General features: G+C 41.6%; 9 protein-coding genes and 2 long non-coding RNA genes across 18 annotated transcripts in view; 5 read left to right on the top strand and 6 right to left on the bottom strand.

The window, feature by feature from the left end:
* The window catches only part of rrbp1a (ribosome binding protein 1a), a 35643-nt gene extending 5589 nt beyond the window's left edge, over window positions 1–30054 (bottom strand). For both annotated transcript variants that reach the window (XM_034184690.1, XM_034184691.1), the window contains exons 1-18: window positions 29825–30054; window positions 18297–19435; window positions 12129–12283; window positions 11878–12000; window positions 7113–7265; window positions 6747–6865; window positions 5770–5923; window positions 3381–3519; window positions 3011–3189; window positions 2895–2929; window positions 2736–2811; window positions 2603–2640; window positions 2419–2500; window positions 2303–2340; window positions 2147–2225; window positions 1989–2078; window positions 1818–1904; window positions 1644–1733 (exon numbers count right to left, since the gene is read on the bottom strand). In XM_034184690.1, the coding sequence (XP_034040581.1) occupies window positions 1644–1733; window positions 1818–1904; window positions 1989–2078; window positions 2147–2225; window positions 2303–2340; window positions 2419–2500; window positions 2603–2640; window positions 2736–2811; window positions 2895–2929; window positions 3011–3189; window positions 3381–3519; window positions 5770–5923; window positions 6747–6865; window positions 7113–7265; window positions 11878–12000; window positions 12129–12283; window positions 18297–19416 (2757 nt within the window). In that variant the 5' untranslated portion in view covers window positions 19417–19435; window positions 29825–30054. The remainder of the gene's footprint in view (window positions 1–1643; window positions 1734–1817; window positions 1905–1988; window positions 2079–2146; window positions 2226–2302; window positions 2341–2418; window positions 2501–2602; window positions 2641–2735; window positions 2812–2894; window positions 2930–3010; window positions 3190–3380; window positions 3520–5769; window positions 5924–6746; window positions 6866–7112; window positions 7266–11877; window positions 12001–12128; window positions 12284–18296; window positions 19436–29824) is intronic.
* Window positions 30055–39188: 9134 nt separating this feature from the next.
* snx5 (sorting nexin 5) lies at window positions 39189–69385 on the bottom strand. The gene is given in 15 exon segments (XM_034184603.1): window positions 39189–40704; window positions 46961–47046; window positions 54481–54585; window positions 54588–54639; window positions 58765–58851; window positions 58947–58986; window positions 60555–60620; window positions 62720–62835; window positions 62989–63084; window positions 63398–63521; window positions 64022–64143; window positions 64309–64416; window positions 64535–64564; window positions 64566–64640; window positions 69223–69385. Coding segments are annotated over 15 exon segments (1194 nt in total). The 5' UTR covers window positions 69259–69385; the 3' UTR covers window positions 39189–40653.
* A 1186-nt stretch (window positions 69386–70571) lies between these two features.
* mgme1 (mitochondrial genome maintenance exonuclease 1) lies at window positions 70572–76737 on the top strand. Its single transcript, XM_034184368.1, is given in 10 exon segments — window positions 70572–70809; window positions 70811–70939; window positions 70941–71115; window positions 71118–71212; window positions 71214–71265; window positions 71342–71579; window positions 71673–71790; window positions 71792–71806; window positions 73799–73928; window positions 76536–76737. Coding segments are annotated over 10 exon segments (1071 nt in total). The 5' UTR covers window positions 70572–70743; the 3' UTR covers window positions 76589–76737.
* Window positions 76678–81025, bottom strand: si:dkey-76k16.6 (uncharacterized protein LOC566817 homolog). Its single transcript, XM_034184604.1, is given in 7 exon segments — window positions 76678–76864; window positions 76867–77080; window positions 77083–77162; window positions 77165–77202; window positions 77341–77467; window positions 80635–80740; window positions 80822–81025. Coding segments are annotated over 7 exon segments (744 nt in total). The 5' UTR covers window positions 80942–81025; the 3' UTR covers window positions 76678–76805.
* On the top strand, window positions 76865–77509 carry LOC117523166. The gene is made up of 2 exons (XR_004564437.1): window positions 76865–76995; window positions 77028–77509. It is a non-coding gene; the product is annotated as an uncharacterized LOC117523166 (long non-coding RNA).
* Window positions 81026–94321: 13296 nt separating the features above from the next.
* On the top strand, window positions 94322–127541 carry elovl5 (ELOVL fatty acid elongase 5). Its single transcript, XM_034185723.1, has 8 exons — window positions 94322–94563; window positions 104182–104246; window positions 108510–108697; window positions 111780–111857; window positions 112409–112580; window positions 112851–112975; window positions 124203–124337; window positions 124528–127541. Exons 2-8 carry the CDS (start codon window positions 104189–104191, stop codon window positions 124654–124656), a joined length of 885 nt encoding a protein of 294 aa, XP_034041614.1. The 5' UTR covers window positions 94322–94563; window positions 104182–104188; the 3' UTR covers window positions 124657–127541.
* Window positions 127542–131241: 3700 nt separating this feature from the next.
* fbxo9 (F-box protein 9) lies at window positions 131242–148040 on the bottom strand. 4 transcript variants are annotated; one of them, XM_034185719.1, is made up of 13 exons: window positions 147878–148040; window positions 142560–142717; window positions 138076–138198; window positions 137920–137977; window positions 137063–137162; window positions 136499–136629; window positions 136284–136398; window positions 134885–135003; window positions 134187–134277; window positions 134011–134106; window positions 133794–133887; window positions 131751–131905; window positions 131242–131631 (listed from the first exon to the last, which is right to left on the bottom strand). In XM_034185719.1, exons 1-13 carry the CDS (start codon window positions 147975–147977, stop codon window positions 131523–131525), a joined length of 1449 nt encoding a protein of 482 aa, XP_034041610.1. In that variant the 5' UTR covers window positions 147978–148040; the 3' UTR covers window positions 131242–131522. The 4 variants fall into 4 exon arrangements, with proteins under 4 accessions (XP_034041610.1, XP_034041612.1, XP_034041611.1 ...); XM_034185721.1 differs by having other exon boundaries at window positions 142560–142631; window positions 147878–148017; XM_034185720.1 differs by having other exon boundaries at window positions 142560–142646; window positions 147878–148015.
* A 185-nt stretch (window positions 148041–148225) lies between these two features.
* Window positions 148226–152805, bottom strand: LOC117524009. The gene is made up of 3 exons (XR_004564672.1): window positions 152794–152805; window positions 149016–149019; window positions 148226–148317 (listed from the first exon to the last, which is right to left on the bottom strand). It is a non-coding gene; the product is annotated as an uncharacterized LOC117524009 (long non-coding RNA).
* Window positions 152806–153808: 1003 nt separating this feature from the next.
* On the top strand, window positions 153809–172650 carry LOC117524008 (serine/threonine-protein kinase ICK-like). Its single transcript, XM_034185724.1, is given in 20 exon segments — window positions 153809–153972; window positions 156850–157119; window positions 157212–157270; window positions 158457–158521; window positions 158523–158578; window positions 158659–158738; window positions 158854–158986; window positions 159573–159744; window positions 160160–160177; window positions 160179–160328; window positions 160413–160443; window positions 160446–160603; window positions 160605–160631; window positions 160633–160761; window positions 160763–160789; window positions 164047–164252; window positions 167226–167368; window positions 171853–171969; window positions 172072–172179; window positions 172378–172650. Coding segments are annotated over 19 exon segments (1932 nt in total). The 5' UTR covers window positions 153809–153972; window positions 156850–157018; the 3' UTR covers window positions 172530–172650.
* A 12511-nt stretch (window positions 172651–185161) lies between these two features.
* On the top strand, window positions 185162–252376 carry LOC117523434 (glutathione S-transferase alpha I-like). Of its 4 annotated transcripts, none has more exons than XM_034184968.1 (7): window positions 206337–206367; window positions 206461–206566; window positions 207225–207276; window positions 242469–242601; window positions 250186–250321; window positions 250394–250519; window positions 252073–252210. In XM_034184968.1, the coding sequence occupies exons 2-7, from the start codon at window positions 206480–206482 to the stop codon at window positions 252208–252210; spliced, it is 672 nt and encodes a 223-aa protein (XP_034040859.1). In that variant the 5' UTR covers window positions 206337–206367; window positions 206461–206479. The 4 variants fall into 4 exon arrangements, with proteins under 4 accessions (XP_034040858.1, XP_034040861.1, XP_034040859.1 ...); XM_034184969.1 differs by having other exon boundaries at window positions 206344–206367; window positions 206466–206566; XM_034184967.1 differs by lacking the exons at window positions 206337–206367; window positions 206461–206566; window positions 207225–207276; ... (1 more) ...; window positions 250186–250321; window positions 250394–250519 and adding exons at window positions 185162–185322; window positions 185418–185469; window positions 190748–190880; window positions 190959–191094; window positions 191170–191295 and having other exon boundaries at window positions 252073–252376.
* Window positions 252377–260979: 8603 nt separating this feature from the next.
* Window positions 260980–267002, bottom strand: zgc:163080 (uncharacterized protein LOC799515 homolog). Its single transcript, XM_034185466.1, has 5 exons — window positions 266896–267002; window positions 262023–262103; window positions 261753–261854; window positions 261587–261674; window positions 260980–261508 (listed from the first exon to the last, which is right to left on the bottom strand). Exons 2-5 carry the CDS (start codon window positions 262096–262098, stop codon window positions 261466–261468), a joined length of 309 nt encoding a protein of 102 aa, XP_034041357.1. The 5' UTR covers window positions 262099–262103; window positions 266896–267002; the 3' UTR covers window positions 260980–261465.
* Window positions 267003–272384: the final 5382 nt, after the last annotated feature.

Here is a 272384-nt window from a genome sequence, read left to right as displayed (position 1 = left end):
CACACACACATATATACACACACACACACACACAATATATATACACACACACACACAACACACACATATATACACACACACACACACACACACACACACATATATAACACACACACACATATATATAACACACACACACATATAACACACACACACATATATACACACACACACACACACACACACACATATATACACACACACACACACACACACACACACACATATATACACACACACACATATATATATACACACACACACATATATATATACACACACACACACATATATATATACACACACACACATCACAATGCCACAGATGTCGCAAGATTTGAGGGAGCGTGCAATTGGCATGCTGACAGCAGGAATGTCAACCAGAGCTGTTGCTCGTGTATTGAATGTTCATTTCTCTACCATAAGCCATCTCCAAAGGCGTTTCAGAGAATTTGGCAGTACATCCAACCAGCTTCACAACCGCAGACCACGTGTAACCACACCAGCCCAGGACCTCCACATCCAGCATGTTCACCTCCAAGATCGTCTGAGACCAGCCACTCTGACAGCTGCTGAAACAATCGGTTTGCATAACCAAAGAATTTCTGCACAAACTGTCAGAAACCGTCTCAGGGAAGCTCATCTGCATGCTCGTCGTCCTCATCGGGGTCTCGACCTGACTCCAGTTCGTCGTCGTAACCGACTTGAGTGGGCAAATGCTCACATTCGCTAGCGTTTGGCACGTTGGAGAGGTGTTCTCTTCACAGATGATGCGAAGGAGATGTGTTGCACTGCATGAGGCATATGGTGGTCACACCAGATACTGACTGGTATCCCCCCCAGTAAAACAAAACTGCACCTTTCAGAGTGGCCTTTTATTGTGGGCAGTCTAAGGCACACCTGTGCACTAATCATGGTGTCTAATCAGCATCTTGATATGGCACACTTGTGAGGTGGGATGGATTATCTCAGCAAAGGAGAAGTGCTCACTATCACAGATTTTGACTGGTTTGTGAACAATATTTGAGAGAAATGGTGATATTGTGTACGTGGAAAAAGTTTTAGATCTTTGAGTTCATCTCATACAAAATGGGAGCAAATCCAAAAGTGTTGCGTTTATATTTTTGTTGAGTATATATATACACATACACACACATACACACATACATACACACACATACATACACACACACACACAATAGTATCATTTACAGCCGGAAGACTGCAAAGTCTGCACATGTACTGAGCTGCTCTTGTATACTGATCTGAATGAGATCTAATCCACACTGCAAAGGAGAAGGTGGCAGTAATCCACCATTAAGATGGATGCCAACCACCATAAAACAAAAAGATGATTTGAGTAAGAATATGCTGTGACAAGATGCAATTTACTCTCGAGTTCTTTGTGCCTCGTATCATAACATTAATTAGCTGTTAGATTCTGCTCTGATGCAGTGTTTGTGTTATAAATAAAGAAATACTGTGTCAATTAAGCTGTTGCATGAAGTAGGAGCACTACCTTTTGAAAATAAATGTGACAGACATGTGACATGTTTTTTTTTGTCCACTTCATGGTGCATGAAGGATCATCATGACTGATAACTCTTCTTCTCATTTTTGTTTAAGTCTGAACCATTACTCACAGTTTCAGTCAAGACTGTCCTGTACTGTTCACATTCAGCCTGCACGGATCCATGGCTCTCCTCAGCTTCCTTCAGTTTCTCAAGCACCTCCTTGGAAATCATATAGTATTAAAACAAATGAACAAATAAAAACCACAATCAAAACTTATGCTTGAATGTAAACTCTTGGCTTACAGCCAACGTCGTGACTGCGTCGGATGCCTGGTTCTGCTGATTGAGAGCCTCCTGAGCTTTGTGTACAAAAACCTGTAAGCAGTTTGACTGACAAAAACAAGAATAACTTGCTTGAATGTCATGATACAGAATCATTATCCATCGGCTCTTAGTGAAATGTCCCTTTATTACCTGTTCCATTTCTAGAGGTATCTGTGGAAAGAGCGTCTGGAGAGTTTCTTTGGCTTCAGTTTGAAATGCTGTCAGCTGTGCAATAATGTTCTGAAACAGATGACAGACATTAATAAGAGCAAAACTATAGCCACTACATTCATAAAAACATATCTTACAGTGTCAATAGTCATCTTTTCCTTGACTTCTCCCAGCTCCTCTTGTAGTGTGGTGACGAGGGCATCTTTTTCAGCAAGACTAGATAAAGAACAAAATGAAAAACAAACCTAACAATTTGTATGACTGACATTTTTGGATACTGGGCCACAATTTACCTGTTCAGTTGAGTTTTCAGCTCTGCCGAGAGCTCTGCCTGATGAAGGAAGGAAATGAAAATTGAGTAATTTAGGATTTATTTTAGTTCTCCCACACATGCTACATATGGACTCACTGGTGTGTTCTTGAGTTGCACCATCTCTTCCTTGAGGTGACTGATCTCATCCTGAAGTGATTTGATAAGGCTGGTATCCTCACTAAAGACATACCATGTAGATTAAATATAAAATAATCAGAAATCAAAGTGAAAATAATTTAGAAGATCTGAGACTAACAGGTGAAGCTAAAATGCACTGTACCTTTTATGTCTTTGCTCAAGCTCAACAATAGTAGCATTCTACAAGGAAAGCACATTATTTGTAATTAGTAGCGTTGCTGATCTTTGGATGAGCAGATATAACCCCATCTCCCAAGTAATCCAGAAACACATACAGCTGATTCGTGCTTCATCCGCAGCTGCTTCAGTTCGTCATTGAGTGCGTTTAGCTCGTTCTCACTCTGCTGAAGGCTGTGTGACAAAAAGAGCATGTAATAGAAATAAACGTGATCTCATGCAGACAATAAAAGGAGAGAAGAGGACGAAACACTCACCTCAACTTGAGCTGTTCAAGCTCTGCAACATTAACCTGGCACGTTAGAAAAAACAACAGTCCTTAGAGATGACTGCGTGTGATCAGCAGGGTGGGCATCTCAGCAAAGTATCTCACCTGATTATACTCCTCCTTTTTGCTTTGACTGGCCTCAAGCAGTGTGTTGATGGAGGCCACCTGCTGTTCAAGTTGATCTTTCTCTGCACGTGTGTCCCCGAGCTCGGCAGTGAGGGCATCAACCTGAGCAGAGCGCTCCCTGACCTCAGCCTGCATAGTCTCCATGTGCACCTGAAATTCTGTTAGGCCAAAGGTCACAGTCAGACTATAGTGTACAGAGCTTATTCCATATCTGGTACATTCTGTTAGCCTTCAGCATGTACCACATTTGCAAGACCACCACAAGGCTTGAAGACCCAATTCACGTTGTTCACTGCTCTAATCAGGGCAGCTCATTTTTCTAGACTGATTACGGAGACCATTCAGCAACCTGAAAGTGTGCTGCTGTCCTCCTGTGCTTTTTCCAAGAGGGCCTGCAGGTTGGTGCTTCTACTCTGGGATGTTCGGAGTTCCTCACTCACTTCCTCCAGTCTCTTCTGCAAAGCCTGCTCACTCTCTGCATGGTTAGCCTGATAAAAAACAAAATTAACCACTAGATGGAAGCAGAAATTCATAATGTCCAATTTGGTAGCCACAATACAGAAATACTATACAGACCACTATTTCTTTTCATTATTATCAATAAAATTAAGTTTGTCCATGCATTCAGAACAACTACAGGAAATGCATATAATATTACCAGATAACTCACATTCAATGGATTTGATCTGACAGAAATAAAACAGCAGACCAACTACTGATCATTCTGTACAGCAGCGCAGCAACACAAACTTATCAATTCAGAAAGACTATTTGGAGTGTACCGAGTAGTGTAAATCACAATTTGAACATGCACACTGAGTAATAGCCTAGATCATTACATAATATGTTGACAGACCTGTAACTCCTGGAAGTAAGTCGTAGCAAATGATTAAACAAACTAAACACCTGACTGTTAGGAAGTGCTGACTCACTTGCTCCACATTACCGACAATAAGTGCGACCAACAGCAATCCACTAGAGTGGAACTGTGTAGGCCGAAGGTAGTCTCAGAAGCACAGAGTAAGACAAGATACACTTCAGAACAGTCAAGTGTGGTATGGTGTTAGACTGTGCCTGCCTGCTCTTTTACAGTCTGTTACAGAGGGATGGAAAGAAGTGACTCTATGAGAAGTGCACATTCCAAGTGGTGCTGAACAACGTTTTCGTTGCAGCTCAGCAGTGGCCTCCAAGATATAATGAGTGAGTACCCTTTAAAGGGGAACTATGCAACTCTGGTCTTTTTTTTTTTTTAATACAGTATTTTCATTTTTATTTATTTGTTGGTCGCATTCTTCTCTACAGAGCTCCCCCTACAGGTCAGAGTACATAGGTCGCAAAGTGTCGTAAACCTCAATGCCAGCTCTTGCCTCTTCTCCCACTGTCTATATGCCTGTTTTCAATGGAGCCAGCAAACAAAGTCCGTGGAGCCATGTCCACTGAGGTGGGTAATGATACACAGTATCATAATAAAGTTTAAGACAGTGTACATTTCTATTGCATTAGCAAACATAAAACACAACATTACAGGGAAAAACAAGAGGCTATTATGTTTTTTTCCTTAGCTTAGCCTAACTCAATGAAAGCCTGAACGTGGCTAACCCACTCGGTCATGCGCTCTTTTTCTCTACCTCCAACAGTGGTCTGCTTTACTTTTACACAGGCTCTGCCACGGCAATGGCTATGGATGGGTATCGGGAACCAGTTCTTTTCGGGTATAGTTAAGAAATGATTCAATCCACCAACATCAATAGCCTTTTTGCTTAACGATTTCCTTATCGGTCCTTTAGAGCGACTATTGTTTTGCGGGTGTTTGTTGGGAAAATGATCATTTCTCTACGTTGATTATAGACCCTGCAGCAGGTCTGTAATCAACCACTGCGCCAAACGCTGCGCCGCTCTCTGCTGAGTCGAGTCCGCTTGGAATTTATTACTTCAAAGCGAATCGGCATGTAAATCAAATGACACCTCTTTCGAAACGTTGTAATACAAACAATAAACTGCAATTGATAAAAATGGTTTTATTTTTCCTCCCAAAATGAGACGTCCTGCGCTGATGTGCAGCAGCCCAAGACTGTATGGCTGCAGACCTACAAACTCCAGCAGCCAGCTGAGCTCAGCTCAGATCTATGGAGAGACAATCATGCCATTAATGTCTGAAAGAAAATGCTTTTGACAAAAACAACAGATTTTGTTTATTTCTATTTATGCCCAGAGATCAAGGATCCAGTGAAAAATTTCATATTTATTTACTTTAAGACTCGATAAAATGTTGTTGACATAGAAAACCTGTAAAGCCTACTTTTAGTACACAGAAAATTGACAGGAGGTATCGATAACTATGTAAGAAATAAAGCCATCCTTTGCTTGATCTTATAGCTGCTAGCTCGCCAGTGCCTTAATGGGGGAGGGGTGTGTGTCATAAAGCAGTTCATGTTTTTTGCCAGACCTGAGAATTTCTCAAAGGAGACAGGGTTCAAGTCCCTGAAGTTGCAAGACTGATTTTCCACTATGAGGTGCTTGAAGGGAGTCTCAATTTTCCTCAGAAAAAGTAATTTAGGGATTAGAATTACACCAAAATGGTAAAAATGTTACATAGTTCCCCTTTAACATAAATGGACCATAGGATAAGTAGAAAAGGTCCAAGCTTCTAGTCTCTCAAATAAAAAAAATAAAATTATACTGGAGGATGGGGGCATTTAAAAGCAGAAATCAAATTGTGTTGATGTGGCTAAGCCAACCTGTAGCAACGTGAGCTGCTTCTCAGCAGCTGAAGCCTTGGCTTCCAGTCCTTTCCTGATGTGTTCATCAGATAGCAGACTTTCTGTCTTCTCACCAAGTTCTTTGGTTAACTTACTACATTCTTGTCGCAATTTGGCCAGTTCTGCATTTTGTCTGAGGACAAAATGAGACAGAGAGGAGAGAGGGAGAGAAATAGGGTGAGGCAGGACATAACACAAACATAACCTGACCCCAGGACAAATGGCAACTCTAAATACTGCTGGAAACCAAGCATACCTTTAAATTTATGTGACTTTACATTTGATTCAAGTCAAAGTAGCTAGGTTTACATATATGAATGATTCAAATCTGAATGGAATCCAAGTACAAAAGAACTAAATATTTTGTTTTACTACGGCCATATAAACACTGTGGATTCACCGATTATACACACATTTACATATGATGCTCAAAACAATCACATGGGCTACTTTTGCATGAGTACAAAGCAGTTCTAGTTGGCCACAGCTATTTTATTTCAACAATGGGCCCAAGTCATTCTACTTTTGCTACTCAAACCCCAGCAGGAGAGATTTTTTTCTCAAAATAAAGAGTGAACCAGAATCATATGTTATTATGCTTTTTTTTTAAACTTCTGCCTTATTACCCAGAAGATCAGACTGCAACAGCAGTTGGTGGTTCATGCACATTATGGAACAACTTCACTTATTTGTTTCTGGCCACTGACAGTCTTAAGTCAATGATTTTTAAAGTTTATCTCTTAAAATTGATGTAGTTTCTTCCCTTTTCCCTTCATGGGAATATCTCTGAGGCCCTTTTCTGTGCTTAATCCTCACAATACGTCATCGCCCTTGATGAGCATGCACAGAAAGTTCAACTTGTGGAAAACAATTTGCTTGGATGTTTACATGGCTAATATATTCCAATATAAGGAATAGCTTTGTCATAGATTTTTCTAAGACAAAGAAACACTCACTTGCTCTCAGCCTGACTTGTGGCTTGGTTGAGAGCATCACGAAGAATGGAGTTCTCCTGTTGTAGACGAGCCAACTGGGCATTGGGGCCTTTGTCCAACTGGTCCTGTAGGCTGAGGATCTGGAAGAGGGTTTTGTTTGTTTGTTTAAGGATTTGGGAATTAATGAGCAGCAGAATGAGTGGTATCATATTTCCTAATATTTTTTCTTTAAAATGACTGAGTTGTGTATTTCATTAATTCAAAATAACACTGAATATAACATACGGCATTACATTTAGTGCACACATTTTCAGGGACATATACAAAATCTTAAATATACAATTGGGACTTGCAATAATAATCGCTAGAATTCTCATTAAAACTGACCTGTGCATTCAGTCTTTGGGTCTGGGCTACATGGTCCTGATAACTGGCTTGCATTCGAGTTTGGAGAGCAATCATTTCTTGCTCTCTCTTGCTCAATTGAGAGCTTAGTCTTGTCTCCACACTGGCCACCTTGGATTTCTCAGCAGACAGTTCCTAATATAAAAAGGTAAAAAAAAAAAGTTACATTGTGATACATTTTTAACATATTTGACCCCATCAAACATCCATTTCTGAGACTGAGAATACAGTGCACCCAGAAAGTATTCACAGCGCTTCACTTTTTATGTTACAGTCTTATTCCAAAATGGATTCAATTAATTTTTCCCTCAAAATTCTACACACAATACCCCATAATGACAACATGAAAAAAAGTATTTTGTTTTTTTTTTTTAGATTTTTGCAAATTTATTTAAAAAAAATAAGAAGAAAACACATGTGTATAAGTATTCACAGCTTTTGCCAGGAAAGTCAAAATTGAGCTCAAGTGCATCCTGTTTCCACTGATTGTCCTTGAGATGTTTCTATAGCTTAATTGGAGTCCACCTGGGATAAATTAAGTTGATTGGACATGACTTGGAAAGGCACACACCTGTCTACATACAGTCCCACAGCTGACAGTGCACGTCAGAGCACAAACAAAGCATGAAGTCAACGGACTCGTCTGTAGACCACCAAGACAGAATTGTTTCAATGCACAAATATGGGGAAGGGTACAGAAACATTTCTGCTGCTTTGAAGGTCCCAATGAGCACTGTGGCCTCTATCATCCATAAATGGAAGAAATTCGGATCCACCAGGACTCTTCCGAGAGCTGGCCGCCCGTCTAAATTGAGCAATCATGGGAGAATGGCCTTAGTCAGGGACATGAGCAAGAACTCGATGGTCACTCTGTCAGAGCTCCAGCATTCCTCGTTGGAGAGAGAACCTTCCAGAAGGACAACCACCTCTGCAGCAATCCACAAATCAGGCCTGTATGACAGAGTGGCCAGACAGAAGCCACTCCTTAGTAAAAGGAGAACAAGCATGGAGACCAAGCATTCAACAAGGTCAACAGTATTCCAATACAAGCTTCACTACTTACTAAAACATGATCCAAATTGTGGAAAATGTCTGTATTCACCTCAGTGGTTCACTGCTGCTAATTTTTCTCACATACAGTGAGTTGGTTAAGGTTAGGTAAGGTCTGGGAGCGTGTGCTGGCGCTGTGCTCTGCCGCATCCACCATACCATGGAACTGCCTTGGGTCCTGGATGGCAACCACCCAGACAGACAAAAGGCCTATTCACATCGCTCAAAAGTAGCAATCTACCTACTACAGTCAGGTGAAACATAGGTATTTTCTTGGAATTCCACAGTTGCTGGACTTCTCGACACAGGCACCTGTGTGCTTGATCATGGCCAGAGAAATACGCCAAATGGGCAAAATGACATCACTGATGCTCCCTCACCATGCAAGTACCTCATCTGAATCTCCCTAGATAAGTTGGTTAAATGGTGTCAAATTACAAACAGTCACACAGAACAATGACACTGTCTTTCAAAGTAAAAGTCTTTGTGGTGACACTGACCCTACTTTTACATTAAAATGCTTTATGGTGAAATGCACTTAGCAACACGTGTTATCTGAGATGTGAATTTAATGATGGGGCTAATCCGATCCAATATCGGTATTGGGTTCCGATACCGACGTAATTCACGGATCAGAAATATCCGATACAACCTGCAGAGTTTTCCAATACAGGAACCATCTGTGTGTCTGTTGAAACATTTCCACAAGTGCAGGTTGCTGCTCTACTGTCTGGCTGCGGGGGTGGGGTTCTGAACGAAGGCTTGTCTCAGTGAGACGCGGAATCATGAGACACATTTCCATTCAGGAAATCCCTTCCGCAGTTTGCAGCTAGTTACCAAGCGGGCACTGAGGAGTACATGTTCGCCGGTTGGAAATAGTTTGTACCAGAAACATCGCAAAGCAAGACAGCAATGTTTGCAAAGCCATTGTACCAAGAGACAGAAGCTCCGTCACGACCTACAATACAGGGAACACTTGAAAAAGCACCACATTAAAGAGCACGAGGACTTTTTAGGCGGGGTCAAAAAGTCTAGAAGAGGTGGGAGGAAGGGTGCGACTTACCCAGACTGACTCCAAATATGAGTAAATTAAGTACTTTTATTTACTTTTTGGTGGTTGTGGCATTTTGTGGAAATGCACCATTTTCAAAACGGTACATGCACTCGGGCCAGTTGTGCCATCTTGTGTTCAAGAGATGAAACTTCAGGCACTGACCCAATAATGGCCCTGTAAACACGTACAACCCCATTTCTGTTGTGTGACGTTGTGTGAAATGTAAATAAAAATAGAATACAATGATCTGCAAATCCTCTTCAACCTATATTCTATTGAATACACCACAAAAACAAGATATTTAATGTTCAAACTGATAAACTTTATTGTTTTTGTATAAATATTTGCTCATTTTGAAATGGATGCCCGCAACACGTTTCAAAAAAGCTGGGACAGTAGTACGTTTACCGCTGTGTTACATCACCTTTCCTTCTAACAACACTCAACAAGCGTTTGGTAACTGAGGACACTAACTGTGAGTGTCATGATTGGGTATAAAAGGAGCATCCCCAAAAGGCTCAGCCATTCACAAGCAAAGACGAGGCGAGGATCACCACTTTGTGAACAACTCAATGAAAAAATAGTCCAAGAGTTTAAGAACAATGTTTCTCAACGTTCACTTGCAAGGAATTTAGGGATTCCATCATCTACAGTCCATAATATAATCAGAAGATTCAGAGAATCTGGAGAACTTTCTACAAGTAAGTGGCAAGGCTGAAAACCAACACTGAATTCCCGTGACCTTTGATCCCTCAGGAGGCACTGCATTAAAAACTGACATTGTGTAAAGGATCTTACCGCGTGGGTTCAGGAACACTTCAGAAAACAAATGTCAGTTAACACAGTTCGTCGCTACATCTACAAGTGCAAGTTAAAACTCTACCATGCAAAGCAAAAGCCATACATCAACAACATCCAGAAACGCCGCCGCCTTCTCTGGGCCCGAGCTCATTTGAAATGGACAGATGCAAAGTGGACAAGTGTGCTGTGGTCTGATGAGTCCACATTTCAAATTGTTTTTGGAAATCATGGACGTTGTGTCCTCCGGACAAAAGAGGAAAAAGACCATCCAGACTGTTACCAGAGCAAAGTTCAAAAGCCAGCATCTGTGATGATATGGTGGTATTAGTGCCCATGGCATGGGCAACTTACACATCTGTGATGGCACCATCAATGCTGAAAGGTACATCCAGGTTTTGGAGCAACACATGCTGCCATCCAAGCAACATCTTTTTCAGTGGCGTCCCTGCTTATTTCAGCAAGACAATGCCAAGCCACATTCTGCACGTGTTACAACAGCGTGGCTTCATAGTAAAAGAGTGCAGGTACTAGACTGGCCTGCCTGCAGTCCAGACGTGTCGCCCATTGAAAATGTGTGCCACATTATGAAGCGCAAAATACAACAACAGAGACACCGGACTGTTAAACAACTGAAGTCGTACATCAAGCAAGAATGGGAAGAATTCCACCTACAAAGCTTCAACAATTAGTGTCCTCAGTTCCCAAACGCTTCCTGAGTGTTGTTAGAAGGAAAGGTGATGTAACACAGTGGTAAACATACCACTGTCCCAGCTTTTTTGAAACATGTTGCAGCATCCATTTCAGAATGAGCAAATATTTGCACAAAAACAATAAAGTTTATCAGTTTGAACATTAAATATCTTGTCTTTGTGGTGCATTCAATTGAATATAGGTTGAAGATGATTTGCAAATCACTGAATTCTGTTTTTATTTACATTTTACACAACATCCCAACTTCATTGGAATTGTGGCTGTACATGCAGAGGTGCATTGAAGCTTGTTTTTCTTGCATGTACAATTACCAAATATGCAATGAGTTGTACATCGACATGTAACCAAACTGACAAGCCTTTGTGGTACAGAAGGTATTAAGGTCAGTACTGGTACCAGTGAATATCAGTGCATACCAGTGTATATCATTAATCAGATTTATTTTGTTCTTTTATATTTGTGTGCGTTTCAGCATTCTAAAGAGCTAATTTCTTAGAAAGAGAGGGAGAGACAGAGAGAGTGCTGTCTTGTCTCTAAAATCTCAATTTTCTCCACTCCCAAAGAAATCCAATTTATGAACTGAAGTCATGTAAACCAGGTTTGTCTAATTATCGGATTACTGAAGCGCATGTACATGCGAGAGATCAGATTATTACACATTATTATCTGATTACTAACAGCTATCTGATTATTATGGTCATGTAGACGTGCTCCGCTTCGGGGAACTCAACTCAACAAAGGAGCTCACCTTGACAGAACACTGGCATCAATAATAATAGCCCACAAGCCGAGGTCTGGCTGTAAAAAAAATAAAAATCAATTGCACCCTGTGACAGGTTGCACTTGATTTTTTTCACAGGTGAACCCCAAAAATTGAGTACGAGTACATGTATCGTTTTGAGGAAGGAGCGCATTTCCAAAATGCCACAAGAAACACCAAAAAATAAATAAAAGCAATTAATTCTTTCACCAAAACATCAAATCTAGGCTTGCATCTTAGATGTGCCTTCTGACATTTTTGCAGTGTAACATGAAAGTGTATGCCTATAGACAATATTTATGTGGCATGAATTACTGACTTGCAATTTTCTTTCTTTTCTTTTTTTTTTATGTGACAGTTGTATGTCTGACCTTGGTCAGTTCTCTCAGTCGATTCCTTGCCGCAGAAGCATCTTCTTGTTCAGCTGCCAGCTGTTTCTCCCTTTCCTCCAGCTGCTTTTTCAGCAAGGCCACTGGATCCCCTTTCTGAGTTGCCTAAAGTAGAAAACGGCAAGAACAGAGCAAATTTTCCCATCAAGTCTCACAAACAGACACAACCTGTCACCACTGGGCCAAATTTGCCAAGCATATTCACTTCATTAGTTGATCATTATGTCCCATACCATGTGCCAGGTGTCCTGAATGACGCCAACCTTCTCAGACAAGATCTCGATGAGCCTCTGTGCCTCTCCCTCACTGAACATCATGCTCCTGATGGTAGACAAGAGAGCCTTGTAGGGCAGGTATAATGGGACATCACCAGAATCTGCCGTTGACACTATAGGCATTAAAAATAACACATTTCACTAAGACATTTTTCATTAAATGGTCAAGTTGATGTTTCCAGCAGACAATTTTGAAGGCATAACAGAATTTACATCGAATTCTCAATCTGTCCCTGGAAAAGACTGAGGGTGAAGTTTTTTGGAGCTGAGGCCCTGAGCAACTACACATGGCAAAATGAAGGGGGCACCGTGGCACCAGGCAGAGACATGCCTTAGGCATGAGAGAAGCCCAGCCCCTTCCTTCCCCATTGTCAGGGCACTAAGAGCCTTTGTCAGACAACAAAACAGGGCAATGGTGTTTGAACAGGCTGGCATGCTACATTCCCTTCAGAGCAGAGTGTCAGTCAAACTCAAGCACTATTTTCCACAGCTGCACAGCTCAGGTTCATCTGTAGTACTGCCTCACTACATTTTAGATTGTGAGAGAATGTGTAGGAATTGCACATACACCTCATACCACGTCACACATAGCCAGAATGAGGCCAAATGGCGTCAGAATGATGAGTCGGCCCACATCTGAAAAGTGTCCGGTTGCAGTTCAAAAATGTTCTGACAGCCATTTGCAAGAGTCCACACAGTTGGTCAAAATCGGCCGGTGGCCCTGAGTGTGATGCACATGTTCAAAACTCTCCTGGAGCTGTCGAGACGGGACAGTTATCCGATGGCGGTCCCTGTGCAGTCTGAGAACCATCTGACCACAATTTACATATTGTGATGGCAGCAAAACAGGATCCGAAACGATTTGATATGAGGGAACCTCGAGACGGATGGCACGTGTGGTATGACCTGCACGTGTCACGTATAATAATGTCCACCTCCAATGTGGACATTAAAATTCTCTCACTCTGCTGCTGTGTGCTCGAATCAATTACGCAAAAATAAATCCTATGTTATAATCCAACCATTGCGGTGTCCAGAGTTGCGTTGTGCTGCTGAAGTGAGCCAAAACACAAAAAAAAATTAAGTTCCCTGGAAAGGCTGCATCTGACACATGGGACAGCATGGCCCACTGCCAGCAGTGTCCAGCAGCTGGCAACACAGCGCTCCCTCCCAGTCCGGTCCCATGTTTGCGAGCCAGATGTTTGGACATCGGGCAGTCTTCAGTGCCTTTTATGGCCATCTGAATCATCTACCTGTTGTCTACATGCGCTTTGGATGCCATCATGCAGGTGTGGACGAGGTAATCTGGATGCGTTCTGACACTGCTAATCATGCCTCTTTTCCTCCCGACTGCGTCTGATTATGGCAATATCTGCCATGTCGGGCTGGTTCCTGCACATTCTTGCCATATGTGACGGGGGCTTCCCCTCCCAAATATTCAAGTCCCAGTACAATGACTGGTGTTATAGCCATTGTAATTCCTGACAAGACAGCTATTAAATTCCACTTAGGAGAAATCAATTGCTCCAATTTCTGGTATCACTAATGACGTTGCTTGGCAGAGGGCCACAGAGGTGCTAGATCACTGAAACCCCAAATACAAATCACTCATATTAGCAGTCAGTGCAGAATTAAGACAAAAAAAAAAAAAAAAAAAAAAAAAAAAAATCACCCTACATCAGAGGTCTCAAACCAGTTCCAGAAAGGGCCAAGAGGGTGCAGGTTTTCTGTGAAACCACCCACTCCAGCAGGTGATTTCACTGATTAACATCACTTTGAGCAGGTGAAATCAGTTAATCAGTGAAATCACCTGCTGGAGTGGGTGGTTACACAAAAAGCCTGCACCCTCTCGGCCCTTTCTGGAACCGGTTTGAGACCTCTGCCCTACATTCATTGATGTTACAGGGTTGAAATTAAATTAACTTTTCGGAATTTAGTTTTCCATTATGAATACCACAACTGAGTGAACGTAATTCAGCAATGTTTACATTTTGCTGAGTTGCAGACAGAGGCACAATTTAAGCTCAAGTCAGGTGCAGGCGGACAGAATGCCATATCCGTCACTCTACCAAACCTCCTTAGGTACTGGACTACAACCACCCAGGCAGACCACCAGTCCATCTCCACCTCCCAAAGGTAGCCAATAGCCATCTGCCTCAGTCAGGAGATGCATGGGCATCCCATTGGCATTTTACAGATGCTGGGTCCTCAACACTGAGGCACATGTGCACTGGATCATGCCTACAGAAGTGTGCCATGTGGCCAAAATATTGTAGGCATCAATGAAATGCAAGAAGTGATATACCTCATTTGAGGCTTCACATGAAACTTTTGATTTGAACCAAAGTCATTCCAACGGTATCCAAAGATTCTCTGAAGAGACCAAAGATAATCAATATCTTGGATCTACAATGAGCAACCAAGTCTCACAATCATAGTTTAGTAGGTTTCACAATCATAGTTTAGTAGGGCTGCTACCAACGGTTTGTATTATCAGTTACTCTTTTACTTTTCTGTGAATGTAGTAACTGATTATCCTGCAAAATAATCTTATTAAAAATAACGTTAATTTCAGAGCCCACTGTGACATCTACAAGGCAACAGATGGTGCAACTACAGAATAAATACAGTACCTGCTTAATCTTCAACCTAAATTACAAAAATAAGATTATCTGTTTTTTGTCATCAATTTATTGTTCATATATAGTTTCAGCTGTGTCCACCACATGAAAGAGTTATGTTTAATTGTATCGTTTTATGCATTTGTAACCTACACTTAATGATTATAAAATAGGCAAAGAAAAAACAGCTAGTAGCCAATGTGCGAACTACAAGCAAAGTTCTCTAATGACGCAAAGTTCTGAAGGAACTGGCTATTTAGGGTTTAGCTGAGATGCTCTATAGATCTAGTGGTTTACGTGCATGAAGTAGGTGTACGAGGTCTGTTAGAAAAGTATCCGACCTTTTTATTTTTTTTCAAAAACCATATGGATTTGAATCACGTGTGATTGCATCAGCCAAGCTTGAACCATTGTGCGCATGCGTGAGTTTTTTCACGCCTGTCGGTTGCGTCATTCGCCTGTGAGCAGACTTTCTGTGAGCAGTGGTCCACCCCTCTCGTCGGATTTTTATTGCGAATAAATGTCTGAACGATTTGGAGCTTTGCTGCATCAATTTTTTCCAGAAACTGTGAGAGACCTCCAGGTGGACACCATTCGGAAAATTCAAATGGCTTTGAGGGATGATTTTATGGGGATTACACAGATTAAGGAGTGCTCCAGCCGGTTTAAAGATCGCCCACAGCTGCTGAGAGCGCGCCGCGCTCTGAGCGCCGATCGACAGCCTGAAACCCCGCTGAAACAACCAGATCATTTCCAACATGAAGGCTTTGTTGATCCGGGACGTCGTCTGACTACACAAAAATGGCAGGAGACGTGGACATCAGTACTTTTTCGGCACATTCCACTGTTACAGGAGTTTTTTTCATGGAAAGAAAAGCGGACGGATGCGCCACCGTGCCACAGCACAAAACCACCTCCGTGTTGGTCTCACAGGACAGCCTTGAGATGGCTTTCAGACGGCTGTCGGTGGGTTTTCAGTCGTGTGACTAACCGAGAAATTGTGGATGAGCCTGGACATGCCAGAACATGTACTGTGAGGCTTCATCACGGCATTGCTTTGCGCCATGCGGCATCACCGCGACGCGCGGAATTCCTCCGCTCCTCTTTCCATAACAAAAACTCCTGTAACAGTGGAATGTGCCGTTCATTTCCAAACTGAACGCTGTGTTTTATCCGGGACGTCCTCTGACTAGCACAGGAATTGCGGAAGACGTGGACTTCAGCACTTTTTCGGCACATTGAAACAGACGTTTGGAGGAATTCCGTCCGCTTTTCTTTCCATGAAAAAAACTCCTGTAACAGTGGAATGTGCCGAAAAAGTACTGTTGTCCACGTCTCCTGCCATTTTTGTGTAAGTCAGATGACGTCCCGGATCAACAAAGCCTTCACGTTGGAAATGATCTGGTTGTTTCAGCGGGGTTTCAGCCTGTCGATCGGCGCGCTCTCAGCAGCTGTGGGCGGTCTTTAAACCAGCTGGAGCACTCCTTAATCAAATCAAATCAATTTTATTTATATAGCGCCAAATCACAACAAACAGTTGCCCCAAGGCGCTTTATATTGTAAGGCAAAGCCATACAATAATTACAGAAAAACCCCAACGGTTAAAACGACCCCCTGTGAGCAAGCACTTGGCGACAGTGGGAAGGAAAAACTCCCTTTTAACAGGAAGAAACCTCCAGCAGAACCAGGCTCAGGGAGGGGCAGTCTTCTGCTGGGACTGGTTGGGGCTGAGGGGAGAGAATCAGGAAAAAGACATGCTGTGGAAGAGAGCAGAGATCAAACACTAATGATTAAATGCAGAGTGGTGTATACAGAGCAAAAAGAGAAAGAAACACTCAGTGCATCATGGGAACCCCCCAGCAGTCTAAGTCTATAGCAGCATAACTAAGGGATGGTTCAGGGTCACCTGATCCAGCCCTAACTATAAGCTTTAGCAAAAAGGAAAGTTTTAAGCCTAATCTTAAAAGTAGAGTGGGTGTCTGTCTCCCTGATCCGAATTGGGAGCTGGTTCCAGAGGAGAGGAGCCTGAAAGCTGAAGGCTCTGCCTCCCATTCTACTCTTACAAACCCTAGGAACTACAAGTAAGCCCGCAGTCTGAGAGCGAAGCGCTCTATTGGGGTGATATGGTACTATGAGGTCCCTAAGATAAGATGAGACCTGATTATTCAAAACCTTATAAGTAAGAAGAAGAATTTTAAATTCTATTCTAGAATTAACAGGAAGCCAATGAAGAGAGGCCAATATGGGTGAGATATGCTCTCTCCTTCTAGTCCCTGTCAGTACTCTAGCTGCAGCATTTTGAATTAACTGAAGGCTTTTCAGGGAACTTTTAGGACAACCTGATAATAATGAATTACAATAGTCCAGCCTAGAGGAAATAAATGCATGAATTAGTTTTTGAGCATCACTCTGTGACAAGACCTTTCTAATTTTAGAGATATTGTGAAAATGCAAAAAAGCAGTCCTACATATTTGTTTAATATGCGCATTGAATGACATATCCTGATCAAAAATGACTCCAAGATTTCTCACAGTATTACTAGAGGTCAGGGTAATGCCATCCAGAGTAAGGATCTGGTTAGACACCATGTTTCTAAGATTTGTGGGGCCAAGTACAATAACTTCAGTTTCATCTGAGTTTACAAGCAGGAAATTAGAGGTCATCCATGTCTTTATGTCTGTAAGACAATCCTGCAGTTTAGCTAATTGGTGTGTGTCCTCTGGCTTCATGGATAGATAAAGCTGGGTATCATCTGCATAACAATGAAAATTTAAGCAATGCTGTCTAATAATACTGCCTAAGGGAAGCATGTATAAAGTAAATAAAATTGGTCCTAGCACAGAACCTTGTGGAACTCCATAATTAACCTTAGTCTGTGAAGAAGATTCCCCATTTACATGAACAAATTGTTAGATAAATATGATTCAAACCACCGCAGCGCAGTGCCTTTAATACCTATGGCATGCTCTAATCTCTGTAATAAAATTTTATGGTCAACAGTATAAAAAGCAGCACTGAGGTCTAACAGAACAAGCACAGAGATGAGTCCACTGTCTGAGGCCATAAGAAGATCATTTGTAACCTTCACTAATGCTGTTTCTGTACTATGATGAATTCTTAATCTGTGTAATCCCCATAAAATCGTCCCTCAAAGCCATTTGAATTTTCCGAATGGTTACCACCTGGAAGGTCTCTCACAGTTTCTGGAAAAAATTGATGCAGCAAAGCTCCAAATCATTCAGACATTTATTCGCAATAAAAATCCGACGAGAGGGGTGGACCACTGCTCACACAAAGCCTGCTCACAGGCGAATGACACAACCGACAGGCGTGAAAAAACTCACGAAGGTTCAAGCTTGGCTGATGCAATCACACGTGATTCAAATCCATATGGTTTTTGAAAAAAATAAAAAGGTCGGATACTTTTCTAACAGACCTCGTATGTGTAATTTTCTTTTTCAATCACACCTACCAAATGGCATGTACAATACTCAAATATCTTACCAGGCTCAGTTTTTTTCTTTGAGGCCTTCTTCTTGTTCTCTTGTGGTTTTGATGCCACTGCGGCAGTCTGCTGAGATCCCACTGGTGGTACAGCCATCACTGGCACATCTTTTGTGACAGCTTCTAACATGGGAGCAGACTTGGAAGGAGCTGGTATAGACTTTGCTGTGGCAGATTTAGCTGGGGCTTGAGCTGGCTTGTCTGGAACAGCGACAGATTTGGTTGCTACAGTGGTAGATTTCCCTGAGATGGGACCTGGAGTTGACTTCTTTGAAGCAGGACCTGGGGCTGACTTTGCCGGTGCAGGCTTATCTGGGGCTGGTTTTGCAGCAGTCGATTTAGCCAGATGAGGTGCTGTTGCCGTCTTTTCCATAGCCAACTTTGCCGGGGCGGACTTTTCCGGGGCCGTGGCTGGCTTGGCTGTGGCAGGAGGTGGCTTGGCAGGGGCCGGGGCTGGCTTGGCTGTGGCAGGAGGCAGCTTGGCTGGGGCAGCGGTCATGGTAGTGGCTGACTTGGATGGGGCAGCCTTTGTTTGGGTAGTTGTTTTGGCTGTGAGAGTTGTGGGGTTCTGGGTTGTAGTAACTGTAGAAGGCTTGACTCCTGCTGGAAAAGACAATGGAGATGGCTGGGCAGAGGCAGGCTCCACCTTTGCAACCTTTTTCTTCTTTTTCTCTTTTGGTGATGCAGTGAGTGAAGGCTCAGCAAGAGAAAAGCTTGGAGCAGCAGTAGCTTTTAAATCAGACACTGCGGGTGCTGGGGTTGGAGTTGATTTATCCTCAGTAATACGGACAGGCTCCGGGGCAGGAGGAGCAACGTCAACTGGGGTAGAGGAAAGCTCCCTAACTGGATCATCTGTGAAAGCCTCTTCATTTTTTTCTGGCTCTGGAATCTTCCCATTGGGTTTTTCCTCCTCCTTCTTTACTCTGTTTTTCTTGTTCTTCTTCTTTTCAGGGCGAACAGACTGTATTTTACCCAACTCTTTGCGTTGTTTAGCTAAGGCCTCCTCATAAGAGGTTTCCTTCATGGAGAAACTATAGACCATGGCAATCCCAAGAGCAGATATGACCATGAATCCACCAAACACCATTAGCCCAAGCATCTGGGGGTCATAGATATCCATTATTCAATTTCAGATGAACCTACAAAAGCAACACAGTGACAGCTGTATCAACATCAATTTATAAGAAAAGAAACCACTGTGATCATGAAACCTAAACAAATAAATTGAAGAAAAAAAAAAAAAAACTCTTGAGAGGAATGATGATACTGGTCAAATAAGACAGCATAGTGGATCCAATTTTTGAACTATTCAAAAAATTTCATCCCAATTCTTTCAAATCTTTGATAGTACATTTTAACTTATGGGTATTAGTAGTCTTAACTGCATCAATCATGTTCAAACTTCTTTAAATGGCATATTCATAGCAAGGCTTTGAACCGGTTTGTGGAATGAAAACCACAAACTTTTGGTATTTTGCTAGGAAAGAAAACCAGAAACTTTATATTTTTTTATGTTCTGGAACAGAACCGTTTATTTAAAATAATGGTAACCAGTTAATATCATTTTTTTTGTTCTTGAAAAGATTTTTCTTTACAATGACCCAGTGAAGATTTCAGACTTCATTAATGCTCTACACATGAACAGCTGGTGGCGGTAATGCACCGTGTTGGTTTGCAAACTGCCAATAAAGTCGAAAGAAGAGGAAGACGCACCAGTGAGGTTCACTTCCACCTGTCGTTTATTTTGGATGTTGGCAGGACAAAACGCTGCTGTCCCATGTTTCATGCTGAGAAATGCACCCAGAGCAGACAAACCTCAACAGAATTAATTAAAACACTGCATTTAGTCGGCCCATTATTATGCTTTTTTTTTTGTTTGTTTTTTTGGATCAAATAGGACTTATTTTTGGCACTAGCAGAATGCTGAAAATACATTAGATGGCTGAACACTGGCGGGAATATATTTCAACTTTTAAAATAACTAATTTTTCTCATTGTTGACAGGACAAAGTGCTGGAGTTCACTGGTTTAGGCTAAGAAACATACCTGGAGCAGAAAAACATTGAGGGACTTCTTTTAAAAACACTGCGTTTCTTCAGTAATTTCCACAATAAGGAATAAAAGCATTTCCCAGACGTTGTCTTCCAAAACAGAAATGTCTTCTCGTCAGGCTGTGATGATGAATCCGACCAAAACAATGTAACAGGTAAGATTAAGACTTTATATTTACTCAGTGTTTGAATGGTTTTAGCACATGGCTGTTCTTATGTAGCCATATTAATAACATTCATATATAGCGTAGCCTTATTACGGTTATGGTTAGGGGTTATTGTTATGGTAGTGTGAGGACTGCAGCTTTCAATTAATGGGCAGCACTGGATTTGCGCAGGTTTCTCTGCAATGTGAAGAACAACACAGTACTGTGTATTTTAAAATACAAGAAACACACTGCTTAACTTTAAATACACAATAAGTCTATTTCAGGTGTTCAGTGGACCCTCTTTCTCTTAAAAGGCTTTATTTTACTCAAGGCCTGTTTCTGCTGCATGCGCTCTATTGTCTTCTCCATTTTTTGTAGAATTACAGCACCTCATACAGGTCTGGCATATACAGTGTTTTCAGTGCCCCACAACTGACATGGAATGTTATTAACTGATTTGGGAACAATATTTTTTTGTTGTTGTTCTAACCAGTTCCAGAATGTCAATTTTGAGGTGGAAACCACAACTGGAAACATTAAAATACAGCTTCTCTTCGGCTCGAACCAGTTGGGGAAAAATTCTGTTTCAAAGCCCTCATTCGTAGTGACTAGGGCTTGAAAGTTGCTCTTAAGCGCTAAAAATTTGAAGCTGAAGCAGCATTTGTTGCAGTTTTTGATCATGTCTGGCCAAGGGCACAGCTCTCCTTTCTTTCTAAGCCAGCCAGTTGCTAGGTCTGCAGTTCATAAACCAGTCTGTTAGGAGGCAAGCCAGATGAATCCATTTTGTACCATTTTTATATTTTTTTGAATCGTGGGTGATTGTAGCAGAACGGCAACCGGTGGAATAGCCCTGTTAAATTGAGGTTTCGTATTTTTTTTAAGCAAGTGTGCTATTATTACAACAGCCAATAAAGAACACAGAACAGGATTATGCTGCCACATTGCATGGTGGGTATTTTAATTTAATGGTATACTATGGATTTTGTTAGCGTAGCTGATTTTAAAAACCAGACTGTACTTTCTGTTTTCCTTTTAAAATATTTAAAAGTATGTTTTGACTCATCAGTTTTTGGGATAGATTGTAAAACATTCTTATATTAAATAAAAAAAAAAAGCCAGACGTGTATAGGAATAATGAGGCTTGCTTCAAAACAGAGCACATCCTACAGGAGCCGGTTTTAAAATCTTCAACTTTAGAATAAAAATAAACATGTTTCCAACCTGGTACCAAAATAAATAAATAAATAAATGTTTCGGTCTCTATAGATACAACCCCTGGCAAAAAAGTATGGAATCACCGGCCTCGGAGGATGTTCATTCAGTTGTTTAATTTTGTAGAAAAAAAAGCAGATCATAGACATGACACAAAACTAAAGTCATTTCAAATGGCAACTTTCTGGCTTTAAGAAATCAGGAAAAAAAATTGTGGCAGTCAGTAACGGTTACTTTTTAGACCAAGCAGAGGGAAAAAAATATGGACTCACTCAATTCTGAGGAATAAATTATGGAATCACCCTGTAAATTTTCATCCCCAAAACTAACACCTGCATCAAATCAGATCTGCTCGTTAGTCTGCATGTAAAAAGGAGTGATCACACCTTGGAGAGCTATTGTACCAAGTGGACTGACATGAATCATGGCTCCAACACGAGAGATGTCAATTGAAACAAAGGAGAGGATTATCAAACTCTTAAAAGAGGGTAAATCATCACACAATGTTGCAAAAGATGTTGGTTGTTCACAGTCAGCTGTGTCTAAACTCTGGACCAAATACAAACAACATGGGAAGGTTGTTAAAGGCAAACATACTGGTAGACCAAGGAAGACATCAAAGCGTCAAGACAGAAAAATTAAAGCAATATGTCTCAAAAATCGAAAATGCACAACAAAACAAATGAGGAATGAATGGGAGAAAACTGGAGTTAACGTCTGTGACTGAACTGTAAGAAACCGCCTAAAGGAAATGGGATTTACATACAGAAAAGCTAAACGAAAGCCATCATTAACACCTAAACAGAAAAAACAAGGTTACAATGGGCTAAGAAAAAGCAATCGTGGACTGTGGATGACTGGATGAAAGTCATATTCAGTGATGAATCTCGAATCTGCATTGGGCAAGGTGATGATGCTGGAACTTTTGTTTGGTGCTGTTCCAATGAGATTTATAAAGATGACTTCCCAAAGAGAACATGTAAATTTCCACAGTCATTGATGATATGGGGCTGCATGTCAGGTAAAGGCACTGGGGAGATGGCTGTCATTACATCATCAATAAATGCACAAGTTTACATTGATATTTTGGACACTTTTCTTATCCCATCAATTGAAAGGATGTTCAGGGATGATGAAATCATTTTTCAAGATGATAATGCATCTTGCCATAGAGCAAAAACTGTGAAAACATTCCTTGCAAAAAGACACATAGGGTCAATGTCATGGCCTGCAAATAGTCCGGATCTTAATCCAATTGAAAATCTTTGGTGGAAGTTGAAGAAAATGGTCCATGACAAGGCTCCAACCTGCAAAGCTGATCTGGCAACAGCAATCAGAGAAAGTTGGAGCCAGATTGATGAAGAGTACTGTTTGTCACTCATTAAGTCCATGCCTCAGAGACTGCAAGCTGTTATAAAAGCCAGAGGTGGTGCAACAAAATACTATTGATGTGTTGGAGCGTTCTTTTGTTTTTCATGATTCCATAATTTTTTCCTCAGAATTGAGTGATTCCATATTTTTTTTCCCTCTGCTTGGTCTAAAAAAGTAACCGTAACTGACTGCCACAATTTTTTTTTCTTGATTTCTTATAGTGTTTCTTAAAGCCAGAAAGTTGCCATTTGAAATGACTTTAGTTTTTTGTCACCTCTGTGATCTGCTTTTTTTCTACAAAATTAAACAACTGAATGAACATCCTCCAAGGCCGGTGATTCCATAATTTTTGCCAGGGGTTGTAGTTTAGTTTAAGATGTCTTAAGCCTTCAAGCTCTGTAAATTTGGGGGGTGCAGCCGCTTTGAGTGACAGCGGCCAAGCTCTCACTGTACCACTCTGACCTTAGTTCAGAGTCCGCTCGATGCGACTGGTAGCTGTGGTGGAGGTTGCGTCTTGTCATTTGGTCTGTTTTATTATTATTATATATAAACACCTGGAATAATATGGCTTGCTTTTTGTTCTAACTTCTTAAAGACAGTTTAAGAGCCAGTTTTTATAAGAGTCAGGCAGGTTTCGATTAGAGGGTGATTCATGACAGATTTGGTGATTCATGACAGATTTGTCCCAAAACTTTTTTAATGGGTAGATATACGTTACAAAGGAACAGAAATCACATTTCGTATCCTTGATAGGGTCCGCTTTAAGGGTAAAAACAATGTGATTTTTGTTCATTTATAACATATATATATATAAAAAAGGGGACAAATCTGAAGGGGTCGTAAATCACCACCTGCCTGACTCTTACACATACTGGCTCATAAGAACAATAACATGATATAGTGCAGCAGATAACAGAATATTTGCAGAGGAATCCTTCAAATCCGGTTACAAGCACCAAAGTTTGACTGTGTATACCTTTTGGTACATATTTTAGAAAAATAACGTTAGCCATTTGAATTTTCAATAGGGGGCCAAGTAGGGGTTAATTGAAGAACTGCATAGTGGTCAAAAAAAAAAGTTCCAATCATATTGAAAGCTATACCACTTTATGTGTCTGATCACAAAGATTCCAAAAAGTTATAGTTTGGACTATCTGTGACTGAATGTTATGGAGTTATGGGGTAAAAACAGCAAGCATGGCAACAAAGGTCACTTTCAGTTTGTACAGGGGTCAAAAGTTAAAGTTGCTCCAATTATGGTAAAACATAATGCAAATTATTGGTGGACTTAGTAGGGTTTTAAAAAGGAATAGTTTGCAGCATGTGTCATGCTTAGTTATGATGTTACAGGGTAGCATATGTCACATGTCATAGAATCCAATGGACGTCAACATTGTTTGACCTTTACTTTGGAGACCAAACATTCAACACAGTCAGAACTATTCCATTTGTTAATCCTATTAGTTAAATCAATAATTTGCACCACGTTTTACCAAAACTGGAGCAACTTTAACTTTTGACCCCTGTACAAACTGATACTGACCTTTGTCACCATTCTTGCTGTTTTTACCCCATAACTCCAGAACATTCAGTCACAGATAGTCCAAACAATACCTTTTTGGAATCTTTGTGATCAGACACATAACGTGGTATCACTTTCAATATGATTAGAACATTTTTTTAATTTTGACCCCTGTGCAATTCTTCAATTGACCCCTACTTGGCCGCTTACTGAAAATTCAAATGGCTAAAGTTATTTTTCTACAATATGTACCAAAAGGTATACACAGTCAAATATTGGTGCTTGTAACTGGATTTGAACTATTCTTACAGTTACCTGCTGTACTAATACAATGGCAGCGTCATCATGCAGATTTTGACATTTACGGTGTTCCGTGTCCATTTTCCCAGGCAATTTTGCTTGAACTTACCTAAATCTGTCGGTTTGCAGCCGCGTGGCATGCTGAGTCCAGCACAACATGTCATGTAACAATAAGAACAAAATGTTTTCTATAATAAATTTTATCACTGAGCGTACTGCCGTCTACTGCTCATAATGGACGTAACAGAATGCTGAAGACAAAGAATGGCTATGGTAAATGATGGCGTGAATAAAGGGACTGTTGTGACACTAATAAAATAATGGCAGAAAAGTTCACCCGATGCAAGAGGGTTTGTCCTAATTATACGTTGTTTTAATCTGGTGAGCTACAAGATGAGCTTAAATTGTTTTTGAGTTATTGTCGGCATGAGGAGTTTATTCGGACATTCCATTGTTAACGGACATTTTGTAATGAAAGAATGTGCGGGCAGAGTCGCATGTCGGGCCGGACCCGACCGCGGAGGGTCACGACAGGAAAAACACCTCCGTTGGAAACCTTAACGGGCAAGTTGGAACATGCCCAAGCTGTTAAACAATTTCTCAGTTACTCACTTGTTGAAAGCCATCAAAAGCCACCTGAATTTTACAAATGGTTTTCAACACGGAGGTGTTTTTCCTGTCGCGGCGCACACAGATTTGCGCGCACGTCTTCATTACAAATGTCCTTAAACAGTGGAATGTCCGCATAAAGTCCTCATGCCGGCCTCTTCTGAATCTTCTCTGTTCTCTCACGACGTCCTGGGTGAATTAAGCCTTAAATTAGGATGTTTTCAGCTCGAAACAGGCCGACGACGGCGCCTGGAAGCGCTGCGCGACGTCCCGCTCCGTGGGAAGTCCTTACACTGACAGAAATACCCCATAATCTCTCATCAGCCGTTAAACTTTTCACCGAAAACCAGCTTAATTTCTCGAATAGTGTCCACTCGGATATTCCTCACAGGTCCAGAAAAAATTTTGATAAAGCAACTCGCGCCGTCTCGAGCAGCGTGTGAAACAAAGGAATTCAGCCGAGAGGGCGGGACCACATCTCACTCAAGGCCTGCCCACAGGGAAATGACGTCACCGACACGCGTGAAAAAACTCACGCATGCGCACGAGGGTTCAAGCATGACTGGTGTAATCACACGTCATTCAAATCCATATAGTTTTTTTTTAAATAAAAAGGTAGGATACTTTTCTGATAGACCTCGTAGAGACCAAAGTGCTGCACAGAAAATAAAAATCATCATAAAAGACATAATTTGCGTAAAATTGCAAACAAAATACAACTAAATTAAAAGCCATAAAACATGAATAAAAACAACCACCATACAATAAAAACAATAAAATACAATCAAATAAATGAATGAAGTACACGTCTCAGTAGGTGTCAAAGGCCGAGAAGAAGAGATGGGTTTTCAAAAGAGATTTAAAAACGGACAGAGATGAGGCCAGTCTAATTTGCTGAGGCAGGTCGTTCCATAATTTTGGAGCTGCAAGAGCAAATACACGGTCCCCTCTGAGCTTCAGCTTAGTTTTCGGCAGGCTAAGAAACAGCTGCTCATCTGACCTGAGAGTGCAGGTGGGTTCATAAGAGTTTAGGACTTCAGAGAGGTAAAGCGGGGCAAGAGCATTCAGGGATTTAAAAACAAATAAAAGAATTTTAAAATGAATCCTAAAAAGTCTGGGTAGCCAGTGGAGTGAGGCTAAAATGTGCTCAAATTTAAAGTACCGGTTAAAAACGTGAAGCAGCATTTTGTACCATCTGAAGACGAGTGATGGAGAACGCAATAACCCCACATACACTGAATTACAGTAATCCAGTCGAGTAGGAACAAAGGCATGGATTGCTGTCTCAAATTGCTGTCTCGAATGAACTGGCTTTATTTTGGCCAGCTGCCTTAAATGGAAAAAGCTTGATTTGACAATGGCCCTGATACTGACTGTCAAATTTCAGATCTGCATCCACTTTAAGGCCTAGATTTGTTATGGTTAGCGTCATATACTGGGCCAGGAAACCCAGATCTAGCAGGGGGTCTCAGTGATGCCACAAAAACCATCACTTCAGTTTCCTTGTCATTAAAATTTAAAAAATTTAAAGCCATCCAGGCTTTTATGTTATCAAGACACCTGACTAATGAAATTAAAAATTAGATTAGATTAGATAGAACTTTATTAATCCCTTGGGAAGACTCCCTCAGGGAAATTGAGGTTCCAGCAGCATTGTATAGTAACACACAGGGTAAGAAGCACACAGAGTATCAAAAGTGAAAGTTAAAAACAAAAAAAAATGCAGATATAAATATAAATACCAGACACACTGATCGCTACTGGTTACTGGCTAGAGTTTTTTTCAATTTTTTTTCCATTTATATCGTGCCAAATCACAACAGAGTTGCCTCAAAGCGCTTTACACAGGTAAGGTCTAACCTTACTTGAGTGTGCTTCATTCTTTTTAAGAGGCATATACACTCAACAAAAATATAAACGCAACACTTTTGGTTTTGCTCCCATTTTGTATGAGATGAACTCAAAGATCTAAAACTTTTTCCACATACACAATATCACCATTTCCCTCAAATATTTTTCACAAACCAGTCTAAATCTGTGATAGTGAGCACTTCTCCTATGCTGAGATAATCCATCCCACCTCACAGGTGTGCCATATCAAGATGCTGATTAGACACCATGATTAGTGCACAGCTGTGCCTTAGACTGCCCACAATAAAAGGCCACTCTGAAAGGTGCAGTTTTGTTTTATTGGGGGGGGATACCAGTCAGTATCTGGTGTGACCACCATTTGCCTCATGCAGTGCAACACATCTCCTTCGCATAGAGTTGATCAGGTTGTCAAGTGGGGCTGTGGAATGTTGGTCCACTCCTCTTCAATGGCTGTGCGAAGTTGCTGGATATTGGCAGGAACTGGTACACGCTGTCGTATACGCCGGTCCAGAGCATCCCAAACATGCTCAATGGGTGACATGTCCGGTGAGTATGCCGGCCATGCAAGAACTGGGACATTTTCAGCTTCCAAGAATTGTGTACAGATCCTTGCAACATGGGGCCGTGCATTATCCTGCTGCAACATGAGGTGATGTTCTTGGATGTGGCATAACAATGGGCCTCAGGATCTCGTCACGTTGTGCTGTGTGATAAAACTGCACCTTTCAGAGTGGCCTTTTATTGTGGGCAGTCTAAGGCACACCTGTGCACTAATCATGGTGTCTAATCAGCATCTTGATATGGCACACCTGTGAGATGGGATGGATTATCTCAGCAAAGGAGAAGTGCTCACTATCACAGATTTAGACTGGTTTGTGAACTATATTTGAGGGAAATGGTGATATTGTGTATGTGGAAAAAGTTTTAGATTTTTTAGTTCATCTCATACAAAATGGGAGCAAAACCAAAGGTGTTGCGTTTATATTTCTGTTGAGTATACATCTGCATAACAGTGGAAAGGAATACCATGCTTTCTAATTATGGCTTAAGACATCTTAAACTAAACTATCTATAGAGACCAAAATATTTTTTTGTACCAGGCTGTAAACATACCTATTTCTGCACTAAAGTTGGACATTATAACACCAGCTCCTATGGAACTGTGCTCTGTTTTGGAGCCAGCCTCAAGCAACCAGTCAAGGAATTGCAACTTTTTGCACTTCCGGTAAGGCTTTTTGTGAGGCCATCAAACTTGACTCTTTAAGCACACAACTTCAGCACTGCTGCACACAGGCAGCTCCTCCTTAACAATATGGATGCCCACAGTAACATATTCAAGATCTGCTGTCTTTACAAGGAAGACATAAATAAGTTAATAAGATGCTTTGGGGGATTGTATTCACATTCCCCCAGACAACCTAAAAAAATTCTCTGCTTGCATTGTTCTAATATTTTTTAGACTCTTTTTTGTCATTACCCTTTTGATATCAAGTATTTTCCTAAGTATCTGTATAGAGTTGGAAATTCAAGCATCATGACAACCTACAGGATAGTTTAGTCAATGCAATGCAAATGAAAGGCTTGAACCACTGATGAATTTGGGGGGGGGGTATGAAACACTGTCAAATAAAAATGAATAAATAAAATAAATGAAAATTCTAGCAAGCCCAAAAGTTTTGCACAACACTACATGTGCCTATCCTTCAAAATGTCACTTCAAAGAAATGCCTACAGGGGGTGCAGTGGAACACTCCCTCTCTGTGCCGAGCTCAAAAAATAAGTTACTCATGTAATATGTAAGAACTTATGTAAGACCAGTAATATATAATACTTTCTATAACACCAGTAATATATAATACTTTCTATAAGCCCAAGAAATAAAGCATGCAAATTCATTGTACCTATAATTTCCTCCTTTTTGACTGCATGCAGCACGGGATTTACAATATACTGTCGTTTATACATCTTATTTAATACAAATGCAAATATCGATGTAAACTTAATTTAAAAAACTTGACATCTCATAACGTCAAAGTTTATCAATCTAGAATGACAAAAATAAGGCTATGTAATATGAGATGACACCCTACGTCGTCATTCATTAAAATTCACACAACGTTACCCCAGGTTACATTTTTAGGTGATAAAGATTTCAAAACGACATACTTTTGTTTTGCATCGTAAGCTAACGCCACGAATCAATGAAGTTGGCTAGCGTCCTGACCAACACAACATAAAGTGCCGCTTGACGTTACGGACTGCTCTCTATAACATACAATAAAATTGTAGACTGAGTGGAAACTAAACGTGGAAAATTCGTAATTTCAGTCATCTTTGTTTCTGGGTAGCGGTCGTCAACTATGGAGTTAAGCAGCAGATAGCTTTTCCGAGCTAGCTAACGCTGACTATGAATTAAAAAAAAGTCAGGATTCCCACATTTACCTTTTCTGGTGATGAAAGTTAGCTAAAGCCGCTGGTTTCAAAACGATATGGGGGAAAACAAAAAAGGCACAAAGCTTGCAGTTGTTGCTTAAGTTGCTTCTGTGTAAATCTTTGTATTTATCTAACTAATTGGGTTTTTTTTTTTTTTTTTTGGTTGCTCAGAGATCTCCCCCTCACTCCGCTGGAGAATCCGTGTCTGTGTGAAGTCGTGGCACTTTGAGCTGGCTAGACGTGCTGGCCCCGTGCCCCACATAGCTACCGTTATCCAGAAGGCTTCTGATTGGGTGGAATACGCTAAACCCGGAAATGGGCATGTTGGGAATTGTGGTTTTTTATTACTTCAATGGAAACGCACATAAAACAGTAAGTGATTTGTCTGAAATGGAATGCGACTACGTCCATTTACTCGAGAACATTACCGAAGCTTAACTTTTTAAGCGAGTTGTCGATAGTTTATGCTCACTTTACTGCAATTCATGACTCTTTACTCCATACCAGTCCAAACGTTATGCTGCATTAAACCCCATTACATATACAACCCCTGGCAATAATTATGGAATCACCGGCCTCGGAGGATGTTCATTCAGTTGTTTAATTTTGTAGAAAAAAAGCAGATCACAGACATGACACAAAACTAAAGTCATTTCAAATGGCAACTTTCTGGCTTTAAGAAACATTATAAGAAATCAGGAAAAAAATGGTGGCAGTCAGTAACGGTTACTTTTTAGACCAAGCAGAGGGAAAAAAATATGGAATCACTCAATTCTGAGGAATAAATTATGTAATCACCCTGTAAATTTTCATCCCCAAAACTAACACCTGCATCAAATCAGATCTGCTCGTTAGTCTGCATCTAAAAAGGAGTGATCACACCTTGGAGAGCTGCACCAAGTGGACTGACATGAATCATGGCTCCAACACGAGAGATGTCAATTGAAACAAAGGAGAGGATTATCAAACTCTTAAAAGAGGGTAAATCATCACGCAATGTTGCAAAAGATGTTGGTTGTTCACAGTCAGCTGTGTCTAAACTCTGGACCAAATACATACAACATGGGAAGGTTGTTAAAGGCAAACATACTGGTAGACCAAGGAAGACATCAAAGTGTCAAGACAGAAAAGTTAAAGCAATATGTCTCAAAATCGAAAATGCACAACAAAACAAATGAGGAACGAATGGGAGGAAACTGGAGTCAACGTCTGTGACCGAACTGTAAGAAACCGCCTAAAGGAAATGGGATTTACATACAGAAAAGCTAAACGAAAGCCATCATTAACACCTAAACAGAAAAAAACAAGGTTACAATGGGCTAAGGAAAAGCAATCATGGACTGTGGATGACTGGATGAAAGTCATATTCAGTGATGAATCTGCATTGGGCAAGGTGATGATGCTGGAACTTTTGTTTAGTGCCGTTCCAATGAGATTTATAAACATGACTGTCTGAAGAGAACATGTAAATTTCCACAGTCATTGATGATATGGGGCTGCATGTCAGGTAAAGGCACTGGGGAGATGGCTGTCATTACATCATCAATAAATGCACAAGTTTACGTTGATATTTTGGACACTTTTCTTATCCCATCAATTGAAAGGATGTTTGGGGATGATGAAATCATTTTTCAAGATGATAATGCAAAAACTGTGGAAACATTCCTTGCAAAAAGACACATAGGGTCAATGTCATGGCCTGCAAATAGTCCGGATCTTAATCCAATTGAAAATCTTTGGTGGAAGTTGAAGAAAATGGTCCATGACAAGGCTCCAACCTGCAAAGCTGATCTGGCAACAGCAATCAGAGAAAGTTGGAGCCAGATTGATGAAGAGTACTGTTTGTCACTCATTAAGCCCATGCCTCAGAGACTGCAAGCTGTTATAAAAGCCAGAGGTGGTGCAACAAAATACTAGTGATGTGTTGGAGCGTTCTTTTGTTTTTCATGATTCCATAATTTTTCCTCAGAATTGAGTGATTCCATATTTTTTTCCCTCTGCTTGGTCCTAAAAAAGTAACCGTTACTGACTGCCACAATTTTTTTTCCTGATTTCTTATAGTGTTTCTTAAAGCCAGAAAGTTGCCATTTGAAATGACTTTAGTTTTGTGTCATGTCTGTGATCTGCTTTTTTCTACAAAATTAAACAACTGAATGAACATCCTCCGAGGCCGGTGATTCCATAATTTTTGCCAGGGGTTGTATATGACCGTTTGCAAAAGAAACTTGAAACACCATTTTAAAAAGGAGTAGGGTATCTTTAGTTTCAGGGTACCTGCATCATTATGCTGTATCTATTCCCTGTGTTGGAAACAAATGTAGACGCTTATGTAGGCGGATTAATCTATTCAAACCAGTTTGTGTAAGCAATAACTCAAAAACAATAAATGTCATCATGTTGTAGCTCACCCAATTAAAAGACATAATGAGGATGAAGTGATTAGATGGTGGTTAACACTGATGCACCAGACCAATTGACAAAGTAACTTTTTTGCCTGTGTAATCCCATGGGCAAGTCAGCCACCTGCTGGATGGTTACTGGGTGATGGATGGATTATGCAAAATCACAATCAGTTGTGGTTGATTTTATATACAGTTTGTGTGGCATGGGATAATAACTGTGCATGTCATGCTCTCATTGGTGCTAAGAGCAAACAAGTTAAGACAGCAACCAAAGAGAGAAACATGATATAAATGGTAAATGGACTGCATTTATATAGCGCTTTTCCATCTGCATCAGATGCTCAAAGCGCTTTACAATTATGCCTCACATTCACCCCGATGTCAGGGTGCTGCCATACAAGGCGCTCACTACACACCGGGAGCAATAGGGGATTAAAGACCTTGCCCAAGGGCCCTTAGTGATTTTCCAGTCAGGTGGGAATTTGAACCGAGGATCTTCTGGTCTCAAGCCCAACACCTTAACCACTAAACCATCACCTCCCCATGATGCCTACTACACTGATATATACAGGATGAAATATACAACAGAACAGGAAATTAAAATCAGAATTAAATAATGGATAGAAGTGGCTGTATGCTGTCAAAACCTTCATCTGCACTGCAAATTAGTGACGTCAAAAGGAAGAGAGCATGCACTGTGCTAAGGGGGACCCTGTTACACACAGAGCTCTTTGGATTTGTGAGGTCACAGCAAATTGAAGGTTAGCAGGACAGGACCTCAGGCACTCACTGACATTTAAATCCCTCCTGATTTGACCCCCAAAAAAAAGCAGGTTAAGCTCAGTGCCGTGTAAAGTCATGTGAGAGGCCTGTGAGATGAAGTTATTTCCCAAATATTTTGGGCTTCTGTCAATTTGGTGTTGAGTAATTATGCAGTGAAAGGCATGCACGCACGCACGCAAACACACACACACAGAGGAGTAGGAGCGAAAATCAAACATTGACCAGCACACAAACAGCATGTCCAGTGTTGGGCAGACAATTTATTCTTCTATTCATGCTATCTCACTGTCCAGGGTCCAAGTCCAACGATGCCCCAATCTCTTTGTGCATCTGGAACTCCACCAGGAACGGCATCTAGGGGAGTCCAGAAGAGGGCAACCTGACGCAATGGCCCTCACATCCTTTCAGTCTGACACATCTGGAGTATGGAGTCATTTTATACTAAGCTTTCAAAGGTCAGAGTAGATTCCCATCCAGAAGCTCCAGAGGAAGTTATAGACGCTGATCTCCTTTGCCAGCATCTGTGAACTTCAGGGACTATATAGGACTCATATTAGTTATTGTTCCAAACAAGGCTCCTTGGGAAACGGCTTCCAAGTGATAATGTCACCACGAGCCACATCTGAAGTACCAACCTTCTGGAGAAGTGGGGATGGAACAGTTATCTGCCTGGGTGATTGTCAACCAGGACCTGGGGTGGTTCTCTGGTGTGGTGGATGCACCAATGCATGCACCCAGACTTGACTTGACTTGGAAAAAACTGTTAATATTAAGGATGTCAACAGTAATGGAATTATAATCTGAGAATATTTTTCACGGTGAGCTACAATATGGACAGATTTTGCTATTTTGTTGTTATTGTAATGTTACTATACACACACACACACACACACACACACACACACACACACACACACACACACACACACACACACACACACACACACACACACACACACACACACACACACACACACACACACACACACACACACACACACACACACACACACACACCGTGCTGGTCAGTCATTTGAACACTGGTTTATAAGCATCCTTGAGATTAACATTGCTCAAAGTGCTTAATAAAACAAATGGGACAAAAGGAGAGTCTTGTGTTTTGTGCTTAATCATAGCTCTTTTCATCATTTCAGGCAAGTCTGTGTTTTCCATGTCTACATTAGAACAGAAACAGATGCAACAAACACAATTTGTGCAGGTATAATGAGGAAAAACTGTATAGGATGCTCACAATATTTCAAAAAATTCTAAATAACCCCAAAATAAAACATCTAGTATCCTGATTATTGTAAAAATTAAAATGTCAATAAAAATGTTCCATTCATACTAGTAGAGACAAACATCTTGAGTTGCCCCAAAGCATGCTATAGTACAAATATAATTCTACAACCCTTTCCTCACCACTAGTCTTTTAATGGCATAATGCATTTTTTTTTTTTTTTTTACAGTGTCTGCAATTAAGGAACCCTTCCTTAGGTACTGTTATCAATAGAAATGTTTCTGTTGTGTGGCAGATGAAATAATTGTGGTCATATTGCTTTGCATGTATTTATAATAGTAGATGATATTGTGTGTGTACTGTGACTGTAAAAGTACAACTACCCTGGCAGTGGCCTGTGCAGGGCAGGACACACTAACCTAAAATAAAGATGTAGCCAGATCAAATAAAAGGATTAACAAATGAAATAGTTTTGACTGTGTTGAATGTTTGGTCTCCAAAGTAAAGGTCATACAAGGTCAATGTACATTGGATTCTACGACATATGACATGTGTTGCCCTGTAACATGATAACTAAGCATGACAGATGGTGTAAACTATTCCTTTTTAGAACCCTATTAACACAACCAATAATTTGCATCATTTTTTACTGAAATTATACGAGGGGAGCTACGACCACTACCTTTGCACCACATCACAGCCTTATTCCAAAATGGATGAAATACATTTTTTTTCCTCAAAATTCTATACACAAGACCCCATAATGACAAGATGGAAAAAAGTTTTTTTTGTTGTTGTTGTTTTGTTTTTTAGATTTTTGCAAATTTATTAAATAAACAACCTAAGAAATCACAGGTACATAAGTATTCACAGCCTTTGCCATGAAGCTCAAAATTGGGCTCAGGTGCATCCTGTTTCCACTGATCATCCTTGACATGTTTCTACAGCTTAACTGTAGTCCACTTGGGGTAAATTTAGTTGATTGGACATGATTTGGAAAGGCACACGCCTGTCTACCTATAAGGTCCCACAGTTGACAGTGCATGTCAGAGCACAAACCAAGCATGAAGTCACAGCAATTGTCTGTAGACCTCAGACAGGACTGTCTCGAGGCACAAATCTAGGGAAGGGTACAGAACTATTTCTGCTGCTTTGAAGGTCCCATTGAGCACAGTGGACTCCATCATCAGTAAATGGAAGAAGTTTGGATCCATCAGGACTCTTCCTAGTGCTGGCCACCCATCTAAACTGAGCAATCAGGGGGAGAAGGGCCTTAGTCAAGGAGGTGACCAAGAACCCGATGGTCACTCTGTCAGAGCTCCAGCATTCCTCTATAGAGAGAGAACTTTCCAGAAGAACAACCATCTTTGCAGCAATCCACCAATCAGGTCTGTATGGTAGAGTGGCCAGACAGAAGCCACTCCTTCGTAAAAAGCACATGGCAGCCCATCTGTAGTTTGCCAAAAGGCACCTGAAGGACTCTCAGACCATGAGAAACAAAATTTCTCTGGTCTGATGAGACAAAGATTGAACTCTTTGGCGTAAATGCCAGGCATCGTGTTTGGAGGAAACCAGGCACCATCCCTACAGTGAAGGATTGTGGTGGCAGCATCATGCCGTGGGGATGTTTTTCAGCAGCAGGAACTGGGAGACTAGTCAGGATTGAGGGGAAGATGAATGCAGCAATGTAGAGACATCCTGGATGAAAACCTGCTCCAGAGCGCTCTTGACTTCAGACTGGGGCGACGGTTCATCTTTCAGCAGGACGATGACCCTAAGCACACAGCCAAGATATCAAAGGAGTGGATTCAGGACAACTCTGTGAATGTCCTTCAGTGGCCTAGCCAGAGCCCAGACCTGAATCCGATTGAATATTTCTGGAGAGATCTGAAAATGGCTGTGCACTGACGCTTCCCAAATAACCTGATGGAGCTTGAGAGGTGCTGTAAAGAGGAATGAACAAAACTGCCCAAAGACAGGTGAATCAAGCTTGTGGCATCATATTCAAGAAGACTTGAGGCTGTAATTGCTGCCAAAGGTACATCAATAAAATATTGAGCAAAAAATTTACACCATTTTGGAATAAGGCTGTAACATAAAATGTGGAAAAAGTGAAGCAAGTATGTATGTGAATGTGAGAGTAAGAACACCTTGTACATGTGATTCAGACTATAAGGACAGTGGATCAGTAGTCAGGCGTCTGGCACCAGAGACATTCAACGTGCTTGCAGGAGCATCCAACTTATACAAATGCTCAATTTATCCATCCAAAGGGAGACTGTGTACGTGAGAGTAGAATGAATTATCACTTGCATAGCGCTTTATACAGATGGCTATTACTTATTGCCAGGCTCATTGTTTTACTTGGTCCGCTTGAGTTTTTGTTTGAGGAGGCCGTCATACAGTAGTGTTCAGAATAATAGTAGTGCTATGTGACTAAAAAGATTAATCCAGGTTTTGAGTATATTTCTTATTGTTACATGGGAAACAAGGTATCAGTAGATTCAGTAGATTCTCACAAATCCAACAAGACCAAGCATTCATGATATGCACACTCTTAAGGCTATGAAATTGGGCTATTAGTAAAAAAAAGTAGAAAATGGGGTGTTCACAATAATAGTAGTGTGGCATTCAGTCAGTGAGGTCGTCAATTTTGTGGAACAAACAGGTGTGAATCAGGTGTCCCCTATTTAAGGATGAAGCCACATCACCTGTTGAACATGCGTTTCTCTTTGAAAGCCTGAGGAAAATGGTACGTTCAAGACATTGTTCAGAAGAACTGCCTAGTTTGATTAAAAAGTTGATTGGAGAGGGGAAAACTTATACGTAGGTGCAAAAAATTATAGGCTGTTCATCTAAAGTGATCTCCAATGCTTTAAAATGGACAAAAAAAAAAGAGATGCATGGAAGAAAATGGAAAACAACCATCAAAATGGATAGAAGAATAACAAGAATGGCAAAGGCTCACCCATTGATCAGCTCCAGGATGATCAAAGACAGTCTGGAGTTACCTGTAAGTGCTGTGAAAGTTAGAAGACGCCTGTGTGAAGCTAATTTATTTGCAAGAATCCCCCGCAAAGTCCCTCTGTTAAATAAAAGACGTGTGGAAGAGGTTACAATGTGCAACTTACAATTTGAATTTGCCAAAGAACGCATCAACTGGACTAAAGAGAAATGGAGGAATATTTTGTGGACTGATGAGAGTAAAATTGTTCTTTTTGGGTCCAGGGGCCGCAGACAGTTTGTGAGACCACCCCCAAACTCTGAATTCAAGCCACAGTTCACAGTGAAGACAGTGAAGCATGGTTGTGCAAGCATCATGATATGGGCATGTTTCTCCTACTATGGTGTTGGGCCTATATATCGCATACCAGGTATCATGGATCAGTTTGGATATGTCAAAATACTTGAAGAGGTCATGTTGCCTTATGCAGAAGAGGACATGCCCTTGAAATGGGTGTTTCAACAAGACAATGACCCCAAGCACACTAGTAAATGAGCAAAATCTTGGTTCCAAACCAATAAAATTAATGCCTCGCAGATGTGAAGAAATCATGAAAAACTGTGGTTATACAATACTAGTTTAGTGATTCAAAGGATTGCTAAAAAAGCAGTTTGAACATAAGTTTTGAGTTTGTAGCATCAACAGCAGATTCTATTATTGTGAACACCCCCTTTTCTACTTTTTTTTACTAATAGCCCAATTTCATAGCCTTACGAGTGTGCATATCATGAATGCTTGGTCTTGTTGGATTTGTGCGAATCTACTGGTACGTTGTTTCCCATGTAACAATAAGAAATATACTCAAAACCTGGATTAATCTTTTTAGTCACATAGCACTACTATTATTCTGAACACTACTGTATATCCACCTCCAATTTACCCAGTCATTTTTGTGGGCATTCTTGAACTGTGTAAAGCTGTGTGGGAAATGAAGCAGGTGTGCTCATGTGCGCAGTCAGCAAGCTTTAAGTTTGCTTTGCATATTAAGTTTGTGTGTCACCTGTTCCTGACCTGAAGCAAAGTGCTTAAAGCGTCAGGAAACAACACACTGACATGACTGTCATTTGGACACCAAGTAGAATCTTACATTTTTTCATGTATTTACAGTAGGACAAATATTAAATCTACTTCAGTGTTTTTTGTTTTAATGAACCAGGCATTTTGTAATTGTTCTTCAAAGATTTGCCCTTGTGATTTGTAATAACAGAACACTATTTTTCAAAACAATCATGCCATCAACACTGAGAATTTTGAACTGAAGTTTTTACATTTCATGGTGCTCCATCTTAGAATCAAAGCACAGTAGCTAGTCCCTCTCAAAATCTGCAATACTATTTGCAGTCGCTGTTGGCAAACTAACCTGCTTACGTTTGCAATGTGTTCTAATCTTATTGGTTGTAATTTGTTGTTTCAGCCAATCAGTGAGTTGGCCAAAACCTAGAGGCCACTCAGACCATTTCACTGGAGATGTCAATATTGACAGCACACCATGTACACGTATGCTTTCAACACACAAGGTCAAGCCTACTTATCATGGAACCAGTAACCACTGTCCACTTTCTAACACCACAAAAGTTACAGTTTACAAAACTTTTCTCTGTGTATGTGAGGCTAATCTGAATGATGTAACGATCAAAAGACATCTGGAGCTTTGCTTGCATCTTAGTTTTTGCCTTACTGCTTCGTGAAACAGATTATGTACATTCTGGTGGTTGCAATTCCCACGAGCACTCTGGCATTTCCTCGTGGCTTGCCTAATACACCAGAACGTTCCATCCCAGGGTTCATGATGGATTTAACACAGTCGTGCTTCCAGCTGTGCTCAGACTTACAGGTCCACACACACAGCAGGAGATGGACAGAAAAATACCACCACCTAGCGGAAAGAAGGGTAGTTCTAGACGTCCAGTGAGCTATACTCTCACTCAGACAAAAATCTCACAATTGGGAAAGTAGAATTTATTGAATGCATCATCATTACAAATGTATAAAATGCTAATGTTCTGTATGAAAAGCTTTGTGTAAAGGTATCTGCACAGTTGGAATACATTACAAATGCATTCTTTTTTGTTTGATTATAAAACTAATGCAATTTTAATACTCATAGGAGCTGGCCATGACTATAAAGTACTTTCCATCTTCTTAGTGCATTTAATGTAATTATATATTTTTTTAAACTTAGACTCTTTATAAACCAGGTAAAGTTTTGGGTCAGGTATGACAAATGAAAAGTAATTAATAAAAGTTAAATTTAAGAAAAGAAGAAAAACAATTACACACCACAAAAGAACATGTGAATAGGATGGTTAAAAGAATGGTGAACACAGTAGAGTGCCATGTGGAAAGAAAAACCAAAATGTTCTGCCAAAATCGAGACTCACAGCTAGCTATCAATCTTGATTTCTCATATATAGATACTACATATTCAGAGGAACTGTGGTTTGATTCATTTTGAACTTCTCCAATTGTCTGCTGAAATCTTCCTCCAATAATCTATTTGCATTAAACATCATATAATCCAAGCAGCTGTTTGACAGCACCTGAGGATCACTTACATACATTTTCACAAAAAGAAACTGATGAGAAACGGGGAAAAGGGACTGATTCTCAACAAATGTAACAACAGATGTCTTGCAAAGCAAATTAGCATATGACAGTTGTGGAATGAGAGTTACAGACAGAAATGTGGATCTAATCTAAGACACCATTGCAGACACTACAAAGTATGGCTCATTTTGAATTTTCAAAGATGATCAATTTTAAATGGTTAACTCGGGTTTGAGCAGTCTGGATCAATTTCACAAATTCCAGGAACGGATTTTTTTGCCCCACACTGTTGCACTAGTTACTTATTTGCAAACTGTTCCATTACCAAATCAAAGCAGCCCATCCTGGAAGCCAATTAAGCACTCAGTCTGAATGGTTATTGATGTGAAATGACCAAAACAAAACAAAATTAAAAGGTAGTTTGAAAAAATCCCAGACTGTATAGCACTGGTACTATGTACTTAAGTGTACTTCAGGAAACAGAGTCAGAATTTGCAAAGACAAAAATATGATCAAAAAGGCAAAAATCACATATGCATAATATAAAAATAAGAACCCAAGAAATACCAAGAAAAAAAAAATCATAACTATTGGTGGGGTAAAAATGTGGAAGAACTTAATGGTGTTCTGGAGACAACAATAATTGAGTCTTCCATCGACCATAAAAAAGAATGACCACTGATCAGAGGACAGGGACTCTGTAAACATGGAGACATTCTGCATACAAGACATTGTCTTGTGAAGCGTTTAAAGTGGCATCAGACCCATGGGTGACGGCAGAAAAAGGGCTTGGATTCATGTTCACGAGGCCCGTGGCACACCAGGATTTCATTTGCTGATGGTAAGTCACGAACACTTCACCTTAGTTACTTTTGAGCAGCTCAATGCATCCCTGCAATAGAGTCACATTGTTCTGTGGACACAGGAAAAAAAGTAAACAACAGCACCACGGTTTCTGGAAAACAAAATCTACTTAATTTGAAATCAGAGTTGCACAGTGCCTTAGTCAAATATTGGAATATACAACCACATATGTGCGAATAGCTTCAAATATAGAACACAAGACCCCTCTTTCAATTAACCGGCATCTCTCCTTACTTAAAAAAAAGTCCCCTGAATTGCATAATGTGCCTCTAAGACTTGACAACAAAGGTCACCAAATCTACTCCTGGAGATCACATATCCTGCATACCTGCTTTTTTTTTTTTTTGAAAACTGGACAAAAGCATTGCAGATGTGGTGAGGAGACAGCTAGGAAGGTACTGGGTGTGATGTTGAGACAGTGGAAAGAAGACAAGGAGGCTTAGTGGTGGAACAAAGGAGTATAAGGTTGGCAAAAAAGATTTGGGATAATTGGAGAGATGAAGAAAGCAGACAGGAGTACAAGGAGATGTGGCACATGGTGAAAAGAGGCATCTCAAAGGCTATGGAACAGGCCCATAGCAAATTGCATGTGAAGATGTTTCTGTGTAGGCTCTCAGTTGTCCAGGTGGTTTCCATAGTAGAGAAGCTTGAATCTTCGACTGGACTGGGTTAAGTCGAAGATTCAAGCTTCTCTACTATACATGTGAAGATAGACAAAAAGGAAGGAGGAAAAGACTTGTACCGATTAGCCAGACAAAGGGACAAAGCTGGAAAGGATGCACAGTAGATTCATGCAAAAAATTAAGCAAATGGAAATGCACAGACAAGCCAGGGTTGAGAAGGTGGAGGGAATATTTTGAGGAGCTGATGAATGAAGAAAATGAAAGAAAAAGATGGATGATTTAGAGAGTAACTCAGGAAGTGACACAGATTATGGTTTCATGCTGAGAAAGAGCACAGCAGATGCAATGCTTGCTTAGACTGTTCATGCAGAAGAATAGAAAAGGCCAGAAGTAGTTACATTGTGTATTTGTGGATTTAGAGAGAGCTTATGATAGGGAGCCAATAGAAGAGTTGTGGTATTTATGTGGATGTCTGGAGTGACTGAGAAATGTGAAGGTTGTGCAGGATATGTACAAAGACAGTGTGACATCAGTGAGGTATGCAGTAGGAATGACATGCATTCAAGGTGAAGGTAGATATGCTCTGAACAGAAGAGGAATGAAAGTCAGTAGGAGCAAGACTATGAGTACGTGTGTTGTGTGTGAATATGAGGGAGTCCAGTGAAACAGTGAGGTTGCAAGGAGTAGAGGTGGTTAAGGTAGATGAGTTTAAATACTTGGGGTCAACTATCCAAAATAATGGAGAGTGTGGTAAAGAGGTGAAGAAGAGTGCAGGCAGCGTGGAGGGGGTGGAGACTAGTGGCATGAGTGATTTGTGACAGAACGATATCTGCAAGAGTAAAGGAGAAAGTTTACAAGACAGTAGTAGGACAAGCAATATTATATGGCTTAGAGCAGTGATGATTTTCAACCTTTTTTTGAGCCGCGGCACCCTTTTTATATTTACAAAATCCTGCGGCACACCACTGTCACGTGTCACGCACCACTAACTCGACTGTCTCTACACGGTGTGTTAGCACGTTAGCAACACGTGCGGTACAGATATGACGTAACATAGTATACTATAGTCATGGAGCTGTATATAAGAACTAGAGAGCGCAGTCCCATTGCTGCACACTAAACGAAAACGTCCCTTCATGGACAGCGACATGACGTCTCCTAACCGGGCAAAATATTGACGAAGTACCCGGATGTTAATGCATTTTCAATGGGAGATTCGCGACTGAACACACTCAGAAAAATGCTCGCAAAATACGTGTTAAAATGCCATTTTGTCCTGGATATCGAGCCAGTAAAATTAAATTACATTAAATTATGTCAGGAAAGTATTAAACTTACTCTGACACACACACGTTCACAAATATTAGTGTTGAAAGTTACACGGATCTGCACTGTTAAGCTACGCTGCTCGGCTGAGCTACAGCTGCTGTTCAACGCAGCGCGGCTCCTAAAACCATTACATTTATATATATTATATTTTTACACAATTATCCTTTATTGACCGAGTTTCATTCATGAACTCAGCGGTGTGTGTGTGTGTGCACATCTCTCTGTGTGTGGCAGCACAGCGCGGGTCATTAATCTCATTATTTTAAGGTGCAAAAAAAACAAAACAAAAAAACTCCCCAGTCTTGTCGAACAATTTTTAGTCACTAATGACAAGAATTTTAACTAGACATTGGTCTAGCAGTGGAAAATATAAACTAGACATAAGTTAAATTAATGATCCGTGTCATCGGGCGACACAGGTACGGCAGGAGACATACAGCTGTTTATCATCCAAATATCACGGTCAAAGTGACAACAATAACCAAAACCACTTACTTATGGAAGGAAATATTGTCTCCCTTGTTCCTGCGTTTGTGACTTTGCCAACATGCGCAGCTTTCCGGCATATTCCACCTGTTTCTTGACGAGACTAAGTGCACTTCTATGCACACAAATCACTAACTTGCCCGGAATTAAAATGGCGATCACGCCTCCTTGTCGGCACAAGGCTCAGCGCTACTGCGTGCTTTGCTGCCATCTACTGGAATAAAAGAGCATTACACCATCTGCCACACTATTACAGCACATACACCCGATAATGGTGATATTTGATAATTGCCCACGGCACCCCTGACGATCGATCACGGCACCCCGGTTGAGAATCACTGGCTTAGAGACTATGGCACAATTGAAGCCGCAATTTCTTTGGGCGTGAGGAGGATGGAGAGGATTAGGAATTAACATAGAGGGACAGCACAGGTAGGATGGTTTGGACGAAAAGTCAGAGAGGTAAGACTGAGATGGTTTGAACATGTGCAGAGGAGGGACCCAGGGTATATGGGGAGAAGGATGCTGAGGATGGAGCCACCAAGCAGGAGGAGAAGAGGGAAGCCAAAGATGAGACTTATGGATATGGTGAGGGAGGATGTGACACATCAAGGTGCAGAGGACAGGGTGAGATGGAAACTGGTCTGCTGTGGCAGCAGCAGCCAAAAGAAGATGACCTACTCTCCATACAGCTAAATAAGTCACCCAGGTTTCTTCAGCCACTCAAGACCTGGAAAAATTAAAGATTTAACTAACGAGGCGTAGGTACAGCAGGGAACACAAACGGCAGGTGAGCTCGTGGAACAGGGTCGTGACCACTGCATGCTGTAATTAGTACCTCTTTGTATGCAATCATACCAACCTGGCTAATATATACACATTACCTTTAAAGGATGGAATTCATACTTTAAAACTAATGAAGCATTATAAATGTGTAATTTTTAAACAGATGCAATCACAGCGACATATGTATCAAAAATATAGATATACTTCACAAATGAACCTATATGCTTCTTTGCATTCATGTGACCGTAATCATAGTAAGTATATTGTCCATGCATTGGATAAAGTCTCTCCTAAAGAATTGTAGCATAACTGTAATGAAGAGTGGTGTCAGAAATATAGATGTCCTGATCCAATCAATGTGCTCAGAATTGGGCCATATCAAAGCATTTGTGAATTGATATGTACTGGATGAATTAATCCATTCACCAACGTTAGGGTTATGGCTACAAAACTTTTTCAAAACTTTAATTTTCCTGGTGTTGGATTTGATGAACTTTTACCCATAGATCACTTTTTTGAAGTTTATTTCATTGGATCATGAAAAAAACCTCCCGCACCTAGCACCACATCACTTTTAAAAATACGAGTTTACACAATACTATTTAAAAATAACGTAAGAAAAGAATTAACAAGTATCAAGGAATAACAAGAAAATATATACAAATAAAATATATACAAAAACTAGAGACATTCATCACGAAATGCCCCGCGCTCAGTATTATTTTACATGTAAAGTGCAGTAATATGTACTTGTATGGGGTGGGTATTTGGTTGAAGCCTTATGTGTTTGATATAAACTGGGATATACAATGAAAAAAACTGGAGATTGGCATAATATTTATTTAGAGGATGTGACAAACAGTGACCATAAAAAGTCGGTCACGGTCAGGAGCCTTCAAAACAAATGCAACCACAGGTGACCTTGAAACAGAGGTCAAGGTCACCGGCCTTCAAACCCATGCGAAGTACTCCTCCAAGGCATGACAGCTGTGACTATTGGTGACCTTCAAAAGTAGGTCAAGGTCACTGGACTTCAAACCCATGCGAAGTACTCCTCCAAGGCATATATTCACCAAATACGAAGTTTCTGCAAGCAATAGGTGCCGGGCTACTTTGCGGCAAAGGATTTGACAGTTGTGACCATTGGTGACCTTGAAAAGCAGGTCAAGGTCACTGGCCTTCGAACCCATGCGAAGTACTCCTCCAAGGCATGTACCCACCAAATATTACGTTTCTGCGAGTAATAGGTGCGTAGCTACGTTGCAGCGAGGGATTTGACAGTTGTGACCACTGGTGACCTTGAAAAGTAGGTCAAGGTCACTGGCCTTCGAACCCATGCGAAGTACTCCTCCAAGGCAAGTACCCACCAAATATGAAGTTTTTGCGAGCAATAGATGCCGAGCTACGTTGCAGACGGACTACTTTTAAGATTAGGCTTAAAACTTTCCTTTTTGCTAAAGCTTATAGTTAGGGCTGGATCAGGTGATCCTGAACCATCCCTTAGTTATGCTGCTATAGACGTAGACTGCTGGGGGGTTCCCATGATGCACTGTTTCTTTCTCTTTTTGCTCTGTATGCACCACTCTGCATTTAATCATTAGTGATCGATCTCTGCTCCCCTCCACAGCATGTCTTTTTCCTGGTTCTCTCCCTCAGCCCCAACCAGTCCCAGCAGAAGACTGCCCCTCCCTGAGCCTGGTTCTGTTGGAGGTTTCTTCCTGTTAAAAGGGAGTTTTTCCTTCCCACTGTAGCCAAGTGCTTGCTCACAGGGGGTCGTTTTGACCGTTGGGGTTTTACATAATTATTGTATGGCCTTGCCTTACAATATAAAGCGCCTTGGGGCAACTGTTTGTTGTGATTTGGCGCTATATAAAAAAAATTGATTGATTGATTGACAAACTGACGGAAGGACGGACAACCCGAATGCTATATGCCCCGCCTCGCGGTGCAAGTGCCGTACGGGGCATAAAAACACTACAAATGCTATATGTACTCATTTTCATATATTCCTCATGTGTATTGTATGTAAAACCGACATGTTATAATAAAGAGTGTTTGAGCCGCTAGACCCCACCCCAGACCCCACAATGAAGCAAACTGCTGATTGCACTCCATGCAAAGGAGGAATCCTTGGGGATGAATTCCAAGCACTACGTGAATGGGTTTTGTTTCCAAAGAATTAAATATGTTCCTGCACACTACATTTTATAAGCAAGTACACATATAAAGGACAAATTATTTATCTGAAATAATACATCAAAACAGCAAAACCAAACTAGGTTTGACAAGTACATGATAAATATTTTCTGTTCTTTGTAAAATACCTTTACTTGCATAACTGTGGGGATTGTTTGTATTAAGTTCTTTTTGCCTAGCTTGTTATTTACTTGCCCTTAACAGTAGGATAAAACAGAAATAAATCCTTAAATTCTCAGGGCTCAGTACAGTCTCAGTTTATGCTCCTGTGGTTCAGGCAGGTATGGTGTTTTGCTGATTCATCCTGTTAATTTTAGGGTACATGCACAAAGAATGGAATGAATGCAGGATACAGATGATGACAGTGGTATGTATACTGTTAACTATACACGCCCTGTGGCCTGCACTGGATAGAGGCCAAAATGCGCATGTATAAATCCACACATGGATAGATGTGGAAGGATTAAAGCCCAGACTGTTTAGAGTGCATACACAAAATAATTGTAGCAATTACATTTTTAAGTATAACCCCCACGTTAGTCATAGAGTAATAGACTATTAAAAAATACATTGTGTACACTGTATGTCATTCATTCAATCATTAATTTTCTACACCCGACTATTCCAATCAAGGGTCAAGGGGGAACCCGCGCCTATCCTAGCAGACACTGGACGAGAGGCGCGGTACACCCCGGACAAGCCACCAGTCTGCTGCAGGGGTAATGCATGTCTCCAGAGGATATTATAAAAGCATTTCATGTTGCATTCAATTATACAGTATATCTCAAGGCAGCTCTTAGAAAGTGTAAGGTGTTAAGTATGTCAACAAGTGATTAACCATTTCACATAATTTCATGCAGATGTTTGGGATACTGTGGCACTCACCTTCCCGTGTTTTATCTCAAGCTCAGCCATCTCTATAAGGTTCTTCCTGAAGGCCACTACACGTCTGCCCTTAAAACTGGTGAGTTCTATGAAGGAGACATCACAGATCTTAAAAAGAGTTTGTAAGTGTTGACACATAATTAAGCCCCTTTCACACAAGAACATGATTACGTTTATGGAAGAACCAAGCAGGCAACAACAGAGATATTAAATTCATATGCACGATACTTATGACAAATTTCTGTTGAAATTTGTTCACGTATAGCTTCTGAAATCACGTGATCATGTTCATGTCAGTGCCTCTGGTCTGCTCTGTCTATTTTTTGTGACATGCCCCAGATTAATAAACAAATCAAGATATGAATCTTATAACTCTCAGGTGGTGAGAAGTGTTTTTATAACTTATAATGTCCACCTCCACCGCGCCCCTCCCCGAGTGCAAAGGAACTGTTGTGGCATGCAGCCATTCATGTGCAGGGGATTTGAACACAGTGCAAACAAACTGAAAGCACTGTGTCCACTGCAGGTCAATGTGTCGCACAGCGCTGCAGATCTGGACAGACTATTATATCCACAATAGACCTTACAGTACAGATAATATTCCTCCTCATGGGCGACATAAATAACGTGAAATATTGTGCCCACCAGATCTGCGACACCACGGTGGCTGGCAGGCAGGTGCACATGCTGTCATCACGTCAGAGGCTCAGAGCTGACTGGATCTCACCGCTGTAATAAACAAAATTTTGTATTGCTTCATCAAATTTAATTCTGTCGGACATATGATGTGGAACTGTTTCGCGATGACAACATATGAAACATAAATCTCACCTCTAGGAGCATTTTGCAGCGCAGTGTGTCAGGAGCCAGGACCACAGCCTGGTGTAATGCTGGAAACGACGATGCCATAAATAAATCCCATGTGATAATCCAACCAGAAATCACAATGTAGAGTTGTGTTATGGGGGAAAAAAAAAAAAAATTAAAGTTTCCTGGAAAGGCTGCGTCTGACGAATAGTGGGAAAGCTCCCTTCAGACTTTTATGCAAAGGTGTCCTTCGACTCTCAGCAAAGGTTGGAGGACGAGGACAAGCGAAGGAGTGATTGAATGGAAGTGGGTGACCGCACCAATGCCAGCTTGGACAGATATGGCATGAGTCCGGTCCATAAGTTGGTTGTTCTTTGATATCCAGTACAGGTCCTGTGCAAAGGGAGGAACACAGCGCTCCCTCCCACTCCATCCCGTGTTTGCCATTCAGACATTGGGACAGTCTTCAGCACCATTTATGGCCATCTGACAGCAGTCTGTGTCGTCTACATATGCTTTAGATGAGATCTGACAGGTGTGGATGAGGCAGTCTGGCTGCATTCTGACACGGCTGACCATGCCTCTTTTCCTCCCGACTGCATCCGGATTATGACCATTTTTGCTATGTCGGCTTGCTTCCTGCACATTGTGGCTGTGTGTGATGGGGGCTTAATCAACACACAACAGCTGTTCCTAGTCTGTGGGGCTATCGTGTGGCTCCCCAGCACTTTGATTTGAATAACTATGATGTGATAGATTGGGTTACTGCTGAAACACTACCATTAACTACACTGTGGGCAATTTAGGCTTATCAACAGAGGCCACTGACTACAATCAGACTAACTACAATGTGGCTAAATCACAATTAAGTAAGAAGCCAGTTGGAAGAGACGATTCCATCTCTTAATGTGCTGTCATTAAAAGATCTTTTGACCACACAGTCTGGCACAGACAGGGTACACGATACCTTTATATATAAAAAAAAATCCAAGATGGCACAGTCTTGTGCGGTGCACCTCCCGCCAGTAATATAATACTTGCAGTATACTGCTTTCAAAACTTAAAGATAGAAAGGTCATAACTTACATAGCACAAATGTGTTTAATTTTGCTGTGTTTAATAATAAATAATAATAAGTTTAATTTTGTTTGGCCAACTGATTAGGGTAGAGATATGAAGCAGTGCCAACTCATAAGGACAAAAAAAACTGCTGCTGAGAATAATACGCTACAAAACGTCTATTCAGTAAAGTGAGGGGTACTTTTGGGTGGGGGAGAATCAGGTCATGCTTAAATTTGATTTACTCACCTTGGATAGGGTGCAGCCAGAAAGTATTCACGGCGCTTCATGTTATAGACATTTTGTTTTATATAGTGGCTGAGTGGATCCTTGTCATTTGACTGGTGCTTTGTATGTCACATGACATGAATTATTCGTCCCATTTGTGTCGCATTGCATTTAGAGTGCAATCTGGTTCCATTTAGAGTGCAAATTTGGTTCCATACGTTTGGTACCATTGCACTCTGCGCACGCACGCACACACAGGACAACGACAAAAGCAGGACAACGATTTGATTGAGCTTACTGACGGTGCTAGTTCTTGTAACACACACACACACACACAGACACACACACACACACACACACAGACACACACACACACACACACACAGACACACACAAAATCCACTCCGCTGTAAGCCGTCTGGATGCATGAAGAGCTGTTCAGGTGAAAAGCTGATGTGATTTTTGGCTGGCGGGAGGAACTACAAGAAGTCTTTTTTTTTTTTTTTTAATGGAAGTACAAAGTCAGTGCACATCACTACACTAGTAAGTTCCTTCGGCTGCTCCCTTGTTTGCACTCGGGGTCGCCACAGCAAATCCAAGGTGGATCTGCATGTTGATTTGGCACAGGTTTTACGCCGGATGCTCTTCCTGACGCAACTCCACATTACATGGAGAAATGTGGCAGGGGTGGGATTTGAACACAGAACCTTCCGAACTGAAACCAAGCGCATTAATCACTTGGCCACCACCCCTGCATCACTACACTACACTACACGTTGCAATTTGGACTCGTATTTAAAGTTCGTATTGGACTTTAGCAGCAGTGGAACATCAAAATGTAAGTCCATTTTCCGTTGTTTATAAATTAATAACATATCAAATAACAAGGATCTATGACAAATAATTAATGTTTTTACATTCTTTCAATGGAAGGAATATTTAATTCGGTGAAAGCTGGAACATGCCATTCAACAAGGCAAATTGAACTCATAAACATTCATTATTTGTATAATGTTACAGTCTTATTCCAAAATGGGGTAAATTCATTTTCCCCCCTCATATTTCAACTCCCAACAGCCCATAATGACAAGATTTTTTTTTTTTTTTTGCAAATTTATAAAAAAAAAAAAAGTAAGGAATCACATGTACATAAGTATTCACACCCTTTGCTCAATACTTTGTTGATGCACCTTTGGCAGCAATTACAGCCTCAAGTCTTCTTGAATATGATGCCACAAGCTTGGTGCACCTATCTTTAGGCAGTTTTGCACATTCCTCTTTGCGGCACCTCTCAAGCTCCATCAGGTTGGATGGGGAGCATCAGTGCATTTTCAGATCTCTCCAAAGATGGCCAAACAGATTCAGGTCTGGTCTCTGGCTGGACCACTCAAGGACATTCACAGAGTTGTCCTGAAGCCACTCCTTTGATATCTTAGCTGTGTGCTTAGTTAGGGTCATTGTCCTGCTGAAAGATGAATCACTGCCCCTGTCAGAGGTCAGGATCGCTCTGGAGCAGGTTTTCATCCAGGATGTCTCTGTACATTGCTACATTCATCTTTCCCTCAATCCTGACTAGTCTCTCAGTTCCTGCCGCTGAAAAACATCCCCACAGCATGATGCTGCCACAAGTGGTGACAAAGTAACTTTAGAAAGTTACTTCATTAGTTACTTTATACAGTTATATTTTACAGTTACTTCATTAGCAGCTGCGGACAACTTGTCGGCAGCTGCTGAATGTAATTAATAAAGTAACTCATATTCTAATTTGGTTATTTTTAAGATTTAGTACTCATAAAAGTAAGTATTAGTTAATTTGCTGGTGAGTTACTTTGCTGATTGCTCAATCTTAAGAGTAACGAAGTTAGATTACTAGTTACCTTATTAGTTACATTACTTATTAGTTGCAAGTTTTCAGCAGATTCTAATAAAGTAATTGCATAAAGAGGCTAATGAAGTAACTGATAAAGCAACTAAAAAAGTAACTTGTCAAAGTTACTTTCACAACACTGGCCACCACCATGCTTCACTGTAGGGATGGTGCCTGGTTTCCCACTAACATGACTCCTGGCGTGCCTTTTTACAAACTCCAGGTGGGTTGCCATGTGCCTTTAACTAAGGAGTTGCTTTCCATCTGGCCACTGTATCATACAGACCTAATTGGTGGATTGTTACAGAGATGGTCGTCGTGCTGGAAGCTTCTCCTCTCCACAGAGGAATGCTGGAGCTCTGACAGAGTGACCATCGGGTAGGGATGCACCCATCCACAATTTTTCACTTCCGACCTGAATTTGGATATATGCTGATGCCGATACTTTTCCAATCCGATACCAGAGCTCTGTTTGCTTTAATATTATCATTATGTTGATTTTATATGAGGATTTTCTTAAAAAGGAGACCTGAAAGTTGAGCTACAATTTGCCAGAAGGTGTATTTGATGTTTTGGTTTAAGAATTAAGTACTTTTATTTTTTTTTTAATACTTTTATAGCCTTATTTTTACAGACTTAAAGAGAAAAGGCAGCACTCTCTCTCTCTGCCTCTCTCTCTCTTTCTGCGTGTTCCTCTCTTTCTCTCTCTTGCTTTCTCTCTCCCTCCGTCTTTCTTTCTTCCTCTCGAAAACAGTGTTTTTCATGCTGCACAAACTTCAAACTTTTTGGAAACACAAAGCCTTTCAACTGTAAAATAAATGTATCGTCATCAACGCTCACGCGACGGATTATAATGGAGACTTTATCCTTTTCACAGATTTACAGAATCTCTGTTCGGCTTCTCCTCCTCGGCTGCATGCTGAGCTGACGTTTTACAGCCTTGAGCACATTTTCAGTAACAATTCGGTTAATCCGTGCTCGACAAAGACAATTTGAACCAGAGAGCCCAGCAGAAATTTGTCACTAACCACAGCAAGAACACTGCGGAAGAGAGCTCTCTCAAACAGCTCGGCTTCAAAAACCTCTCCCCTCCTCCCGCTCAGCAGTAAACAAGCAGAGAGCAAACAACAGCAGTTGAGAGGATTCACAGTGACTCTTCTCCGGTGTCGGAAAATGTCGCAGTTGGATCGGTATTTTCCAACATGTGAATTAACTCGGTATCGGAACCCGATATCGATCCAGGATCGGATTGGTCCCATCTCTAACTAAGGCCCTTCTTCCTCGATTGCTGAGTTTAGACGGGTGGCCAGCTTTAGGAAGAGTCCTTCTTCCATTTACGGATGATGGAGGCCACTGTACTCATTGAGACCTTTAAAGCAGCAGAAATGTTTCTGTATCCTTGCCTAGATTTGTGCCTTGAGACAATCCTGTCTCAGAGGTCTACAGACATTTCCTTTGACTTCATGCATGGTTTGTGCTCTGACATGCACTGTCAACTGTGGGACCTTATGTGTAGACAGGTGTGTGTCTTTCCAAATCATGTCCAATCAATGAATTTACACCAGGTGGACTCTATTTAGCTGTAGAAACATCTCAAGGATGATCAGTGGAAACAGGATGCACCTGAGCTCAATTTTGAGCTTCATAGCAAAGGCTGTGAATGCTTATGTACATTTGATTTCATAGTTTAATTTTAATCGATTTTAAACAAAATCAAAAAACTTTTTTCAAATAGTCGTTATGTGGTATTATGTACAGAGGTTTGGGGAAGAAAAAAGGAATTTCAACCATTATGGAATAAGGCTGTAAAAAAATGTGGAAAAAGTGCAGCATTGAATAGTTTCTGGATGCACTGTACAGTAGTGTTCAGAATAATAGTAGTGCTATGTGACTAAAAAGATTAATCCAGGTTTTGAGTATATTTCTTACTGGTATATGGGGAAACAGTGTACCAGTAGATTCAGTAGATTCTCACAAATCCAACAAGACCAAGCATTCATGATATGCACACTCTTAAGGCTATGAAATTGGGCTATTAGTAAAAAAAAGAGAAAAGGGGGTGTTCACAATAATAGTAGTGTGGCATTCAGTCAGTGAGTTTGTCAATTTTGTGGAACAAACAGGTGTGAATCGTCCCATATTTAAGGATGAAGCCAGCACCTGTTGAACATGCTTTTCTCTTTGAAAGCCTGAGGAAAATGGGACATTCAAGACATTGTTCAGAAGAACAGCGTAGTTTGATTAAAAAGTTGATTGGAGAGGGGAAAACTTATACGCAGGTGCAAAAAATTATAGGTTGTTCATCTACAATGATGTCCAATGCTTTAAAATGGACAAAAAAACAGAGACACGTGGAAGAAAACGGAAAACAACCATCAAAATGGATAGAAGAATAAACAGAATGGCAAAGGCTCACCCATTGATCAGCTCCAGGATGATCAAAGACAGTCTGGAGTTTACCTGTAAGTGCTGTGACAGTTAGAAGAGGCCTGTGTGAAGCTAATTTATTGCAAGAATCCCCCACAAAGTCCCTCTGTTAAATAAAAGACATGTGCAGAAGAGATTACAATTTGCCAAAGAACACATCAACTGGCCTAAAGAGAAATGGAGGAATATTTTGTGGACTGATGAGAGTAAAATTGTTCTTTTTGGGTCCAATGGCCGCAGACAGTTTGTGAGACGACCCCCAAACTCTGAATTCAAGCCACAGTTCACAGGGAAGACAGTGAAGCATGGTGGTGCAAGCATCATGATATGGGCATGTTTCTCCTACTATGGTGGTTGGGCCTATATATCGCATACCAGATATCATGGATCAGTTTGGATGTGTCAAAATACTTGAAGAGGTTCTGTTGCCTTATGCTGAAGAGGACATGCCTTGTGGAATCTACTGGTACCTTGTTTCCCATGTAAACATAAGAAATATACTCAAACCTGGATTAATCTTTTAGTCACATAGCACTACTATTATTCTGAACACTACTGTATGTAGTTCAAATCAAATGAAAGTCAGATCAATTTTGTTCAAGTTATATGTTCAACAAAAGTATTAATGGCGTACGCAGAAATGTACGGAGAGCAATCTCTATCCCCCCTACCTGACCTATAGCCGGTGGGAATTAAAACCCCAAGATCAATTAATTCAGTGGCATTGCATGCATACTGCAGTGTTTAATCTTTAAACGCAATAGAGAGAAAACAGAGTGGAAGTGAGACAGAAAGAGAGCACATCTCAGAACTGCATGAATAGCTCTGAAAACAGAATTGTTCTAAATACAGGGTTAGTTTCTGTGAAGATACTTGTTACAATGTTAAACACTACGGAAAATACACCTAATCCATGTCAGAAGCACTCTGGATTTGATACTAGGTTGGAAATGGGTAGAAATACAGACACTTTTATATCAGTCCGTCTGGATGCTATTCTCACCATCATGGCTGATGTGAATATTAGCAAGTTATATGGTTTTCAGCAGAAGTGAGGAAGGGGCTTTACAATTGACAAGTACAAAAAAAAAAAAAAAAAAGAGCTACATTATGTATGGCGCGGTTACACAACCTTTTTTTCCAGATTCAGACAGCTTGTCAAATTTCTGCAGGCACTGCTGTTGGTGTTGCTCTGCTTGGGGGATGTCCTTGCTCTTCAGCCGTGCTTTATCTAAAGCTTATTAGAGTTCTCATAATCAGCCAATGCCCGCGCTCGCCTGTAGAGAAGGTCCTAACAGATGTGTTACAGACATTTAGTGCAACAGTGTAAAATAAAAACCAAACAACCCCAAATGAAAAAAAAAAAAAAAAAAAGCTCTAGAAACTGTAGAGACAGTTTTGTATTCTTTGTAACATCCAAATCCATAGCCGATAACCCCTTTCTTGTTTGAAAATGAAATTTTAAACAGAACACAAACTGGACAAAAAGTCAAGAGTTCATTCATTCATTCATCTTCTACTGCTTAGTCCAATTAGGGTCGCGGGGAGCTGGAGTCAAGAGTTATCAAACATAAATTCTTTTTAATTTACACTGTGTCAAATCATAATATAAATCACCTCAAGGTGCTATACACAAGTAATGACCTTACTAACTCCATGAGAAAACACATCGCAAAAGTGGTACGGAATAACTACAGTGAATTTTTATTTGAAAAAACCTCAGGCAGACCAGTTTTAGTGGATGACCATCTGCTAGTATGGACATACTAACAAGACAAAACAAAAACCAAAATTAAAAGAAAACAGGCAGTGACAGAAATGTTGCACCAAAGCAAACATATCGTGCACTGTTCACAATGACAGGATAGTGAAAATGACAAAGAGATTAGAGTCCCAGTGAAACAGACTTAATTCAGTGACCGTCATGATGCCAGATCAGTCAATGAGGCAAGTGACCTCCCTTCGCTTACACCATCCAGCTGAACCTCAACCCCTCTCCAAGATGCCCCTAATCCAGCAATTAGAGTTCAGAAATTCCAAATGTAGATTGCCGAATCGATGCAAGTTTACAAACCATTCATAAACAAGACAACCATGAATTCGTTCCACACCTATAAAAACCTCCGAGCACATTGCCTGTGGAATCCACGGGCTCTAAATTGGGTAGCGTTTATAAAAGAGGTAGCTACATTTTTCAAGGATGGTAATAAGTTGTGCAAAGTTTCTATAATGAGTGGATGATGTGCGAGCCCAGAATGTTTTTAGAACCTGAGACTGCAACAGTTTTTGAAGAGCTCAACCCTTTAATTTCCTGTTAGTTATGTAATTTTTTATGGTAATTTACTGTCTTCATGTATTTATAAATTGTTTTAGGTTCGAGTTACCATATACACACTATTATTATTATTATTAGTTTATCCATCCATCCATCTTCTTCCGCTTTATCCGGAGATCGGGTCACGGGACAGCAGCTCAAGCAAAGCCGCCCAGACCTCCCGATCCACACACACCTCCCTCAGCTCCTCCGGGGGAAGCCCAAGGCGTTCCCAAGCCAGCCGAGAGATGTAATCCTTCCAGCGTGTCCTGGGTCTTCCCCGGGGCCTCCTCCCAATGTGACGTGCCCGGAACACCTCTCCAGCGAGGCGTCCAGGGGCCATCGGAAAAGAGACCCGAGCCACCTCAACTGACTCCTTTCGATGTGGAGGAGCAGTGGCTCGACTCCGAAGCTCCTCCCGAGTGGACCGAGCTCCTCAACCTATCTCTAAGGGAGTGCCCAGCCACCCTGCGGAGGAAACTCATCTCGGCCGCTTGTACCCGCGATATCGTTCTTTCGGTCATGAGCCAAATCTCATGACCATAGGTGAGGATCGAATGTAGATCGATCGATAAATCGAGAGCTTTGCCCCCCTACTCAGCTCTCTCTTCACCACGACTGCATCACTGCAGACGCTGCACCGATCCGTCTATCGATCTCACGCTCCATCCGTCCCTCACTCGTGAACAAGACCCCGAGATACTTAAACTCCTCCACTTGAGGCAAGGACACTCCACCCCGACCTGAAGAGGGCAAAGCACCTTTTTCCGGCGAGAACCATGGCCTCGGATTTGGAGGTGCTGATTTTCATCCCGGACGCTTCACACTCGGCTGCAAACCGCCCCAGTGCACGCTGAAGGTCCTGATTTGACGAAGCCAACAGAACCACACTGTCCACAAAAGCAGAGATGAGATTCTGTGGTTCCCAAACCAGACCCCCTCTACACCCTGGCTGCGCCTAGAAATTCTGTCCATAAAAATAATGAACAGAACCGGTGACAAAGGGCAGCCCGGGCGGAGGCCAGCGTGCACTGGAAACAGGTTTGACTTACTACCGGCAATGCGAACCAAGCTCCTGCTGCGGTCGTACAGGGACCGGATAGCCCTTAGCAAAGGACCCCGGACCCCGTACTCCCGGAGCACTCCCCACAGGGTGCCCCGAGGGACACGGTCGAACGCCTTCTCCAGATCCACAAAAACACAAAAATTATTAGTTTATATTACTTCTATTTTGTCATTTGATTTTAAATGGACCACAAGGAAATAAGTGTTTTCACTGTCTTGTGTCATCCAATGTATTTTTAAACATATTAAAATTATATTATGTACCTGCATTGAATTTACTAAATAAAATTGTGCACAGATGCACTCACGCTTTAATATATAGATATTTACTGTGCCCTGCTGGAATGGCGTGAGTCCAGAATGCAAATATTAATGTTCATTGTTCAGTGTTGTTTAGCCAATATAGTAGCTTCTCTAAAAATATTAATCATATCAACGTTCAGTTTTGCGCCAAAGCTCTCCACACTTTGTGCATAATCAAAATTGCACCCATGCATGCATGCATAGTTTGTATATTTTTTCTGCAATCTTTCTGCAAAAGTGTTTTAATCTGACAGAGACTGTGGTGCAAGACATTAACAGCACTACATTTTTTTGACTAGTACCAACACTTAACTCAATCATGGTAACAGCAGCAACACTTGACTAAACCAACTGAACTACAAAAACACAATAAATCAATAACACTAACATAACCCACATTATATTTAAAACCTCAAAACCCCGAACTCCCATGGTGTATTGCAGCACAATGTCTATTGTTTACTGGTTAGCTAAATTGCACATTTCTCAAAAATATTTGTCCCATCACTTTCCGTTTTCCAGCGTTCATCCTTGACCCAAAATACATAAGCATGCCAAACAGCAAATGTCAGCTCTCCCTGGTTTTTGCGGGATCGAGCCATAAACATGCACACAGAGTCCACTTGACTATTATATGAATATATATATTACTCCATGAAGGATAATGCATTAAAACTGCATTATAGTGAGCCTTAGAACTTTTCAGCCTACCCTCGGAGATAATTATATTCTTTTAATATTGACACGAGTGCACAATTAGATCCGAAAATCATGTTTATCACTCCCCAGAAAACTGAACACTCACATACATCAGTAGACAAGTGTTATCCAATACAGCAATCCATTCATCAACAGCTACTTCCAATCTTTGGTAAGCTTCAAATGTACACTCAGGGTATCAGTCATTCCTCATTACATACTGTAGATCAGGGGTGCCAAGTTCGGTCCTCGAGATCTACCTTCCTGACACCCTGCTCCACACACCTGAATCCAATGAAAGACTCGTTAGCAGGCTTTTAATGAGTCTTTCATTGGATTCAGGTGTGTTGGAGCAGGGAGACACTAAAGGGCGTCAGGAAGGTAGATCTCGAGGACCGAACTTGGGCACCCCTGCTGTAGATGCTGGTGACCTGATCATTCAGGTCATCTACAGCACAACAAAATTTGCTTGTGCATCCTCAAAAACAATGCCCCCCCCCCATACTTCAATAAATATTAAGAACATCAGGAGATTTTTTTTTGGGGGGGGGGGGGTGTCTATGCATTTACACATTTTACAGCCTTTCTAAACATTTTAAACGTGTTTTTAAAAAACTTTCTATTCTTCTATTTTACATTTTGTCATATTTTAACATTTTTTAACATTCAAACATTGTGTTTTTAAACATCTTTGACTTAACTAACACATTTAACAAATAATAATTAAACTTTTATTAATAGTCTCTCATCTAGTTTCACCTCTTGTTTAGTGTGAGCAGTGAGTCTGAGTCTATGACGTGCACAGGTGGCTGATGCACTGTGGACAGGAGTTAACTAAGATCGTCCTCTACTTTCTTCTTTTTGGTTGCCTCAAATTCTGTCTTCTCACTGGTAGAGTTTACACACCAACATTTATCCATTTTGCTCCTGGCATATTAGCTAACAATGTTTTCTTTTTCCTTTTCCCCTTCTTTTGTTGGTTAACAGTGTGTGTTATATTATGTATTGTATGAGGAAAGAAGATATACATCTCACCTTGGCAGCCTGGATGTCTCTCATGTAATATCTTAGCAGTTCTGTGAGTTTCAGCTCCTGGTCTGACGCTACTCTTCCCTCCACTTTCTGTGGGGCCACAAACACATGGCTCCACTAGGCATATATAATTACAAATATTACAAAAACTGTGCCACTTTGCTGAGAGATAAGATCTGTCTTACTCTGAGCTTCTCAAACAGGTCTGACAACTTCTCCAGCAGCCTAAAAAACATAAAATAACAACAATGACTGTGTAGGCTCTCAGTTGTCCAGGTGGTTTCCATAGTAGAGAAGCTTGAATCTTCGACTGGACTGGAACGTCCTCACGTCAAGCAACCCAGTCCAGTCGAAGATTCAAGCTTCTCTACTATAACAACAATGACGATATAAAAAAAGAAATTCACGATCATTCCCCATTTTAACTGCAACAATGAAGTTATCACTTTCATTTGACATCCTGTCCAGAGTGTATCCTGTCTCTCGTCCAGTCACCGCTGGGATAGACTTGTTGCGAATACCGTATACTTTGAAACCGGTCACGGAAGTGCACAAAGTAATCCCGGTGGATCATCAGATGGTCACTAACAGCGTAAATCTTAATTATTATGATTTCAGTGCGACATGTCCTTTAAAGAGTACGAATGGCATATCACATTTAATAAAGTGTAACACATATTTCATATAGCAGGGAAAAAAGTTAAAGACATAAAAGGTGATGTTTAAATTTAGACACCATAGAATAATGATCTGAACAGTGTAGATAATAATATGCAGTGGAAAAGGTGAAGGATTAGTAAAATCCTACTATAATCTGAGAAAGGTTTGTGTGTTTCTTCAACTACTCCAACAGGCTCGGGCAAATAGCCACCAAACTTGCTGTAGTATGCCTGTTGGCTGACCCCAAAATTCCCTTAAAGTTTGTTTTGGCAAAGGTCAAGGTTATTGGGAACAAGACATCAAAAATTATGATTTTCACTCCGATGACCATCAAATCTGTCACACATATGTAGGTGGGTTTCTGGAATTGGGCCAGGCAACATCAAATTTATCAAAGATCAGTCATTATGATCAAGGTCATTTCAGCTAAGGTCATAATTTAAGTTTTTCCCACTCTGATTTGCATCAAACGCAGCACACACACACACACACACACACACACACACACACACACACACACACACACACACACACACACACACACCACACACACACACACACACCACACACACACACACACACACGGAGGTGGCTTCCAGAATTGTCCAGCAAGTTCAAACCTAACAAGGTCATCACTGGTGCCAAGGTAATGTCTGCTTATTGGCCTAGTCCTCCCAGGTCCTGGGCAAGCAATTTGATTTTTAACCCAATCTGGCACACACTTAAGTGAGTCCAGAAAAGCCCTGGCAAGGTCAGGCAGAGGCCAATCAATCGTGTGAAGGTCAAGGTCACTGAGTTCACACTGTTAGATTGCCATAGCTGTTACCATGTTTTTGCCCATGAGAACTACTATGTAGTCTATTTTAAAGTCATATTTAAAATAGATTAATTGACTTAGTAGCATATATGGTATGGTATAGTATATGGTATTTTATGTAAACATTTTAATATATGGTCAGAAATAAGTGTAAAGCAATTTTTTTTATTATATATCTTATTGGTTACTGACAAGACAAAAACAAAAAAAAACCAACAAAAAAAAAACAAAAACAAAACGCAAGGACACACACATTAATAGAGTACATCTACGAATCTTTCCTAGCCACTGTGTAACAATTATGTATTGCACTCACTTTTTATTTGCTGTACTGTCATCAGCAGAGAGGCTGTTCAGAGTGACAGAGATGTGAATGTATCATCTGCAATAGCTGAAATGACAGAAAACTGAAATACTACCAATATACACATGTAGTACAAATCACTTTCAGCTTAGTCAGGCAAATGAAAAATACACATCTGAGGTATCTTCAGACCATAGATTAATTTGTATTTGTATGTACTGGGTAAATGGTCAAATATTGTTAGCATTTTTTTTAACTAATTCTTTTCTACAACCCCTGCTCGAAAAAATTATGGAATCACCGCCTCAGAGGATGTTCATTCAGTTGTTTAATGTTTGTAGAAAAAAAGCAGATCACAGACATGACACAAAACTAAAGTCCATTTCAAATGGCAACTTTCTGGCTTTAAGAAAACACTGTAAGAAATCAAGAAAAAAAGATTGTGGTAGTCAGTACGGTTACTTTTTTAGACCAATCAGAGAAAAAAATATGGACTCACTCAATTCTGAGGAATAAATTATGGAATCACCCTGTAAATTTTCATCCCCAAAACTAACACCTGCATCAATCACATCTGCTTGTTAGTCCTGCATCTAAAAGGAGTGATCACACCTTGGAGAGCTGTTGCACCAAGTGGACTGACATGAATCATGGCTTCCAACACGAGAGATGTCAGTTGAAACAAAGGAGAGGATTATCAAACTCTTAAAAGAGGGTAAATCATCACGCAATGTTGCAAAAGATGTTGGTTGTTCACAGTCAGCTGTGTCTAAACTCTGGACCAAATACAAAACAACATGGGAAGGTTGTTAAAGGCAAACATACTGGTAGCCCAAGGAAGACATCAAAGCGTCAAGACAGAAAACTTAAAGCAATATGTCTCAAAAATCGAAAATGCACAACAAAACAAATGAGGAACGAATGGGAGGAAACTGGAGTCAACGTCTGTGACCGAACTGTAAGAAACCGCCTAAAGGAATGGGATTTACATACAGAAAAGCTAAACGAAAGCCATCATTAACACCTAAACAGAAAAAAACAAGGTTACAATGGGCTAAAGAAAAGCAATCGTGGACTGTGGATGACTGGATGAAAGTCATATTCAGTGATGAATCTTGAATCTGCATTGGGCAAGGTGATGATGCTGGAACTTTTGTTTGGTGCCGTTCCAATGAGATTTATAAAGATGACTGCCTGAAGACAACATGTAAATTTCCACAGTCATTGATGATATGGGGCTGCATGTCAGGTAAAGGCACTGGGGAGATGGCTGTCATTACATCGTCAATAAATGCACAGTTTACATTGATATTTTGGACACTTTTCTGATGTTTAAGGATGATGAAATCATTTTTCAAGAAGATAATGCATCTTGCCATAGAGCAAAAACTGTGAAAACATTCCTTGCAAAAAGACACATAGGGTCATTTCATGACATAGGGTTAATGTCAACGGGCAGATGTGATTTGATGCAGGTGTTAGTTTTGGGGATGAAATTTACAGGGTGATTCCATAATTTATTCCTCAGAATTGAGTGAGTCCATATTTTTTTCCTCTGCTTGGTCTAAAAAAGTAACCGTTACTGACTGCCACAATCTTTTTCTTGATTTCTTGTAGTGTTTCTTAAAGCCAGAAAGTTGCCATTTGAAATGACTTTAGTTTTGTGTCATGTCTGTGATCTGCTTTTTTTCTACAAAATTAAACAACTGAATGAAAATCCTCCGAGGCCGGTGATTACATAATTTTTGCCAGGGGTTGTATACCCGCTTACTCCAAATAAGGGTAAGGGGTATAAATGAATTCAACCTTTTCTCTCTAATTTATTCTCCTTTATTTACATATATGCATTACTCATCCTGCTGTAATTCCATGAATTTAACATGGGTGTTTGTATTTCCCAAAGTGCAATGCCTGTGGTTTATTTCATTGGATTTTTTTCCCCAGGAAGCTATTCCAACATGTAGATGTGGTGCAAATACCAGAATAATCTTCCTTAGCTAGAAAGTGGATGGCAGCTCTAAATGGTTGTGGCTCTGTAGAGATGCCGTGTGTTAACTCTTTACAAAATTCTAAAGACAACATCTTCCATTTTGCATCACAGAATGTAAGGACGCCCACACCTCCATTTCACTCCTGCATTAGAAGCGCTAAACAATTTTAAAAAGATAATGCAAAACCCCTCAATTACTTTGTGCGAGCGAGTCATTTTCTCTGCTTTGGCAGTTGAATCTCTTATCTTGCTGTAGTAGTCAAGTAGGAAAGTCTTTTCCTGCTCAAAAAAGTCATCAACTTCCTGTGAACAAACAAGGAAACATAAACATCAGAAAAGAAAAAGCCAACCTTCTGAAAAACTGTGAAACACACACACACACACACACACACCACACACACACACACACACACACACACACACACACACACACACACAAAAACGCAAAAGTCCCACCTTTATCCCCGAGATCAAGACCTCATCAGCTGATTTCACCATATTTTTGAAGAATCCTCCAAACATTTCCTTGGCATTCTTTCTTCTCACACTGAGCTAAAACAACCCAGTGTGGAGCAAACAAGTGTTAATTTCTTCATAGTTATGATGTTTTTAATCAATCATTCAGTGCTTCAGTTTCATTATGTTTCTTATACACTATGATGCTCCAACACATTTTACAACAAGTTTGTGATTGTAGCAAATTAAAATGCCCAGGTCTTTCCAAAACTGTGCCCACACACAGCATGAAGAATAAATGCTGATCAAAGCTGAATACAAGCCACGTGTCACAGCTCATCCTGTAAAATACTTCCTCTTTCTTCAACTGACAGCCCAGGAAGGGAAGTCAACGTCATGATGAACTCACATCCTGATCATACTCCAAGAAAATCTGGAAGTTTCTGTCCTTGCTTAAAACAGGGTGAGAGGACAGCCGCTGCAGGAAAATTTCATGCACTTGGACAGTCTTCTTAAACACTGCCAGATATTCACTGAAAAGAAAAGGCATTCTTTAGCAGACTGCATCTGAGCTTTCATCTGAGATCAAAATGATACTGCCAAAAGACACAAATCATCCATAAAATATGCAGCATTATGTTTGTGTTGACTGTGATTAAAGGATTATTAACCGAGCGTGAGGTCTGTACAGGAAAATATCAGACCAAGGTGTAAGAACAGGCCGAGCGTTAGTGTTTTTTCACACGGACCTCACCTTCTGCTCGATTAGAAAAACCAAGCCGGACATGAACGTACTCCATAAATATCTAAATAGCATCGAAAAAACACACAGACTGAAAGCTTACCAGCTAACAACTGGACCATCTGTTAGCAAGTTCCTCATGGAGGTGAAGAAAGCGAACGAGCTTAACACCGTCAGCAGCATATTCAGGCAATACTGTAAGTTTGCGTGTTTACACATATAATAGCCATATAATAAAACAAATTATTAACCTCGTTTGCTTGGTTAATAATCCTTTAGTATCACACTCACGCTTCCAGCTCCTGCTTCATCTTGGTGTACTCCTCCTTTGTCATCGTGGCTTCACCTTCCCCCAGTTTATGCATCTTGTCTCTTGGACCCTCAAAGTCAGGCTTTGGTGGCACAGGGGGAATCTGTGAATCAAAAGAAGAAAAGCATTTAATGAAAAAATAAAGAGACGAAGAGTCAGGTTGAAAGTAACACTCTTATTAGTGTTATACCCAAACAGTTTAGTTTATCTATGCATCCTGTTGCTCATTATTTACATCAATATGACTTATATCACAGAGCACCCTCACTATTAGGCCGGCATAGTCCCTGTCTCACCAGAGTATCAGAAGCCAATGAAGTCTGCATGCTGTCCTGGGAACTGAGAAGTCCGGCTTCTGAAAAGCACTAAGTGTGGGCTGGGAAAAGAGTTATTTCAACTGCATGTTACAAGGAAACCTATCAACATATCAGCAGATAAGAGTGATTTTAAAAATCAAGAAGTGTTTGCATTTTTCAACATATGGCTGGTTGAACCTTTGTATGGACAGTAAACTTGACTTTGTCCCCTTTCACAGAGGGCATCAGGAATGTCAATGAGAAGAGAGGTATCGTTGTTTAGGTCCACAGACACGGAGCGCATCTAAAGGCAAAGAACACGGCAAGGGTCATCCAACAAATGTAACTTAATGGTCCATGAATATTGCCAACCTTCACAGGGCAAATGCATATTTGATTTCAATACTTTAAAGAACAATTATCTATAGTGGAATTTATTACCAATATTTACCTTTTTCCCTACATTTACATTTTGTCTGTTACAAAGTCAAATCAAGGAGCTTGCAGTGGTACAACTACAACCCCTGGCAATAATTATGGAATCACCTGCCTCGGAGGATGTTTATTCAGATTGTTTAATTTTGTAGAAAAAAAGCGGATCACAGACATGACACAAAACTAAAGTCATTTCAAATGGCAACTTCCTGGCTTTAAGAAACACTATAAGAAATCAGGAAAAATAATTGTGGCAGTCAGTACTCGGTTACTTTTTAGGACCAAGCAGAGGGAAAAAAATAGGGACTCACATCAATTCTGAGGAATAAATTGATGGAATCACCCTGTAAATTTTCATCCCCAAAACTAACAACCTGCATCAAAATACAGATCTGCTGCGTTAGTCTGCATCTAAAAAGGGAGTGATCACACCGTTGGAGGTAGAGCTGTTGCACCAAGTGGACTGACATGAATCATGGCTCCATCATGAGAGATGTCAATTGAAACAAGGATAGGAGTTATCAACTCTGAAAAGAGGTAAATCATCACGCAATGTTGCAAAAGATGTTGGTTGTTCACAGTCACTGTGTCTAAACTCTGGACCAAATACAAACAACATGGGAAGGTTGTTAAAGGCAAAATATACTGGTAGACCAAGGAAGACATCAAAGCGCAAGACAGAAAGCTTAAAGCATATGTCTCAAAAAATCGAAAATGCACAACAAAAACAAAGGAGGAACGAATGGGAAGAAACTGGAGTCAACGTCTGTTACCGAACTGTAAGAACCGCCCTAAAGAAATGGATTTACATACAGAAAAGATACAAAAGCCATCATTAACACCTAACACAAAAAAACAAGGTTACAATGGACTAAGGAAAGCAATCGTGGACTGTGGATGACTGGATGAAAGTCAGTTTCAGTGATGAATCTCAAATCTGCATTGGGCAAGGTGATGATGCTGGAACTTTTGTTTCATGCCGTTCCAATGAGATTTATAAAGATGATTGCCTGAAGAGAACATGTACATTTCCACAGTCATTGATGATATGGGCTGCATCTCAGGTAAAGGCACTGGGGAGATGGCTGTCATTACATCATCAATAAATGCACAAGTTTACATTGATATTTTGGACACTTTTCTTATCCCATCAACTGAAAGGATGTTTTTGGGATGATGAAATCATTTTCCAAGATGATAATGCATCTTGCCATAGAGCAAAAACTGGTGAAAACATTCCTTGCAAAAAGACACATAGGGTCAATGTCATGGCCTGCAAATAGTCCGGATCATAATCCAATTGAAAAATCTTTGGTGGAAGTTGAAAGAAAATGGTCCATGACAAGGCTCCAACCTGCAAAGCTGATCTGGCAACAGCAATAAGAGAAAGTTGGAGCCAGATTGATGAAGAGTACTGTTTGTCAGTCATTAAGGTCCATGCCTCAGAGACTGCAAGCTGTTATAAAAGCCAGAGGTGGGTGGCAACAAAATACTAGTGATGTGTTGGAGCGTTCTTTTGTTTTTCATGATTCCATAATTTTTTCCTCAGAATTGAGTGATTCCATATTTTTTCCCTCTGCTTGGTTCTAAAAAAGTAGCCGTTACTGACTGCCACAATTTTTTTTCCTGATTTCTTATAGTGTTTCTTAAAGACAGAAAGTGCCATTTGAAATGACTTTAGTTTTGTGTCATGTCTGTGATCTGCTTTTTTCTACAAAATTAAACAACTGAATGAACATCCTCCGAGGCCGTGATTCCATAATTTTTGCCAGGGGTTGTATGCACTGCCATATGTACCACACCAAGAACCACAGAAATTGTTGCGGTGAAGGTGAAAGAATAGCACTAGTGTTAGTCTTATTGTCATCACCAAGGAGCCCATGATTAAGGAACCTAATCTGCCAATTATTCCAGTGTGTAGAGACAGTGACATTGGTGTGCATGTACATACCTGTAGGTGAAAGGGTGAATGAATATGACCTACTGCTTTTAACTTCCACCTCAGAAGGAAAAGCGCTACACACGCTACACAGACAGGTAATAAAGTATTTGGACAAGGACACATCTTTTTTTAATTTTGTACCTTGGTAGCTAATTGTTGCATGGTCTCAGTTTTTAAAACTGTGTACTTCAGACAGAATCACCATAAAGTACCATAATGTTGTATTTGCAGCCAGTCTGCTCTGTGTAAGCCTGATCCTGTCAGAGCACAGAAGCTAAGCAGAGTTGGTCCTGGTTAGTACTTGGATGGGAGTCATCTTCAGAAGAACAGGGGCTGTGTTGCGTTTCTCCCACGGTAAAACTGGAGTTGCATCAGGAAGGGCATCAGGCATAAAACCTGTGTCAAATGCCAATGAGGGTCTGTGCTGGATCTGCTATGGCAAACCCCGAACAAACGGGAGCAGCCAAAAAGGCCAAACAACGACAACAAATGAAGAACCCAACCTTACATGTGTGTCAGAAAATAAAACAGGACTGGGGTCAAAAAACATTTATGTCTCATCTAAACTGCAAGTTTTCTCTTTGAAATAATCCCCCTTGAGTTTAAAGCACTTTCCCATCCTTCTCCGCCATGCCTCCATACACTCCTGGAAGGATTCTCTGTAGCTACGTTGTCACAGCCCTCTTGATGGCTTCCATGTTGAGTAAATGGCCCCCCTTGAGCTTGGAGAAAAGGTGGAGGGGAGAAAAAAAAAAAATCACACGGAGCCAGGTCAGGTGAGTAGGGAGGTTGTTCCAGTGCAGATGTTCTTCTTGGCAAGGCACAGGATCTCTTTGTAGACATGCTGCCTGATCGTCTTGCCCTGTCACAAGAACTATGTGGACGTTGCCCCTCACATCGAAGAACATGATCAACATGAGATTAACTTTGGAGTGCGATGGTCTCCAGACTCTTCCATTGAAGGCTCTGGTGTTTGGTTTCTGGGGCCTGGTTTCATAAAGCAATCTAATCTTTTAGTGTACTAAACTTACTTATTCGACTAAGGTTAGTCGCCCAACATTAGTCGTCTAATCTTCGTTTCACATTGACAGCTAAAGTTGTAGATTAGCTATCTAACGTTAGTCGATGATTTTCACGGGCATAAGCAGCCTCGCCAGTGCCATTGCCAAGAAATGCCTCCAATGCGTGAGAGTTTTGTTTACTTCCAGGTTGATCGTCTCCTGTAAACATGGCCGAGTCCATTGCACGAGAGGAGAAGTGCTCCCGGCCTCGGCGTCCGTAAACATCTTCAATGGATTATTCCAGTCCCAGAGCACCCGCTCCCTCCACAACACTCTCCTTCCTTCCTGCTCCATCAATTGGTGGTACATGATAGCCACCATTTTTGAGGTAAGACACTGAAGCTTTATCGGCTAAAACAAGTTTAGCCTCCTTTGTACCAGGCTAAAAACTTCAGCGACTAAGCGCTTTAGTGCAACGACTAACATCTAAAGAGTTAGTTGACTAGAGTGAGTGTAGTTGACTAAACAAGATTAGACTGCTTTATGAAGCCGGACCCAGGTCATACTCAAAGATTCATGACTCCTCATCGTGATGACTTCCCAGCGAAACTAAAAATCCTAACCGTTCCAACAATGACAGCTATCAGCTGGCTGACAACAGCAAGCTAGAGACAGTACCAAACCAGCTGATTTCGATAGACAAGCACAGCCCGAGCATGTTTTCACCAAGCAGCCAGTCGCACATGTGCGGAACTAAGAATTCTCACCTTCGGATTCACCACTTCGCCGGAAGTGACTGTACCCGCCGCAAGAATGGAACCTAAATGCACGTTAAACAGAACCAAATTGCACAAAAAAAATAATAAATTACGTCAGTCATACAATGGACTGTTTCCAGAGAATGGGACAAATCAATGCCACGTGATGTACATTCCAATCACAATCAAATGACAGGGATCTATTTAGAGGTTATATAAAGAATTTTATATCTATTTCTAACTGCTGCCTTAAATGCTTCAATGACCAATGACAACTTTCCTTGATAAATAAAAGCCCATCCCATCCAGTCATCACAGGGGATCAGTGTATTAAACTCACATCAAGAAGAATTCACAGGTGAGTTAACCATATGTGTGAAAAGAAGAGAACTCTTCTATAAGACTTCGGGTTGAGATTAGGAGCAATTGAAAAGTGTAAAATCGTGAAAGAAAAGACACCTGAGAGTCATCCAGGGTAAATACTCTGAAACCCAAACCAAACGCTAACCTTAGCCTGGTTTCACATCTTACTGTTACCGTTATCCAAGCACACCGTGCACCAACATGACACAAGTACTCCACGTAATGTTTACAGCTTCCATGATGAAGTGTTATTGGCATTAGCTAACATCTAGCAAAATGTATTTTGTACACACAGAAAGAAGTTAGCGAACCGCCAACTTAGCTAACTAAAAAGGAAACGTCAGTATTAGCTGCATTAGGTGCAAAATTTCATACACATAAACGTACCTTATCTTTATTGCTATCGTCTACTGAAGATGTCATGGTGATATTAAAGTCTGACAAACAAGCCACCAGACCAAAAACTAAACCACTATGCAGGAAGCACTCTTTGCTGTCTGTTAGCTGCTTGTCGAGCTGTCAAATTGTGGCCTCATTCAGACTGAGAACAAAACCCCGCCCTAAAAGTGAATTTGACTACACATCCCACAATGCATGATTCACGTGACGTGAGATAATTTTCCACAAAAACCTATGATAAAAACACGATAGATAGATAGATAGATATTTCTGTCACCACAGCAGATCCCAGGTGGAAATATTCATTAATAAATTAAATGTGTGATGAATTTCAACTTTAATGATAATCATATGAAAATTGAATTCTATTTACGTGTGATTTTTCAGTATACAGGGTGGGCCAATAAAATGTTACCACTTTTTTTTAGTTCGTAGGCAATTACAACAACCCAGACCATTGAGGCCCTGAAGACCAGCATCCATCAGAAAATTTGAAGAATCCCTCTTGAGATGTGTGGCAATGTCATCACAAACTTCGATGTGCGTGTTGCAGCTGTAATCCAAAGAAGAGGAGCATGGATTGAACATGTCACCAATTATTGAACTGTGCGGAAAACAAGATGTGCCCTCTGAATACCCTTCTAGTTTCATTACATAAATATGTGGAGAATGAGACAGAAGAAAAGCAATCTGTAAAAATGCTGAACATATTCATTGATTGAAATTGTTGGAACTGTTAATGTAAAGATAAAGAACACTGAAACACCACTTTTTAGAGTTCAAACTCAAAATGCATAATGGTCTGTGAACATTTTTAAATCAAGACTTAAAACGTATTTTATTCTTTCTTATGAATAGCTTTTATTTTTTTATCTGTTTTATTCTTTTTCTTGTGTTTTAATTATGTATTTGATTTTTTATTTTATTTACTCAATTAAAATTTTATTTTTGAGCTGTTCTGTGAGGCACCTTGAGGCAACTTTTGTTGTTATTTGGCGCGTTATATAAGCTGCTAATTTAAGACATTATTTCAGACTGGGATACAAGTGTTTTTGGAAGCAAGGCATCTCACATGTTGAAGCTTTTCAGGGTATTTCTGTAACACTATTTATTCCAGCGCTAACTTACTATACTTGCAGCTGATTTCGACAGTTTCATTAACGAACACATAAATAAGCAACACGGACATATTTTCATGGTGCGCTACACATGATGGGTGTTGTAGTTCTTTTAAGTATAGGGCGTCGTTGTGAAACCGTATCTTATATGTGTGAAACGGAACTTTAGAACTTCAATTCCCAGCTACGGAAGCTTGTGCTACCAAAGACGAACGTCGTTTGAAAATGAATGCGTGTTGTTTTTCTTCCTTTTGGACATGTTGGGGCAAGTACCGCCAGAAGAAAATTACAGTAACCATAAAAACCTGAAATACACGGTTAAAACTTCGAACCACACCGTTAATCCACCTCTTATGTTAAAGTGTATTGCTTGAAATTCAAAGTGGCGAGAATGTTTATTGTCCATCGTCTTGTGTCAGCTGGAGGCGTTGTGCTGATTCCTCAGTGTACCTCCCTGGTTTGTGAGCAATTTCTCTAACTGCAGCCGTTCGAGAGCAGCAAAGAAACACAGCCCGTACAGCTCAGTGGACATCGGACGCTATTCTAGTCTAGTCAAGTCAGTCATGTCCTCGAGGGTGAGTTCACAAAACTCCTGAGTCACTCCAAAAGGAAGATGAGGACATTTATGGACCTGTTTGTCAAAGGTCAGACATCCTCACGGGAGGATCAGAACTAAGGGTGCCTAAAACTTTCCATCCCTCTTAAAACTGTGCGAGGACTGTAGACACAGAAGCTTCAGATTATTCAGGACCTCCAACCCGTATTTGTTAAATCGTGGCAGATCAGCCCCGAGCGTGACCCGTATTCTTCAGCAGACTCTTTCCCCAGAGCAGATCTTCTACCTGGAGAGATGGAAGAGGAAAGATGATCGCTGACCTGGGAGAGGAAGGATTCAAGCATACAGTCAGAGTAAGTGCCAAACTGGAAATAGCCCCTGTCAGATCTTTGTTTTTTTGCATGACACCAAAGTTGGTTTTGTCTTCTTACAGACTTATTCAGACAAGGAAAGCTTTTCCATTCAGCTTTGGAGGATGTTCTGTTGTCTGGTGTAACGTGGAAGGATAAAAATCCCACAGTGGTGTCACAGTATCCACCTGAGGTACAGGGATATATGGAGAGCATTTCTCACATCCTGGACGACATCAGTGCAGTGAGGGTCATCGAGAGCGCTGTGCAGCACGACACCCTTAACTATTTAGGAATTGTGGATTGTGTTGCTCGCTACAAGTACGTACACACAGCTGAACAATAGTACTCCATCTCAAATTATGCTGTGTTATTTTACTTACTTATTTCACTTATGGCCAAATTTATCCCCAGGGGTGTTTTGTGCGTTATTGACTGGAAGACGTCAGAAAAAAGACAAACCGTTGCTCAGAACACATATGACAACCCAATTCAGGTGGCAGCCTACGCTGGGGCTTTGAACAGCGATAGGCAACTACAAATACCAGGTACGTATTGTGCTCCTTCATTTAGCCTCCGTTCCTAAGTTTAAAATTCTGAATGTCTAAGCCTGAGTTGTAATAGTTATTTAAGCTGACTGAAAACGATAAGCAGGTGAGTCAACCCCACTGCGAACTCATCCCAGGTAAGTCACCCCACTCCAGTTATCCATGCATATTTTCTTAAATAATTAAGAATGACTAGTTAAAGTTAGGGACTTGCCAGCCAGTAAAACTCAATTTGTGACTGTAAAATCCAGCATTAATGTCCACAAATCATCAGAGACAACAGGGTTATTCCTTAAATCTATGATTGAAGGTCCCTGCTACAGCTCTATCACTTTGGACTGAAAGTGAATCAAGCAAAATGTTCCAAGGTGCCTTACAAAAGTAAAACAAAGTTCTTTCTACTCGAAATGGCCTGTGTTGGAATAATGAAAGTGTTATACCTATTTTACACACTATTTACTTACTAACAGTATGTACTTACTTACGAATATTAACTTTGAAACATGAAATATTCATTCAGAATTTCATTTTATTAAACACCTAAAACTTTCAAATCATGGTTTCAGATATACAAAAATTTACTGTTCCTAATAGAAAGCAAAAACATATTCCAATGTAGCCTTTTCAGTATGTACAAAGTACAGTAATGTAGTACAGTTTACAGGCTTTAGAAATTTGATACTGCTCTTATGATTTGGCTTTGACATTTGCCAATTTGTGCATGCAATTTTGATGTGTGTTTGTCTGCGTAACATTTTATAATATATAAATACATAAGTTATATAAATTCTTCAAGGTGAAAGACAAGGTGTTTATTGTCACAGTGGTAGTTGTAGCTTTCCACTACTTTCTCCAGCACATCTTGTGCTTTTTTTAAAAACTTTGTTGAACAAAAAGAAGACACGGACAATGAACATTTACTTTAAAAACACAATACACACACAGCAGGAGACCACATACAGAATCAAAATTAAATAAATAACTGTTCTGGAATTTGGCCCTGCGATAGACTGATGTCCTGCCCAGTGTGTATGTACCCTGCCTCATCATGCCTTATGAATGCTGGGATAGGCTCCAGCCCCCACGGTAACCCTTAATTGGAGTAAGTGGGTATAGAAAATGGATGTATCGAACTACTCTGAATTATGATAAAATTAACAGAACAACAACAAATTATTAGTATTTAGATATAAATTAAAGTGAAAGAAATAATGTAAAAGCTGAGTTTTTTTTTTATTTATATTTGTGGAAATTAAATTTTCTATAAATTTAAGAAATGGGTCTCTGAAGATTTCATAACTGACAAATCCAATAACATTTTTCAAAACAGAAATTGAAGTCTTCATTGATCTTATAAACAGATACAAATCACCTCAAAATAATTTAACATTCACAGCTCCAAAATAAATTAAACAAAGGCACTGGGAAACCCTAACCCTAAATCTTTTTAAATAACCTTTGGACGGATAAAATCTGTGCATAATTTTTAAAAATCTTTAATTTTATTCCTCAGTAAAAATCTTAGACAGGGACTAAATTGTTCTCCCAAGTGATGATTCTAAATCAAAACAGGTGGGGGAAAAGAATTCTTTCTTAGAGATTGTAAAAAGCAATACATCCTACAGCTATATTATTGATGATTTCAGTCCTTTCAGTCCAAAATGGTGGCAGTGTTACTGCATTGCCATCTAGTGGTTATTGTTTAAATAAAAAAAAAGCACACATTTTGTCTCTACTGCTATACTCTTGATAAAACAAAACATTGTCCCTCACTAAATGAAGTGTAGTCATAATAAACGTATCCTCCCCTGAATCATAAGTATCTAGATACATATGGATTGTTTTAAAGGAGTGGAGATGCACACCCCTAGTGGATATAAGCAGAGATGTGTCTATACTGCTTTTGAAAATATACTGTGTAGGACGTACGTCATATGACTCCACTGATTATGTCACCTTTGAGTGATGGTATTTATTTTTCTTTCTTTGCAGGTTGAAAATGGACTCATTGTGGTTGCCTACAAAAATGGCTCTCCTGCCCATGCTCATCAGCTGAATTCAGAGCTGATGTTGGAGTACTGGGAGAAGTGGTTGGTTCGCTTCGATGAGTTCATGGAACAAAGTAAGGACTTGAGAACATTGTGTTATATAAGTATTTACATTGGCAAGGACACTGTTTTTCCATGAGTATCTGTTGGCTATTTTGTATGTGTGTCAGATGACTGAAAAGAATTGTTGACTGATACTCATGGTGGGGCACGTACGCTGAAATGAACTGCTAAATTTTGGTGTAGCTACAATTTTTTTTGTTTGTTTGTTTTTTGGAGGGGGCGGGGGGCAGGTGTCAATATTTCATGATGTACCATTTTTGTCAAATGAACTAGTGCAAAACACCAAAGGCCTCATCACAACCCATGTTGAAACCTTTCAGCCTACAATGCATCTTGAAAGTATTCACAGCGCTTCACTTTTTCCACATTTTGTTAGGTTACAGTCTAATTCCAAAATAGATGAAGTTTATTATTTTTCTCAAAATTCTACATACTATGCACCGTAATGACAGTGTGACTTGCTTATCCTTGAGATGTTTCTACAGCTTAATTGAGGTCCACCTGGGGTACATTCAGTTGATTGGACATGATTTGGAAAGACACATATACGCAACAAAAATATAAACGCAACACTTTTGGTTTGCTCCCATTTTGTATGAGATGAACTCAAAGATCTAAAACTTTTTCCACATACACAATATCACCATTTCCTCAAATATTGTTCACAAACCAGTCGAAATCTGTGATAGTGAGCACTTCTCCTTTGCTGAGATAATCCATCCCACGTCACAGGTGTGCCATACGAAGATGCTGATTAGACACCATGATTAGTGCACAGGTGTGCCTTAGACTGCCCACAATAAAAGGCCACTCTGAAAGGTGCAGTTTTGTTTTATTGGGGGGGGATACCAGTCAGTATCTGGTGTGACCACCATATGCCTCATGCAGTGCAACACATCTCCTTCGCATCATCCGTGAAGAGAACACCTCTCCAACGTGCCAAACGCCAGCGAATGTGAGCATTTGCCCACTCAAGTCGGTTACGACGACGAACTGGAGTCAGGTCGAGACCCCCGATGAGGACCATGAGCATGCAGATGAGCTTCCCTGAGACGGTTTCTGACAGTTTGTGCAGAAATACTTTGGTTATGCAACCGATTGTTTCAGCAGCTGTCCGAGTGGCTGGTCTCAGACGATCCTGGAGGTGAACATGCTGGATGTGGAGGTCCTTGGATGGTGTGGTTACACGTGGTCTGTGGTTGTGAGGCTGGTTGGATGTACTGCCAAATTCTCTGAAACGCCTTGGAGATGGCTTATGGTAGAGAAATGAACATTCAATACACGAGCAACAGCTCTGGTTGACATTCCTGCTGTCATCATGCCAATTGCACGCTCCCTCAAATCTTGCGACATCTGTGGCATTGTGCTGTGTGATAAAACTGCACCTTTCAGAGTGGCCTTTTATTGTGGGCAGTCTAAGGCACACCTGTGCACTAATCATGGTGTCTAATCAGCATCTTGATATGGCACACCTGTGACGTGGGATGGATTATCTCAGCAAAGGAGAAGTGCTCACTATCACAGATTTCGACTGGTTTGTGAACAATATTTGAGGGAAATGGTGATATTGTGTATGTGGAAAAAGTTTTAGATCTTTGAGTTCATCTCATACAAAATGGGAGCAAAACCAAAAGTGTTGCGTTTATATTTTGTTGAGTGTATAAGGTTCCACAGTTGACAGTGCATGTCAGAGCACAAACCAAGCATGAAGTCAAAGGAATTGTCTGGAGACCACCAAGACAGGATTGTCTCAAGGCACAAATCTGGGGAAGGGTACAGAAACATTTCTGCTGCTTTGAAGGTCCCAGTAAGCACAGTGGCCTCCATCATCCATAAATAGAAGCGGTTCAGATCCACTAAGACTCCTCCTAGAGCTGGCCACACATCTAAACTGAGCAATCATGAGAAGAAGGGCCTTAGTCAGGGAAGTGACAAAGAACCCAATGGTCACTATGTCAGAGCTCCAGCATTCCTCTGTGGAGAGAAGAGAACCATCTCTGCAGCATTTCACCAGTCAGGTCTGTATGGTAGAGTGGCCAAAGAGAAGCCACTCCTTCATAAAGGGCACATGGCAGTCCGCCTGGAGTTTGCCAAAAGGCACCTGAAGGGCTGTCAGACCATGAGAAACAAAATTTTCTGGTCTGATGAGACAAAGATTGAACTATTGCCAAATTTGCATCAACAAAGTATTGAGTAAAGGCTGGGAATACAAATGTACATGTGATTTTTAAGGTTTTTTTTTTTTAATTATCATTATTATTTTTTGTAAATTTGCCAAAAAAAAAAACATTTTTTCATGTTGTCATTATGGGGTGTTGTGAGAAGAATTTTGAAGGAAAAAGATATTTTACCCCATTTTGGAATGAGGCTGTAACATAACAAAATGTGAAAAAAGTGAAGCACTGTGAATACTTTCCAGATGCATTGTAGGTTGAAACGTTTCAAAATGGGTTGTGATGAGGCCTGTTTTACCTTGATGCGGGTGTGTGCGCTACTGAGTGACCTCCCTCATTTAAAAATTAAAATTTTACTGTGCTTACATATCTGATGAGGAAAAATAATATTTCCATTCCTCAGCTATTTTTATTTTTTACACTGATGAATTTATTTTATTCCAGATCCAGTCAGTCATCACTACAGCGTCGGAGAAGACGGGTTAAGAGACATCTGAAAGACCATTTGACCAATGCTGTCGTACTTCACTAATTGTGGACTACACCAGGTTCCCAGTTGTTAGAATGGAAAAACAAATCTTTTTCATGGGTTCTTACTAATACTTTTAGTGAGCATTGCCCCATTTTGCACTCCAGTAGAAACTGATCATAGCACACTCAGTAATCAGAAGTTCACTTAATTTTAAATGTGCAACAACACACTTGACTGATATACTAAGACTGACCAATGTGAAACCAGGCTTCCCTGTGTGAAGGATCTTGAGTAAAGCCCGCTTTTTGAAGAGCCTATAGGACGTCAGATTTTCCTCTTCTATGAAGCAGTACACCGCAGGCTCCTCACCATGCAGTCTCTTTGCCAGTGTAGTGGCCAGGACTTTGGCATAGCTTCTCCGTCTATACTCTGGTTTAGTGTACAACATCCCCATAGCACATGAGGGATAGGTCACAATCCAGGCCACAGGCTGTCTTTCTGCATTCAACACACACAGTAGGAGGGGAAGTTTGCGACCATGTTCCGGATCATCCTGGCAGCATTGTCCTCTCCATATTTCCATGCCTGACTCACCAAGCCACATGGGATTCATCCAGAGAGCCCAGTGACAGACTTGCACTGATGCAAGACAAAACAAACCGTGTAAACAAACTGTTTGATTTGAAGTACAATCATGTTTTATTAATCAACTGTCAAGCCCAAATGGTCATTTCTGGCTCACTGTAGAGTTACTATCATTGTATACGTTGTCTGTACCTGTCTACAGAGGCGAGGTGGGATACATCCTCCAGGATCATTATGTGGCACACTGCCCGTTTGTGGCAGTGTACCTGTCTTTCTGAAGCTGCATCCTTGAGTAACTTCATATACTGGAGGCTGATTGCTTCAACAGAAAGTTGCTTTAGTAGAAAGGCAATTCATTTTATATGCATATTGTTTGAATGAAAAATCTAAAATTGAAACTGGATTAAAGTTTTGTTTTTGCAACAGAAATGTGTTGAAATTTGAAACATTGAACATAATCTGTGCTTTGGAATCTTTTAATATCCACAGTGACCACAATATAAAATACAGTGGCTTGCAAAAGTATTCAGCCCCTTGGTATTTCATGCATTTTAATTTGTTTATGCCATTTCAAATACGAAAAGTAAATCAGTCTTCACAATATAAAATTTCTAAAATGATCTTCCTTAAACTCAAACTCAAAGCAAATCTCTACAATTTGATATAAATTAGTTAAAAATTTAAAAGCCAAGATGAGGGTTGCATAAGTAATGGGCCCCTTTGGTATAGTCCATCCATCCATCCATCCATTTTCTTCCACTTTATCCGGAGTCGGGTCGCGGGGGGCAGCAGCTCAAGCAAAGCCGCCCAGACCTCCCGATCCACACACACCTCCCCCAGCTCCTCCGGGGGAACCCCAAGGTGTTCCCAAGCCAGCCGAGAGATGTAATCCCTCCAGCGTGTCCTGGGTCTTCCCCGGGGCCTCCTCCAGTGGGGCGTGCCCGGAACACGTCTCCAGCGAGGCGGTCCAGGGGGCATCCGGAAAAGATGCCCGAGCCACCTCAACTGACTCCTTTCGACATGGAGGAGCAGCGGCTTGACTCTGAGCTCCTCCCGAGTGACCGAGCTCCTCACCCTATCTCTAAGGGAGCGCCCAGCCACCCTGCGGAGGAAACTCATCTCTGCCGCTTGTACTCGCAATCTCGTTCTTTCGTCATGAGTCAAATATCATGACCATAGGGAGGATCGGAACGTAGATCGATCGGTAAATCGAGAGCTTTGCCCCCTACTCAGCTCTCTCTTCACCACGACGGTCCGATACAGCGACCGCATCACTGCAGATGCTGCACCGATCCGTCTATCGATCTCACGCTCCATCCGTCCCTCACTCGTGAACAAGATCCCGAGATACTTAAACTCCTCCACTTGAGGCAAGGACACTCCACCGACCTGAAGAGGGCAAAGCACCTTTTTCTGGTCGAGAACCATGGCCTCGGATTTGGAGGTGCTGAATTTCATCCCGGACGCTTCACACTCGGCTGCAAACCTCCCCAGTGCACGCTGAAGGTCCTGATTTGACGAAGCCAACAGAACCACATTGTCCGCAAACAGCAGAGACGAGATTCTGTGGTTCCCAAACCAGACCCCCTCTACACCCTGGCTGCGCCTAGAAATTCTGTCCATAAAAATAATGAACCAAGCTCCTGCTGCGGTCGTACAGGGACCGGATAGCCCTTACCAAAGGACCCCGGACCCCGTACTCCCGGAGCACTCTCCACATGGCGCCCGGAGGGACACGGTCGAACGCCTTCTCCAGATCTACAAAACACATGTGGACTGGTTGGGCGAACTCCCATGAACCCTCGAGCACCCGATGGAGCATGTAGAGCTGGTCCAGTGTGCCGCGACCAGGACGAAAACCACACTGCTCCTCCTGAATCCGAGGTTCGACCCATCTGTCGAATTCTCCTCTCCAGTACTCTGGAATAGACCTTACCGGGGAGGCTGAGTAGTGTGATCCTATAGTTGGAACACACCCTCCGGTCCCCCTTCTTAAACAGAGGGACCACCACCCGGTCTGCCAATCCAGAGGCACTGTCCCTGATCGCCACGCAATGTTGCAGAGGCGTGTCAGCCAAGACAGTCCCACAACATCCAGAGACTTAAGTTACTCAGGACGGACTTCATCCACCCCAGGGGCCTTGCCACCGATGAGCTTTCTAACCACCTCGGTGACCTTTGGTATAGTACGTGTAAATAATCAGTTTTATTGCCAGTTTTCTTCAGACAAATCAGGGGATGGATACATGAACATTTCCAAGTCACTGAATAGGTCTTTAACTTTATTTACATCAATTATGAAGAAATACAAACAGCATAGCACTCTATGGTAAATCTGCATGGCATAGACCATTCTCAAAAACTGTGCAAGAAGGAGAAGAGTGAGGAAAGCCACCAACACAACTCAGAAAAAGTTAGGCTTATGTGGCTGTGACTGGATAAACTGTGCACAGTGCAAATTTGCATTTTGCTTCACCACTCTTAGGTTCATAGTGTAGTAGAGCGGAGAAGGATTTTCTTTCAACAAAACAGACAAAATCTAGTTTTGCATCTCAGATGTACCTTCTGGCAAATTGTAGCTGAACTTTCAGGTCTTCTTTTTAAGAAAATCATCTATACCATTTGATCATGAAGCTGTATAATGGTATACAAAATGCAAAACATGAACCATGCACAGTTTCTCCAATCACAGCCACATAAACCTATAACATCTTTTAGATTGTCTTGGTGGCTTTCCTCACTCTTCTCCTTCTTTCCCGGTCATTCCGTTTTTGAGAGTGGTCTAATCCACGCAGATTTACCATAGATTGCCATACTGTTTGTATTTTTTCATAATTGATGTAAATACAGTCAAAGACATACACTATTCAGTGACTTGGAAATGTTCATGTATCCATCCCCTGACTTGTCTGAAGAAAACTGCAATAAAACTGATTATTTACAGGTTTTATACCAAAGTGCTCCATTACTTATGCAATCTATCAACTTGGCTTTTATATTTTGTAATTAATTGATATCAAATTGTAGAGATTTGCTTTCAGTTTGAGTTTAAGGAAGATAACTTTAGACATTTTTATATTGAGAAGCCTCCTGGTTGATTTTTGTATTTGAAATGGCATAAACAAATTAAAATGCATGAAATACCAAGGGGCTGAATACTTTTGCAAGCCACTGTAAATACAGACAAGTTGCTTGTGAAGCCTTGTTGCTAATTGCAGGGTCCTGGTGGCTGCTAAGGCCACTATTGCTTGTACAACTTGACACTGATACAAAACTCCTAAACTCCTGTGAATGATTTCAGTGTCATGGTAATATTTAATGAGGAATTCCTTAAAAATGGAATGAAACTATCAGGAGTGCAGAGAAATGTATTACTGTAATATCATTGCAGCTTTGGTGACCACATTATGTGAGATGGTTAGAAAAATTCATAAACCTCAGCATGGCTTTTTCAGAAGGCAAAAAAGCACAAAAGTGTTTTATTACCAAGACAGTTATATGCCATCCAGTCAACAAACAAAGTACGTATGATTTCCTTCAGATGAGCTTCATCAACTGCAAAAACTGCAATGCCTTTGAAGAGGTCACCCTTCTGTAAGAACACAAACATGACAAGAACTACTGAACAACATTTTACACTGGCTTTCATTTATACACACGAATGATCATTTACCTGTTCACACTGGGGCTGAATGATGATTACGCCAAATTCTGGCCTTCGGTCCACTAAAACCCGTACAGGGTCTGATCTGACTCGGTTCTTGAGGATCAAATAGCCATAAACCTTAGACATGAAACAAATGGTGTAAACCAAAAAGAAAGTCAGCCATTGGTGCTGCAAGTTTTATTCAAAGCTCAAGTGGAAACTTAAAACATCTTACTCCAAAATTGTTAAACTCCAAAACTGATGCTGAACACCTGTGTAGGTCTACATTTTCTGATAAACTTATTTCACATCCCTCGTGGCAAAGACAAACTAGATCACAGACAGCCAGTGTATTATTGCTGCATGCCAGATTGAAGAACAGTAGTTGGAAAATACCCTTTCAGTCAAGGATATGATGAAAAGACAGATGTCAAAGCTGCATGTTTGCGCATTCTGGGCAATTTCAATGCATTTATGATAAAAAAGTAACAGGGTTTTAAAAAAGGAATATTTTGCACTATGTTGTCATGCTTAGTTATCATGCTACAGGGTAACATACATATGTCATAAAATACAATGGATGTTGTCATTGTTTGACCTTTACTTTGTTGGCCAAGCATTCAACAGTCAAAACCAAGGTTGGGTAGGATTACTTTGAAAGAATACATGTGGATTACATGTATGTACGTACATAGATTTGGATTACTTGTAATCTGATTAATTTTGGATTGCATTTCAAAGTAACCCTACCTAACCCTGGTCAAAACTATTCCATTTATTAATCCTATTAGCTCAACCAATAATTTGCACCACTTTTTTACCAAAGTTGGAGCAACTTTTAACTTTTGACTCTTGTACAAACTGAAATTGACATTTGTCACCATTCTTGCTGTTTTTACCTCATAACTCGATAACATTCAGTCACAGATAGTCCAAACTATACACTTTTGGAATATTTATGATCAGTCAAATAATGTTTTCAATATGATTGGAGCATCTTTTAATTTTGACCCGTGTGTAAATGTTCAATTTACCCCTACCTGGCTGCCTATCAAAAATTCAAGTGGCCAATTGTTTGTTTTTTTTCTTTTCTTTTCTTTTCTTCCCAAACGCATAATGCCTAAGGAGCATCTGTACTGAATTTGGTGCTTGTATCACCATTTTACAGGATTGTTTCAGGTATCTGCTACACTACAAATGACTCCCTTCCTTAACATTCATTTTAATTTTACACTAATAATGCAAAATACAGTGTTACATGATTTTGTAGATTTTTTTTTAACTGGACAAATCTCCCAACATGACGCAAAATGAAATTTGTCCAATCTTAGTGTTGCAGTATATCCAACAGGAGACCCTGGTGGTTCAGCTGAATTTGGTGATCCACACTCTGGAACACTGGAGTTATTGAACAATCTATCAGTAAAAAAAAAAAAAAGGAACTATATTTTGGAACTATATTTTTCCAAAATAAGTGCTGTAGTATAACCAGCACTAGACCCTTGATGTGTGAAGAGAATTTGGCGACGCAACATTTTTGATATCTCTCTTCGTTTTGCACGTTGCAGACCGTCCCTGCGCATGCATGCTGACAGACTTTTATTTTTGTGACAGGTATGTAAGTGTCTCTCTCATTGATCAATATAGGTCACGTGATCATGAGGCTATGTACATGTTAGAGGTGGGCAATACTGGGAATTTTGGTATTGATCCGATACCAAGTAAATACAGGCACAGTATCACCGATATCAATACCGATACTTTTTCATATTTAAGCTTCATAGATCCAAAGGATCCAAAAGACCTAGGATAGAGTTTCGCCAAACATTGTACGTGAGAACAAAATACTTTATTATCACAATCAACATTTTTGTTTAAAAAATATCACTCAACACAACTTAAAACAAAATCTCCTGAGGTAGAGGGCTGCCAAACCACAATACAAGGGTGACCTGCTCCGTGTTGTGTGACACAGCACAGTGCTGCTCTTACAGACAGAGAGTAGACTTTGATGAATCTGTGTGTGCAGCAGTCACTGTGTGCGGGAGAGAAAAAGCTTGAGTATCGATCTTTTTACACGAGGATCTTTCAATATCAATACCAGCATTGGTATCAATATTATCAATATTAGGATCGAGCTGCCCACCTCTAGTACATATACGATACGTAGATTACAAAACTCTGTTAACCACTACGACTAATCCTATCCTGAACCATAATAAGACTGCACTACAAACGAATAGGATTTGGTATTATTTATACGGCTATGTATGAATAGCCACTTCCTGTTTGTCCTGATTGGAGGACGTCAGTTTATTTGGATAAACATGAGGTTGTAACTCGTAGATTTAGAGAATCGTGAGAGCGAAAGAGAGAGAAAATTAGTGTTCCCTGATTTCTGATAAATTTCATACACACACTGATTTGACCGCGGCCACGGACTAGATCACCCCTGTACCAAATCTGTATAAAAACCCGGGCCATACTAAAATATGAAATGGGGGTAAAATGTAACAAAATGGAGCAGAGTGAACCAGGCTGACTCCAAATATGTACTTGTATTTAATTGTTTGGCTTCTTTTTTTTTTCTTTTTTTTTTTATTGAGATGCGCTCAGCACATGCAGTAAGGGAAGGTGCACCATCTGGCGTTCAAGAGATGAAACTTAAGTCAATAAGGCAGTTTCGAGTTTCTCAGTGCGCAGAGCTCCTAACACTTCCCGTTCACAGGTTAATGCATATAAACAGACTGCCGACGCCGTTCACGCTGATAAGAAGACAGTATTTTAGAAGCAACATAACTGTTTAAAGAAGTCACGGTGGGAACAGAAAACGGTATGTAAACATTTGTAAAGTCAGTAGTTGGACCACGTCGGCTCAGTTCTATGACAAGACACTCCCAGTGTTTGGAAACAAAGCAGCAAAAGGATCAGACTGAACACTTTACCATGCAAGACCTGTTTTTTTTTGTTGTTGTGAAAGTCTGTAGTTCTCACACTCTCCTTAGAACAACTAAACTGTTGCATATATTTATGTTTAACATTGCCGGAGGTCGATGATCGACTTTGTAGTCGTATCATCTGACCTTCGGACACGTGTCTCGGACACTCGAGTGAAGAAAGGGGCAGAGCTGTCGACCAATCACCACCTGGTGGTGAGTTGGATCCGCTGGGAGGGGAGGAAGCCGGTCAGACCTGGCAGGCCCAAACGTATCATGATGGTCTGCTGGGAACGACTGGTGGAAACCTCTGTCAGCGAGGTCTTCAACTCCCACCTCCGGGAGAGCTTCTCCCAGATCCCGGGGGAGGTTGGAGACATGAAGTCCGAGTGGACCATGTTCTCCACCTCCATTGTCGATGCGGCCGCTCGTAGCTGTGGTCACAAGGTCTCTGGTGCCTGTCGTGGCAGCAATCCCCGAACCCGGTGGTGGACACCGGAAGTAAGGGATGCCGTCAAGCTGAAGGAGTCCTACTTATCTTTGTTGGTAGGTGGGACCCCAGAGGCAGCTGACAGGTACCGGCAGGCCAAGCGGGCCGCAGCCCATGCGGTCGCAGAGGCAAAAACTCGGGTCTGGGAGGAGTTCGGGGAGGCCATGGAGGAGGACTATCGGTCGGCCTTGAAGAGATTCTGGCAAACCGTCCGACGCCTCAGGAGGTGGAAGCAGCTCTCCACCAGCACTGTTTATGGTGCGGGAGGGGAGCTGTTGACACTGACTGGGGATGTTGTCGAGCGCTGGAAGGAGTACTTCGAGGATCTCCTCAATCCCATCATCACGTCTTCCGAAGAGGAAGCAGAGACTGGGGACTCAGAGGTGGACTCATTCATTACCCAGGCCAAAGTCACCATGGTTAGAAAACTCCTTGGTGCCAAGGCTCCTGGGGTGGATGAAGTCCGTCCTGAGTACCTTAAGTCTCTGGATGTTGTGGGACTGTCTCGGCTGACACGCCTCTGCAACATCGCGTGGTGATCGGGGACAGTGCCTCTGGATTGGCAGACCGGGGTGGTGGTCCCTCTGTTTAAGAAGGGGGACCGGAGGGTGTGTTCCAAGTATAGGGGGATCACACTCCTCAGCCTCCCCGGTAAGGTCAATTCCAGAGTACTGGAGAGGAGAATTCGACCGATGGTCGAACCTCGGATTCAGGAGGAGCAGTGTGGTTTTTTGTCCTGGTCGCGGCACACTGGACCAGCTCTTCACGCTCCATCGGGTGCTTGAGAGTTCATGGGAGTTCGCCCAACCAGTCCACATGTGGTTTGTGGATCTGGAGAAGGCGTTCGACCGTGTCCCTCGGGGCACCCTGTGGGGGGTGCTCCGGGAGTACAGGGTCCTTTGCTAAGGGCTATCCGGTCCCTGTATGACCGCAGCAGGAGCTTGGTTCGCATTGCCGGTAGTCAAACCTGTTTCAAGTGCACGTTGGCCTCAGCCAGGGCTGCCCTTTGTCACCGCTTCTGTTCATTATTTTTATGGACAGAATTTCTAGGTGCAGCCAGGGTGTAGAGGGGGTCTGGTTTGGGAACCACAGAATCTCGTCTCTGCTGTTTGTGGACGATGTGGTTCTGTTGGCTTCGTCAAATCAGGACCTTCAGCGTGCACTGGGCGGTTTGCAGCTGAGTGTGAAGCGTCCGGGATGAATATCAGCACCTCCAAATCCGAGGCCATGGTTCTCGACCGGAAAAAGGTGCTTCGCCCTCTTCAGGTCAGTGGAGTGTCCTTGCCTCAAGTGGAGGAGTTTAAGTATCTCGGGGTCTTGTTCACGAGTGAGGGAAGGATGGAGCGTGAGATAGAGCAGTGATGCGGTCGCTGTATCGGACCGTCGTGGTGAAGAGAGAGCTGAGTAGGGGGGCGGAGCTCTCGATTTACCGATCAATCTACGTTCCGATCCTCACCTATGGTCATGAGATCTGGCTCATGACCGAAAGAACGAGATCGCGAGTACAAGCAGCCGAGATGAGTTTCCTCCGCAGGGTGGCTGGGCGCTCCCTTAGAGATAGGGTGAGGAGCTCGGTCACTCGGGAGGAGCTCGGAGTCGAGCCGCTGCTCCTCCACGTCGAAAGGAGTCAGTTGAGGTGGCTCGGGCATCTTTTCCAGATGCCCCCTGGACGCCTCGCCTTTTGATGCGCTGTGCCAAACTGCACTTTCTTCCTCCCAGCTTAGGCTTTGATCAACAAACTGCTGCTGATGTTGCAAAGACAAGAAAAATTGCAAATGCCAGGATTCATGTTGAACGGGCTGTTGGGAGGATGAAATGGGCCACTTACTTTTGTTCCAGTCCTGAATGACACTGTTAGTCTGTGCAGAACTTTGCAATTTGCTGCCCCCACTTGTCTGAGAGTTTACACACTATACTAATTAACAAATGACAACATATGTAACCAAAAAATATAGATATGTTTCTCATAAAAATAGTATAGGATGAGCAGTGTTATTTAAAAGACATTCAGCCTTGCAATTTTGAAATGGCCAGGTTTTACTACACAGGCATTGGCCAGTTTACAGTAATGGAACAGAAAATTTGTTGGTGACTAAATGTGATTTAATACATTCATTAAAAATGCTCTTATCCCACAAAGTTTTGTCTTTTTGATATTTTTCATACTTACTTGTCATACTGAATGTGATAGGCAGTTGTTCCCAGTCCAAGAGATATTTTGGGGCCCCTTTTCAATGCAACTCTTGAATTAATGCTTTCTTATTAGCACTGTACACAAAGTCAGAATCATTTAATTTTCAGAAGTTTTTAAAATTATTATTTATATGGTGACTGGGTGGGGGGGATCTGCATGAAGATTGAGCAGATGAGACCTTGGTCATCCGAACACCGTCATTGTAATGTGTAATGTTCAGATTATTGGAATTAAATATTATAGTGGTACATGAGCATCTATAATACAGTTCTCAATCATTTGGCTGGCAATCCAAGCAAAGCAAGTGTAGCAGCCACTGACAGACTTCAGCGTTTTCTTTATGAGACACACCCAAACTTTGTATGGAAGCTTGTGTATGTTCCTAGAAGGGGTGCAGCCTGCTTTTAAAAAGCAGTAAACGGAATCGAGATGGATGGTAATACGAGATCTGTTAGAAAAGTAACGGACCTTTTTATTTTTTGCAAAAACTATATGGATTTGAATCATGTGTGATTGCATCAGCCAAGCTTGAACCTTCGTGCGCATGCGTGAGTTTTTTCACGCCTGTCGGTTGCGTCATTCGCCTGTGAGCACGCCTTGTGGGAGGAGTGGTCCAGCCCCCTCGTCGGATTTTCATTGTCAGGAAATTGGCTGATCGACTGCCGCTTTGCTTCCTCAAAATTTTTTCAGAAACTGTGAGAGACAGCCAAGTGGAAACCATTTGGAAAATTCAGATGGCTTTTGGTGAAGATCTTATGGGGATCACACAGATTAAGGACAATTACAACTGGATTAAAGACGGCCCACAGTGGCAGATGGCGCGCCGCGCACCGAGCGGCAATCGACAGGCTCAAAAGACCAGATCATTTCCAAAGTGAACGCTTTGTTGATCCGGGACGTTGTCTGACTACCAGAGAAATGGCAAGACAGCTGGACATAGCACTTTTTTGGCACATTCCACTGTTACAGGAGTTTTTGTAATGGAAAGAGGAGCGGAGAAATTCGCCACGGAGCCGCTCATGGCGCGGGACAAAAGCACCTCCATGTTGGTCTCACAGGACAAGCCCTAACATGCCCAGCTCTTGCGCCATTCGGAAGATTCAGACGGCTTTCGGTGGCTTTTCAGTCATGTGACTATCCGAGAAATTGTGGACGAGCTGGACATGCCACAACATGTCCTGTGAGGCTTCATCACGGCGTTGCTTTCTGTTGTGTGCCCTGCGCCTTCGTCCCAACACGCGAAGTCCTCCGCACGTCTTTTCATGACAAAAAACTCCTGTAACAGTGGAATGTGCCGTTCATTTCCAAAGTAAATGCTTTGTTGATCCGGGACGTCGTCTGACTACCACAGAAATGGCAGAAGAGTTTGACATCAGAACTTTTTCGGCATGTGATAAACATTTATCACGTTATTTCATGGTATTTTTACGTTATAACGTGAAAACATCAATATGGTTTTACTTTGATACACAGCCAATATACCTGTTCTGCTATTCTGCCACTAGAGGGCGCTAGAATACCAGTAAAGGGTGCTACTTATCTAAGGCTGTTTGCTTTTTTTTTTTTTTTTTTTACTCTGATTATAGTGAAAACAAATAGCAAAAGTATTGGCTCATGCTTTTTATTGATCCTTAAATCCCCCTACATCACAGACGAGCCATGTTCCTTCACTGAACCTGGGAAGTGTTGAAGCGCTGAATTACCTGAACAGCCTACATATCATGAAATAACATGATAAATGCTTAACACGAAATAACGTGATAGTTGCATATCTCAGAATAACGTGATAGTTGCATATCTCGGAATAACGTGATAGTTGCATATCTCGGAATAACGTGATAGTTGCATATCATGAAATAACATGATAGTTTCTTATCTCGGAATAACGTGATAATTTCATATCACGAAATAACGTGGTAATTTCTCGTTATAACGTGAAAATACCGCATGAAATAACATGATAATTTCATATCAAGAAATAACGTGATCACGTCATGATAAATATCACGTTATAACATGAAACTTTCACGTGATACTGAGCCAAATATATATTAGAGCTTGACAGCTCAGAGCTTCCGTAGTCCATCCAACTAGAGCGGCACAACCGAGTCAATACTTTTGTTGTTAAAATATAAAACTTTATTTGTTTGCACATAAATCACACACAAACGCACTACGTCAGCGCAGGTACACTGAAGACAGGAGATCACCGCCTCCTAGTATATAACATTAAAACAACCAACAGTGGAAAAAAAATTCTTGGTAATTTGCACAGATACATTCTAGTAAATTTAAGTGGGTAATTCTCTTGTTTTTGTCAGCAAAAATCCCTTAGATATTAGATTCAAATTCAGAATGGTGACATATCAAACAAAAGGAGGTTTTTGAAAGTCCCCATCATCTTGCAATATAACCACTGGACAGAAACAATTCCCATCTATTCACCCTAGCAGCTTTAAGCAAGTAAATTGGGACACGCAGGTGGGAATTAAACCAGCAACATTTCAGTCAAAGTATAATTGACCACCTCAGCCACAGTCATGTCAAGCCAACTCGGACTTGAAAAAGGAGTATGGTCCATCCAGAAAGTATTCACAGCGCTTCACTTTTTCCATATTTTATGTTACAAATTCAAAAATTGAGTAAATTCATTTTTTCACCTCAAAATTCTACTCACAACACCCCATAATGACAACATGAAAAAGTTTTAAACTTTTTTTGCATGTTTTTTTTTAAATAAAAAACTAAGAAATCACATGCACGTAACATAAGTATTCACAATGTTTAATCAATACTTTGTTGATGCACCTTTGGCAGCAAACGTCTTCCTGAATACGATGCCACAAGCTTGGTACACCTATCTTTGAGCAGTTTTGTCCATTCCTCTTTGCAGCACCTCTCAAGGTTGGATGGGGAGCATTAGTGCATTTTCAGATCTCCCTAGAGATGGCCAATCAGATTCAGGTCGGGTGTCTGGCTGGACCACTCAAGGACATTCTGAGTTGTCCTGCAGACACCCCTTTGATATCTTGGCTGTGTGCTTAGGGTCAGACAGCCACCCCTTTCTAAGGTCATAAAGCTTTGAAGCAGGTTTTCATCCATGAAATTGAAATTGCTGCATTCATCTTTCCCTCAGTCCTGACTAGTCTCCCAGTTCCCCCTGCTGATATACATCCACAGCATGATGCTGCCATCAGTGGTGGCAAAGTAACTTTAGAAAGTTACTTCATTAGTTACTTTATACAGTTATATTTTACAGTTACTTTATACAGTTACTTCATTAGCTGCTGCGGACAACTTGTCGGCACGTGCCGACGTAGACTTCTGTATTTTCATTTTTATTCTGTCTTGAATTTGCAGGTTTTGGAAATTGCAAATCTAAGAGATTATTTCTGTTTACCATGGCATTTTGAATGTTTTATCATGTTGGCTACACAAAATGAGGCCACTTAAGGCCAAATAAAAAAATAAGTTGTTTATCATCCCTGCCCTACACAGAAAATTAGACTGCAAAAATTATTTCCACCGCGTGGTGAAAAGCGCCAGTGAAAATAATTTTCACCACACGGTGGAAATAATTCCGGGCACGGCTATGCCACGTTTTTGAGCTGCTTTTAGTGATGGCACCCAAAACGGCATAGAATCCCTCCGCCTGTTCTGATTCAAACGACTATGGCACCCAAAATGGTCGGTGTAAATAATTTTGGGTACGGCTATGCCACGTTTTTGAGCTGCTTTTAGCGTTCGAGACTCCCTTCACCAGTAGGTGATTTTCTGTTCTGATTCAAACAACTTTATGGCACTCAAAACGGCATAGAATCCCTTCGCCTGTTCCAATTCAAACAACTTTATGGCACACAAAATGGCCGGTGGAAATAATTTCGGGAACGGCTATGCCACGTTTTTGAGCTGCTTTTAGCGTTTGAGAATCCCATCACCAGTAGGTGATTTTCTGTTCTGATTCAAACAACTTTATCAAATCAAATCAAATCAATTTTATTTATATAGCGCCAAATCACAACAAACAGTTGCCCCAAGGCGCTTTATATTGTAAGGCAAAGCCATACAATAATTACAGAAAAACCCCAACGGTCAAAACTACCCCCTGTGAGCAAGCACTTGGTGACAGTGGGAAGGAAAAACTCCCTTTTAACAGGAAGAAACCTCCAGCAGAACCAGGCTCAGGGAGGGGCAGTCTTTTGCTGGGACTGGTTGGGGCTGAGGGAGAGAACCAGGAAAAAGACATGCTGTGGAGGGGAGCAGAGATCAATCACTAATGATTAAATGCAGAGTGGTGCATACAGAGCAAAAAGAGAAAGAAACACTCAGTGCATCATGGGAACCCCCCAGCAGTCTAAGTCTGTAGCAGCATAACTAAGGGATGGTTCAGGGTCACCTGATCCGCCTAATCTTAAAAGTAGAGAGGGTGTCTGTCTCCCTGATCCGAATTGGGAGCTGGTTCCAGAGGAGAGGAGCCTTGAAAGCTGAAGGCTCTGCCTCCCATTCTACTCTTACAAACCCTAGGAACTACAAGTAAGCCCGCAGTCTGAGAGCGAAGCGCTCTATTGGGGTGATATGGTACTATGAGGTCCCTAAGATAAGATGGGACCTGATTATTCAAAACCTTATAAGTAAGAAGAAGAATTTTAAATTCTATTCTAGAATTAACAGGAAGCCAATGAAGAGAAGCCAATATGGGTGAAATATGCTCTCTCCTTCTAGTCCCTGTCAGTACTCTAGCTGCAGCATTTTGAATTAGCTGAAGGCTTTTCAGGGAACTTTTAGGACAACCTGATAATAATGAATTACAATAGTCCAGCCTAGAGGAAATAAATGCATGAATTAGTTTTTCAGCATCACTCTGAGACAAGACCTTTCTAATTTTAGAGATATTGCGCAAATGCAAAAAAGCAGTCCTACATATTTGTTTAATATGCGCGTTGAATGACATATCCTGATCAAAAATGACTCCAAGATTTCTCACAGTATTACTAGAGGTCAGGGTAATGCCATCCAGAGTAAGGATCTGGTTAGACACCATGTTTCTAAGATTTGTGGGGCCAAGTACAATAACTTCAGTTTTATCTGAGTTTAAAAGCAGGAAATTAGAGGTCATCCATGTCTTTATGTCTGTAAGACAATCCTGCAGTTTAGCTAATTGGTGTGTGTCCTCTGGCTTCATGGATAGATAAAGCTGGGTTTCATCTGCGTAACAATGAAAATGTAAGCAATGCTGTCTAATAATACTGCCTAAGGGAAGCATGTATAAAGTGAATGAAATTGGTCCTAGCACAGAACCTTGTGGAACTACATAATTAACCTTAGTCTGTGAAGAAGATTCCACATTTACATGAACAAATTGTAATCTATTAGATAAATATGATTCAAACCACCACAGCGCAGTGCCTTTAATACCTACGGCACGCTCTAATCTCTGTAATAAAATTTTATGGCCAACAGTATCAAAAGCAGCACTGAGGTCTAACAGAACAAGCACAGAGATGAGTCCACTGTCTGAGGCCATAAGAAGATCATTTGTAACCTTCACTAATGCTGTTTCTGTACTATGATGAATTCTAAACCCTGACTGAAACTCTTCAAATAGACCATTCCTCTGCAGATGATCAGTTAGCTGTTTTACAACTACCCTTTCAAGAATTTTTGAGAGAAAAGGAAGGTTAGACTGCCCCTCCCTGAGCCTGGTTCTGCTGGAGGTTTCTTCCTGTTAAAAGGGAGTTTTTCCTTCCCACTGTAGCCAAGTGCTTGCTCACAGGGGGTCGTTTTGACCGTTGGGGTTTTACATAATTATTGTATGGCCTTGCCTTACAATATAAAGCGCCTTGGGGCAACTGTTTGTTGTGATTTGGCGCTATATAAAAAAATTGATTGATTGAATTGATTGATTGATTGGAGATTGGCCTATAATTAGCTAAGATAGCTGGGTCAAGTGATGGCTTTTTAAGTAATGGTTTAATTACTGCCACCTTAAAAGCCTGTGGTACATAGCCAACTAATAAAGATAGATTGATCATATTTAAGATTGAAGCATTAATTAATGGTAGGGCTTCCTTGAGCAGCCTGGTAGGAATCGGGTCTAATAGACATGTTGATGGTTTGGAGGAAGTAACTAATGAAAATAACTCAGACAGAACAATCGGAGAGAAAGAGTCTAACCAAATACCAGCATCACTGAAAGCAGCCAAAGAGAACAATATGTATTTGGGATGGTTATGAGTAATTTTTTCTCTAATAGTTAAAATTTTATTAGCAAAGAAAGTCATGAAGTCATTACTAGTTAAAGTTAAAGGAATACTCGGCTCAATAGAGCTCTGCCTCTTTGTCAGCCTGGCTACAGTGCTGAAAAGAAACCTGGGGTTGTTCTTATTTTCTTCAATTAGTGATGAGTAGTAAGATGTCCTAGCTTTACGGAGGGCTTTATTATAGAGCAACAGACTCTTTTTCCAGGCTAAGTGAAGATCTTCGAAATTAGTGAGACGCCATTTCCTCTCCAACTTACAGGTTATCTGCTTTAAGCTGCGAGTTTGTGAGTTATACCACGGAGTCAGGCACTTCTGATTTAAGGCTCTCTTTTTCAGAGGAGCTACAGCATCCAAAGTTGTCTTCAATGAGGATATAAAACTATTGATGAGATAATCTATCTCACTCACAGAGTTTAGGTAGCTACTCTGCACTGTGTTGGTATATGGCATTGGAGAACATAAAGAAGGAATCATATCCTTAAACCTAGTTACAACGCTTTCTGAAAGACTTCTACTGTAATGAAACTTATTCCCCACTGCTGGGTAGTCCATCAGAGTAAATGTAAATGTTATTAAGAAATGATCAGACAGAAGGGGGTTTTCAGGGAATACTGTTAAGTCTTCAATTTCCATACCATAAGTCAGAACAAGATCTAAGTTATGATTAAAGTGGTGGGTGGACTCATTTACATTTTGAGCAAAGCCAATTGAGTCTAATAATAGATTAAATGCAATGTTGAGGCTGTCATTCTCAGCATCTGTGTGGATGTTAAAATCGCCCACTATAATTATCTTATCTGAGCTAAGCACTAAGTCAGACAAAAGGTCCGAAAATTCACACAGAAACTCACAGTAACAACCAGGAGGACGATAGATAATAACAAATAAAACTGGTTTTTGGGACTTCCAATTTGGATGGACACTTCCATCAACTGTTCCGATTCAAATGACTTTATGGCACACAAAATGGCCGGTGGAAATAATTTCGGGAACGGCTATGCCACGTTTTTGAGCTGTTTTTAGCGTCTGAGAATCCCTTCACCAGTAGGTGATTTTCTGTTCTGATTCAAACAACTTTATGGCACCCAAAATGGCATTAAAGGATGAAAAACTAGCACCAACACTCAATGCCGAGGGCACCACCATGTTGAAATAAACTCTGTGATGATGTCATTTGAACTAGCCAATCAGCGAGGAGATCCGGTCAAATAGTGCTAGGTGCCTGTTTGCTATATCTGGCAAAATGTCCACCTCATTAAATCATTAGCAGCTAACACAAAAACAATGAGGTTGATAAGCAGCGTAGCACTGAAACGTCTTTTCAATCCGGACTTCACCTTCTATCCATTTTCTGAATTGAAACAGGAAAAGGCAGGATTTGCAACACAATTAATGTCTCAAGTTGAAAATACACGTAGTTGACAGTCTCAACTACGTGTATTTTCCTTGTTGCTGCCGCTGGTGATCATCCAGGCCAGTGAGGGGAGCTTCAAGCACGAGGGACTTCTCTGACTGATACACAGCAATCTCAGCGATTCCCCCCGCCAATTTTCGCACATGCGCAGACTAAAGGATCGCTCAGACTAGGAGGAGCGCTGAGACCGTGACGTCGGTTCATGTATCTGCACTTACGGGAGGGTACACAGACCGTGACGTCACGGATTTGACGCTGCGCGTGCCATTGCTACACGCCGGGTCGTTCCTGCGGGGTAATGTGTCACCCTCCGTGTTCTTCCAACTGTCCCACAGATAACCCGGCACGGCCACCGGGTTAGCGCACATTTTCCCCTCCGCAGAAGTGACCAGTGCGCACGCGGCTGCTGCTCCTCATCTCCACGCGGGCTGTGGAACAAACCGCCTCTGGAACCGGATCGTGGGCTGACTGCACGGTGAGACTGTTATTTCTGTGGCGGGGCGAAGCTTGTTTTTGTGGGATGATGCTGAGGCGGAGACCTCGAAGCGTGGATGCAATCGACCGGAGAAGTTTATTGAAATTTATTCATTCCTCTTGCGAAGTTATAAAAAAATCAAAGGGTGACGTCATAAGCTCTCCGTGTCTCACGAATGTCCAGTGGAGATACAAGTCAAGTTTCTATGTATATTTATCGTATTAAATACTTTACAGTATTTCCAAACGCACTACTTGCCTGTAATGTAGACACACATGGACTTCAGGTATATATATATATATATATATATATATATATATATATAGATAGATAGATAGATAAGATTACATTTTTAATTTATATTATTGATTACTTTAAGATGCTAATAGTTTTCATGCAAGTCTACATTAATTTAAATTTTTTTATGCTTTTTAATCTCAAAACAAAAGTGCCATCTTCTATCCATGTCTCAGCAGGTTATTTAAATGAACTGCAGGTAAAGTCCATTGAAATCTTCTTGAATTGAATATCTGTATAACACTGTAGCTGCACGGTGCCCAGTTTCTCTGATCACAGCCACAGAACTCTGTATCTCTTTCAGAGTTATGGGTGTCCTGTATTGGTGGCTTATCTCCTTGCACGGTCAGCAGGTTTTTGAAAACTGCCTACTCCATATAGATTTAAAAGTACAGTACTGTACTGTTCATACTTCTTAGTGGTTCATGTAAATGAAGACCAAGACATATTCAGTGGCTTAGAAATATTCATATATCAATTCCTTCATTTGACTGAAGAAAACTGGTTGTAAAAGTGATGATTTGCGTTAGAATAAGCCATATATTTCTTTTGTTCAATTACTTATGAACTCATGGAGCCACTCTGTATGAAAATAGCTGCAGTTTCTCAGAGATTAATGCAATATTTTTTTTATTAAATCCCTTGAATTACAGCTGAAAGTCTTGATTGCTTCATAGTTGTGTACAGAAGCAAAATTACAAAAATTGACACTGTTCAAATACTTATGGCCCAGACAGTACCTGCACACTAAAATCGTAGATTTTGGGTATGTTTAACAGGAAACAATAATACCACGATCTGCTCCAAACTTATCAGATACTTCCCTGGTCAAGTCCCCATTTCTCCACCACGTTTGATGAAAATCAGTTCAGTAATTTATCTATAATCTTCATAACAACTAATGACAACAACAGACGGTTGCTTTCGAGAAGTGGGGAGGGACTGGATGTCTGCCGGGATGGTTGCCGTCCAGGACCTTGAGGGGTCCGAGGTGTGGTTAATGTGGCAATGCACAGCATCAGCGCACACTCCCAGATCTGACCTGCGTTTGCAGTTAAAATATTCTTATCAGCTGTGACATCACTAAACTTTTAGCCACGCTAATCCTGCAGGGTGGAGCAGGTAGAGCGGTGGGACAGGTAGACCTCAGTCAGTTCCTGGTCACGTTGCCTGCATTGTCCTCGTCCACCCAGCTGTAAATGTGTACCAGCCTCTGGGGAAGTAAGCTGTGATGGACTGGTGTCCTGTCCAGGGGGAGTCAAACGCGCTCATTCAGTTCATACGACAGAATCCGGGGATACGTCTCAGCCCCACTGGACCTCAGGGTGTCTTTCTTCTAACGCTGCAGCATTGTAAAACGTCTTTGTGGTCATACCTTCTCATGCTTTCTCGGAACTGATAAGCTCCCCGATTGGCTGTGATTTTGCATGTCTTTTGAATGACAAGTGTCACTCGGGTCCATCCATGTGAGACAAGTCATTTCAACATTTGAAATTTAAAGTAAGTCACGCCCGGCTGCAGGCACGAACACACAGCATACGTCGGAATGCAGAGAGGACAGTGCAGGTGGCAAATCCAGATGATTCATTGGTGTTTTGGACGGGGAACGTGGCTCCGCCCTCTAATGTTTCCACACATTTTTCAAAGCTTCAGTATTTCTCTGTAAGGTTGAGCAGAGACGCTGCGGCTCATTACACGCTGATCGCATGTGATCGTGTTTTAGTACGGCCCAATGTATCTTTGATAATCAAACATTCATATTATTCCTGTGGAGTAAATCAGAATGAACCTCAACTTCCTCCCGTAAGTGACTGTGTGCACAGATGCAACTGTTTCTATGGTTACATTTGTTTGTGCGCTAAAGTATGCAGCTCTATACCAGTATTGCCAGAATTCATCAGCCAAGTAGTCAAGGTTACACTGAGTTTTCCACAGCTTTTGGTGTGGAACAAGACCGTGCTCTCATCCCACCGTGCATTTTTGCTACATTGCTGCATTGCAAATGTGCAAGTTGGATTATTAAAGGGCCTGTGTGTGCAAGTCGTATTGTGCAAAATCTCTTTATTTGGCTTTTATGGCTGCAAAAATTTAGGATTTCCACCTGTCTTTGACAGTTCTTATACAAATTTTACCAGTACAAAGCTAAATTTGGGCCCAAAACAGTCCATTTTAGACTTGTGTGACATGTGTCACAGAAGTACATATTTGGAGTCCTGTTAGCTCTGTGAGACACACCTGCTCAGCAGGTCTGTGCAACGCAACCATAGACATATACCGCTGTGATGCCATCCATCAATTTGTAGGCAGGACCAGCGTAACCTGGGTGTGACACATGAAGCCTGAACATGTCCACCTCACTCAAAGTTACCAAGCTAGCTAAGGCTAACAAGCCTGAACCTGGGTTCGGGTGATTGATTAACGCATATTTTTAAGGACTGAGTGATGACTTGAGTGCAAGTATTAAAAAGTTTGACTGGCATATAGCCTCAATAACTGTGGCACTATCAGTGTAGCTAACATTACCCAGCTATCAACAACCGCTAATGGTGCTAACATACAAACTGAATACAATAAAACTTGCATATAATGGATTCAGGTGGACCAGCGAATTTTGTCTGTTACAATCAAAATCCGCTATTTGTATAAAACAGACATAATCTTTGACTTTGCCTCTGTAGATGGTCTATTAAGACAATTAACCACACAGCAAGCCACATTGGCTCATGTTTTATTAACATGCTCAGAAAGGAGCTAATGGCCTGTTCGCGGCTGGACTGTAGCTGTCTCTCAAATCAACCATGGCCATAAATATGTATAACTTTAGAGCATAAAACAGCATAAAGAGTTATGGAAAAATCTCCACCACCACACACACACATATATATAGTTTTTGGAAACTAGCTACAAAGACAAAACCATTGTTTGTACAGGGCCGAGAACATTTATTTCTGCTGTAAATCTGAGCATGTTAACACTGGATTGACTCACTTTTGGAGCCACCATCAAGTGGTCATTTGAGGAACTGCAGGTTTTGGGACTTCTGCATTGGCTTCATTTTTCATAACATAAGGTTGTCGCTTGGACACACCCGCAAAGTCTCGGGGAAAAAAATATGAGATACCCTTTTAAGTATCAGATCCGTTCTGCATATGTGCACAGTTACGTGCGGGAAACATATGTCAGCCAATCAGTACAACTGAGTGTTTTATGTTTATGCAGTTTACAGAAATTGTCTGTTTTGTTAAGAAATATTAATTAAGCTAACTTTTTATTCATTATTGACGTTCCAGAGCCGTCTGTTTATGCATGAGCAGAACTGATCTGCACATATGGAGAATCGATTTGGCAAGCTGAGGCGCAAGAGAGCTGGGGTGCAAGAAAGGGGCGTGGCTAACAGCAGCTCCTTTCCATTTAAAGCAGCATTATTTTCAGAAGACCTGAAAATATTATTTTGTGTGAAGAACGCATCACCTTGGTGCCAATAAGGTTTGACTACAATGAGGTTTGATTTTTAAATGGAATGACATAAATTTATGTGCATGTGCAGCACAAAAACAAAGTCACCCTTCAGTTTGCACATTTCAGTGTCACATGACTGCGTGTCAGAGCTGCAGCACTTAAATCTGATCGCTGTCCTCACATTTCATCAGTCAAAAACAAGGCTATTCTATAATCCCATGAAGTTGAATTTTACATCTGCACACATTCACTTACTCTCAGACACATGCACAACATCCAGAGTGATTCTAATGTCCCAAATCTGATTTCTGAATACCGTTCACTCAGCACTGAAGAATTTTGTGTGTTTCTTGGAGAACCCGCAGAGGAATTTCACAGGCCCCACTGTGTAAATGAAGTAACATGTCAGTGTCCAAGGGCTGTTTAACATGAATAATGTTCTCACATTTATATGAGAATAAAAGCAGAACTGTTGGATTTCTAAGCTGTTTTAAATACAAAGTTGACAGAGGTGTTGTTTGAGGTAACACGGCAGAATGTGTGGCCCACAAAAGGTGAACTTTACTCTTTTCTCAGTTAAAGTTAAGGATTGTTGCAGTATAACATGTTTGTAAGCACACATTAAGTAAAGGTTATTACACTCTGGTCCAGCAATCGCACATGGGAGGGGTGTAGTTTCTGGTCTTATGTGAACACAAGAGCAATGCGAGATTTCTGACTTCTGCCAAACGTTGGCGAGAATAAAAGATATGTGATTCACATCGTGACCCGGACTTTACCTGGTTCTGGATTCCACAACACAATGCATTAATTGCATACTGATCCAAAATGGTCCCACTGATCAAGATGTTGCAATCTGATATTTAATTCACAAGCTGAAACAAAATAGTGTCTAGAGTAAAATCCTCTAAGTAGTTTTGACATAATCCTCAAAATCCGACAAAGTGAAGTGTACAAATTGAAATCCTGATCCAGAATCCAGATCCGAGCCAGATCACCTCCAAAATTGAATGGAGTCTTCCATGGCCTAACAGCAATGTGTGGTGAAAATTTGGGGAAAATCCTCTAAGTAGTTTTGACATAATCCTCAAAATCTGACAAAGTGAAGTGTACAAATTGAAATCCTGATCCAGAATCCAGATCCAGGTCACCTCCAAAATTCAGTGGAGTTTTTCATGCCCTAATATCTACCTGTGGTGTAAATTTGGTGAGAATCCATGAAGTAGTTTGAGGTAATCCTTAAAAGCCTATATAAAGTGAAATCTTGATCCAGAATATGGATCCGGATTCCCTCCAGAATTTAATGGAGTCTTTCATGGCCTAATATCTATCTGTGTTGCAAATTTTGTCAAAATCCGTGCAGCAGTGTTGACATAATCCTGCTAACAGACAGACAGACAGACAGACAAATAAATAAATGAAACGCTGATGATTTTACTATGTTCTTTGCGGACGTAAAAATAACAGAGTTTTAAGTTGGACCAAACTTACTGGAATCATTTAGGGCCAGTTAAGGACAAAGTGATGTGATCAAGGTCAAGAAAATCAAGGTGACAGTATTTTAAATGTCTAGTTCATAAAGGCACACCTGTGCACTAATCCCCACTTTCACTTACATTTGGCATCAAGAATTGATGTGCTCATAAAATTTCATCAAGATCAGTTCATAGTTGCATTATCTAATACACTCAACAAAAATATAAACGCAACACCTTTGGTTTTGCTCCAATTTTGTATGAGATGAACTCAAAGATATAAAACTTTTTCCACATACACAATATCACCATTTCCCTCAAATATTGTTCACAAACCAGTCTAAATCTGTGATAGTGAGCACTTTGTTGTGTGTTGGGGGGGTGTGGCTGGACATTTTGGTGTTCTTTTCTTTTCTTTGCTCTCCAGGTGGTATGAAAACTGATTTGTCTGTGGAGAAGGTGCTGGCTGAAGAGTCCTTCACCCTCATCAGCGTTATGTGCAGCACCTGTGGATGGTGCTCAAGTGCAACCTTAAATACTTTCAGCTGAAGCAGATAATGAGATGGCGTTCTGCATTTAAGCCATGTGTGATTCAAGCAGAATTGCCGGGAACTCAACCTTGTGATGTTCGTTTGTGAGACGCTGAGGACCGCGCCTGGGTTTGACACATCGTGCCTGTGAAGGAAGAAGGGTGAGGGACACATGCTGTCAGCACACATCTGAGGTGATTAATTGTTTGACTAATTGTTGTAATTGTAATTGTAACTTGGTATTTTGTTACGCAGTATATTTGAATTGTGATGAGAATTGTGCAGCTCGCTTCTCACTGCCGTGGCGTGCGGAGTGGTAATCCTCCACCTGTTGTGAGAAGCTGCTCATTTACATAAAGCTTAAATACAGACCTGAATGTGTTGCTGATAGTGTGTACCTTTTGAAGGATATTGGTTGTAGCTGCTGACTTACCTCACCTTTTCTATCCTTCGCAGAGAGTCGGTTTGTCGTGTCCACCTGGGGAGTGTTTGGCGGTAAAGTGAGTCCAGAAGCGCCGGGCTTCGATCCTTTTAGGCGCTGGAGAGCGTGCCAGCCTTCACTCCACCAGACTGACGCATCTTTTGTTCATACACTTTGTTATGCACCAGAGGGTGGAAAAAATAAATTGTTTTGTTATTGGAACCGCTTTCTGGTTATTTTAGCGCTGGGTTCCGTCAGACGCAGGTCCGCTCCTCAACCCGCGTCGACACATAACACACTTCTCCTTTGCTGAGATAATCCATCCCACCTCACAGGTGTGCCATATCAAGATGCTGATTAGACACCATGATTAGTGCACAGGTGTGCCTTAGACTGCCCACAATAAAAGGCCACTCTGAAAGGTGCAGTTTTATCACAGCGCAATGCCACAGATGTCGCAAGATTTGAGGGAGCGTGCAATTGGCATGCTGACAGCAGGAATGTCAACCAGAGCTGTTGCTCGTGTATTGAATGTTCATTTCTCTACCATAAGCCGTCTCCAAAGGCGTTTCAGAGAATTTGGCAGTATATCCAACCAGCCTCACAACCGCAGACCACGTGTAACCACACCAGCCCAGGACCTCCACATCCAGCATGTTCACCTCCAAGATCGTCTGAGACCAGCCACTCGGACAGCTGCTGAAACAATCGGTTTGCATAACCAAAGAATTTCTGCACAAACTGTCAGAAACCGTCTCAGGGAAGCTCATCTGCATGCTTGTCGTCCTCATCGGGGTCTCGACCTGACTCCAGTTCGTCGTCGTAACCAACTTGAGTGGGCAAGTGCTCACATTCGCTGGCGTTTGGCACGTTGCAGAGGTGTTCTCTTCACGGATGAATCCCAGTTCACACTGTCCAGGGCAGATGGCAGACAGCGTGTGTGGCGTCGTGTGGGTGAGCGGTTTTCTGATGTCAATGTTGTGGATCGAGTGGCCCATGGTGGCGGTGGGGTTATGGTATGGGCAGGCGTCTGTTATGGACGAAGAACACAGGTGCATTTTATTGATGGCATTTTGAATGCACAGAGATACCGTGACAAGATCCTGAGGTCCATTGTTGTGCCATACATCCAAGAACATCACCTCATGTTGCAGCAGGATAATGCATGGCCCCATGTCGCAAGGATCTGTACACAATTCTTGGAAGCTGAAAATGTCCCAGTTCTTGCATGACCGGCATACTCACCAGACATGTCACCCATTGAGCATGTTTGGGATGCTCTGGACCGGCGTATACGACAGCGTGTACCAGTTCCTGCCAATATCCAGCAACTTCGTACAGCCATTGAAGAGGAGTGGACCAACATTCCACAGCCCACAATTGACAACCTGATCAACTCTATGCGAAGGAGATGTGTTGCACTGCATGAGGCAAATGGTGGTCACACCAGATACTGACTGGTATCCCCCCCAATAAAACAAAACTGCACCTTTCAGAGTGGCCTTTTATTGTGGGCAGTCTAAGGCACACCTGTGCACTAATCATGGTGTCTAATCAGCATCTTGATATGGCACACCTGTGAGGTGGGATGGATTATCTCAGCAAAGGAGAAGTGCTCACTATCACAGATTTAGACTGGTTTGTGAACAATATTTGAGGGAAATGGTGATATTGTGTATGTGGAAAAGGTTTTAGATCTTTTAGTTCATCTCATACAAAATGGGAGCAAAACCAGAAGTGTTGCATTTATATTTTTGTTGTGTGTATATATATATATATATATATATATATATATATATATAATATATAGTAAGTCCCTTCGGCTGCTCTCTTGTCTGCACTCGGGGTCGCCACAGCAAATCCAAGGTGGATCTGCATGTTGAATTGGCACAGGTTCATTTATCAGCAAATATGAATGACAACACGAAAACTTTTTTTTCACTCATGGTTGGTCACTCATGACAAGAGAACTGCCCAAATGACCCTGATCCAAAGTTTACATACCTGTTCTTTCATTGAGTTGTTTCAAAAACATCAGAACAACATGTGGATCCCATGGTGGTGGCACTGAGCAAATTGGGAGCAGCACAACAAAATCTTATTGAAGGAGATTCACTGTACAATAATTAACTGCATTTAAATTCTACAGAAATAATTAGATTAAAACCCTTATGGTAATGTCAATGCAGCAAAAAAAAAAAAGTTTGAGATTTACAGCTTTAAAATGTAAATTATAACAGCCTTATACCATAAAATTTACAGGATGTTCAGTAAAGGTATTGGCATATTTTTTTTGTCTGTACAAACAGAATTTTTATTTATTTATTTATTTTACATTGTACGATGGCCGCCCTGTTCACTCCAGTTCCTACCTGACTAAAGTAATTTTTATAAGGCATTTTTGAACACCAGTTAAAGGACAATACACCACTCACAGGCCTGTCTGCTAATAATAATTTAGTATGAGCAGGGTTGTTAAAAAGTGAACTTTGACTTTAACTGTGTAATCAACATTCCCTTTGAGACCCACAGTTACACGATCATGTGCATGACCTCCTGCTTGCTGTCACTTCCTGACGATTACAGCGAAATCTAATATATTTGAGTGTAACAGCCAGCAGTGGAATGTCATACATTTAGGACAGGAATTTGATGAAGAACTGATGAATCCTGACCTTCTCAAATGCTCCAGAGTGATCTCAGCTGTGTTGAAAACAAAAAAGAAAATATTAGAAAAATTGTAAGATGTTTATGGGATGTTTGATAAAAGCAGCAACACTTTTAAAATTGCATCTAAAAAAAAAATTCTAACGCATAGAAGAAAGAAATGACGACCCTCCACCTCCACCAACACTAATTTCTAATTCCACAAAAATTTTACCTTGGGAAAAATGTTTACATTTTCAAGGTCAAAGTCCAGTTAGAAGTGGCTTTTTTGTGGTGGTGTCAGTTTTTTTTTTTTTTTTCCAACTTTTTCAGTTTCTGAATTCTTTTTCAGATAATTTTCACAGAACATTGATTATTTCTGCTATGCACAATTTGCCATTGGTTTTAGGCACTTGGTTTCCGACTGATACCTGGAAGATAGACAAACAGGCATAAAATTGGAACTGCCATCCAATTTTGGTGGTGTAGATAAATCCATAACAGAAAAATGAGAGTGATTGTGGCACTTTTGATCTCTTGTTTTGGGGGAGGTAATTACTTTGTTGGTGGAGGTAATTACAATAAATGGAGTTGCACAGGTCAAATGACCAATACAGCCTGCAGCTGAGCATCTCGCATGGCGGACATGCATGTGTTACATCATTCTGTCCTCACATATTAAAGTATATATAAATGTGGCTCATTAACCATTTTTCATTTTTACCTTTAATTTTTTTTTCCATTTTAATGTGACTGTAATTAACTCCTTACTTATTTGTTCTGTTGTCAGATAGAAGATGGCAATGTTAAATCAGGACTTTAACACTTACATGGAGTCATGGATGGGCCCCATAGGTGAGTCTTTATTGTTAGTACAAACTACACAACTGTGGTCTTTTAAGTTCACTTACTTCCAACCGAATCCATGAAAACAGCCTCTGAGTGCTCTACTCAGCTTTGAAAATTGCTTTGCATGCAACGTCTTTTTTTTTTTTTTTTTTTGAAGAATTAGCCCTGTGTTGATCCCATCAGATTCCAGACATTAATCAAAGTAGTTCCTGATTAGTACTTATCTGGGTGTGTGTGTTTGTCCGTCTATATGTGGGTATATGATAGACCGGTGGCCTGTCCAGAGTGTAATCCTGACACTCCCCCAGCGTCCCATAACTGGAAAAAGCTGGAAAATAAAATAAGATTAATGACCGCCTACAAAAATCCAAGGCACTCTGATAGGTGGGGACAGGTGTGGGAGCACCACCCATACTGCGCATCCACTACACCACAGAACTACCCTGGTCCTGGATAGCAAAAGTCCAAGGTAGACAACTGGTCCCATCACCACTTCTTCAAGGTAGCCATCTATGGATCGGAAGCGGTTGTTTAAACTACAGCTTGGATGATTGAATCAGCCAAAAAAAGAAAAATATTTTACAAAAAAAGACAAATGCAACTTTGTTTTTTATTTTTAAAAACTTGAGTAATAAAAATAAGGAACTTATTTTGTCTGTGGTCTTGAATGAAAACAAGGTGTCCGGTGTTATGTGATGAGAAGGTAATAACAATAATTTTATTTATAACCCTTTCTGGATAAATACATTCATTCTACCCACTAATCATGGCAAGAAGAGGCTCAGAAACAGGAATACTTATTTTTCTGGAGCTGTGGACTTTCAGCTACCTCAGCTGTGCACGTGGACACGCGTGCTTCCCTGTGGGTTTACTGCCACACAAGGAAGAGACAACAGTCACTATGTCCTCAATCCCTTTAACATGAACAGAGAAAATTGATCCATTATACCGCTGTGATCCATCATATACCGCTAATAATAAGGATATATATATATATATATATATAGATAGATAGATAGATAGTACATATGCTGAAAAACAGTTGGACACTAGGAACCTCTCACTGCTGTTGAACAGTCTTGAGTAGCAAAGAAATATGAATATTATATAAATATACAGTAGTGTTCAGAATAATAGTAGTGCTATGTGACTAAAAAGCTTAATCCAGGTTTTGAGTATATTTTATTGTTACATGGAAAACAAGGTACCAGTAGATTCAGTAGATTCTCACAAATCCAACAAGACCAAGCATTCATGATATGCACACTCTTAAGGCTATGAAATTGGGCTATTAGTAAAAAAAAAAGTAGAAAAGAAGGTGTTCACAATAATAGTAGCATCTGCTGTTGACGCTACAAACTCAAAACTATTATGTTCAAACTGCTTTTTTAGCAAACCTGTGAATCACTAAACTAGTATTTAGTTGTATAACCACAGTTTTTCATGATTTCTTCACATCTGCGAGGCATTAATTTTGTTGGTTTGGAACCAAGATTTTGCTCGTTTACTAGTGTGCTTGGGGTCATTGTCTTGTTGAAAGGGCATGTGCTCTTCAGCACAAGGCAACATGACCTCTTCAAGTATTTTGACATATCCAAACTGATCCATGGTACCTGGTATGTGATATATAGGCTCAACACCATAGTAGGAGAAACATGCCCATATCATGATGCTTGCACAATCATGTTTCACTGTCTTCACTGTGAACTGTGGCTTGAATTCAGAGTTTGGGGGTCGTCTCACAAACTATCTGCGGCCCTTGGACCCAAAAACAACAATTTTACTCTAATCAGTCCACAAAATATTCCTCCATTTCTCTTTAGGCCAGTTGATGTGTTCTTTGGCAAATTGTAACCTCTTCTGCACATCTTATTTAACCGAGGGACTTCGCGGGGGATTATTGCAAATAAATTAGCTTCACACAGGCGTCTTCTAACTGTCACAGCACTTACAGGTAACTCCAGACTGTCTTTGATCATCCTGGAGCTGATCAATGGGTGAGCCTTTGCCATTCTGGTTATTCTTCTATCCATTTTGATGGTTGTTTTCTGTTTTCTTCCATGCGTCTCTGTTTTTTTTTTTTTTGTCCATTTTAAAGCATTGGAGATCATTGTAGATGAACAGCCTATAATTTTTTGCACGTGCGTATAAGTTTTCCCCTCTCCAATCAACTTTCAATCAAACTACGCTGTTCTTCTGAACAATGTCTTGAACGTCCCATTTTCCTCAGGCTTTCAAAGAGAAAAGCATGTTCAACAGGTGCTGGCTTCATCCTTAAATAGGGGAAACCTGATTCACACCTGTTTGTTCCACAAAACTGACGAACTCACTGACTGAATGCCACACTACTATTATTGTGAACACCCCCTTTTCTACTTATTTTACTAATAGCCCAATTTCATAGCCTTAAGAGTGTGCATATCATGAATGCTTGGTCTTGTTGGATTTGTGAGAATCTACTGAATCTACTGGTACCTTGTTTCCCATGTAACAATAAGAAATATACTCAAAACCTGGATTAATCTTTTTAGTCACATAGCACTACTATTATTCTGAACACTACTGTATATCTGTAAATATAAATTCAACTTGGGGCATAAAATTCTACATTACAAATCATAGAAAACACCTGGAAAATCTCTAATATGAAATTTAATGGAAGGAAAGGAGGACATGGAATGTTCAGTGGACCCACCAGTGGGTAAATAGTTTCTGTGGAAATGCAATTATCAGCAGCAGCATAAGATGTAGTTTATGATAAGAAGGTGCAATGACCTTGGTGGATACCAAACCTAAGCTCTGGAAATGAAACTAACAAACTAGCTCATTCCAAGCAACTTCAACTACACCTGCTCCTAATTTTCATTATGCGATGATAATATTATTCCCTGCAACAAGCCCAGACATGTCCAGCAGGTGCCTTACTAATTTGGAGACTTACAAGATAAGGTCGTATATTGTTTTTGAGTTATCGGGTTACTAAACGGGAGAGTATCTATTCTCTACATTTTACAGGCTTTTCTCAAAGCTGAGAAAAAAGTAAAACCATGTTAACATCTATGGGATGCGGTTGTAATGCTCAGGAAACATGGTTTGACTTTATTTAGAGTTCTACAACAGATGTCCTGTTGATACTCATGTCTCTTTTTGAGCAGTTAGTTTAAAAACTTTTTTCTCTCATACAGCATAACCGTCAAAAGTGACTAGAACACTGACAGACTTAATGTTTTAAGACTACTAAGATTATAAAAAACCTGTCCTTAAATGCAAATATGTTACATAATAAAAACCTAGAAAAACAAACAGGGTGATTGCATGAGCTTAATGCTGCATTTACACATAATGGCAGCAAGTCACAAATGCCACGAAGTATACATTCTTGGCTGCTGATCATGAATGTGATGATTCAGGGCAGAGGCATCATGTGTCCTCAGGAACTGCTGCAACCTGTTACCACACGTTACGATTAATGGCACGTGTTGCTGGAGAAATATCAGGAACCACTACGCACGGTCAAGAATAATGTTCTGCGTTCTTGCGCGCTATTGCGTGTAACAGTGCATCATTACATTCTGCCACGTTGTGAATGAGGAGGAGGAGACGGCGAGACAGCCAGATGTGTGGCACCATGCGGCTCTCATCTCACTCATTTTCCCAAACATCAGGCACATGCAGCAGGTGGAAAACCTGCAGGAGCGCCCTGAGGAGCATTGGAACAAAATGTTTAGCCGACTTGGCATCACCGTCCTTCTTCGGCATATTGCAGCAATGAAACTGAATGCAGTGCAGCAGGGTTTAATTGTGCACGTCAGAGAAGAACGCTGTCATGCTCTATTAAGGATCACCACTAATCAAGACGGATCAACACGCTCAGTTGCAACCTCCACAACATGAAGTGAAATGAGGGAGGTGTATGACATCCGTGGAAGATTTTTTTGACAGGCAAAAACATGCTCCACGAATATCACGCACCAACATGCACTATTAGGAAACCTATTCAGATGTGTTAAGTCACGTTAAGAATGTCAGGAATGTGCCAAGAATGACGCAAATATGACATTCGTAACGTGTCTTCCGTATGTGTAAACACAGCGTAAACCTTTAATCTAAGTCTTTTGTTATACAGTAAACATGGACTTGCACAAAAATCTGTTGGCTTTTTTAGCTGTTTTTTTTAGTTTCCCATGTGGTAAACATCCCTGTGTGTACCGGTGGTTATTATCCATCTGACTCATTCCCCATATCTTGATAAAACCTGTTACGTTTCAGACCAGAGGGTGCGGGGATGGCTGCTGTTAGACGACTACACGCCGACCTTTGCACTGACAGTCATCTACCTACTGATTGTCTGGATGGGACCCAAGTACATGAGACACAGGCAGCCGTACTCCTGCAGAGGCCTCATGGTGCTTTACAATCTGGGCCTCACTCTCTTATCCTTCTACATGTTCTATGAGGTAATCGGAACAAGGACATGTAAATGTGATGTGTTTCAGTTGCACGGCTGTGGGCTTCTTCCCCACACTGACACAGCTGGATGCTTCGTTTAACCTCCAAATCCCTCACATGCCCTCACAGACAAACGACAGCCAGATTTTTTCTCTACACACACACACATTCTCCAAATCAGGAGGCCAGAACTGGGTACTTGTGCTCTCAGCTCTCAGAAGTAGCTGCTTGGGTTTGTGTCTGTGTGGTTGGTTGAACTTCGCACTGTGACAACAGCGTGGCCGTACTGTGAACTCATAACAATCTGTGCCAACTAATGGGAATCCAGGACACCCTTTTCTTTTTAAATCACAGAATGTTAATCCTCCCAGTTCTTATTGTAATACTGTCCCTTACAAAGAACAAAATCAATATATTCCTCAGTTTGAATTTATTGAAAAATCACACTGAAAACCAGGCCGGGTCCCCAGAGTTGCAGCTTCTGAGAGACCCCGAGCATGGCCAACAAAATGGCTTTTATACAAGAGAATGTAGGCAGTACAGTGGGTGGGTTTTAGTCTCACAAACCTGATCTTACTGGCTCCCCACAGGCAGAGGGGACGCTCCACCCCTTGTCTTCAGCCCACAGTTGAAGACACACAGAATGACTGCGATAGAAACTGATTATTGTGCTTTATTTACAGGGTGAGCTGTTGGTGTGTAGCAACAGTCAAGGAACCACGTGTAGAGTCAGGTCGATAAATGGTTAAACAATGACACAACCTTCATAATTTTGCCTCTGCACACCACAGTGATGGAGATGAAACAAAACAATCCAGATGTGTCTGATGTAGATTTTCAGTTTTAATTCAAGAGTGTTAAAAAATAGTCCATTCAGCTTTTAGGAATTAGTCATTTGTATTAGACCGTCACTCGACTTTTTTTTTTTTTTTGGAGCCCATAAGTAAGTGAAAAAATAAATGTAATTATTACACTGGTCAACAATTTTTTTTTCTTGCATGGATGTTTAGAACTGATTTAGGATCATTCTGGGGTGCTGGATCCAAATCTGAGCTCAGATTTCCTCTGTCACATCACGTTTTTTGCAAATTTCATGTTCTGTATTGATAGATTACGCAAAAGTTGCTCATTCACTCACAGGTTTGACGGTACTAATCATGCACAAAAGCAGCTTTGAAAGCATAGTTTTTAAACCAGGTTTGCGAAATGTTAACAAGAGCCGTAATATCGTTTATGGCGCCAAAAAGGTGTGCGAGACTGCAGCTTTTGCTTCAATGCTTGATACGAGAGATGTGTTTTCTTAAAAATGTGATGTGATTGGCAAAAACTAACACCAGATTCAGATTCTGCACCCCCAAATGACCTGAAATTGGACTTTAACATCAATCATTAATGATACCGTTTAGTAAATCTGGAGTTGGCAGCTCTCAAAAGTGGAATGAGACTAGCGAGGGAAGCCACCAAATCTAAGAATGTGCTTTCTGGAAAACCTTAGTTGAAATTTCACATCTTCCTTTTGACAAAATTCATTTTCAGTGCCACTCCACAATGAAGCTGTACAACTGGAGATGCAACAGATAAAAGTTCTACTATGCACATTTTCTGCAGTCACTGCAACGGAAACCTGTATCTCCTTCAGTTATCATAAGCCTCTTGGTGGCTTCCCTCAGTAGTTGCCTTCTCGCGTGGTAGACCTGCCTAATGATCCACTGACCCTTAATTGGAGTCAGCGGTTGAACATGAGTGTAAAGCTTATTTGTCCAGTTACTTATAGCCTATAAAAATTGCTGTATTTCCTAAATAGTTCATGTGATATTTTTGTAAAACCCCTTACATTAAAGCTGAAAGTCTAAACTACAAGCTTATATTCATTTTATCTCCATTGTGGTGGTGTACTGAGGCCAACTGACAAAAACTGTCACTGCCCAAATACTTATAGACCTGGATGTAAGTTGTGGCTGCACATGCAGTTGTTGAGATGTTTAGTTTTCCATAAATTAATTAATGTATTTTCTGGGTGACTTTGCTTGAGCTGCTGCCCCCGCGACCCAACCTAGGATAAGCGGAAGAAAATGGATGGATGGATTTTCTCTTGTAATATCCTCTACAGCAAGTAGAAGATATCAGATCACATAAAGATGTTAAGATAATTCATGATCTTCAAACATCATGTTACACAGTAGCAGAATACTTTGTTTTTTTTACTCTGAATTACTGTATTCCCGGAGTGTAAGTCACAGTTTTGTTTTGTTTGCTTTTTTAAACTAGTTTGGAAGGTTACACTCTGGTCCAACTTATATACTGAAAAATCACATTCTTTATTAGTAATAATAATATTTTATATAGAGCTTCCCCAGTAATCAATACACTAAACAAAATAAACTCAAACAGTACCAAAATGAACACTAATAATAAAGGTACACTACAACAATCCAAAAAAATACCATATTATAGAGATGTTAAAAAAAATGTACTCACGTTTTTACTGTGTTTCCAATGCTGGGGGGCAGCCATCACTGTTCATCTGCATTAACTAACACCCAATATGTTGTCCAACACACATTTATTTGTACAGTTTGCTCATATTTTACAATTTAAAAGCTCTTATGTTAAGCAACAGCACATGCTGTCGTGTGCACATGTGCTAGAGTTCCGGTCTGTTGATAAACTCACCCCCGAGGCAGCACTGTTATTAAGTCAGTTCCATATTCAAAAACAAAAGTGTGACATATGTATGTTTTTTCCCCCTCCTTCAAGACACAGTTTCTAAGAAGTTCAACTTGTACTCCGTAAACTATCAAATGTTTATCACTCTTCCCAATTAATGATCTTTCATCACAGCCAGACACAGAACTTTTGTGGAGACCCGATCTGGACCTGCTATCTGTCTTTACATTTATTTCGTGTGTGTGCATGTGTTTAACACCTAAAGGAGTGTGAGTGTGCGTTGGAGGCAGTCATATTCCCAACATTCGATCTTTCACATCCTGCTACTGTATTTTGCTGTCACTGTGTACTTGTCGTTTCTTAGTGTGTTTCCTGAGCTGCATTTGTTCTAAACAGTGCGTCTAAATGACTTTGTCTCTTCAGCTGGTTGCAGCCATGTGGGAAGGTGGTTACAACTTCTACTGCCAAAACACCCACAGCTCACAGGAAGCAGATGTTAAGGTGAGTCAGATAGATATGTCTAAATACTGAAACTGATGCACTTCATGCTAAACATCGACATAACCACAAATGTTCCTTAAAAAAAATCTGATAAACTTTAAATTATAAATGAAACCAAATGAAAACATTTCAGAGTAATCCTACCCAATTCTGAGTATCAGTACAAACCTATTGTTCATCAGCAACACACATGATCTAATCAACTGTCATCATTGTGCGTCCTTTTGGAGCGCTGCAGCTGACTTGAACACAAACTCTCATTGAAATGTGCAGAGCTTTGCAGATCTGCAGTGATTAAAAACTTATCAGCGTCAACGTTGCTTTACAATTCATTCTGATCCTCAGGGTGTTTCAGCAGGTCGACGTCTGCTTATCATGTTGCTAAGAGCTAGACTTTGTAACGTGCCACACTATCTCCACAACGTGAACAAGTCGTATTGTGACTGGCTACTGATTTACTCACATTAAACACCAGACCTCATCACAAAGTCTCTGTCTGACATCTTGAACCTTTTTTTTTTTTTTTTTTGGTGGTCTCCTTGTCTGCTCAGATCACAAAGGTGCTGTGGTGGTACTACTTCTCCAAGCTTATTGAATTTATGGACACTTTCTTCTTCATCCTACGGAAAAATAATCACCAGATTACGTTTCTTCACATCTACCACCACGCGAGCATGCCGAATATCTGGTGGTTTGTTATGAACTGGATACCCTGCGGTCACTGTGAGTGTATTAACACATCTTCGCCCTCCAGTGAGTCAAATCAGTCCCACAGTTACCGTTTGGCTCGACGGATGCTTAAATAATTCAGATCTTCTAATGTTAAACCCATTAGCCCTGAAAGTAGCCTGTTGTTCCCACATTTTACACAACAAAACATGACCCTTATTGACCTGAACACGGCTGTATGTGTAAAATGTATTTGTTTGAGTCCTCATGAAGATTTTGTCTCTGAATTGCCTTTCTGACTCTTTGCATTTTCTGCCTCTGTAGCATATTTCGGTGCCTCCTTAAACAGTTTTGTTCACGTGGTGATGTATTCATACTACGGGCTCTCATCTATCCCAGCTATGCGGCCTTACCTTTGGTGGAAGAAGTACATCACACAGTTACAGCTGGTGGGTTTGGACTTCACTTTCTTTCCATGTTGAGATTTTGTCTGTGATCATGTGATTACATTTGAGTGGAACATTTTACAATTAATGGACACATTTTCTTCATTGTGGGGGAAGGTAGAAACAACTCAGATTGAGTCTGATCTGAATGCAGATGTTGAGGTTGAGTGATGCCTGTTAAGAGCTGGTGGAGTCAGGAGGTCAGTGGACAGAGATGTTTGGCGATGCCAGTAACTTTGCAAGAGAACAAAGGTCCAACTCTTGGTGCTTCTTGTCTCACTGCATGGTTGCAAGACTTGGGAGACTAAACAGTGAACTAAGGCAGTGTCTAGAAGTCTTTGGTACAAGTACTCTTTGAAGGATCCTTGGGTACTGCTGGAATGATCTTGTGTCAAACGAACGGTTACTTAGATAGATAGATAACTTTATTTCAGACTCATAGTCCAGTTAAAAAACAAAACAAACAACAACAAAAAAACAGACAAACAATAATAAACATACAAACACAGACACAGATCTTTAGCCACTTAAAAGACAACTACACCAATGCCTCCGCATTTGGGAAGTGAACCGGATGGCACTGTAACCAATATTTGTTACTGACAAAATTATTTCATTTTCTGACTTATTTAATTGGCACATAAATCTGTACATTTCTTAAACAAGGCTGTATTTACTCTATGAGACACAAACAGTTCACTGGCTCTGGTCCATCTGGGCTTTTTTAACAAGAGTCTGAAGGCATCATTATAGGCCACTCTCAGCCTCTGAAGGCTGGAATGTTTGTAGTTCAGCCACAGATGAGCCGTATACAGCGAGGTGCAGTATGCTCTGAACAAAGTGACTTTCACACCAAGAGAACAGGATCCAAACTTTCATGACAGAACATTAGCCTGTGCATACAACATGCGGCACTGACGATACATGTCATCATCTGACAGACTGTCTGTCAGGATATGCCCGAGGTATTTAACACTTGTCACAGTATTTAGGACTTTGCCAGACAATTTGAAATCTGGAAAAAGCATATCTCTGTCTTCCTTTGTCGGACATGTCATTATGAAACTCTTGATAGCATTGAATTTCACATCATGAAATTCTCCAAAAACAGAGCACACATTCAGCAACTGCTGCAGACCAGCTGAACTTGGGCTGAAAATCACTAGATCATCTGCATACATTAAGTGATTGACCACAGAATTACCAGCCATACACTCAGTTCTGCAATGATTTAACTGTTTAGAAAGGTCATTCATATAAAAATTAAATAAAATTGGGGACAACAAGCTCCCTTGTCTTACTCCATTACTGATTTGAAAGGGCACAGACACACAATTATCCCATTTAACCTGTAGAGTCTGGTGAGCATACCAGTACGACAGGCATCGCACAATATATTTTGGCACATTGGCTTGACACATTTTGTAGAATCATTTTCTATGATTCACACGGTCAAAGGCCTTAGAGGCATCTAGAAAGCACATAAAAACAGTAGAGTTCCTCTTTTTATATAAGTTCTTTTAAGGTATAAATACACGTCTGTTCCATGGTCAGCTTTAAAACCAAATTGATTGTCTGTGGAGACAATATCGTTTTCTATTCTACTTAAAATGATTCTTTCAAATATTTTTGACAGGATATTTGCCAGGGCAATGGGTCTATAGTTGTCAGTGCTCCCCACCTTCCTTGCCTTATCTTTAATCACAGGGACTAACAGCACTGTCATCATAGAGTCTGGAATGAACCCATGAACAGTGATAGCAGATAAGCATATGGCAAGTAGAAGTGCCAACCTCATACTGGAATATTTCAGGTGCTCAGCAGAAATAAGATCCTTGCCTGTTGATTTGTTTTCTGGCAAAAGGTTGATTGCTTGAAGTATTTCATGAGATTTGAATGATTCAACATAGTCCACCCAATCAACAATATAGGGTTCACTTGAGACACAATTAAAAAGTTTAAAATAATGCTCTTTCCACAGCTCAACAATCATGTCAGCCCCAGAAACTCCATCTACTGTGAGGGAGAGAAGGTTTATAGTTATTTACACATTTCACATTTTTCCAAAATGCCTTAATATCATTACTTAATAATTTTTCAGCCAGGGCATCAGCCTTGATTGTTTGCTCCTTTTTACTTATAAATCTTACGGCATATTTATATCTAGCATTTGTTTGTTTTTTCTGCTCAAATAGAGGCCCCTGTCTTGGTTTCCCAGCTGCAGCCCAGGTCTTAGTGGCATCACGAGCTTCAGAATGGAATTTAGACACATAAATGTTCCACCCAGGCCTTGTTTTACCTTTCCTTTTGCATTTGTAAAGAGGTTTACTCGCTTCAATCAGTGCATCAGCGATATGAGAATACATAGAAGAAATGTCAGTCTTGTGCTTCTCACTAGTGCAGTTGCAGTCTGTACACATCACTGCATCCTTTGGCAGAAGAATATTGCTTAATAGTTGATCACTGTTTGCACAATAGCAGGCAAGCTCCTCTGATGAGAGGGCAGACCAGTCCAAATATTCACTTCTACAGTTACTGGCAGTTTGCATGACAGGAATTCTGTCAAATTGAATGGACATGCATACAGGAATATGGTCGGCTGTAGCCATTTCATATAAAATCTTCATGCCAGCCAGAGCAGCATGGGCATCATCTGTAGTGATGCAGTGGTCTAGCCACGAAGTAGTATGCCATGCTTCACTTATATATGTGTAACTCTGGCCTGGCAAAATGACTTTACTTGATAGAGTTAGTTGATTATCTGCACATAAATTTGTCAAATGATCAGCAAAGATAGAGTTTCTGTCTAAGATATTTGCATTTAAATCACCAATAACATACACACTAGAGGCACTTTCATTCTCTATTAAAGCACTTATGAAAGCGAGCTTATCCAAGTACTCTTCTTCATTTTGTTTGCATTCATATGGGGAATAAACATTTAATATCAGAATTTCTTTGTTGTGATGTGATAATCGTAATGCAATACACCAGTCCACCCCAAGCCTGGTGACGCTGACCACAGAGTCCAGTCTCTTATTCCAAAGAATAGCCACACCTCCTGCTATTCTTCCCTTTTTTATGCCTAAACTTAGGTCAGTTGTAGACTCTCCCGCCCCAAGAAATCTATCATCAAGCGAGTTTATACCTTTAAGGTCCTGCTTGGCAAGAAACGTCTCTTGTAAACATAAAACGTCACAATGAACCAACAACTGGTCCACTACAATACGAGGCGCTTTATCCTCCGCACTCTGACTCAAATGCAGGCCACGACAGTTGTAAGATATAACATTTATAGCCATGATAGCTGTTTCAAGAGTTCGCACCAGCAACAGGCACACTCATGGCTCCAAGTGTGGTAGCAGCAGCATTAGCTCCAATGACCGCGGCAGCTTTACGTGGCTCATAATAACGTCTTACAAAAGTTCCATCAGGCCAAAGCTCGGGATCATACATCGTCTACTGCATTGCATTCTGCAGTCACTTTAAAGGAGGTGTATCGGTCATTAACAGTAGCGATTCTGTCACATGAAACGTCATACCCGAGATTGTTTTTGAGATATGTGTGTAATGTTTCTGCCTCCAGATCTGGAGAGAATTTTGAAGCAAAGACACTCACCAATTTTGTCTATCATTTTGATATTCCCAGTTGCTCCAGTGCCCACCACAGTCTTGACTTTCCTTTGTCCAGGTGTAGAGAGCCCAATACGGGGCGCAGGCTTAGCAAACACCGGCTCCTTCTGCCGTCACTGCCCGGCTTTAACAACTTTACTCCATTTTGGAGAGCTAGGTGGTAGTGGCGTCGTTCCTCCGCTGAATTCCTCCTGAGAAGGTCTTTCCCCATGAGAAAAGAGTGGCTCCTCAGCTCGAGTAAGGCTGCAAGCCGACTCCACGGCCCTGGTTTCTCCCTCAAAGGAGTTACCGCAGTTAGCCTCCACGGCACCTGACTGCTTCCCCGCCACGCGCAGCCCTGCGCCGCCGTTGCCCGTGCGCAGTTCCAGGGCACACACCCAATTGTTCACATCCATCGTGACAGCTGGCCTCGGCCTGCAGGTTCAGTGTATGTTGCATAGTAGACATTTCAGCGTGGAGGTGCTCCATTTTTCGGAATAAACCGCACACATCCATGCTGGTGAAAGTCACTGGAGGCAGTTCATCCAAGTAATGGGATACAAATCTTGGGATATTGTCTCCACACTCATTCATCACTTTGAGGCATGCTTTGATGTTGTTCACATCTTTATTTGCTCCTTTGTGGGACACATTACGCTGTGACGTGTCGCACAGATCAAACAACGCCTTCTTTGACATTTCAATCCACTCAGAATTGAATGTGTTAGATGCCAGCAGAATTATCTCGTCCTGGCTCAGTGTCTTTAATTTCATGTAAAGAAAGTGCAGGAATTCATCCTCAACTACTACTTTCCCATCCGTCGTTCGGTAGATCTCTCAAACTTTGACAAAGCCAGGAGCTCCAGGCGTGCGTGCGACTGTCCCGTCAGCCATCTTGAGGTGAGTTGCAATAAATGAGACTTAGTGAGACTCAGATAAGGAATCTGATTTGAATTGTGAGGAAACATCAGCTACAGCATTTTGGCCATGTGACATGTTTCTCTGGACAGGATCCAGCACAAACGCACCTCAGTGTTGAGAATGGCAGCAGTTGTAGAAGGCCAAGACGATGCATGTTTTATGTGAGTGTGATAGATAGATGTTTAACTTCGAGAGGTCGGGATGGAACATTCATCTTCCTGGGCAGTTGCCATCTGGCACCCAGGATGGTTTCACAGTGTGGTGGAGACTGCAGACTTGACAGACGACAGGACCATGATCAACCTACCAGCCTCAATCTGTTGAAAGGGCTCTGATAAAGCTGATAATTTCATACACCATAGGGTGTTGCTTTAGCTCAGTTCAAATACAAAATTAAAATGTATTTTGAGAAGTCTGAAGATCTCTTTAACATATGGCCATAGGGCTACAGACGGGGAGGTGGGATCTTGTGGCTGATCATCCATCCAGCCACAAGAACCCTGACAGTATCACCACCCACTCATACAAGTTCAGTCCAGATACAGTGAGGAAAATAAGTATTTGAACACCCTGCAATTTTGCAAGTTCTCCCACTTAGAAATCATGGAGGGGTCTGAAATTTTCATCTTAGGTGCATGTCCACTGTGAGAGACATAATTAAAAAAAAAAAAAATCCTGAAATCAATCTTTTTTTTAATAATTTATTTGCATGTTACTGCTGCAATTAAGTATTTCAACACCTGCCCAATTAGCAAAAATTCTGGCCCTCAACGACCTGTTTAGTCCGCCTCTACAAGTCCACCTCCACTCCACTTATTATTCCAAATTAGAAGCACCTATTTGAGGTCGTTAGCTGCATAAAGACACCTGTCCACCCCACACAATCAGTAAGACTCCAACTACTAACATGGCTAAGACCAAAGAGCTGTCCAAAGACACCAGAGACAAATTGTAGACCTCCACAAGGCTGGAAAGGGCTACGGGGCCAATTGCCAAGCAGCTTGGTGAAAAAGATCAACTGTTGGAGCAATTATTAGAAAATGGAAGAAGCTAAACATTACTGTCAATCTCCCTCGGACTGGGGCTCCATGCAAGATCCCACCTCGTGGCGTATCAATGATCCTAAGAAAGGTGAGGAATCAGTCCAGAACTGCACGGGAGGAGCTGGTCAATGACCTGAAGAGAGCTGGCACCACTGTTTCCAAGGTTATTGTGAGTAATACACCAAGACATCATGGGTTAAAATCATGCATGGCACAGAAGGTTCCCCTGCTTAAATCAGCACACATCCAGGCCCGTCTTAAGTTTGCCCATGACCATTTGGATGATCCAGAGGAGTCATGGGAGAAAGTTATGTGGTCAGATGAGACCAAAATAGAACTTTTTGGTCTTAATTCCACTCGCCGTGTTTGGAGGAAGAAGAATGCCGAGTACCATCCCAAAAACACCGTCCCTACTGTGACGCATGGGGGTGGAAGCATCATGCTTTGGGGGTGTTTTTCTGCACATGGGACAGGACGACTGCACTGTAATAAGGAGAGGATGACCGGGGCCATGTATTGCGAGATTTTGGGGAACAACCTCCTTCCCTCAGTTAGAGCATTGAAGATGGGTCGTGGATGGGTCTTCCAACATGACAATGACCCAAAGCACACAGCCAGGATAACCAAGGAGTGGCTTCATAAGAAGCATATCAAGGTTCTGGAGTGGCCTAGCCAGTCTCCAGACCTAAACCCAATAGAAAATCTTTGGAGGGAGCTCAAACTCCGTGTTTCTCAGCGACAGCCCAGTAACCTGGCTGATCTAGAGAAGATCTGTGTGGAGGAATGGGCCAAAATCCCTGCTGCAGTGTGTGCAAACCTGGTGAAAAACTACAGGAAACGTTTTGACCTCTGTAATTGCAACAAAGGCTACTGTACAAAATATTAACATTGATTTTCACAGGTGTTCAAATACTTATTTGCAGCAGTAACATACAAATAAATTATTAAAAAAAAAAAAATCATGCATTGTGATTTCTGGATTTTTTTTTTTTTTTTTTAGATTATGTCTCTCACAGTGGACATGCACTTAAGATGAAAATTTCAGACCCCTCCATGATTTCTAAGTGGGAGAACTTGCAAAACCGCAGGGTGTTCAAATACTTATTTTCCTCACTGTACCACAGATTCCTGTAGCTGTACCTGCCTTAAGCTGTTTCACTACCTTTCCAGTGTCACAGCGATTTGGTGGGTTTGCAACTAACACAAGAACTCTGGCATGTTGATGTTCAGTGTCATCGTGGAAGGATCAGCCTCCAACCAGATTACCACATATGTTTGGGTTCCCTCTGCGGCCCATTGTATCTGTCATAAATGTATGCAGCTGATAGACATCACTCAAGTCAATGCTTCCATGTCCACTAGCTCCACAGCAGTATGTTTCAATTGCGTTGCAGCAGTACATACGGCTGCACTGCAAACCAGCATCAGGTCTATTTTTCACAGATGTTGCAACTGAAATGCAACTGAATGGCCAGTCAGATTGTCAGTAATCACTTTGCTGTGCTCCCCCCCCATAAAACCTAAACTCCTGCAGGGAAAAAAATACAAATGATAAAAACGAGTCTTTCTGCTTATCGCACACGTGTGTACTACAGACCAAACATGCTACAAAAGTGTGACAGATATGTGATGCAACCCAAATGTAGTACAACCCCAATTCCAGTGAAGTTGGGACATTGTGTGAAATGTAAATAATAACAATAATAATATTGTTTTTGTGCAAATATTTGCTCATTTTGAAATGGATCCCTGCAACATGTTTCAAATGTTTTAGTGTCATGCTTGGGTATAAACAGAGCATCCCCAAAAAGCTTAGCCGGTCACAAGCAAAGATGGGGCGAGGATCACCACTTTGTGAAAAACTGTGTTGTATTTCTGTGTAGGCTCTCAGTTGTCCAGGTGGTTTCCATAGTAGAGAAGCTTGAATCAAGCAACAGGAAGTTGAGGACTTTACAGAACACATCAACTCGGTGGACGCCAATATCAAGTTCACACGTGAGGATGCCAGAAACAACCATTTAGCCTTCTTGGACTGTGATGTTACGATTGGAGAGAACAGGCAGCTCCAGACAGGGGTTTACAGAAAACCAACTCACACTGACCAATATCTGCTCTTTGGCTCAAACCACCCCCTTGAACACAAGCTTGGGGTGATCAGGACGCTTCAACACAGAGCCCTACAGGTGCCCACAACTGCAGAGGGAAGGGCTAAAAAAAACGTGTCCGGAAAGCCCTCACAGTATGTGGGTACCCACGATGGTCCCTGGACAAAGTGCAGAAGTCCCAGAGAACAAAGAGACCAGATAGACAGGAGACAGAGACAAGAAGAAGAGGAGTGGCTCTCCCTTATTTAGCAGGAGTAGGGGAAAAACTACAGAGGATCTTCAGACAGCACAAAATCCCAGTTTACTTTAAACCGGTTAATACCTTGAGACAGAAATTAGTTCACCCTAAGGACATGATCCCTAGTTACAAACAGAGCAATGTAGTGTATTCTATCAGATGTCAGGAAAACTGTAACGAACACTACATAGGTGAGACTAAGCAACCTTTACACAAAATACTATACCAGCACCGCAGAGAGGGCACCAGTGGACCTCAGTCTGCAGTTCATCTCCACTTTAAAGACACTAACCACACATTTGAGGACAAGGAAGTTAAAATATTAGCCAGAGAGAAGAAATGGTTTGAGAGAGGGGTCAAGGAGGCATTCTTTGTGAAATTTTTGAAACCCAGCCTTAACTGGGGAGGGGGTCTGAGACACGCTTTATCCCCTGTTTACAATGGGGTACTCAGGTCAAAGGGGTTTCAGTCTTTTGTTCATGGTAATGAGTCATTCACGTCATCAGAAGAGTCATCAAGGGAGCAATCAATCAATCAATTTTATTTATATAGCGCCAAATCACAACAAACAGTTGCCCCAAGGCGCTTTATATTGTAAGGCAAGGCCATACAATAATTACATAAAAACCCCAATGGTCAAAACGACCCCCTGTGAGCAAGCACTTGGCGACAGTGGGAAGGAAAAAACTCCCTTTTAACAGGAAGAAACCTCCAGCAGAACCAGGCTCAGGGAGGGGCAGTCTTCTGCTGGGACTGGTTGGGGCTGAGGGAGAGAACCAGGAAAAAGACATGCTGTGGAGGGGAGCAGAGATCAATCACTAATGATTAAATGCAGAGTGGTGCATACAGAGCAAAAAGAGAAAGAAACACTCAATGCATTATGGGAACCCCCCAGCAGTCTAAGTCTATAGCAGCATAACTAAGGGATGGTTCAGGGTCACCTGATCCAGCCCTAACTATAAGCTTTAGCAAAAAGGAAAGTTTTAAGCCTAATCTTAAAAGTAGAGAGGGTGTCTGTCTCCCTGATCCGAATTGGGAGCTGGTTCCACAGGAGAGGAGCCTGAAAGCTGAAGGCTCTGCCTCCCATTCTACTCTTACAAACCCTAGGAACTACAAGTAAGCCTGCAGTCTGAGAGCGAAGCGCTCTATTGGGGTGATATGGTACTATGAGGTCCCTAAGATAAGATGGGACCTGATTATTCAAAACCTTATAAGTAAGAAGAAGAATTTTAAATTCTATTCTAGAATTAACAGGAAGCCAATGAAGAGAGGCCAATCAGGAAAGGCATCCATCCCATCATTAGGAGGGACAGCTGCCCTGTCATTAGGAGAGTGCTAACTGGAGCACAATAGTTGCTAATTAGAGCTATTGTTTAGTCACTAGCCTATAGCAGTCTGCCTCTCAGTAGGAGGGGTCTGGTTAGGTTTAAAACTCCAGCTTTTGTTGGCTTCTGTTTATTCGTCTCTACAAGAGTCAGACAGAAGTCAGACTTCAAGAGCAAGAATTTTAGCTGAGGAAGCTTCTGCGATTTGAAGCGAAACGTCCTCGCGTCAAGCAACCTAGTCCAGTCGAAGATTCAAGCATCTCTACAACTGTGTTGTATTTTCTGCTTCATAATGTGCCACAAATTTTCAAAGGGTGACATGTAGACAGACAGGCCAGTCTAGTACCTGCACTCTTTTACTACGAAGCCACGCTGTTGTAACACGTGCAGAATGTGGCTTGGCATTGTCTTGCTGAAATAAGCAGGGACGTCCCTGAAAAAGACGATGCTTGGATGGCAGCATGTGCTGCTCCAAAACCTGGATGTACCTTTCAGCATTGATGGTGCCATCACAGATGTGTAAGTTGCTCATGCCATGGGCACTAACATGCCCCCATACCATCACAGATGGTGGCTTTTGAACTTTGCACTAGTAACAATCTGGATTGTTTTTTTTTCTTCTTGTCCGGAGGACAAGACATCCATGATTTCCAAAACCAATTTGAAATGTGGACTCATCACACCACAGCACACTTTCCCACTTTGCATCTGTCCATTTCAAATGAGCTCGGGCCCAGAGAAGGCGGCGGCGTTTCTGGATGTTGTTGATGTATGGCTTTCGCTTTGTATGGTAGAGTTTTAACTTGCACTTGTAAACGTAGCGACGAACTGTGTTAACTGACAGTGGTTTTCTGAAGTGTTCCTGAGCCCACGCAGTAAGACCCTTTACACAATGATGTCGGTTTTTAATGCAGGGCCGCCTGAGGGATCGAAGGTCACGGGCAATCAATGTTGGTTTTTGGCCTTGCCGCTTGCGTGTAGAAAGTTCTCCAGATTCTCTGAATCTTCTGATTATATTATGGACTGTAGATGATAGAATCCCTAAAGTCCTTGCAAGTGAACGTTGAGAAACATTGTTCTTAAACTGTTGGACTATTTTTTTCCACACAGTTGTTCACAAAGTGGTGATCCTTGCCCCATCTTTGCTTGTGAATGGCTAAGCCTTTTGGGGATGCTGCTTTTATACCCAAGCATGACACGGAAAACGTTTGAAATGTGTTGCAGGCATCCATTTCAAAATGAGCAAATATTCGCACAAAAACAATAAAGTTTATCAGTTTGAACATTAAATATCTTGTCTTTGCGGTGTATTCAATTGAATATAGGTTGAAGAGGATTTGCAAATCATTGTATTCTGTTTTTATTTACATTTACACGTCCCAACTTCATTGGAATTGGGGTGTATGTGAAAATCCGGCTTTAGAGAAATGCTCCAAGTAGCCAGCCCAACAGAGCATCACGGCCAGAGTAATCTGCAACCATGCCATCACATTCCCACGGCTGCAATGGGATGAAGTAGAGGTTTAAGCGAGGGCCACTAAACCATAACTCATGGGTGGGGATTGAGGGCCAAAACTGTGCAACTTTTCCTTGCTACCAATCACCTCAACAAGTAATTTCCCAATAATCAGGACCAAATCGGGGGTTAGGTAGATGATTATTTTTTCTTTTGAATTCATGAAATACATGAAATAATCACTTTGCATTTCTTTCCCAATATTTCAGTATATGGCTTTGGAGTGAACAAAGTGCTTTGTGAGTTGAGTTTTTGTTCTTTGAGCTGTATGTAAATGAGGTCAGGCACATTTATTTTATAGATTAGTGCTGGTGATACTATTTTAACAGTGTAAGGTACTTTGTCTATTTTCTGTGCTGCTGCCATTAGTACTGATACAGTGCAGAAGATTGAAGGATGCAGACTGTTGTAGGTGCTCTCTGTGATAATGCTCTGATTTCATACATGTGTGTGCCATGTTTCCTCCACAGATTCAGTTCTTTTTAACAGTGTTCCACACCATGTCTGCAGTCATATGGCCATGTGGCTTCCCGATGGGGTGGCTGTATTTCCAAATAAGTTACATGATCACACTTATCATCCTTTTCTCAAATTTCTACATTCAGGTGAGCTCACATTTTCCAATTTCAAATAAAAGTTGAAGAATATAACATAAGGGTTTTTTGTTGTTGTTTTTTATACTGTGTTTGGAGAATACTGGACTGGCCGTTGGTGTGAATGACATAATTATGAGGTTGTCTTATTCTTAATTGTAGTAACACTTTTCCCGTCTTCTCTGTCTCTCTGCCTCACCAGACTTACAAGAAACGTATTGTTTCTCATAAAAAGGAGCATCACAATGGCTCTCCTGTGTCGCCAAATGGACATGCAAATGGAACGTCATCTATGGAAAACAAAGCACCTAAAAAGCTGAGGGTGGAATGACATTTGAGAAACACACACCCAAATCTCACTGCAGTGCATTAGCTACAGCTTCTGGAAGGGATATGCATGTTCTTATTTAGAACTTTGAGAGGAAACAAGCCATAAAATGTAAAATCTATCTACAGACTTTATATTTTTTTGTAAATATCCTGACAATCAAATTTACTTGATACTACAGTAGGTGTCATACTGCACCACTTGACCCCTACCTGTTTGTAATTCACTCCAAAGAGAAACTCGGCTTTAGTAGCAAGCACATAGTTTAATGTCCAAAGGCAAAGACACCAGTGAATGATTTGTGCTTCTGTAACCTAGGAGACAGTTAAATGACGCACTGCTTACTGTGGCCCTTATTATCCATCCTTTTCCTACATTTCAGGCCTGCAACACATTCCAAAAAATAATATGGAGGAAATGTAGGGTTAGTAATTGGGTAAAAAAACAAACACAAAAAATGTAATTAATCAATAGATGATATAACCACATAGGCACAGGATTACCTTGGGAAAGCTTCATGAAACACTGCAATATTGAGTTACATTTACAAATGCCATTATGTCTAACGAGGCCACAAAGCTAGTTTCTTGCTTTTTTTGCACTTTCATGAAGCATAACATTGCCCATGTAGCAGCCTTAATGTAATAATCTTATTCTACCAGCTGTAAGACTGCAAATTATATACTGTAGTATTCTGCAGTGACTGACCACAGGAATGGAGATTGGCTTTATTTAAATGTGTAGAACATACTTCTAAATAATCTCTCCCTTTTTACAAAGTTTAGTTTGTGTCCTTTAGGCCTACCTTATATTTCATTAGATAAAGATTACACAGGTAAGTCTATATGAATGTTTTCCTTAGTGCAAAATGCTGTAGTGCACTTTACAGTATCCCAAACTGTAGTAACACTATATTATGTAAGTAAATCCCTTCGGCTACTCCCTTGTTTGCATTCGGGGTCACCACAGCAAATCCAAGGTGGGTCTGTATGTTAAATTGGCACAGCGTTTACACTGGATGCCCTTCCTGACGCAACTCCACATTACATGGACAAATGTGGAAGGGGTGGGGTTTGAACTGGGAACCTTCTGCACTGAAACCAAGTGCACTAACCACTTGTCCGCCATCCCTGCAGTAACACTATATCATGGAGTTACTCTTTTTTTTTATCTTTAAAAAATAGGGTGCCTTCTGAAGCAAGAAGCTGAAGCATTCATAAATATAGTTCATAAATAGTTCATACTTTATATTCATAAAGTATAGAAACAGTCAACAGCGTAAGGACTCACGAGGTTGAATGTAGCAACTATCACTTTTACATCTACATGGTTTTAGGCAAGTATGGAATTTGTACACTAAATTAGTATCCTTCGAGTTTCAATAAGTAAACAGTGGGCATAAGATGGTAAACCTGAGATTTGTTTTCAATGTGAGATTAATGATCTTTTCTTTAAGCATTTCATTATTTCATGTTATAAAAATTTTATTTAAATGTACTGTATGTTGTATAATAAACTTTATATCCAATCAGGGCTGAAAATAGAACACAGTCGCAGTATATATATATATATATATATATATAAAAATAATTTTGGAATGGATGTATTACATTTTTACAAAACTACATTATGAAGACTTAAAAATACTATTTAATTTAAATACTATTTTAGGAAGCCGGTTGTGTAGCGGGTCCATAAAACATCAAAATTAACTTTGTATTATTAAAACCCTGCAGCTGGAAAAATAGTGAAAGATCAAGTAAAATGCTTTTAATAACAGATTTTTTAAAAATTACATCTAGTCCTGCAGGATTCATACACATCACTGCATTTCTTACTGGATATTTTGTCATCCAATGGGCGCGCACGCACACACACACACACACACACACACACACAAGATGAACATGTTTTAGTCTGTTGTTGCCCAAGTGTTTTTTTTTTTTTTTTTGGTTTGTTTGTTTTAAACAGGGCCACTTATTGTGTACAGGGGATACAGGAGACAGTCAGCATTCTTTGATTAGTAATTATTTTCATGTGCAAAATCTTACCTCCTACATTTGTCTAATTTCTAGTCAAAATATCTAATCTACACCTAAAAGTTGCTTAGGTAAACATTTACTAAGATACAAGGGCTTGTTTTTAGATAATACAGCTTAAATATCTTGCTTAATTGAAAGTGTCTTGGAAACATCTTGTTTTGCTGAACATTCTGAACAGAAATTAGGCAGATATGCATTGTACGATTGTGTGTTTTCATTATTTTTAAATCAAATTTACTGTATAATATTTAGATTAATACTGAACAGTGATTATGTACCTCACAGATACATTCAAAGTTATGCTGCTACTTAAATACTTTGCTGCCATTCCATTATGTGTAATCCATATTAAACCCATATAATACTGCTGTAGTGCCTATGATCTTAACAGTAAAGTAGCAGTATTTTACTGGTCCAGCGTCATCCACTTCTACAACACTTGTATTAAACTCACGTTTGTGATTCAAATGTTTGCTGAAAAGTTTTGACTCAACTACTTTGGAAAAATAAAAGCACAAGTGATTTTGCCTCTCCATTTTATCTGTTGGTCCATATGAGACATGTCACACCGTTTCCCCGCTCGTGCTGTCGGTTGGGTCTGTGTGTGTTTTATGATAAAGCAAAGCAAGCGGAGTAATGCTCGACATCCTTGCAGGTGAAGTGTTTGGAATGCTGTTGAGATTTCTGGAGGGCGACAGCAGAGATACAGATGGGTTTGCAACAGCTATTAAGTTCTATTTTTTGGATCACTCCTAACAGCAATAATAGAACTAATGCTTTGAAGGTTTTTGTGACAGGGCCAGGATTTTATCACCACTTGTGGCTTTGACCCCAGAGCAATTAAAAAACAAAAAAAGGTGCATTTAAAGAATGTTGCTCCTCTGACTGAGTAAAGGAAAGTTTGTGCTCGGCCCATTCTGTCTCATTTCGACATCGCTGTGCAGATTTACAGCACTGGAATACTGTCACACAGAGCAGACTTTTAGAAGACAGAGCAACTGTCTGTGTGCTTTGTTGGTGTGTCTGTTGGCCGGCCACTGCGCAAAGTCGTCCTCACTGACTTTCTAATGTCACAGCCTGAGGGACATAAGAGGGTGGGGCATCGGTGTGGCAAGTTTTACTGAAAAACAGCATGGGAGCAAGAATAATCAGGCAAAAACAGTCTGATACTCAAAAACTAAGGCAAGTGCTCATCTGGGTGGTTGGTTAGTCAACTCTAACAGTCAGCCCGACAATCTTGTGATGACTTGCTCAGCAGGTTAACATCTACGTACAATGAGTTGTGCCGCTTACACTTTGCACATTCTTTGAACTCGACCCAGAGTTCAAGATGAAACTGTTCGATGTGACATATCATAAAGCAATAAAGAATCTGTTAACAGGGAGAACAGCACATGAATACTTGAATACTTTACAGATGCACTCGTAGCTACAAGTGCGTCCGGAAAGTAGTCTCAACACTTCATTTTCCCCACATTTTGTTATGTTACAGCCTTATTCTGAAATGGATTGTTTTTTAAAAATTCTTCACACGGTACCCCATAATGACAATGTGAAAAGTTTTTTTTTTTTTTTGCAAATTTATTAGAAATAAAAATATAAAAGTAAAAATGCAATGTTAAAATACTCTACTGTATGAGCATTGCCTTTATAATTTGCAGTTAATTGGTATCCCATTGCAAACTCCACACACACACACACACACATATATATATATATATATATATATATATATATATATATATATATATATATATATATATATATATATATATATATATATATATATATATATATATATATATATATATATATATATATATATATATATATATATATATAACGGTGCCTCTCGACTGACTGTCACCCCCTCCCAAAAAAAAACATTTGTATGATTCATAGCATAAAAATAGGAAACAATGTGACCTTTTGACCTCTTACAATAAGTCAAGGTTAGCCATCTTTGAACTTGTCCAAGGTCTGTGTCCCAAGAATGTTCCCTGTGAATTTGAAGACTCTGGTAGTAACAGGACTGGACTTATGCTGAGCCCAGACTTACGCACGGACGGCTGCAAAGCCTTCACAATACCAGATGGCCATAATTTGACAGCCTTGGGTAAAAACTAAATCATGGGTACATAAGTATTCACAGCTTTTGCCATGAAGCTCAAAACTGTGCTCAGGTGCATCCTGTTTCCACTGGTCATCCTTGAGATGTTTCTACAGCTTAATTGTAACCCACCTGGGGTAAATTCAGTTGATTGGACATGATCTGGAAAGGGACAAACCTGTCTACATATAAGGTCCCACATTTGACAGTGCAGGTCAGAGCACAAACCAAGCTTGGAGGCAAAGGACTTGTCTGTAGACCTCTGAGACAGGATTGTCTCAAGGCACAAATCTGGGTAAGGGTACAGAAACATTGCTGCTTTGAAGGTCTCAATGAGCACAGTGGCCTCCATCATCCACAAATGGAAGAAGTTCCGAGAACCTGTTGGTCAGTCTGCCAGAGCTCCAGCATTCCTCTGTGGAGATAGAACCTTCCAGAAGAACAACCACCTCTGCAGCAATCCACCAATCAGTTCTATATTGGTATAGTGGCCAGACGGAAGCCACTCCTGAGTAAAAGGTACATGGCAGCCCACCTGGAGTTTGCCAAAAAGCAACTGAAAGACACTCAGACCATGAGAAACAAAATTCTTTGGTCTGATGAGACAAAGATTGAACTCTTGGGGTGAATGTCATGCGTCATGTTTGGAGGAAACCAGGCACCATACCTACAGTGAAGCATGGTGGTGGCAGCCCAGACCTGAAGCTTATTGAACATCTCTGGAGAGATCTGAAAATGGCCGTGCACCGACGCTCCCCATCCAGTCTGATAGAACATGAGAGGTGCTGCAAAGAGGAATGGACAAAACTGACCAAAGATAGGTGCACCACGCTTACGGTATCATATTCTAGAAGACTTGAGGCTGTAATTGCTGCCAAAGGTGCATCAACAACGTATTGAGCAAAGGCTGTGAACGCTATTGTTGGTGTGATTTCTTAGTTTTTTTTTTTTATTGTTTATTTTATTTTTAATAAATTTGCAAAAATAAAAACAAAAAAAAAACTTTGTTCATGGTTTCATTATGGGTCTTTGTGAGTAGAATTTTGAGGGGGGAAAATTAATTTACTCTTTTGGATAAGGCTGCAACATAATGTGGAAAAAGTGAAGCACTGAGAATACTTTCCAGATGCACTGTATAAATCAATGAAAAAAAAAAAAAAAACAGACAAAAAACAACATTCAAAACAGTTTAAGTCGACAAGTCTGGGACACTGCAGGAATGCAGACACAATGTCACATTGCTGTTGAAGGCAAACTTACAACATAAACACTGTTCAAAAGGTTCTCTGGAGTATTTATCCACTATAAATACAGACAATCCCAGTGAAGAGGCCAACAGAGGCCAGAACAACCACCACTTGCTGCAACTGGCTTCATGTCACGTCTTGCACAGAGTACTAAACACATAATGTTCCTGTGAGCTGTTCATTTCAAAAGTATAAGTTTCAGGACACTTTCAGAACAGCACACTGCGCAATCAGCTCCTCTCAATACACACAAGCACAATACTGATTGTGCTTATGTGTTGGTGCCCACCGAAATTGGGTGGGTGGGGGGATGACGAAGGGCAGGTCGCCCGAAACGTTACGTTTTGTTTAATAAAGCTTTTTCTGTATCGGAGCACTGTGGCTGTGCGGATCATTTGGTCTCCATCTTGGGTGGGGGGGTGGACATTATTGGACTTTCATATTTATCTGATGCATCATATAATTGTGACTTTTTTATATTTTCATATAATGTGACATTTGAGGAAGTTCTCAGATTTGGGAAACTAACTTTTTTACCATTTGCTGATATTTTATGCCTCAAACAACAAATTACGATTATGAAATCCACTGTTAGGTGCAGCCGAAATTGCTGTGCATGTAAATGTAGTCAGTGGTAGCACACCACATGAAGATATGCATGAAGGAAAGTCATTCCTTTCAGACAACATCAAGAGCAGATAATTTCACTGAAGTATTTTCTATTTTTTTTTTTTTTTTTTTAACAGCAGCAGCTGTTTGGAAATGTGCCAGTGAAGTATTTTATTTACCATTTTAATTGAGGATTTGCAACTGATGGCAATTTCAGATTAATCTGTCCAAATTCAACAAGCGCCAAATCATTTAAGCCTAATCCAATACAACTTTCAAATTTGCCCCTGCAAATCCTGCCTGATCTGTCCATGCTCGGTTCGCAGAAACTGTAATATGTAGATTATATCTTCTGTGTCCTCAGCAAGACAAATGGCATACAGCTCTCCAATCACATCTGCAAAGTATTCTGCCTGAGACTGTGGAACACGATCTCAATTATATGATGTTATCTTTAATAATTGAAGATTATTTACCAAATAGCGGAAGAAATACATCAAAGATAAACTGGCTGGTTACGCATGCATGCTAATTTAGTTTAAAAGTAAATAAATAATAAAAACAACAACATAACAGCAGCTATTTTTATCCACTGTTTATTTCTGCAAGAACTTGAATCATGAAATTCACAAAAACATCATGAACTCTCAATGGTGAGGAAAGTGCATTCTGAAGTCAAAAAGATAAGTAGAAGTCTAACTCCTAAACGTAAAATATAGCATGCTGTGTGGAGTTAATGTTAGGCTTAAGTGATTAAGGTGGCTGCAGGACATTTAAACAGGTTGAGATGTGTGCACTCTGTGGTGAAATCATGTCTGCTGTGGTCTCTGGACTTCGGTGGTATTGTGTGCAGGTCTCTGCTTACAGTGGCTGCTCAGAGAAAGATGTGAAACTCTTCACCCGTGCAAAGAAAAATGGTGTGTACATCCTGTCCAGGTCAAACGTTGTGACAACAGTTTCCCCAGTCTGTCTAAAAACATAATTAACACCTTTATTTTCATCTGAAGAACATTTAAAGCTGAAAAATGCTCATCTCCGCAGCCTTACATTAGGGTACAGATGATAAGTACAGACGGTCAAGGTGCTCACCTGTATGTGATGTGGCAGGAGTGGTGGAGCCACACCAGCTTATTAAAACTCTGTCGCCCCCCAGTGGTCACATGCAGTCCCACATGGAAGCTGTGTTCAGCCTCGGGAGCTTGGTTCCGCCTGCAGAACCGATTCCATGGCACCTCAGGCACCTTCTGTTAAAAAGAATCATATTATGCATCTTAGGAGGAAGACAATATATGTGGGCTGGGTGTTTTATTAAAAAGACCTTTGTGGTTTTGTATACTTGCAATTTGTTGAGTGTTGTGGTCATGTGTTAGTAACAAGTGGCCAGTAAGTACAACTCCAATTCCAATGAATTTGGGAGGTTGTGTAAAATTTCAATAAAAACAGAATACAATGATTTGCAAATCCTCTTCAACCTATATTCAATTGAATACACCACAAAGACAAGATATTTAATAAAAAAAAGAAGAAAGGTGCTGAAAGGAAAAAAATGTTCACATCTTCCTCAGGACTGAGGAAGATGTGACTCTCACATCGAAACGTCAGTCCCTTCGAACATTTTTTTCCTTTCAGCACCTTAAAGACTTTTTGCACTTATTTCTGTGCTGCACCAGTTATTTCTTCTTTTTTTACAAATTGGTCCTGCCTTGTTGCACCAGATTTGTTTGTGCTGTGCAGAAGCGCGGTGACGTTGCTTGGATGGCAGCATGTGTTGCTCCAAAACCTGGATGTACCTTTCAGCATTGATGGTGCCATCACAGATGTGTAAGCTGCCCATGCCATAGGCATTAACACACCCCCATACCATCACAAATGCTGGCTTTTGAACTTTGCGCTGGCAACAATCTGGATGGGTTTTTTTTCCTCTTTTGTCCAGAGGACACGACGTCCATGATTTCCAAAAACAATTTGAAATGTGGACTCATCAGACCACAGCACACTTTTCCACTTTGCGGTTGACCATTTCAAATGAGCTCGGGCCCAGAGAAGGCGGCAGCGTTTCTGGATGTTGTTGCTGTATGGCTTTTGCTTTGTATGGTAGAGTTTTAACTTGCACTTGTAGATGTAGTGATGAACTGTGTTAACTGACAATGGTTTTCTGAAGTGTTCCTGAGCCCACGCAATAAGATCCTTTACACAATGACATTGGCTTTTAATGCAGTCCCGCCTGAAGGATCGAAGGTCATGGGCATTCAATGTTGGTTTTTGGCCTTGCCGCTTACGTGTAGAAAGTTCTCCAGATTCTCTGAATCTTCTGATTATATTATGGACTGTAGATGACGGAATCCCTAAATTCCTTGCAACTGAACGTTGAGAAACACTGTTCTTAAACTGTTGGACTATTTTTTACACACAGTTGTTCACAAAGTGGTGAGCCTCGCCCCATCTTTGCTTGTGAACGGCTGAGCCGTTTGGGGATGCTCCTTTTATACCCAATCATGACACTCACGTTTCCAATTAGCCTGTTCACCTGTGAAATGTTTCAAACAAGTGTTCTTTGAGCATTCAACTTTCCCAGTCTTTTGTTGCCACTGTCCCAGCTTTACTGAAACGTGTTGTAGGCATCCATTTCAATATGAGCAAATATTTGCACAAAAACAAAAAAGTTTGTCAGTTTCAACATTAAATATCTTGTAAAAAAGAAGAAATAACTGGTGCAGCACAGAAATAAGTGCAAAAAGTCTTTAATAAGGTGCTGAAAGGAAAAAAATTGTTCAAAGGGACTGACGTTTCGATGTGAGTCACATCTTGACTTGTCAAGATGTGACTAGTTATTTCTTCTTTTTTACAAATTGGTCCTGCCTGGTTGCACCAGATTTGTTTGTGCTGTGCAGAAGCGCGGTGAACTCTTTGTTTTTGCATTAAATATCTTGTCTTTGTGGTGTACTCAACTGAATATCGGTTGAAGAGGATTTGCAAATCATTGTATTCTGTTTTTATTTACATTTCACACAATGTCCCAACTTCATTGGAATTGGGGTTGTACACCAAAACCATATGTGAATTTCATCAATAATGTATGGACTGCAAGAGCTGTTTAACTTACAAAAGTAAATAGGTCATGGTCATGCTCACCTCATCTGTTTTCTTGCAGACAACAGCAAAAACTTTGGTTTGATTGTCTGTCTCCTGTGCTAGCCGGAAATGACCAATCAGAGCAGAATCCATTCTGTAAGTAGAGACAAAGTGTGATGTCATTTTTTTTTTTTTTTTCTCCCACTCATCCAGTGAAATTATTCAAATTTAGCAATGTGCACTGTAGCCACCTTTATGGAAAACAAAGTCACGCTACCTGGGGTTCCTGGTACGTAAGCGAGGAACAATGGACAGCGGGTCCTCAGGCGTGGTCAACATGATAATGAAGCCATCTGCGAAAAACCGGAGGTACCTGTGACAATACATGCATCACTTGATGGTGATAAAATTAAGACACAAAAACCAGTGACAAGAGCTGAACATTTACAGTACCTGTAGTAATCAACCTGGTGCCAAGCCCGGTAAAATCCATCCAATGATTCCTCTCCTTGACGGATGTATGATGTCTTGCTGATATAGATACCTGTCAAAGCAAAAAAAAAAAAAAAAAAAAAAAAAACCTGCATGCTTCAACCAATATTCAAACACTTTCACTGGAGTGGAGTTTATCACCAAGAGAAAAATTAATCTTGAAGACATAAATAAGTTAAAAAAGTACACTGCCAGAACAGCTTTACTGGCCACTATCAACTTTCAAGAAACATCAAGATCAGTATCAGTCAGTTGGGAAGAAGCAAACCTGTGGTCTTTGGACAACACTGGTTTGAATTAAACCACTTAGAGGATGGTGGTTTCTTTTCATAACTATTATAATCATCACACCTTATGGTGGGTTATCACTAAACCTAAAAACTAATGCATTTACTACAACTTTTTTTTTTTAAATAATCTGCAATTAATAATGCTGATTATTCTGTCATGGTTGTATGTGTGCTTATCAGAGCCAGTGATGTACTGTGTTCAAAGTAAATTATTAATATTAACAACAGGATTCCTCTGTTGTAGACATTCTGCTACATTAGGCAGACGCACTACAATGTTAAAGATGTATACTGATAATAAAGCATCACTGCTGGCCTTACAAAAACAACTACAATATTGAAACTGTAACTGATTGGATGTGTGATTACCATCAAAACGGACACGTGGCCTCTGCAGGAACATCTCCCTCCAGGACTTGTAGGGTACCAGTTTGGTGCAGTTCCGTCCCCACACCTTCAAACAAGCTGAACGCCAAATCTCTGGGTCTCTGTTGACAGAACAAAAGAGCAAAAGAGTAGAGAGATTACGGAATCCTAAAAGTGTAGTCTGAAAATGTATTTTAATTTAAATGTATGCATGTAAATGTAATGTAAATGCTATAAATGTACTTTTATTTAGTAGAAAAATGTGACAATTAATGAGTGCTTTAAACAACATTTGATGATGTTTCAAGTTTTCAATCTTCATAATGGGTTCGCTGTGTATTTCACAAAGTATCTATTACACATTAATTCGAGGTTTTATATGTGCCATAATTCATGATTATTAAACCAACGCATTTCTGTTGTCATCACCATGTAACAACTATGGAACCATGTGCTTGGCCAGACATTCTTAACTATCAAAATGTCTGTGTCTGTCTGTGATAAACACTCAGCAGATAAAAAAGGTGCTGGTTTGGCTGAAAAAGAAGTGATACAACCTCACAATCAGCAACAAAATCAATTTATTTGCTTTAACATTCCAACCAACAAAGGTCATCTGCCAATAATTTACTTCAATGCACTCAGACCTTAGCTTCTGGCAAATTCTTTAATCAGTTATCATCAGCAAGGAAGGAGGACTGCATTTCTATAGCACTGTTCCATCTAGCAGATGCTCAAAGCGATTTACAATGATGCCTCACATTTACTTCCCCAGCCAAGGAGCCCATTTTTCAAACTCTACATACTAGCAGGCCAGCTCCTTATAGCACTACTTGCTCTACAAGGAACCAAATTAAGATGTTTCTCAAGACTGTTACAAGACTGTGTATGGTTATAGACTGTACTTCCATATAAATCTGCAGATGTTAACTGTCACAAATATAAACGATTGGTAAAATTGTTCAAGCTCCTTGGGTTTATTGCCACATAATGTACCCCCCCCCCCCCCCCCCCCAAAAAAAAAGAGCCAGGACAGTGTAGAAAATGCAAATAAAACCCATGATTTTTACATTTACTCTGACTTCTATTTCATTGCAGACGGTATGAACCCAAGATATTTCATGTTTTGTCCGGTCAAATTCAGTTCTTAGATTTATTTTGGTTAAAATAATTAACCATGGGCTGACATCACTTCTATGCATTCCAAGTAAGCTAACATAAAGGACAAATCAAAAATTCAATTAGATAATTTAAGAAAAGAAAATTCAATTAGATTAGATCATGTTAAATGGCCTAATTCGATGATTCCTCATCAGCTATTTTAAAAACCAAAAAATGAGGAAAGCAATTTGTTCAACACAAGCTTTCAAAATCACAAGATCTGTTATGAGAGTGAGCTGACCTTGCACAAATGTAAAACCCCCGGCAAACCAGAGAGAGCTGCTCCAGTGCACGCATGTCAAGATCACTTGACACAACCCAACGAAATATGTACATCAGGATTTCCCTTGGCAACGCTGCAGGTAAATACAAACACAATTAAACAGTAATAATGAATAAGAGGCAACAAAGAACCAAGTCATGTTTATGAACTAATAACCACCAAATTTACTGCACCTGAAACATGCATCTGAGTCATTTCCACCTCTGGGGTACAGGTCTTTGGAAAGGAGCTTTCCAATGCGAGCTGCTGCTCAAAGTAGGCAAGAAGATCCTCAATGTCACCATCAATGTCATTCTTCTCCATACTAGAAAGAAAGAAAGAAAGAAAAAAAAAACCCATTATGTTCCATTTCAGAAGTAAGAACATGAGTTCACATGCCTCAACACCATATTATTACAATTTCAGACATAAACAAGGAAACTGGGTGGGAGCTGCAATGCATTAACCATCCTGCATTACAAAGTCTGTTAACCAGAGAATAACCTTCAGGCAAAGACGGGGTACAATTATACCCACTCAGTCATAAATTCACATTGATGATCATATCAGTTTTTATGTATTGAGATGTATACATGAAATGTATGAATAAAAGCTTTTTAAAATGCACTTATCAATTTATTATCGAAATGTATAAATACACCATAGATATATTTCAAACAATACCACTAAATTAAGATTTACAACTTTTTTTTCTTTTTTTTTTTGTTTTACAGTAGACAGAACCAAGACAGACGTACTAGTTTTCTCCAACATGTGCCACTTCAGGTGGACGATTGTAGTTTATTTTAAACTCAATGTCAGGCACAAGCTGCATAGCTCTGCGATAGTACTTGATCGCTGGAAATAGAAGAAAGAACGATCAAACTGTATATTAACAAGAAAATAATAAACCAATGCAACCGTTGTGGCAACACCTAATCGATGGTCAATATCCAGTCAGGTACATGAGTATTTGAAAAGTAACAATTTTGTAATTTTGTCTCTGTCCACCACAAGAGTTAAAATAAAACAATTGAGATATGTTTGCAGTGTGGACATTCAGCTTTAATTCACAGGAATTAACATAAATAAGCATTTAGGAATTAATGCCATTTGAGCCATAGTCCCTCAACTTTCAGAGCACAGGAGTAGTTGAAGAATAAACCCTAAACAGTCACTAAGGTACATCCGACTCATGCTTATTCCTGGATACAAAAGTGTGAAGTGGACTGTGAAACTGTCTTCTTCCAACTACTTATGGCCTTTGAAAATTTGAAGATTGCATATTGAAATGGCTATAATTCCAAACTGGTTAATAAACTACGTTTGTTTCACCACTCTAAATTAAAAATGAAGCTACACTACAATCACATCTTGATTGTTTAATTTCAGCTCCATTGTGGGGGCAGTCAAAGTCAAAATTACAACAAACTGTCACTGTCCTAAATAACTGCCCACCTGACTGTACATATGACTGTTTTAAAAAAATGGTTGTCTTAAAAATACATAAGTACAGAACAATAAATATACCCAAAATTACAAATGTTTGCTGTTTAACTTAATTTCTTTTCTCTTTTGATGCCAACTCAATTTACCAGCCATTCTGCAAAGCTACCTTCATAGACGGCTCCGTTCTGCTCCTCGTGTACAGCTCTCAGGAATAACTCTCTTGCCTGAGCAAACACAAATTACATCATTTAACATCATTGGAAATTTCAGTGACAGCAGTCCATGTCAAAGTGTAACCTGGAGATATGATCTCACATCTTACTTTTTCCTCCTGAGCAAGTTCTTGTGTCCTCTTCAGACCTGCAGCTTTCAGTAGTCGTTCACTTGCTCCAGAACTTGGCTTCAGTTCAGACATCCATTGAGCTCTGAAAGCATTAAGCTCCAGCTGCCATTGGATTAAAGGGTTACTCAACAACAAAGAAAATGTCACAAATGTCAAATGTTCATAAGGAAGATTCTAAACACAGTATGTATACAACTTTGATCAGATTTGCTTCGTTTCTTTAACTTTTCATGATTCTGACAAAGGCTATTAGTCAGGTGACTTAGCTGAATTTTAGTGCAAATATGGATAAAAGCATGAAATTTGGCATGAGGCTTCTCTGAGATGTACTAAATAAATTTAGAAGGGGAGCCATCTTGAAATATGTCTGACACAAAACATGGACGCCATTATGAATATATAATGAGCAACAGACCAAATTTCAGTCTACATGACATATTTCCTTAGTGGCACATGAAATCCTAGGTTTTTGGGGTCAAGAAATTAATTTTTATAGGTAAAAAACAAAACAAAAACAAACAAAAAAAAAGTATAATTATTTATTTTCAAGCTATACCACCATTTTGGATAATAAATAAGCTAAAATGAAATTTTTCAATATATGAATATTGTGCAATTGTTTCAGATGATTTAAATTTGGATAAGTGTGATATTTGACATGAAGTTAAAACATACTTTAGGAGTTCAGAAGGGTAGCCATGTGTAAATTTGGTTTTTACTCTCAACATGGGCAAATATTCAAAATTGCATATTTACAAAAATAGTGTCAGTTCTAATATGAAGCACCTCCCTTGTTTGAAGATATGGTGTTACAATGTATATAGAGTAACACTGAACATGTTACTTCAAAGATTTTATATTAAGATTGAAAATATGTGAATTTGAAAATATTTGGTTCTGGATCTCTATGGTGATTAATCTTATGAGTTACTTTGCAAAATGTACCATCACTATGGAGTCATAATGCTGAACTAGCTTCTTTTACATTTAATTGTGGGCACAATAGTAGTTGTATCCAATTATAGTCATTTGCTTCTTATCTAGTATTATTTATCATACTTCTAATACATATAAATATAATGCTAACTCATCTATTCCTTCTTTTATGGTGCACTTTCTAATTATGGTGCTGGTGCATGTGATGTAGGAGTTTCTTTTTTCTGCTTTTAGAAAATACACCAATAAATGTGGATTTTGATTGGAAATTATTTGCCAGATACATTTCAGAAACACTGAAGTCCCCCATAAGGAGTAATTCTGGCACAGGTGATGAGAAAAAAGAAGCCTACAGGTCATTTCTAAAAAAAAAAAACGTGGCAACATTCAAAGAAATTGATGCACTTCCAGAGAAACTGAAATTTGGTGATGAACAGCAGACAGCTTAGCTGGTCATTATACATCCTGGCATAAGTTGTGTCATCTTCAGTTTAATAACTCAAAGCTAGAAACTGCACAACAATCTGCTGTCAAGAGCAGAAGGCAACCTGGCCCAGATAAATTGCCTAAGAAAAAGCCCACGAAGTGCAGATCATTGGACCAACAAATGTGTATTTACAAGAGAAAAGAGCTCTTTATTTAGAACAAGACAGCATATCAGTTCACATAATGTATTCATGTTCAAAATACAGAATTTTATACAGCTATATTATATATATATATATATATATATATATATATATATATATATATATATATATATATATATATATATACACATACATACACACACACACAAACATATACATATACTATACACACACATGCACTTTCATGCATACAGAATGACTACTTGCATGTATCTACCAGTTTGGGAATAGGAGCTTAACTTTGTCATGTAGGTATTAATAGTACAACCCCTGGCAAAAAGTATGGAATCACCGGCCTCGGAGGATGTTCATTCAGTTGTTTAATTTTGTAGAAAAAAAGCAGATCACAGACATGACACAAAACTAAAGTCATTTCAAATGGCAACTTTCTGGCTTTAAGAAACACGATAAGAAATCAGGAAAAAAAATTGTGACAGTAACGGTTACTTTTTTACACCAGAGGGAAAAAAAAAATATGGAATCACTCAATTCTGAGGAAAAAATTATGGAATCATGAAAAACAAGAACGCTCCAACACATCACTAGTATTTTGTTGCATCACCTCTGGCTTTTATAACAGCTTGCAGTCTCTGAGGCATGGACTTGAGTGACAAACAGTACTCTTCATCAATCTGGCTCCAACTTTCTCTGATTGCTGTTGCCAGATTAGCTTTGCAGGTTGGAGCCTTGTCATGGACCATTTTCTTCAACTTCCACCAAAGATTTTCAACTGGATTAAGATCCGGACTATTTGCAGGCCATGACATTGACCCTATGTGTCTTTTTGCAAGGAATGTTTTCAGTTTTTGCTCTATGGCAAGATGCATTATCATCTTGAAAAATGATATCATCCCCAAACATCCTTTCAATTGATGGGATAAGAAAAGTGTCCAAAATATCAACATAAACTTGTGCATTTATTGATGATGTAATGACAGCCATCTCCCCAGTGCCTTTACCTGACATGCAGCCCCATATCATCAATGACTGTGGTAATTTACATGTTCTCTTCAGGCAGTCATCTTTATAAATCTCATTGGAACGGCACCAAACAAAACTTTCAGCATCATCACCTTGCCCAATGCAGATTCGAGATTCATCACTGAATATGACTTTCATCCAGTCATCCACAGTCCACGATTGCTTTTCCTTAGCCCATTGTAACCTTGTTTTTTTCTGTTTAGGTGTTAATGATGGCTTTCGTTTCACTTTTCTGTATGTAAATCCAATTTCCTTTAGGCGGTTTATTACAGTTCGGTCACAGACGTTGACTCCAGTTTCTTCCCATTCGTTCCTCATTTGTTTTGTTGTGCATTTTCAATTTTTGAGACATATTGCTTTAAGTTTTCCGTCTTGACGCTTTGACGTCTTCCTTGGTCTACCAGTATGTTTGCCTTTAACAACCTTCCCATGTTGTTTGTATTTGGTCCAGAGTTTAGACAGAGCTGACTGTGAACAACCAACATCTTTTGCAACACTGCGTGATGATTTACCCTCTTTTAAGAGTTTGATAATCCTCTCCTTTGTTTCAATTGACATCTCTTGAGTTGGAGCCATGATTCATGTCAGTCCACTTGGTGCAACAGCTCTCCAAGGTGTGAGCACTCCTTTTTAGATGCAGACTAACGAGCAGATCTGATTTGATGCAGGTGTTAGTTTTGGGGATGAAAATTTACAGGGTGATCCCATAATTTATTCCTCAGAATTGAGTGAGTCCATATTTTTTTCCCTCTGCTTGGTCTAAAAAAGTAACCGTTACTGACTGCCACAATTTTTTTTTCTTGATTTCTTATAGTGTTTCTTAAAGCCAGAAAGTTGCCATTTGAAATGACTTTAGTTTTGTGCCATGTATGTGATCTGCTTTTTTTCTACAAAATTAAACAACTGAATGAACATCCTCCGAGGCCGGTGATTCCATAATTATTGCCAGGGGTTGTAGTAATGAGTGATATACTTGATAGACTGTTTACTGATGGAAGTAAGTTACACTATACCATGCATACAGTAGCTTACATTCAGATAGCCATTTAGAAGTAATACAACATTCTTACATTGCTTTTTTTTTGCCTGCACTTGTAATATGAACATAAGACAGCATAGCTCTTTTATTTAATTATTCAGTATAAGATCGCATTCATTAGTGTAATGTTTTGGTAGACAGAAATGAAAAAGTGATATAAACATGCTCATGCAAAAAATGTTTATCAACAATGTTTTTTTATTATTAAATATGGTTCTAAAACAATGTTTTGGTATTCATTTTAATTGTATGACCTCTCATAACTGCTTAATGGTGTCATATATGGAAATGTGTCATATATACACTTCTTACCTTGTTTTCATATATAATTATCGGCCATGTTGGATTTTGATCTCTACAAGGCAAACCACACCAAATCCAAGAGGGCTAGCCTTCTAAAATCTAAAAGTAACCTCTTAGCAACCCCGTGCCAAATTTCATGCTTTTATCCACTTTTGCACTATCCTTCCAAATTTGGTTGCTAAGCCACTTGATTACATTTTCTTATTCACTGATAGGTTCATACTGAAATTTAATACAATTATGTTAAGTATTTTAACATAGTATGTAAAACACTGGACACCTTGTTTTGGTTTTACATTGAGGCCCACATGCAAAAGTTTCTTGTTTTCATTGCTCGTTAAGTTCTATTTTAAAATGGAAAGCTCAGAAGTATTTTTTTTTTTGGCTCATCTGAAAATGATCCAATCCATGGCTTAAAAAAAAAAAAAAACTATCTGATCCAAACTGTGGGTTTTGTGATTTGTAACATCCCTATTCAATACAAACAACACTGTAAAATGTAGGACTAAAACATGTTAAACAAAAAACATTAATGACCATTAACGTTATCTTACCTGAAGGTGTGAGTCATCCGAGCCTTCATCCTCATCTTCTACTGTGCCTCCAACCTCTGAATTTTCATCATCCTGTTCGAGACACAACTGATAAATTAAACTACTTACTAACGTGTGCAGGACAGGAGCTCCTTCACCTCTCAGCCCACACACCCCACCTGCAATTCATATACAGTAGCACACCTTTAGTTTTATTTGTCCACAAGGACTGATTGTGTTTCAAGTTGTCTTTCTGGTTACAGAGATTTAGATGTACAGGTAGTTGTTTCTCTGCCCATGTTAAAAGTTGAGTCTCCACCACTGTGATTACAAGTTTTTCCCCCAAACAAAAACCACAATCGATTGTTGCAATCTCAAAACCCCCATAAAGAACTTCATTTTAGTCTAACAAAATGTACCGGGAACCATCACCTTATCATGGTGGAGGGGTTTGTGTGCTACTATAAACCTAAGAATTGTGTTGTCTGGAGCCTTTGTGCTCCTGGTAGGGTCTCCCATGGCAAATTAGTCTCAGGCGAGAGGCCAGACAAAGAATGGTTCACAAGACACCATGATAAAACGAGGTAGAGGAAACGTGACCCGGCCCAGAGGAAGCCAGGGGCCCTCATCTGGAGCCAGGCCTGGATATAGGGCCCGTCAGCGAGTGCCTGGTGGCTGGGTTTGCCACAGAGCCCAGTCGGGCACAACCCGAAAAAGCAACGTGGACTTCACATCTCCACCCTGTGGGCTCACCACCCGCAGGGGGAACTGCTGGAAGCGGGTGCGCTGTCCTTTGGGTGGCAGTGAAAGTCAAAGGCCTCAGCGGAACAGACCCGGGCGGCAGGGACTAGCTCTGGGGGTGTGGAACGTCACCTCACTGTGGGGGAAGAAGCTGGAGCTTGTGCGGGAGGTGGAGTGATACCGGTTAGATCTGGTGGGCCTCGCCTCCACGCACAGCCTCGGCTCCGGAACCACTCTCCTTGATAGGGGTTGGACCTTATTCTTCTCTGGAGCTGACCAGGGGGTGAGGCACCGGGCGGGTGTGGGGATCCCTGTGGAGGTTGGGGACATTGAACCAGAATGGGCAATGTTCAAAGCTTCCATTGCTGAAGCTGCAGCGGGGAGCTGTGGCCTGAAGGTCTTAGGTGCCTCAAGGGGCAGCAAACCTTGAACATCGTGGTGGACACCGGTGGTCAGGGAAGCCGTCCGACTGAAGGAGGAGGAGTCCTTCCGGGATATGTTATCTCAGAGGACCCCAGAGGCAGTTGCAAGGTACCGACAGGCCCGAAGGGCAGCAGCCTCTGCTGTGGGGGAGGCAAAGCAGCGGGTGTGGGAGGCATTCGGTGTAACTATGGAGAAGGACTTTCAGTCAGCACCAAGGTGCTTCTGGCGGACCGTGAGGCACCGCAGGAGGAGAAAACAGCAAACCATCCAAGCTGTTCTACAGTAAGGATGGGACTCTGTTGACCTCAACTGAAGATGTAATCCGCCGCTTGAAGGAACACTTTGAGGAACTCCTGCATCAGACGGAGCACCCTCTATAGTAGGGGCAGAGCTGGAAGCTGATGGAGGATTTTCATCAATTTCCCTGGTGGTAGTCACTGAGATAGTCAAACAACTCCACAGTGGCAAGGCCCCGGGGGTTGATGAGATCCGTCCAGAAATGCTGAAGGCTCTGGGTGTTGAGGGATTGTATTGGATGAGACATCTCTTCAACATTGCGTTGAGGTCTGGGACAGTGCCTAAGGAGTGGCAAACTGGGGTGGTGGTCCCCCATATTTTAAAAGGGGGACCAGAGAGTGTGTGTCAACTACAGGGGAATCACACTACTCAGCCTCCCTGGTAAAGTCTACTCCAGGGTGCTGGAAAGGAGGGTTCGGCTGATAGTCCAACCTCGGATTGAAGAGGAACAATGCAGGTTCCATCCTGGTCGTGGAACAACTGACCAGCTCTTTACTCTCACAAGGATCCTGGAGGGTGCCTGGGAGAATGCAAACCCAGTCTACATGTATTTTGTGGACTTGGAGAAGGCGTACGATCGGGTACCAGAGAGATACTGTGGGAGGTGCTGCGGGAGTATGGAGTGAGGGGGTCCCTTCTCAGGGCCATCCAATCTCTGTACTCGCAAAGCGAGAGCTGTGTTCGGGTGCTCGGCAGTAAGTCGGACTCATTTCCGGTGGAGGTTGGCCTCCGCCGGAGCTGTGCCTCATCACCAATCCTCTGTGATATTCATGGATAGGATATCAAGGCGTAGTTGAGGGGAGGAGGGTTTCCAGTTTGGTGGGCTCAGGGTCTCATCACTGCTTTTTGAAGATGATGTGGGCCTGTTGGCTTCATTGGATGGTGACCTCCAACACTCACTGGATCGGTTCGCAGCCGAGTGTAAAGCGGCTGAGATGAGGATCAGCACCTCTAAATCTGAGGCCATGGTTCTCAGCAGGAAACCAATGGATTGCCTACTCCGGGTAGGGAATACGGCCTTGCCCCACGTGAAGGAGTTCAAGTACCTCGGGGTCTTGTTCATGAGTGAGGGGATGATGGAGCGTGAGATTGGCTGGAGAATCGGCGCAGCAGAGGCGGCATTGCATTTGTTCTACCGTACTGTTGTGATGAAAAGGGAGCTGACCCAAAAGGCGAAACTTTCGATCTACTGGTCAATCTTCATTCCTACTCTCACCTATGGTCATGAGTGTTGGGTCATGACCTAAAGAACTATATCGCGGGTACAAGTGGCCGAAATGGGCTTCCTCAGAAGGGTGGCTGGTGTCTCCCTTACAAGATAGGGTGAGAAGTTTGGTCATCCGTGGGGAGCTCGGAGTAGAGTCACTGCTGCTTCACGTTGAAAGGAGCTAGCTGAGGTGGTTCGGGCATCTGGTAAAGATGCCTCTTGGGCGCCTCCCAAGGGCCATCCGGGAGGAGACGCCGGGGAAGACCCAGGACTAGGTGGAGAGATTATATCTCCACACTGGCCTGGGAATGCCTCGGGATCCCCCAGTCAGAGGTGGTCAATGCGGCACAGGAAAGGGAAGTCTGGGGTCCCCTGCTGGAGCTGTTGCCCCCGCGACCCGAACCCGGAAAAGCGGTTGAAGATCAGTGAGTGATGCTTTGCTCAAAACTTACAAATAAAACTTGTTTTCTTTGATGGGATAAAAGTCAATGAACAAACAATCATGAGCTCTGTCTTATGGTATGTTACTTGAATAAGATACATTTCTTTCCCTAAACAGGCTTTAACGCCACTCAACTACAGTCAAGTCTTCTGGTCAGCCTGTAACAGCAATATTCAAGTTACTGGGTTGTTGTTTTACTACATGGCAGCCAAGAAATTAAATTCTTAAAAAAAAATTTCCAAAGACTAACTGCACTGACTTAAATGTGGAACATAAATAAACTTCTTGTGTTTAACAAACATTACAGGTGTAAACAATGTGTTACCAGCATCTAAAAGTTTATTTACTTCATCAACAGTTGGTCAACATTTATCAAAAATGATCTGAAACAATTCCAGAATTGGCAGTTTGTGGTGGTCAGTGGTGGTAAAAATTTTTTATGTACAACAGGGACTGTCCCTTTTACTGTAACAGTACAGGACCAGCTGCAAATATCAGTAATGACAAATTCATGACTTTGCTTTACTTTTTAGATAATAAATAAATAAATAAATTCTGCAAATACAAATTCATACCACACGATCCATCTTTCTTGTTGTACTTTACATGGCAGGTAAAACAACTGTGGTAGGAGCGTGCAAGTGGGTACTAACTGGCAGAACCAGAATGGTTTGCAGAACCGGAATGACAACACAATTGACAGAATGACTGACAGAACAGCTTACAATAGTCACCTGTAGCTTAGCTATTTACACAGCTGTCAGATAAGAATCACAACTGAGTTGCGTTTCTCATTATTAATCAGTATAAAAGTATTTAAAATATATATTTGGTGCGCACACACACCTCCGAAAAGGTCAGATCAGACTGTTATCATATATGAAATGGCTAACAGTTAGCATTTTGTTGCTTGACCTGTTAATGCACGATTATTGAAAAAACAAGTAACTCATAACTTTTACTGCTCATACCAAAGCAAATCGTTATGAGAGCCACCACACAGTCCCAAAAATATGATTTAATAAACACCTGAACTGAGGTTAGCTTAGCTGGTTCATAATAAAATGCTATCATACAAGCAGAAAGCTCCCCATCATGTTCAAAGCACAAACTTATCTCTTTTCTATCCCAATGAGCACTAATCACAAGAATGGCAGATAACCATATTGGAAAATTTACCCTCACTAGCACTAGATGGCACCACACAGGCTCCCGTTATGCCATTCGTCACTGTTCTGTCAAGAGTGTGGGGCTTCTAATATTCTAATGCCAACCTATAGCTTTATACAGTGTCTAAATAACTTGATTTTTTTTTATGGTGATCTCATCAAAACTTGTTATGGGTGTAATATAAGCAAAAATGACCCATTCCGCCAATTACCGGTTGTTCCAGTTCCACCCCGCTTATAGTTCCGGTGATTAGTAGCTCCTTAGCATGCAGCAGCAACTGCATGGTACAATTACAGATAATTTTGTCAGTTGTTGGAGTAATTGGGCAGCAAGTGTTGCCATTTGGTAATAACATGAACAGATATAGATTTTTTTATTAAAGGTAAGGTGCAAGCCTTTCAGTGCAGATATAAACCTGAGTAAACCATGTGCAGACTTGAAAGGTCTGGAAAAGAAAAATAAACATAAAATTTAACCGAATGAAAGAGGTATATCCAGAGCACAAATTTAAAAAAGAAAAAAATAAGAACGTAGTAGCAAAAAGAAATTGCACATTAAAAAAGAGAAAAGTATGTACAAAACTGACTATTTCAGTGGCAGTGGATATTACACATAAATAAATTTGTATTATTGTATTTGTATTAAAAATGTATCAATATTTGCTTGAAATGAGCTCATTGTATTTTGTCTCTGGAGTCGACACAAATGAGTAAAAGCTCAAAATAGTGACGATGATCACAAGAGTAAATAAACATGCTGCAAGTAAAATTAGCACAGAGCTACCTGCAGGAAAACACTACGTGTATGCTAACATCACGACACTTTAATAAACTAAAGCAGGCAACCACGATAAGTTTTTACTAATTTGTGACTCGGTACAGTATCTTACCATCTAAATTAAATTACATTTAGAATCATTTATTTACTTTAGACCCAGAAATGGATACTTGCGTCAGAGGTACTGCAGTGACGTTCACGAAGACACTGGTTAGCTAAAGCTAACTTAGCTGGCTAATGACTAAGCAAGGGGGGAAACGCTGTAAAGAAGCAGCCACTCACCATGACAGCCAAAAAGGTAGGTGTTCTTTTTATCTTTATTAACGGTCCAAACTAATCTCTTACAGTTCACGGTCGGAAAAACGTACAACGCAACGAACATATTTCCGAGCTCGCAGGAACGCAGCCATTTTCGCTGACCAGCCAGGAGCTCGAGCAGCAACCAGGATGTGTGGAGGAGGCGTAGTTCCTGGCTGGCACCCGCCCCCTACGCACACGCGGAAAAGGAGGCAGGCGCACGCTGGCAAAACTGGGCCGAAATCTGCCCGGTTGTGACGTCACACACAGGAGGTGTGGACATTTATTTATTTATTGATTGATTGATTGATTGATTGATTGATTGATTCATTCATTCATTTTGCTGTTCTGCTTAAATTTTACGTGTCAGTGAAAAAACACAACAGTTGAGCTAAAAACTGTTTATGAATAGAATTTTATGCAGCCTATTTTGATTTACATAAAACATTTTGTTGAGCTAAATGGGACTGCTTTGTGGGATACCCTGATTACATGATCTTTAGTAAATTGTTGGACATCATTGTACGCTTAATACAAGCATTGTGAGTACTGTGTGGAGCTGAGACAAAGTTTCTGTCTTCTTCTCAGTGAATTCTGCCATTTGTCAGAGATGTGATCTGGCTCCTACTTTGTTTTTCAAATTTTTTTTTGTCCAATTTATTTTAATTTATATAGCGCCAAATCACAACAGAGTTGCCTCAAAGCGCTTCACACAGATAAAGTCTAACCTTACCAACCCCCAGAGCAACAGTGGTAAGGAAAAACTCCCTCTGAGGAAGAAACCTCAAGCAGACCAGACTCAAAGGGGTGAACCTCTGCTTGGGTCATGCTACAAACATAAATTACAGAACAATTCACAGAACAATTCACGGACGAATATACAAGAAATGCTATTGGCGCACATTACAGGAGGATCGCCAGCACGAATACACCACCCATCTCTGGATGGAGCTGCACCTTAAACAGAGAGAAAAAACAGAATCAGGCATCAGAAAGACAAAAAAAATACTGTAGAATTTGAACTAGCCCTAAACTTCACTAAAAGACCCAGAATTTAGGTAAAGTTGAAGCCGCAGCCCGCTCCAATTACTAATAAATGAATTAAGAGTAAAAAGTGTAAAACAAAACTGTACCAGTATGCTAGCCATATGAAAGGGAAAATAAGTACGTCTTAAGTCTGAACTTGAAAATCTCCACAGAATCTGACTGTTTTATTGAAGCAGGGAGATCATTCCACAGAACAGGGGCACGATAAGAAAAAGCTCTGTGACCCACAGGTTTCTTATTCACCTTAGGGACACAAAGTAGTCCTGCACCCTGAGAACGTAAAGCCCGGGCCGGTATGTAAGGTTTAATTAGGTCAGCTAGGTAGGGAGGTGCCAGTTCATGAATAATTTTATAGGTTAGTAGCAGAACCTTAAAATCTGATCTCACTGGGACAGGAAGCCAGTGAAGGGATGCCAAAATGGGTGTAATGTGGTCGAACTTTCTGCTTCGTGTCAAAAGTCTGGCTGCAGCATTTTGAACCAATTGGAGACCCCTAATGCTAGACTGCAGTAAACCAGAAAACAGAACATTGCAGTAGTCCAATGTAGTTCAGATAAATGCATGGATCAGGTTCTCAGCATCAGCCATAGACAGGATGGGACAAATCTTCGCTATATTTCGCAGGTGGAAGAAAGCAGTCCTTGTAATATTTCTAATGTGGAGGCCAAAGGACAACGAAGGTTCCTCACTTTGTCAGTGTGATGTATGACACAAGAGCCGAGGCTGAGCGTTAACTGGTCAAATTGATGCCGATGTCTCACTTATCAGTGTTTAAAAGTAGGAAGTTTCTAGACATCCAACTTCTCCCTGCTGCAAGGCAATCTTCTAAGGATTTTATGTGAACGAGATTACCAGCAATTATCAGCATGTACAACTGAGTATCATCTGCATAGCAGTGAAAGGTAATCCCAAAACATCGCAATATGTGCCCAAGGGGTGCTATATAAAGGGAGAACAGCAGGGAACCTAAGACAGACCCCTGTGGAACCCCAAATTTCATGTCACTAAGGTTAGAGGTAGTGTTACTGTACAAAACACAGTGAGAACGACGGGTCAAGTATGACGTCAGCCATGGAAGGGCACTCCCAGTAATCCCAAAATGATTTTCCAGCCTATCAAGTAGAATATGATGATCCACGGTATCAAATGCAGCACTGATGTTGTGTGGGCCACTGAAGAGGAGGTACTGCTGGCCTCCACCAGAGGGCACCCTGCCTGAAGTGCGGGCTTCAGGCACGAGAGGGTGCTGCCGCCTCTTCAGGACAGTCAGACGTGGCAGCTGTCAATCATCATCTCCAACAGCTGTCATTCATCAACCACTCCATAAAGCCGGATGACATCCCCACCTCGCTGCCGAGATATCTTCAAGTCAAGAAGGTAAAACTCTCAGCCGTGTCTGTGCTGAACGCACTTATTATTGTCTTTTGAAACCTTTGCAGGAGTACCTGTTATCTTCAGTCAGCTGGGAGCTGGGTTTTGGACGTAGAAGAGTGACGGACTTCACTCCTCTTTCCAAACCAGAGAAGTAACAGTCAGTCTCTGCATGTTTCTGTGTTTTTGTGTCGGAGGTGGAGATTCTCCCACAAAAGGAGAAATCTAACTGTTCTGACTGTGTTACTGGGTGTGCACACACCCACCCTTGATTGTTTCTGCTTCCTGCCAGCAGTACCAGATCCGACAGCCGGAGACGGTGACCACCTGGGGACTCGGGACTTGGCGGCTCCAGTATTCTCCGGGTTCGGTGGCGGTGGAAATCGTGTGGGTTCCGGCTCCTCTCTGGACGGACGTCTTCTATCCTCGAGCCTGCCCACACGTCACCTCTGTAGATTGACTACATACAAATTCTGTAATCGTCTGTATTTCGTTGTGCACATTCACAACAGTAAAGTGTTATATTTTCAGCTCATTCATTGTCTATTCATTATGCCCCCTGTTGTGGGTCCATGTCACTACACTTTCCCAACAACTGAGATCTAACAGCAACAGAACCGTAGTGGTGTCCGAATCCAATGTAAGCAGAAGATCATTCACCACTTTAGTGAGAGCCGTCTCTGTGGAATGATATTTTCTAAAGCAGATTGCAGTGGCTCTAAGAGATTATTCTCAGTAAGATAGTCTATGAGCTGCCGTGACACCACTTTTTCCAGAATTTTAGAGAAAATGATAGATTTGATATCGGCCGATAGTTTTTCAATACACTAGGGTCAAGATTAGGTTTCTTAAGTAATGGCTTAATCACTGCAGATTTGAAACATTTAGGAACAGATCCAGAAGTTAAAGATTAATCATTTCCAGCACAGTCGACCCAAGAGTGGTCACAGGTCCTTAAACATTTTTGTTGGTATAGGATCAAATAAACAGGTTGTGCTTTTTGTTGACATTACGAGTTTTGTCAGCATGCCTAGTGAGACACTATCAAATTCTTTAAATCTAGGTAATACCTCAGTAGTGGCGCCCACCTCAATAGCAGGGTGTAGTGGCTGGGTTAAGGCATGCCGGGATATGTTTAACCTGATGTCTTCTATTTTCTTCCCAAAGTAATTCAGGAAATCTTGTGTTGTAAAAGGAGAGCGAACTACAGGTGGTTGTCCATGCATGTGTTGCCACCGTGTCAAACAAGAACTTTGAGTTATTGTTGTGAAAGTGTAGGAACACGGACCCACAACAGGGGGCGCAAATGAACGGACAATGGGGGGTAGCCAAATAACAACGCTTTACTGTTGTGACAAAAAGCACAACACACACAACAGATTACAACAATAGACAAGAAATCAATTCACACAATGTGTCACGTGGGCAGGCTCGAAGATAAGAGACGTCTGTCCAAAGCAGAACCGGAACCACACGATTTCCTCCGCCACCGAACCCCGGGAATACTGGAGCCGCCAAGTCCCGAACTCCCCAGGTGGCCACTGCCTCCACGTGTCGGATCTGGTACTGCTGGCGAGGAACAAAAACAGTTAAAGGTGGGTGCGTGTGCACCCAGCAACCCGTATGGCGGGAAAACCACCTCCTCCTCTCGTTGGAAGAATGTCTGCTACTTCACGCACAAAAGTAACAAAGTGTTAATGTTGACAAAGACAACACAGTCGGCTGAGAACAGTACCTTCAAGGTAGAGCGATATCTCGGCAAAGAGGTGGAGATGTCGTCCTGCTGATATACCACTGCTGATCAGATGATTGGTGAGTGACAGCTGTCACCCCGGCTGCTCCTGTGAGGCGGCAGCGCCCTCTGGTGCCTGGAGCCCGCACTCCAGACAGGGCGCCCTCTGGTGGTGATGGGCCAGCAGTACCTCCTCTTCAGCGGCCCACACAACAGTTATGCTTGTTTTTGTTGATCAAATCAGAGTAGTAGGTCCGCTTTGTAGCCATAATGCATGCTTATAGTCTAAGATAACATCACGTCACGCAAGGTGAAATACTTCTAATTTGAACTACGCCATTTCCGTTCTAGACCTCTTGCTTTATGTTTGAGGTCACACAGACTGAACCAAGGTGACTATGTTTTGGGGGAGCGAGGTTTTAACACAGGTGGTGCAATCATGTCGAGTGTAGTTTTGAGCACTGAGTTTAAACTATCCACAAGTCTGTCTACTGACTGGGTATTTGTCAAATGTGAAGCTAAGACATCAGGCAGTCTAGCTTTGAGTTCAGTCTTAGTTGAGGAGTTGAGCTTAGATTTCCCATCATTGACCCAAGGCCACTGAATGTCTTCGGTACTAAGTCTCCATAAAGAATCCTTGGGTACCGCTGGAATAAATTTCTGTCAATGGGGCAGATGAGGCCCAATATTCACAATGTCAACTATGATATGACATTTGTGTGGCCATCGAATCATAGTCATAGTTGTGTACATACATTTGCATGTTTGTAAAACAGCATTATCTGAATTATGTAAAAACATAAAGCACTGAATTCTGATTTGCAACAATACATGCACCCATTAATATGACACATCATGAGTTTTGCTCACACATTTAGATAAGTTAGAAGATACTACAGTATTTATAAGTCAATGAATATAGGTTACGGCAGCATGGTGGGTTAGTGGTTAGCACTGTTGCCTCGCAGCAAGAAGGTCATGGGATTGATTCCCACCTGTGGCCTTTCTGTGTGGAGTTTACATGTTCTCCATGTGTGCCGGGTGCTCCAGCTTCATCCTCCCATATCCAAAAAGACATGCAGGTTAGGTGAACTGGAAACTTGAAACTGTCCATAGGTGTGCATGCAAGGATGTGAATGAATTTGTTTGTCTATATGTGGCCCTGCGACATACTGGGGTCCTGTCCACTGCTGGGATAGGCTCCAGCCCCCCCTGCGACCCAATCTTGGATAAGTGGTTGAAGATGAGTGTGTGTGTGTGAATATAGGTTGAATTTTAATTAAATCGATCAAAAAAAAAATGGAAAACGTTTGGCACAAATGATGATGATGATTATTATTATATCATCATCAGCATCATCAAATTTTATCATAATAAATTATGATAAAATTTGATCATGTACAAATTGTAACTTTTAAATTTAACAAGATTTTAAAAACAAAATTAAGAAGCCCAACTTTTAAAAAAAAAAAAGATGTAATAAATGTATTAACGTGTATAAAACGTTGACAAATCTGTAAGAGCTAAGGAGCTAATTACAATCTCATTTCGGCTTCACATAATTTAATTTAAAGAAAATTAATCTTGAAACATGATTAAAGATCTGTGTGACTGTGAAAACTGTCTGAAAATTGTAGCTTAATCTCTTAATTCTACGTAGATGTTGGCGACAAAATCTGTAATAAAACGTTGATTTCACCTCGCTTCACTCACTTCGCCGCTGTGATTGTTGTGTTGGGGGGGAAATATCGCGAGATCACGAGGGAGTCAGGAGAACGGGCCTAGCTGATTTTAATGTCATTTCATTTGGACAAAGTGGATGTTGCTGTTCTTCTTCTAAACACCTCTGACTGCTCCGAGAAGACGCTTATTGAACGAGGATTACGAACGGTGTGCTATGTGTTGTTCTTGCCGTATTGACGTGAGGAGGGTGAGTGTCGCTGGTTTTATTTGAAGTTGGACAGGAAATCAGTCCAGTGTTTAGTTTAGTTTTTTGTTAGCAGCTGGGCCACAAGATAAACTGAACCACGCCTGCTCCCATCAACGACACAAAGTCATAATTTTACTCCTGAATTAAAAGAGTGGTAGGCATCTGAGTAGCTGCACTTTGTCACGATTTCAGTCGTTGATATCTTTTATCTGCTGGCGATGCTGCTTTTTGTCAGGTGTGACTAAAAAAAAAAAAGATTCTACTGATCTATGTTGTTCTTTCAGTACTTCAAAATGCAGTGGATGTAAGAGCAAAATGGTTTAAAAAGAAATGTTTTTCACACGGTCCGATTTTGTAAATAAATGTGCTTTCTTTTGGTTGCTACTTCGTGTCCAGCGAGAGAGAGAGAAAAAAAATGCATCTCTTGTGTACACTACTGTTATTACCCGCACCAGTTTTTTTTTTGTTTGTTTGTTTTTTCATGTACTCGTGTATCCATGATAGGCAGACCGGGGTAATTCCATACCCTACTTTTATAAATTTGAATATTTTAACCATGTGGAAGCAGAATCAATTCAAACTCATTCTAACAAACAGTCAGTACCTACTAAACAAAAACATAAATGAACTACACCTTTGCACATGCACATAATATTTATCCATTAAAATTACAAAAATCTGAATAAAATTTGGAACGGGGCAATTCCATGCCCCATTAACGTAACAGTAAACATTCAACAATGTCAGAAATTCAGTCATATATCTTTTAGGTCAATCTTGAAATTTAAACTTAAGGAAGCAACAACTTGCAAACCCATTTTAGGTTTCACATTCCAATAGAATATCAAAACATATATTAAAAGATAGATAAAAGTAATTTAAAAAGGCAAAATTAACTTTTTTTTTTATCATTAAATAATATGTGAGTAATCCCTTATCAATTAATGTATTCCTAAGAAATTAATTGTTTCCTACAACCATTGTTACCTCTGGGGTAATTCCACACCCAGGGGTATGGGTTTACCCAATTCACAGTGTTGAGAATATGTCAAATATTTTTCAACTGAGTCTGCAGGTCAAGATATAATATCTATTTTTACATTATTAGAGCCTTTATTTTGAAAACATATCAATTCTGTACAATTATTTGAGAGTTTATAAAACATACTTACCAAAATGCAAGCTTGGGTGGTGTAGTTTTGGACCCTAAAAATATGGAATGTTTTTGTTGTCTGCTCAACTGACATAGTTTTGGCCAGACAGGTTCAAAGGTCAACAGCCAATCAGAGGCCTTGTTATAAAATATACCTGAAATATAACTTTCTCCCCTCCAATCCTAAAGACCCATAACCAGGAGAAAATAAATCTGGTTATGGATTTTCCCTGGGTATGGAATTACCCCGGTCTACCCTACCTAAATTTCAGTAATCACTGAAACTGCACTAGGGTTTATGGAGTCCTGCTACCTTCATGCAAACTGTGCTGACACATGAAGTATCTATCTATCTGTCTATAATATGCATGTAAAATACATGTACAGACTATGGTACACTCAGAAATACAACTGCCATTGTCAAGGCCACACACCTGCAGATTCAAATATTGATCTGGAACCACCTCAAAATTCAGCATATCAACTGTTCTTTGACTTGATATTCCAGTTCAATTTATTTGTATAGCACCAAATCACAACAAAGCTGTCTCAAGGTGCTTCACATGAGTAAGCGCTAACTTTACTAACCTCCTTGAGCAATGACACAGGTGACAGTGGTAAAGAAAAACTCCCTCTGGTGATAATGACGAAGAAACCTCAAGCAGACCAGACCCAGAGGGGGGAACCCACTGCTTAGGCCATTCTAACAGTTACAAGGTTTTTACAGATTGTACAAAACTTTGTTTACAACAGATGAGCAACAAAAACAGAGTCCTTAATTGAAAATACAGCAGAGTCCTTCACCTCTCCTCAAAATGTTCAGAATTTTTTCCTTGCAATTAGCAGGGTAAGTACAGGATTAATGAAGTAGCTATTGATACAATACCGTATTGTACCACTTTATACAATATCCAATAACAAACCACCGTGATTATTGTGAAACATCATGGCATTGAAACTATACAGTTGGCAACTGATGAATGCCAAGCTCAAAAGTTAGTTTTAGGGTTAAGGTTAGGGTTGTGCAGTAGGGTTGTCCATATTTTGCAAAGTTTTGAAATTTAATACTCTGACCCCCTGAATAGGTTCCAACTGATGAAAAAACATGCTGTGTAAAATTTTGTTTGTATAAATAAATTTTTAGAGGTAGCTTCAAAGCATTAAATTTTTTGCTATTTTCTGCTATATAATGCTATACAAACTAAAGCTTAATGGTGCCACAACCCATCCTAAACAACATATCAAAAGTCTTGATGAATCCTCCTGGTGCTCACTTAGAAATTCAGGATGGCCTCCACAGGTTTTTTTTTTCAAGGTTTAGTTAGTATAGTGTTTATATAGCATGAAATAGCAAATTTCAGTGCTTTTGAGCTACATCTAAAAATTAATTTCTACAAAAAAAATTTTACACAGCATGTTTTCTCATCAATTAGAACCTATTCAGGTGGTCAGAGTATTACATTTCAAAACTTTGTAAAATAAGGACCACCCTATTGTGCATGAACCGTGACATTGGGTAGTTTAAATAAATACTAATAGCATAATTAACAACTGTTTGCATGTGGCACCACATCAATAGCAACAGCTTAAGATTAATACAGTTACTCAGTGTGTCCATAAAAGCAGTTGTTTAAAATCTACCATGCTTACCTGATCATGAGTGCATTGTAATTACAGCTGCTTGATGAACTTTTTTTTTTTTAATCTGTCTCTGACATTTACAGATAGCTGGAACCAGGTCTGTGGCACCATGACTCCTCCAGTTCTGCATATGGTCTGTGCTCTTGTCACAGGAAAATCTGGTTGCATTCAACAGTAGGAGGCAATTTTATTCTAGTTTCTACCCAGCTATCACCTGCCTGGAGATGATAATGTTGTGTAAGAAAGAGCATAATGAATAGATACGCAACCATCAAACAGCTCGGGACGGCACCTACGGTTCGGTCCATCCTCGGCCGTAGTCTCGAAACACAGGAGTTAGTTGCCATAAAAAAGTGAGTAGAAGTCCTGTATGTTTTGCTCTTAACATTACCCGAAGAAGCAGGAACTCTATCTACTAAACTTGACAGCGACATTCCCTTTTCAGAATGAAGAGAAAGTTCTATACCTGGGAAGAATGCATGAACCTCCGTGAATTCAAGGTGGGTTTTATTTTTACCACAATGAGAAGGACACTTTAACTGTAAACACCATTTAACCTATGCAAAAAATGACAAAAATCTTGATCAGATGCCTGAACCACCTCAACTGGTTCCAGTAGTTCCACTCTGAGCTTCTTACCGATGTTAGAGCTCCTCTCCCTTCCTATAAAGTGGAGTCCAGCTGTCATGCAAGCTCATTTTGACCAGTTGTTTCTTCTGTCTCATTCTTTCAGTCAATATCCAAAGTTCACGAAGAATGGAATTTAAATTGTGGGTTGTATTACGTTTTGGGGATTTTTTTAAACCTTAGCCAAAGTGTCACTGACATGTGGTATTAGAATCTTAGTTTAAATGTATATCGCATTTTTGCACATCAGATTCTCAGTGAGTTGGGATGGATGGATGAGCAGCCAAGTAAACGTTACACCGTAGCCTGGGATGTAAATGAGATCATTTGTACCAATGTGATTAGCACCTGTCCATTACTTTGATACTGCACCCCATTATTGTTGTAGTTTGCATAGAGTTTCCCTTTGTCATGTTGAATCAGCAGTGTTTATTATAATGTGTATTACACAGAAATGATATGATGACCATTGTACATTGTAGTCCATTTCTCACATTTTTTTTTCACCTTGCTGTCATTTTTTTTTTTTTTTTTTTTGCACAAATTCAGAGTGTTATTGTCTAAATTTTCCTCACAGCGCAGTCCAAAGCAGATCTGAGTAGAAGGTGATTTTTGTGTGCTGTTGGTTTTGAGCTCTGGTCCCGTCCCTGGCTTACACATGCCTTTCCTACACCTTAACAGAGCAAACCATCTGCAGGGCGCATGCTCATCTTTAGCGTTTAATCAAATTATGATGGCAGCATGTCGGCATCATGGCTTCCCCATTACTAAAATTTAGCATGGTGAAACTTTATCATCCCAGTGCATGGAAAATGATGATTTCTCCATCCTGCTTTGTATTACTCTGGATTTGCCTTCCCCTTTAAAAAAAAAAAAATATAAGCACAAATCCTCCTGTAGCAGAATTTACCCATAGTACAATCTGTTAGTTGTAGGGACTTGCTTTGTGCTGCAGTGACTTGTATGTGTTGTCCAGCATGGTTACAGTTACATTATGCTGCTAATAATTACAGAATACCATGTCCCTGTTCTTAATGTTATTTTTTTTTTTTCATTCTTTCAGTCTTTAAAGAACTGAACCATGCCAACGTCATCAAGCTTAAGGAGGTTATTCGAGAAAATGACCAGTTTATACTTTATATTTGAGTACATGAAGGAAAATTTATATCAGCTCATGAAAGACAGGTATGTGTAATTGTTATATTTTACATTACGATTGCACATTTGAAAATGTATATCAGATTTCGATGCGCTTCTTGCTGCAGGACTCGGCTGTTTCCTGAATCTGCTGTAAGAAATATAATGTTTCAGATACTACAGGGGCTTGCGTTTATTCATAAACATGGTAGGTCTGTTTATAATTGCAGGATTCTGAATTGGATGTGGCTCAAGTGACATTTGGTACATTTTTAATGTCATTATTATGCAAATGAGATTTGTGTTTTCTGTGGCTTTGTTAGGATTTTTTCACCGTGATATGAAACCTGAGAATCTTCTGTGCATGGGCCCAGAGCTGGTGAAAATTGCTGACTTTGGACTTGCTCGTGAGATCAGATCTCGACCACCATACACAGACTATGTCTCAACTAGATGGTGAGTGGATGTATTTATTTTCTTATGAACAAAAATATATTAACATGCAGGGTTCAAATTTGCTACTTCACCAGAGGTATCCCTTAGGCAGTAAATGAGCTAAAAAATTTACGGTTGTTTGGAGGATGTACTTTGATATTCTTTTCTTCTCCATTTTATGCCCCATTTGCCGGGTTTACAGTAATTTGGTGGTCTCCTGTAATTATTATACCCCCCTAAACACCAATTTGGGGGGTGTAGATAGAAATCACCCTACAACCTTGCATGTGAGCAACCCTGCTATTGCTATATTCCCCATAAACAAACATTTGGGGAGATACATAGGTGTCACTCTTTCCTTCTGTCCACAAATTTTATAAGAACAACTCTTCCTAAACCGTTTCTTGAGTTTAGGAAGAGTGGCAGCACACTGTATGAAGATGTGGATGATGGAACATAATTCCAGTCTGACATCTTTCTGTCTTTCAAATACATCATGTTGTCAATGACATGTACAGGGGTTTTCTACTTTAATTCGGGTGTTTCATCTCAAAAGTTGCCACTTTTAATAATTACGGATAAGATCTTCTACTTTCTCTTTGACCAGGTACAGAGCTCCCGAGGTGCTTCTCAGGTCCACAACCTACAGTTCACCCATAGACCAGTGGGCAGTTGGCTGCATCATGGCTGAACTTTATACACTCAGACCTCTTTTCCCAGGTTCCAGTGAAGTTGACACCATTTTCAAGATTTGCCAAGTATTGGGGTCGCCACAAAAGGTAACATTTCAAAATTGCAAGAAAAAAAAACACATATATAAATGCACTTTTTCCCAAATGGAAACTTCTTTAAAGTTTTTCATCTAAAGTTTTTAGTTTGTCTGACAGAGGCAACAGAAAAAACAAAAGGATGAGTTACTTTTATGAATGACTGATGCCAGAGTTGGAAAAAGTACCACATACCCTTTTTTCCCTTTCAGAATGACTTTGTAATAAGGTGTTGTGCTAGTTTTGACATTGAAATGCAGCATTGTGCCCAGATCACTGTGAAAGAATGTATGAAATCCCACACACGTGGATGGTCGGTCACAGTAGTAGTAGTCCTGCTACACTGTTTGTGCTACTCTTTTACTTTAGTCATGAACTGGATTGTAGTGTCAAATGTGTAACAGTAAGCGGTGTCTTATTATTACAGAGTGACTGGCTGGAGGGATTTCCAGCTGGCGAGTGACATGGAGTTCCGTTGGCCTCAGTGTATTCCTACCAATCTGAAGACACTCATCCCAAATGCAAGTGCTGAAGCTATCCATCTCATGACAGACCTCCTCCAGTGGGATCCCAAAAAGAGACCGACCTCTGCACAGGTATTGCATGATCTAATCAGCGGCATAATTCTTTCCAGCTTTTGCAGCTGATATCATCATCATTCTAAATTTTGTCATCCGCAGGCTCTCAGATACTCTTACTTTCATGTGGGCCAAGTTTGGGGACTCCTCAGCAGATCCTGGAGCAGGGCAGAACTCAGCCAGGTGCTGTCCTACTTCAGGCACCTCCACAGCCACAGCAGGTGATGCAGCAGCAACCCCTACTGCTGAAGCCTGTGCCGCCACCACAGGCTCCGCCTCCTAACCAACACTGCCCCCCCATCACGGCCTCTTCAGCAGAGGTCAACCCTCTCGTGGATCAGTATCTTCCCAGACGTCACTCTACCAACAGCACACGAGGTTGGTTCGAGAGCAGCAACTGAAGCACGGTGTGAAGTCGGAGCAGAGCGAAGGATTGCCGCAGAGCCAACTCTCCTTACCTGCTTGATAAAGCATTCAGAGCAAGGTTAGCCTAGGCTAATAACTCTTGGGTTTATTTTGCTTCAGTATCTGTGTTTTTTTTTTTTTAAAATCTTTCCTGACTTGTACTTATAATTGTACGCTATATTGTTCCTTTTTACTCCAGTGAATAGATGAATCTTTAATGTAGTAAAATATAAGATTCTTAAATGGCAGAGGAACACATATGGCTACTCACACGGGCAAGACAGAGAGCATAAAATTAAAAACAAGTTCAAGAATTGATAATCTATGAAATAAGACCAAAGTAAACACAAGAACAAAATCATAATACAAGGTCCTGTCCATAAAGTATTGTACCTTTTTTATTTTTTCAAAACTATATGATTTCATTCATAGTTTTTACGGTCAGACATGCTTGAACCCTCGTGCACATGCGTGAGGTTTTTCCACGCCTGTCGGTGACGTCATTCGCCTGTGAGCACGCCTTGTGGAAGGAGTGGTTCCGCCCCCTTGTCGGATTTTCATTGTCTGGAAATGGGCGGAATGAAAAGGACTTTTTTTTCCATCAGAAGTTTTTCAGGAAGCTGTTAGAGACTGGCACCTAGAAACCATTCGAAAAATTTATCTGGCTTTCAGTGAAAATTTTACGGGCTTCACAGAGAATAAGGACTTTAACTACAGGTTTAAGGACCCCTTTAAGGACGGTCGGTGCGCCGCGCTGCGAGCTGCGACGATGCGGCACAAACCACTGGATCATTTCTAAGCTGATGGCTCTGTGGATACGAGACCGTCGTGTGCTCTTTCTCTGGTTATCACAAGACCTGGACATCAGCCATTTTCCGGCAGATTTCACTTTTAACAAGAGATTTTGTCATGGAAAGCCGCGCAAGCACACGACGGTCTCGTATCCATCGATCGAATTCTCCTCTCCAGTACTCTGGAATAGACCTTATCAGGGAGGCTGAGGAGTGTGATCCCCCTGTAGTTGGAACACACCCTCCGGTCCCCCTTCTTAAACAGAGGGACCACCACCCCAGTCTGCCAATCCAGGGGCACTGTCCCCAACCGCCACACAGTGTTGCAGAGACGTGTCAACCAGGACAGTCCCACAACATCCAGAGAGTTAAGGTACTCAGGACGGATTTCGTCCACCCAAGGAGCCTTGCCACCAAGGAGCTTTCTGACCACCTCGGTGACTTCTGCCTGGGTGATGTACAAGTCCGTCTCTGAGTCCCCAGTCTCTGCTTCCTCTTCGGAAGACGTGACGATGGGATTGAGGAGATCCTCGAAGTATTCCTTCCACCGCCCGACAACATCCCCAGTCAGGGTCAACAGCTCCCCACCCGCACTATAGACAGTGTTGGCAGAGAGCTGCTTCCGCCTCGTGAGGCGTTGGACGGTTTGCCAGAATTTCTTCGAGGCCGACCGATAGTCCTCCTCCATGGCCTCCCTGAACTCCTCCCAGACCTGAGTTTTTGCCTCTGCAACCACATAAGCTGCAGCACGCTTGGCCTGCCGGTACCTGTCAACTGCCTCCGGGGTCTCACTTACCAACAAAGATAAGTAGGACTCCTTCTTCAGCTTGACGGCAATCCTTACTTCTGGTGTCCACCATTGGATTCGGGGATTGCCGCCGCGACAGGCACCAGAGACCTTGTGACCACAGCTACGGGCGGCCGCATCGACAATGGAGGTGGAGAACGTGGTCCACTCGGACTCCATGTCTCCAACCTCCCCCAGGATCTGGGAGAAGCTCTCCCGGAGGTGGGAGTTGAAGACCTCGCTGACAGAGGGTTCCGCCAGTCGTTCCCAGCAGACCCTCACGATACATTTGGGCCTGCCAGGTCTGACCGGCTTCCTCCCCTCCCAGCAGATCCAACTCACCACCAGGTGGTGATCGGTCGACAGCTCAGCCCCTCTCTTTACATGAGTGTCCGAGACATGTGACCGAAGGTCAGATGATACAACTACAAAGTCGGCCATCGACCTCCGGCTCAGGGTGTCCTGGTGCCACGTGCACTTTTGGACACCCTTGTGCTCGAACATGGTGTTCATGATGGACAAACTGTGGCTAGCACAGAAGTCCAACAACTGAACACCACTCAGGTTCAGATCGGGGAGGCCGTGCTTCCCATTCACCCCCCTCAAGGTCTCACCGTCGCCGCCCATGTGGGTGTTGAAGTCCCCCAGGAGAACAGTGGAGTCCCCAGTCGGTGCACTATCTAGTACCCCTCCCAGGGACTCCAAGAAGGTTGGGTAGTCTGCACTGCTGCTTGGCCCATAGGCTGAGACAACAGTGAGAGACCTGTCCCCAACCCGAAGGCGTAGGGACACAACCCTGTCGTTCACCGGGGTCAACTCCAACACATGGTGACTGAACTGGGGGGGGGGGGGGGGCAATAAGCAATGCTACCCCACCTCACCACCTCTCCCTGTGAGCAACGCCAGAAAAGTGGAGCGTCCAGCCCCTCTCCAGTAGTTGGGTACCAGACCCCAAGCTGTGTGTGGAAGTGAGCCCGACTATCTCTAGTCGGTACCTCTCAACCTCCCGCACAAGCTCAGGCTTCCTCCCCCCCCAGCGAGGTGACGTTCCACGTCCTAACAGCCAGAGGTTGTGAGCGCAGACCGGGCTGCCGGGCCACCCGCCCTCGACTGCCACCCAGTCCTCTCAGCACCCGACCCCCATGGCCCCCTCTGCAGGTGGTGAACCCACAGGAGGGCAGGCCCACATCGCTGTTTTGCGCTGAGCCCGGCCAGGCCCCGTGGCCTAAGGCCCGACCACCAGGCGTTCGCGCGGGGGCCCCAACCCCAGGCCTGGCTCCAGGGTGGGGCCCCGGCTCCGCCATACCGGGCGACGTCTCGGTCCTTCATTTGTGTCGGCCATGGGAGCTTCTGAACTGCCCTTAGTCTGACCCGTCACCTTTGACCTGTTTGCCAAGGGAGACCCTACCAGGCATGTTTTTTGATAGTGGGATCAAACTTGAGCACCTGGAGGAAACCCACACAGACAAGGTGAGAACATGTAAACTCCACACAGAAAGGACTAGGTGGGAAGCGATCTCACCACAAAACCACTGTGCTGCCCTGTTATTATTTGTTTTAGAAGAAGTGGCTACTCTGCATTAGGAATAACTGACTTGGCATAGATGTTATGTTGCATCGCTAATTACCTGCAAGAATCAGAGCAACTTTCTGTATTTCTCACATTACATGTTTTACTGTAAGTCATAATTTAACACACAAATCCTACTTGGAGAAAAAGTAACACTGTTCAATTTGTTTGTTGTTTTACCAGATGCGACAGGAATCGGAGAATACTAACCCACTTAGCTATCAGGTGAACCCTAAGGGAGGGCTCCGCCGCTGGGGTCATGGCACAGGACTCCAAAAGTGTGACGACTGGGATGACAGTGACGAAACTGAATCGACTTCGATAAGCATTCTTGGCAAAAAAAACTTCTCCGCAGAGAAGTTCAGACACGGAGAAGCCACACTGAGCAGGTGAGGTTTAAAATCATTTGTCACAAAGTACCATTTAGCCAAGTCAGATTCAGTGATATCTGCACTGCATAGTACAGCAGATAACTGTAAGAATCATTCAAATCCGCTTACAAGCAGCAAAATTTGACTGTGTATACCTTTTGGTACATATTGTAGAAAAATAACTTTAGCCATTTGAATTTTCAATAGGGGGCCAAGTAGGGGTCAGTTGAAGAACTGCACAGGGTCAAAATTAAAATATGTTCCAATCATATTGAAAGTGATACCACATTATGTATCTGATGACAATGATTCCAAAAAGGTATAGTTTGGACTATCTATATGTTATGTGCCGACGCGGGTTGAGGAGCGGACCTGCGTCTGACTGAACCCAGCGCTAAATAACCAGAAAGCACTTCCAAAAACAAAACATTTATTTCCCTTTCGTGCAATAATTGTGTACAACATAAAAGTGCGTTTGTCTGGCGGAGTGAAGGACGGCACGCTCTCCAGCGCCCAAAGGGATCGAAGCCCGGCGCTTCTGGACTCAAGTTCACCGCCAAACACCCCCCAGGTGGACATGACAAACTGACTCTGTGAAGGATAGAAGAGGTGAGGTAAGTCAACAGCTACAACTAATATCCTTCAAAGGCACACGCTATCAGCAACACATTCAGGTCTGACTTTAAGCTTTATGTAAATGAGCAGCTTCTCACAACAGGTGGAGGATCATCACTCCGCACGCCATGGCCGTGAGAAGCTAGCTGCACAATTCTCATCAATGTTCAAATATACTGCGTAACAAAATACCAAATTCCTATTAACACTTATTCAGACAATCAATCACCTCTGATGTGTGCTGACAGCATGTGTCCCTCACCCGTCCTCCTTCACAGGCACGATGTGTCAAACCCAGGCGCGGTCCTCAGCGTCTCACAAACGAACGTCACAAGGTCGAGTTCCCGGCAACTCCGCTCGAACCACTCATGGCCCAAATGCAGAACGCCATCTCACCATCCGCTTCATCTGAAAGTCCCCAAGTCCGCACGTGAGCATCATCCACAGGTGCTGCGAGTCATTAGGCCTGCACATGAACATCCTCCACAAGTGCAGCCAACAATGTTGATGAGGGTGAAGGACTCCTCTGCCAGCACCTTCTCCACAGACAAAAACCAGTTTGCATACCACCTGGAGAGCAAAGAAAAGAAAACAACACAAAAACATCCAGCCAAACCCCCCAACACACAACACTATAACTGAATGTTCTGGAGTTATGGGGTAAAAACAGCAAGAATGGCAACAAAGGTCAGTTTTAGTTTGTACAGGGATCAAAAGTTAAAATTGCTCCAGTTTTGGTCAAACATGGTGCAAATTATTGGTTGAACTAATAGGATTAACAAATGGAATAGTTCTGACTGTGTTCAGTGTTTGGTCTCCAAAGTAAAGTCAAAGAAAGTCAACGTCCATTGGATTCTATGACATGTGGCATATGTTACCCCGTAACATGATAACTAAGCATGACACATGGTGCAAACTATTCCTTTTTAAAATCCTACTAACTCAACCAATAATTTGCATCATGTTTTACCATAATTGGAGCAACTTTAACTTTTGACCCCTGTACAAACTGAAAGTGACCCTTGTCGCCATGCTTGCTGTTTTTACCCCATAACTCCAGAACATTCAGTCACAGATAGTCCAAACTATACCTTTTTGGAATCTTTGTGATCAGTCACATAATGTGGTATAGATTTCGATATGATTGGAACTTTTTTTTTTTTTCCTTATGCAGTTCTTCAATTGACCCCTACTTGGCCCCCTATTGAAAATTCAAATGGCTGTTATTTTTCTAAAATATGTACCAAAAGGTATACACAGTCAAACTTTGGTGCTTGTAACCGATTTGAAGGATTCCTCTGCAAATATTCTGTTATTTGCTGCACTAGCAATGACAAAGTGCACATGAGTTTTGTCCAATATATATATATCTGCACTGCCAGATCAGCAGTGTGATTATATGGTATCTTGTCCATAATAATGATTACAGCACTTTTCAAACAACTGTTAGAAAGTCAGTACAGTACGGCAATAAACTGTGGAATTAAACAACATATAACTGAGAACAGAATTAAAAAAAATGGTATACACAATGTCACACTGGACCTCATCTTCCACCTGGTGCCCAGTGCAGGTATCATCACTAGGTTCCCATCCATCGTAGTTATTATTTTTGCACCCATGTCCTCTACATCATGATACTATTTTCACTCGTGAACACGTCAGTCTAAAAATGAGGTGTCATCGGGCACAAAGCTGGTCCATGTAACATCCATCACCAGGAAGCATTTGTACCGTAGACCACAAAAACCACATCTAAAGTCCAACTCTGTATATAGAATGCAACACCCAGACGCAACGTACGTAAGTGGGTTTGCAACACACACACACACACACTCACTGCTTATCAGCAAATATGCAGTCACTGCACTGCAGTGGTGTATTGGTATGGTGGCATATTATGATATCTGTGGCTGTTAATCTGTGGTGTTTGTGAAAGAAAAAACTATCTCAAGGCCACCACACTGACTTGCTGCTGAATTGCTTAACATCAGTGAGTTATGTTGGTTGTTGTGGGTGCAGACCCATTGGTACTAATCCATTAACGTAGCAGAAATCCTTTCAATGTATCTGCTTTCTCAAGACCACAGTGCTGGGTGTCTGGAACAGTCCGATTTAAAGCAAAGCGCAGGTGCAACTCTGATTGATTTTGATTTTTGTCTTTGAACTACAACAAGCCCAGGCCTATTGAATAAGGTGAATGTAATCCCTTTGTTCTGGAATTTCCTGCCGATGAAATATACAGTAATGGCAATCAGACACGCCCCTAAATGGATTTTCGACTGCACAGCGTGTTTTTACGTCCATGGTCAAAATGGCGTCCTCTGAGTGCTTTGCACGGTTTGAATTGTCATTGAATGTTCTTTGTCTTCTTAGATATGGAAATGTTTTGGATTTCAGCAAATCTAATAGCAAGGAAGATGCACCATTAAACCTAAACAAGCCTACAACGTACCAAGAACCATCAAGAACAGCCTCTGCTAAACAGCATTACTTGAGGCAGTCAAGATATTTACCAGGTAATACATGTTTTCTTACTGAAAGGACACAATGTTTTTTTTGTTTTTTTTTAACAACCTCAGTTACATTAAATGTTGTTAGCAAACTGAAATACTCACATTTGTAAATGGCAGTGTATTAGAGAAATACAGTAGCCTATTAGCGTATGTTAGAATCCTCAAGCAAAGTGGCCTTGGTAACCACCATACCTAGGTTTTGCAAATGAAAGAAACTCACAAGCTCATTTCAAGCTACACGTCACGTCAACCACACCTGTTGCTAATTTCCATCAGTCATGTGTCAGTATGATCAATTCCTGCAACACGTCCAATCATGCGTTACCATTAAGGAGCCTCTTCACACATAGTGCGAATACGTACAACTCAGGGCGACTCACGGCGGTAGAGCTCGTATGAGCGCACCACGAAACATCGCGCAGACGGGCAGGCGTGCACGCAACAGTGTCTTTCAAGCAGGAACACAGTGCGAGCTGCTGCAGCTTCTTGCACTGTGTTCCATGGGACGAGGTGCACTGCTGATGTGGAGGAAAATAAAAACCAGCTGTATAATTAGTGAATATCAGTGGGTTGATATAAATAATACATAAAAGGGGACACAATACAGAAGCCCGCAGTTAAATAGTCCTGGTTAAATAAATAGAAAAAAAATGCCATGGGATTCAAACCCACACACTCTGATTACCAGAGGGAAACTTTATCACTGCGCTACAATCACTGTCTTGTAACAGGAGCGTGAAAATGGCTAAAATCAACAAGCAGATAAACCTATTTTCTAAAAAAGAAAAAAAAAGTGCTGTGATAATTGACCAAACGGTCAATGGTACGCCATATTTCTGCTGATACATGACTGAAAGTGCCACATTTGTTGCCCTGTTGGCTTGTCCTGGTTGTGTGGCGCACCGCTCACAGCCCTCACAGCCCAACATGCGTGTCCTGTCAGATGTGGCATTCAGATTGTCTGCTGCGTGTCCGAACGGACTGACGGTCCTTTTCTCCTGCCATTGCAAAAGAGATACATGTTTTTAGATATTTCCACCACAGGGCAAACATGCGGTGTCTGTCAAAACATGGGACATGTGCTGCAGCTGTGATGTCCAGAACTGGAGATGTCTCACAGCTGTGGGCAGCCAGCCACGCCCCCTGTCCTGTCAGTGCACAGACCAAGGTGTCACACTGTGATCAGATTAGAGATGCCTTGCTTGAGGGATGGGGGGCATGTCCCACACACATGCACACGTGTTGTGGGAGGAGCGACACTCTGGAACGCCACATGTGAGTTCGGCACCCTTCACAGTCGTGGGGTACTTAGACAAATTTCACATCCACCTTGACAGTGATTGTCTGCACTGCAGACTGTTTTCGTGATGACAGTACGACTGGCCACACATTTTCTAAGTGCCATGCGAGCGGTGTTAGCTGTTCGTGTGTGTCAGTTGGAATTTGGCCGACACCTGCTACAAGAGGGTTCGATGGGCTCGCACAGTGCACACTCTGTCTTTCCAGCCGCTGGTGTGCGCATATAGTTGTAGCAACAGGTGTACGAGGCAGCTGCAGTTCTGTACCTTTTGCACACGATTCCTGCTTCATGCGCACTTTATGCCCAAATCAACCTAATTCACACTGGGCCTCATGTATCAATGTTGCGCACTTGTGGCGGTAAATTTACGGCATAAACTTGAAATACACCAAAGTCCGCCGTGACATGTATCAAGCAGTGCGCACCTGCCCAATTTCTGGCGTACGCCTGACGTGATCTTGATAAATGCGGCTGGTGGAAACGATCGTAATTATAATAAACATGCCCATAAATATTCAGACTCCGCTTCAGACACACCCTCATTTTACGACATGGAAGCCAGGAAGACGGCAAGGAAAAAGAACTCCACCAATCACGACGCGTGCCAATAGAGTGTCAAAAGCGGCTGTCGTATCAATTGTTTTGTAGTATATAATCAATAAAGTGTTACAGTGGTCCCTCATTAATCGCTGGAGTTACGTTCCTAAAAAATAGCCCGTAATACGCAAAACCGCGACGTAGTCAGCGTTATTTTTACAATTATTATAGACATTTCAAAGCTGTAAAACCCCTCACTACACAGTTTATACACTTTCTCAATCAGGCATGAACATTTTCTCACTTTTCTCTCGTGTGTAAACACTCTCAAAGTTCAATTCTTAGTAGGAAAATAATACCAAACTGTTTTCAGGCCCCAAACATTTGTTTGAGAAATAAAAATAGAACGTTTTCCTATAAATAATTATGATGGCATTTAGAACTACAGAATTATTTTAACGATCACGAATGAGGTCGGACACATAAGAAATAATAATAGTGACTGACCAGTATTTCACAGATCGGGCCTCTGCGTCGTGGCGCTGCACCTTTTCCACTCCATCTCGCTGCAGCAGGTGTTTGTTTCCATGTGACAAACACAGTTATGAGTAGTTATTGGCGCTCTTTTCTCTTTCTGGGCAACAAGATTCTAAAAAAAAAAAAAGGCATGCTAAATTGGACTAAATACTCCGCGAGACTCCGAGGCCACGACAGTGTGAACGGCGTTATAGTGAGGGACCACTGTATTCTCTTTTCACATGTCAATAATTCTTGATATGTGGATATTTGCTCGCTCAATAATAAGACACGCCTAATCGTCAGATGTCTTTATTTTTTAAATGTATTCTGTATTTATTTTATTGTGACAACCGAATGGAGAGGAGAAAACCTGGTTGCAGCACGGGCGAATTAAGGGAATGACGAAACTACAGTTGTTATTATCAATTTCATTGTCTAAAATGATCACACCACATGAAGTTAAGCTCAGCACTGCTCTGGCTCCAGGCTCGAAGTCTGGAGAAAAGGGCGTGCAGCGCTGTCTTTGCAGTCAGCGCTGTAGCCACGGATCGTGCTCCATAACAATCCTGCAAAGGCGGGATTTGTATTGATTATTATGTAGTATAATCAGGAAAGTGTTATTTATGTAACATATGCATTGATTTGTATAATGGCACTGTTTATCATGTTGATCATCTTCATTTTTATGTGGATTCCAGCGCTGGTTCATTTTGGTGTATAATTTACACCACATCTCGACCTGGTGTATATTTTCAGCGTAGCGTACGCCAACGACCACATTGATAAATGCCAAGTAGCGCAGCCGTTTTGGCGTACACCCCATATACGCTCAAATATCGCCGACGCAACGTTGATACATGAGGCCCATTATGTGTGAAGGGGCCCTAACCAGTGTCCTTTTAATTTACTTATGGCATTTATTGCTTTTGTGTCTTTATGTTAACAATATGATTGGGGATAGACTCATCCACACACTGCATTTTACAAATCCTAGGAATAGTGGACGAGCAAATGAGCTCTAAATGAACTTGCACCTGCATTTTTTCCTGAATTTTAATATTGCATTGTGTAGTTATTAGCACACTATGATTTTATGTACACAACTATCTTCTAAGACTGGCACAGCATTGGTTCAGGTTCAAATATTTGAAAAAAAAAAAATAATGAGCTTACCATAGTTCTTAAAATGTTTTGTACAGCTAACATACCAGCAGTTTAAAACAAATGTATAAGTAGGTCACTTGTGTTAATTGTTGTTGTGAGCGTATAATGGATTTTTTTTTTTTTGCATGACCCCATTGGCTGTTGCAGATAAATTCAAAAACAAATTTTTCAAACATGTTCTTTCTGTGGCAGCACGGTGGCTTAGTGATTAGCACTGTTGCCTCACAGCGAGAAGGTTGTGGGTTCAATTCCCGTGGCCTTTCTGTGTGGAGTTTGCATGTTCTCCCCATGATTGCATGGGTTTCCACCGTGTGCTCCGGTTTCCTCCCACATCCAAAGACATGCGGGTTAGGTGGATTGGAATCTTTAAAATTGTCCGTAGGTGTGTGTGTGTGTGTGTGTGTGTCTGTGTTTGTCTATTTGTGGCCCTGCGACAGACTAGCGTCCTGTCCTGGGTGTACCCCGCCTCACGCTCTATGACTGCTGGGATAGGCTCCAGCCCCCCGCGACCCTTAATTGGACTAAGTGGTGGAAGATGGATGGATGGATGTTCTTTCTGTCAAACAAAGTGATCATTGAGGATGATTACAGCACTTTGGATTGCTAACAGTGTTTTAATATGACTAGGGTTGTGAAAAGGTGACCCTGTCCTTTAACTTTAGAAAAGTGGAACTTGATATAACCAGTGATTGGCTTTAATAAAATAATAGTGTATCTGCAGTACAGTATATTATTATAATAGGTGATAAAATGTGCGCGTCATTGTCTCTATCATTTTGTATGACATTTATTTTGTGAATTTTTCATTTGTGTACTGTATTATCTTTACTATTAAAGCTTTTGGGGGTTTTTTGTTTTGTTTTTCCTTCCTCTCTCATTGTTTGCATTTAAAAGTATGGGGTCAATGGAGGTTAAGAGCTCCAAATACTTTTTTTTTTTTAATGCTTCCATTTTTTTCTTTCCCCAGGCATTACCACAAAAAAGCATGTGACAGTAAATTGTACCAAAGATGTTGCTGGAAGCCATCTTTGGGGGAACAGTGGTATTCCCTTTGGAGGGACTTTACCCAGCAGAGGCACTCATGGTAATCAGCTGGAATATCTTACTTATGGACTTCTTTGTAATCCTGTACTGTATCCACTGTTTACTATATTCTGATTTATTCTGTTTTTGTTTCAAATATCAGGCACAAGTACGCTCCCAGGTGGATATGTACCATCATTCCACAAGCAAGATGCTGGATCTGCTGGTCGTAGAGGGCATCAGCGTCCTTCAGTGGAATCAACAGCATCAAGTAAGGACACATTCTAGGAATTAGTTGTCTGTTTATTTAATTAATTAATTAATTATTAATTATCATTATAGAATATTCAGCACTCAAACTGCTATAAACGTTATCAATTTCTCGTTCCTTAATTTAGTTCCCAAATGAGTCCATTGTATTTCTTCAGTGTTGCTATGTGACAGTACGTGTCCCTGCGTGTTGTTTTAGATTATGCAACGTGGCGCACTGGGAGGAACCGGATGAACACCTCTACCAATGTGGTACTTGGCAACAAGAGCGGCTCCGGTCTGCTGCCTCGCCCCCCTGTGCAGGGCATCCACGGGCGAACAGACTGGTCTGCCAAATATGGGCACCGCTAGTGAGCTCCTGGTGACTGTTTAGCCACAGCCTGCACGAGCTGCAGTCAGGTCAGTTTTGGAGAGTGACACATTTTTGGAGTTTTGCCTCTGTACATTCCAATAAAGGAGTAGAAACAATCAAGATGTGCTTGTAGTGTCTTTAATTCAAGGGTTGAACCAAAATATTATGTTACCCATTTAGGAACTGAGTCCAGTTGTATTGCCTTCACTTTTCAGAGCCCATATGCAGTGTTGTAGTATTCGATATCAGTCATGGTTTTGAGAGCAGTCTCAAGGCCACTTTTTGAAGGGCTTAGTTTCATCTCAGACTTGACTCCATTTTCTTGTCTGAGCCTCAAGCACAGATTTTATCGCAAGTCCAGTCAAGACAACAACAGCTGTGATGGGATGGTAAAACCTAGAAAATTACATATTCAGTGACTTAAATGTTTATTTATCCAATCTGTGACTTGTTTAAAGGCAAATGGTTGCAAAAGTGATGATTTGGATTAAATATTATCCTTGTGTTTGGTTGTCCATTTAATTGTGGCCTCTGAAAATGGAGCCACCAAATATAAAAATGGCTGTAATTCCTAAATAGTTAATGTGATGTTTTTGTTAAACCCTTTGAAATAAAAGTAACAACACAACATGGACATTTTGACTGTTTCATTTAAGCTCTGTTGTGGTTGTGCACAGACAAAACTACAAAAATTGTAATTAATTAATTTAATTTAATTAACTGTCCAATTACCTCCCGACCTGACTGTATCTGCACATTGAAACACTGTTTCTCATCCAAAAAGTAGACCTAGCTGTTTTATAAACATTGTGTACATATATGCTGCACAGCAATAAGTTTTGTTGAATTTTATGTAATATAGATGTGGTGAGTTGTAAAATACTTGTGTATGTTCATGGCCAAATGCAACCAGCCTAAATTTCAGCAAACAACTTCAGATTTGCCTCTTAACATTTTGTTACTCTGTAATATGCTTTAACTACCGTCCTTCTGATAGTTTACATGTATCACCAGTTTTATGTTGGATCTTACGCTGAGTAGTGTCCACCAACATGTTTTACAAATGTATGAAAACATCACTGTAACTTATGTTGTTTTTGTATATTGTGTTTTTATATTCTTTGGCATTTGGTTTCATCATCCTGGCCTGATCAGTCTGGCAACTCTTATTTATGTTTCATATTTTTCGTTTTTGTTTCCTGTGAAATAAGACAGTGTATTCAACTGTGGGAAGCTGACAAAATTTGCCAATCTGTGTCAATTCCAAAATAGCCCAGAAGGTACAACATGTTATTACAACATTGTACAACATTACAATGTTGTTATTACAACATGTTGTACCTTCTGGCCAGAGATATTAAGTGTAATTAAAGTTTTCCGTGGGTACACATAATGTTAACATGCCTTTTTTTTTTTTACTGATTGGTGTGACTGACTTTTCCTTTAAGTCTTGAAATAATATACCTTTACTTACCTCTATACCCATTGTTTCATGGGCAACATTACCAACATTAATGTATGCAGGCACAGATACAGTAAATTACATACTGATGTTTGTGTTCATCTTATCACTCACTCATCTTCAACCGCTTATATGGGATCAGGTCACGGGGGCAACAGCTCCAGCAGGGAACCCCAAACTTCCCTAGTACATTTCCATATAATGTTCTACTGTAGACTGAAAATAAAATTCTGAGGGGTTGAAGTGTACACAGTAAACGCCTGTGCAATGATGAAAGAAGAAAATGTATGTTCCCCAAAAACATTACTGTTAGGTGGCATATAAGAAAGAAAACTACGTAAAAAGCACCAAAATCATAAATACATGTAAACTAGAGCACCATGCTCGTAGGGTGCAAACCTCAGCCAACACTAGTTTCCAATTCCACAAAATTTTACCTTGGAAAAACTTTCAAGGTCAAAGTCCTGTTGCTTTTCATATGAGCTAAATTAGATGTGATCAAATATCAGGAGTATGTATTTAGTTCACGCACTTGAATCAAAGTTTTTCTTGTGATATTGTCAGGTTTATTCTTTTCACATAATTTCACAGAACTTTTTTTTAATCTTTGCTATGCACAATTTGTCATTGCTTTTGGCACTTGGATTTTGACTGATAACTAAGATAGACAAACAGGCATAAAATTGGAGCCTCCATCCAATTTTGGTGGTGTGGGTAAATAACAGAAAAATGAAAGTGATTTAAGCTTTCAATATTAAATTGAAATTGAAATGTCCACAAAATCCACAGGTTGGAACAGATCCGGATCAAACTTTGTCAGGCAATCGTGAGTGCCAGTCTGCACCTTGCTTTCAAATATGAGTGATTGGGCCTTGTTTGATTAAGATATAATGTCAAATATACATTAAACTCAATCCTGTCTCTGAGGTCTACAGACAATTCCTTTGACTTCATGCTTGGTTTGTGCTCTGACATGCACTGTCAACTGTGGGACCTTATTTGTAGACAGGTGTGTGCCTTTCCAAATCACATCCAGTCAACTGAATTTACCCCAGGTGGACTTCAATTAAGCTGTAGAAACATCTCAAGGATGATCAGTGGAAACAGGATGCACCTGAGCTCAATTTTGAGCTTCATGGCAAAGGCTGTGAATACTTGTGTGCATGTGAATTCTGTTTATTTGTAAGAAATTTGCAAAAATCTAAAAAAAAAAAAAAAACTTTCCACATTGTCATTATGGGGTATTGTGTGTAGAAATTGAGGGGAAAAAAAAATTTCATCCATTTTTTTAATAAGGCTGTGACAGAAAAAAAAAATGTGGAAAAAAGTGAAATGCTGTGAGTACGTCCAGATGCACTATATAATCGTATCCCTGTCTGTCCACAATCCACATCACCTGTCATCATCAAGTTAATTCATGCATATATATATTAAGTGCTGTTTATTTAATACTAGTGAATCTGTGCCTGCTTCAGTAGTTTTTTGTGTTTCCTTGTTTATACCAAATACAACATGAAAGTACTCATGCAAAGTGCAATGTTATTTGTTTTTACCTGAGTGTAAATCACACGGAGTAAAAGTCGCACCTTTTAATGTCAGATTTTGTGCATCATTGTACTGTACTTATAATGATTGGTGTTTATTCTTTTATTGTTAGTTTATTTGTTTGAGCTTTGATTCCTGGGAAAATCCTTTATTATAATTATTATTTATAAGGAATGTGTGATTTCAGTGTATAAGTCATACCAGAGTAGAAGTCACAGGACCTCGCAAACTGGTTTAAAAAGCGCAACTTACTGTATACCTCATAAAATACAACATGCCAGCTGTGTGTAGCTGCAATGTGTGGCAATTCACCATCCACCCACTTTATCAATAACAGTACTGCCAACACTTCTGTTGAGTAAAGTGATACGCGATCTGTCACTGTGACAGCGTTCAACCCCGGTGATGGTAAAAGAACTCTTAGTAAGGACCCACACTGGTATGTGACAAAACAGCTTTAACTCATTGTCAAATGGCGGACATATCTGGCAACACTGAATTTTATTATTTATTGCATTTTGACACACGTCACCAAGACAATAATTTATGCTTTGATTTGCTTTTACTCTGAGGAATTGATTCTGTTGCTGCCATTATTATTAACTTTGCAAACCATCACTTCATTTAGGACTCAATCCATATGAATAGTTATTTTCTTCTCACTTAACAGTTTCTTCAAACTTTCCGCACAGTGTCTTTTCAAATATCTCTCTCTGCTGAATGCTTAGGTGAATTGGAATTAGAAAAGGTTAGGTCAGTTGGAAACTTTATAATTGTACAGGTCTCCGTTGCAAACGAGATCTTGATCTCAGTGGGACGAACCTGGTTAAATAAAGGTTAAAAATGCCACACCTATTCAGATCCTGCCAGTGTACTTGATATTATTGTTAGATCTAATGCTGAAGAAAAAAGATTGCATTTCTGTGGTGCGTTTCCATCTAGCACATGCGCAAAGGGTTTTACAATGATGCCTCACATTTACCCAGATGAACTGAAACAATGCAGACTGAGTGTCTTGTCCAAAGACACATACTGGTAGCATGAGCGGGATTCAAACCCAGGTATATATTTTGGCAGGCCAGCTCCTTATCCATTAACTCTCCAATAACTCACTATTCCTGTCTGTTCTGCACTGCCCTAAAGCGTACTGTGCGTGTATCCGAGTGTCCATTCGTGTGTGTGTTTGTAAAGCCTCACTGCTACTGTTATTGTCTCCATGGCGTATACGTCCAGGCTTCTACAGGTCATGTTAAATCAGGTCTGCAGACTGACAACCACCCAGGCAGAGCACGCTCTATCCCCACCTCCAAAAAGCAGTATATGTATCTGCCGCTATGTGTGACATGTATGCGTCACCTTAACCAGTTCCATTTGCTGGTGTCCTCACCATTGACGCACCTGCATGCTCAGTCATACTCATAGCATTCTTTCACAAACAAGTAGTAGTCTCTTGTAAGTCTTCCCAAGTTACTGTTCATTTGACACAAATTCATTGTACCCAAAGATCACCCTAGTACTAAAGACATTCAGCTGTCACATTAGGTCACTGGTTAGAAAACAAGTACGACTAAGACTGGAAGCACCAGGACTATAAAGACTTGGACTTTTGTTTTCCTGCAAAGATTTCAGCATGACCAAACACCACTAACCACCGACCTCATAACTCTATTTAAGCGTCATTCAGTCTTGAAGTCCAAGGTTTCCCGAGACATGAATATCAATACCAAAATAAATGAAACGGTCAAAAAGTTTGACACTTTCACATTATACAGCTAGACTTCTGAAGGCTGAATCCAGGAAGTCATTGGAAGCTTGGTTCTGAGTTTTGATCCAGGACAAACACTGTTCTTGTCCTTTGCTCCAGTGCCAAATTGTCTTGCTCTCATTCTTTCTCACGTTCCTTCATGTTCAATCCACTATTGCTGAATCCTGCTGCCTCTATGTGTCTCCTGTATATCACCTGCCTGTTTACCTGGATTACTGTCTTGCAGCTTCCCTCACGGACGGTTGGACTGACTTCTTGTGTTTCGACCGTTCGCCTGTGTCTTTGACCATCCACATTGTTTGTTACCACATGCAGAACTTTGTCTGTGAATGCATTGACTGTTCCTGCTGCATCTGTGGTGAACAAAACTACCTTTTACGGCAAAATGTTGTTCTCTCAGGAATCCTCAGTTTTGTCTTTACACTTGACTTTTACCCAAATGATTGTCCTCTAGCTGACCTTGCCGGGGCAATTGTAGAATTCAGTTGTGCGCCACATTTGGTCTAAATTGGGCAAAAAAAAAAAAATCTAATTTCTTGTGACCTTGACTTTTCCAAAGTTTTTTCTAGAAGTACAATTTTGGGGTCAGCTTTCATTGACATAAGTTGTTCAGAGAAGTATGCAAAGAAACAGCCAGCCAGGCACCACTGATGGACCTTTGGTAAATCTGACCTTACTGGTCAATTGTGGAACCCACCTCCATATTTCTACCAACTTTGGTGCAAATCAGAGTGAAAAATGTAAGTTTTGAATGTGACTCAATGACCTTGACTCCACTGATTGACCTTTAGTAAATTTGATATTTCCTGGGCCATTCCAGAAACCACTTACATTAGAGTGGAGATATATATATATATATATATATATATAGCTAGCTCAAACAAACCATTTAAGGGGAATTCTGGCATCAACCTACATCCATACAACAAGCAACAAGTTTGGTGAAAACTGACCTAAGTACCTTGAATGGGTCGTGCAGGGGTGGTGGCCAAGTGGTGAGTGCACTTGGTTTCAGAGTGGAAGGTTCCCGGTTCAAACCTCACCCCTGCCACATTTGTACATGTAATGTGGAGTTGTGTTAGGAAGAGCATCCAGCATAAAAATTGTGCCAAATCAACATACAGGTCCACCTTGGATCTGCTGTAGTGACCCCGAGCGAAAAGGGAGCAGCCAAAGGGGCTTACTTACTTATTTTACCTCGAATGGGTATAGTGAGAAACACACAAAAAGTTCTCAAATATTAAGGATTCTCAGCTTCTACAGTTTCATTTCCTTTTGTCTTGACCTGTCATCCTGTGCTTCCCTCAGAAAGACCTTATTTTAGCTCCACTCTATGTACACATTTCCCAGAATTATGTTCACCAGTGCCTTCCTCTTCTTACAAAGGCGGGGAGGTGATGGTCTAGTGGTTAAGGTTTTGGGCTTGACACCAGAAGATCCTCAGTTCAAATCCCCGCCTGACTGGAAAATCACTAAGGGCCCTTGGGCAAGGTCTTTAATCCCCTGTTGCTCCCGGTGTGTAGCGAGCACCTTGTATGGCAGCACCCTGACATCGGGGTGAATGTGAGGCATAATTGTAAAGCGCTTTCAGCGTCTGATGCAGATGGAAAAGCACTATATAAATGTAGTCCATTTACCATTAAACTGCTGCTGCTGTGTCTGAATCTCAGACATCTGAAACAACACAATCACAATATACTTTATTATCCCAAAAAGGGAAATTCATTTTGGACTGAGAGCAGTTTAGGAATATCATCTCTTGCTCATATCCACTGAGCAAACATTGCTCCTGGCCAGACACAATCATGGGGAAGACTCCTGACCTGACAGCTTCTACACACAGAGAGTCAACCACAGAACGTCATTGCTGGCTGTTCACACCATGCTGTATCAAAGAATATTCATGGGAAGTGGATCGGTAAGGAAAAGCATAGTCACAAAAGAGGCACGAGTAACAGGGATTACTGCAGGTTTGAGGAGATTGTCAAGCAATTCAATGTAAGAGACTAGAGGAGCTTCACAAGGACTGGACTGAGGATGGGTCAATGCACCAAGAGCCACCATGCACAGACGTGCTCAGGAAATGGGCTACAAGTGTGGCATTCCTAGTGTCAAGACACTCCTGAAACAGAGACAATGTCAGAATCATGGACAGAAATGTTTGGTAATACCAATACCTTGACATGAGAATGAACTTCTACGTCTTGGACCTGGTGCTTCCTGTTTTCCTGTATGGTTGTGCACCCTGTCTCCTCTCTAAAATACATTGGGATTGAGCATGTAGAACCCCAAAGAATCAAATCAATTTTATTTATATAGCGCCAAATCACAACAACAGTTGCCCCAAGGCGCTTTATATTGTAGGCAAGGCCATACAATAATTACGTAAAAACCCCAACGGTCAAAACGACCCCCTGTGAGCAAGCACTTGGCAACAGTGGGAAGGAAAAACTCCCTTTTAACAGAAAGAAACCTCCAGCAGAACCAGGCTCAGGGAGGGGCAGTCTTCTGCTGGGACTGGTTGGGGCTGAGGGAGAGAACCAGGAAAAAGACATGCTGTGGAAGAGAGCAGAGATCAATCACTAATGATTAAATGCAGAGTGGTGCATACAGAGCAAAAAGAGAAAGAAACACTCAGTGCATCATGGGAACCCCCCAGCAGTCTATAGCAGCATAACTAAGGGATGGTTCAGGGTCACCTGATCCAACCCTAACTATAAGCTTTAGCAAAAAGGAAAGTTTTAAGTCTAATCTTAAAAGTAGAGAGGGTGTCTGTCTCCCTGATCTGAATTGGGAGCTGGTTCCACCGGAGAGGAGCCTGAAAGCTGAATGCTCTGCCTCCCATTCTCCTCTTACAAACCCTAGGAACTACAAGTAAGCCTGCAGTCTGAGAGCGAAGCGCTCTATTGGGGTGATATGGTACTATGAGGTCCCTAAGATAAGATGGGACCTGATTATTCAAACCTTATAAGTAAGAAGAAGAATTTTAATTCTATTCTAGAATTAACAGGAAGCCAATGAAGAGAGGCCAATATGGGTGAGATATGCTCTCTCCTTCTAGTCCCTGTTAGTACTCTAGCTGCAGCATTTTGAATTAACTGAAGGCTTTTTAGGGAACTTTTAGGACAACCTGATAATAATGAATTACAATAGTCCAGCCTAGAGGAAATAAATGCATGAATTAATTTTTCAGCATCACTCTGAGACAAGACCTTTCTAATTTTAAAGATATTGCGTAAATGCAAAAAAGCAGTCCTACATATTTGTTTAATATGCGCTTTGAATGACATATCCTGGTCAAAAATGACTCCAAGATTTCTCAGTATTACTAGAGGTCAGGGTAATGCCATCCAGAGTAAGGATCTGATTAGAACACCATGTTTCTAAGATTTGTGGGGCCAAGTACAATAACTTCAGTTTATCTGAGTTTAAAAGCAGGAAATTAGAGGTCATCCATGTCTTTATGTCTGTAAGACAATCCTGCAGTTTAGCTAATTGGTGTGTGTCCTCTGGCTTCATGGATAGATAAAGCTGGGTATCATCTGCGTAACAATGAAAATTTAAGCAATCCCATCTAATAATACTGCCTAAGGGAAGCATGTATAAGGTGAATAACATTGGTCCTAGCACAGAACCTCGTGGAACTCCATAATTAACTTTAGTCTGTGAAGAAGATTCCCCATTTACATGAACAAATTGTAATCTATTAGACAAATATGATTCAAACCACCGCAGCACAGTGCCTTTAATACCTATGGCATGCTCTAATCTCTAATAAAATTTTATGATCAACAGTATCAAAAGCAGCACTGAGGTCTAACAGAACAAGCACAGAGATGAGTCCACTGTCCGAGGCCATAAGAAGATCATTTGTAACCTTCACTAATGCTGTTTCTGTACTATGATGAATTCTAAAACCTGACTGAAACTCTTCAAATAGACCATTCCTCTGCAGATGATCAGTTAGCTGTTTACAACTACCCTTTCAAGATTTTTTGAGAGAAAAGGAAGGTTGGAGATTGGCCTATAATTAGCTAAGATAGCTGGGTCAAGTGATGGCTTTTTAAGTAATGGTTTAATTACTGCCACCTTAAAAGCCTGTGGTACATAGCCAACTAATAAAGATAGATTGATCATATTTAAGATCGAAGCATTAATTAATGGTAGGGCTTCCTTGAGCAGCCTGGTAGGAATGGGGTCTAATAAACATGTTGGTGGTTTGGAGGAAGCAACTAATGAAAATAACTCAGACAGAACAATCGAAGAGAAAGAGTCTAACCAAATACCGGCATCACTGAAAGCAGCCAAAGATAACGATACGTCTTTGGGATGGTTATGAGTAATTTTTTCTCTAATAGTTAAAATTTTGTTAGCAAAGAAAGTCATGAAGTCATTACTAGTTAAAGTTAATGGAATACTCAGCTCAATAGAGCTCTGACTCTGTCAGCCTGGCTACAGTGCTGAAAAGAAACCTGGGGTTGTTCTTATTTTCTTCAATTAGTGATGAGTAGAAAGATGTCCTAGCTTTACGGAGGGCTTTTTTATAGAGCAACAGACTTTTTCCAGGCTAAGTGAAGATCTTCTAAATTAGTGAGACGCCATTTCCTCTCCAACCTACGGGTTATCTGCTTTAAGCTACGAGCTTGAGAGTTATACCACGGAGTCAGGCACGTCTGATTTATTAGAGAATAAGAAGAGAACATAACATTAGAGAACATAAAGAAGGAATCAGATCCTTAAACCTAGTTACAGCGCTTTCTGAAAGACTTCTAGTGTAATGAAACGTATTCCCCACTGCTGGGTAGTCCATCAGAGTAAATGTAAATGTTATTAAGAAATGATCAGACAGAAGGGAGTTTTCAGGGAATACTGTTAAGTCTTCTATTTCCATACCATAAGTCAGAACAAGATCTAAGATATGATTAAGTGGTGGGTGGACTCATTTACTTTTTGAGCAAAGCCAATAGAGTCTAATAATAGATTAAATGCAGTGTTGAGGCTGTCCATTCTCAGCATCTGTGTGGATGTTAAAATCGCCCACTATGATTATCTTATCTGAGCTAAGCACTAAGTCAGACAAAAGGTCTGAAAATTCACAGAGAAACTCACAGTAACGACCAGGTGGACGATAGATAATAACAAATAAAACTGGTTTTTGGGACTTCCAATTTGGATGGACAAGACTAAGAGTCAAGCTTTCAAATGAATTAAAGCTCTGTCTGGGTTTTTGATTAATTAATAAGCTGGAATGGAAGATTGCTGCTAATCCTCCGCCCCGGCCCATGCTACGAGCATTCTGACAGTTAGTGTGACTCGGGGGTGTTGACTCATTTAAACTAACATATTCATCCTGCTGTAACCAGGTTTCTGTAAGGCAGAATAAATCAATATGTTGATCAATTATTATATCATTTACCAACAGGGACTTAGAAGAGAGAGACCTAATGTTTAATAGACCACATTTAACCGTTTTAGTCTGTGGTGCAGTTGAAGGTGCTATATTATTTTTTCTTTTTGAATTTTTATGCTTAAATAGATTTTTGCTGGTTATTGGTGGTCTGGGAGCAGGCACCGTCTCTACGGGGATGGGTAATGAGGCGATGGCAGGGGGACAGAAGCTGCAGAGAGGTGTGTAAGACTACAACTCTGCTTCCTGGTCCCAACCCTGGATAGTCACGGTTTGGAGGATTTAAGAAAATTGGCCAGATTTCTAGAAATGAGAGCTGCTCCATCCAAAGTGGGATGGATGCCGTCTCTCCTAACAAGACCAGGTTTTCCCCAGAAGCTTTGCCAATTATCTATGAAGCCCACCTCATTTTTTGGACACCACTCAGACAGCCAGCAATTCAAGGAGAACATGCGGCTAACATGTCACTCCCGGTCCGATTGGGAGGGGCCCAGAGAAAACTACAGAGTCCGACATTGTTTTTGCAAAGTTACACACCGATTCAATGTTAATTTAGTGACCTCCGATTGGCGTAACCGGGTGTCATTACTGCCGACGTGAATTACAATCTTACCAAATTTATGCTTAGCCTTAGCCAGCAGTTTCAAATTTCCTTCAATGTCACCTGCTCTGCCCCCGGAAGACAATTGACTATGGTTGCTGGTGTCGCTAACTTCACATTTCTCAAAACAGAGTCGCCAATAACCAGAGTTTGTTCCTCGGCGGGTGTGTCGTCGAGTGGGGAAAAAACGGTTAGAAATGTGAACGGGTTGGTGGTGTACATGGGGCTTCTGTTTAGGACTACGCTTCCTCCTCACAGTCACCCAGTCGGCCTGCTTTCCCGGCTGCTCGGGATCTGCCAGAGGGAAACTAACGGCGGCTAAGCTACCTTGGTCCGCACCGACTACAGGGGCCTGGCTAGCTGTAGAATTTTCCACGGTGCAGAGCCGAGTCTCCAATTCGCCCAGCCTGGCCTCCAAAGCTACGAATAAGCTACACTTATTACAAGTACCATTACTGCTAAGGAGGCCGAGGAATAACTAAACATTTCACACCCAGAGCAGAAAAGTGCGGGAGAGACAGGAGAAGCCGCTATGCTAAACCGGCTAAGAGCTAGTAGCTGCGCTAAGCTAGCGGATTCCTAAAAACACACAAAGTGAATAATGTGTAAATAATTTAGAGGTGATTCCGCAGAGGGAGTGCTTTAGTTAAGGCACGTGAAGATTACACTGTGAAACAAATCATTGTCTAGTTAACTAGATCAATCTAACTGCACAGATTAAACAGCTAACAGATACAGAAAAACACCGCTGTGCTCCGGAACAGAAAGTGATACAATACCACAGTGAGAGCCAACCACCAGTAGAGGCAAGCTGTCTCTACTGTATTTATGTGTGCCAAACTCCTTCTGCCACCTGGGGGATGGGCCAACTAATCAGGGAGCAGATGTTATATATGGGAGGGGCATAGTCAGTGAAAGTTTGACCAGAGGAAGAGATCCAGTGGGGTCGAAACATTGTCACATTAAAGGAAGTAACCAAGGAGTAAGTGTGTAGGCTTTTTTATTATTTTGTTCTATGTTCACTGCAGTAGCCTTGCACCTGGTGATGTGTGTATATCTACCTTGATTAAGGGTAAATGTAACAAAAACAAACAAACAAACAAAACAGTAAGTCCCATTGGCTGCTTGCTTGTCTGCGCTCAGAGTCGCCACAACAAATCCAAGGTGGATTTGCATAAATTGTGCTGATCCAACACAGCAAAGTTAAGTTGACATGTAACTGTACTATTTTAAAAGTAGTTGTAATTACTTACAGGACAGGGGTGGTGGCCAAGTGGTTAGTGCACTTGGTTTCAGAAGGATGGGTTCCCGGTTCAAACCCCACCCCTGCCACATATTTCTCTATGCAATGTGGAGTTGCGTCAGGAAGGGCATCTGGTGTAAAATCTGTGCCAATTCAACAAGCAGATTCACCTCAGATTTGCTGTGGCGATCTCGAGCACAAACAAGGGAGCATGTTTGCGATCCAGGACCCCAAGCAGTTTCATAGCATGGTGGACATGACAACACCCGACACCAGGGCATGGCCCCACATTTGACCTTTGCTATATTGTTGACCCTAACCCGACTCCCTGAAAACCCAAAATGAATTAAAGATTGCACATCAATTTTTTTAATCAGAGTTGTTTGTTGTATCATCAAACTGAAACCCAATGTTCCATAATAAGTGTGCTGTATGTAAACTTCTGACCAGAAAATGCATAACCTTTTTTTCCCATTTGGTCAGCAACTGCCAATAACAACCCTTAGATTGTCTCTTCGCCTTACCCCACCCCCACACACACACCTCCCCCTGTGTTATATAAGGACAGTTTGGCTCCTCTGCCCCCCCACACATTCTCTTCCTCATAGCTGAGGTCTGATTTCACTTGCTCACTGTTGCTGTGTTTTTTTTCCCCTGTTTCAGCTCAGAATTTGCAGAAGTCATGGCTGAAAAAATTGTGCTGCATTATTTCAATGGCAGAGGCAAAATGGAATCAATCCGCTGGCTTTTGGGAGCAGCAGATGTGGATGTAAGTGGTGTTAGTTTTGTTTCTTGCTCGTATATTTTCTAAATGCCAAACCTCTGGAACGTATCTATGAAACATCTGCACTGTTTCATCCACAGTTTGACGAGGTCTTTCTGACAACACGCGAACAGTACGAGAAACTCCTCAGCGGTGAGTCTGACCCTAAACAGGCGTTTGATACGGAAATGAGGAAATTCAGGGACGTGTTGTTTTGAACTTTGCATGAGGTCTCACAAGTTTGCTTGTATGATCACGACCGTTCTTTTTTGTTTTGCACTGTGGCCGATTAATGTTTCACCTGTCGAGTCATTTTTAATCCACCACTTGTGTTGCTTTTCTTGAATATTTGAGTATGTTGTATTAATGTAAACAGCAGTCAGTTTTGTGCAGTGTTCCGTGCTGCAGTGTGCTTTTCCTCATTGTTTCATAGTGTAGTATTTTAAAGTAACAACTAAGACTTTAAAAACAGTACATTATACAGACTTGACATGCAAAGGTGTAAGATACAGATGTGATTTTCATGTTTAAACCTTCTCCTAAAATATTCCACACACAGTTGATGGTAGAAATGAGGCTTTTTGACATTAAAAAAAAGCTTTATTTAAAAACTCTCAAACAGTAAATGAAACAATTGCGTCAGAGTCCAAAATTACAAAAAAAAAAGCAATTGCTTCACAACCTAACACTGCAAATGAAGTGACTTCTTCAGAATTAACTGGTTTGAAATAGCAAGTGACAATTTTTCAGACCCTAAAAGAAGAAATTAAACAAGTGCATCAGAACTGACTGGTTTGTAATGCTTGAAACGGCAATTTACACAATTCTTCAAACCCTAAACAAGACAAACAAATTCATCAGAATGACTGGTTTGAAATGGGAAATCAAACAATTCTTCAGACCCCAAAATGGTAAATGAAACAAATGCCTCAGAATTAATTGATTTAAAATAATTAAAACATTAAGTGAAACAATTCTTCAGACCTTAAAATGGTCAATGAAACAAATGCACCAGAATGATTTGGTTTGAAATGGGAAATCAAACAATTTTTCAGACCCTAAAACAGGAAAATAAATAAATGTGTCAGAATTAATTGGTTTGAAATGCTTGAAACATTAAAGGGAAACAATTCATCAGACCCTAAAATGGGAAAATAAATAAATGTGTCAGAATTAATTGGTTTGAAATGCTTGAAACATTAAAGGGAAACAATTCATCAGACCCTAAAATGGGAAAATAAATAAATGTGTCAGAATTAATTGGTTTGAAATGCTTGAAACATTAAAGGGAAACAATTCATCAGACCCTAAAATGGGAAAATAAATAAATGTGTCAGAATTAATTGGTTTGAAATGCTTGAAATGGGAAATCAAACAATTCATCAGACCCTAAAATGGGAAATGAAACAAATGCATCAGAATGAATAGGTTTGATTTTTCTTTTTACTTTTTTCTTGAAATAACAATGAAACAATTCTTCAGACCCCAAAACAGGAAATTAAATACATCAGAATTAATTAGTTTGAAATGGTAATTCAAACAATTGTTCAGACCCTAAAATGGTAAATGAAATGAATGCTTCAGAATTAACTTGTTTAAATACTTGAAACCTTAAGTGAAACAATTCTTCGGGGCCTAAAATATAAATAATATGGGCTATGAATTAGTGTTCAGAGTAAATTAAACAAGTTTGTAGAGCTCACAACAGTAAATGACACAAGCACTTCAAAATTGATTCACAGCTTTGATATGCTCAACACAGTAAATTAAATAATTGTTTTAGAAAATGGAAAATTACGCAATCACGTCAGGTGTCAAAATGGTAAATTAAGCAATTCTGAAAATTATACGAGGTCTATTAGAAAAGTATCTGACCTTATTATTTTTTCAAAAACCATATGGATTTGAATCACGTGTGATTACATCAGACATGCTTGAACCCTCGTGGGCATGTGAGAGTTTTTTCACGCCTGTCGGTTACGTCATTCGCCTGTGGGCAGTCTTTGAGTGAGGAGTGGCCCACCCTCTCGTCGATTTTTTTTTTCTTTCTTTTTTTCATTGTTTATGAATGGCTCAGACTGCTGCTTTGTTTGATCAAAATTTTTTCAAAACTGTAAGGCACAACTGAGTGGACACCATTCGATAAATTCAGCTGGTTTTCGGTAAAAATTTTAACGGCTGAGAGATTTTGGTCTGGTAGTGTCGCTGTAAGGACGGCCCACGGCGCCTGACGGCGATCTGCGCTTCGAGGCGGCAGTGTCTTGCCGTTTCAAGTTGAAAACTTCCACATTTCAGGCTCTTTTGACCCAGTAAGTCGTCAGAGAACAGAGAACTTTCAGAAGAAGTCGGCATGAGGAGTTTATTCGGACATTCCATTGTTAACGGACATTTTGTAATGAAAGAACGTGCGGGCAGAGTCGCATGTCGGGCCGGACCCGACCGCGGGGGGTCGCGACAGGAAAAACACCTCCGTTGTAAACCTTAACGGGCAAGTTGGAACATGCCCAAGCTGTTAAACAATTTCTCAGTTACTCAGTTGTTGAAAGCCATCAAAAGCCGCCTGAATTTTACAAATGGTTTTCAACACGGAGGTGTTTTTCGTATCGCGGCGCACACAGATTTGGCGAGTCGTCACGGAAACGACTCGGCAAATTTGCGCGCACATCTTTCATTAAAAAATGTCCTTAAACAGTGGAATGTCCGCATAAAGTCCTCATGCCGGCCTCTTCTGAATCTTCTGTTCTCTCACGATGTCCTGGGTGAATTATGCCTTAAATTAGGATGTTTTCAGGTCGAAACAGGCCGACGACAGCGCCTGGAAGCGCTGCACGACGTCCCGCTCCGTGGGAAGTCCTTACACTGACAGAAACACCCCATAATCTCTCATCAGCTGTTAAACTTTTCACCGAAAACCAGCTTAATTTCTCGAATAGTGTCCACTCGGATATTCCTCACAGGTCCAGAAAAAATTTTGATAAAGCAACGCGCGCCGTCTCGAGCAGCGTGTGAAACAAAGGAATTCAGCTGAGGGCTGGACCACATCTCACTCAAGGCCTGCCGACAGGGAATGACGTCACCAACGCGTGAAAAAACTCATGCATGCGCACGAGGGTTCAAGCATGATTGGTGTAATCGCACGTCATTCAAATCCATATAGTTAAAAATAAATAAATAAAAGGGTCGGTTTATTATCTAATAGACCTCGTATACTGTTTCCAAATGCATGAAATGGTCAATGACACATTTGTGTCATTATGTTTGCTCTTTCAAAATGTTTAAACCCCCTACAGTAGTAACATCTAGTGGGCAGTGAGGTTCCAGCCTTTATTTATATTAAACCATGAATGAAATGAGAGACCATAAAATGGGAAATGAAACAAATGCATCAGAATTAATTGGTTTGAAATGCTTGAAACAGCGAGTGAAACAATTCTTCAGTGCAACACAGGAAATGAAACAAGATAATAACATGGCAAAAACACAATGTGGCATGTGTGTCATAAATGTGAACACCATGTACAGTGTCAACTTACCTTTCCATTACTGCCATTGTGAAATCTGGATCATTTCATTCATTTATTGTTTCATTCATTAGTTTTCTGTTGCTTATCCAGCAGCAGAACTTAATTTCCACTACTTGTATCTGCAGCCTTGTTCTTTCGGTCATTACTCAAAGCTCATGACCATAGGTTAGCATAAATCAACTGGTAAATTGAGAGCCCTGACTTCTGGGTCAGCTCTTCCTTCACCACAATGACCCATTACAGCATCTGTAGGATCTCAGCCCCAATCTGTTGGCCTTTCTCCCATTCCATTTTAACCACACTCTTGAACTTGAAGTCCTCCACTTGTGGCTCTCTCCTGTCCCAGAGGGGACAATTCACACTTTTCTGACAGAGTACCATTTAATCCTCAACCTGACAGCTTCACACTTGGCATCAAATCCACCCAGTGCACATTGGAAGTCACTGTCTGAAGCCAACAGAACCATATCTGCAAAAAAGCAGAGATGTAATTCTGAGGTCACCAAACTTGACACACTCCAATCCCTGACTGTACCTTGAAATCCTGTCCATGAAAATCAGCAACATGATTGGTAACAAGGTGCAGCCCTGGCCAAAGACAAACACTCACTGAAAACAGGTCTGATGCAATGCCAAGAATGCAAACACAGCTCCCACTACAATCGTAGAGTCTGTATTGTACGTTGCAGCAGTTCTGGTACCCCTTAACTCTCACAGCAAACACACAGGACACCTTGGATGATCCAGTCACATGCTGTTTCCAAGTCTACAAAACACATGTAGTTTCATATTCCCAAGCCCCTTAACATCCATGCAAGTGTCGGCAGCTGGCCCACCATTCCAAGACCAGGACAGAACCTGCATTGCTTTCCTAAATCTGAAGTTCAACTGTCCGTCAAAGGCAAAATTTGACTATATTGGTCGAAGATTTCATTTTGCATTTCATGTGACTATGCAAAACGAAGGGAAAGGGTGAAGTGGTAGGGCAAAGAGAGAGTATTCTAACTCGGTCTAGGCATCCTCTCTAGCACCCTGGCATAGCCTTTACCACACAGGCTGAAAAGTGTGATTTCTGTATAATTGGAACACTCTAGTCCTTTTTGTTTTGTTTGTTTTTTTCTTAAGCTGGGAACGACTACCCCAGTTTTCCAGCCAGAGGTACTCTCCCAGACTTCCATGCAACATTGTATAGGTGTGTCAGCTATGACGGCCCAACATTGAGAAACTTTAGATTCTCAGGATTAATCTCTTGAACTCTCAAAAACTTATCATTGAAGAGTAAGTTCACTCAGTTCAGTGGTACCCAAGGATCCTCCCAAGAATCACAAAGAAATTGCATGAAACTGTCAGACATAAAGTGTGGATGTTGAGCTCTGAACATTCTAGTTCATAACGTTTCCACTTGTGTTTATGGCATTGAAATATTGGTGAACTCAGTTAGGCATTTTTGATGTATCTGGGCACCTGAAGCCAGTCTTTTAAACCATGTATCATGACTTTGTGTGATGCCTGTGGATTGTTTATTTTATTTTATTTTTTTTAACCCTAAGGGCACTGTGAGACCACATAGCTCCCACAAGGTCCAGTCATCCCCTGGACTCTGAAGTTTTTACTTTAGCTTTTTGAGAAAGGACTATTTGTTTAATCACACTGAGCATCATTATCTGATCTCCATCACTGAGCTTTGAGCCTATAATCAGAATGAAAGAACTGGACAAGCAGATCAAAGGAATGACATCTTCAGTGAATGGGTTTTTTTTTCTCTCTACCAGATTATATCGAAATCCTTTTTGAGGTATCCTCAGGCACTTTTTTCTTTGATTGAGGTCATTATACCACCAATATCTGATAGATTCTATCCACTGATTTTTTTTTTTTTTTTTTTTTTTTTTTTTTTAAATCTGCAGATGGAGATCTCATGTTTCAGCAGGTTCCAATGGTGGAAATTGACGGCATGAAGCTCATTCAGACAAAGGCCATCTATAAATACATAGCAGAGAAGTACAAGCTTCATGGGAATGATCCCAAAGAGCGAGTCATGTATGGCTTTTTTCTTCTCAATCAAGTTGCAATTTCATATCTGATGACTGACTCTCACACACAATGTTTGTTCTTCAGCATCGACATGTACTCAGAGGGCTTGATGGATCTCATGGAGATGATAATGATACTGCCTTTTACCGCAGATGTGAAGGCAAAACTGGACAATATTGAGAGCAAAGCAAAGGAGCGCTACCTTCCTGTGTTTGAAAAGGTAAAATCACTTTAATATGATGTGATTACAGAGTGAAGAGGCCTGAAGGATTGATGGAACGATCGAACTTTACAGGCACTGTGTGAGAAAGTTCACCTGGTGGGCGGTAGACTGACCTGTGCAGATGTGCTCCTGTGTGAGTGCACAATGATGCTGGAGGAGAAATTTCCTGGAATCTTGGCTGATTTTCGCAACATCAAGGTCCTGTCCTGGCTCCAATTTTTATATGCAAACCTGTGATCATACACAACATATCCCTCATAATGAACACATGAATACTGTCTGATTTTCCTCCAGGCTTTCCAGGGCAGGATGACTCAGGTGCCTGCAATCAAGAAATTCCTTTCGTCAGGGAAGAGGAAGCCGCAGCCAGATGAAGAGTATAAGAGGACCGTCCAAAACGTGTTCAAGATGACCCTTCTTTTGCCGTGAAACTTGTTCTACACCTATGAATGTCGTCATGCACAATGTAGAAGATGCAGACCAGCTGTAGTTTGTGCTTTAGGGATTCACAAAAAGAAACAAATCTATTTTGTACAGCACTCAAATTATGTGATTTAAGATGTTAGGAAATAAACTGTTCTGACCATGCAGTTCTGTGTCAATTTAGTTAGTTTAGGGGAGGTGATGGTCTAGTGGTTAAATGTTGGGCTTGAGACCAGAAGATCCTCGGTTCAAATCCCAGCCTGATCAGAAAATCACTAAGGGCCCTTGGGCAAGGTCCTTAATCCCCTAGTTGCTCCCAGTGTGTAGTGGGCACCTTGCATGGCAGCAGCCTGACATCGGGGTGAATGTGAGGCATTGATGTGTAAAGCGCTTTGAGCATCTGATGCAGACGGAAAAGCGCTATATAAAAATGCAGTCCATTTAGTTCATATTTCTTAAAAACAAAGACTGGGGGAGATTACATTTTTAAAGCATTTAGAAATGCTAAAAGAATCCATGCAAGCAAGGGTGGATACAGAGTTTTGGTTGGGGGGGGATTCAGTACAATTGGGCAATTAGTTTCATAGAATGACAGCATAATGTCAGATATATATATATATATATATATATATATATATATATATATATATATATATATATACACACACACACACACTAGTAAGCATTTTTTTCATCCAGAATACTAACATAAAATCAAATTTCCAAAGTAGAATATTCATTTTTAATTGTAAATCATGTCTTTCATTAATCTACACAAGGCAATAATATACAATGTGATATTGCTGTAACAAAAACATTAAAGTTTGTATTTGCTTTCTGCCAATTGTGAATTAAATATGCACCAATCATGTGAAACTGAGATGCTCGTTCAAACCTTTGCTCATCTCTTTTATCTTGTGCTTTTAGTGTAAGCTGTACTTTTCTGATCACTTAGATTTTATTTTCATTTTGACAAAAGCAAGAATTACAGAGTCCAACCAATATCATTGCTTGACATCTCAAGTCAGGGACCACAAAGTATATTATCGTACAATTACATAACAGAGTTGCTTTTTTTTTAATCCCAAAGAAAAGGTAGAATGAGGTGAAACCAGCAGCCATGTCCTTTATTCATTCAGGTATGATGTCTATTTGGTGATACATACAGTGGGGAAAATAAGTATTTGACCCCGTCAGTTTTGCAGGTTTTCCCACCTACAAAGAATGGAGAGGTATGTAATTTTTATCATAGGTACACTTCAACTGTGAGAGACAGAATCTTAAAAAAAAAAAACCACATTGTATGATTTTTAAATAATTAATTTGCATTTTATTGTGTGAAATAAGTATTTGACCGCCTACCAACCAGCAAGAATTCTGGCTCACACAGACCTGTTAATTTTTCTTTAAGAAGCCCTCTTATTCTGTACTCTTTACCTGTATTAATTGCACCTGTTTGAACTCATTACCTGTATAAAAGACACCTGTTCACACAATCAATCACACTCCAACCTGTCCACCATAGCCAAGACCAAAGAGCTGTCTAAGGACACCAGGGACAAAACTGTAGACCTGCACAAGGCTGGGATGGACTACAGGACAACAGACAAGCAGCTTGGTAGAAGACAACTGTTATGATTATTTATTAGAAAGTGGAAGAAACACAAGATGACTGTCAATCTCCCTCGGTCTGGGATTCCATGCAAGATCTCACTTTGTGGGGTAAGGATGATCTGAGAAAGCTCCAAACTACACAGGAGGACCTGGTCAATGACCTGAAGAGAGCTGGGACCACAAAGATTACATTAGTAACACATGATGCTGTCATGGTTTAAAATCCTGCAGGGCAGCAAGGTCCCCCTGCTCAAGCCAGCACATGTCCAGGCCCATTTAAAGTTCATCAGTGACCATCTGGATGATCCAGAGAAGGCATGGGAGAAGGTCATGTGGTCAGATGAGACCAAAATAGAGCTTTTTGGAATCAACTCCACTTACCATGTTTAGAGGATGAGAACAACCCCAAGAAAACCATCCCAACCGTGAAGCATGGGGGTGGAAACATCATACTCTGGGGGTGCTCTTCTGCAAAGGGGACAGGACGACTTCACCGTATTGAAGAGAGGATGGATGGGGTCATGTATTGTGAGATTTTGGCAAAAACCTCCTTCCCTCAGTAAGAGCATTGAAGATGGGTCATGGCTGGGTCTTGCAGCATGACAATGATCCCAAACACACAGCCAGGGCAACTAAGGAGGGGCTCCGTAAGAAGCATTTCAAGGTCTTGGAGTGGCCTGGCCAGTCTTCAGGCCTGAACTCAATAGAAAATCTTTGGAGGGAGCTGAAACTCCAAACATGAAAGATTTGGAGAAGATCTGTATGGAGGAGTGGACCAAAATCACAGTTGCAATGTGTGAAAACTTAGTCAAGAACTGCAGAAAATGTCTGACCTCTGTTATGGCAGACAAATGTTTCTGTACCAATTGTTAAGCTCTGTTTTTCTAGGGGGGCAAATACTTATATTATGCAATAAAATGCAAATTAATTATGTAAAAATCATACAATGTGATTTTCTGGATTTTTCTTTTTAGATTCTGTCTCTCACAGTTGAAGTGTACCTACGATAAAACTTACAGACCTCTCCATTCTTTGTAGGTGGGAAAACCTGCAAAACTGACAGGGTCAAATACTTATTTTCCCTACTGTACATCTTTTTTTCAGTCTCTCTAACGCATGAATCTCTTTGACCATTTCTAGCCATTTGTCTACTGCGAGTGCATCGGTTTGCAACCACTTACTGATTGCTTTTTTTCACTAGTGATTTTCCTTTATTTCTTTTAAGTATTGGCATATTTGTAAGTATCTGAAGAAGTCATTCTTGTCCAATTTATCTTTTAATGCCATAAAACTTTGTAATGCATTCTTCTCCATTATATTACAATCGGCCATTATACCTTTAATTCTCCAAGATTTAAAGCTTGAATCCATACAATTTGGATGTCATATGCAATCCAGCAAAGTTTTTTTTATACTTAAACCATAAGTTTAATTGCTTCGAGACCAATCAATGGGAAGTCTTAGTTTAAGTTCTGGAGAAGGACTGTAGTTAAATGATAATATTTGTGGGTTTTTTTTTTTTTGTATATTGAGTTTGTAACCTGAATATGAGCGAAATGTCTGAAGGAGGTCCAAAAGAGTAAGGAGGCATCATCTGGATTTCTGATATACATCAGTGTCATCAGTATACAATGCTACTTTATGTTCTCTATTATTGATATCAACATTCCCTGTATATGAGAATCGTCCCTTATTGCTTGTGCCAAAGGTTCCATATGCAGTGCAAAAAGAGGTGAGGCGGGGGTGCCCCTGATGCATGGATCTTTCCAATTTTATACAATCAGCAAGACTTACATTTACTCAGATCATTGCAGAAACCAAAACGTTCCAATATCAAAAACAGATATTCCCAGGTGACAGTCAAAAGCTTTCTCAGCATCAAGACTCATTAGCACAGTGTTCAGTTTAGCTTTCTTAATGGTTTATATTAAATGAAGGGAGCGTCTAATATTGTCTTGTGTTTGGTGGCCATAAACAAAGCTTGTTTGGTCAAAGTCATTTAATTCTGGAATAAACAAATTTAGTCTCATGGACATGATGGACGCATAAAGTTTGTAATCCTGATTTAAAATTGAGATGGGTCTATATGAGCTACAGTTTATTATTGTCCTCTTTTGGAATGAAAGGGAATGGCTTCACTCCACAATGCCGGAATTGACAATTTCTCAAATGTCCCATTAAAGGAATTTACCAGAGTCAAATCTCTAAAAGCCCTATACCATTCAGCTGGTAGACCATCACTTCCTGGTGTTTTATTTTTTTAATTTATTCATGTTGCACATGAAACAATGGTGGAACACAACTGCACAGCTCACCATTGAAGTAATGATCTGATGGTGAAGTTTGTGGATGATACAGTAGTGGTGGGACGGATAACCAATGGCAATGACAAAATAATCTTAACATCAGCAAAACCAAAGAGATGATTGTCGACTTTAGCAGGACTGGCACCATCCACCTTTCCCTTTACATCGATGGAACACCTGTGGAGATGGTTCCCTGCTTCAATTACCTCAGAATACACATCACAAACAACTTCATCTGGCTTAATACCACCTTGAGCATCATCAAAATGGTTCATCAACACTTGTACTTCCTGAGTAAACTGAAAAGGGTGGGAATGAACAGAGGAATTCTTAGTTCCATCTACAGGTATGTGGGGGAGAGCATTTTCACCTCTGACATCACTGTGTGGAATGCCAGCTGCACAGTGTCAGAGAAACAGGCACTGCAGCGGGTGGTTAAGTCTGCACAGACAACCATCGGCTGCAGTTTACCATCCATTGCACATGTTTATGTACAGTATATCTGCAGAAGCAAGAACAAGGCAGCCTGCATCATGAGAGACTCCACCCACCCTGCACATGAACTGTTTGCCCCCCTCCTCTCAGACAGGAAACTGCATAGTATCTTGGCTAGAACCACCAGGCTGAAGAGCAGTTTCTCTCCAGATGCTGTTTGGCTAACGAACTCCTCCACATGGCCTACTGCTGTCACTCAGGCTCTGGAATGCCCTTCTTCTGTCTTTACACTGCACAAACTCCACTAACTCTTTTAAAAAGCAGCTGAAGACACTTTCATAGACACAAACTTTTAGCTTGACTTGTTTTTTATGCTGTTTTCTATTTTTTTAAATCTTGTTTTCTATACTTTTAATATTATGATCTATTTTTCCTGTTTCTCGTGAAGCACTTTGTGATTTGTATCTGTGATAAGTGCTACATAAATGTTACTTACCTACTAGGCTATGTACTGCCACTCTGTGCTGTTTTTAAAAGCTGTTTATTTAATTTTAAATATCTATGTACATACGCAGTGCTGTGAAAAAGGTGGTGCCCTCTTGAGCTTTTACATGTTTGAATTTTTTATGACATCAAAAACAAAAAAATCAGGTGTTTTATATAAAAATTTAAACTCACAGTGAGAAAGTAATCTCTACATCATGAAATAGAAGAAATAAAAATCTAAAAGTGAGAATAAGTAAGCGCACCCTTTATTATAATGCATGTAAAACATCATTTTTACACCCAGTTTTCTTCAGACAAGTCAGGGGATGGATACATGAACATTTCCAAGACACCGATTAGATCTTGGACTTAACTGACATCAATTATGAAGTAACACAAACTGGTAAATCTGTGTAGAGGAGACAGTTAATAAATAATGACTTGGATTTATAGAGTGCTTTTCAAGACACCCAAAGCGCTTTTACAAGTTGCATTATTCATTCACTCGCACATTCACACATTGGTGGTGATAAGCTTCTGGTGTAGCCACAGCTGCCTGGGGCATACTGACATGGCTGCTATTCTGCACCTATGGCCCCTCCGACCACCACCTCATTCATACACAGGCAAGGTAAGAGTCTTGCCCAAGGACACAATGGCAACATGCAGATTTTTAACTGGTTGGGAGCCGGATTCAAACCACCAACCCTTCAGCCATAAGATGGCTTGCTCTACCTACTGAGCTATTGCTGCCCACAGTCAATTCTTAAAAACTAAGTGACGGTGTAAGAAGGAGGAAACAGTGAGGAAAGCCACCGAGACACCCAGACAACCCTGAAGCAGTTATAGGCTTCTGTGGCTGTGATTGGAGAAATTGTTAATTATACAAGTTTAAGTCTCAATCCATATGAATGAATGTTTTCCTCTCGCATAACAGTTTCTTCAAACTAACCCCACAGTGTCTTTTCAAATATCCGTCTCTCTTTCTCCCACTCCCACCTTTCCTCCACTATTATGGGTAAATGTACAGTGATCACTACCCATTGTTGTTGAATGCCACACCTTCTATTCAGATCCTGCCAGTGTACTTGATACTACTGTTAGATCTAATGCTGAAGAAAACGATTGCATTTCTATCGTGCTTTTCCATCTAGCACATGCTCAAAGTGCTTTACAGTGATCCCTCACATTTACTTCACCCTCTAAGGCCAGTGCCCATTTTTACAGCTGGGTGGACTGAAACAATGCAGATTAAGTGTCTTGTCCAAGGACACAGATAGGTAGCATGAGCAGGATTCGAACCTAGCTCCTTATCCACTCAGCTACTTGTCCCTACCCATTACTCACCTGTTGTCCCTCTGCTGTCATTCAAACACACCCACCTCTTTCTACAACCCCTGGCAAAAATTATGGAATCACAGGCCTCAGAGGATGTTCATTCAGTTGTTTAATTTTGTAGAAAAAAAGCAGATCACAGACATGACACAAACTAAAGTAATTTCAAATGGCAACTTTCTGGCTTTAAGAAACACTATAAGAAATCAAGAAAAAAAGATTGTGGCAGTCAGTAACGGTTACTTTTTTAGACCAAGCAGAGGAAAAAAATATGGAATCACTCAATTCTGAGGAAAAAACTATGGAATCACCCTGTAAATTTTCATCCCCAAAACTAACACCTGCATCATATCAGATCTGCTCGTTAGTCTGCATCTAAAAAGGAGTGAACACACCTTGGAGAGCTGTTGCACCAAGTGGACTGACATAACTCATGGCTCCAACACGAGAGATGTCAATTGAAACAAAGGAGAGGATTATCAAACTCTTAAAAGAGGGTAAATCATCACGCAATGTTGCAAAAGATGTTGGTTGTTCACAGTCAGCTGTGTCTAAACTCTGGACCAAATACAAACAACATGGGAAGGCTGTTAAAGGCAAACATACTGGTAGACCAAGGAAGACATCAAAGCGTCAAGACAGAAAACTTAAAGCAATATGTCTCAAAAATCGAAAAATGTACAACAAAACAAATGGGGAACGAATGGGAGGAAACTGGAGTCAACGTCTGTGACCGAACTGTAAGAAACCGCCTAAAGGAAATGGGATTTACATACAGAAAAGCTAAACGAAAGGCATCATTAACACCTAAACAGAAAAAAACAAGGTTACAATGGGCTAAGGAAAAGCAATTGTGGACTGTGGATGACTGGATGAAAGTCATATTCAGTGATGAATCTCGAATCTGCATTGGGCAAGGTGATGATGCTGGAACTTTTGTTTGGTGCCGTTCCAATGAGATTTATAAAGATGACTGCCTGAAGAGAACATGTAAATTTCCACAGTCATTGATGATATGGGGCTGCATGTCAGGTAAAGGCACTGGGGATATGGCTGTCATTACATCATCAATAAATGCACAAGTTTATGTTGATATTTTGGACAATTGAAAGGATGTTTGAGGATGATGAAATCATTTTTCAAGATGATAATGCATCTTGCCATAGAGCAAAAACTGCAAAAACATTCCTTGCAAAAAGACACATAGGGTCAATGTCATGGCATAGGGTCAATGTCAATGAGCAGATCTGATTTGATGCAGGTGTTAGTTTGGGGGATGAAAATTTACAGGGTGATTCCATAATTTTTTCCTCAGAATTGAGTGATTCCATATTTTTTCCTCTGCTTGGTCTAAAAAAGTAACCGTTACTGACTGCCACAATCTTTTTTTCTTGATTTCTTATAGTGTTTCTTAAAGCCAGAAAGTTGCCATTTGAAATGACTTTAGTTTTGTGTCATTGTCTGTGATCTGCTTTTTTTCTACAAAATTAAACAACTGAATGAACATCCTCTGAGGACGGTGATTCCATAATTTTTGCCAGGGGTTGTATCCATTAACTCTCCAAACACCACTAACCAGCGACCCCTATAACTTCGTAAGTTTCCACAGACGTCTTTCATTCTTAAAGTCAAAGGTCCCACAGACATGAATATCAATGCCAAAAATAAGTGAATCATTCAAAAGCTTCGACACTTTCACAACCTACAGGTGCACTTCTGAAGAGTGAATCCAGGATGAAATTTGGTTCTTAATTTTGATCGAGGACAAACATTACTTAGCTGTCCCTTTTCCTTTACTCCACTGTCAGATTGTTTTGCTCTGAAGCTTTCTGTCTCACATTCTTTCATATTTGATCCACTGTTGCTGGCTCCCGCTGCCTCTACCCTTCTCCTGTGTCTCACCTGCCTGTTTACCTGGATTACTGTCTTGCTGTTTTCCTGATTGAATGATTGATTGATTTTTATTCATATAAAATGTAAACGTGTGAAATAATACAGTATAAAAATGTATTAAATAAACATGGATAGTACATAAATATACTGGGTAACACAAAAAAGCATAAGCACTTGTTTCCATTGTGGTCCAACACAATGGACATTGCTTCCTCTTGTTTTTTTCCTGTGTTTTGATCCAATACTTGTCCTTGACCATCCACTTTGTTTGCACCAGCATGGACAGCGTTGTCTCGGAATGTATTGACTATTCCTTCTATGGTTAATATGGTTAATAAAACTACCTTTTACTGCAAACAGGTGCTGTTCTCTGCTCAGGTGTCACAGTCTCCTCAGTGTTATACTTGGCCTTCGCCAAAATGACTGTTCTCCAGCTGATCTTGCCAGAGTGATTCTGGAATCCACATTTGGTCTAAATAGGGTTGTGGTTTTGGGGGTCAACCTTCAGTGATGTACTAAATTTGGTTGAAATCAGCAAGAGGGTAGAGTTGCTCAGTGGAGCAGTCAAAGAAACAGACAGGCCCACATGATGTTGGCACCACTGATGAACCTTTGGCAAATTTTGTCCTTCCTAGTCAATTTTGGAACCCATCTCCATATTTGTATCAAGATTGGTTCAAATCATAGAGAAAAACTTAAATTTTGAATGTGACCCAATGACCTTGACCCCAATAACTGACCTCTGGCCAATTTGATATCTCCTCTCCTAGAAACCACCTACATAGGTGTGTCAATTTGGTGGACATCAAATTGATGCATGAGCTTCATGCATGGATTAACCTGGGCTACAGCCCCAGAGCCTCCATCATGGAGGGGGCCTCTTACAAATGATAATAATTAGTAATTAGGAATGTTGAAAAAAAAATGGAGTTGTCAGAATTACGAGTCTTATCCTTAATGATTCAAAATCGGTAAAAAAAAAAAAATAAAAAAAAAAATATATATATATAATATATATATATATATATATATATTAAGTAACGTGGTCTCCGTTAGTGAGTTGCTTAGGTTCCTCTCTCCTGCTGCTGAAGAGGAGGAGTCGGTGTGTGTGAGTGCATGGACGGAAAGAGCAGTAGAGTGTGTGTGCTTAAGCTTGAAGGAGAAGTAAAGCAGCAGGCTGCATCACTCCATCTGGAACGTTTGCAAAAATAAATGGAATTTGCTTAATTACTCTTTAATTTCTTCCAAACTAGGAACGTAAAAGCCAAAGCATACGGATACATATTTGTATTGAATTACCATCTCTGTATTGATTAGATCAGACCACACTGCACATGCATTTAGACAGACAACAATTTATAATAAACCCTAATTTGCGCAAAACTTAAAATTGGCAAAATGTTGAAGGCGGTCCGACGGGACACGTCACAGAACTAAAGAAAAAAAAAAAAGAAACAAGTGCTGCAGACTAAATTCATCAAATGCTAAGGACAAGAGCTGTAATCCAAATGAAAATGTTTAAATGAGAAAATAAATTTGCATTTACTCTGTGTCTGACAGTGTTAAAGTGTCTGATGACAGCTCTCTGCAGCTCACATATTAAAGCTGCTGTCTGTCAATTTTTGAACACAGCAGCAAACTCAATATCCTTCCAATAGCATTTAACATTTTAAATGATATTTATGACTAACATATAACATCAAATGACATGAAATATAACACAAAATATGAAATATGATGTTTGCGACAGATTTAACTTTAAACTAAAATTGGTTCATGTTGTAGATCTTAGAGTAGATTTAAAAAAAAAACATTACAAATCACAAATCAAATCTCCAGCCGATTCTGAACAAGCAAAAAGAATAAGGAGATCCAATACCTGTTACATTACTAAAGACTTACACAGCTACATGAAAAACTAATTCCTTTATTCATCGATATACGTTGCCTTCTTCAAATATAAAACTACAACCCCTGGCAAAAATTATGGAATCACCGGCCTCGGAGGATGTTCATTCAGTTGTTTAATTTTGTAGAAAAAAAGCAGATCACAGACATGACACAAAACTAAAGTCATTTCAAATGGCAACTTTCTGGCTTTAAGAAACACTATAAGAAATCAAGAAAAAAGATTGTGGCAGTCAGTAACGGTTACTTTTTTAGACCAAGCAGAGGAAAAAAATATGGAATCACTCAATTCTGAGGAAAAAAATTATGGAATCACCCTGTAAATTTTCATCCCCAAAACTAACACCTGCATCATATCAGATCTGCTCGTTAGTCTGCATCTAAAAAGGAGTGAACACACCTTGGAGAGCTGTTGCACCAAGTGGACTGACATGAATCATGGCTCCAACACGAGAGATGTCAATTGAAACAAAGGAGAGGATTATCAAACTCTTAAAACAGAGTAAATCATCACGCAGTGTTGCAAAAGATGTTGGTTGTTCACAGTCAGCTGTGTCTAAACTCTGGACCAAATAGAAACAACATGGGAAGGTTGTTAAAGGCAAACATACACACATTGATGATATGGGCTGCATGTCAGGTAAAGGCACTGGGGAGATGGCTGTCATTACATCATCAATAAATGCACAGGTTTATGTTGATATTTTGGACAATTGAAAGGATGTTTGGGGATGATAAAATTTTTCAAGATGATAATGCATGTTGCCATAGAGCAAAAACTGCAAAAACATTCCTTGCAAAAAGACACATAGGGTCAATGTCAATGAGCAGATCTGATTTGATGCAGGTGTTAATTTGGGGTATGAAAATTTACAGGGTGATTCCATAATGTTTTCCTCAGAATTGAGTGATTCCATATTTTTTTCCTCTGCTTGGTCTAAAAAAGTAACTGTTACTGTCTGCCACAATCTTTTTTCTTGATTTCTTATAGTGTTTCTTAAAGCAAGAAAGTTGCCATTTGAAATGACTTTAGTTTTGTGTCATGTCTGTGATCTGCTTTTTTTCTACAAAATTAAACAACTGAATGAACATCCTCTGAGGCCGGTGATTCCATAATTTTTGCCAGGGGTTGTAGATGATTTTGGACACACTTGGCTTTCTGCATCAGTTGTCACACCAACTTTCTTAGCACACTGCAGCACACTTGAGTAGCTCCTGAAATTAGCAGATCTGTGTACTGAATTAATTTAGAATTGAAAATTGTTTTTAATGGAAAATTGATTAATTGAATCGGAATCAAATTGTGAGATACTGAAAGATTTGCACCCCGATTAATAAATGATGATAATATAACATTTCTTATCATTGAACACATCACGCTGCTCTGTTCTTTACTTTGGGCTATATTTCAATGTATAGCCTGTTTCTTATTTTCAATGAATTGTTTCATGGCAGAGCTGGTGAATTTCTTGAATGAAATAGTTTATTGAAGAGCTGATATGATATGCTACATCTCTGTATTGTGCCCATCATTGTCTTGTTATTTGAGATTAAATAAATCTCACAGAGCCAAAGATTACTGTGAGATGAATTTAAAAATAAATAAATTGTTCTTTCAGAATATGCAAATTATGTGTCAATCACGTAACATTCAAATGCGTAGCCTTTGTTCCTGTGTATGGTATGTGTGCACACATACACAGGGTGAAATAAGTGTTGAACACGTCACCACTTTTCTGAGTAAATATATTTCTAAAGGTGTTATTGACATGAAATTTTACAGTACAAAGTACAAAAAAAAAAACAAAAAACAAAAAAACATAGATGTTCATAAATTATGTGTAATCATGTGAAATGACATAGGGAAAGTATTGAACACCTGAAGAAAGAGAGTAGAGAAGCTTGAATCTTCGACTGGACTGGGTTGCTTGACGCGAGGACGTTTCGCTTCAAATCGCAGAAGCTTCCTCAGCTAAAATTCTTGCTCTGGTAGTCTGACTTCTGTCTGACCCTTGTTGAGAAGGACAAACAGAAGCCACAAAAGCTGGAGTTTTAAACCTAATCAGACACCTCCTACCGAGAGGCAGACTGCTATTGGCTAGTGATTAAACAATTGCTTTAATTAGCACCTATTGTGCTCTAGTTACCACCCTCCTAATGACAGGGTAGCTGTCTCTCCTAATGATGGGACTGACACCTCTCCTGATGATGTGAATGACTCATTACCATGAACAAAAGACTGAAACTGCTTTGGTCTGAGTACCCCATTCTAAACAGGGGACAAAGCGTGTCTCAGACCCCCTCCCCGGTTAAGGCTGGGTTTCAACTGTTTCACATAGAATGCCTCCTTCACCCCTCTCTCAAACCATTTCTTCTCTCTGGCTAAGATTTTAACTTCCTTGTCCTCAAACATGTGGTTAGTGTCTTTAAGGTGGAGATGAACTGCAGACTGAGGTCCACTGGCACCCTCTCTGCGGTGCTGTCTGAAGATCCTCTGTAGGGGAAAACTACAGAGGATCTTCAGACAGCACAAAATCCCAGTTTACTTTAAACCTGTTAACACCTTGAGACAGAAATTAGTTCACCCTAAGGACAGGATCCCTAGTTACAAACAGAGCAATATAGTGTATTCTATCAGATGTCAGGAAAACTGTAACGAACACTACATGGGTAAGACTAAGCAAACTTTACACAAAAGGCTATACCAGCACCGCAGAGAGGGCGCCAGTGGACCTCAGTCTGCAGTTCATCTCCACCTTAAAGACACTAACCACACGTTTGAGGACAAGGAAGTTAAAATCTTAGTCAGAGAGAAGAAATGGTTTGAGAGAGGGGTGAAGGAGGCATTCTATGTGAAACAGTTAAAACCCAGCCTTAACCAGGGAGGGGATGTGAGACACACTTTGTCCCCTGTTTACAATGTGGTACTCAGATCAAAGCAGTTTCAGTCTTTTGTTCATGGTAATGAGTCATTCATGTCATCAGAAGAGGCGTCAGTCCCATTGTTAGGAGGGACAGCTACCCTGTCATTAGGAGGGTGCTAACTAGAGCACAATCTGTGCTAATTAAAGCAATTGTTTAATGAATAGCCAATAGCAGTCTGCCTCTCGGTAGGAGGCGTCTGGTTAGGTTTAAAACTCCAGCTTTTGTGGCTTCTGTTTGTTCTTCTCAACAAGGGTCAGACAGAAGTCAAACTACCAGACCAATAATTTTAGCTGAGGAAGCTTCTGCGATTTGAAGCGAAACGTCCTCGCATCAAGCAACCCAGTCCAGTCGAAGATTTAAGCTTCTCTACTATGGAAACCACCTGGACAACTGAGAGCCTTCACAGAAACACTGAAGAAAGAGAGGTGCAAAAAGGTATGGAAAGCAAGACACCAGCTGAAATCAATCAATATAAAAAGCAGTCCTGCCCCTTGTCAGTGCAAATTAATATCAGCTGGTTCAGTCCCAACTGATGGCCTGTAAAAAGGTGTCTCATTACCAAGGTGTCATCCAAGAAACATGTCATGATGGGTAAAAGCAAAGAGCTCTCTCAAGGTTTCTGTGTAGGCTCTCAGGTGTCCAGGTGGTTTCCATAGTAGAGAAGCTTGAATCTTCGACTGGACTGGGTTGCTTGACTTGAGGACGTTTCGCTTCAAATCACAGAAGCTTCCTGGAAACTCACTATTACTAACCCTACTCCTACCCCCAACCCTAACCTTTAACCATAACCTAACCCTACTCCTTCCTCCAACCCTAACCATAACCCAACCCAGTCTCACATTTTTTTTCCCCCCATGCTCCCATTAGGATGATGATGAAATGAGGGTGGGCATTTCAGCAAGACAATGAGACCACACACACAGCCAAGGAAACTGTCAATTAGTTTCAGAGAATGAAAATAAAGTTGCTAGAATGGCCCAGCCAATCACCTGACTTGAATCCAATAGAAAATCTATAGAAAGACCTAAAAATCGGAGTTCATAGAAGAGGTCCACCAAACCTTCAAGATTTGAAGAATGTTTGTGTGGAAGAACGGGCCAAAATCACATTTGAACAATGCATGTGACTACTTTTTCAATACATGAGGCATCTTGAAGTTGTAATTACCAACAAAGGTTTTAGTACGAAGTGTTAAATAAATTTCAGTAAGTATGTTCAATACTTTTTCCCTGTCATTTCACATTATGACACATAGCTTAATTTATGGACATCTATGGTTTGATTTCTGTGCATGCATGAAATACTTGGGTTGTTAGCGATATCTGTTTATAATTTCATGTCAAAAGCACCTTTAGAAATATACTGATTCAGAAAAATGGTGACGTGTTCAATACTTATTTTACTTGCTGTACTGTACAAACTGTACAGTATATGTGGCATCTGTGGCAGAGGGTTGGGGGGGGGGGGGGGTTACTGATTCTCTGTAGCCCAGGGGCCTTGGTTGGTGTTAATGCACCCCCGGGAAGAAGGAATGGAATATGCTCCTGGAAAGTGGATTGGTAGCGAAAACTGTGGCCTGAAAAAAATGCACCAGCAACAGGGATGACTGAGAAGATTGTCAAACAAAGCCAATTTAAGAACTTGGAGTTGCTGTCTTGACTCCCTGAAACCCAAAAAGAAATTCAAATTTGTACACCAAATTAATTATTTTAAAATCAGCATTGTTTGTTGTATAATTATTGCACCCTTTCTGACCACAACGGGAAACTGTGCAGGGTTCACAGCAGTTTTTTGAAAAAAAAGCACAATCTTTGTTTTCATTTGGTCAGCAACTGCCAATCACAACCCTTAGATTGTCTCTCCACCTTATCTCCCCACTTCCCCTGTGTTATATAAGGACAGAGTTCTGTCTGTTTCCACCCCCCTTTTCCTCACAGCAGAGAAGGTCTGATTTCATGAAACACACTGTCAGGGCACTTTTCTTCTCTTCCTCATAGTGTTTGCTCACTGTTGTTGTGTGTTTTTCTCCTTTTGTCAGCTCAGAATTTGCAGAAGTCATGGCTGAAAAAATTGTGCTGCATTATTTCAATACCAGAGGCAAAATGGAATCAATCCGCTGGCTTTTGGCAGCAGCAGATGTGGATGTAAGTGGTGGTAGTTTTGTTTCTTGCTCGTTTATTACTTCCGCCAAGAAGGTTATGTTTTCGGTCGCGTACGTTTGTTGGTTGGTTGGTTGGTTGGTTGGATTGTTAGCAGGATTACTCAAAAAACCCTCAACGGATTTCAATGAAATTTTTTACCAGGGGTGTATCTTGGCCTAACTTAGATGTCATTAAATTTTGGTAATGATCTGGAACAGGATCCGGATCCAGTAATTTTTTTAATGATTCTTTATCATTGCAGGATAGGGCCAATTTCAACATTTTTGCATCTAACTTCATGAAGACGGGTCACAAAGGCTGAACAAAAATTAAGTTACGAAACAACAATAATTTAGCATTTGTTTCTCCTCCTTGAATAAACTTGTTATTAGAAAATAAAAACTTGTGTAGTTCATGCAGTTTCTCTTTATAAATACATTTGCTGAAGATCTAAGGGTTTAACCACTGAATCTGAAACATGATGGTAGATGTGTGAAACGACATGGAATAAGTCTCTTTGCCAAAGGGTATTCCATGTGACGTCAGTGACCTTATGGCCTTGGCGGAGGTTTGCGCTCTCCGAATGCTTCTAGTTTTCTATTTGATAAATGCCAAACCTCTGGAACATATCTATCAAACGTCTGCACTGTCTCATCCACAGTTCGACGAAGTATTTCTGACAACCCGCGAACAGTATGAGAAACTCCTCAGTGGTGAGTCTAAGACCAGACACGTATTTGATACTGAAATGATGAAATTCAGTATTTGTTTTTACATGAGGTCTTATGAGTTTGCTGTTTGTTTATTTTTAAGTTATTTTAATCACATGACCTTTCTTATTCGTTTTACATTGTAGCTGATTGTTTCACTTGTGGGTGTGCAAGTATGTGAGGATTACAGTACAAGGTTTGGCTACGTTTTTACCTGTCCAGAAAGTATTCACAGAGCTTAATTTTTTCCACATTTTGTTATGTTACAACAGTTACAGTTTATTCCAAAATGGATGAATTTTTGTTTTCCTCAAAATTCTACACACAACACCCCATAATAACAATGTGAAAAAGTTGTGTTTTTCTTTTAGATTTTTGCAAATGTATTAAAAAAACTAAGAACATGTACATAAGTATTCACGGTCTTTGCCATGAAGCTCAAAATTGTGCTCAGGTGCATCCTGTTTCCACTGATCATCCTTGACATGTTTCTACAGCTTAACTGGAGTCCACCTGGCGTAAATTAAGTTGATTTGAGATGATTTGGAAATGCACACAACTGTCTAGATATAAAGTCTCACAGTTGACACTGCACATCATAGCACAAACCAAGCATGAAGTCAAAGGAATCGTCTGTAGACCTCAGAGATAGGATTGTCTCGAGGCACAAATCTGGGGAAGGGTACAGAAACATTTCTGATGCTTTGAAGGTCCCAATGAGCACAGTGACCTCCATCATCCATCAATGGAAGAAGTTCAGATCTACCAGGACTCTTCCTAGAGCTGACCGCCCGTCTAAACTGAGCAATCGGGGGAGAAGGGCCTTAGTCAGGGAGGTGACCAAGAACCTGATGGTCACTCTGTCAGAGCTCCAACATTCCTTCCAGAAGGACAACCATCTGCAGCAATCCACCAATCAGGCCTGTATGGTAGAGTGGCCAAATGGAAGCCACTCCTTAGTAAAAGGCACAAGACAGCCCACCTGGAGTTTGCCAAAAAGTACCTGAAGGATTCTCAGACCATGAAAAACAAAATTCTCTAGATTGATGAGAGAAAGATTGAACTCCTTGGTGTGAATGCCAAGTGTCAGGTTTGGAGGAAACCAGGCACCATCCCTACAGTGAAGCATGGTGGTGGCAGCATCATGCCATGGGGATGTTTTTCAGCAGCAGGAACTGGGAGACTAGTAAGGATTGAGGGGAAGATGAATGCAGCAATGTACAGAGACATCCTGGATGAAAATCTGCTCCAGAGCGCTCTTGACCTCAGACTGGGGGTGACGGTTCATTGTTCAGCAGGACAATGACCCTAAGCACACAGCCAAGATATCAAAGGAGTGGATTCAGGACAACTCTGTGAATGTCCTTAAGTGCCCCAGGCAGAGCTCAGACCTGAATCCATTTGAACACCATGGGAGAGATCTGAAAATGTGCACCGACGCTCCACATCTAATCTCATGGAGCTTGAGAGGTGCTGCAAATAGAAATGGGCAAAACTGCCAAAAGATACACGCACCAAGCTTGTGACATTATATTCAAGAAGACTGGAGGTTTTAATTGCTGCCAAAGGTGCATCAACAAAGTATTGAGCAAAGCCTGTGAATACCTATGTAGATGCGCTTTCTTAGTTTTGTTATTTTTAATACATTTTCAAAAATTCAAATAAAAAAAAACTTTTTTCATGTTGGCATTATGGGGTGTTGTGAGTAGAATTTTGAGGGGAAAAATGAATTTACTCCATTTTGGAATAAGGCTGTAAGGCTCTTTATTATGTGCTGTGGTGTGGTTTCCCTCTTTGTCACATGCCATGACACGTGTTCCCACTTTGTTAGATGCTCTGGTGTGATTTCCCTCTTTGTTAGATGCTCTGGTGTGATTTCTCTCTTTGTTAGATGCTCTGGTGTGATTTCCCTCTTTGTCACATGCCATGACACACATTGCCACTTTGTTACATGCTCTTGTGTGAATTCCCTCTTTGTCACATGCCATGACAAGTGTTCCCACTTTGTTTGATGATCTGGTGTGATTTCCCTCTTTGTTAGATGCTCTGGTGTGATTTCCTTCTTTGTCACATGCCATGGCACGTGTTCCTACTTTGTTAGATGATCTGGTGTGATTTCCCTCTTTGTTAGATGCTCTGGTATGATTTCTCTCTTTGTCACATGCCATGACACGTATTCCGACTTTGTTAGATGCTCTGGTGTGATTTCCCTCTTTGTCACATGCCATGACACACATTGCCACTTTGTTAGATGCTCTGGTGTAATTTCCCTGTTTCTCACGTGCCATGACACGTGTTCCGACTTTGTTAGATGCTCTGGTATGATTTCCCTCTTTGTTAGATAAGCTGGTGTGATTTCCCTCTTTGTCACATGCCATGACACGTGTTCCCACTTTGTTACATGCGCTGGTGTGATTTCCCTCTTTGTTAGATGCTCTGGTGTGATTTCCCTCTTTGTCACATGCCATGACAAGTGTTCCCACTTTGTTTGATGATCTGGTGTGATTTCCCTCTTTGTTAGACGCTCTGGTGTGATTTCTCTCTTTGTCACATGCCATGACACGTATTCCGACTTTGTTAGATGCTCTGGTGTGATTTCCCTCTTTGTTAGATCCTCTGGTGTGATTTCCCTCTTTGTCACATGCCATGACACACATTGCCACTTTGTTAGATGCTCTGGTGTGGTTTCCCTCTTTCTCATGTGCCGTGACACATATTCCGACTTTGTTAGATGCGCTGGTGTGATTTCCCTCTTTGTCACATGCCATGACATGTGTTCCCACTTTGTTAGATGCTCTGGTGTGATTTCCCTCTTTGTCACATGCCATGACATGCGTTCCAACTTTGTTAGATGCTCTGGTGTGATTTCCCTATTTGTCACATGCCATTACACGTGTTCCCACTTTGTTAGATGCTCTGGTGTGATTTCTCTCTTTTTTACATGCTCTTGTGTGATTTCCCTCTTTGTCACATGCCATGACAAGTGTTCCCACTTTGTTTGATGATCTGGTGTATTTCCCTCTTTGTTAGATGCTCTGGTGTGATTTCTTTCTTTGTCACATGCCATGACACGTGTTCCCACTTTGTTAGATGATCTGGTGTGATTTCTTTCTTTGTTAGATGCTCTGGTATGATTTCTCTTTGTTACATGCTCTTGTGTGATTTCCCTCTTTGTCACATACCATGACACGTGTTCCCACTTTGTTAGATGATCTGGTGTGATTTCTCTCTTTGTCACATGCCATGACACGTATTCCGACTTTGTTAGATGCTCTGGTGTGATTTCCCTCTTTGTTAGATCCTCTGGTGTGATTTCCCTCTTTGTCACATGCCATGACACACATTGCCACTTTGTTAGATGCTCTGGTGTGGTTTCCCTCTTTCTCATGTGCCATGACACGTGTTCCGACTTTGTTAGATGCGCTGGTGTGATTTCCTTCTTTGTCACATGCCATGACACGCGTTCCCACTTTGTTAGATGCTCTGGTGTGATTTCCCTCTTTGTTAGATGCTCTGGTGATTTCCCTCTTTGTCACGTGCCATGACACATGTTCCAACTTTGTTAGATGCTCTGGTGTGATTTCCCTCTTTGTTAGATGCTCTGGTGATTTCCCTCTTTGTCACGTGCCATGACAAGTGTTCCAACTTTGTTAGATGCTCTGGTGTGATTTCCCTATTTGTCACATGCCATGACACGCGTTCCAACTTTGTTAGATGCTCTGGTGTGATTTCCCTATTTGTCACATGCCATGACATGTGTTCCCACTTTGTTTGATGATCTGGTGTGATTTCTCTCTTTTTTACATGCTCTTGTGTGATTTCCCTCGTTGTCACATGCCATGACAAGTGTTCCCACTTTGTTAGATGCTCTGGTGTGATTTCCCTCTTTGTCACATGCCATGACATGCGTTCCAACTTTGTTAGATGCTCTGGTGTGATTTCCCTATTTGTCACATGCCATGACACGTGTTCCCACTTTGTTAGATGCTCTGGTGTGATTTCTCTCTTTTTTACATGCTCTTGTGTGATTTCCCTCTTTGTCACATGCCATGACAAGTGTTCCCACTTTGTTAGATGCTCTGGTGTGATTTCTCTCTTTTTTACATGCTCTTGTGTGATTTCCCTCTTTGTCACATGCCATGACAAGTGTTCCCACTTTGTTAGATGCTCTGGTGTGATTTCCCTCTTTGTCACATGCCATGACATGCGTTCCAACTTTGTTAGATGCTCTGGTGTGATTTCCCTATTTGTCACATGCCATGACACGTGTTCCCACTTTGTTAGATGCTCTGGTGTGATTTCTCTCTTTTTTTACATGCTCTTGTGTGATTTCCCTCTTTGTCACATGCCATGACAAGTGTTCCCACTTTGTTTGATGATCTGGTGTGATTTCCCTCTTTGTCACATGCCATGACATGCGTTCCAACTTTGTTAGATGCTCTGGTGTGATTTCCCTATTTGTCACATGCCATGACACGTGTTCCCACTTTGTTAGATGCTCTGGTGTGATTTCTCTCTTTTTTACATGCTCTTGTGTGATTTCCCTCTTTGTCACATGCCATGACAAGTGTTCCCACTTTGTTTGATGATCTGGTGTATTTCCCTCTTTGTTAGATGCTCTGGTGTGATTTCTTTCTTTGTCACATGCCATGACACGTGTTCCCACTTTGTTAGATGATCTGGTGTGATTTCTTTCTTTGTTAGATGCTCTGGTATGATTTCTCTTTGTTACATGCTCTTGTGTGATTTCCCTCTTTGTCACATACCATGACACATATTCCGACTTTGTTAGATGCTCTGATGTGATTTCCCTCTTTGTTAGATCCTCTGGTGTGATTTCCCTCTTTGTCACATGCCATGACACACATTGCCACTTTGTTAGATGCTCTGGTGTGGTTTCCATCTTTGTCACATGCCATGACACGCGTTCCCACTTTGTTAGATGCTCTGGTGTGATTTCCCTCTTTGTTAGATGCTCTGGTGTGATTTCCCTCTTTGTCACGTGCCATGACACACGTTCCAACTTTGTTAGATGCTCTGGTGTGATTTCCCTATTTGTCACATGCCATGACATGCGTTCCCACTTTGTTAGATGCTCTGGTGTGATTTCCCTCTTTGTTAGATGCTCTGGTGTGATTTCCCTCTTTGTCACATGCCATGACACGCGTTCCAACTTTGTTAGATGCTTTGGTGTGATTTCAATATTTGTCACATGCCATGACACGTGTTCCCACTTTGTTAGATGCTCTGGTGTGATTTCTCTTTTTTACATGCTCTTGTGTGATTTCCCTCTTTGTCACATACCATGACACGTGTTCCCACTTTGTTAGATGATCTGGTGTGATTTCTCTCTTTGTCACATGCCATGACACGTATTCCGACTTTGTTAGATGCTCTGGTGTGATTTCCCTCTTTGTTAGATCCTCTGGTGTGATTTCCCTCTTTGTCACATGCCATGACACACATTGCCACTTTGTTAGATGCTCTGGTGTGGTTTCCCTCTTTCTCATGTGCCATGACACGTGTTCCGACTTTGTTAGATGCGCTGGTGTGATTTCCTTCTTTGTCACATGCCATGACACGCGTTCCCACTTTGTTAGATGCTCTGGTGTGATTTCCCTCTTTGTTAGATGCTCTGGTGATTTCCCTCTTTGTCACATGCCATGACAAGTGTTCCCACTTTGTTAGATGCTCTGGTGTGATTTCCCTCTTTGTCACATGCCATGACATGCGTTCCAACTTTGTTAGATGCTCTGGTGTGATTTCCCTATTTGTCACATGCCATGACACGTGTTCCCACTTTGTTAGATGCTCTGGTGTGATTTCTCTCTTTTTACATGCTCTTGTGTGATTTCCCTCTTTGTCACATGCCATGACAAGTGTTCCCACTTTGTTTGATGATCTGGTGTGATTTCCCTCTTTGTCACATGCCATGACATGCGTTCCAACTTTGTTAGATGCTCTGGTGTGATTTCCCTATTTGTCACATGCCATGACACGTGTTCCCACTTTGTTAGATGCTCTGGTGTGATTTCTCTCTTTTTTACATGCTCTTGTGTGATTTCCCTCTTTGTCACATGCCATGACAAGTGTTCCCACTTTGTTTGATGATCTGGTGTATTTCCCTCTTTGTTAGATGCTCTGGTGTGATTTCTTTCTTTGTCACATGCCATGACACGTGTTCCCACTTTGTTAGATGATCTGGTGTGATTTCTTTCTTTGTTAGATGCTCTGGTATGATTTCTCTTTGTTACATGCTCTTGTGTGATTTCCCTCTTTGTCACATACCATGACACATATTCCGACTTTGTTAGATGCTCTGATGTGATTTCCCTCTTTGTTAGATCCTCTGGTGTGATTTCCCTCTTTGTCACATGCCATGACACACATTGCCACTTTGTTAGATGCTCTGGTGTGGTTTCCATCTTTGTCACATGCCATGACACGCGTTCCCACTTTGTTAGATGCTCTGGTGTGATTTCCCTCTTTGTTAGATGCTCTGGTGTGATTTCCCTCTTTGTCACGTGCCATGACACACGTTCCAACTTTGTTAGATGCTCTGGTGTGATTTCCCTATTTGTCACATGCCATGACATGCGTTCCCACTTTGTTAGATGCTCTGGTGTGATTTCCCTCTTTGTTAGATGCTCTGGTGTGATTTCCCTGTTTGTCACATGCCATGACACGCGTTCCAACTTTGTTAGATGCTTTGGTGTGATTTCAATATTTGTCACATGCCATGACACGTGTTCCCACTTTGTTAGATGCTCTGGTGTGATTTCTCTTTTTTACATGCTCTTGTGTGATTTCCCTCTTTGTCACATACCATGACACGTGTTCCCACTTTGTTAGATGATCTGGTGTGATTTCTCTCTTTGTCACATGCCATGACACGTATTCCGACTTTGTTAGATGCTCTGGTGTGATTTCCCTCTTTGTTAGATCCTCTGGTGTGATTTCCCTCTTTGTCACATGCCATGACACACATTGCCACTTTGTTAGATGCTCTGGTGTGGTTTCCCTCTTTCTCATGTGCCATGACACGTGTTCCCACTTTGTTAGATGCTCTGGTGTGATTTCTCTCTTTTTTACATGCTCTTGTGTGATTTCCCTCTTTGTCACATGCCATGACAAGTGTTCCCACTTTGTTTGATGATCTGGTGTATTTCCCTCTTTGTCACATGCCATGACATGCGTTCCAACTTTGTTAGATGCTCTGGTGTGATTTCCCTATTTGTCACATGCCATGACACGTGTTCCCACTTTGTTAGATGCTCTGGTGTGATTTCTCTCTTTTTTACATGCTCTTGTGTGATTTCCCTCTTTGTCACATGCCATGACAAGTGTTCCCACTTTGTTTGATGATCTGGTGTATTTCCCTCTTTGTTAGATGCTCTGGTGTGATTCTTTCTTTGTCACATGCCATGACACGTGTTCCCACTTTGTTAGATGATCTGGTGTGATTTCTTTCTTTGTTAGATGCTCTGGTATGATTTCTCTTTGTTACATGCTCTTGTGTGATTTCCCTCTTTGTCACATACCATGACACATATTCCGACTTTGTTAGATGCTCTGATGTGATTTCCCTCTTTGTTAGATCCTCTGGTGTGATTTCCCTCTTTGTCACATGCCATGACACACATTGCCACTTTGTTAGATGCTCTGGTGTGGTTTCCATCTTTGTCACATGCCATGACACGCGTTCCCACTTTGTTAGATGCTCTGGTGTGATTTCCCTCTTTGTTAGATGCTCTGGTGTGATTTCCCTCTTTGTCACGTGTCATGACACACGTTCCCACTTTGTTAGATGCTCTGGTGTGATTTCCCTCTTTGTTAGATGCTCTGGTGTGATTTCCCTGTTTGTCACATGCCATGACACGCGTTCCAACTTTGTTAGATGCTTTGGTGTGATTTCAATATTTGTCACATGCCATGACACGTGTTCCCACTTTGTTAGATGCTCTGGTGTGATTTCTCTTTTTTACATGCTCTTGTGTGATTTCCCTCTTTGTCACATACCATGACACGTGTTCCCACTTTGTTAGATGATCTGGTGTGATTTCTCTCTTTGTCACATGCCATGACACGTATTCCGACTTTGTTAGATGCTCTGGTGTGATTTCCCTCTTTGTCACATGCCATGACACACATTGCCACTTTGTTAGATGCTCTGGTGTGGTTTCCCTCTTTCTCATGTGCCATGACACGTGTTCCGACTTTGTTAGATGCGCTGGTGTGATTTCCTTCTTTGTCACATGCCATGACACGCGTTCCCACTTTGTTAGATGCTCTGGTGTGATTTCCCTCTTTGTTAGATGCTCTGGTGATTTCCCTCTTTGTCACGTGCCATGACACATGTTCCAACTTTGTTAGATGCTCTGGTGTGATTTCCCTCTTTGTTAGATGCTCTGGTGTGATTTCCCTCTTTGTTAGATGCTCTGGTGATTTCCCTCTTTGTCACATGCCATGACACGTGTTCCCACTTTGTTAGATGATCTGGTGTGATTTCTCTCTTTGTCACATGCCATGACACGTATTCCGACTTTGTTAGATGCTCTGGTGTGATTTCCCTCTTTGTTAGATCCTCTGGTGTGATTTCCCTCTTTGTCACATGCCATGACATGCGTTCCCACTTTGTTAGATGCTCTGGTGTGATTTCCCTCTTTGTTAGATGCTCTGGTGATTTCCCTCTTTGTCACGTGCCCTGACATGTGTTCCAACTTTGTTAGATGCTCTGGTGTGATTTCCCTATTTGTCACATGCCATGACACGCGTTCCAACTTTGTTAGATGCTCTGGTGTGATTTCCCTATTTGTCACATGCCATGACACATGTTCCCACTTTGTTAGATGCTCTGGTGTGATTTCTCTCTTTTTTACATGCTCTTGTGTGATTTCCCTCTTTGTCACATGCCATGACAAGTGTTCCCACTTTGTTTGATGATCTGGTGTGATTTCTCTCTTTGTTAGATGCTCTGGTATGATTTCTCTTTGTTACATGCTTTTGTGTGATTTCCCTCTTTGTCACATACCATGACATGTATTCCCACTTTGTTAGATGCTCTGGTGTGATTTCCCTCTTTGTTAGATGCTCTGGTGATTTCCCTCTTTGTCACATGCCATGACATGTGTTCCAACTTTGTTAGATGCTCTGGTGTGATTTCCCTATTTGTCACATGCCATGACATGCGTTCCAACTTTGTTAGATGCTCTGGTGTGATTTCCCTCTTTGTCACATGCCATGACATGTGTTCCCACTTTGTTAGATGCTCTGGTGTGATTTCTCTCTTTTTTACATGCTCTGGTGTGATTTCTTTCTTTGTCACATGCCATGACACGTGTTCCCACTTTGTTAGATGATCTGGTGTGATTTCTCTCTTTGTTAGATGCTCTGGTATGATTTCTCTTTGTTACATGCTCTTGTGTGATTTCCCTCTTTGTCACATACCATGACACGTATTCCGACTTTGTTAGATGCTCTGGTGTGATTTCCCTCTTTGTTAGATCCTCTGGTGTGATTTTCCTCTTTGTCACATGCCATGACACACATTGCCACTTTGTTAGATGCTCTGGTGTGGTCTCCCTCTTTGTCACATGCCATGACACGCGTTCCCACTTTGTTAGATGCTCTGGTGTGATTTCCCTCTTTGTTAGATGCTCTGGTGTGATTTCCCTCTTTGTCACGTGCCATGACACGCGTTCCAACTTTGTTAGATGCTCTGGTGTGATTTCCCTCTTTGTTAGATGCTCTGGTGTGATTTCCCTCTTTGTCACATGCCATGACATGCGTTCCCACTTTGTTAGATGCTCTGGTGTGATTTCCCTCTTTGTTAGATGCTCTGGTGTGATTTCCCTCTTTGTCACGTGCCATGACACGCGTTCCCACTTTGTTAGATGCTCTGGTGTGATTTCCCTCTTTGTTAGATGCTCTGGTGATTTCCCTCTTTGTCACGTGCCATGACATGTGTTCCAACTTTGTTAGATTGCTCTGATGTGATTTCCCTATTTGTCACATGCCATGACACTCGTTCCAACTTTGTTAGATGCTCTGGTGTGATTCCCTATTTGTCACATGCCATGACACTGTTCCCACTTTGTTAGATGCTCTGGTGTGATTCCTCTCTTTTTTACATGCTCTTGTGTGATTTCCCTCTTTGTCACATGCCATGACACGTGTTCCCACTTTGTTAGATGATCTGGTGTGTTTTCTCTCTTTGTTAGATGCTCTGGTATGATTTCTCCTTTGTTACATGCTCTTGTGTGATTTCCCTCTTTGTCACATACCATGACACGTATTCCGACTTTGTTAGATGCTCTGGTTGTGATTTCCCTCTTTGTTAGATCCTCTGGTGTGATTTTCCTCTTTGTCACATGCCATGACACACATTGCCACTTTGTTAGATGCTCAGGGTGTGGTTTCCCTCTTTGTCACATGCCATGACATGCGTTCCCACTTTGTTAGATGCTCTGGTGTGATTTCCCTCTTTGTTAGATGCTCTGGTGTGATTTCTCTCTTTTTTACATGCTCTGGTGTGATTTCTTTCTTTGTCACATGCCATGACACGTGTTCCCACTTTGTTAGATGATCTGGTGTGATTTCTCTCTTTGTTAGATGCTCTGGTATGATTTCTCTTTGTTACATGCTCTTGTGTGATTTCCCTCTTTGTCACATACCATGACACGTATTCCGACTTTGTTAGATGCTCTGGTGTGATTTCCCTCTTTGTTAAATCCTCTGGTGTGATTTTCCTCTTTGTCACATGCCATGACACACATTGCCACTTTGTTAGATGCTCTGGTGTGGTTTCCCTCTTTGTCACATGCCATGACACGCGTTCCCACTTTGTTAGATGCTCTGGTGTGATTTCCCTCTTTGTTAGATGCTCTGGTGTGATTTCCCTCTTTGTCACGTGCCATGACACGCGTTCCAACTTTGTTAGATGCTCTGGTGTGATTTCCCTCTTTGTTAGATGCTCTGGTGTGATTTCCCTCTTTGTCACATGCCATGACATGCGTTCCCACTTTGTTAGATGCTCTGGTGTGATTTCCCTCTTTGTTAGATCCTCTGGTGTGATTTCCCTCTTTGTCACATGCCATGACATGCGTTCCCACTTTGTTAGATGCTCTGGTGTGATTTCCCTCTTTGTTAGATGCTCTGGTGATTTCCCTCTTTGTCACGTGCCATGACATGTGTTCCAACTTTGTTAGATGCTCTGATGTGATTTCCCTATTTGTCACATGCCATGACACGCGTTCCAACTTTGTTAGATGCTCTGGTGTGATTTCCCTATTTGTCACATGCCATGACACATGTTCCCACTTTGTTAGATGCTCTGGTGTGATTCCTCTCTTTTTTACATGCTCTTGTGTGATTTCCCTCTTTGTCACATGCCATGACACGTGTTCCCACTTTGTTAGATGATCTGGTGTGATTTCTCTCTTTGTTAGATGCTCTGGTATGATTTCTCTTTGTTACATGCTCTTGTGTGATTTCCCTCTTTGTCACATACCATGACACGTATTCCGACTTTGTTAGATGCTCTGGTGTGATTTCCCTCTTTGTTAGATCCTCTGGTGTGATTTTCCTCTTTGTCACATGCCATGACACACATTGCCACTTTGTTAGATGCTCAGGTGTGGTTTCCCTCTTTGTCACATGCCATGACACGCGTTCCCACTTTGTTAGATGCTCTGGTGTGATTTCCCTCTTTGTTAGATGCTCTGGTGTGATTTCCCTCTTTGTCACATACCATGACATGCGTTCCCACTTTGTTAGATGCTCTGGTGTGATTTCCCTCTTTGTTAGATGCTCTGGTGTGATTTCCCTCTTTGTCACGTGCCATGACACGCGTTCCAACTTTGTTAGATGCTCTGGTGTGATTTCCCTCTTTGTTAGATGCTCTGGTGTGATTTCCCTCTTTGTCACATGCCATGACACGCGTTCCCACTTTGTTAGATGCTCTGGTGTGATTTCTCTCTTTGTTAGATGCTCTGGTATGATTTCTCTTTGTTACATGCTTTTGTGTGATTTCCCTCTTTGTCACATACCATGACACGTGTTCCCACTTTGTTAGATGCTCTGGTGTGATTTCCCTCTTTGTTAGATGCTCTGGTGTGATTTCCCTCTTTGTCACGTGCCATGACACGCGTTCCAACTTTGTTAGATGCTCTGGTGTGATTTCCCTCTTTGTCACGTGCCATGACACGTGTTCCCACTTTGTTAGATGCTCTGGTGTGATTTCCCTCTTTGTTAGATGCTCTGGTGTGATTTCCCTCTTTGTCACATGCCTTGACATGCGTTCCCACTTTGTTAGATGCTCTGGTGTGATTTCTCTCTTTGTTAGATGCTCTGGTATGATTTCTCTTTGTTACATGCTTTTGTGTGATTTCCCTCTTTGTCACATACCATGACATGTATTCCCACTTTGTTAGATGCTCTGGTGTGATTTCCCTCTTTGTTAGATGCTCTGGTGATTTCCCTCTTTGTCACGTGCCATGACACGTGTTCCAACTTTGTTAGATGCTCTGGTGTGATTTCCCTATTTGTCACATGCCATGACATGCGTTCCAACTTTGTTAGATGCTCTGGTGTGATTTCCCTATTTGTCACATGCCATGACATGTGTTCCCACTTTGTTAGATGCTCTGGTGTGATTTCTCTCTTTTTTACATGCTCTGGTGTGATTTCTTTCTTTGTCACATGCCATGACACGTGTTCCCACTTTGTTAGATGATCTGGTGTGATTTCTCTCTTTGTTAGATGCTCTGGTATGATTTCTCTTTCTTACATGCTCTTGTGTGATTTCCCTCTTTGTCACATACCATGACACGTATTCCGACTTTGTTAGATGCTCTGGTGTGATTTCCCTCTTTGTTAAATCCTCTGGTGTGATTTTCCTCTTTGTCACATGCCATGACACACATTGCCACTTTGTTAGATGCTCTGGTGTGGTTTCCCTCTTTGTCACATGCCATGACACGCGTTCCCACTTTGTTAGATGCTCTGGTGTGATTTCCCTCTTTGTTAGATGCTCTGGTGTGATTTCCCTCTTTGTTAGATGCTCTGGTGTGATTTCCCTCTTTGTCACATGCCATGACATTCGTTCCCACTTTGTTAGATGCTCTGGTGTGATTTCCCTCTTTGTTAGATCCTCTGGTGTGATTTCCCTCTTTGTCACATGCCATGACATGCGTTCCCACTTTGTTAGATGCTCTGGTGTGATTTCCCTCTTTGTTAGATGCTCTGGTGTGATTTCCCTCTTTGTCACGTGCCATGACATGTGTTCCAACTTTGTTAGATGCTCTGATGTGATTTCCCTATTTGTCACATGCCATGACACGCGTTCCAACTTTGTTAGATGCTCTGGTGTGATTTCCCTATTTGTCACATGCCATGACACATGTTCCCACTTTGTTAGATGCTCTGGTGTGATTTCTCTCTTTTTTACATGCTCTTGTGTGATTTCCCTCTTTGTCACATGCCATGACACGTGTTCCCACTTTGTTAGATGATCTGGTGTGATTTCTCTCTTTGTTAGATGCTCTGGTATGATTTCTCTTTGTTACATGCTCTTGTGTGATTTCCCTCTTTGTCACATACCATGACACGTATTCCGACTTTGTTAGATGCTCTGGTGTGATTTCCCTCTTTGTTAGATCCTCTGGTCTGATTTTCCTCTTTGTCACATGCCATGACACACATTGCCACTTTGTTAGATGCTCAGGTGTGGTTTCCCTCTTTGTCACATGCCATGACACGCGTTCCCACTTTGTTAGATGCTCTGGTGTGATTTCCCTCTTTGTTAGATGCTCTGGTGTGATTTCCCTCTTTGTCACATACCATGACATGCGTTCCCACTTTGTTAGATGCTCTGGTGTGATTTCCCTCTTTGTTAGATGCTCTGGTGTGATTTCCCTCTTTGTCACGTGCCATGACACGCGTTCCAACTTTGTTAGATGCTCTGGTGTGATTTCCCTCTTTGTTAGATGCTCTGGTGTGATTTCCCTCTTTGTCACATGCCATGACACGCGTTCCCACTTTGTTAGATGCTCTGGTGTGATTTCTCTCTTTGTTAGATGCTCTGGTATGATTTCTCTTTGTTAGATGCTCTGGTGTGATTTCCCTCTTTGTCACGTGCCATGACACGCGTTCCAACTTTGTTAGATGCTCTGGTGTGATTTCCCTCTTTGTCACGTGCCATGACACGTGTTCCCACTTTGTTAGATGCTCTGGTGTGATTTCTCTCTTTGTTAGATGCTCTGGTATGATTTCTCTTTGTTACATGCTCTTGTGTGATTTCCCTCTTTGTCACATACCATGACACGTATTCCGACTTTGTTAGATGCTCTGGTGTGATTTCCCTCTTTGTTAGATCCTCTGGTGTGATTTTCCTCTTTGTCACATGCCATGACACACATTGCCACTTTGTTAGATGCTCAGGTGTGGTTTCCCTCTTTGTCACATGCCATGACACGCGTTCCCACTTTGTTAGATGCTCTGGTGTGATTTCCCTCTTTGTTAGATGCTCTGGTGTGATTTCCCTCTTTGTCACGTGCCATGACACGCGTTCCAACTTTGTTAGATGCTCTGGTGTGATTTCCCACTTTGTTAGATGCTCTGGTGTGATTTCCCTCTTTGTTAGATGCTCTGGTGTGATTTCCCTCTTTGTCACGTGCCATGACACGCGTTCCAACTTTGTTAGATGCTCTGGTGTGATTTCCCTCTTTGTTAGATGCTCTGGTGTGATTTCCCTCTTTGTCACATGCCATGACACGCGTTCCCACTTTGTTAGATGCTCTGGTGTGATTTCTCTCTTTGTTAGATGCTCTGGTATGATTTCTCTTTGTTACATGCTTTTGTGTGATTTCCCTCTTTGTCACATACCATGACACGTGTTCCCACTTTGTTAGATGCTCTGGTGTGATTTCCCTCTTTGTTAGATGCTCTGGTGTGATTTCCCTCTTTGTCACGTGCCATGACACGCGTTCCAACTTTGTTAGATGCTCTGGTGTGATTTCCCTCTTTGTCACGTGCCATGACACGTGTTCCCACTTTGTTAGATGCTCTGGTGTGATTTCTCTCTTTTTTACATGCTCTTGTGTGATTTCCCTCTTTGTCACATGCCATGACAAGTGTTCCCACTTTGTTTGATGATCTGGTGTATTTCCCTCTTTGTTAGATGCTGTGGTGTGATTTCCTTCTTTGTCACATGCCATGGCACGTGTTCCTACTTTGTTAGATAATCTGGTGTGATTTCCCTCTTTGTTAGATGCTCTGGTATGATTTCTCTTTGTTAGATGCTCTGGTGTGATTTCCCTCTTTGTCACATACCATGACACGTGTTCCCACTTTGTTAGATGCTCTCGTGTGATTTCCCTCTTTGTCACATACCATGACACGTGTTCCCACTTTGTTAGATGCTCTCGTGTGATTTCCCTCTTTGTCACATACCATGACACGTGTTCCCACTTTGTTAGATGCTCTGGTGTGATTTCCCTCTTTGTCACATACCATGACACGTGTTCCCACTTTGTTAGATGATCTGGTGTGGCACTTGATGAGTTGGCACTTTTTAGTATCACAAATTTGACACATTTATATAAAGGCACATCTACAGAGGCAGTATTTATGTTTAAGCCCTTTCCTAAAAATATTCCACACATGTTCAACAGTAGAAATTAAGCTTTTTGACCTACTAACAAAATACTTTTGTCCCTGTCAAACACTAAATGAAACAATTGCTTCAGTATGTAAAATGACAAAGGAATTGCTTCACAGCCTAACATTGCAAAAGAAACTGATTCAGAATTAACTGGTGTAAAATGCTTGAAAGTGAAAGGGGAAACAATTCTTCAGACCCTAAAATGGCTAATTTAAAAAAGAAAAATTAGAACGGGTTTGGATCGTAATGTTTGAAATGGCAATTCAAACAATTCTTCAGACCCTAAAAGGGAAATTGCTTGAAACTCAGACATAAGGTGTGGGTGTTGAACTCTGAACATTCTAGTTCATAATGTTTGCACTTGTGTTTATAGCACTGAAATATTGATTAACTCAGGTCAGCATTTCAGGCATGCATAACATATTAAAATGTAACTAGGATGTTGCCCGTTGGGATCCACAGGCTCTCAATGCTGACATTTTTCAAGGGTGGCAATAAATTCTGCAAAGTTTCTATAATGAGTTGGAATGGTGTGTGAGTCCAGAATGTTTTTAGAACCTTAGACCTCAGAAGTTTTTAGAAGAACTCAACCCTTGTATTTCTTGTTAATTACATATTCCTTAATGTTAATTTACTCTCTTAATATATTTATAAATTGTTTAGGTTCTTGTTATCTTATATACTATTATGATTATTATCATAATCATTATTATTATTATTACTTGTATTTCGTCGTTTGATTTTTAGATGGACCACAAAGGAAATAAGTGTTTTCAGTTTCTTGTGTCATCCATGTAATTTTATCTCATTTACAACTACATTATGTACTTACAGTGAACTTACTAAATAAAATCAGTCACACACTCATGCTTTTAATACAGTATATAGATGATTAACCACCCCCTACTGGATTTGGCGTGTGAGTCCAAAATGTAAATATCAATGTCCATTGTTCAGTGTTGTTAGCTAATACATGTAGCTTCTCTAAAAATATTAGTCCTATCAACATTCGGTTTTGGCGTCATTCATCCTTGACCCAAAATGCATAAACATACAAAACAGCAAATGTGAGCTCTCCCCAGTTTGTGCATGATCAAAATTGCACACATGCACACACACAGAGGCCACTTGGGTATTGTAATATAGATTTTCAAATTGAATTACTATCGCTGGGCACTGCCTGCCTTCAACAGGAGGAAATCATATTAAAAATCACTTTCAGTCTGTAGGTCAAAAGTTTCCAAAATGTGGCGTTAAACTTCTGCCTTTCAAATGAACATACAAGATAAACACAGGATTAAATGTACCATTTGTTACACAAACTGCAGCCCGTAAAATACATGTTACGTGCTTGGAATGTTCTGAAGGTAGCATAATATGAATAATACTTCCTCACTATTACCTGTGCTGACATTGGGAGTGAAAATAATAATGAAAAAGGGGAAAAAAACATAAATGAAACAACAAATAAAAGATTAAATATAAGAAAAATGAAATAAATAATAAAAAATTGGATTTACAAAAGGATTGGACATTACTGCTACAATTGATGAAAAGCCCACTTTGCCTATTAATCCTGACATAAAACCCTACTGCTTACTTGGTGATGTCCCCCGTTATCTCTCCTGGGTCATGTGATGTCAGCTGGTCGGGGGTGGGTGGGGTCCGTTCACAGTTGGAATTATCTCTCACCAGATGCCTGGCTCAGGGGTGTGGTGATCGGAGTCTGGTAAGTGCATACGGCATCCAGAATGATTACAAGAGCTGGAAAGAGCCATCTGTTCCCAGATGAACCAAAGTTGTTGAAGTCCGGTTCAATCTCACCGCTGCCAAAAATGGTGTTCCTAGTGGCTTTTCCAAAGTGACAGGAAAATTTCTAAAAAATTAGAAATGAGAAATTAATACTTAGAAAAGAAAAGTTGTAATTAATAAAAGTTCAAATAACTTTGCCATTAAACAAAGGAAATCTTGTAAGAATTTGGAAACTTGCAACTTAATTTGGAGGCTGCACTTGGAAGTCATTGACAAATAAGTTGATACATCCATCCATCCATCCATCCATTTTCCATACCCGCTTAGTATAACTAAGAGTCATGGAGCATTGGAGCTTATCTCAGCAGTCATAGGGGTGAGGCAGAATACACCCTTGACCGGACACCAGTGTGTCGCAGGGTTGAGTTGGTACACTTTGAAAGAAAACTTAAGAAAGTTATGAAACTAAAGAAAAGTTAACACGCTAATCACTGAAAAAAGAGAGAGCCGACAAGAGACCCCAGAAGTAAGTGGATGACAAGCAAGATAGCGCAGCAGATAACAGAATATTTGCAGAGGAATCCTTCAAATCCGGTTACAAGCACCAAAGTTTGACTGTGTATACCTTTTGGTACATATTTTAGAAAAATAACGTTAGCCATTTGAATTTCCAATAGGGGACCAAGTAGGGGTCAATTGAAGAACTGCATAAGGGTAAAAAAAAAGTTCCAATCATATTGAAAGCTATACCACATTATGTGTCTGATCACAAAGATTCCAAAAAGGTATAGTTTGGACTATCTGTGACTGAATGTTCTGGAGTTATGGGGTAAAAACAGCAAGCATGGCAACAAAGGTCACTTTCCGTTTGTACAGGGGTCAAAAGTTGGTAAAACATGATGCAAATTATTGGTTGAGTTAGTAGGATTTTAAAAAGGAATAGTTTGCGCCATGTGTCATGCTTAGTTATCATGTTACGGGGGAACATATGTCACATGTCATAGAATCCAATGGACGTCGACATTGTTTGGCCTTTACTTAGGAGACCAAACATTCAACACAGTCAGAACTATTCCATTTGTTAATCCTTTAGTTCAACCAATAATTTGCACCATGTTTTACCAAAACTGGAGCAGCTTTAACTTGTAACCAGATTTGAATGATTCTTAGTCATCCGCTGTACTAAGAGGAGAAGAGGGAGTGAGAGAGCATCCTTTGTCTGCTAGGACTTGAATATGATAACGTCTCCCCTTTAAGACTTTCTAATCCTTTATTTAACTACAATGAAAAAGTGTAGCTTATTCGTAGCTTTGGAGGCCAGGCTGGGCAAATTGGAGACTCGGCTCCGCACCGTGGAAAATTCTACAGCTAGCCAGGCCCCTGTAGTCGGTGCGGACCAAGGTAGCTTAGCCGCCGTTAGTTACCCCCTGGCAGATCCCGAGCAGCCGGGAAAGCAGGCCGACTGGGTGACTGTGAGGAGGAAGTGTAGTTCTAAACAGAAGCCCCATGTACATCACCAACCCGTTCACATCTCTAACCGTTTTTCCCCACTCAACGACACACCCGCCGAGGATCAAACTCTGGTTATTGGCGACTCTGTTTTGCGAAATGTGAAGTTAGCGACACCAGCAACCATAGTCAATTGTCTTCCGGGGGCCAGAGCAGGCGACATTGAAGGAAATTTGAAACTGCTGGCTAAGGCTAAGCGTAAATTTGGTAAGATTGTAATTCACGTCGGCAGTAATGACACCCGGTTACGCCAATCGGAGGTCACTAAAATTAACATTAAATCGGTGTGTAACTTTGCAAAAACAATGTCGGACTCTGTAGTTTTCTCTGGGCCCCTCCCCAATCAGACCGGGAGTGACATGTTTAGCCGCATGTTCTCCTTGAATTGCTGGCTGTCTGAGTGGTGTCCAAAAAATGAGGTGGGCTTCATAGATAATTGGCAAAGCTTCTGGGGAAAACCTGGTCTTGTTAGGAGAGACGGCATCCATCCCACTTTGGATGGAGCAGCTCTCATTTCTAGAAATCTGGCCAATTTTCTTAAATCCTCCAAACCGTGACTATCCAGGGTTGGGACCAGGAAGCAGAGTTGTAGTCTTACACACCTCTCTGCAGCTTCTCTCCCCCTGCCATCCCCTCATTACCCCATCCCCGTAGAGACGGTGCCTGCTCCCAGACTACCAATAACCAGCAAAAATCTATTTAAGCATAAAAATTCAAAAAGAAAAAATAATATAGCACCTTCAACTGCACCACAGACTAAAACAGTTAAATGTGGTCTATTAAACATTAGGTCTCTCTCTTCTAAGTCCCTGTTGGTAAATGATATAATAATTGATCAACATATTGATTTATTCTGCCTAACAGAAACCTGGTTACAGCAGGATGAATATGTTAGTTTAAATGAGTCAACACCCCCGAGTCACACTAACTGTCAGAATGCTCGTAGCACGGGCCGGGGCGGAGGATTAGCAGCAATCTTCCATTCCAGCTTATTAATTAATCAAAAACCCAGACAGAGCTTTAATTCATTTGAAAGCTTGACTCTTAGTCTTGTCCATCCAAATTGGAAGTCCCAAAAACCAGTTTTATTTGTTATTATCTATCGTCCACCTGGTCGTTACTGTGAGTTTCTCTGTGAATTTTCAGACCTTTTGTCTGACTTAGTGCTTAGCTCAGATAAGATAATTATAGTGGGCGATTTTAACATCCACACAGATGCTGAGAATGACAGCCTCAACACTGCATTTAATCTATTATTAGACTCTATTGGCTTTGCTCAAAAAGTAAATGAGTCCACCCACCACTTTAATCATATCTTAGATCTTGTTCTGACTTATGGTATGGAAATAGAAGACTTAACAGTATTCCCTGAAAACTCCCTTCTGTCTGATCATTTCTTAATAACATTTACATTTACTCTGATGGACTACCCAGCAGTGGGGAATAAGTTTCATTACACTAGAAGTCTTTCAGAAAGCGCTGTAACTAGGTTTAAGGATATGATTGTTATATGGCTGGGGGGGCCTGGCTGCCGGTTTGTTTGTCTTTTGGTTTCCTCCCAGGTGGCTTGCGTTTGGGACTGAGTGGCTGTGTTGCTGAGGCTGTCAGGACCTCACCCTGATCACCTGCGACTCGTCAGGACTCACAGCTGTGGTGCATCTGGATGGATTGGAACATGTTGGCATTTAAGACTGGAATGCACAGTGTGTATTTGCCAGAGACTCGACCTTGTGACCAGACGGGTGAGATCGTCGTCTCGGGAGCCATCTCATCAACAGCGGATGCTGAGAACGTCCAGGTTTGATGCACAGTCTGTGAAAGAGGAGGGGGTGAGGTCTCACGCTCGTCAGCACACTTCCTGAGGTACGTTAGATTTTGTGACTAACAGTTATACAGTCAGTAAATGTGGTGTCCCTCACACCTTATTGTATTGAGCTGTTTGTTAGTCATGTATCAGCTTCCACTGCAGTGGAGTTTTGTGAACTGGATGTTCCATGCCTGCAGGTTGGGAAGCTGATCAGTAATCAAGCCAGGAAGTGTTTGCTGTTTGTACACCTTTAAGTGTTCTGTGTGTAGAGTGTGGACTCACATAATGGTTCCTTCTTTCACAGACTCGGTTGTTGCGGCCACCTGGGGGGTGTCGGCGGGGTCCTTGGGTCCGAAACAGCTTCTGGCTCCGGACCGTTAGCGCTGCTGGGAGCGCACCACGCCAGGCCGCACCTTTTTGTTATATTATCACTGTTATGTATTAAATTCAGTTAGCCTTTGAACCGTGCTCTGCTTATTTCATACTGGGTCCTTCAAACGCTGGTCGGTTCTCCGAGCTGCGTCCGACACATAACAATGATTCCTTCTTTATGTTCTCTAATGCCATATACCAACACAGTGCAGAGTAGCTACCTAAACTCTGTAAGTGAGATAGAGTATCTCGTCAATAGTTTTACATCCTCATTGAAGACAACTTTGGATGCTGTAGCTCCTCTAAAAAAGAGAGCTTTAAATCAGAAGTGCCTGACTCCGTGGTATAACTCACAAACTCGTAGCTTAAAGCAGATAACCCGTACGTTAGAGAGGAAATGGCATCTCACTAATTTAGAAGATCTTCACTTAGCCTGGAAAAAGAGTCTGTTGCTCTATAAAAAAGCCCTCCGTAAAGCTAGGACATCTTTCTACTCATCACTAATTGAAGAAAATAAGAACAACCCCAGGTTTCTTTTCAGCACTGTAGCCAGGCTGACAAAGAGTCAGAGCTCTATTGAGCTGAGTATTCCATTAACTTTAACTAGTAATGACTTCATGACTTTCTTTGCTAACAAAATTTTAACTATTAGAGAAAAAATTACTCATAACCATCCCAAAGACGTATCGTTATCTTTGGCTGCTTTCAGTGATGCCGGTATTTGGTTAGACTCTTTCTCTCCGATTGTTCTGTCTGAGTTATTTTCATTAGTTACTTCATCCAAACCATCAACATGTTTATTAGACCCCATTCCTACCAGGCTGCTCAAGGAAGCCCTACCATTATTTAATGCTTCGATCTTAAATATGATCAATCTATCTTTGTTAGTTGGCTATGTACCACAGGCTTTTAAGGTGGCAGTAATTAAACCATTACTTAAAAGCCATCACTTGACCCAGCTATCTTAGCTAATTATAGGCCAATCTCCAACCTTCCTTTTCTCTCAAAAATTCTTGAAAGGGTAGTTCTAAAACAGCTAACTGATCATCTGCAGAGGAATGGTCTATTTGAAGAGTTTCAGTCAGGTTTTAGAATTCATCATAGTACAGAAACAGCATTAGTGAAGGTTACAAATGATCTTCTTATGGCCTCGGACAGTGGACTCATCTCTGTGCTTGTTCTGTTAGACCTCAGTGCTGCTTTTGATACTGTTGACCATAAAATTTTATTACAGAGATTAGAGCATGCCATAGGTATTAAAGGCACTGCGCTGCGGTGGTTTGAATCATATTTGTCTAATAGATTACAATTTGTTCATGTAAATGGGGAATCTTCTTCACAGACTAAAGTTAATTATGGAGTTCCACAAGGTTCTGTGCTAGGACCAATTTTATTCACTTTATACATGCTTCCCTTAGGCAGTATTATTAGACGGTATTGCTTAAATTTTCATTGTTACGCAGATGATACCCAGCTTTATCTATCCATGAAGCCAGAGGACACACACCAGTTAGCTAAACTGCAGGATTGTCTTACAGACATAAAGACATGGATGACCTCTAATTTCCTGCTTTTAAACTCAGATAAAACTGAAGTTATTGTACTTGGCCCCACAAATCTTAGAAACATGGTGTCTAACCAGATCCTTACTCTGGATGGCATTACCCTGACCTCTAGTAATACTGTGAGAAATCTTGGAGTCATTTTTGATCAGGATATGTCATTCAAAGCGCATATTAAACAAATATGTAGGACTGCTTTTTTGCATTTACGCAATATCTCTAAAATCAGAAAGGTCTTGTCTCAGAGTGATGCTGAAAAACTAATTCATGCATTTATTTCCTCTAGGCTGGACTATTGTAATTCATTATTATCAGGTTGTCCTAAAAGTTCCCTAAAAAGCCTTCAGTTAATTCAAAATGCTGCAGCTAGAGTACTGACGGGGACTAGAAAGAGAGAGCATATCTCACCCATATTGGCCTCTCTTCATTGGCTTCCTGTTAATTCTAGAATAGAATTTAAAATTCTTCTTCTTACTTATAAGGTTTTGAATAATCAGGTCCCATCTTATCTTAGGGACCTCGTAGTACCATATCACCCCAATAGAGCGCTTCGCTCTCAGACTGCAGGCTTACTTGTAGTTCCTAGGGTTTGTAAGAGTAGAATGGGAGGCAGAGCCTTCAGCTTTCAGGCTCCTCTCCTGTGGAACCAGCTCCCAATTCAGATCAGGGAGACAGACACCCTCTCTACTTTTAAGATTAGGCTTAAAACTTTCCTTTTTGCTAAATCTTATAGTTAGGGCTGGATCAGGTGACCCTGAACCATCCCATAGTTATGCTGCTATAGACGTAGACTGCTGGGGGGTTCCCATGATGCACTGTTTCTTCCTCTTTTTGCTCTGTATGCACCACTCTGCATTTAATCATTAGTGATCGATCTCTGCTCCCCTCCACAGCATGTCTTTTTCCTGGTTCTCTCCCTCAGCCCCAACCAGTCCCAGCAGAAGACTGCCCCTCCCTGAGCCTGGTTCTGCTGGAGGTTTCTTCCTGTTAAAAGGGAGTTTTTTCCTTCCCACTGTAGCCAAGTGCTTGCTCACAGGGGGTCGTTTTGACCGTTGGGGTTTTACATAATTATTGTATGGCCTTGCCTTACAATATAAAGCGCCTTGGGGCAACTGTTTGTTGTGATTTGGCGCTATATAAAAAAATTGATTGATTGATTGATTGAAAGAGAATAGTTGAATCAACTTAAAAAAGGGTTACAATTGGTAAAACCTGAATGAATTAAGTTGTTTGTGAGTCAGATCAATTCTAGAGCAACTCTAACTTACAAACGTATGTTCAAACAACTTAATTAATTCAGGCTTTACCACTTGTAACACTTTTTTAAAGTTGGTTCTTTTTTCAATCTAAGATCTTTTATCACTCAACTAAGAATACAGAATGAAAAAAGAAAACTATTAATGAAATAAAGTTAACTGAGCAAACAATTTATAGTGACCACAAGTAAATTAACTCAGTATAACATTCCACGCACATGACAATTGCTGTTGGGAAGGTGTCGTAGCACGGACCCACAACAGGGGGCACAAAGGAACGGACAATGAATAAGCCAATAAGTAACAATTTAATGTTGTGACAACACACAACTAAATTCACACAAAATATAAATAGACAATTAACACCAGGTGACGTGTGGGCAGGCTTGAAGATAGAAGACCCCCGACGAGAGATGAGCCGCGTCCCACACGGCTTCCACCACCAACGGCCTGAAGAACACCAGAGCCGCCAAGTCCCGAGTCCCCAGGTGGCCTCTGTCTTCGGCTGTCGACCCTGGTACTGCTGGCAGAAACAAAGACAGGATGGATGAGTGTGAATTCGCACACTCAGTAATCCCACAGTCTGTACACAGTTAGGAGGGAGAACCTCCACCTCCAAGTAGGAACACACTAGCAGCTCCTGTTACCACTTATCTGATTGGAGTGTGAAGCGAGGCCGTCGCTGATCACACCAAACGCCAATCCCACAGATAGGGCAGACACCACAGGATAACGGCTGCAAAAGAAGTTCAGATTATTACTCAACGATTTGAGTCAGCAGAGAAAATTACCTCTTCGGTAGTTGATTTCTCGGCGGGGAGGTGGAGTTGCAGTCCGGCTTATGTAGGTGGTGTGATGAGTGACAGCTGGTGTGATGAGTGACAGCTGTCACTTCTTCTGGGTCTGGTGCCCTCTCGTGCTTGGAGCCCGCACTCCAAGCAGGGCGCCCTCTGGTGGTGGTGGGCCAGCAGTACCTCCTCTTCAGCGGCCCACATAACAGGACCCCCCCCTCAACGGGCGCCTCCTGGAGCCCGACCTGGCTTGTCTGGGTGTCTCTTGTAGAAATCGGCCAGGAGGGCCGGGTCCAGGATGAAGCTCCTCTTCACCCAGGAGCGTTCTTCAGGTCCATACCCCTCCCAGTCCACCAGATATTGGAACCCCCAGCCCTTACGACGGACGTCCAGGAGCCTGCGGACTGTCCAAGCAGGCTCCCCGTCAATGAGCCGGGCAGGAGGCGGCGTAGGTCCAGGTGCACAGAGGGGCGAGGTGTGGTGTGGCTTGAGGCGGGACACATGGAATACAGGGTGGATCCGCAGTGAAGCTCCAACTCCCAGCTTCACTGCGGATCCACCCTGTATTCCATGTGGAATACAGGGTGGATGATTTTGAGGATTTTGAATGGTCCTATGATCTGTCTTTCAACTTAGGGGAGTCCACACAGAGAGAGATGTCCTTTGTCGAAAGCCACACCTCCTGCCCGGGCTGGTATGTGGGGGCCGGGGAACGCCGGCGGTCCGCATGGGTCTTGGCCCTCGTCCGGGCCTTTAACAGGGCAGAGCGGGCGGTCCGCCACACCCGGCGGCACCTCCTGAGGTGGGCCTGGACCGAGGGCACACCGACCTCTCCCTCCACCAGCGGGAACAATGGGGGCTGGTACCCCAAACATGCCTCAAAAGGGGAGAGGCCGGTAGCAGACGAGACTTGGCTGTTATGGGCATACTCGATCCAGGCCAGATGGTGACTCCGGTCCGCCGGGCGCGCCGAGGTGACGCAGCGAAGGGCCTGCTCCAACTCCTGGTTAGCCCGCTCTGCCTGGCGGTTTGTCTGGGGGTGGTACCCGGACGAGAGGCTCACGGTGGCCCCCAGCTCCTTACAGAAACTCCTCCAAACTTGCGAAGAGAACTGGGGACCACGGTCTGATACGATGTCCGATGGTATCCCATGCAGCCGCATGACGTGGTGGACCAGGAGGTCTGCCGTCTCCTGGGCCGTCGGGAGCTTCAGGAGGGCCACGAAGTGGGCCGCCTTGGAGAACCGGTCCACTATCGTGAGAATGATGGTGTTGCCCAGGGACGGCAGGAGGCCCGTGATGAAGTCCAGGCCGATGTGAGACCAGGGGCGGTGAGGCACCGGCAGGGGTTGGAGGAGTCCCGAGGTCTTCCGATGGTCTGCCTTGCCCCTGGCGCAGATGGTACAGGCCTGGACGTAGTCCCGAACGTCGGTTTCCAGTGACGCCCACCAGAAGCGCTGCTGGACCACTGCCACGGTCCTACGCACTCCGGGATGACAGGAGAGCTTGGATCCGTGACAGAAGTCCAATACGGCAGCTCTGGCCTCTGGTGGGACGTACATCCTGTTCTTGGGGCCGGTCCCCGGGTCCGGGCTCCTTGCCAGGGCCTCCCGGACGGTCTTCTCCACGTCCCAGATGAGGGAGGCCACGACAGTGGACTCGGGGATGATAGTCTCGGTGGAGTTCGACAGCCCCGCCTTGGCTTCTTCTTCGTGCACCCGGGACAACGCATCCTATTTTTGGTTTTTGGTCCCGGGGCAGTACGTGATCCGGAAGTCAAAGCGCCCGAAGAACAGAGACCAGCAGGCTTGCCTGGGGTTCAGCCGCTTGGCGGTCCGGATGTACTCCAGGTTCCGATGGTCCGTGAAAACCGTGAAAGGCAATGACGCCCCCTCCAGCAGATGTCTCCACTCTTCAAGAGCCTCCTTCACCGCGAGGAGCTCCCGATTGCCGACGTCATAGTTCCGTTCAGCTGGGGTCAACCTGCGGGAAAAATAGGCACAAGGATGGAGAACCTTATCAGCCTCCACGCTCTGGGACAGCACAGCTCCTATCCCTGAGTCAGAGGCGTCCACTTCCACTATGTACTGGCGATCAGGATCAGGCTGCACCAGAACTGGTGCAGTCGAGAACCGGCATTTCAACTCCTTGAATGCGGCTTCGCACCGATCCGACCAGGTGAAGGGGACCTTGGTGGAGGTCAGGGCAGTCAGGGGGCTAACTACCTGACTGTAGCCTTTAATGAACCTCCTGTAGAAATTTGCAAAGCCGAGGAACTGCTGCAGTTTCCTGCGGCTTGTTGGTTGGGGCCAATCTCTCACCGCCGCAACCTTGGCCGGATCAGGGGCGACGGAGTTGGAGGAGATGATGAACCCCAAGAAGGGCAAAGAAGTGCGGTGGAACTCGCACTTCTCGCCCTTCACAAACAGCCAGTTCTCCAACAACCGCTGTAGGACCTGACGTACATGCTGGACATGGGTCTCAGGGTCCGGGGAAAAGATGAGTATATCGTCCAGATATACAAAGACGAACCGATGCAGGAAGTCCCGCAAGACGTCATTTACCAAAGCTTGGAACGTCGCAGGGGCGTTAGTGAGGCCGAACGGCATGACCAGGTACTCAAAGTGACCTAACGGGGTGTTAAATGCCGTCTTCCATTCGTCTCCCTTCCGGATCCGAACCAGGTGGTACGCGTTTCTAAGATCCAATTTTGTGAAAATTTGGGCTCCATGCAGGGGTGTGAACACTGAATCCAACAGAGGTAACGGGTATCGGTTGCGAACCGTGATCTCGTTCAGCCCTCTGTAATCAATGCATGGACGGAGTCCGCCGTCCTTTTTGCCCACAAAAAAGAAACCAGCACCCATCGGGGAGGTGGAGTTCAGGATCAGCCCGGCAGCTAAAGAGTCCCGGATGTAGGTCTCCATTGATTCGCGTTCCGGAGGTGAGAGGTTGTACAACCTACTGGACGGGTACTCAGCGCCCGGGACCAAATCGATGGCACAATCGTACGGTCGGTGCGGGGGAAGAGTGAGCGCCAGATCTTTGCTGAAGACGTCAGCAAGATCGTGGTACTCCTTTGGCACCGCCGACAGATTGGGGGGGACTTTAACCTCCTCATTAGCCGTCATGCCGAGAGGAACCGAGGATCCTAAACACTCCCGGTGGCAGGTTTCGCTCCACTGCGTCACAACCCCGGACGGCCAATCTATTCGGGGATTGCGCTTCACCATCCACAGAAATCCCAAAATCACTCGGGAGGTAGAAGATGTTACATGGAACACGATCTCCTCCCTGTGATTTCCAGACACAACCAAGGTCACAGGCTGTGTCTGATGTGTGATTAATGGAAGCAGGGTGCCATCTAGTGCTCGCACCTGCAATGGTGACGGCAGAGCCACCAGGGGGAGCCCTACTTCCTTTGCCCATCTGCTATCCAGCAGATTCCCTTCCAACCCCGTGTCTACCAGTGCTGGGGCGTGAAGGGTTAGATCCCCACAAAGGATCGTTACTGGGATTCGTGCAGATTTGCGGGGTTTCCCCGCGTGCGTGTTATGACCCACCCTTAGCCCAGTTTCTAAGGGCGGGCGTTTGTAGTTTGACCGTTTGGGGCAGTCCTTCTGCATGTGCTCACAAGAGCCGCAGACAAAACACTCCCCGCGGGCCAGCCTCCTTTGTCTGACGTTTGTCCTTACTTTGGCCCTGCTCGTGTCCATAGCCTCCTCAGCAGGGGGAGCTGTAGCCACACGGAGCTCTCTGGCAGTGAAGCATGGGGACGACGTCACCCTTTCGGAACCGGAAGGGGGAGGGACGGCTCGTGCCCGGTCACGCCCCTCGGCCTGCTCCCGACAATGCTCATTCAAACGGTTGTCTAAGCGTATAACCAAATCGACAAGCCCTTCAAAATCCCGCGGTTCCTCCTTAGCCAGCAGGTGCTCCTTCAGGACTGGAGACAGTCCATTTACGAAGGCGGCGCGGAGCGCAACGTTATTCCAGCCGGACCTCGCTGCCGCGATGCGGAAGTCGACTGCATACTCGGCTGCGCTGCGACGCCCCTGTCTCTTCGACAGCAGCACGCTCGAAGCGGTCTCGCCTCTGTTGGGATGGTCAAAAACTTGTTTGAACTCCCGTACAAACCCAGCATAAGACGTTAGGAGCCGTGAATTCTGCTCCCAAAGCGCCGTAGCCCAGGTGCGTGCCTCTCCTCGAAGCAGATTAATAACATAAGCCACCCGGCTGGTGTCTGACTCGTACATGACAGGACGCTGTGAAAAGACGAGCGAACACTGCATGAGGAAGTCTGCGCACATCTCGACACAGCCTCCGTACGGCTACGGAGGGCTTATGTATGCTTCAGGGGACGGTGGGGGGGGGGTCGTTGAACGACCAGTGGAACGTCTGTTACGGGCCCAGGACCAGCAAGAGGAGTGGCTGCAGCAGCGCCCTGATCGCGCGCTTCCACCCTGGCGGTGAGAGCCTCCACCCTCTGGTTAAGGAGAACATTCTGCTCCGTCACCAAATCCAGCCGAGCCGTGAAGGCGGTTAAGATCTGCTGCAGCTCACTCAACACGCCTCCCGCTGACGCCTGCGCTCCTGGCTCTTCCATTGGCCGTTCAAGCTCGGGTTGACGCCCCTCGGAATACATGACGAATGGCTGAGAAATCCTGTTGGGAAGGTGTCGTAGCACGGACCCACAACAGGGGGCGCAAAGGAACGGACAATGAATAAGCCAATAAGTAACAATTTAATGTTGTGACAACACACAACTAAATTCACACAAAATATAAATAGACAATTAACACCAGGTGACGTGTGGGCAGGCTCGAAGATAGAAGACCCCCGACGAGAGATGAGCCGCGTCCCATACGGCTTCCACCACCAACGGCCTGAAGAACACCAGAGCCGCCAAGTCCCGAGTCCCCAGGTGGCCTCTGTCTTCGGCTGTCGACCCTGGTACTGCTGGCAGAAACAAAGACAGGATGGATGAGTGTGAATTCGCACACTCAGTAATCCCACAGTCTGTACACAGTTAGGAGGGAGAACCTCCACCTCCAAGTAGGAACACACTAGCAGCTCCTGTTACCACTTATCTGATTGGAGTGTGAAGCGAGGCCGTCGCTGATCACACCAAACGCCAATCCCACAGATAGGGCAGACACCACAGGATAACGGCTGCAAAAGAAGTTCAGATTATTACTCAACGATTTGAGTCAGCAGAGAAAATTACCTCTTCAGTAGTTGATTTCTCGGCGGGGAGGTGGAGTTGCAGTCCGGCTTATGTAGGTGGTGTGATGAGTGACAGCTGGTGTGATGAGTGACAGCTGTCACTTCTTCTGGGTCTGGCGCCCTCTCGTGCTTGGAGCCCGCACTCCAAGCAGGGCGCCCTCTGGTGGTGGTGGGCCAGCAGTACCTCCTCTTCAGCGGCCCACATAACAATTGCAATGGTTATGTTACTCTAGGTTTCACAAATAAGTATTCAATACAAGCGAAGCACTGTGCAGAGGTGCGAAGCTTGCTCATGGTACAGGGAGTCCCACACAGGAAGTTAGGGCTGCAGCTATTGATTATTTTAGTAATCGAGTAAGTATTCTATCGATTATTCTGGCGATTAATCGAGTAATCGGATAAAAAATACTTCTGCATTTTTAAACAACATCAATAGTCCAGGGCTCTCCCTAAGCAATGGCACGTCACTGTGCCAAAGTGTTGGCATTTTGCTGAAAGGGCGATGGGATGTGGCTTTGTTTTGTTTTCTCCAACTTGTAAAGTTTATCCATTTTTAAGTTTTTTGTTTTTTTTTAATAAAGGTTGATGGACTTGGTCCCTGCATGATTTTTTTAATCCCTCTTTCTCTTCTCTTTAAGTTACCGTGTTTGTGAAGTGTTGTGTGTTGCCCAAAAAAAGCAAAAATTAAAAAGTCAAACACTCAGTGTGAGTATGAGGGGAAACACAGAAGAAAGAGTGGACTTCTGCTGTTTGTCAGTGTAGCCGGGGGGGACAGAGCTGTGTCTCTCCCGGTCTGAGAGCCCCTCACACTGGGCAGAGAGAGACAACAGCCAGCCACCGGGTCAGCAGTCCCTCCCCACGTAGAGCAGACCGTGTGTTTTTTAAAAATAGACAAACACACTGCTTCGCTTTAAATGCACAGTAAGTCTATTTCAGATGATCAGTGTGGACCATCTTTCTCTTAAAAGGCTTTATTTTACTCTATGTGTTGGAAAGCGGTAGCTATTGTTGCTAATTTGATTAGCTGTTATGCTCCAGTCTTCTGTTTTTTTTTCTGCGGATGTTGCAGCGCCACACACAGGCCTGGTATATGTACTACAATGTTAAACGAAGCTTTGAGGCACACAATTTGCCTCGAACATTTTTTTGTAATCGAATTATTCAAGTTACTCGACTAATCGTTTCAGCCCTACAGGAAGTGCCAAATTTTGAGTCCACAGTGAAACAGGAAATGTCAAATCTCAAACACTTCCTGGATCGACACTTGCTGGATTGACAAACGAGATCCACTGAACTATACACTACGTGGAATGGCCGTCACGGCTGAGCGAGTGAAGCCAAGCCGCTGCATTGTCGGCCATCTTGCGTCCCCCAAAAGGCTCAAACGCCGCACAGTGGAATCAGGTCGATAGTATAGGGTCAAACTCACCGATTTCTGCAGAATGAAGCCCTTCGTCGAGCTGTTATGTAATATTATTAAGCTCTGTTAAGGCCATTTATAAGACTTGTACACGCAGTGTAATTTTTGATAGATTACTAAAGTAAATAGAAACAAAAACTTGTTAAATCTATGGACATTATAAGCTCTTGCAATGCAACACTATTTGAATACTTTCTATCATATTATACGCTTGTGAACACACACAAAGCCCCCCCCCACACACATAATGTTCATTTGACACACACACACACACACACACACACACACACACACACACACACACACACACACACACACACACACACACACACACACACACACACACACACTCAAAACACCCCCAAACGGTGCACATCAACCACAATCAAATGCACAAATACGTTTTAAAGTGTCCCTGCCACGCCATGACGTTTTTACATATTCTTGAAGAATAAAAAAAAGCTTTTTCCACGTTGTCTTTGGTTTTTACCATAAAATTACACTGAACAAGGATTTAGACGTTTCGTTACTCATCTAAGAATTTGAATTTACCGCCTCTGAGTTGACCTACTTTTTCGTTGCGATGTATGTGACTTCATGCGAGTAGTTGTGTTGCAGCGCCGCTCTGTTTACCAACACGGCAGACACGGACAGCGAAGGCATAGTGTGCGATTATAGCAAAGATTTAAGTGACATATCGATTGTTTTTGAAGAAGATGAGGAAGTTTCTGATGAAGATATTAACGGTGTAAATAATGAGCGGCTCCAAACCGTGTATGTTCCAGCTGAACGCGACAGAAAGAGGATGTGAAGAGCAGTATGTATATCCAGTGCCAAATTTTGAGTCCACAGTGAAACAGGAAATGTTAAATGTTCCTGGCATGGTGGAGCCAGGGTTGCACTGGTCTCCCCTGAAATCCGATTGGACACAAATGATTGACATGTCACGGCACTGCACGTCTGGTTGAAAAGAGCTGCACTTTGAAATCAGTGGGTCACACTGACTGCTAGGTTCCTCCTGTCCAGTAGTTAGTGCTGTGTTCCACAAAAAATTCTAATTCACTTTAGTAGAAGAAGAAAAATGTTTGCCTCAGATTTGAACTGAACACGTCATTTGAACCATGGACTAATAATCACACCAAAGTTATATTGGTGAGTAAATGACCGTATTTTATGCCAGAAATGAGGTCCAGGTGGTTAGAAGCTGTATTTCTTCTTTAATTTGGGTTGTCTTATATATGCATGTGTCTCCAGTGATTTTTAAACAAGCAAGCAGCTGTTGATTAAATAACCTCTTAATTTTGCTGCCTGAAGGACTTAACCTCTTAATTATGATCTCTGAGTGACATCAGGATGATGGATGCATTTCACTTAAAAATACACATGCCACGGAGTGTTTCTCAACTGTACTCAAAAGTACTGGAACACTTGACATTTCACACATTTTAATTTGTTTATGCAAATATTTAAAATGTTTAAAATTTTAAATGTTTATTTCAAATACAAATAAATCAATCAATCTAAAGTTACCTTTCTTAAACTCAAACTGAAAGCAAATGTCCACAACTTGATATAAATTAATTAAAAATATAAAATACAGCTTCCTGCTAAAGTGGTGTAGAAGAGGATTTTCTTAAAAAGAAGACCTGAACGTTCAGCTACAATTTGCCAGAAAGTACACTTGAGATGCAAGCCTAGATTTGATGTTTTGGTGAAAGAAACTTTTTGTATTTCTTCATAATTGATGTAAAAAGCTGAAAGGCAAAAAAAATGAAAAATGCTTAAAAAGGCGGGGGAAGCTGAAAGGTTTTAGCCATGCTCATGCTCCCAAAAACCATTTTATTAAAAAAAAAAGTCTGAAGGACCTAAATGACATGGTTAGATGGTGAGGAGCTTCCAAGCATGTGAGAGGCAAATAAAGAAAAATGCTTAAAAAAGCAGGGGTTCTTGGTGGACAGAGCCCCTCAGCAGCTGAAAGTAGGGCTGCAGCTATCGATTATTTTAGTAATCGAGTAGTCTATCGATTAATCGAGCAATCAACAGTCCAGGGCTCTCCCTAAGCAATGCACATTGTTGCTGCGTCATCACGCTGACTGTCAAATTTAGTGGATCTCGTTATGTTTTCCTGGGTAATCATTTATTTTTTCATATCTTTACATGTTTTGGATCTTTCCTGGTTTCAGGAGCTCAGCCAAAGTTGGCGATTGGATGTGGCGTTCTGTTTTTTGTTTTCCCCAACTTGTAAAATTTAACCAAGTTTTTTTTGTTTGTTTGTTTTAAGGTTGGTGGACTGGGTCCCTGCGTGATTTTTTTTTTATCCCTCTTTATCTGCAATTCCCCTTTGGCTGACCTGGTAGAGTTCTGGTCTTTAGTTCAAGCAGTCTGGTGTTCAAATCCCACTGCCGTCCCGGCCACAAAGATAGGTCCTCCAGTCACATTATTATTATTATTTGAGTTACCGTGTTTGTGAAGCATTGTGTGTTGCCCAAAAAAGTGAAAATTAAAAAGTGAAACACTCGGTGCGAGTCTGAGCAAAACACAGAAGGAAGCATGGAGTGTGGCCGAGGACGGAGATGTGAGGGCAGTGCTGAGCCTCTCACACCGAGCAGAAAAAGGCAGCCACTGGCTGCCGCGCGAATAGCCACTCCCCACGTAAAGTGGAGAGCAGGCAGCGGATGAAACTGTGTTTTTTGGTTAAAAACAGAAACACGCTGCTTCGCTTTAAATACACAGTAAACTATTTCAGATGATCAGCGTGGACCGTTTTTCTCCTAAAACGCTTTATTTTACTCTGTGTGTTGCATTAGAAAGATGTAGCTATTGTGCTAATTTGATTAGCACTTACACAGCTTTTGCATGCTCTAGTCTTCTTCTGTTTGTTTTTCTGGGGATGTTACAGCACCACACACAGGCCTGGCATATGTACTATAATGTTAAACAAAGCTTCAAGGCACAGAATTTGCCTCAAACATTTTTTGTAATTGAATTATTCGAGTTACCCGACTAATCGTTTCAGCCCGAGCTGAAAGGTTTTAGCCATGCTAATGCTCCCCTGAAACATTTACTCCCAAAAAAAGTCTGAAGGACCTAAATGACATGGTGAGATGCTGAAGAGCTTCGCTCATTCATGTCCGTGACATATACATATTAAAAGAAAGGAGAACAAAGAGACATTTGATGTAATTTCCTTGTACAGTCCAGAGGGGCACACTTCTACAATGTTCAGTAGGTGACGTGTTGCACCATTGTTGTGAAAAGTGAAACTGTTCATTTGATCTGGAATTTGTCACTTGTCAGAGAAGTATGTTGGACAAAGGGAGTTTGGTTTATTGGTGTTTTATTAGCAGAAAATACCATAGACGTATCTGGATCTTCTCATTTCTTGACAGTCACCATAAAAGATGGTCCTGAAAAGGGGACTTGCTGTTTAGAAATCAAGCTGACCTGATGTTGACCTTGATAAATGACCTTGTTGAACATTTGGTTCTTTGTATGGTTTCTGATTTATGTTTTAAAGGGCTTCAAGTGTTGCAGTGATTGGCTTTCGGACATCCTTTCTAATGATAAAACACATTCCGTCTGTGGTCCTGTAGTCTACAAAGGTGGATGCAGCTTTCTGAGCAACAAAGCTATTCACTACAGATGGTTTGGGCACCTGAAACCACTCTTCTTAAACTTGTACCATGACTTGTACTTGATGCCTGTGGATTGTTTTGTTGTTGTTTTTAACTCTTAAGGGCACTCTGAGAGCTTGTAACTCCCACAAGATCCAGTTGTCTCCTGTTTAGATGGTCCCAGTTGACCTTGTAACTGAGAGATTCATCTGTTTTTTGTCTGCAGATGGAGATCTCATGTTTCAGCAGGTTCCAATGGTGGAAATTGACGGCATGAAGCTCATCCAGACAAAGGCCATCTATAATTACATAGCTGAGAAGTACAAGCTCCATGGGACTGATCCCAAAGAGCGAGTCATGTATGGCTTTTTTTTTCTTCTCAATCAAGTCACAATTTCATATCTGATGACTGACTCGCATGTAAGGATGCACCAATACCACTTTTCTCCAGACTGAGTACAAGTACATACATTTGAGTACTCGTCGATACCGAGTACCGATTCGAATACTTCATGATACCATTACAGTTTTATGATAACTTTGAAAACATGTTTTATTCATCAGTTGTTCCTTACTTGTTGACTGTAACTGCTACCAGTATCATTAAGTTAGTTTTTATTTACAAATATTTCACTTAAATCATGTAACTTCACTTTTTGATGACAACAAATTGTCTTTTAACATTAATCGTGTGTTTCCTAATAACATGACACTGTCAGACATCTCACTGAAATGTAACCTGTGGACTTCAGCACTACAAAATACACAACATCAATAACTGAACTGAAACTGTCCGTGAGTAACTATATTTATGTCTGTGAGGACTGAAAGCCTTTTTTTGAAAATGTGAGGGCAAGTTCTTTTTGATGAAAAGAATCTTCACTGTGTTGTCAGCTGTGAACCTGTTTCTGTTTTTTATCTTCAATGTGACACTGAGCCAAACAGCCTTTCACTCTCCATACTATTTTGTAACTTTTAATTAAACACATACAGGTAACATACACAAATACAAACCATAATTTTTTTTCCCCACAAAGGTGGAACATGTAAACATTGATGAGCACAGCGTGGGCATGCATGCGCATACAGTGTCGCGCAGCATCTCCACAGCACACAGAGGCAAAACGGAGTAATTGTTGTGACACAACAGGGGGCGTAAATGAAAGGTCAATGGAAATACGAAGTAACAATTTAATGTTGTGAAAAGTGCACAACGGATACAGATACAATTCAATACTACAGTCAATTATGAAGTTGGTGTCGTGTGGGCAGGCTCAAGGATAGGAGACGCCTGTCCAGAGAAGAGTCGGAACCCACCCGATTTCCACCGCCAACGGATCTGGAACACCCCGGAGCCGCCAAGTCCTGAGTCCCCAGGTGGCCACCGTCTCCAGCTGTCAGATCGGGTACTACTGGCAGGAAACAGAAACAGTCAAGAGTGGGTGTGTGTGCACACACCCAGTAAAACAGTCAGCAGGTAATCCTTTAGGAGAAAACACCACCTCCTGATCTCACTACTTCCTTTTACGTGCAGCCTCCACTCCACGAGTGTAAGAGTGAAGAGCGGGAACGCCAACTCTTACCAACTCCCTCCAACTCGGCAGACAGTGGAAAGCTGCAAAACTCAGAAGTACAGTTCACCAGCTACCAGCTCAGATGCAAAAGACGTCACAACTTAGCTTAGCTGAATTACGCAACGGTTAAGTGTCTACCTGAATGGTTTGACGATTTCTCGGCAGAGATGTGGTGTCTTCTCCCGGCCTTTATGGGTGAGGTGTGATGAAGGTGATGAGTGACAGCTGTAAATTCCAGTTCATGGCGGCGACTGCGCCCTATGGTGCCTGAAGCCTGCCTTCAGGCAGGGTGCCCTCTGGCGTTGGGCCAGCAGTACCTCCTCTTCGGGCGGCCCACACAACAGGACCCCCCTCTCAACGGGCGCCTCCTGGCACCCGACCCGGCTTGTCGGGGTGACGGTCGTAGAAGTCGGCCAGGAGGACCGGGTCCAGGATGAAGCTCCGCTTTACCCAGGAGCGTTCCTCGGGTCCGTACCCCTCCCAGTCCACCAGATATTGGAATCCCCGGCCCCGTCGACGAACGTCCGGGAGCCTGCGGATGGTCCACGCAGGCTCTCCATTGATGATACAGGCAGGAGGCGGCGCTGGTCAGGGAGTGCAGAGGGTGGAGGAGTGACAAGGCTTGATCCGGGACACGTGGGAGACTGGATGTATCCGCAGTGAAGCTGGCAGCCTCAGCTTCACTGTGGCCGGACTGAGGACTTTGGTGATCGTGAACGGTCCAATGTATCTGTCCTTCAGTTTTTGTCACTCGACCTGCAGAGGGATGTCCTTGGTTGACAGCCATACCTCCTGCCCGGGCTGGTATGCAGGAGCCGGGGTACGCCGGCGGTCTGCATGGTCCTTAGCCCTCGTCCGGGCTTTCAGCAGGGCAGAGCGGGCTGTGCGCCACACCCCACGGCACCTCCTGAGGTGGGCCTGGACCGAGGGAACCTCGACCTCTCCCTCTATGGCTGGGAACAATGGGGGCTGATACCCCAAACATGCCTCAAAGGGGGAGAGGCCGGTAGCCGAGGAGATCTGACTATTATGGGCGTACTCGATCCAGGCCAGATGTTGACTCCAAGCCGTCGGGTGCGCGGCAGTTACACACCACAGGGCCTGCTCCAGGTCTTGATTCGCCCGCTCTGCCTGTCCATTGGTCTGAGGGTGGTACCCGGATGAGAGGCTCACGGTGGCCCCCAGTTCCCTACAGAAACTCCTCCAGACTTGCGAGGAGAACTGGGGACCACGAGACTATGTTCGTGGGGATACCATGCAGACGCACGACGTGGTGGACCAGGAGGTCTGCAGTCTCCTGGGCCGTCGGGAGCTTCGGGAGGGCCATGAAGTGGGCCGCCTTGGAGAACCGGTCCACTATCGTCAGGATGGTTGTCATTCCCTGGGACGCAGGGAGACCTGTGACGAAGTCCAGGCCTATGTGGGACCAGGGGTGACGAGGCACTGGCAGCGGCTGGAGGAGTCCATGGGCCTTTCTATGTTCAGCCTTGCACCTGGCGCAGGTGGTGCAGGCCTGGACGTACTCCCGGACGTCGGTTTCCAGTGATGCCCACCAGAAGCGCTGCCGGACCACTGCCATGGTTCTTCGCACCACTGGGTGACAGGAGAGTTTGGAACCGTGACAGAAGTCCAAGACCGCAGCCCTGGCTTCTGGTGGGACGTATAGCCTGTTTTTAGGTCCATCTCCGGGGTCCGGGTGTCGTGTCAGGGCCTCCTGGACGGTCTTCTCCACGTCCCAGGTGAGGGCTGCGACGACAGTGGACTCGGGGATGATGGTGTCCGGTGGATCTGACAGCTCTGGCTTGACCTCCTCTTCATGCACCCGGGACAGTGCATCGGACCGTTGGTTCTTGGTCCCGGGGCGATACGTGATCTGGAAGTCAAACCCGACCGAAGAACAATGACCAACGGGCTTGCCTGGGGTTCAGACGCTTAGCGGTGCGGATGTATTCCAGGTTCCGATGGTCCGTGAAAACCGTGAAGGGGACCGTGGCTCCCTCCAGAAGGTGTCTCCACTCCTCAAGAGCCTCTTTCACTGCCAGAAGTTCCCGATTGCCGACGTCATAGTTCCTTTCAGCCGGGGGGTCAACCTGCGGGAATAGTAGGCACAAGGATGGAGAACCTTATCAGACTCCCCACTCTGGGACAGCACGGCTCCTATCCCTGAGTCAGAGGCATCCACTTCAACTATAAACTGGCGATCAGGGTCAGGCTGCACCAGAACTGGTGCAGTCGAGAACCAACGTTTTAACTCCTTAAACGCGGCTTCGCACCGATCTGACCAGGTGAAAGGGACTTTAGTGTAGGTCAGGGCTGTCAGGGGGCTAACAACCTGACTGTAGCCCTTAATGAACCTCCAATAGAAATTTGCAAAACCGAGGAACTGTTGCAGTTTCCTACGGCTTGTTGGTTGGGGCCAATCTCTCACCGCCACAACCTTGGCCGGATCAGGAGCGACGGAGTTGGGGGAGATAATGAACCCCAGGAAGGATAAAGAAGTGCGGTGGAATTCACACTTCTCGCCCTTCACGAACAGCCGGTTCTCTAACAACCACTGCAGGACCTGACGTACATGCTTAACATGGGTCTCAGGATCCGGGGAGAAGATGAGAATATCGTCAAGATATACGAAGACGAACCGATGCAGGAAGTCCCGCAAGACATCATTAACCAAAGCTTGGAACGTCGCGGGTGCATTGGTGAGGCAGAACGGCATGACCAGGTACTCAAAATGACCTAAGGGGGTGTTAAATGCCGTGTTCCACTTGTCTTCCTTCCGGATGCGAACCAGGTGATACGCATTTCTAAGATCCAATTTTGTAAAGATTTGGGCTCCATGCAGGGGCGTGAACACTGAATCTAACAGAGGTAACGGGTATCGGTTGCGAACCGTGATCTCGATCAGCCCTCTGTAATCAATGCTTGGAGGGAGTCCGCCATCCTACTTGCCCACAAAAAACAAACCAGCCCCCATCGGGGATGTGGAATTCCAGATCAAACCGGCAGCTAGGGAGTCCCGGATGTAGGTCTCCATTGATTCGCGTTCCGGACATGAGAGGTTGTACAACCTGCTGGACGGGTACTCAGCGCCCGGTACCAAATCAATGGCACAATTGTACGGACGGTGCGGGGGCAGCGTGAGAGCCAGATCCTTGCTGAAAACGTCAGCAATATCATGGTACTCAGCTGGCACTGCCGCGAGATTGTGGGGGACTTGAACCTCCTCCCTAGCTATTACACTGGGCGGAACCGAGGATACTAAACACTCCTGGTAGCATGTTTCGCTCCACTGCATCACAACCCCAGACGGCCAATCAATCTGGGGATTGTGTTTTAACATCCAAGGATAACCCAAAATCACCCAGGAGGTAGACGGTATTACAAAAAACACCATCTCCTCCCTGTGATTCCCAGACACGACCAATGTCACTGGCTGTGTCTGGTGTGTGATTAATGGGAGAAGGGTGCCATCTAGTGCCCATACCGACAAAGGTGACGGTAAGGCCACCAGAGGGAGCCCAACCTCCCTAGCCCATCTGCTATCCAGCAGATTCCCCTCCGACCCCGTGTCCACTAGTGCTGGGGCGTGAAGGGTGAGATCCCCACTCAGGATCGTCACTGGGATGCGTGTGGATTTTCAGGGTCTCCCCTTGTGGTTGTTATGGCCCACCCTTAGCCCAGTCTCTAAGGGCGGGCGTTGTAGTTTAACCGCTTGGGGCAATTTTTCTGTATGTGCTCACTCGAGCCACAGAAAAAGCATTCCCCACGGGCCAGCCTCCGTTGTCTATTCTCTGATTTTACTTTAGCCCTGCTCGTGTCCATTGCATCATCAGCAAGGGGAGCTGTTGCCACATGGAGCTCTCTGGCAGTGGAGCGGGGGGACGGCGGCACCCTTTCGGACCCGGAAGGGAGAGGGACGACTCATGCCCGGCCACGCCTTTCGCCTCGCTCCCGACGATGTTCCTCCAATCGGTTGTCTAACCGTATAAGCAGATCAATAAGCCCATCGAAATCCCGCGGTTCATCCTTCGCCAGCAGATGCTCCTTCAGGACCGGAGACAGTCCGTTTGCGAAGGCGGCGCAGAGTGCAACATTATTCCAGCCGGACCTCGCAGCCGCGATGTGGAAGTCGACTGCATACTTGGCTGCACTCCGAAGCCCCTGTCTCATTGACAGCAGCACGTTCGAAGCGATCTCGCCCCTGTTGGGGTGATCAAACACTTGTTTGAACTCCCGCACAAACCCAGTATACGTCGTTAGGAGCCGTGAATTCTGCTCCCAGAGCGCCGTAGCCCAGGCGCGTGCCTCTCCTCGAAGCAAATCTATAACATAAGCCACCCGGCTGGCATCCGACGAGTACATAACAGGACGCTGTGAAAAGACGAGCGAACATTGCATTAAAAAGTCAGCGCACGTCTCAACACAGCCTCCGTACGGCTCTGGGGGACTTATGTATGCGTCAGGAGACTGGGGGGGGGGGGTTCGTTGAACAACCACTGGAATATCTGTATCTGGCACTCGGGCAGCAGGAGGAGGTGCCGCAGCAGTGCCCTGCGCGTGCGCTTCCACCTGAGCGGTGACAGCCTCCATCCTCCGATTGAGTATAACGTTCTGCTCCTGCTGGTCCCTGTGCACCCTGTGTTTCCATTGGTGGTTCACCTGATGGTTGACGCCCCTCGGGATCCATGACGTGGTCAAGAAATCCTGTTGTGAAAAGTGTGATGACACGGACCCACAACAGGGGGCGTAAATGAAAGGTCAATGGAAATACGAAGTAACAATTTAATGTTGTGAAAAGTGCACAACAGATAGAGATACAATTCAATACTACAGTCAATTATGAAGTTGGTGTCGTGTGGGCAGGCTCGAGGATAGGAGACGCCTGTCCAGAGAAGAGTCAGAACCCACACGATTTCCACTGCCAACGGATCTGGAACACCCCGGAGCCGCCAAGTCCTGAGTCCCCAGGTGGCCACCGTCTCCAGCTGTCAGATCGGGTACTGCTGGCAGGAAACAGAAACAGTCAAGAGTGGGTGTGTGTGCACACACTCAGTAAAACAGTCAGCAGGTAATCCTTTAGGAAAAAACACCACCTCCTGATCTCACTACTTCCTTTTATGTGCAGCCTCCACTCCACGAGTGTAAGAGTGAAGAGCGGGAACGCCAACTCTTACCAACTCCCTCCAACTCGGCAGACAGTGGAAAGCTGCAAAACTCAGAAGTACAGTTCACCAGCTACCAGCTCAGATGCAAAAGACGTCACAACTTAGCTTAGCTGAATTACGCAACGGCTGAGTGTCTACCTGAATGGTTTGACGATTTCTCGGCAGAGATGTGGTGTCTTCTCCCGGCCTTTATGGGTGAGGTGTGATGAAAGTGATGAGTGACAGCTGTCAATTCCAGTTCCTGGCGGCGACTACGCCCTCTGGTGCCTGAAGCCTACCTTCAGGCAGGGCGCCCTCTGGCGTTGGGCCAGCAGTACCTCCTCTTCGGGTGGCCCACACAACAGTAATTTTAACATTATTTTATTATTTTTTCTTTGTGGATCATGGGTTGCATTCAGACAGAATTGCCGTTGCCTGTGGTAAATGAGCTGTTAATGAGGATCAGCGACACTTTAAACTTCTGGTGCAAATTGCTGCCCATGGAGGAGGAGAAGAAGGTCCGAACGCAGCATCACAGACATCCAGCAAATGGATTACACCTGTAGCGGACCGAGCCGCTCTCCCATTGGCCTGAAAAACACCAACACCAAGGGTTGCAACTCACCAATCTGATGGACAATCTCCGCTGCTGAAACCCTGATCTGAGTTCTGACGGAGCAACTGTGGTGCAGTCGCAGAGTGCCAAAGTCACAGAAGGACTTTTTCAGCCACAACAAGGAATTAAAGTATTTTCAGATGTTGTTTTCCAAACTCAGGAGGATTTGTGTGGATTATTTTTCTTCAGGATCGTGTGATGATGAATTCCACCGAAACAGGTAAGACTTTATATTTACTCTGTGTGTGAATTTACTCTGCATGAGGACTGCGGCTTTCAACCAATCAACAGACAGCATTGACGGACATATTTTGACTTATGAGTAAATTACATGAAAGCCTGTCAAAATCCATAAATTAGCCCCGTCATTGTTTAAGCCGCAGTGTTCAAAACGTATGAAAACAGTAGCGGCTTATAGTCCGGATATAACGGCGCATGTGTGTGAAAAGAGGTTGACGTCGCACTGCTGTGAAGGGGTATTGGGTGACATAGTATCAGAGAAGTTTTATGATTACAAGTACTAGTAAATGAATACAGGATCGGGCCGATACCGATACTGGTATCGGGATTGGTGCATCCCTACTATCATGCATAACATTTGTTCTTCAGGATCAACATGTACTTAGAGGGGTTGATGGATCTCATGGAGATGATAACAAGGCTGCCTTTAATTGCAAATCCAAAGGCACAACTGGACACTATTGAGAGCAAAGCAAAGGAGCGCTACCTTCCTGTGTTTGAAAAGGTAAAATCACTTTAATATAATGTGATTACAGAGTGTGAGGCTTGAAGGATTGATGGAATGATAACTTTACAGGCACTGTGTGAGAAAGTTCACCTGGTGGGCGGAAGACTGACCTGCGCAGATGTGCTCCTGTGTGAGTGCACATTGATGCTGGAGGAGAAATTTCCTGGAATCTTGGCTGATTTTCACAACATCAAGGTGCCGTCCTGGCTCCAATTTTGATATGCAAACCTGTGATTCATACACAACATAGTGTTCATAATAATAATAATGCTACGTGACTAAAAAGATTAATCCGGGTTTTGAGTATATTTCTTATTGTTACATGGGAAACAAGGTACCAGTACATTCAGTAGATTCTCACAAATCCAACAAGACCAAGCATTCATGATATGCACACTCTTAAGGCTATGAAATTGGGCTATTAGTAAAAAAAAAAAAGTAGAAAAGGGGGTGTTCACAATAATAGTAGCATCTGCTGTTGACACTACAAACTCAAAACTATTATGTTCAAACTGCGTTTTAGCAATCCTGTGAATCACTAAACTAGTTTTTAGTTGTATAACCACAGTTTTTCATTTCTTCACATCTGCGAGGCATTAATTTTGTTGGTTTGGAACCAAAATTTTGCTCGTTTACTAGTGTGCTTGGGGTCATTGTCTTGTTGAAACACCCATTTCAAGGGCATGTCCTCTTCAGCATAAGGCAACATGACCTCTTCAAGTATTTTGACATATCCAAACTGATCCATGATACCTGGTATGCGATATATAGGCCCAACACCATAGTAGGAGAAACATGCCCATATCATGATGCTTGCACCACCATGCTTCACTGTCTTCACTATGAACTGTGACTTGAATTCAGAGTTTGGGGGTCATCTCACAAACTGTCTGCAGCCCTTGGACCCATAAAAGAACAATTTTACTCTCATCAGTCCACAAAATATTCCTCCATTTCTCTTTAAGCCAGTTGATGTGTTCTTTGGCAAATTGTAACCTCTTCTGCACATCTTTTATTTAATAGAGGGACTTTACGGGGGATTCTTGCAAATAAATTAGCTTCACACAGGCGTCTTCTAACTGTCACAGCACTTACAGGTAACTCCAGACTGTCTTTGATCATCCTGGAGCTGATCAATGGGTGAGCCTTTACCATTCTGGTTATTATTCTATCCATTTTGATGGTTGTTTTCTGTTTTCTTTCACGCGTCTTTTTTTTTTTTCCATTTTAAAGCATTGGAGATCATTGTAGATGAACAGCAGCCTATAATTTTTTTGCACCTGTGTATAAGTTTTCCCCTCTCCAATCAACTTTTTAATCAAACTACGCTGTTCTTCTGAACAATGTCTTGAACGTCCCATTTTCCTCAGGCTTTCAAAGAGAAAAGCATGTTCAACAGGTGCTGGCTTCATCCTTAAATAGGGGACACCTGATTCACACCTGTTTGTTCCACAAAATTGACGACCTCACTGACTGAATGCCACACTACTATTATTGTGAACACCCCCTTTTATACTTTTTTTTACTAATAGCCCAATTTCATAGCCTTAGAGTGTGCATATCATGAATGCTTGGTCTTGTTGGATTTGTGAGAATCTACTGAATCTACTGGTACCTTGTTTCCCATGTAACAATAAGAAATACTCAAAACCTGGATTAATCTTTTTAGTCACATAGCACTACTATTATTCTGAACACTGCTGTATCACTCATAATGAACTCATGAATACTGTCTGATTTTCCTCCAGGCTTTCCAGGGCAGGATGACCCAGCTGCCCGCAATCAAGAAATTCCTTTCACCTGGGAGCAAGAGGAAGCCGCAGGTAGATGAAGAGATGTTGAAGACCGTCGAAAAAGTCTTCAAGATAAAATTTCCTTTGCCATGAAACCTATGATTGTCATTATGCACCATGTAGAAGACGTAGACCAGCTGTAGTTTGTGCTCGGTGAAAAATTCACAAAAAGAAACAAATCGATTATGTGCATGACTCAAATGTACTCAGATTATATGATTTAAGATTTTACAAAATAAATTCTTACTGTGGCAACCCCTACAGGTCACCAAAAAAAAGATTCTCAAACTAGGGTAAGAAAAACAAGCAGAGGCGTGGTCCCAAGTTACAATAACTCAGTTTTTATTTTCAAATATTTAAAATGGCCAACTTGTGTTGTGGTTAAAAATTAATTAACAAACAAAGCATGGAGGGATTGGTCAGCAGCAAGGGCTTACCGGTGAAAAGGAGACACCAGCAGTGATGGTCCCTAAAGAAAGAAATAAGCACCCCAGTCACACATGACACACACACACACACACACCACAATCACACTGTGAAGGTCCAATCCTGTGGGGTGGGTGAAGCACAACACACCAAAATCGAGGGATCCAACACCCTGGGCCCCTAAACCACCACCGTTGCCCCACAACTGAAAAACAAATAAACAATCCCCCCAATGAGACATAGTTAAAAAAAAAGATTTAAAATTAACCACAAACTAGACACACACACACACAAAAAAAAACACATTAGCCAATATTAAAAAGAAACAATATATGTGCAATTAAAAGAAAAAGGATAAAATAAAAAAAACAAAAATTACTAGACTCTACTCCAAACCCCCACAAGCGCTACTGCGCAAAGAGGCCTGGATATGTTGCGGGTGTCTAAGTTAGCCACCAGGGGGGGTATGTTAACATTAACACGTGCAGACAACACGCTAAAACTAAGTAAGGCAAAGCAGCAGCGGTCTCATGCAGCCGGTCCAGAGCCGCTGTCCACACCAGAGATCAAGGAAGGAGCCGCTTAATAACAGGAAGGGAGGGAAGAGCTCCACAGCTGCTGATGCCAACGTAACGACCTACTGATCACAACACGATAACGTGCTGCACCGGGAGTGAGGCAAAAGAAACCAAGTGCTGGAAGTGGAGCGGCTAAGCGTGCACGCTCAATACCATGCCGAACCAGGAAGGGCCCACCCATAAGGCACCACTCCTTCTGAAGTGCGCCCCTAACGAGGATTGGATGAACCAAATGACAATCAGGGGAGAGACAGGGAATACTCCTCCTGTTACATTACCATGCAGTTCTGTGTCAGTTCAGATTCTTTTAAAAAATAAATACTTGGGGGAAATTTGGCTTTGGTCTGACATGATGTTAGATTCCATGCAAGATGTCATACTAAGAGCAATTTACTTTGGTGGCATAGTTCAAAAAGAATTTATGGTTGGACTTGAGACAAATTGCAAAAGTTTTCAGTTAAAATCTCTCTAAATATATGATTTTATTTTATTCATTCTGTCAGTCAAATGAACCTAATAAAATGTAGGAAAATACATTTTGAACACTGTAAAATTCAGCATTAATTGGATGTTTTTATTACATTTTATAGATAAAAGGTGAGAAACACTAGGTAGAACAAATATTGTATTTAAGGTGCCAATATTGACTTCAAGATGCTTTAAAATGTTATTACTGATGGTTCTTATATGCTATTTCAGTCTCTGAATCACCCATTTTTCCCAAATGATGAATCATCAGTTCTGAAGGATACTTGAAGAATGTATTAAGGCTAGTCAGGTCCATAAGTATTTGGGCAGTGACAATTTGTACTTTTGTCTCTGTGCACCACCACCATAGAGTTCAAACTAAACAATCAAGATTTGCTTGTAGTTTAAGCTATTGGCTTTAATTTAAGGGGTTTAATGTAGATGTTGCATTTAGGAATTACAGCAGTTTGTATGGTTTTCATCCTGTGCTAAACTGGCATCCCGTCCAGTGTGTACTCCACTCCTGTTACCCTTAACTAAAGGTAGAGGGTATAGAAAATGAATGAATGTATGTATGCTTTTTCCCAGCTTTAGTTCAAAAGTAACTGGACAAAATAAGGCTTTTTCCTCTTTGGCAATCGACTTGTAACACCTTGGTGGAGAGCAGTGCTAACCGATTGGCTAAGGCAAGCAGTTACCTAGTATATTCTAATTTGTCATCTTAATGGGTTTATTTAAATTTAGTAAGGTAAACATGCACACATTTTCTTCTGTAGGGAACTCCTCCATGGTACCAGACACTTTTGATATTTTCATTTGTTCACTGATCACAAGAAGCCCTTTACAGAGTGTTTTTAGAATGCTCCATGCAATTACATTGTATTGGTGTTTACTGCATGATGGTGTTTGTATTCTACATCAGTACTGCATTGATTAATTCTGTATGTGTTCCAAGTGAAAACATGAAACCCCACACATCTAAAAAATAGAGTCTGGGCTGAAAGATGTAAAAAAAATTATATAAAAATTATAGGCTGTTCATCTACAATGATCTCCAATGCTTTAAAATGGACAAAAAACAAACAAACAACAACAACAACAAAAACAGATGCGTGGAAGAAAACTGAAAACAACCATCAAAATGGATAGAAGAATAACCAGAATGGCAAAGGCTCACCCATTGATCAGCTCCAGGATGATCAAAGACAGTCTGGAGATACCTGTAAGTGCTGTGACAGTTAGAAGACGCCTGTGTGAAGCTAATTTATTTGCAAGAATCCCCTGCAAAGTCCCTCTGTTAAATAAAAGACGTGCAGAAGAGGTTACAATTTGCCAAAGAACACATCAACTGGCCTAAAGAGAAATGGAGGAATATTTTTTGGACTGATGAGAGTAAAATTGTTCTTTTTTGGTCCAAGGGCCGCAGAGTTTGTGAGACGACCCCCAAACTCTGAATTCAAGCCACAGTTCACAGTGAAGACAGTGAAGCATGGTGGTGCAAGCATCATGATATGGGCATGTTTCTCCTACTGTGGTGTTGGGCCTATAGATCGCATACCAGGTATCATGGATCAGTTTGGATATGTCAGAATACTTGAAGAGGTCATGTTGCCTTATGCTGAAGAGGACATGCCCTTGAAATGGGTGTTTCAACAAGACAATGACCCCAAGCACACTAGTAAACAAGCAAAATCTTGGTTCCAAACCAATAAAATTAATGCCTCGCAGATGTGAAGAAATCATGAAAAACTGTGGTTATACAACTAAATACTAGTTTAGTGATTCACAGGATTACTAAAAAGCAGTTTGAACATAATAGTTTTGAGTTTGCAGCGTCAACAGCAGATGCTACTATTATTGTGAACACCCCCTTTTCTACTTTTTTTTTTACTAATAGCCCAATTTCATAGCCTTAAGAGTGTGCATATCATGAATGCTTGGTCTAGTTGGATTTGTGAGAATCTACTGAATCTACTGGTACCTTATTTCCCATGTAACAACAAGAATTATACTCAAAACCTGGATTAATCTTTTTAGTCACATGGCACTACTATTATTCTGAACACTACTGTATATAAAGGCTAAATGGGAAAGATTGAAATGTACAGAGCTCAGCAGAGAGCTGGGAGATAAGTCCAACAGTAGTAGTCTTGCAAAGGAAGGCAGCTAGGTACACAGATAAGAAAGAGAGAGATTTTTAAACCAAAATAAATCACACATCCCAAAGTAAAGGTTTGTTGCTCTGGAACATCAGTAAAAGTGACCATTTACTTTCCACAAACTGACAGAAAACCTTTTATAATTTCAATAAAATGACTTAAAGACAAATAAAGTAGTTGAGGGAATGCCTTCTGAGTCATTAGGTACATTTTTTTCCCTACTAACTGCACAACATTGTATTGCACAGTGTGAGCTGTAATTTAATGTGCATGCACTCACACATGCACACAAACAAACACACATCATGCATCATGCAGGGCAACTGATCTCCAGGAGCAGGACTGGTGACCCTCGACCTACTGCATTTGAGCATTTCATGTGGTCTTTTAGGGGCACAACATGCAATGTGTGTTTGATATGATCCCTGTCTCATCATCAACCGCAATTATCAAAACTGTTTGGACATAAAAATTTATCTGCAGAGATCTTATCTGCAGATGGTTGTCCTGGAAGGTTCTCTCTCCACAGAATGCTGGAGCTCTGACAGAGCGGCCATCGGGTTCTTGGTCACGTCCCTGACTAAGGCCCTTCTCCCGATTGCTCAGTTGAGATGGGCGTACAGCTCTAGGAAGAGTCCTGGTGGTTCCGAAAGTCTTTCATTTACAGATGATGGAGGCCACTGTGCTCATTGGGACCTTCAAAGCAGGAGAAATGTTTCTGTACCCTTCCCCAGATTTGTACCTCAAGACAATCCTGTCTCAGAGGTCTACAAACAATTCCTCTGATTTCATGCTTGGTTTGTGTTCTGACATGCACTAACACCTGTGGGACCTTATATTTAAACAGGCGTGTGCCTTTCCAAATCATGTCCAATCAACTGAATTTACCCCAGGTGGACTCCAATTAAGCTGGAGAAACATCTCAAGGCTCAAGGATGATCAGTGGAAACAGGATGCACTTGAGGTAAATTTTGAGCTTCATGGCAGAAGCTGTGAATACTTAGATACATGTGATTTCTTAGTTTATTTTTTACAAATTTGCAAAAATCTAAAAAAAAAAAGAAAAAAAAAAGGTTTTTTCATGTTGTCATTATGGGGTATTATGTGTAGAATTTTGAGGAAAAGGCTCAAGCATAACAAAATGGGTAAAAAGTGAAGCGCTGTGAATACTTTCCTGTTGCAGTTGACATGAACGTAATTATCATGACATTGTGGGCATTCATTTTCAAGAAGTAGAAGTCCGACTATATGTAGGCCCTGAGGCGCATTGTTGACAGTGGCAGTGAAGCATATGTGAAGCTACGACTCGCCCTGGACAGGACACCAGAACAACACAGGTTACTTCCCCACCCAAGGTCATTACATACCCATTTACAGATGTGTGGACTGATGTGTCCAAGGACACAGACAGATAGCGTAACCGAGAATCAAACCCTGCCAGAGATATGTTAGCCACGTTCTTTATCCCACTGTGTTAGTTGCTCTACATTTTAAGGCATTAAATACATTTTTCATGTGTATGCGCTCACCATGATGCTTAAACGGAACAAGTGAATTCAAAAATTGAAAAAATGTGTTATGTGCTATTTTTGTAATGATTACCTCCACCAAGAAGGTAGCATTTTTACTGGCATTTATCTTTCATTTTTTTTGTCTGTAAGCAGGATAACTCCAAACGTAATAGGCGTATTTCAATGAAATTTGGTGAATAGATAATACAACCCCTGGCAAAAATTATTGAATCACCGGCCTCGGAGGATGTTTATTCAGTTGTTTAATTTTGTAGAAAAAAAGCAGATCACAGACATGACACAAAACTAAAGTAATTTCAAATGGCAACTTTCTGGCTTTAAGAAACACTATAAGAAATCAAGAAAAAAGATTGTGGCAGTCAGTAACTGTTACTTTTTTAGACCAAGCAGAGGAAAAAAATATGGAATCACTCAATTCTGAGGAAAAAGTTATGGAATCACCCTGTAAATTTTCATCCCCAAAACTAACACCTGCATCAAATCACATCTGCTCATTGACATTGACCCTATGCCATGACATTGACCCTATGTGTCTTTTTGCAAGGAATGTTTTCACAGTTTTTGCTCTATGGCAAGATGCATTATCATCTTGAAAAATGATTTCATCATTCCCAAACATCCTTTCAATTGTCCAAAATATCAACGTAAACTTGTGCATTTATTGATGATGTAATGACAGCCATCTCCCCAGTGCCTTTACCTGACATGCAGCCCCATATCATCAATGACTGTGGAAATTTACATGTTCTCTTCAGGCAGTCATCTTTATAAATCCCATTGGAAAGGCACCAAACAAAAGTTCCAGCATCATCACCTTGCCCAATGCAGATTCGAGATTCATCACTGAATATGACTTTCATCCAGTCATCCACAGTCCACGATTGCTTTTCCTTAGCCCATTATAACCTTGTTTTTTTCTGTTTAGGTGTTAATGATGGCTTTCGTTTAGTTTTTCTGTATGCAAATCCCATTTCCTTTAGGAGGTTTCTTACAGTTCGGTGACAGACGTTGACTCCAGTTTCTTCCCATTCGTTCCCCATTTGTTTTGTTGTACATTTTTCGATTTTTGAGACATATTGCTTTAAGTTTTCTGTCTTGACGCTTTGATGTCTTCCTTGGTCTACCAGTATGTTTGCCTTTAACAACCTTCCCATGTTATTTGTATTTGGTCCAGAGTTTAGACACAGCTGACTGTGAACAACCAACATCTTTTGCAACATTGCGTGATGATTTACCCTCTTTTAAGAGTTTGATAATCCTCTCCTTTGTTTCAATTGACATCTCTCGTGTTGGAGCCATGATTCATGTCAGTCCACTTGGTGCAACAGCTCTCCAAGGTGTGATCACTCCTTTTTAGATGCAGACTAACGAGCAGATCTGATTTGATGGAGGTGTTAGTTTTGGGGATGAAAATTTACAGGGTGATTCCATAATTTATTCCTCAGAATTGATTCCATATTTTTTTCCTCTGCTTGGTCTAAAAAAGTAACCGTTACTGACTGCCACAATCTTTTTTTCTTGATTTCTTATAGTGTTTCTTAAAGCCAGAAAGTTGCCATTTGAAATGACTTTAGTTTTGTGTCATGTCTGTGATCTGCTTTTTTCTACAAAATTAAACAACTGAATGAACATCCTCTGAGGCCGGTGATTCCATAATTTTTGCCAGGGGTTGTATAATATAATCATATATAATACAATATAGGGAATGAATGGTTATCCGGAATACATTCTAGAACTGAGATGGGGAAGAATGTTTGGCACATAGCAATATTTAACTGACAAAGTTGTGACAGCATGGTGGTGAAATTTGTTGAGCAGATGGATAATGCACTAGAAAATAAGGGATTTTATTCTGAATTTGATCCTGAACATATTTTGGATCCAGAAGACATTTGAAGCATTCAGGAACATTAAAAAAGTAATAATAATGAACGTCGGTAACATTCTGTGAGCAGATGACTAATGTCCTCAAAAATATTTTATGTCATTTTTGAGTCATTATGGAGCATCTTCTGGATCCAGGATGCAAAATACACTCAACAAAAATATAAGCGCAACACTTTTGGTTTTGCTCCCATTTTGTATGAGATGAACTCAAAGATCTAAAACTATTTCCACATACACAATATCACCATTTCCCTCAAATATTGTTCACAAACCAGTCTAAATCTGTGATAGTGAGCACTTCTCCTTTGCTGAGATAATCCATCCCACCTCACAGGTGTGCCATATCAAGATGCTGATTAGACACCATGATTAGTGCACAGGTGTGCCTTAGACTGTCCACAATAAAAGGCCACTCTGAAAGGTGCAGTTTTGTTTTATTGGGGGGGATACCAGTCAGTATCTGGTGTGACCACCATTTGCCTCATGCAGTGCAACACATCTCCTTCACACAGAGTTGATCAGGTTGTCAATTGTGGCCTGTGGAATGTTGGTCCACTCCTCTTCAATGGCTGTGCGAAGTTGCTGGATATTGGCAGGAACTGGTACACGCTGTCGTATACGCCGGTCCAGAGCATCCAAAACATGCTCAATGGGTGACATGTCCGGTGAGTATGCCGGTCATGCAAGAACTGGGAAATTTTCAGCTTCCAAGAATTGTGTACACATCCTTGCAACATGGGGCCGTGCATTATCCTGCTGCAACATGAGGTGATGTTCTTGGATGTATGGCACAACAATGGGCCTCAGGATCTCGTCACGGTATCTCTGTGCATTCAAAATGCCATCAATAAAATGCACCTGTGTTCTTCGTCCATAACAGACGCCTGCCCATACCATAACCCCACCGCCACCATGGGCCACTCGATCCACAACACTGACATCAGAAAACCGCTCACCCACACGACGCCACACACGCTGTCTGCCATCTGCCCTGGACAGTGTGAACTGGGATTCATCCGTGAAGAGAACACCTGTCCAACGTGCCAAACGCCAGCGAATGTGAGCATTTGCCCACTCAAGTCGGTTACGACGACGAACTGGAATCAGGTCGAGACCCCGATGAGGACGAGCATGCAGATGAGCTTCCCTGAGACGGTTTCTGACAGTTTATGCAGAAATTCTTTGGTTATGCAAACCGATTGTTTCAGCAGCTGTCCCAGATGATCTTGGAGGTGAACATGCTGGATGTGGAGGTCCTGGGCTGGTGTGGTTACACATGGTCTGCGGTTGTGAGGCTGGTTGGATGTACTGCCAAATTCTCTGAAACGCCTTTGGAGACGGCTTATGGTAGAGAAATGAACATTCAATACATGAGCAACAGCTCTGGTTGACATTCCTGCTGTCAGCATGCCAATTGCACGCTCCCTCAAATCTTGCGACATCTGTGGCATTGCGCTGTGATAAAACTGCACCTTTCAGAGTGGCCTTTTATTGTGGGCAGTCTAAGGCACACCTGTGCACTAATCATGGTGTCTAATCAGCATCTTGGTATGGCACACCTGTGAGGTGGGATGGATTATCTCAGCAAAGGAGAAGTGCTCACTATCACAGATTTAGACTGGTTTGTGAACAATATTTGAGGGAAATGGTGATATTGTGTATGTGAAAAAAGTTTTATATCTTTGAGTTCATCTCATACAAAATGGGAGCAAAACCAAAAGTGTTTATATTTTTGTTGAGTGTATTAGATAATGCAACACTGAACTGATCTTGATGAAATTTTATGAGCACATCAATTCTTGATGCCAAATGTAAGTGAAAGTGGGGATTTTTGTGGAGGAATGCACTCTTAGTGCTTATAGTTCTTGAGAGACACTCAAAAGACAAGTGACATTTTGACAATGATTTAGTTTTACTGCAAAAACCACTATTTTAAACATGATAATCTCAGTGCTTATTCGAACGTATGACTCCACCCAAAATACTTGTTTACCTCTTTTAACCTTGTCCCAGTTTTTTAATGAACATTTCAGCTTATTGTCATCTGAGGAGCTTGTAGTATTCGGAGTCTAAATCTGAGGAACTATCCTGCCTGTCCGCGAATATTTTAGTAAAATCTACAATTAACAGACCAACATTTCTGCACAGACTGGGCTGAATTACACAGCATTAACAGAAAGCTTCTGAAGGATTTATGGTCCCCACAGAGAAGACTTGTTTTCAAGCTCTAATGGAATGTTGCTTCCTTTAAAACAAGGTCTGTTCTTTGAGAGGCTCCAGTCGAAATGGTTTCTTCCGTCACATCATGGTCAGAAGCAGCAGTCGAAACACCATCAATAAACTGTAAGAAGGAGACATGAAATCAATGCGTAGTCCTAATTTTTAATCAATATTCAGCACAGCAAAGTCTGAATCTGACCTCAGGCCTGCCACAATGCCAGCAGGCATTAATTTCCCCGAGTTCCTGAATCTCATTCCCATCACAAGTGAGAGGATCCCCGCGGTAACTGAAACAAAGAAAGTGATCACATGGTGCCGGATGGCCGATAGAAACTGCATACTGGGACAAACTCAGCTGTACTCACGGAATGAAATCTTTATGTCACTTGTGTTTTTAGAGATGTTGTAGGCGCCGTAAGCAGATAACCCGCCAAAAATTAAACCAGCCATCAGAGACATCACACTTCCTGTAAAAAAACCCAACACACACACAAAAAAAACAAGACGTGATTAAATGTTTGCAGGCAAAATTAATGTGTGAGTTGTTGCTGTCAGGGTGTAACTTCATGGATTCTCTTTGACAGAAATTAATGATCAAATAAAGACCAACACCAAATTAATTATGATGTTTCAACCTTTTCTCTTGTAGCCCATAAATCCTCCAAACAAGATAGCTGCTGCATAGCCAAAGCCAATCCAGTCCACTGCCATCAGTGCTGGAGAGAGAGAGAGAGAGAGAGGAAAAACATATCACAATATTTTAAATCTAAAGTTCACTGTGATTAAATCAAACTCATACAATGTTCTTGTGATTATTGTCAGATGGATATAATTCATAGCAGCCAATTTGTTGACACATTAGATTCTTCGTGTTGGGTTTTGAACTAAAAACAAAAGCAACATTGTTTTTACAGTACTGTATAAAAGATGTGCACATCAGAATTTTAATTAAAAATGTGCCTCGTTTAGAGTCTCTGGTAAATCCAATTCAAACTGCCAAATTTGGAAATTGTTCTCCATTGGCAATCTCTGATTTGCTTCATATGTTCACAAAATAATGTTATTATCCCCAGTAAACATCACACAAAATTTCAGTCTTGTATCTTCATGGGATTTTCAGATATTGGGGCTTTAAAAATGGGGCGTGGAACTGATTTTACTGTAAAAACAGGTGGCATAAAACAAGATGCGGAATAAAACCAGCTTCTGTCAATGTCAAAAAAGTAATTAAAAAAGAAAAAGGAAACAAAACAGCTTTAACTTCAAAGTCTTTTTTTTTTTAAATGAAGATGTGTACAATGCTTAGTGAGAGAGTAATAATGATGATGATGATTAAAAGCATCTGAGGGCTGATGCATACTCTGCACACAGTGGTGTTATGTGATTTCTGCACGGCTTCATTATTCGTGCAAATCAATCACAAATATTTTGCTGATCAATATATGCTTTAGATCATCCATCTATAAATGGACTGCATTTATATCACGCTTTTCCATCTGATTCAGATGCTCAAAGCGCTTTACAATTATGCCTCACATTCACCCCGATGTCAGGGTGCTGCCATACAAGGCACTCACTACACACCGGGAGCAATAGGGGATTAAAGGCCTTACCCAAGGGCCCTTAGTGATTTTCCAGTCAGGCGGGGATTTGAACCCAACACCTTAACCACTAGACCATCACCTCCCCCATATCTCTCTCTCTCCCTCTCTCTCTCTAGAGAGAGAGAGAGAGAGAGAGAGAGAGGAAAATAAGTATTTGAACACCCTGCGATTTTGCAAGTTCTCCCACTTAGAAAATCATGGAGGGGTCTGAAAATTTCATCTCAGGTGCATGTCCACTGTGAGAGACATAATCTAAAAAAAAAAAAATAAAATCTGGAAATCACAATGTATGATTTTTAAATAATTGATTGGTATGTTACTGCTGCAAATAGGTATTTGAACACCTACCAACCAGCAAGAATTCTGGCTCTCACAGACCTGTTAATTTTTCTTTAAGAAGCCCTCTTATTCTGCACTTTTTACCTGTATTAAATGCACCTGTTTGAACTTGTTACCTGTATAAAAGACACCTGTTCACTTACTCTATCAATCACACTCCAACCTGTCCACCATAGCCAAGACCAAAGAGCTGTCTAAGGACACCAGGGACAAAACTGTATACCTGCACAAGGCTGGGATGGACTACAGGACAAAAGGCAAGCAGCTTGGTAGAAGACAACAACTGTTATGATTATTTATTATAAAGTGGAAGAAACACAAGATGACTGTCAATCTCCCTCGGTCTGGGATTCCATGCAAGATCTCACTTTGTGGGGTAAGGATGATTCTGAGAAAGCTCAGAACTACACAGGAGGACCTGGTCAATGACCTGAAGAGAGCTGGGACCACAGTCACAAAGATTACATTAGTAACACATGATGCTGTCATGGTTTAAAATCCTGCAGGGCAGCAAGGTCCCCCTGCTCAAGCCAGCACATGTCCAGGCCCGTTTGAAGTTCACCAGTGACCATCTGGATGATCCAGAGGAGGCATGGGAGAAGGTCATGTGGTCAGATGAGACCAGAATAGAGCTTTTTGGAATCAACTCCACTTAACATGTTTAGAGGATGAGAACAACCCCAAGAAAACCATCCCAACTGTGAAGCATGGGGGTGGAAACATTATACTGTGGGGGTGCTCTTCTGCAAAGGGGACAGGACGACTGCACCGCATTGAAGGGAGGATGGATGGGGTCATGTATTGCGAGATTTTGGCAAACAACCTCCTTTCCTCAGTAAGAGCATTGAAGATGGGTCATAGCTGGGTCTTGCAGCATGACAATGACCTCAAACACACAGCCAGGGCAACTAAGGAGGGGCTCCGTAAGAAGCATGTCGAGGTCCTGTAGTGGCCTGGCCAGTCTCCAGACCTGAACTCAATAGAAAATCTTTGGAGGGAGCTGAAACTCCAAACCTGAATGATCTAGAGAAGATCTGTATGGAGGAGTGGACAAAAATCCCTGCTGCAGTGTGTGCAAACCTGGTGAAAAACTACAGGAAACGTTTGACCTCTGTAATTGCAAACAAAGGCTACTGTACCAAATATTAACACTGATTTTCACAGGTGCTCAAATACTTATTTGCAGCAGTTACATACAAATAAATTAAATCATACATTGTGATTTCTGGAATGTCTCTCACAGTGGACATGCACCTAAGATGAAAATTTCAGACCCCTCCATGATTTCTAAGTGGGAGAACTTGCAAAACTGCAGGGTGTTCAAATACTTATTTTCCTCACTATATATATATATATATATATATATATATATATATATATATATATATATATAGTTTTTCCTCGTTTCTGACACTGGCAACATATCATTTTAAAATTACAAAAAGGTTTGCCAATGTATTTATGACGACAGTCAAACTGGCAGCATTAGCAAATTATATATCATGAGTAGCTGGATTACCCGTTCTATGCACCTGTTCTATTTGAGAAGAACTTTAGCCATGCCATTGTATATTTCATGTCACTTTAGTTAAGGTACAGTAAGTTGCATTGCATGTATGTTGTCACCATTAATTTTCATACAGCAATTTGTGACATTCATGAGACTGAAGTGAATAATGATAAAAAGGTGATAGCATGTCATATCATGGCAGTGCTCTGGGATAAATAATGTTCTTCGTGTGACCCTGAGGTGCACAAATGAAAAGTATGTCAGGGTGACCAACTTGGGAGTTTCCTACATATAGGTGACCGTGTGAGAGGTATGGTGTGTCCAGATTTAGCCCAATCACTTTCAGTGACTGTCCCAGCGACTTCTTGGAAGGCATAATTGCAAAAACACGCTTTAACTTGCACGTGGCATGCGCTGGCCCGTTCACCCTAGCCAGCCACTACTACCGTACTAAGTGAAGTGTGATGTTTGCTACCTGACCTGAGTACCACGTGAACTGGGAAATAAGGGCTGCAGTAAGCGGGTCGTGATTGTAATTAAAGTGCACATAAGTTTCAACCTAAGGGCCCCAGTGACCTCCCCCTTGGTGCCCCCAGTCACCATAGCAAATTTGGTGTTGATTGCTTATGCCACGTTTACACATACGCAGGACGCGTTACGGATGTCATATTTGCATCATTCTTGGCACATTCCTGACATTCTTAACGTGACTTAACACATCTGAATAGGTTTCTTAAAAGTGCGTGTTGGTGCGTGATATTTGTGATTTTCGTGGAGCATGTTTTTGGCTGTCAAAAAAATCTTCCAGGCCTCATGTCGTGGAAGTCGCAACTGAGAGTATTGATCCGTCTTGATTAGTGGTGATCCTTAATAGAGCGTGACAGCGTTCTTCTCTGACGTGCGCACAATTAAACCCTGCTGCACCACATTCAGTTTAATTGCTGCAGCATGCTGAAGAAGGACAGTGACGCCAAGTCGGCTAAAAGTTTCATTGCAATGCTCATCAGCGTGCTCCTGCAGGTGTTCCACCTGCTGCATGTGCCTGATGTTTGGGAAAACATGCAAGACCAGAACTAAATGGAGCCACACACCTGGCTCTCTCTGTCTGCTCCTCCTCTTTGTGCCATGGAGCCCAACTAAGCATGCAATCACAAAGTTATTCTGCTGTGGATTAATCTAGATTTTGAGAAGCAAACTGGAGCGATCTGAATTGTTCAGCAGCTGAAGGATGAATATGGATGTCTGTGTGGAGAGAATTCGCCTCATTCACAACGTTACAGAACATGACGATGTGCTGTTACGCAGAACAGCGCGGAACCGTGCATAATGGTTCCTGATAATTCGCCAGCAACACATGCCATTAATCGTAACGCATGTTAACAGGTTGCAGCAGTTCTTGAGGACACCACGCCTCTACCTCAAATCATCACATTCGTGATCAGCGGCCAAGAATGTATACTTCGTGGCATTTGTGACTTGTCATTTGTGATTTGTCATCGTTATGTATAAGCCCAGCATAAATTACTGTGGCTGAGAGCGCGCGATGCACAGTTATATATTGGATAAATCTTGAAATTGATGAATATTGGATGGCAGAGCAGACCTAACTGAACTTTAGTTGATATTTCTCCAACACACCTGGAAAAATGAAACACACTCAACACTGCTGCAATGTTGACCACTGAGGCAACAGTAAATAAACATATACAAATGAAGACTAAATACAAATGTTTTGTGTTCATGTTATAAATTTGTTGCTGTATTTGCCAGCTGTGCCATTGTAAAATAAATTGTATCACTCCATTTCCACAAAAAAATGGAGACAATGTCTCACTGTCTTGTTTTTGCTCCTCGATCAGTTTTTGTTTAGATTAAAAATACATTGTAGATCTGCAAAGTAAACGGAGTCTGAAAGACCACTAGATGTCGCAGTGTACCACTAACACGTAAAACACACGGGACGCAAAGCGAACAAACACACGATAAGTGCACACATATTCACGCCTACTGTCAATCACCTAATTCTTATTCTGCGGTTCTTAGTAAGTCTCATACCTTTATCGACTCCAAACAGCCACTAAAGTCCACTCCTAGCTGTAGTCTTGGAGAAACACTTCCTTCTTCCTGGTGATGACGTCGTTCGGCTCGTGCTGCCTTCAGGGACTTGCAATAACGTCAGCAAAGCGCATCTTTTGCTGCGCCAAAGCATCCCACTAGAGAGCAGTGTAGGTCAATCTTCTGCAGATTTGCTTGAACCGACGTTCAAACTGCAGGTTGCAAACCGAGATACAACCCCTGGCAAAAATTATGGAATCACCGGCCTCGGAGGATGTTCATTCAGTTCAGTAAAAAAAAAAAGCAGATCACAGACATGACACAGAAATCAGTAAAAAAAAATTGTGGCAGTCAGTAACGGTTACTTTTTTAGACCAAGCAGAGAGAAAAAAAACATGGACTCACTCAATTCTAAGGAAAAAATTATGGAATCACCCTGTAAATTTTCATCCCCAAAACTAAGACCTGCATCAAATCAGATCTGCTCGTTAGTCTGCATCTAAAAAGGAGTGAACACACCTTGGAGAGCTGTTGCACCAAGTGGACTGACATGAATCATGGCTCCAACACGAGAGCTGTCAATTGAAACAATGGAGAGGATTATCAAACTCTTAAAAGAGAGTAAATCATCACGCAATGTTGCAAAAGATGTTGAGTTGAGTGGTTCCATATTTTTTTTTTTCCTCTGCTTGGTCTAAAAAAGTAACCGTTACTGACTGCCACAATTTTTTTTTCCTGATTTCTTATAGTGTTTCTTAAAGCCAGAAAGTTGCCATTTGAAATGACTTTAGTTTTGTGTCATGTCTGTGATCTGCTTTTTTTCTACAAAATTAAACAACTGAATGAACATCGTCCGAGGCCGGTGATTCCATCATTTTTGCCAGGGGTTGTATTATTTCTACAGGTCAGTGGCCATAGTCATGGATTCTAGAAAAGTCAGAATGTCTTACAAAAATAAAGTGGGAAGTTTTTCTTCTTTAAATATTTGATTCTGCAGTATGTTCATCACCTTATTTGACAAAAGATTACAAATTCAAATGAAATTGTATTTTACAGCTAAGTTGGCAGATCTTAATGTTAAGCTGTCACTGTCATTTACTGTAATTTATAATATGTCGCAGACATGACGAGCGAAGCTCTCCAGCATCTCACCATGCTGAAGAGTAAATTAGGTCCTTCAGACCATCTGTATATCATCAAACAATAATTTAAAATTTAATAATTGTTGCAGAACCTGCCATCAGTTTGTGACTTTTTACAACAATGTTGTCCGGTTTGTGGCTTCATCTACCATGGGGTTTGTGGCTTTTTACGACAATGTTGTCCGGTTTGTGGCTTTCTCCTCTATGGGCAGATTTTTGTGCCATTTCTGGGTTGTTCCTTCGTCTACCATAAGAGCGAGCTTCGCACCGCTGCGCTTGTATTAAAACGCTCTGGAATGAAGACCAGCAGGGTTCCGATGAAGAAGGAAAAAAAGAGGGTTGAGTTAACCATCTCCTCAGCAAGTTATTCCAGAAGTATCCAAGGATCTAACAAAGAGACAGAGTACATAATGGCCAGTCATTGCCTTAGGTAACGTCCAAGTCTCACAACCATACAGGAAGACAGTATAAGCACCAAAACCCTCAAGACTTGGACGTTCATTTTCCTGCACAGGTAATGGCAGGCATAGCCAAAGACCTCTGTCCAGTGACTGCATGACTCCATGAGCTCTTCTCAGGTGTCTCTTGATCTCAAAGGCCAAGAAGCCAGAGACAAGTACAGTGGTATTTAAAAGTTTGGGCACCCCTGATGATTTCCATGATTTTCCTTTATAAATCACTGGATCAGCAATTTCAGTTAAATATAGCATATAGCAGACAAACAGTGATATTTGAGAAGTGAAATGACATTTCTAGGATTTCCAGAAAGTGTGCAATAATTCTTTAAACAAAATTAGGCAGGTACATCAATTTGGGCACCCCAACAGAAAAAAATATTTATTAGATCCTCCTTTTGCAGAAATATCAGCCTCTAAATGCTTCCTATAGCTTCCAATGAGAGTCTGGATTCTGGTTGAAGGTATTTTGGACCATTCTTCTTTACACAACATCTCAGGTTTGTTGGTTTTCGAGCATGGACAGTCCGCTTAAACTCACACCACAGATTTTCAATAATATTCAGGTCTGGGGACTGAGATGGCCATTCCAGAACGCTGTACTTGTTCCTCTGGATGAATGCCTTAGTAGATTTTGAGCAGTGTTTAGAGTTGTTGTTGAAAGATCCAGCCCCGATGCAACTTCAACTTTGTCACTGATTCTTGAACATTGCTCTCAATAAAATGCTGATACTGACTAGACTCCATGTAACCCTCAACTTTAACAAGATTCCCAGTACCTGCACTGGCCACACAGCCCCATAACATGATGAAACCACCTCCAAATTTTACTGTAGGTAGCAAGTGTTTTTCTTGGAATGCTGTTCTTTTTCAGCCATGCATACCACTCCTTGTTATGTCCAAATAACTCAATTTTAGTTTCATCAGTCCACAGCACCTTATTCCAAAATGAAGCTGGCTTGTCCAAATGTGCTTTAGCATACCTCAAGTGACTCAGTTTGTGGTGTGTACGCAGAAAAGGCTTCCTCTGCATTACGGCATCATCCAGCATCTCATCTCATCTCAGCAATGTTCATGAATCAGTGACAAAGTTGAAGTTGTGCCGGGGCTGGATCTTTCTACAAGACGACCCTAAACGCTGCTCAAACTCTACTAAGGCATTCACGCAGAGGAACAAGTACAATGTTCTGGAATGGCCATCTCAGTTCACAGACCTGAATATTATTGAAAATCTGTGGTATGATTTTAAGCGGGCTGTCCATGCTCGAAAACCAACAAACTTGAGATGTTGTGTAAAGAAGAATGGTCCAGCATACCTTCAGTCAGAATCCAGATTCTCATTGGAAGCCATTTAGAGACTGTTATTTCTGTGTAGGGGGATGAAAATTCCGGGTCCCAATTGAAAAGACGTTCCCGCTAGCTTGGCTAACAGGGAGTTCCCCTTTGGCTGCCCTGGTAGAGGAACGGTCTTTTGGTGCGAGCCATCGTGGGTTCGATCCCCCACCGTCGTCCCGGCCACGAAGGTCCTGCTGCTTCATCTGTAAAAGGAGGATCTACTAAATGTTGATGTATTTTTTTCTGTTGGAGTGCCCAAATTTATGCACCTGCCTAATTTTGTTTAAAGAATTATTGCACACTTTCTGTAAATTGCATAAACTTCATTTCACTTCTCAAATATTGTGTTTGTCTGCTATATATTTAACTGAAATTTCTGATCCAAACAACCAGTGATTTATAAAGAAAAATCATGGAAACCATCAGGGGTGCCCAAAGTTTTACATACAACTGTAAGTGAAAGTCTCTACACGTTCACTACTTCTAGATACAATTATTTAAATAAATTTAAAAATATATGTATTATATAATTTTTCATCAAAAAACAAAACCTGCACATCACTTACAAAGTGCAAACATAAAGAAAGCGCAATCAAAATACATGAATGCGCCACAACCAAAACCTTCACACACACTCAGCACCAATATACCACCCATAGGCCCTCCAAAATAATAAATAATAAACAAACACTTTCAATCAGGTCCAGTATTTTTCAAAAATCTAAGATAAAAGAGGTTACATAAAGGGCCAAGAGAAGAACCAGAAACACATTTGAAGTTGAAATTGATACCATATTTTAAGAGAAGCAAGTTCAACAGGGTTATCCGTATATCGAGACAGGAACACAGGGAGAGATGAAAACAATAAGGCAGGGGGGGAGGTAGACAAACACAACTGAGCTTCTAACAGACACCAAGTTGTATCAGCATCTTTTAACCAATAAATGTATTTTTGAACATTAGCCGCCCAATAATACTTAAAATTAGGTAAAAATGGCCTCCACTGAGCCAATATTTGTGTTCTCGTGATTTACAAACCCTGGGAGTTTTACCTCCCCATATAAATGAGGAAATCAATTGATTGATAGATTTAAAAAAGGTTTTGGGTCAGAACTGAAGAATACACTGAAACATTCATTTGCATTATATTAATCTTACCTAAAAGAGATACTGGTAAATAAGCCCATCTTTGAAAAGCTGACCTTATGATTGAAGCAGCAGGACCTTCGTGGCCAGGACGACGGTGGGGGCTCGAACCCACGCGGCTCGCACAAAAGACCGTTCCTCTACCAGGTCAGCCAAAGGGGAACTCCCTGTTAGCCAAGCTAGTGGGAACATCTTTTCAATTGGGACCTGGGACTTTCATCCCGCTACATATTGGACAATAAAGGAGTAATATTTGCAACCTGCAGAGCCTGAGGTGAACCAGTTACATTCACTCCCAAATACCTAAAACCAGAATGAGTCAGATGGAAAGGAAGATCAGTTTGTCTGAGTCACTGTTCAGGTACATTTATAGGCAAGCATTCACTTTTTTGTTACTTAAGATTATATCCAGATAAAGCTAAAATTTTGTACTACTGTAACAATAATGTTAAGTGTTTAGTTGGATTTGTGACATATATAAGTAAATCATCTGCATACAGAGCAACCCTGTTTTTTTTTATTCCCGCGAGTCACACCCTGGAACAAGAGGGTCTGAGACTTATGGATAGTGGCTCTATTGCTAAAACAAAAAGTACAAGGGAGAGGGGACAACCTTGATGTGTACCACATGACAGAGTAAAGCAGCCAGATTTTACATTATTAGTACAGACTGGGAGAAAGCTAGGGAGGAAGTACACAAGAGATGAATCAAAGAAATAAATTTATTGCCAAAACCAAATTTCTTTAGGACTGCAGAAAGATACTTCCATTCCACTCTATCAAATGCTTTTTTGGCATCCAATGAAATTACCACTTCAGGGGAGGTGATGGTCTAGTGGTTAAAGCGTGGTCTTGAGACCAGAGGATCCTGGGTTCAAATCCCAGCTTGACCAGAAAATCACTAAAGGCCCTTGGGCAAGGTGCTTAATCCCCTAGTTGCTCCGGGTGTGTAGTGGGTGCCTTGCATGGCAGTAGCCTCACATTAGGGCGAATGAAGCACTGATGTGTCAAGCGCTTTGAGCGTCTGATGCCGATGGAAGAGCGCTATATAAATGCAGTCCATTTACCATTTCAGGGAGAAGGAGAGGACACAAACTTGTATCTGACAACCTATAGCAGTGGTCTCTAAACTATTCCAGAAAGGGCCAAGAGGGTGCAGGTTTTCCTTGCAGCCACTGACTCCAGCAGGTGATTTCACTGATGAACTCATCCCACCTGCTCCAAGTGATGTTAATCAGTGAAATCACCTGCTGGAGTCAGTGGCTGCAAGGAAAACCTGCACCCTCTCGGCCCTTTCTGGAATAGTTTGGAGACCACTGACCTATAGTCAACATGAGGCTGACGTCAGCGTCTCGCCCACCAACCAATCACAGGCTAGGAGAGAGAGGCCAGTATTGGTTGTCAGGTTACC

The sequence above is a fragment of the Thalassophryne amazonica genome, chromosome 13, assembly GCF_902500255.1.
Source record: "Thalassophryne amazonica chromosome 13, fThaAma1.1, whole genome shotgun sequence".
Lineage (NCBI taxonomy): Eukaryota > Metazoa > Chordata > Actinopteri > Batrachoidiformes > Batrachoididae > Thalassophryne > Thalassophryne amazonica.
Note: the sequence above shows the minus strand (reverse complement) of the source record. Positions and strands in the feature narration are given on the sequence as shown.

What these genes read in the sequence shown, in the direction of transcription:
- fbxo9 (XM_034185719.1), bottom strand. Translation starts at nt 147,977, where the DNA reads ATGTTCGTTGCGTTGTACGTTTTTCCGACCGTGAACTGTAAGAGATTA. An exon ending in GGGTTTTACATTTGTGCAAG is followed by an intron (nt 135,004 to 136,283) that starts GTCAGCTCACTC and finishes TTCTGTCAACAG; the next exon opens with AGACCCAGAGATTTGGCGTT. An exon ending in GCCACGTGTCCGTTTTGATG is followed by an intron (nt 134,278 to 134,884) that starts GTAATCACACAT and finishes TTGCTTTGACAG; the next exon opens with GTATCTATATCAGCAAGACA.
- elovl5 (XM_034185723.1), top strand. Translation starts at nt 104,189, where the DNA reads ATGGCAATGTTAAATCAGGACTTTAACACTTACATGGAGTCATGGATG. An exon ending in GTCATGGATGGGCCCCATAG is followed by an intron (nt 104,247 to 108,509) that starts GTGAGTCTTTAT and finishes GTTACGTTTCAG; the next exon opens with ACCAGAGGGTGCGGGGATGG. An exon ending in CCTTCTACATGTTCTATGAG is followed by an intron (nt 108,698 to 111,779) that starts GTAATCGGAACA and finishes TTGTCTCTTCAG; the next exon opens with CTGGTTGCAGCCATGTGGGA.
- LOC117523434 (XM_034184967.1), top strand. Translation starts at nt 185,236, where the DNA reads ATGGCTGAAAAAATTGTGCTGCATTATTTCAATGGCAGAGGCAAAATG. An exon ending in GTACGAGAAACTCCTCAGCG is followed by an intron (nt 185,470 to 190,747) that starts GTGAGTCTGACC and finishes TTAAATCTGCAG; the next exon opens with ATGGAGATCTCATGTTTCAG. An exon ending in ACCTTCCTGTGTTTGAAAAG is followed by an intron (nt 191,095 to 191,169) that starts GTAAAATCACTT and finishes CGAACTTTACAG; the next exon opens with GCACTGTGTGAGAAAGTTCA.
- zgc:163080 (XM_034185466.1), bottom strand. Translation starts at nt 262,098, where the DNA reads ATGGCAGTGGACTGGATTGGCTTTGGCTATGCAGCAGCTATCTTGTTT. An exon ending in TGACATAAAGATTTCATTCC is followed by an intron (nt 261,675 to 261,752) that starts GTGAGTACAGCT and finishes TCTTTGTTTCAG; the next exon opens with TTACCGCGGGGATCCTCTCA. An exon ending in GGCATTGTGGCAGGCCTGAG is followed by an intron (nt 261,509 to 261,586) that starts GTCAGATTCAGA and finishes TCCTTCTTACAG; the next exon opens with TTTATTGATGGTGTTTCGAC.